The following is a 288358-nucleotide window of genomic DNA, read 5'->3' as shown; positions in this document are numbered from 1 at the left end:
TTCAGAGGTCTTGCAAAACAGAGCTATGGATTAAATCCATAGCTTGGTTCTCAGCTGCACAGGCCTTCAGGAAAGACCTGTGACTGAGAAATGCAAGCCTGGTGTCAGAAGACACCTCAGAAGAAGTTGGCCAGCGAAGAGAGGCTGGCTGCAAGGTAAGTGGTTGCAGGTGCATAGGGCAGATCCAGATACTTTTTAAAACATTTTTTTTTACATTTAAATTTTACTTAGCTAGTATTCTATGACTATCACTAAGTGTTCCATCTTATGATTTATGATGAATGTATTTCATGTTATTTATGATCATGATTATCACTTGTATGTTGTTATTATTATTATTATTATTATTATCATTATTATTATTGATTATCACACAGTCAGCCAGATGTTCAGACTGGATTTGGCATTTTGTCTACCTATCGAGTCCTTACCCAGGACCTGGGATAGGCAGATGTGGATGTTTGATGGTATTACAGATATCGTCGCAGGATGGAAGCAGTTCCTAGTAAGGCCGCCTTTTGCAATTGACTAATAGCGAATTTGTCAATGCCAATGGTGTTCAAGTGGTGCTCCAGTTGTTTTGGGATTGCACCCAAGGAGCCTATTACTATTGGTACTACCCTTGCTTGCTTTTGCCACAGTCTTTCTATTTCTATTTGTAGGTCTTTGTATTTTGTTATCTTCTCCAGTTCTTTCTCGTCTATTCTGCTGTCTCCAGGCACTGCCACGTCCACTATCCAGACTTTTTTGTCTTTCTTATCGACAATTGTTAAGTCTGGGGTGTTATGTTGCAGGTGCTTGTCTGTTTGAATTCTGAAGTCCCAGAGCAGTTTAATTTTATCATTTTCTATGACTTTCTCTATTTTATGATCCCACCAGTTTTTGCTTACAGGCAAATGATATTTTTTGCAGATCTTCCAATGCACCATTGTTGCTACTTTGTCATGCTGCTGCTTGTAGTCAGTCTGTGCAATCTTCTTGCAACAGCTTACCAGGTGGTCCACTATTTCTTCAGCTTCTTTGCTTACTGTCTGTTGCTGTCTTCTCAATTTTGACCTTATATTGAGATCATCATCATCATCATCATCATCATCATCATCTCATCATCATCATCATCATCATCATCATCATCGTCATCATTATTATTATTACTACTTTTAAATAATTATTACTTGTATGTAATGAGAACTTATGCACCAGAGACAAATTCCTTTTGTGTCCAACCACACTTGGCCAATAAAGAATTCTAAAGTTTCTTTTGTTCTAAATTACAGAAAAAATGGATTTTTAAAATACTACACCAAATATAGTTAGAAATAAAAGGATACTAACCTTGATATGATTGGATGTTATTACTTCTTTCACAAATCTAATATCACTTTGTAAAATTCTATTTATAGCTGTCTATATGATTTGACTTGTTATGATTGAGAAAGTTTTTATTAGTTGATCAATAATTGTCATATGACAATATACATATATCAATTTTTTTCTATATTATTCTACTCACTTTCTATAATGGTATATGAACCTTTATTTTATTTATTTATATATCAAACCTCTTAACCATCCATCTCCCTCATAGAAGGAGCAATGCATAAATGAAAAATTGTTTGTTTAAAAGGGTGGAATAAAATAGAAGTGACAGATTCATCTGTTCAACAGAATATTCAAGAGAACGTTTGAAACTTAAAAAATATATTTTGGTGGACAATGTTTGGCTTAAGAATATTAGCATAATGAAACTGGATGCAGATACGTGGTTCTTAAATTCTTAAATATCTAAATTTGAAATATTTAAATTAGGCATATTGTAGTTCAGATTTAAAAATTGTGTCCCATGAAATCTGTTTTGCAGAAAATTTAAAATTATTAAATGGAAATATTTTGGATACAAATGATTCTTATAATTTTATTCAACTACAATTAGATGAATTCATAGTTCAACAATATATATCACTGTTTTATGTCTCATGACCTTTACATTTTATATATATTCCATGAACTTGCTCTTCTTGAATATTTAAAAGCTTATTTATACTATTACTGTATTGTCAGAATGTGGCAACAAATGTTATTGATGGGTAGAAATAGAAAAGATCACCCTATCTGTCACCTCTACTCACCATTAAAATGACTTCTGGATGTGTTTTCCTGGTGAGGTTTTCAAGTCTTTTTTTCTCTTTGTTTTGCCTTATTGTGGAAGATATTGATTTAAAACCAGCATAGATGATGATGATGTCTGTTGTTACTGAGATTACCCTTTCTGAATTAGTTAATTTGTATTCTTCAGAATTTTTAAAATAAGTCTAGTGATACAGTGTATAACCTTTTCCAGATTTTTTTTCCATTTTTTTTCTAATTTTCTTCTTTGCATAGAGGGCATTTGCTATGTGTCACTTTCTTCTCAATTCTGGTTTTGTATGCTTTTTTTTTTTTTTTCAGACTTGGTCTTGTACAGCCAGAATTAGCCCCTTCGTCTCTTTTTTCAATTTTTCTGCTCTTAGTTATTGCCAGTCTTCTTGTGACTTGTTGCTATCTGTTTTCCCTACTATTTTCCAAAAATGTATATGCCATGTAATGCTTTGTCTTTGTCAACTGTCCAAGGTATTTGCAACATTATTATTAGTGGTGGTAGCATTAGTATTAGCATTTATAAACTTTAAGAGATATTAATAAAATAGTTTCTAAAAAGTACAATATTGTAAAATACAGAGCTCATTCACTAATGAATAAATGATATTGTATGGAAGACTCTTTGACAAGATTACAGGTAAGATAATATAATTTTGTAATTTCTTTTGCGGTAAAAAAAACTTTGAACCAGCAATAGCTTAAAGTTTAGACAAAGGTAGAATAGAATAGAATAGAATAGAATAGAATAGAATAGAATAGAATAGAATAGAATAGAATAGAACTGGAAGGGACCTTGGAGGTCTTCTAGTCCAGCCCCCTCCCACTTAAGCAGGAGAAGGCAGGTGATTGTATTCCACTGGTTGATTATCCTCACTGTCATGAAGTTTCTCTTTAAATCCAGGTTGCTTCTCTCCTTGATCAGTTTCCAACCATTGTTTCTTGTTCTTCCCTCTGGTGCTCTGGTGAACATCCTGATCCCTTCTGCCTTATGGCAGTCCCTCAGATACTGAAACACTGCTATCACGTCTCCCCTATTTCTTCTTTTCTTTAGACTAGCCAAACTCAAGTCCCACAGCCATTCTTTGTATGTTTTAGCCTTCAGACCTTTGATCATCTTAGTTGCTCTTCTCTGATTTTTTTCTAAACTCTCAACATTTTTTTTGTGATATGGTAACCAAAATTGACTGCAGTATTCTAAGTGGTCTTACTAGGGCTTTGTAAGGCAGTACTAGTACTTTGCTTGATCTTGATTCTATGCCTCTGTTTATATAACCCAGGATTGTATTAGCTTTTTTGGTTGCTGCTGCACACTGCTGGTTCATAGTCAAGTGATCATCCACTAGGACTCCAAGGTCCCTCTCACAGTTAACTGTTTTTAAGCTGGGTCTCGCCCAATCTGTATTCATGCTTTTGGTTTTTCCTGCTTAAATGTAAGATTTTGCTTTTCTCCACATTGAAACTCATTTTGTTGGATAGGGCCCATTGTTTAAGTTTGTCAAGATCTTTTTGGATCTTGAGTTTGTCTTTTGAGATGTTGGGTATTCTTGACAGTTTGGTGTTATCTGCAAATTTGATGAGTTCCCCTTCAATTTCCTTGTCTAAGTCATTTATGAAGATGTTAAAGAGTCCTGGGCCTAAGACAGAACCTTGTAGTACCCCATTGCTTACTTCTCTCCATGTGGGTGTAGTGCCATTGAGGACTACTCATTGAGTGTGGTTTTTCAGCCAGCTATAGATCCATCTGGTGGTGATGTTGTCTATTGCAAACATTATTCTGTTTTAGCATTGCTGTGAAGAAAACTATAGAAGCTAATAAAGTGTAGTGTGGTATAAAGGAATTCTTATTTTGAAGGTGTATTTTAACATGTCTACACTTTCATTTGCACATGTATATGCACAAAAAGATATGTACACACACACACACACACAAAATATGACCACTCACTGAGTGCTTAGTATAAAATTAGAGAAATTGTCTATAACAAAATGAATCATTAAAGAGAAATGATATAGCACTGCTGGTGCTTATAGAAGCCAGAAAGCCCAAAACAAAAAAATACCTGTGAAGACTACAACTGATGAATGGTTTGAAGATGATATTGTGGTACATATTTTCAGCAAATTGTTTTGGGATGTTTTTATGTCAGGACAAGCAGGATGTGTAGTAACCCCTTTGATTAAGATCCTAGAAGTCCCAGGAATAGTTTTGATGAGGGTATCTTTGAATTCCTGATTTCTTAGGCAACAATTGATAGGATTGAGAAGTAGTGTTAGAACAGTATAAATGACAGGTGCCAGCTTATTGGAATCAATAGATGTGAGGGCCCTTGGATGTGCATAAATAAAAAGGGAAATTCAGTAGAAAATAGTGATTATCAAAAGGCATGACACACATATGGAAAATATCCGTGAAGATTCTTAGTCATTCAGGTCATTATTGTCTCAAAGATGCTTTTTCAAAAGGCAACTGTACTGTTTTGTTTTTTTTCCTTGAGGAAGAAGAGACATTTCATTTCTCATCCAAGAAGTTTCATCAGTTGTGACTTCTTGGATGAGAAATGAAATGTCTTTTTTTTCTTCCTCAAGAAAAAAAAATAGTTTTAACCAAATTATTTTTGTTGGGCATTACGGTTGATTTTGATGTTAAAGGAATTAATTTGATGTTGAATCTTATAACAGCTGCAATATTATTGGTGGGGCAAAATTGGAAGAAAAACTCTTTGCCTACTATGGAAGAATGGATACTTAAGGTGTCTAACTTAGCAGAAATGGCGAACATTTGAAGGACCATTCACAAGAAAAATACATTTCGGTCTGGAGAAGATGGATTGATTATATTTAAAAGAAATATGAGACTGAAAAGTACTATCTTGCTTACGAGTAGATTTTAGGTTATTGTTAACAGTTTAATATGATTGAATTTATACTATTTTTAGTGTTATGGTTTAACTGTAGTATTTTTATTTTTAATTTGTTAATATTTGTTTTGAAAAAAGGAGTTAAAGTATGTTATGGATTTGATTGTTAGTAGAGTCGGGTAATGTTAATTAGATTATGATTGTTTATTTGTGACCATGTAATCAGCTCTGGGATGTGGGGGGGAGGGGTGGGAGGGATTTGGGTTATATATTGTAATTTTTTTAAAAAAACTTTTAATAAAAAAAAGAAAAAAAATAGTACAGTTGCCTTTTCAAAAAGCACCTTTGAGACATATGGAAAATACTTTCTGTTTTCCTTTGGCTGAAGGAATGTGAAGAACTGTGGAGATAATGTAAAAATGAGAAACAATTGTTAGAGAAGAAGGAGAATGAGTAAAGCTAGTCAATTAGCCTAGAATATTTTTTTTAAATATTTAGCTCAAAAACCAGGCAAATAACATAGATAGAAATTGCATTCCACAAAACACAAGAAGAAAGCGAAATATAAAGCCAGTGCTTAATATAAAATCAAAAACATTGCACATGAAAGTAATACACACCACTAGACCTTTTTTTGTTTCATAGTGTCACTTTAATAGATCAAATGGTAATGTGTCAAGTATGTCAGGGATTCAAAGGAGGAATGTCTATTAAACAGGGATTTCCAGCTGACAGAGCCTGAGCCAGGTTATATTTCATTACAATTTTATAGGGAAATTCCTGCTTGATTATAGAAAAAAACATTTGTTTGCAAATACAATGTACAAGAAAAATATGGACAAAATAATAAAGTTATTTTCTAAAGTAATCCACAGGAAAAAAAGGTTGAAAACAATACTTATTTTTTTACTAAAATATGAGAAAAAAGAAACACAGATACTAAATGTCTGGAGAAACCAAAGGCAATTTTCAATGTCCAAATAATTAATACAACTTTTATTATGCCATTGGTATACAGAGAACACTTGAACAATTCTTGAGAATTCTAGATTTCATCAAAAAAGACAATTTTCTTAACTTCCCTTTCCAAAAGCCACATAGAAAGTGAAGAGCAGTTTCAAAGCTAGAGAGCTTGTTCAGTTTATATCAATTCATGAAAACAAAATGTCTGCCCAAAGTCCTTCTCAGAGCTTTTTTGACATCTTTGTTTCTAAAGCTATAGATGAGGGGATTCAACATTGGGATAACTAAAGTGTAGAACACTGACACAATTTTACTCTGAAAAGGGGAGGATATGGATGTTGGCTGAGCATAAATGAAGAAAACAGTCCCATAAAAGATAACTACAGCTGTTATGTGAGATGCACAGGTAGAAAAAGCTTTCTGTCTGCCATCTGCTGAATGCATCTTGAGGATGGTGGAGAGGATGTAAGCATAGGAGGTGAATATTACCCCTGTAGTAAGGGTAATGATAACATTGCAGAGAGAGAACATCACAGCTTCATTGATGTATGTATTTGTCATAGCAGCATTCATGACAGCAGGAACATTACAGAAGAAATGGTTGATCTTGCTGTGATTGCAAAATCTGAGATGGAAAAAAACAGTAGTCTGTATCACACCATTGGCACAACCACATATGTAGGAAGATAGCACCAAATGATGGCAAGAAGTCTTTGACATCTTTAATGGATAAAGGAGAGGATAACAAATGGCAATGAAGCAGTCATAGGCCATGACAGCTAAAAGAAAACCTTCCGTGGTAACAATGATGGTGAAGAGCATCAACTGGGCCACACAGCCCTCATAAGAAATGATATTTTTCTTTTCAAGGAAATTAGCTAGAGCTTTTGGAGCAATGGCAGAAGAGTAACAGAGGTCCAGGGAGGATAGGTTCCTGATGAAGTAGTACATAGGTGTATGAAGCTGAGGATCAGTATTTATTATTGTGATCATACCACCATTTCCAATCACAGTCACACTGATGTACAATGTATAATACCAGAAAAATAGTAAAAAATGTTATTTCCAACTTCGGCTGGTCTCTGAAACCCACTAGGATGAACTCAGTAGCTGTGCTACAATTCTCCATGATACATATCTAAAATAAAAACACACTTAACAAACATGCCATGCTTACAATTTCCTAGAGGTATTATCAAAAATATGTGGACTCAAGTCTTTAAATTAATATATGAAAAGTATCTGAAAAAGAATTAAATTCAGAATCAATCTGAATTTCTATAAATGCTCATCTTGGCATGGGACATTTAATGAAATTACACTTTAACTTAATTGATCTTATGTTGTTTACTTAAACACATAGCTATCTTTTTCCAATATTTATTCTTTGAAGCTACCTCACTTCTTAAATATAAATTGTCAAGTTCTCATTTGGCTGGTAAAGTCACCTTATGTTATTTTTAAAAATTTCATTACAATGTCTGTTGTATAATTTTTCCTTAAATGCAAGTTAACTCTTTTAAAACCTGATGTTTTATTCAAATTTTAATTCTATGATTCCTTCTTTCAAAATATTGTGCATTTAAAAACACAATATAAAACATTGTATATTTTAAAATATCTTTTCTACTATCTTCTCCTATTGGTTACTATACATGATTACATTACTTTGTTGCCTGTATATACACTGAAAGCTTATGTACCGGAGACAAATTTCTTGTGTGTCTCAATCACACTTGGCCAATAAAGCTATTCTATTCTATTCTATTCTATTCTATTCTATTCTATTCTGTTCTGTTCTGTTCTGTTCTGTTCTGTTCTGTTCTGTTCTACTCTACTCTCTCTACTCTACCCTACCCTACCCTACCCTACCCTACCCTACCCTACTCTATTCTATTCTATTCTATTCTATTCTGTTTCAATTTACTTATTTTTTTAAAAAAAAATGCCTTTCTGTATAATGCCAAGACAATTCCATTAAATACTTATAAAAATAGGAACTCTGCTGTCTAACAAAGCAAAATAAAATTAGGGATTTTAATACTGTTTCTAAAAATCAAAACATTCAACAGACTGGAAATAACTGCAGGTCTGACACAAATGATTTTGACTATTTAAAAAGACAAAGTTTTTCTCATATGGCTACCAGATTATACCATCACACTCATCTTAATTTCCACACTGATGGTCCTTTATATAATTGGACTATGAAAAAAATGACATCAGGCTTGATTCCTCCCTGTGAAGCTTCAATATTCTATACATTATGCAAATACAGATAAACCATTTTATCAAAGAGAATCAGCAGGTAAAATCAGACCAGCCTGCTTCAATGCTCTGATTTGTGATGTTAAGATAGAGCTACTCCATTTTCCAAATCAAGGGGAAACTTTGAATGAGTTTGGTGGCTGGACAGAGTTCTTTTTCCAAACATAAGAATATTTTAACAGTTATGAAATCAGCATTTTAATATCCTAGAATTTTACCATTGAGCACTAAAGGACTTTCTTCATTTAATCATTTAACAGTGTCGAATCTTTAGCTCTTTCAGTATATTGAATCTTCTCACTTAGTCTAATATTTTCACTTTTATAAGCCTACTTTTTCTTATTCTGGGTAACTTGTGTAGAAACACTTAAAACCTTTTATTTTCCTATCTATTTATTTTGTCATGGAAATTTGACAAACTTGGTTAATTTATTTACTGTTGTGTTATCATTATTACTATGTATACAATAGTATGAAGTCACAACTGCCAGTTTACTACAACAACTACTACTATTATTATTTAAGATTTAATCTTCAATTTGATTCACAGTCTGGGACTGGTAAAAAGTTAATAGTTCAAGTCCTAACCAAGAACCTAAGAGCTGTTAAGGTAATGTCTGAATATATAGCCAGTGTCAAGTAAGGTGTTTTGCAAAGTCAGAACATTCAGATCTAATAAGTTCAAAATTTCCATGCATCTAGGCATCCCTTTGGGTGTTGCTTTGATGGCTTCTATTACTATTGGTACAATATATTTCATTGTTGTTGTTGTTGTTGTTTATTCTGGTTTAAAAGAAGATATTAAATTACAAAGGTTGTTTTAGGCACATATGTATCATAAATTGTTGAAAGAAGGATCTTTTTAGGTACTTAAAATATCACTATGCTTAAGTAACCTATATCAACTTTAATGCTGTTTTTTTAAAAGATCAACTTCCCTATTTTCTCATTATATTTAGGAGCTATTTTGCTCTTTCATATTATAAAAGAAGAAAAAAATGTTTGTGGTTGGAAATGAATCAGATTCCAGTACAACATGTAAACCAGTAGACCAGATACTTATATGGCAACCAGCCCTATCATACATTTAGCAAGAATTTATAATAGAAGTCTTCTGTAGCAAGGGAATAATTTATTCTCCATGGTATTATTATGTTCATTGTCTACCAACTATTAAAAAATATATGTACTGGATTATGTGGAACCTCAGATGGGTATGTCTAGCTGCTATCATAATTTTGAAAATATGTCCAATATCTTTTTATAAGCATTAAAGATGTAAATTATTATCTTTAGCCACTTCCTTCTCTTTTGGTTAAGTCTACTAAATTCCAGAAGAAAGAAGGCACTGGAAAGCAAATATTACAGTGGCTATAGATATATCACTGAAAGACCTGAAGAGTTAAACTGGGAATTGATAATGCCAGAGAAAGTTTATGTGGCTATAGAAAGTCAGCACTGATTTGAAAGCAGTGAGTCAGTTAGTCAGTCAATCTTGCTCCATCACAGGAGGATTTCAAAAGAGACTGGACAACCAGTTATCTGAAATGGTATAGGGTCTCCTGCTCAAGCATGGGGTTGGACTAGAAGACTTCCAAGGTCCCTTCCAACTTTATTGTTCTATGTTCTACCACCCAAAACAGCCTAAAACACCAATATTTCCCTCTTAACCTAATCTATATCAAACCCCTTTGAGAATAAATGTAAATGTTTTACTCTCAGAAAAACTATAATCCCTTGAAAATAAAAGCTACAAATCAAATTATCATATCTTAAACCAATTTTATGAAAATTTAGTTCTCTTGAAAAGTCTATAATGCTGGGAGTAGAAAGAGAAGAGAACATTTAGCACAAAGGTGAGTGGTCCCTATTACAGGGACAATGGATATGTCATTATTAGATCCAAAGTTAAAAGTTGGAGGTAGATAATCCTGAAGAAGGTCTATTAGGATTGAAAAAAGTCAGCACTGACTTGATAAGACAAATCAATCAATCAATCAAACAATCAATCAATCCATACTTAGCTAAGTTTCAGAACTTTCAGTTGAAAATATGCTGGATTTTACTCAGCTTTACAGCAATATAAAGAACAGTCACAGCAGCATGGTTATTTTCTGATTCTTTTAGATTATATTTTAAAAAAATATTTTAAAATCCCCAAAGTTGTAAACTCCATGCCTTAATGTAATTATTATTAATTCCGCTGCTGCAAAGCTATTGATTCAGTGGGTGATTTTCTTAATGGTGAAGCTTTTAGAGCCATGGTGGAACAGTGGTTAGAATGTAATATTGCAAGCTAATTCTGCTGGCAGTCAGCAGTTCAAGTCTCCCTGCTCAAGATTGTCTCAGCCTTCCATCATTCTGAGATTGGTAAAATGACGATCGAGATTGTTGGGGGCAATATGCTGACTCTGTAAACCATTTAGAGAGGGCTGCACTGTGAAGCAGTATATAAGTCTGCTATTGTTATTGTTATTTTAGTTTCTCTGTCTGTGACAAAATTCTGGTTGCTGTGGTCCTCACAAAGCATTCCATTTTCCTTGTCAGAAAATGAAATCCTAGCTAGGAAGAGTTTACAGGAAAAAAAGCTTTGTGCTCTCTCACTTTTACTTCATTTTTATTTACAGTAGTCCTTTTTATTTTATTTTATTTTATTGTTTCTTTAGTCCATTCCTTTTCATTTTTCCCCTTTTAATCGTTCTTTCCAGGCAAATGTCTGTTTTTTTTTGGGGGGGGGGTCGTGCCTCCCAGAATATGTTTCTTTTATACCTGCTCCAGTGCTTTGTATATCTTTCCATAAGTATTCAGTAGACATTTGTTTTATTTTTATTTATTTATTAAACAAATTTATATGGCTGCCCAATTCACACACAATGACTTGGAAAAGTTTAGAAAATTAAAAATCCTTAGTACAAAAGCCCATAAATCCCCCACTTCCATGATGGCAAAATGTGCATTCAAGCTAACCACTTGATCAGCTCTGCAGCAACCTGGAATGAGTGCACAACTCAAACCAAAGAGTTCCTAAGCCAGAGCTACTCCAATTTGCCAGGTTCAGTTTCTTCATATTTTCCCCATTCAGACTTCAGCAGCCTCCAAGCACCAAGAAAGGGCAGACACAGCATCACTTAATTCACCATGATTAGAAAAGCAGAACTGAGTATTATCAGCACACTGACAATGCTTCATTCATTGGTGATAAATGATCACAGCAGCTTCATATTAAACAGGAGTGGAGAAAGCACTGAACCCTAAAGAAGTATGCAAAGCTAGGGTTGCAGGTCCAACTTCTCACTCACAATCCACACCAACTGAAAATAATCTTGGAGGTCTATCAAACTTACTTCTTTTGAATGAAACGCAGAATTAAGTTTTATTGGAATACATGTTTGAGGTGTATGTGTGTTCCTGTGTAATAATTATTTCAGAAAAATCAGCATCTGATAAATAAATGAAATGAAATAATGTCATACATATAGATGTAAACTTCAACAGCAATTCAAATATCAGTAATTAACGAAGATTTATTAGAAGCTAGGTATCAATTTTTCTTAATTGTCGGTTCAGAGCTTCTTTAACCTCTCTGTTTCTTAAGCTATAGATTATGGGGTTCAACATTGGGATGACAACTGTATAAAACAGTGATACAACTTTTCCTTGATTGGGAGAAGACAAAGCCCCAGGTTGTGCATACATAAAAAAAACTGTTCCAAAAAATAAACTAACTGCCATCAAATGGGAGGTACAAGTTGAAAAAGCTTTTTGTTTTCCTTTGACAGAAGGTATATTTATTATAGTACTAATAATATAAACATAGGATACTATGACTACTACAGCTGTGGTCACAATGATAAAGCCACACACTGAAAGGAGCACAAGTTCATTCACAAAAGTGACCGAGCAGGAGATCTTCATGATTGCTGGGACATCACAAAAGAAGTGATCAATTATAAGTGAGTCACAAAATGACAGACTGAATGTAAAACCAGTCTGGATGCAGCAGTTGATAAAGCCAAAAAAGTAAGAGATGGATAGAAGACAAACACATCTTTTCTGTGACATGATGATATGATACAGCAACGGACTACAGATGGCAATGAATCGGTCATATGCCATTATAGCCAAGAAAAAAGCCTCTGTGGTTCCAAACAGAGAAAAGAAGAACATCTGAGCTGCACAGCCACTGTAGGAAATGATCTTATTTCCAGTTATAAAATCCAACATAGCTTTTGGAGTGATGACTGAAGAGTAGCAAATATCCAAAAAGGACAGGTTTTTCAGGAAGAAATACATAGGGCTATGAAGTTGGACATCAACAGTTGTAATTATGATCATGCCCATATTCCCCCCTAAGGTGATGATGTATATTACCAAAAAGAGAAAGAAGAGAGATATGCGCACTTTTGGTTGATCCTTAAAGCCAATTAATATAAATTCTGTCACTTCAGTATGATTTTCCATCACATTTATGGCTAAGGAGATGTCAGGAAAAACAGACACCTACAAATATTTTTGTGAAAGTTAGAAAATAGTGTTTGAGTAAGTCTGAAGAGGTCATTATCAGCATGCATGTGAAATAAAAGCTGTTTGTGAAATTCTGCAAGCAGAAACCTGAAAAAGATACATATTAATTAATACTAATATCATTGTCATTATAGACCATAATGCATAAGAATCTAAGAACTAATAATGTAGAAGAGATCCATCAATCAGGATCATATCCTATTAACGTTTTGGTGGCATCCAAGCCATTCAAAGTCTTCTGGAACTGAATAGCACAGAAATCTTGGTAAAGATATAGAACAAGAATGGATACAAATTACTTGAAATTAAAAGTGCTATACAGATAAATACAAGGATTTCCTTGTCAAATTCTAACAAAATATACCTGTGGGGTAGGGATTTTTTTTTTAAAAAAAAAAAAAATATTAGAAGACAAAAATATAGCTGTGATAATATTAGAAATTCTAAATAAAAATTGAGAAAAGGGTATAACCAAGTGAGCAGACTATATTACTAAGATGTAAATCACAAAAGAACAAATGGCTACACCAGTGAGTTAGAAGGGAGATATACTATTTAAAAGGAAATAATACAAAACTTAAAGTAAAGTATTAAAGTTTACACAGAATGTAAACCACTCAGTTAAACATGCCTTTTGTTTGGAACAGCTTACCTCCTGAAAAGATATCTTTAATATCATCAAACAACAACATCTCAGGTCCTTAGGAAGATCATAGTCATCACAACTGGGAAGCTAGCAGAAAGAAAAATATACACAATTGCCATCTAACATTCTCTTTTGCTGCTAATTTAGTGAAGCAGGAGTCAGCTGCCAATCTTCTTTTATTGTAGAGAAAACCAACATCACTGTATCTTTGCTGGATTTGTTCTTGTTGCTGCTGCTGCTTATTTTCTGTAACTGTTGATTATTTTAGTCTGTACTGAATTTCTGCTAAGCTTATTGATTTCATCTTTTAATTTATTGAAACGGTCTTTCCTGTTTTGTACATTTTTTATTGTAAAACATTTGAGTTACAATGTACTGAAAGTACATGGATATAAACTCAATAAAGACATTAATTCCAATGTCAAAGTCCTTCATCTCAAGTGAGAAGCTTTTGAAATGCCACAAAAATATTTTTTGCATAAGTTTTGGATACTGAATTACTGAACTAAATGAATTCATCTAGAAACTCCTATCACTTCCTTAAGAGCAAATTTCAGCTTCAGCATTTCTACTCACCTCTCATTTTCCTATTCATTAGAACTGGAAAAGAAACAAACTTGCAATGTTGTTTTTGTGTTTAACATTATTTCTTTACCTGTCTATGAAACGAATACATTCTGCCAATCTTTTTTTTTTCTTTTCTGTGTTCAAATTTAATATTTTTATGAACAATCACATTACACCTGAGGCCCAATGTTAGACATAAGTATAATCTCATGAGTATAATCTATTTTTAAGGTACATTGGTCCAAATGGAAATTATTAATTTATGTATTTTGAAAAAGAGCATATTCTTGTAAAGCTTCTACTATGGATTTTTTTTATAGTTCTTCCCATCAGAAGGGAGGTTTCTGATCTTCAAACTAGCATTTACATAGAAAAATAATTATCCACTAAACTCCACTGGAAAATATTCTGATATCAAACTAATATTTAATATTTTACAATAATCATTTTTTCAAATCTAGCAAACAATGAAATTTATTCAGCAATTTATCTATTTCAACAATGGCCCAAATCAAAAGGATACACAGTTTATTATATATTGAATGTATGTTTCTGAAAAAACAAATTACATCTTAAACAGCAGTATTTTTTAAAAATCCCATAGAAACTGTTGCAACAGTTTCTATGGGATTAAAAAAATTCCTTCCCTCTCTTTTTCTCCTCTCACATCATGACTCTGGGATAAGAAATTGGGAATCTGATATTCTCTTATTTCCTTATCAGATAATTTCTTGCTCTCATTGTTTAAACAGCTCTTCTTACTCCTATTTTAATGCCTCAGATAGACAAACTTTTTCTTTTGCTTAGTTTATTGCACCATTTGGTTTCCATCATCAGTTGCAAAATTTGTTTAGCCATTGGTACAAAAGGTGAGATTGGAAAAGCAATTGTAAGAGACAGAATGGGTTGGCCACATCGCACCCAAGTGGTTTTAATTGCTTTAGTTTGATCTCTATTCTAATCTTCATAGAATGTACACACACTTTCTAAACATGTATTTCAAAATGGAATAAACATTGTGGAGCTGTTATTTGGCAATTGCTCTACTAAAGTGAAAACAAGCATGAAATTTATAGCTAAGTGTGCTAGGGCAGGACTTTTCAACCTTTTCACCTATTGTACCAGTTTTAGGATATGGCAACATCTGAGTACCACCAGTCACCTAGCAAGGTGTCAAAAACTTGATGACCCCAAAAAAAGGAAAAAAGTGATAAAGTACAGGTAGTCCTCTACTTACGACAGTTCACTTAGTGACTGTTTGAAGTTACAATGGCACTGAAAAAAGTGCCCCCCAAGCCACAGCCGAGCAAGACACCTGCCTGCCCACCTGGCAGCCCTCCTGTCTGAGGTTTTCATTGTTGTGAGCATTTCTGTTGAGGATTGGCAGCAGGGGTGGGGTGGAGTGTGTGTGGTTTTTATTTTTCCCATCTGCTAGGTGGTTGCAGCAGGTTTTGGTCACTTCACATGACCCTGGGACACTGTGACCGTCATAAATATGAATCAGTTGCCAAGCATCTGAATGTTAATCACAAGACCCTGGAGATGCTGCAACATTCCAGCTGATTGGTGCTTCTTCTGGGCTTAGCAGAAGTGCCAGGATCAATGCTGCTTTCCAGCTGATTGGTGCTTCTTCAGGGCTCAGCAGAAGCACCAGAATCAGCACCGAGCCCCAGCTGGAGCCTGGCATTGATCCTGGCACTTCCACTGAGCCCTGACAGCCCCAAAGAAGTGCCGATCAGCTGGAAAGAGGCACTGATCCTGGCACTTCCGCTGAGCTCTGACAGCCCTGCAACTCCAGCCATCTCTTGCTCAGGCTTGTGCGGTGCTGCCACCGGTTCAGCTCATTCCCTTCCCCCACTACCACTTTTCTAGAATGGTTGCGTACCACCTGCCAGGTGCCAATGTACCACAAGTGGTACCCGAACCACTGGTTTAAAAGCCCTGTGGAGGGGGGGCATTGTGACAATCCCCACACACCCTTCTACATGCATCATGGCATTACACATAGGTAAAGATGGCCATGTAATATTGAGATGCCACTTTAATCATCCTGATTCAGGAGAGATCCTTTACATGCTCTTAAAGTGATCTAATCCAGATAATCTAGTTCCACTGATGGATCACTACTGAAAAGAAACAAAGAAGGTCAAGGCCTCAGAAGATTTAACTTTCCTGCATCCGAGGTCTTGTAGAATTATGTAATCCTTCCACAGATGGTTCCTAAGGATACATAGCTTTAAGGGGAAACACCAGAACTATAGATAATACTCAATGATGTTTCAGCAACAGACAACTTTGTTCTATTTTTATTGGTTTATTTTTAATGAGGGCTTTACGTTTTTAATCTTAATTTATTATGTTTCATTATTGCTAGATATGCAGTTTTGTAAAGTAGATCATATACAGTTGTGGGAACTCAGGCCCCCAGAGAAGGAAATATTAAAAGGGCAGAAAAATGTATTTCCTCAAAGGATCTTAAAGAGGCAGAAAAGCATGCCCAGTTTTTTTAATAGTCCCAAGTCTTCCTCCCCCAAGCAGGAACCAGCTATGTAGAAATGCAGATGTAAATAATCCAGGAAGGTTGGAGGCCCCCAGCTAGAAGCTTAGGAAGACAAAGACACCTAAAATCTACATACCCTACCCAAATTCTAAGGACATAATAGGATTAACCCATAGATTCCAAAGGGAACACCCAGACTCAGGTCAGAATACATGACACAGGAAATACAAAGCCTCAAACAGGAACAGGAAACAAACAAAAGCCCCAGAGAGTATAAAATCCACTCCCTGCATGTGCTCTCTCTCTTTTCTTTCAGAACCATCTTTCTGTCTGGCTCTCCTCTCCAATAAACTTTCTTTCTAAAGCAGTCGCCATGTTGTTTATTCCCAGCTTGGACTGAAACATTAAGACTTTTCCTTCAACACATTATACCACAGTATAACACAAAAATAGATAAAAATTACATAAAAATGTACAGAAACAAAAAAAAACAGAAAACTATGTACTTGAATCATTCAGCGTCTACGGCTGTTGATATTGGAGCTTTGGAACAACTTCAGTTCTAAAGAGGATGCTTAATCCTAGGATAACTCTGTGTGTGTGTGTGTGTGCGTGTGTGTGTGTGCATAATTAAATTAGATTGGATTGGATTGGATTGGTTTGGATTGGATTAGATTAGATTAGATTAATACATAGGGAGATTCTCTCATTGTTGCTTATCAAATGAAATTAATGACTTAATAAATTTGGGAAGAATATCCAATTTATTAACCTTGGGATTTATATTTTAACTTTTTTTTGTTTTATTGGATAAAATGTTAAATATTGAACTATAGTTATAATATTGCCCACTCCACACACACACAAACCCCCTAATGGATGTCTCATATACATACACATATACATACATACATACATACATATGTTAGTTTGCATGATGCAGATGACTTAAAAATTACATTTTAAGTGTCAAGTTGAACGACCATTTGTAGAAGAATTTCTCTGCTACTCGCCCTTAACCATGCAAAGTAAAAAGTTATGATTCATTATAGATGCCTGTTCTTCTGTAAAAGTTGCATTTGCTTAAAATGTCAGCAACAGCCTTAACTTTGATATAGACATATGTACATATGGAAGTGGGTAATGATACCCAATCCCTTATTTTGTGAATCTGACAAATGTATCTAGTATCTAGGTATAACTGACTAAAGAGATGTGCTTCTCCACACATTTAGGAAAAATAAAGGAACAAAAATAGGTCTCAAGGTATAATTTCTACTAATATTCCATGTGAGTATGTTTTGTTATCAATAGATATTAATACATTGAAATTCTTACATAATGTGAGTAAGAATTCTGTATTTTTAATGACAATAAATTTTGCAGTGGTAGCTATTTTTACTTTCCCCATCAAAATTTTCCCTAGCACAGTAAAACTTTATTGCAAAAAGTAAATTTTCTTAGTTGTATTATAACTGTATATGCTATCACTTCCAAATGTATGCATAGATCTGCATAAAATTGATGTACATCATAAAATAGTGGGGTATCCAAAACTGGGGAGGACAAACAAAAAGGAGAAAAAAATATAGAAATCACTTTATTTGATACATATAAAAGCCTAAAAATCAATAACCCTTTGAACTAGAATAACCAACAATCTTTTATTATCACAAACAAGTCTAATAATTGAAATTCAAGATTAAAATTTCATTTTTTAAAAAAATTAAACTCAAAGTTGAGGAGTGATTTCCAAATAGAAACAATATAATTCTCCACCAACTGCATTAATTTCACCCTCCAGTCTTCCATTATGAATACATGTAAGTCCATCCAATTCTGCATATAGAGGAGCTTTGCTGCTGCTGTCCTAGATAAGAACAAAATTCCATGCTTTGTTTTTCTTTCTTTTTAAAAAAAAATATGTTTATCCTTCAGATCTATAAGAAAAGCTTCTGATTTCAATTGTAAGGTCAATTTTATGGATGCTTTAAGCTAAAAGTATTCATAACTTTATGTTTTGTAAGAGTTGGTGCTCATCTGAAGAAAGTCACCCTTTTTAGCTGTCTTCTTAATGCATCTTTGACCTCTTTGTTCCTTAGACTGTAAATTAATGGATTCAACATAGGAATTACAACAGTGTAAAAAACAGAAATAACTTTGCCTTGATTCGGAGAAGCTATAGCTCCAGGTTGACCATACATGAAGAAAGCTGTTCCAAAGAACAAGCTAACAGCCATGATATGGGAAGTACAGGTTGAAAAAGCTTTGTGTCTTCCCTCTACAGAAGGCATGTGGAGAATTGTGGCCACAATATAGACATAGGAAACCAAAACTATAGTGGATGTTATCACTATGATAAACCCACACAGTGCTAAGAGCACAATCTCATTTATAAAAGTATCTGAGCAAGCTGCTTTCATGACAGCTGGGACGTCACAGAAAAACTGGTTAATTTCCCATGGTTCACAATAGGATAAGCTGAAAGTAAGGCTTGTCTGTATGCAACAGTTGAGGAAACCAAAGAAATAGCAAGCCATTATTAGAAGTATACAGGTTTTCCTGGACATGGTAATATTATAAAGCAGGGGATTGCAGATGGCAGTAAATCTGTCATATGCCATTACAGCTAGTAAGAAACATTCAGTTGTTCCAAAAAGAGAGAAAAAGAACATTTGTATGGCACATGCATTATAGAAAATGCCTTTCTTCCCTGTTGCAAAGTTCACCATGGCTCTGGGAGTTATAACAGAAGAATAGCAGGTATCCAAGAAGGATAAATTCTTCAGGAAGAAGTACATAGGACTTCGGAGATGAGGATCAAGAGTAATAATAATGATCATTCCAATATTTCCCATCAATGTTACGATGTACAGCAGCATGAAAAGAAAAGACAAACCCAGCTGTAGCTCTAGGGGGCCTGAGAATCCTTCCAAAATGAATTGTGCAATTCTGGAGTGGTTTCCCATTTTGTTTTCTAAAAGAATTGTGAGATAAAAACTTAATAAATAATAATGCAACAGTGGCCTTTTATATAATCTGACTCAAAAGACAATAAGTTATCAGTTCAAGGTTCATAAATGTTCTGCCACTTCTCACTGCAATCCATTTTTATTTGTACCTGAATAATGGATGAATGCAATAAAACAGTTGCTATCTTGCTTGAAATCATTCAACCCTGAAAAAGTAAATCAGCTTTGATCGTATTTATTGCTGAGATTAACATTATAGATTTCTTCATATACCAAAAAATAAACTTTTAAAATACAAATTCATAAATAACTTTAATCCTGAAGGCAAAAAATATAGATCCTTCTCTTACATATTTGCATAATGCATCATGTATTGGGTGGCAATTATTACATTTAAATATTTTAGATACAACCACACTGAACCAAGATTCATTTCCCAAATATTTTAAAAAAATAATAGATCAATTTATGTGATAGATTTGATATTTCAATTTTCAACTTGAAAAATTCCTACTCCTATTATTATTATTATTTCTTATATCCAGATATAATAAATTCCAAACACAAGCAATCTGCATTCACACACACAAATATAGAAAACAACTGTAAAATGGAGAAGTTTTCTTATGAAAACTACCTTAAATTTCATCATTCCCAAAGTAGAACCATGTTATAAAAATGTATGGCTAGAAATTATTAACTTTTTCCTTTTGTGTTCTGCATTCTATTACCAAAATCTGATGCCATTTTTAAGAGCTTTCCCCTTGCCTCATACTTAAACTTATGCTAAAATATATTATGATCAATGAGATATCAAAAAGCATCATTAGCAAAAAACATATAAATATTATTCATAATTATTCTGAATAAATAAATATTGTGCAAAAATAAACACACTCAGAGAATGTTGATTCATACTCCTCTGTGATGCTCCATTCAACGCATTCAAACATTTGATAAGAGAGGAATGCTATCAAGGTCATCTTAGAAAGTCTGTCATTCTTCCACGTATCCAATGAAATATCCCATTCTTAGATTAAAATGAGTGCAATAAAACTCAGGATTTTGAAAGATTTCACAGAAAAGGAATCAGCTAGAAATGCAGATTTATTTGAGGAAAAGTTAGGAAAACTGCTTTTCCACCATTATCTGATGGGGAAAGAGAGGGGAAGAAAGGGTGGGAGAGAAGGAAGGAAGGAAGGAAGGAAGTCTTTCACTCAAGTCAAAGTACATTTGTTTTATTCATATTAGCTCAGAGTGGTTTTTATTCTTACACAGACACAAATGTATAGAGACCATTTTTCCAGAGAGTTATCCACATCATTATTCCCCACCATGAACAGAAGATATTGATTTTCCTTATGTATGTGATAGTAGCAGAAGCATGTCCCAATAATTTATTTTTAATGTTCTGTTTTTTAACATAAGGATCAAAAAGTTCAAAACAATAGAAGACAACTTTGTACATCAAAGTATATTGACTAATAGAATTTTAAAAAAGTTCCACAAATAACATCTGCAATAAAATGTTTTTTCCTCTCGTATGATACATTGAAAGGAATGATCTTTCACCTTATTATATGGAGACTACCTCAAAGCACTGCACAGGTTCTATTTGTAATTGTATAAAAATTCTGCTGAAATGGATGAAAGTTTCTCAAAGCAATACAGTCCATATATCTCCATCAACAACCACTAAATAAGCATTGTTATCTGTTTCCACAATAATTCTCTCTCTTTAAAAATAGTAATTGCTCATTTTAATTATATCCCCAGAGCTATGGCATCTAATGGAGAAGCAAATAATGTATATATATCATTGTTTGTTTTTCAAGACTAGTTATAGTCTCAGAAACTTATGTTTCTTCATTTATTACAGTTTTTTAAGATGCAATATTTTGATTTTAAACCAGAAGACTTAGCTTCTACTCCATTTGTTGTTTGTTTGATGGATTGAGATTGATTGATTGATTGATTTCTATAACTGGCCATCTCAGCAAACAACACTAGGCTGGTCTTAGAAAGTAGTTCTGAGAAAATTTCTCTGTTGCCCTGATTCAATGCACTAAATATGTTATGCATATATTGAACATGTATACTAGTTATATGCTCACTGAATTTATTCATCTGAAGTTTTATAGCTCTCTGGAAATGAAAGAGTTACTATACCTTAATTTAAATATCATCATCAACAACAAAAGGTTAAGGGTCAGTGAAATAAAACTATCTTTAATTATCCTTTAAATGCCACTGCGGGAGAACCTTTATAACGATTTAGGAGTAAGGAATTCCAAAGTATATGGACTGCCTTAGCAAATACCTGCAATTTTAATCACTTTCTCTCTAACCCATGATGTTAGGAGGACTCTGACATACCTACCCAAGATTGTTTTTTCTCTAGACAGATAGATTCATTACTGACAAGATACTATCTGATGCAACCAGCTTTTATGTCATACAAAGCTTTGTGAGTCATTGGCAGCAGTTTGAATATGAGGGATAAATCTATTGGTAGTCAGTCTAACAAATTTCTTTATTCTTCTGAATAAAAAAAAGTGGAGCTTCAGAAAATTTATCTTCCTTGCACCCAGGATCTTTTGGAATTACTCTATGTAATCCTTTTCATGTCCTTTTCATAAGGATATACAACTTTAATGTTAGATACTTCTCAATAATATTTCAGCAGCAAAAATCATTTTGTTTGTTTTAATTATTTTATTGTTAATGAGGTTCTTACTATTTTAAATTTACTTTTAATGAAGTTTTATTATTATGAGAAATCTGGATTTTGGTGAAGTGAGTGACATATATTATAACATACACAAAACAGTCACACAGAGAGATGGAGATGGAGAATAGAGATAGAAGGTATCTCTATTTCTATCTATCTATCTATCTATCTATCTATCTATCTATCTATCTATCTATCTATCTATCTATCTATCTATCTATGAACACAAAGCAACCTTTATTGCTTCTAATCATCAAATACAATCACTAAACATCTACTCCCCAAAAATGAATTTTGAATTAAATAAGCAACAGACCAAATGAAGTGGTAAATATTTGGGAATGCAATTGTTTTAAAGAACACAGAGACCAGGAGGGCAATCTGATCATTTCCAGATCATACTGAGGAGAACCATAAAAATGTATAATGAATGTTTCCATCTAAGCTAGTAAAACAAACAAGTTAAAATATAAACCCTAATAGTTAGTTTGATATTTTGTGTATTCCTCCCTTATTTATTAGACCATAGACTTCTTTTGAAGAAAACCAATGCAGAGAATATATATACACAAGGGTGATGAAGAGGTTAAAACACTGGATTAGGAAAAGGAAAATCAAGTTCCAGTCCTCCCTTAAGCAGGGATGCCAACTGGTGCTCTAGTTCAGCCCTAAACTGAATAGTTGAAAAATAACTACCTATCAATGAGCAATGAAGCAGTGTGGTAGATCACAATTTATAGTCTTCAGCAAACAGCCTTTATACTTCAGTAGACTGATCTATGTACACATATACAAATCTAGACCAACATGGGATGCAGCATGAAGAAACGTAAGGCAGACCACTGATGAATTTTATTTTCTCCAGTCTCAAAATTTTAATCATCAACAGAGAATGACATGCAGTACAGGGGAAAGCTGTGTCATAATATGAAGCATGACTGTCTGACGGAATTGTGTAATTAAAAATATTAGGTTCAGTGGTGGGATTTAGCCAGTTTGCACCAGTTCGCCAGAACCAGTAGCTAATTTTTTGTTGCCCAGGCCCAGAATGGACTTCTGGAAGCAGCATCCAAACAGAGAACTGGTTGTTCACATATTTGAATCTCACCACTGATTAGGTTATTTGTTTCAGATGTGTACAATTTATGGTTTTCACTGAAAAGCAAGAAACAAACTATCAAAGAATGAAAATATATATTTTAAAAGTTAAGACAACAGTTCTATTTTCTTTCAATAGAATAGAACATAACAGAATATCATAGAATAGAATGTAAATTCTTATAGATAGATCTTAGTGTGAAAAAATTCTACAGTTCTATGTTAGTAATCTCTATAACTACATTATCAATATCTTATTTTATTTCAATTATTATTCTTGTTTGTATAATTCCATATATTTCACATTGATACATGACCAAAATAAAGAATAATATACTGAATCTATTTTGCAATTTTAAAAGTATCAATATCCATTGCATGCATATTTATTCTGATTTCTTAAAAAAATGGGATATCAGTGAATATCCCCAGACAAAACTGACACCTGAAATAATTTTTATGCAAACTACCAGATAAAATGAAAATGCATTGTAAATTAAGATACAGCAACCACAGTGGTATATATACTGAAATTTTGTTTATAATTTTAGAATTATTCTGTGACACTAACTACTTTACCTAAGTATTAGTGAAAAAATGTCTTCCTCAAGGCACAATTTATCTCTTTATTTCTGAAACAATATATTAGAGGGTTCAAAAGAGGAACTATCACAGTGTAGAGCACTGACACAACTTTGTTAGAGTTGTAGGCATACATAGCTTTGGGCCGTGCATAGGTGAAGAGTGTGGTGGAATAAAAGAGTACAACCACTGTGAGGTGAGAACTGCATGTGGAGAAAGCCTTCTTTCTTCCCTGAGCTGAAGGAATCTTCAGGACTGTCAAAATGATATAGATGTATGATGTAACAACCATACAGAGGGGAACCATGATAACCATTAGAGCCAGGATGAAATCTACCAGTTCAGCTATGGAAGAATCAGTGCAAGAAACATTCAAGAGAGGTGAAATATCACAGAAATAGTGATTGATCTTGTAAGTGTTACAATACTTCAGCCGGCCAATAAAGCTAAGTTTGATCATGGAGGTGAGTAAACCACATATCCAGCATCCTGTTGAAAGCTGAGCACAGAAATTATTGTTCATGAGGACTGGGTAACGAAGTGGATAGCATATAGCTAAGTACCGATCATATGCCATCACAGCTAGAAGAATATATTCAGTGCACACAAAAGTGACAAAAAAATATAGCTGGGTTAGACAACCTTGGAAGGAGATGTGTTTGTCTTGTGATAGAAAATCTCCCAACATTTTAGGAACAATGACTGTGATGTACCAGACTTCAGGAAAGGAGAGGTTACACAAGAAGAGGTACATGGGCTTATGAAGATTATTATTGACCCAAATGACTACAATGATTATCAAATTCTCCATGAGAATCATCAAGTATGCAATGAGGAAGAGGACAAAGAGGAGAATCTGAAGCTCTGCAGTGGTAGTGAATCCCAGCAGGATGAAATAGCTGACATTTGTCTGGTTGGCTTCTTCCATGCTGTGTAGAGTCTGGGATTTACAAGAATGGAAGACAAAAGATGTAATGCAACATCAATATTTTATTTTTTTAAAAGAAAAGTATACCATATTTTTCTCCCTACATATTCAAAATTAATTCCTAGCAAACCTACGCTGCAGTCTTCAAATATGCATAATGAAATGTACCAGATTCAAGGGCATAAACTGTATTAAAGTAGTAATATTTAAATTAATTGTAACATTTCTATCCGTTTATGTATATGAGAGACAGATATTTATTCTCATAGGAGAGACCGGCCTTGGAATTAAAGTTTATTCTTGAATACTAGATAAAGTTATTTAAAAATATAATGCTTTCCCAAGCCACATGGACAAAAAGTGCAAATATATTCACCAATTTTTAGCTTCCATGAAATACCCATGAAGGGATTGTCGGTAAAATTCACAATTCAGTGCTTTCATTCATCTCATTACATACATGTGAATGCAAAAGGAATTATATTTGATTGCATTTAGTACTACAACTTCCTCTAGACCTCCTTAAGAATATTATAGCACCAGTTTATTTTCTGTATATAAAAATTCCTTATTCATTATATTATCTGTTCAGCTGAATGCCACTTGCAAAATTGTATAGAAAAAAAATAAGGATAGTTACCTCAGATTTAGCCAGGCTGATTTTCTTTTCTTTTTTTCTGTCCTTTTACGGAGTGGATTTTTTTCCTGTTTCTATAATAATGCTCTTTATTTTCTCATCTCTCCTCCTTGGGACTAACCATGATAATTATTACAATTCTCCCAAGAATTGTAGCCTCAGAAAATATTTTAATTCCTTCGCCCTTTTGGAGTATATGTATGTATGTATATATGTATGTATTTGTGTGTGTGTGTGTGTGTGTGTGTGTGTGTGTGTGTGTGTAGTCCTAGCTAAGCATAAAGACCAAGATATAAGCTGTTTTAGGAAAAAAGACAAATTAAAACTAGGAAAATTATTGGCAGTTTCTTAAAATACTGGTGCCTAAATTCCTCACTTTGTTCTGCAGTCCATGTTCATTACTCCTAAAATAAAGATTTACAGCTATTACCTACCAATGGTACTTGTTTTATGCTGCTACTTCACTGTCAATAGTTCCTTTGATATATATATCCATACAACTCATTGTTTAAACTTGTACTATAAATGTAATACACTAAATTTAAAATTAAATATACAGTATGCTACTCATATATGCCACCTTTTGTCAATTTCAACCACAAACCCTTGAGAGTGCACTTTTGAGCCCAGAAATATTTACTAATATCATAGAAGACTCACAAGGATATAGTAATGTAGGCCACTTTTTTCCTTCGTACATAAAAGATATAGCTGTGTATAAAGGATTATTTGACCAATGTGAGTAAATTCTTCAAATATGCATACTTTAAAAAGTTACTTATTTATTGAATTTATTTTTACTCTGCCTTTATTATTTTTATAAATAATTCAAGTAGTAAACATACTTAATAATTTTTCCTCACCCTATTTTCTTCATAACAATAAACCTGTGATGTGGCCTGAGAGAGAGTGACTGGTCTGAAGCCACCCAATTGGCTTTCATGACTAAAGTGGGATTAAAAGTCATGGTTCCCTAGTTTCTAGATTAGTGTCTTAACTATTAGATCTATCTGGCTCTTTTAACAAAGTTTGCATATTTCCTCACGGTATGATTTTTACTTCTGTGTCTTTCATTTATATTCCTGTGTGTGCTGAGATGATCTCTAGCTTACTGTTTCGTTTGGAACACATGTATCAGAAGAGGGGTGAGAAGCTGTCTGAATATATAAGGTGCCTGAATAGATTATTATATCAGGTTTTGGAGAGGGGGGGATTAGATCCAACTGAGGTGGGATAGAACAACATTTCCGGTGTACTTTGGACCCTGCCTTGAGCCAAATAAAGGTCGAAGCTAGAGGGAATGTTTGGGGGTATCACGAGTTTATAAGGAGAGTGCGGGCAACTGAGGTAGTGGAGGAAGCTAAGGAGGTGATAGCTGAGTTGCCGATAGGATAGCCCTTAGGCCCAGGAATGAGAAAAGCAAGGGAGGATGATGATCGGTTAACAATGAAGCAAGCCCAGATACTGGATTTAACTAAGATAATGGCTTCCTGAACAGTAATGGGTGGCCCACCCCTGAATGGAGGCAGGATTGGACCAACTGATGGGGGGATGGGCCTTTCTGCCCTGGTTAATAATTCAATGAGATCAGTTGTTTGTTACAATTGTGGGGGTGTGGTGCATTATAAGCATGCATGTACAAAACCGTACAGAAGATCACGGAACCCAGTGTAGTTGGGAAAGGGCCCCAGTGAGGGAGCTAGCTGGGTGCCTGGTGATATCAGTCAGTCTTGACAAGAGAAAGTTCCCTTGGAAACCCTCCTCGAAAATGGAAGTGATGGGAGTATCCCCTTTAGTGAGAAATCTCCATCCCCTTGAATTGACAGAAGCTGGAGCCATGGGGCCCCAGCAGCAGTCTTTGGAGAATCAAGTGTGGATCATTGAACCAAACACTGGGTTTCTCACTACTGGGGGCTCCTCAGCAGCTGGTGGGCCCGTCTCCAATGGTGTCAGTGCAGGTGGAAAGTATTTACACTAAGACTTTTTTGGATTCGGGTGCACAAGTCATGTTATTATAAAGGAAATTTTATGACAAATATTTGACGTATACCCATACAAGCACTGAGTGATTTGAAGATATGTGGTATTGGGACTGAGAAATTTTCCTATGATGGATATTTACCAGTATGGCTGACGTTTGGGCCTTCTATTGCTGGGTATACAGAGACCTTTGATACTCTGGCTATTGTGTGCACTCGCCCCCCGGGAGTTAGTCAGGGTTCATTGATTGTGGAGACAAACACCAATTTGGTTAGGCAGTTACTCACCCCCAGTTGTTCCCTTGAGGAATGACATGATAGCAAGGGATGCTCACCCTGCATTGCAGACAGTATGTCAGAGTTTGTGTGGGGGCATCAGGCCGCAGCAGAGGGGGTGGGGCGGGTATGGAAATTGGTTAGAGGAAAGAGGATAATACAACCAGAGGAAGAGGTGTGTCTGAGGTTTCCATTAAGTTAGATTGGGAACAGCCTGGTCCGTATCTTATTTTTGAATCTGGCCCTAAGGGATGGAACAGTGGAGTAGAATTGATTCCAGAGGTAATCTCCATGTGAGTTTTATGACAGACAAAAGGGTGGATCTCAGTTGGGGTTTGAAATATCACGGGCCTCTCTGTTCATCTGAGGGATCAGATGCTGTTGGGGCAGGTGAGCCCAGCTACTCCGATTGGGTAAGGGAGAGACTGGGGTGGAGGTTTCAATGGATCAGTTCTATCCCAAGAATACACAGTTTTCTTCTGAGTGGCAGGAGAGAGCAAGATACTAGCTTTGGAAGTAGAGATGTTTATTCTCGAGAGATAATTTTGATGTGGGATGTGCTAGGAGTGCCCAGCATGTAATCCAACTGAGGGAAGATAAATCTTTTGGGGAGAGATCTTGGCGGATCCCCTTAAGCAACCTGGATGATCTTAGGGAGCATCCAGCAGAACTGAAAAAGACTGGGGTCATTAGGGAATCCCAAAGTCCTTATGCTTCCCCTATAGTGGTGGTCCAGAAGAAGAATGGATCCCTGAGGATATGTATAGATTACCATACTCTTAACTGGAGGACTATACCTGATCAGTATACAGTATACATCTGGATAGAGGATGCCCTGCAGTGTTTGTCAGGGGTGAGGTGATTTAGTGTGCTGGATTTAAGGAGTGGTTACCATCAGATCCCCATGCATCTGGAGGATAGGGAGAAAACTGCGTACATCTGCCACTGGGGCCCTTTGGATGGGCCTGAAGAAAGGTGGCAACTTTTGCTTCTGGAGAAACACAGAGAAGCAGTGTTGATTGTGCTACACAATGAACATAGATATTTGGGGCCAGAAAAGACTTTTAAGTTAGTAATGTATCGATTCTTCTGGTCCTGCATGAAGACAGAAGTCAGGGACTATTGTGGATCTTGTCTGCATTGCATTCAGAGGAAAACCCTACCTTCAAGGACTGTGCTGATGGGCCATTTGCAAAGTTATGGGTCCTTGGATTTGGTTTGCTTTGATTTTCTTTGCCTGGAACCAGATGTAAGTGGGCAAGGAAACGTATTGGTTGTGACTGATCATTTTACCCATTATGCTCAGGCTTTCCCGACAAAAAATTGGTGTGCTATTACGGTAGCCAAAGCATTAGTGAAGAAGTTTTTTGTACATTATGAGCTGCCTCAGCACATACATTCTGACCAAGGGAGGACTTTGAAAGCAGGCTTGTTAAGCACCTACTGGGCTTACCGGGCATTCAGAGGTCCCATACCACCCCGTATCATTCACAAGGAGATTCGCAGCCTGAAAGGTTTAATCGTACTCTTTTGGATATGTTGGGGACACTCACTGAAGAACAGAAGCAACACTGGATGCAACATATTTCTACTGTCATGTTCTTCTTTTTCTTGTGCCATATCTGTTATCAGATATTGGCAATCTTGTTGGCGATCCTGTTTTTATCAGCAGCCGCCGAAAAAGTGCTGCTGAGTTTTGTCCAAACCTGTCCCCTAGATTTTGAAGCCATGATGTTCTTCTTCTGCCTGGACCTTGTTTGCCTTCAATCTTTCCCTGGAGGATTAAATGGAGTATGCCATATTTTTCTGGGTGTCGCATCACATGTCCGAAATATTTTAATTTTAATTTTTTAATTGTTTTGATGATTTCCCTTAGCTTTACCAGGTGGCTTATCTACCCTCATGCATGCATATAATAGCATGAGGAATGATGCCATTGGATATTCCCCATATTGGTTGATGTTTGGTAGGGAAACCCGCCTCTGGTAGACATAGTTTTTGGCACCTCAATGGATGAGACTCAATTAAGTCACATCATAATTATATAGATAGATTGATCAGACAGCTGCTGCTGGTTTTGGTTGCGGCGGTCAAGCAGAAGGAAAGAAAAAGGAGGAAAGAAAGGGGGTGGTTGCTGTTGATGTTGTCAGAGAGAGACCAGATGAAATAGAAGAGGGATTTGAGGTTTCAGCTGATCCCTTTTTGTAAAGAAAAGGGAAGGAGAGAGTGATAAGGTGGAATTTTTCTTTTGAGCGGAGGCAAGAGAGAGATTGAGGAGAAAGTTGCTGGGGTTGCTAAATTCAGATTTTAACAATAAAGGGGGGAGGGGTTTTGACACCGATGAGACCTGAGACTGCGAGTGACAACAGAAGAGAAGGAGAAGCTGATCGTTACTGCTTTGGAGACTAGTGGCCAAATCCAAACTTTGATTATTGTTACTTGTGCAAGTTATAGATGTTGTAGGGAGTTGCCTTTGTGGGGTGAGCTGTTATTGCAGAATGCTGACTACCTTCATTCATGTTCCTATCGCTACCTGGAGCCAGGGTTTTCCCCATCCCACTTGTTTCCAAATGGTTGCTGTGAAATCTTTGACTATTGCTACTATGACTGCCTGGGGCTGTTAAACATCGTCATACATTAACTATCAGGGCTAGGGGATGGTCATCTTTGTTCCTAAAAGCCCTCATGACGATGAGATTCTGCCACCTCCTCACTTCGCGTGAGCTTCTGCTAGAAAAGACATTTTACTAACACCTTGAGAGCGCAGCTGCAGAGCGCAACGCAGGGGAGCGGGGCTGGGAGGGCCTGGGCTTTGGCGGCCTCTGAGCGGGTAATGCTACAATTATATAGGTTATATTCACTTAAGAGGAATGCTATTCTTATTACACAACAGAACGTTTATACCCAAGATGATATAGCAAATTTTTTTAGCATTTTCTTAGTAATTGGTATGAGATACATTCTTACACTGAAATATAAATTGTTTATTTACAATACTGGAATCAGCTAAATTAAAAGCTGAAAAGAGGTAGGATGCAAATCCACAACATAGTTTCATGCAAATCTGAATATACATCTGACTGGCTAAAGCAAGCAAGTATTTGATTTCATTTAGTAATACATTAGGAAAGTCAATGAGAATGGCATGAGGAAATATAGACACCATAATTTATTGGATTAGACAAAGAATGTGTTGTTTGAATATGAGTTACTGCTATGTTAATTTGCTAAGAGTTATATCTTGTTGCCCAGCTCTACTGTTATCTCCTAGTGTTTTAAGCCTTTATGCCTGAAGCCTTTATGCTTCTATGGTTGTATTGACAATTTATTTTTCTTGATAAAGTGCATTTATTACAAAGGTAATTGGTTAATTTAATAGCATATGACTATCTTAACACCACTTTGACTATCTCCTTTTTTATATAAAACATTAGATAATTTACTACAACATCAGATAAACAGGAATGATTCACAGAATTACTTTATATTACTATAATTACTATAATTATCCACTATAAAAATAATAGCACCATTAACAAGTATCCTCAATCTTTTAGAGTTAGAAATGTCATTTATACATATTAGCAAAGCAATAATGACAATCATGAAGAAAGATAGTTTGAGCATTGCATTCAAAAATTCCTCAAGAAAATTTTTTTGCAACTGAGATGTCAAGGCAGGCCTATCCCTGACAGAGGCCTTGTTTACTGACAAATTAAGGGTATTTAAATGAGTATTTGTTATTTTGTACTATTTTCCTACTACTATTGCAACAAACAGCAACAAACATTGGTGTGTGAGTTGTGATACTAATCAAATGAAAACACTTCATCAAAATAACTGCTTTTTGATAGAGGCTAGATAGACAGTATAGATCAGAGATTTTCAACCTTTTTACCTATTGTGCCACTTTTAGGATATGGCAATATCTGAGTACCACCAGTCGCCTAGCAAGGTGTCAAAACCAGCTTTCTTTTAGTTTGTTCAAGGCTAGCGCTTATCACTACATTGTTTCTTTTGCTTCTTGTTTCTTCGCTGTCTGCCTGAGACTATTAACTGAGCCGGGGGGCGGGAGAGAGAGAGAGAGAGAGAGAGAGAGAATCCCCTCTTCTCTGGTACTTTTATTTTTTGGCTTGACTTTTCTAAGAGAAGGGAAATGGATGTTTCTTTGGAGCAGCCTTTCGTATTTGTAATAGTTGGTTTCTGGAGTTAAGTTTTCTACCTCTTTTCCTATTGTTCCTGCCTGTTTAATATTTCTCAAAGATATTTCTTTTTATGGGTATGTAGATGCTAACTTCTAATTATTGATTGAATCAATAATGCATCACTGCCATGGAGCAAGTTTCAAATTGACTCTGGAGTTCAGAGATCTTAAACCAAGTTGGAGAACCTTGGCTCTTTTATGACTTGTGGGCTTCAACTCCCAGAATTCATGAGCCAGCATGGCTCAGGTTGGAAACCTCTTTCTTTCCCCTCAGCATGGCTGGCTCAGGAATTCTGGGAATTGAAGTCCACAAGTCATAAAAGAGCCAAGGTTCCCCACCCCTGTCTTAAACGGCTGCTCTGCAGGAATTGCATCCCATGAGGAAGCTGAGCAAAGAATTTACTTTGGAAATGGGTGTTTGTAAGTCTAACCAAACAGGCCACAGCTGACAGCTACTCTTTGTTAACCCCCCAAAAAGCAAATTGCAAAAAGAGAAACCAGCAAAGGAGCCAAACTTTTTCCTTCAACATCCTCTGGAGGAAAGAGGAACGCGGCATCCGCCAGGCATTTTTTGTCCAAATTGGCACCCAAAGCAAAGGGAAAAAACCTGCTGCAGTGTTTTGAAAAACTGCCAGGGCTGCTGTGCCCCATCCCAAAACAAAGTGCCCCGCACAGTCCAGCCTCATCCAGCATAGCCGCCTTGATGCCCCACCACTTACTTGTCCAAAATGAAATACAGGTTGAAGCCCCCATAGCAGGTGGCACCCCATTTCTCTCACTGCCCCCCTTGCCTGGGAACCATCAGGACATTCAGAAAGAAGGGGAAAAGGCTGTCTGAAGGTGGGGTTTTTTGGGGGGGATGGTTTTAGATTTCCCTTTTGCTCTGCTTTCCCTCAGGTCTGTTTTCAGGGCACCTCTGCGTTGCGCTTCCGTGCAGCCAAGCCTGCCACTGTCGGCCACTTCCGACTGGCAACTTCCAATTCCCGTTGCTTTGCTTTGCCCCAGATTTAAGGAATGTGGAAGCCTCATCCTCCCTCCTGCATCCGTCCCCATGAAGGAAAGAGCTGGAACCCGGCGCTGATCCTGGCACTTCTGCTGAGCCTTGACAGACCTGCAGCTCCAGCCATCTCTCGCTCAGGCTTGCGTGGTGCTGCTGCCAGTTCATCTCATTTTCCTTCCCCATTAGAATGGTCACGTACCATCTGCCAGGTGCCAATAAACCACAGGTAGTACGTGTACCACTGGTTGAAAAGCCCTGGTATAGATATATAATGTGTGTATATATATTCTTGGATAGATTGATAGATGATGGATGGATGGACAATATCTCTCTCTGCCTGTCTGTGTTTGAGTGTGTGTGTGTGTGTGTGTGTGTGTTTGTGTGTGAAGAAAATGTTCTAATTGTGTCACATATTAGCTAATGTCCCAATGATATCAAAAGAGATTTTAAAAAAAATCAGCATGGAATTTAATTCAAGAAAATGAAAAAGTCTGAAATAAAAACAAAAATCACTTTCTAACATTAAGAATAGTTTCCCAGTTGAATCCATTAACCAAGGAGCTGCTGGCTATCTTTCATTGATATATTTAAAGAAAAGGTGGACATCCTGTATTATTCTTTCATTTACATTGTTGCATTGACTAGTTGGCAGATGGCTTTGTTGGAACACAAAAACCCCTGCAAAACCATCCTCCCCTTTAGGCAGGACAAGTGGCAACCCAACTTCTGATCTGCCAGGCAAGTCTCAAAATAAAGATACAAAAAAGCCACATAAATTTTCCCTGCCTACATTTGAAACTAAAAGTGATTGAGCTTTTAGCTTTGGTGTCTCTATGACATTGGCAAACAACCAAAAAATGGAATCCCTTCAAGATAAGACTTGTATCACAATGATACCCAAATACAAAAACTCTCTATAAAATCCACTTCTAAGAAAAAGATCTATATATCTAAGATTTTCAGACCCCGCAGGGTGAGGGATGATTTTCCTCCCCAGACTTCTCAAGAATGCTGCATTATTTAATTACCAATAAAACTCCGGCTGGGAGACTTGCTCTCTCTTCCCCATTCAGTTTCGCATTGCTGGGGGGCCCTGAAAAGGCCAAAAGTCGTCCCGAAGAGGTGACCAGCAAGGAGGGGCTTTCGCTGGATCTCAGGAGAGCAGCAACTCTCCCGTCAGAGCAGGCAATCCATCCAAACCGGCGGACAAAAGGATTGGCCATAGAAATATGGCTCATCCCTAGGCTGCTAACAGCCAAAGTCACATTACCATCTGGCAACTTCAAAGCAGCACAGACAGGATTGGGTGAGGTTTGCCATCCTAATTACTTAATTACCTGCATAAGCTGCCAAAGTACTTTCTCCCTTGTAGTGAGGGAAGGGGGATTCTAGCCCTCCCTCCAGAAACAGCGGCAATCAACCACTTGAGAATTTAAACTGGGATCCTAATTGGAATTCTATTTCCTAAAATTGGTGGATTATAAGATTTGTAACTTTCTACTCTCTATATTTTTTATTTTATTTTCACTCTAATTACTATTGAAGATTTGGAGTTTTTTTCCCTTAAGATAGAGGAGGGGGGAACTAAAAAGATCCAACTAACTCTGAGATGTAACCTGCTATTCTTCAAGAGATTTGTTGACAGCTTTAAAAATAGATAAGATATAAAGCAACCTTGAAACACCATCTGCAAAAAACTCAGCTCAGCTCATCATTTGGTGGACTTTCTGACTGTAAATTTCTTTTTCTTTTTTTGAGTTTAATATACTACAATGGAAGAAGAACAGAAATGTATTTCTTCTACAGAGGAAGTACAGGAACAAATTCTTTGTATGTTAAAAACAATGATCCAAACTCTAGGTATAAGTCTGGATATACAAACTCAAAATATGACTTCAACCAAAAAATTATCTATACAGAATTCTGTAGAGAAAGTGAAATAACCAAATGTTATGACAGAAGACTTAGATACTCAACAAATACAGACAATTGAAAACACAAAAAAGAAGCTGATAATAGAGAACAAGGAAAGGACTTTTTTTGTAAACCAGAAGGAATTTGAAGATAAAAAAGAAAAATAGATGAAAGAGAAGATAAATACTTCAGGACAACCGCATCAAACTGGAAAAACAAAGAGACCACAGGCTAAATCAACCAATCCTCTTAAGAAAACATTAACTGGACCCTCTTATCAACATCAAACAATAGCCACAACAATACAAAGAGATTTTTTTTTTGATGATTTAAAGGCAAAGATATGAAAAATGACTTGGCAGAGGAAAAAAAGCTAGAATAAGATTGAAAAAGATTGGGGTTTTGATCTATACATGAGATCTAAAATAGAATATATCTAAATGGATAGAATATGTATTCTGAACACAAGATATTGTAACGATTTGAGATACAGAAAATTTTGGTCATATAAAATCTAGAAATATATTGAAATAAGAATATTATACTGTCTTATTAGATTGGTAAGATAGATGGTAGAATTTATATACAAGGTATGTATTTTAAATATTAGAATGTATGAGGAATTGTGATAAAGGAATTGTGTTTAATTAAAAATCTGGAAAAAAATAAATATTAAATGTTAAATTAAAATATCAAGGGAAAATTAACCATCAGGTCACTGATTGGCTAAAAGTTTGAATGTTTACAAATAACTAAGTTTTGAATTTAAGATATTTTTATGAGTTGAGACGAAGGTTAAATAAAACTTAGAAGTATAAATACTAATAATTAAATTTGTATATGGGTTTGTGATACAAATGGTGGTTTGTTTTTATTTTATTTTTTTAATTTTTATTTTTCTCTTTTTATGGAAAGGAAGAAAGGAAGAAGAAGGAAGAAAAGAAAAAAAATTATTACCTCTAAATATGAGATAGGAGATTGAGCAATTGGATCATTTAAAATCTGGAAATGATAAAGATTAAACATTAAATTTAAATATCAATGGGAAATTAAAGTTAAGAAAAAACTTATTAGGTTATTGTCTAAAAGATGGAATTTCAAATTAATTAAGATATGTATAGACTGAAGGTTATTGATGAATATTAGAAAGGTTTTTTGTTTGATTGATAGAATAAGAACTGTATTAATCTGAATATGACAGTAGATTTTATGGTGGAAAGAGAGGGAATTAGTTGTTGTAATATTCTGAGATTTGTACTGATGATATTTAAATGTAATGGAATTACTGTGCTCATGTCACCATGCTACTTTTCAAATATGTAAATGTAATATTGTAAAATTAATAAAAAACTTGAAAAAAAAGTTGCAGTCTCCTCATACAGGCATCCTGTGCTCATTAAACCAGACATGGAAAAGACCACAATTTTCTTTTAACAGCCTCTATCAAGTTTATATCTCTATGGTTTTATGGATATAGAATTATATTTACTCAAAAAGTGAAACCAGATGTTTGAGTTTTATTTTATTATGAGTTACATAAATACATAAAAATACAAAAATACTTGAGTTGTGTTTGTGAAAAAGGGAGATAAATGAAAGAGAAGTAATAAAGAATTTTTAATAGTGTTCTATTTCCTATGATGATAAAGAGCTTTTCTAAATATTTCCTTGGCGTGAAAATGTCTTCCTCAAGGCACAATTTATCTCTTTATTTCTGAGACAATATATTAGAGGGTTCAAAAGAGGAACTATCACAGTGTAGAGCACTGACACAACTTTGTTAGAGTTGTAGGCATACATAGCTTTGGGCCGTGCATAGGTGAAGAGTGTGGTGGAGTAAAAGAGTACAACCACTGTGAGGTGAGAACTGCATGTGGAGAAAGCCTTCTTTCTTCCCTGAGCTGAAGGAATCTTCAGGATGGTTGAAATGATGTAAATGTATGATGCAACAACCATACAGAGGGGAACCATGATAACCATTAGAGCCAGGATGAAGTCTACCAGTTCAGCTATGGAAGAATCAGTGCAAGAAACATTCAAGAGGGGTGAAATATCACAGAAATAGTGATTGATCTTGTAAGTGTTACAATACTTCAGTTGACCAATAAAGCTAAGCTTGATCATGGAGGTGACAAAACCACATATCCAGCATCCTGCTGAAAGCCAAGCACAGAAATTATTGTTCATGAGGACTGGGTAACGAAGTGGATAGCATATAGCCAAATAACGGTCATAGGACATAACAGCCAGAAGAACAAATTCACTGCACATAAAACTGACAAAGAAATACAATTGTGTTAGGCAGCCCTGGAAGGAGATGTGTTTTTCTTGTGATAGAAAATTTCCCAACATTTTAGGGACAATAGTAGTAATGTACCAGACTTCAAGGAAAGAAAGGTTACATAAAAAGAGGTACATGGGCTTATGAAGGTTACTGTTGACCCAAATAACTACAAGGATTATGATATTCTCCATTACAATCATCAGATAAGCAAAGAGGAAGAGGACAAAGAAAAGAATCTGAAGCTCTGCATTGGTAGGGAATCCCAAAAGGATGAAGAAGCTGACGTTTGTCTGGTTGGTGTCTTCCATTTAAAATAAAATCTGTGATTTGAAAGAGATAGAAGAGATATGAAGCAACATCAATTAAGCTGTTATCACTTATATCCACATTTTTGAAGTAGAACACAAAAAATCCATAAATGATAATTCTAGTTTATGCTTTTTATTTCAAAACATTTTTGAAACAATTATGATTTAAATCATTTTAATATTATAATTAATATGATAGAATGAAAATAAAATCATTTGAAATAATGTTTTAAAATATAAAGGCTTTATAATAATATGAAATAGATGATAGATAGAGAGAGAGAGAGAGAGAGAGAGAGAGAGAGAGAGAGAGAGAGAGAGAGAGATAGAGAGAGAGAGAGAGAGAGATACTAATTACTAATGCTGCATTCTTAAACATACAGGTTGACTTATTACTTGACATATGAGGGCTTCAATAGGATTGAAGAAATGGGATTTGTTACTTGTTGTTCTATATGTTATGTATGATAGAGACAGGCAGAAAGAACTGGTTTCATTTGGAATTATAATTTCATCCTAAAATACAAAATAAATTCAATTGCTCTAAATGCTCTCCCAAGTATTACCTGACTGAGAGTGCAAAACATTTTTTCACTTCATTGCAGCCTCCATGTAGCAAAAAGAAGGGACTAGTTCAGTTCTTTCAATTATCCCTTTAAAGAGCTGTAAAATCAAAAAGAATTCTAATTCACATGAAAATGCTTTCCTTGTTGTCTGTGATGTTTTTGGATGCTTCCACAATTCTTCTCCAGCTATCTTTCCTAATTTCTATATTTTTTTTCTGAAGGCAAGGAAGTGTTGCAGTGAGTAGGAAAGATCTGTGCACACAGCTAAGCTTCTGAGTTTCCAAGATCTCATATATTTTCTGGCAAAACATCTGAAAGTGAGCACTACTTACATTTGCTTCATTGGATTCTTAGATCATGTCTACTACTGTCCTTACATTTGGAAGGCAAAAGTAGATGTCATACTAGTATATTCTGCTTAAGTATGCAAATGTGCAATGGAGATCAGGGCAGTTCCATTCTCTTTACACTTTCAGGATTCCATCCATTCAGGAAAATGTATCAGCAGAGCTTTAGTCTTCCTCTGAAGTGGATGACATTTTGTGTTTCTATTTCATAATTTTCTTCAGGATGCTGGTTGAAGATTATCCCCTTTGTGTCTTTTTTCTTTGGCACAAAATATTGAGGAAATAATGTGATAAATCCAGCTAACATTCGACTAGATGAACTTCTTCCTTCCAAAGAAGCCAGAATTCAGTAGAGTTCTACTCATGTTTAAAGAATTGCAAATAAAATTTAATTTTCAATTTTCTGCCCCATTTTTTGATAGTTGAGAAATTAGAGGGAGAATCATGGGATGCTGACATTGAAAATAATGTATGCCTTATAGTCTTTTATAAGTGCTATGTCTGGTGATTTATCTAGCATCTATCTATCTATCTATCTATCTATCTATCTATCTATCTATCTATCTATCTATCTATCCTTTTCAGTATTAACCACTGATCAAATGAAAAGTCACAAATCAGACACTAAAAACAGAATGATCAGATTCACTTCACATCCCCTCCAACATTAAGTCTACTTAGAGAATTGGTCCTCTTTTTTGTTTAATAATGAGGAATGCTTAATGTAGTAGTTATTTTGTAGTTAATATAATTAACTGCTCTTTAAATTTATTTATAAAAATAGGGAATGGAATCTAAGGTTGTGGAAGAAATTCTTCTCATGTTGTAGGTTTCTCATATTACTGGCTTTTAACTACATATTAGAAAAGGTAAAACAAGCAATACTTAAAAAAAGTGACACAAATATACAAACGTAAAATTCTCTATCTGTCATATCTCTCTCTCTCTCTCTCTCTCTCTCTCTCTCTCTCTCTCTCTCTCAAAATAAAATAAAAATAAAACTACCAGTTGTTGCCTTAACAAATGCTAAATAAAATGGGGCACATGCTTTTTCACAGTACTAAAATGCAATATAAAGGAACATAACAAACATTCAAATTAGGTTGCTATATTGTGGCTGTAATTATTTCATGCAGCATCTTGGATTATGGAGATAAAAAGCAATCACTTGTATTTGAAATCCAGAATGCACATATCTCATTCCTTAGGTGAAAAAGTTAAATTTACTGGCACTACTTACCCTATTTTAATCTCTATTTAAGGTATGAATCTTCATGCTCTGCATCTGAGAAAGGAAGACCAGCATATTAACTCTGCTAATGAATTTTCCTATTATCCAGTCCTCCCACTCTATTGATAGAGATTTTATATATAATTTACAATTCCCCAACTTTCCAAAGGCCGAGGACTTTTAGTACCATTCACTTCTCTTCCTCATATTTAAGCTTTAAATACTTTTAAATGCAATCAAATGCCATTCATGAAGTTAAAGAAAAAAAGATTTTCACCTTAATATATATTCAGTTCAGTTGGTTTTGTCTCTTCTTATGGAAATGGATTCTTCCACTGATATAATCTCATCTCTGTACCATGGGATTAAGGGACTAAATTTGAAGATGATTACTTCCCTCATAAGGATTGTAGTTAAGAAGTTATTTTAGATCCTATACCTGATCAGCATATCTCTTCTTTGCAATTCATAATTGAGGATAAAATTCACAGCTTTAAGATCTTTGGGAGAAAAGACAAATTAAAAGCAGGCCATGGAAAACTTAATTCTGAACAGAAATGGAGAATCCCTTTTTGGCCTAAGCAAAAGAAAAACAGAGATTTTTTTTTTAAATCATCATCATAGATAACAATATCTATGTAAAAATAAGCATTTTAATTTTCTACATTTTAAAGAATAAATAAAACAAAAGCACATTATTTTAAGTGCTTAAACAGGACATTCTAGGAACCAAATTACTGTCAAACTGCTTTGAAATTCCAGTAGAAGAGAATATATGTAGTTGAGAGTCAAACTGTAGAGAGCTTGGTTGTTTCCTTGCCAACATTTCATTACCCAGCTAGATAATAGCATAAGTGTGAGTGAATGTGAGCTTGATGCCTTTTTTTATCTAGTAGCTTGCTTTGCTAATTTTAGTGGGTGCATGGTTTTCTTCTTGATGGTTTCTTCATTATATTATTTTTCTGCCTGATTGTTTTTCTGATGTTTTCCTTGTATTAATTATGGCTGAGAATATGTTCCTAGAAAGTTTCCTTTCTAGGTTTGTTTATTGTTTCTTTCGAATGGTATGTAAATTTAGCTTTAACTCTATGTGTCCTCAAAGAGACATTTAGAGATGTGATTGAAAATAAACTCTAAAGAGGAAGGACCTTACTTAATTGAAGATAAGCATCTCTGTAAGTTTTAATAGCTAAGAAAGCAGACATTTTTTTTAATTCAAACATATTTATTCATGGGAGTAATGGTCTTAAGTATATGATGTTGTAAGGAAATATTAATACTAATTCAAGCTTACAGGAAAATTGCTTAGTCAAGCATTTACTATCAATGAAAAGTTTTCCTTGCCAAACAAATTTTGAAACAGAAATTTATTCGCACATTCATGATGAAAATGTGTGTGACATATGGAGAGAAAACATGCACATTTGTTCTCAAAACATTATAATAAACAGCAGTTGACTGAGTTATTCCAAACAGAAAAATAAAACAATTTAAGATAAATACCAGTAAAACAATACTATAAATTATATATAACAATAGTTTGGGTCAAAGGCCCAGATTGGAAATTTCTATTTTCATTGGTAGAGAAAATGAATTTTGGGGATAATTTTTTACATGCACTTAAAGCTATATATCAGCAACAATCCGCACAAATCGTTGTAAATGGGGGATTGACTGAGAATTTTAATATTGAAAAAGGGACAAGACAAGGATGCCCATTATCCCCATTGTTATTTGTTTTAACATTGGAAATTTTATTGATTCAGATTCGAGAATCAAAGGTAGTTAAGGGCGTAAAGATAAGGAAGAATGAGGATAAATTGCAGGCTTTTGCAGATAATTTTGGAACAACCGAATCAAGCGATTGATTGTTTATTAGAACTTATAACACAGTATGGGAATGTCTCTGGTTTTAAAGGGTTTATATTGGAAGAAAGATTCTTTGCCCAAGAAAGATATATTACTGTATGGAGAAGATGGATAGATTATATTCAGAAAAAGTATGGAACTAAAAAGTTTCACTTATTTTATGAATCAATATTATAGTAAATATTACAGGGAATTGTCTTATAGGCTATTGGAGTTAAAGGTTAAGTATGATAATTTTTTTTCCTTTTTTATTATTATTTTTTCTTTTTTTTCTTTTTTCTTTTTCTTTTCTTTTTTCTTATTATTATATATTTTTTAATTATTAACCCTGTATTCTGCTCTGGGAAGTGAAGGGAGGGGGGTTGGGGGTGGGAGGGAGGAAATGTGGGGGGGGGTAAGTGTATAAGTGTACAATAGTTTGGGTAATATTTCTTTTATGTGTAAATTAAATAGAAATGCGAGAATATGACACTCAAAAAGACTTTCAGAAGCAATATGACATCATAAAACATGTGCTAACTGTGACTATTGTCTTTTTGATCTCCAAATTAAAATAGTATTAAAATCTGCCTGAAATCCTTTCTCTGTACAACTTTATATACTATATTACTAGTAATAGTAGTAATAACAAGAGGAACATAAACAAATATGGCTGTGATGTCATCGTAGAGTGCGTGAAGGAACAGACCTCTGTTCCTAAATCCCGAAAAATCTTCGCTAAGAGCCTGGCAAGGGCTTTACTGATCCCGGAGAGATTGGTAAATTAAAGAGGAAGCTTCAGAGAAGCCGGGTGGAAAGCAAACATCCGAGTAGACAGGAGAAGCACTTTTTAAATTTGTGGACTAGAAGCCCGTCTCCAAGAGCGGCCTGGAGTGATGGCGGCAGTCTGAAAGAGAAGCAAAAAGTAGAACTGACAGCTTCGTATGGGAGACAAGGAAAACCCCTGAAGGAGGTGAGGAATATTTGGCGGAGAGAAGGCACGGAAAAAGCAAAACGATAAGGAGAGAGACACAGCAGCAACTGAAATGGAATAGAGCAGAGAAGGGAGCGATATAGCAGAATGAGAGCAGCGAGAAGAAGCAGAGAGCCCACAGTAAAGTTTATAAAACATGAAAGATCGGAATTTAAGAGCTGCAAGAAGTAGAGATTGAAACTAGAGAAAGGACTAGAGAAAGGATGGCCGGAGGTAACAAAGGGTGATTAAGAGACTTTGAAAAAATTAACATAAGGATTAAAAGGTGAAGTGAGACAACGGAGAAATTTAATACTAATTAGTGGAACTTATTTTTGAAGATCAAATAGCATTGAAATTTGGACTTTAACTGACATATATCTGGGTAAAGTGATGAACGGATGTTTTGGAAATATTGGATATATAGAAGAAGAAATAAGAGGTGACATTTGGTGGATCTGTGGATACATTAAATTGAGACAGAGAGAAAAAAGGCTGATGCAATATTGTTGCACCCATATACAAGCAGTGACTAAGCAACAAGTAGAAAAGGGACATCAGGCAATATATTAAAAGGAATGAAGCAAATGAATTGTATTAACAAATAGAAATAAGCATAATTGAGTAATTGAATTAAATAGAAGCGAGAAAGTAATTATAGCATAGTAAAGAAATATAGAGAAGAGGGAATTAAGCTATTTTCCAAAGCACCTGAAGGCAGGACAAGAAGCAATGGGTGGAAAATAATCAAGGAGAGAAGCAACCTAGAACTAAGGAGAAACTTCCTGACAGCGAGAACAATTAATCAGTGGAACAGCCTGCCTCCAGAAGCAGTAAATGCTCCAATACTGGAAGTTTTTAAGAAGAGACTGGACAGCCATTTGTCCGAAATTGTGTAGGGTTTCCTGCCTGAGCAGGGGGTTGGACTAGATGACCTCCAAGGTCCCTTCCAACTTTACTCCTATTACAAGAAAGGTGATTATTCAAATAAGAGTGATAGTGAATGAAATTAAGAGTGGTGATAATACTTAGAGAATAACATATGTATTTGTATTGTGTGTAGTGTTATAGAAATATAGATAAGAGGTGTTAAGAGTATTATAAATTATACTATATAATAGTGGGATAAAGAAAGGTATAACTCTATTTGTAATCTTATTTTTAATGCTAACCCTAGGAATAACATTATATAAAGGTATTATAGACACATATTATAAAAATATTATAGACACATATTACACACACACACACACACACACACACACACATACAGCCAAGCTCACATCAGTTCATACCCCCACTAGCAGTTAAAAGGAAGAAACAGCTACGATCACACATTGCTCCTCGAAGCACGAAGCTGAAAACACCAGCCTGAAGATGACAAATGGGACTTCGTCGAAACGTCGCCAAGACACTTCCAATTTTATGCGGGAGAAAACCCGAACAATCAAAGACCTACATACAAACACCCGCGAAAACCTCAGAAAACAAATACACACACACACACACACACACAAACACACACTTATATAAGCAACAAGATCCACCCCACACTTTGGGACAAATCCAAACAACTCGCCGTCTGGAGAGCCGAAACACAGACCACCCTCAAGACAGACACACACACACCAACAAACTCTGAAGACTACAAGACTCCAAAGACTACAAGAATGCCAGAAACAAACCCCTCCTCCCTTACAGCCACACATGAAACAAACAGTGCATAACATCTCAGATAGGATTCTCACCAAAGCCGAAACCAATGTTCTTTCCAAAGGATTCAACTTTGCAGTCGCTCCCAAACACATCCCCACTGAAACCATTATATGTGGAGTTGAAACCAGCCTGACCAAAATCAACCCCGACGACGCTAACAGAATCAAACTCGAAATCACCAACATCCTCTGCACCAGCAAGCCACCCAAAAGCAACTTACCCAAAGAGGAACAGACAGCACTACGTAACCTGAAAAAAGACACCAGCATAATAATCTTACCAGCAGATAAGAGCAATGTCACGGTGGTTATGAACACATCTGACTACCAAACCAAATTAACCAACCTACTCCAAGACTCTACATACAAACACCTAAACACAGATCCCACCACCTACCTGGAAAAAACCACCAGATCCAAAATAAAAGCCTCCCCCAGTAGCGAAGAGATCCAGCAAAGAATCATTCCCAGAGAGAAATCATCCAGATGCCCTAAGCTCTATGGTCTCCCCAAGATACACAAAGAAGGAACCCCACTTAGACCCATAATCAGCTCCATAGGCTCACCTCTACAAAACCTATCCAAATTTCTCGCCAAACAACTTCAGCCCTATACAGAATCCATCACCTCACATGTAAAAAATTCTTTCCATTTCTTAGAGATCATAAAGAAACAAAACTTACAGCCCAGCGACCTACTCGTGATCTTCAATGTCATATCCCTGTTCAGCCAAGTGCCAATCAAAGAAGCCTTGACAGCTATCCAAAACAAATATAACCCCCCAAAACACATCCTAGATCTGACCAACCATTGTCTATCCAACACATACTTCATCTATAATGGACAAAAATACAAACAAATAGAAGGAGCACCCATGAGATCACCCCTCTCACCTGTCATTGCAAACCTCTACATGGAACACTTTGAAACCCAAGCTCTAGAAAAATCTGAACACAAACCCAAACTCTGGCTCAGATACGTAGACGACAGCTTCTTAATCTGGCCACATGGGAAAGAAAAACTGGACAACTTCCTCATACACCTCAACAGCCTACACCCCAAAATACAGTTCACCATGGAAACAGAAGCTAATAACCAACTTCCCTTCCTAGATGTCTTAGTCTACAAGAAATCCAATGGCTCCCTAGGACATACCATCTACCAGAAGAAAACAAACACAAACCGCTATCTGCATGCTCTCTCACACCACCACCCAGTACAGATCAACTCCATAGCCAAGACACTCATTTCTAGAACAAAATGCTTAGCTGATGAACAACACCTAAAAACCGAACTACACACTCTCACTAATGTACTTACATCCAATGGATTCCAACAAAATAAGATTACCAAACTAATCCAAAAAGAAACCCCCACTAAAACCCAAGACAGAGAACAAGAAAACGGCAAAGCCCTCCTCCCTTACATAAAAGGCACCACAGACAGAATCAGTAAGATCCTCCACAAACACAACATTAAGACAGCATTCTGCCCAAACAGAAAAATATCCACCATCCTAAGAAACCCCAAAGATAAAATTGAATTAGAAAATCAAGGAGTATACGAAATCCCATGCACCACTTGTCCCACCACATACATCGGACAAACCAACAGAAGAATAAGTGCACGCATTGAAGAACATAAGAACTCAGTCAAAAAAGAGGAACCAACATCTTCCCTGGTCCAACACCTTAAAGCCACAGGACATGAAATTGACTTTAAAAATACCAGAACCATTGCCAAAAGTGAACATTTTAATAACAGAATAATCAGAGAAGCCATCGAGATAGAAAAACGCCCACACAGCATGAACAAGCGAGATGATACCTCCCGCCTACCAGCCATTTGGAAACCCGCCCTTATTGACAAACGACTCCCTAACACAAAAAATGACACCAGACCCACACTCACAAAAACCACACAGGATGTCACCACCACACATCCACACAAAAAGCAAACCCAAAGCCACACTGATGATGAGGCACGGCCACAAACCAGAAGCCAGACCACAGCTGCATCATTAGCCACTTTAAACCCCTCCAATCCATACATGAAGCAAACTGACACCCACCATGAAGATGAGGCACGACCACGAACGCGAAGCCAAAAAATAGCAATGCAGTTCACCATTTTAAATCCCCTTGCAACTCAGACTAACCTGAGCACAACAAAGCACTCCCCCAGCCAATCAGAGCACAGCCAACCCCCCAGCCAATCAGAGCACAGCCAAGCCCTCATCCAATCAGTTCACACCCCCACTGGTAATTAAAAGGAGGAAACAGCTACAATCACACATTGCTCCTCGAAGCACGAAGCTGAAAACACCAGCCTGAAGATGACGAATGGAACTTCGTCGAAATGTCGCCAAGACACTTCCAATTTTACACGGGAGAAAACCCGAACAACCAAAGACCTACATATATATATATATATATATATATATATATATATATATATATATACATACATACATACATACATACATACATACATACATATATATATATATATATATATATATATATATTTGTTTTCTGAGGTTTATATTCTGAGGTATATATATTCCAAACACCAGGATAATACTAAAAACAAAACTTGTTTAATTAAAAGCTAAGTCTTTTGTTGGTCAACACTACCGACATCATCAGAGCATGATGCAAGATTGCTGGGAGTCCTTCTTATGCTGCCAAGCGGCTTTGCGCTCGGCTCCTTGATCTGGTTACCGGTCCATCCGTTCTCTCCATCAATTTCTTAAAGGGCCCGCGTACTTTATTGTGTTGATGCCTTACGAAGTTGCTGTTTCCTTCCTCCTGGATCCAACCACTCTGTTTCTGTTTGCCCACTCTCACATCTATCATCCTTCAGGAAGTTCATATAAAAAGGATTATAAAAAACTACTAGAGAATGTAAAATTAGGAACACTATACACAACATTAGCACAAAACAAGAAAGGAGGAATTGCTATCTATGTCAAAGAAAAAAATGAAATCAAAATTAATATATTCGGATGAAGAGGGGAGAATTTTAATGTTGGAAATAGAATTAGAGCAAAAACAAATCTTATTAATGGCAGTATATGCACCAAATAATAATCAACATGATTTTTTTAAAAAGGTATTTAAGAAACTAATGGATCTGGATTACGAAAGTATTTGTATGATTGGGGATTTAAATGAAATCGTTGATGTTAAGAAAGATTATAAGAGTAGTAAAAAGAATAAAAAGCAGAAAAATATATTACCAAAATGGTTCTTTGACATGGTAACAGAACTCAACCTTCAGGATATATGGAGAGAGACACACAGGTGAGACAAACAATACACGTCCTATCTGCATCGATCTTGGTCTAGGATTGATATGGCCTGGGCAACAACAGAAGTACAAAATGGGATAGAGGAAATTGAAATAGGACTTAATGATTGGGCGGATCATAACCCAATAATAATAAAATGGAAAGGCCAGAAACAGAAAAAGAATGAATCAAAGACTGTGTAAAGATAAACAATATATACAGATGCTAGAAAAGGAGTTGACATTATTTTATCAGGTAAATAAAAAGGAAGAGACATCAACACAAAATTTGTGGGATACTACAAAAGCCTACATTCGGGGATTGACAATTGCATACAATTCTAAGAAAAATAAAGATAGGAGACTTCAACAAGGAAAATTACAAGAAGAACTTTAAAAAAAATAGAATGTGACCTACAGAAGGATCCACAAAACAAAAAGATAAAAGAGAAATGGACTATTATAAAACATAAGATTAACCTGACAACACAAAAAGAAATGGCACAGAAAATTAGGATGGCGAAACAAAATTACTTTGAAAATGTGAATAAAACTGGTCGATAGTTGGCCTATAAATTAAAAAAAGAAAAAGGCAAAAGAACGATACATCAGCTACAAGATGAAAGTGGAACAGTACAATATAATCGGGAAGGAAAAAAAGAATATAATACAAAAAAAATTTTCAAAGCTATACTATCAGGAAGATATAGCAGATGATAAAGTCAAACAATATATACAGGCAGCAAAAATGAACAAAATCACAAGAACAAAAGGAAATGTTGAATAGGCCAATAACCACAATAGAACTAGAAACAGCATTGAAAAAAATAAAAAAAACCCAATAAATCACCAGGCCCAGATGGAATTCCGATTGAGTTTTATAAAAGTACACAAGAGTCACTACAATGGATAATGTTGGAGATTTATAATGAGGTGCTGGAGGAGGCGAAGATATCGACAACTTGGACTGAAGTAATCATCACCCTCATCCCTAAAGAAGACTCAGACCTGCAACAAATTCAAAACTATAGGCCGATTTCTTTACTGAATACAGATTATAAGACATTTGCAACAATAATAGCAGAAAGGATTAAAAAAATTGAATAACTACATCCACCCAGATCAAAATGGATTTCTACCAGGATGACAGATAAAATATAATATGAGGATAATAATGAACACTTTAGAATTTTATGAAGTCCATCCTGAAAGACAAGCTACACTGGTTTTCTTGATTCCCAGATGGCATTTGATAATCTGAATTGGAAGTTTATTATAACACAATTGCACTATACGGATTTTGGGACAAAATTTGGAAATATGGTTGAGAAAATATATACTAAACAAACAGCTAGGGTAATTATAAATGATGAAATGACAGAAAAAAATTGATATAACCAAAGGAGTAAGACAAGGATGCCCACTCTCCCCTCTTCTGTTTATTTTACCATTAGAAATACTTCTGACAAAAATCAGAGAGGACCAAGAAATAAAGGATTTAAAAATTAAGAAGGAAGAATATAAGGTCCAAGCCTTCGCTGATGATTTGGTATTCATTTTGATTTCCATTAGAAACCAGCCTTAAATTGATTAAAAAAATAGAAGAATTCGGTGAGGTAGCTGGACTTAAGATCAATAAGAATAAATCCAAATTAATAACCAAAAATCTTACAAAGGCACAGGAAAGTGAGCTGGAATATAAAACAAAGATAAATGTAACTAAGAAAATAAAATATTTAGGGATCTGGCTTACAGCGAAGTGTTCCTCGATTAAGGAGGATAATTATGATAAAATATTACACCAGATAAAAAAAGATTTAGAAAATTGAGGAAATCTACAAATTTCATTTTTAGGGAGGACTGCTACACTCAAAATGAATATATTGCCAAAAATATTATTTCTATTCCAAGTTATTCCAATAAAACTAGGGAAAACATTCTTTCAAGAATTAAATAAATTGGTCACCAAATTCATATGGCAAAGGAAAAAACTCAGGATTAAATTAAAACTCTTGCAAGACATGAAAGATAAAGGGGGATTGGCGTTACCAGAGTGGGAAATATACCACCAAGCATCGAGCCTAACTTGGCTAAAAGAATGGATGGAATTGAAAAATATCAGAGTTTTAACAATAGAAGGACATGACTTGCAAGTGCGGTGACATGCATTCCTATGGGACGAAAAATATAAAATACATAGATACTTTCAAAGACACATTGTTAGGAATGCATTGCTACAGACTTGGGAAAAAATAAAACAAAAACATTATATAAGAATTCCAATGTGGTTATCCCCAACAGAAGCTCTGAAACACCCAAACCTACTGGATATAAATAAGATAATTAGATACAAGGAATTAGTAAATGAACATGGAAATCTGAAAGCAAAATAACAATTGGAACAAGATATAGGCAGAGACATTGACTGGTGAACATTTACACAAATTCAATCTAAATATACAGAGGACAAAAAAATTACTGTATATGCCGGCGTACAAGGCGACCCGGTGTATAAGACGACCCCCGTCTTTATCGCCGGGCTGCATTCTTAGAACGTCGTCTTATATGCCGGAAACTACCAGTATTTCCGGTGTATAAGACGACTCGGCATATAAGATGACCCCCATCTTTGGTGCCGATTTTAGCGCTCGCGGAAGTCACCTTATACGCCGGCATATACAGTATATGAAATACAAAAAGAGCCACAAGAATTGGATAAAATTATACATGGAACAGAAATAAAATTAGTTGCAGTTTATACAAATACCTATTGAGATATAAAATGGAAGACGAGGTTGTCAAAGACACAATGATTAGATGGGCAAAAAAATTCAGATATAATATAGAATTGGAGAAATGGGAAAAAATATGGGAAATAAAAATAAAATTGACTATGTCAGTGGCATTCAAGGAAAACCCGTTGAAGATATTTTACAGATGGCATTTTCCACCAGCAAAGCTTGCCAAGATGTTCCAGAACAATTTGCCAACATGTTGGAAATGTAAAAACGTATATGGAACATATTATCATTTATGGTGGACATGCCCAGTTGTGAAAAAATACTGGACTAAAATAAGAAGATGGATGGAAGAAATAATAGACCAACCAGTAGATTGGAAACCAGAGATCTTTCTGCTGGGTATTTTAAACAGAAAATATAGTAAAGAAATAAGGTTCTTAATTCTACATATAACAATGGCAGCAAGAATAGTATACACACAGCTCTGGAAAAATGAGAATATACCATTAGAGAAAGAAATGATAAGAAAAATCCTGGACTGTGCTGAGATGGACAAGGTAACAAAAGAGATAAAAGAAAAGGAAGATACAGACTACTATCTAATATGGAATAAGTGGTATGATTGGTTGGAGAGTAGAAATAATAAAGGAGAATATGTGTATAATAATGTATAATAACAATAATATGTATTATTTTTAGTATGAGGTATAGTATGTAGGAAGAAATATGTAAACAAGAAACAACGGGACAAGGACAAATATATCTAAAGGAGAATAAGGGGGGAAAATGTAAATAATAGAAGATTACCGTTACGAAATTGCTATTTAAAAAAAAGGAGGAATATACACTGTGTGTGTATGTGTGTTATGTTTTGTTGTTTTAAAAAATTAAAAATTAAAAAAGAAAATAAAATAAACTCTAAAGGAGGAAGGATCTTACTTAATTGAAGACAAGCATCTCTATAAGTTTTAATAGCTAAGAAGGCAGTCATTTTTTAAATTCAAAGCATGTTTATTCATGGGAGTAATAGTCTTATGTGTATGATGTTGTAAGGAAATATTAATACTATTTCAAGCTTACAGGAAAATTGCTTAGTCAAGCATTTACTATCAATGAAAAGTTTTCCTTGCCAAACAAATTTTGAAACAGAAGTTTATTCCCACATTCATGATGGAAATGTGTGTGACATACGGAGAGAAAATATGCACATTTGTTCTCAAAACATTATAATAAAACAGCAGTTGACTGAATTATTCCAAACAAAAAAAGTAAAACAATTTAAGATAAATACCAGTAAAACAATACCATAAATTATATATAACAATAGTTTGGGTAATATTCCTTTTATGTGTAAATTAAATAGAAATGCAAGAATATGACACTCAAATAGACTTTCAGAAACAATATGACATCATAAAACATGTGCTAACTGTGACTATTGTCTTTTTTTATCTCCAAATTAAAATATGATTAAAATCTGCCTGAAATCCCTTCTCTGTACAACTTTATATACTATATTACTGGTAATAGTAGTAATAACAAGAGGAACATAAACAAATACTGGTGAATTAGTAGTGAAGTTAAGACATTGATTGAAAAATAATTTAGTGAAAGATTCTAACATAAATTATTAAAATGTTCACATTGTTAGTTAAAGTTTGTTTAAGGTAATTTGCTATAGCATAAATATTGCTTCATTTTTATTCAGCATCCCAAGTAATAAATATACAATGTTAGAAAAATCTACAAAAACCTAGAAATCCATTTTCTAGAGAAAAGGTTGTCTCTCTTTCACTCAGAGGAGTGAAATAGTTATATGTCATGAATATTGAGCTGACATTTCTGTATTTAATAAATATTTGGATTCAGTAACTCAATTACCCCTACCAACGTATGTGTCTCTGATTTTGATGAAAGTAGTATGATCTATTTCTCAGAAAAATAGGTCCATTACTTTTCATATTTCTTTACTGTTTCATTTTTAAATGTTGAGATACCCAATAACCTCTGTGAAAAGGTAAGCTGGAAATAAAAACAGTAGGTTCTTCTTTTGCATGTTCACCTGATGATAAAGAGAATGATGGTCACAAGGGCACAAAGCAACACAAGAATTGAAAAACAAAGCCTAATGTTGTTCTCAGTCCCTAATTTCATGTCTTATATTTTCATATTATAAGTTCTTTTTAATGACGGAAACATCTCATATATAAATCATTTTGCATTAACAAGGAGGATATTACACTTTAAAAAGGTAAAACTATGGCTTAAAGGATATAGAGCTTTCAACTCATTGGCAGCATAAATAAAATCACTAAGACAGCTAACTTGTTAATATCTATATCAGGAACTATTAAGAAAAGAATTTTAGTTATTTTTTATGCATTTGTTTCACACACGAACAAAAAGGTAAAGGACTTTTCCTAAAGCAATTTGGACTTCCCTGTTTCTCAAACTGTAAATAAGAGGGTTTACCAATGGTGACAGAACAGTATAGAATAGTGACAGATATTTATCTGTATCTAAAGAATGTCTTGACTTTGGTGTCACATAGACAATTATTCCAGAACCATAGAACCCCAGAACTACTGTGAGATGTGAGGAACATGTGGAAAAGGCCTTGTGCCTTCCTTCAACAGATGGTATCTTCAGAATAGTAATGGCAATACAAATATAAGACATCAAGATCATAGCAAATGGTATCAATGCAAGCAAAATAACTTCTAACAGAGCTACTTGCTCATTTATAGTTGTATCACCACAAACCAGGCTAAGCAAAGCAGGAATATCACAGAAGAAATGATTGATCTCATTTGAATTACAGAAATAAGAGGCAAACACAAGGAAAGTCTGGGAAAGTTGTACTGGAATTCCAACTAGCCAGGAAGCACTCACTAGCCCAGAGCAGACTCTGCTGTTCATAATGAGTGAATAATGCAAGGGTTGGCAAATGGCAACATAGCGGTCATAAGCCATAGCAGCCAGGAGAAAGCATTCTGCTGCCCCTGTGATAAGAAAGAGACTCATTTGAAAAGCACAATTGATAAATGATATGGTTTTATCTTCTGAGAGAATATTTTCAAGCATTTTAGGTATAATGATTGAAGTATAGCAAATTTCAAGACAGGACAAATTTCTCAGGAAGAAATACATTGGACTATGGAGTGTCTGATCAACTATTGTTATAACAATTATGAAGGCATTCCCAATTAGGATCAAAAAATAGATGATAAAGAAAGTAGTAAAGAACAAACCCTCCAGACCTGGAAAACTGGAAAATCCCAGCAATAGGAAGCTATTTGTTGTACTCTTATTTATTCTCACCTATTGAAAACAATTGGGGTGGGGTGGGGTGAGAAAGCACATCAACATATCTTTGCACAAGTTGAGATACATTTCACTTTAAAGGAAAGACACTATAATAAAAGAAAAGTTCATTCTATGAATCCACCAGAACAATTAGTAATGCAACTAATTCAGCCTAGTTGTTTTCTAAAGAAACCAAATCAAGGAAAAATAATTAACAGAGAATTCTGGGTAAGTTGAAGATTATAGACTTGCAATATATACTGTAAATGCTATTGAGTTGGATAGTGATTACGTACGGTGATGTTTGAGATAATATACAGTACACCGTACACATAAAAATATGTTAAGAAAAAATAGCACTGGCTGACTGGTTGACACATTGTACAGAGCTTTGAATTTCATTAAAAATATATATTTTTCATGTATTTTGTAAAATCATGTTTTGGGTTTTGTGTGGACCAGTCAACCATGGTGTATACAATAAAGTATGGTTAATTAAAACAAAATATTAAACCTAGTTGTGGACTTGCTTACTTAAATGTAAGTGCTACTAATATAAATTTCTACTTGAAATATAGCTCATAAGAGTAGAGGACCAAGAAAAATCAACAATCTTAAATAGAAAAATCTTAAGACAATTAGAATGAATCTATATTCCTTGTGACTTACCATTTTATGAAGTAAAGCAGACTGTCCTTTAAAAAGTGTATGATTTCATTCTTCAGTGTGTTTGACTGGTTCTTCCCCCAGTTCTTGATTTTGGCATCTCATATCACCTCCAAAGCAAAACTCTAATTACACCACTATGAATGAGATAAAAGGTCAACCCACCAATGGTAGATTTGGGCCTAAAGGAGGAAAAAAGTAATTTGAATTGTGTGATAGATGGAAGTCATTTCTTTCCCAGCAAGTGTTTCAGGGTTGTTGTTAAAATCTGGCTGGTATTTTCTCAAACACTGGAATACACAAGAAGGAGGGATATAAATTTATTGGTATTGAAATAATGAAACACCATGTGATCTCTCATTGGTTATCATATTTATATTCTAGCTTTCAGCTCCCAAATGGTGGTCAAAGTGGTTTTCAGTTCAAAATGGTACTTTTTGATGAAAAAAAGTAACAATTTTAAACACAACAAAGTTCTTGTACAAAAAAAGAAAGAAAGAATGAAAGAACGAAAGACAGAAAGACAGAAAGAAAGAAAGAAAGAAAGAAAGAAAGAAAGAAAGAAAGAAAGAAAGAAAGAAAGAAAGAAAGAAAGAAAGAAAGAAAGGCTTCCTATTTACCAAAGCTTGTATCAAAATAATAATTTTATCAATCAGCTATATATTTACATACTTACTTATTTAGCTCTTCATTTGAATGGAGGAATGAGATAATAAAATTATGGACAATTGGTCCAGTATTACTGTATGGGAAGAAAATAAAAGAGGAAAAGAGCTTGCAGTAATAGCAATGAAAGTATTTTTTTAAAAAATGTAAATATTCTCAGATGTGTTTCATCTGATGAAGAACTTTCTCATATGAAGACACCTAAAATGTTTTCTAAGCCAAGACAAAGACATTTTTTAGAAGACTGATGAATCTTCAGTCTCTGATGAGAATTTGATGGAGGAGTCTCACATTTTTATCTTGCACATCATACATTCAAATAACAGTAAGAAAAATTTGTAAATAAACTGTGACTTAGAACTGAAAGAAAAAAAATATGCTGATCTCTGCCACTTTTTGAAGCAAGATTACTTGCTTATATTCCCCTTACTGTTTGCTTAGTAGTAAGCTTTTGTTTTCACTTTGCCAACCATGGTTTCAGTAATATGAAAACTACAAGACCTCTTCCATACAAAATATCACTTACAGTCCTACTACATTTCAGTTCAAAATAATAATATTCAAAACTAGATGTATCTATGACACATTTCCTGTGAGCTGATGTTTTGTACTGAATTGTCCAAGTCACTATTATGGTTATTATGCTGATTACAAATAATAGGAAGGCTTTTATACAGAATTTGAGTATTGACTCCTCATTAAGAGAACAACCTCAAGTGTTGTTCTTTTTTTTGTTTTTGTTTTGTCTCATTCTTTCCTAGAACTATAAAGAAATAGTAATGTAACAAGGAATTAAACATCAATTTTCCCAATAGATGTGTGCAATAATATTTACAGTAGATATAAATCCTCCCGTTATTTAATTCTAATTTGGTTCATAATATCAATTCAGCCATACTGAGTCATTAACCAAGCAATGCATATAATCTCTCTTTTAACAGTTCTTGTTCTTATCCAGAAATAAATAGAACTCTATTTCCACTCTCTTCCATATTTTTTTCTATTTTATTCTGCTTCTGCTTATATTCATATTTTATTTTTAAAAAGCACCCAGCCAAACTTTGTAGAATATTTTATAGATTCCCTCAAAATACATTCAATAAATACCTATTTTAATGTATTTCAAATAGAACCCACAGAATAAATAAAACCAGAGCTTTTTTTTTTTTTTTCATAGAACGCACCGGAACAGAGTTCTGGCACTTTTTTTCAATGGATTTTCCAGAGTTGCATTCTTTTCCTATTGTTGCCCTTCCTATTCTTATTTACTTTTGAAAATGTCCTCCTGGCAGTGGCTTGATTGGCTGGGTCGGACCATGTGGCATGGAAGCCGATTGTGGCAGTGGGAGACCATCTTTCATAAGAAGGCGAGTGAGCCTTTTGCTTTCCCTTAGAGAAGGTGGCGTGTGAGGTTAAAAAGAGGTGAAGTGAGAGGAAAGAAAGATGTCTGGCGTGGAAGCTTGCCTGATAGTGAAACTTTGCTGTTTCGGTTCCTTGCATAGTTCAAAGGCCAACATGTCTACGAAAATCTATTTTTAGTCTTTTATACTTTATATTCAAACTGCAGAGGGAAAGAATAAGAATAAAGCCAATGTGATTCAGAGATATTATTATTATTAATAATAATATATATTAATTATGTACTGGTCAGATGTAAAGATATACTTATAGTATGAGATTTAATCAGATCTATTTATTAAATTGGGTTTAACTTAAAGGTAAATTAAAAGTAATCTGTTCACTGACAAAGTTTCAACTTTAATTTATTTCAAGTCAATATTCATATTAAACTCCAAATGTAAATTTTTCCACCCTGTTTGACAACTTCCTAAAAATAATTCAATCTTTTACAAGCAACCAAATTTTGTTTTATTGGGCCAATTTTGTTTCACATAGAAAGCTGACATTTCCACTCATTAAACTAAATGAGTATAGCACTGGTAAATGTCCCAAAAGATTAATAAAATGCCTTCTTGTAATTTAAAGCCACACAGTGCATGGTAACATTAATAGTATTAACTTACTTTGAACAAAATCCTAGTTTTTAGATACACTAAAAATTGAAGGGTGTTTTTTTTTTCAACTACAAAGGTAAACCTTGTCAGGTAGGCAAAGCGAGTTGTATGATGTGTATGAGTTCTGGACCTTTTTTTTTTTTTTACAAAAAAATAAACACTGAATAAAACTATTCAGACATCAGTTCCTGGAAACTAGTGTTAATAATTTTCTAGCTGTTGTTAGTGAATTCTCCAAGTTTAAATGCTGATTAGACAAAGAATACTGAAGACCTGGAGCAGCCTTTCTCAGTTACTGTAAAATCTCCAAATTGTAGAAGACATTCCTTTGGACATTAGACTAGTCATAATGTGATGATCTATCAAAAAACAGCAAAGACCAAATTATTCTAGAAATCCTTTCGTGACTGACAGTTGTTGTTATGTATTTATTGTGAGATTGTTCCCAGCTAATAATTATTTAAGCCTAATCCAATATTTATAGTATAGGAACAGTTTTGATTTGGAAGTTTATTTATAATGTTCATTTTATTCCTTTTTAATCCTTATGGTAGATGTTTTATTTTTTACATAGTTATCCTGTACTAGGGATGCTATATGCTTGGTTTTTCTAGGAAGTAAAAAGAGAGTTGGGGGCATAGCAGTTTAAATCATAATCTATTTTGGAAACTGTGGCAAGATAGTGATTGCCTTTGCAAGTTGTTTGATAGCCTTTACTCTCCTCCATTCTCTTCAAATATTGAGGAGGAAGTTATCCATTGTTAAAAGTAAAATTAAACCTGGAATCCTCAGCTTGCAAATGCCTATTATATATTTCAAGAACCCCATAAATATAATAAATTACTGAATAAATAAATCTTACCATTAAGGACAGACATTTGGTATCCTCTACACCAGTGGTTCTCAACCTTTTTAATGCCGTGACCCCCAACTGGTCATAAGTCAAGGACTACCCAACCGGTTGTAAGTTGAGGACTACCTAACCGGTCATAAGTCGAGGACTTTCTCTGCCAGGCAGCAGCGTGCATGCGTTGTGCCATCCCCTGCGCCGGCCGAGGCCTAGCTGGCAAGCGATGGTGCAGGGTGACCACTGGCTGGGCCATCAGCTGGCCCAGCCAAGGCACGTAAGGCACCCGCTGGGGCCCATGCATGCCAGCAACCCTCCCTGTACCTGCCACTGCCCCGCTAGCCTTACCATGGCCACCACCTGTTTGGGGCAGCAGCAGGCAGGCCCAGGTGCTCCTGGGCAGCCACGGCAAGTGGCAGCGACGGCGCAGGGCAACCACCGGCTGGGCCACCAGTTGGCCCAGCCCAGGCAGGTAAGGCACCCACCGGGCCCCACGCATGCCAGCAACCCTCCCTCCACTCACCGGCCACCCACCTCCCACCCCTGGCCCTCTTTTACTTAATTTTAGTAGTTGCTCAGCAGAAAGGGAAGCTTTCCTTGCAGCACCATTTGCAGACTGGGGCTTTTGGCAGTCTCAGCAGGGCAAAGACAGCCTGGACAATTCCTATTGGCTTTTGAAAGCCAATAGAATTAGACTCTATTCAAGAGAATCTATTCTATTGGCTTTCAAAAGCCAATAGAATAAGAGGAAGTAGCACAGCTAAAGAAAAGGGGAGAAAATGGAAGACAGCCTTGTGAAATGGTCATTCAACCCCAAATGGGGTTGCGACCCACAGGTTGAGAACCGCTGCTCTACACCCTCATTTCTATAACACCTATGAAGCCATAAGGATGGCAAAATAATTTCGTGAGTTGGGCAGATTTATAAATGTATGAAACAAACAAACAGTACTTCAGAAGTAACATTCATAAGCATGTAAATGTATCCAAATATCACCCAAGAGGAACTACAGTTGTGTAGAAATCTAGATTCAAAGACCAAATGTGATTTGCATTACAGCACAAATCAGGAAAACATTCTCATGTTAGGAGAAAGAAGAAGGGGATATTTGTAACTCAGGGTTGAACTGAAGGATCCTTGTCGCACTCTGCGGAGCAGAAATTTTTGGTAAAACCATGTGTCCAAGCCTGGACCCAGGTGGCTCTGACCAATATTCTAGAAGTGGCTGACAAAGACTTAGCTGTTGTCAGCGAGGCCCACCGTTGGCGACACAGTGCCGCATGCCCTACGGCTAACACCCTGACAAAGTTTTTTGTTCCCCCCCCCAGGAGTAACTCCTGTACGTGTATCTCTAACTGCTTAGAGTAGGTGGGTGTGAAATTAGGCAATCAGATCCCTCAGAGGTGAAATTGCCCTCCCCAATAAAGATGTAACAAGCAGCAAAAAAGCAAAGGGCAGTAAAGGCCCCAACAGGTGAAGCTTACAGGCCAGAAATTTCAGATGCAGCCCTTAACAATGGTCTCAAAAGGGCGGCTATGCCAATTCTGGCTTCCTTCAGTCAAGCCCCAACAAGCTGAAGCCTACAGGCCCAAAATTTTGGATTCAGCCCTTACAACCTCACCTAAAATGGCAGCCGCGCCGATTCTGGCCTCCCTCAGGCAGTCTGAAACTGTCCAAATGTGATACAGGATGATTGAGCTGCACCCAAAATGGCGGCCATGCTAATTTTGCACCCAAAGAAAAATGGCCTTCGAAGATGTAATGCAAAGCCCTCCTAATGTTAGTTTCAGTGGCAGAGAAATGCTGTTCACAGTCACAGGCTAATTAGGTCAGAAGCCTAAATGGCTGTTCATCCAAGGTTTGAGGGCTGAAGTCGGCGTCACTTTAAACTGCCGAATCAGGCAGCTGGTGGAGAGAGAGGCAGGCGATTCGGAGGGGGCCATCTGACAGTGAGGGAAAAATGCTGAGGAGCTCTGAAAACGTTGTTATGGCTCCAGCGAAAAGCCCCCAGAACAGCTGGAGAAACTCCAAGCCTCCGAAAGGACTCCCAGGGAGCAAAGCCTCTCCTGAAGGGCAGGAGGCTTCAGCCTGCAGGGCAGCCCTGAAGACTGACTGCAATTCCTCTCAGAGTAAGGTGAAAAAAAATTGGTGCAATTTTTGAGGGGAAATGTGTCCAAATTAAATCCAAATGTTTTCTCCAATGATGGTAATAAAGGAAGAAAATCCACGAGTGGACAATATACAACCTGCAGCTAAATCTGGAAAGGAGCACAATTTACGTGTCTCCTGAGCAAGAGACTAAATCGTAAACTTGGGTGCTCTAACCCAGCAGAGGTGTGGCAACTTTCCAGACTTAGTCTTATTTGAGCAGGAAGATTAAGACAACCCACTCATGGATTCTCCATCCAATCATGCTGGAGAATGATAAAACATGGAAAGAAAAAGTAAGTGGAGCAGAAAATCATGCCAATGATTATTTTGACAGTAAGGAATTGATAAAGGACAATATTGTCCATTTTGGCTGTCCAGTTATAGATGCCTTCCTCTTCTGAATAATGCAAAAGGCCTACCGTCCCATTCATCAATAATTATTTGTTTATTTGTTCTACATATCACTACCTATATTGCAGGAAACAATCCATTCCCAAACAATTTGTAACAGGAACATATATATAATTTATATAGTGGAAATAATGGCAAATCCTTAATATAAAATATTTGTTCTTTTAGCATCCTATATAAGAATACTAATATAAAGAACATACATATAGATATCTTACTAGGTAAAACATGGTATACCATTTTATCAAGCATATTTGATATCATGTATGTGTCAATTTCACAGATTCTGATCAGTTCCATGTGCAGACTGGATCTGTCCATCTGGTGCAGTAATATCTACATTAGAGATTTCGATTTCAATTTATTGAGCCACTTTTAGAGACAATATTAGAGAAGGATGAGGAATATGATATACTCTTTCATTTAGAAAATCAATATCGAGGAAGAACAGTGAAACTGAGATTTTGCGGTAAATTCTGTACAGTTAGTAAAATAAACATGTACAATATGAATATTATATTTACAAACAGACACAGATAATTTGTACAGTAACCATAAAAATATATCTTTATTTTCCATTATACAAAATATTAGACTAGATAGATAGAAATTTGTTTCTCCAATAGCTACTGAATAGTTGAACACACCTCAAAAATGCTGAATTTCTCACATAGTAAGGACTATATTTTGCATTAAAGTTTAGAAAAAGAAACACTTCAATTCTAAAAAAAAAATATCCAAATTTTAATGCTGTATTTTTTTAAGAAATTATGTAAACCTGTATTTGATTGAATAGGAAAGCTCTGAGGGATAAAGGCTCTGTTGGGACTTTTATAAATGTGTCATGCTGTGATGCTGAACCATATCTATACAACAGGACATATTAACTACTATGTGACATATTAACTAGGATGAATAAACCTAAATTAAGGATCTTGCTGAACAAAGAAGAAGAAGAAGAAGAAGTGGACTAGAAGCAGCTTACAAGCTATAATCTTGTGATTTTCTCATTTCTGATGAACTTTCTCTATTTTCTTTCAGTGAATAATATTTTTTAAAATAAATTCTAGGGAAGGGGTATTCCCTGAATTCATCTCCTCTTCATATGGTTAATATACACATTTTTATTTCCTTAAGTCACTTTATAGTATTCATGGGAATCTAACAAATTATATTTTAGATATTGCATATTTACTTTTCCTCCTGATTTATATTTTGTTTATTTGATTGGGAACAAGATATATCATTTTATTAGTTAAACTTAAATATGTAATGCAAATGAATGAAAAGCAGGTAAGATTCATTTCAACATGTTTTCATTGTAATTTGGACATAGCAGAATATAATATCTGCCTGTTAGAACTTAATTGATTTTTATTCTTCTAATGATTAAAATTTAATTTAAATCTTTGTATTTTCTTCTTAATTATTTCTTAATTATTACTATTTTTTTATTTAATGTTATAACTTTAACTTTTATTTTGCATAGTACTCAACTTGGTTATTCAGAAATGATATAGCAATAGATACATGAAAAATATATACACATACAACATCATTCATATTTTTTTCCTGAAGTTCATTAAGTGTTCATGTAAAAAAAATCCCTCCTTCCTTCATTCTTTCCTTCCTTCCTTCCTTCCTTCCTTCCTTCCTTCCTTCCTTCCTTCCTTCCTTCCTTCTTTCCTGCCTGCCTGCCTGCCTGCCTTCTGTTTGTCAAATGATCTACCATAAAGAATCCAACACAGCCACAAAATATGTAATATTTTCTATATTACTAATCCAAAGAGTCCAGAATTGTAATTGTAGAAATAGGATAGAGTGAGAAAAAGTGGCTATTCAAAAACCCAAATAAAAATGTAAATAATTGACCACAAGCATTCTACAGACAAGCCTAATTCATTTGTTTGTGTGTTTATGTGCATATGTATGTTTCACACTGGATTTCCTATTTTTTTTAAAAAAAAAACAATATAAATGACAGAAACCAAAGGAAATGCTGTATTTATTTTATAATTAGCATGTTTTCAATAAAAAGATGAAAAAAATATCAATAGATTTGGCAGCTACAACTGTAGCACACAGGCTGTACCAGATTGGGCAGGTAGTGTAGGATACCCTCACATTTAAAAGTGTAACTGACTCCTTAATTATAATTATTATTTCTGATTGTATAATTTATATATATTGATTACTGTTTCATTGGGTATAACATTGCCTTTTCAGGAATTCAGAAACTGCATTATCCAAATTTTGAATATTTAGCAAACTCAGAGATGAAGAACTACAAGAAACTTTTGCTTCATTTATTGACATTTCCATTCATCCTTTCACATATCCTGAATTTTCCCCACCATATATCTAGAAAGCTCTCTTCCTAAAATGTTTTTTTTTCATTTATCTTGTAAATTTATCATGTTTCTGTTATCCTTTGATCTTGCAGATTGGTGTATAAGGCATGGAAGTGAACAACCAAACCAGGGTCCAGATGTTTATCCTTCTGGGTTTTCCCAGTGTTCTAGAACTTCAGAGACTACTATTTGTAGTATTTCTTTGTATCTACATCCTCACTCTTGTGGAGAACACTATGATCATCATCCTCATCAGGACAAATAGTCACCTCCAAAAACCCATGTATCTCTTCCTCAGTCACTTGTCTTTCCTTGAGACTTGGTATATTTCTGTGACTGTTCCAAAGCTCCTGACTAACTTCTTAGCAACAGATAAAAGCATTTCCTATGCAGGCTGCATGGCTCAGCTGTATTTTTTCATATCCCTAGCCTGCACTGAATGTGTCCTGCTGGCTGTTATGGCTTATGATCGTTATGTTGCCATCTGCCATCCACTACGCTATCCTGTTATAATGACATCTCAGCTTTGCTTGCAGCTAGCAGTGAGTTCCTGGTTCACTGGTTTCCTAATTTCTATGCTCAAAGTTTTTTTCATTTCACATTTGAGTTTTTGTGGGCCCAATGTCATCAACCACTTCTTCTGTGACATCTCCCCTTTGCTCAATCTCTCCTGCACTGACCGAACTGTGGTTGAAATTGTTGACTTTGTATTTGCTCTTCTTATCCTTTTAATTCCACTCTCTGTCACAATGGGCTCCTATGCATTTATCATAGGCACCATTTTAAATATCCCTACAAGCCAAGGAAAAAGAAAAGCTTTTTCTACTTGTACCTCCCACCTCACAGTGGTTACTATCTTCTACTCAGCTACACTCTTCATGTATGCAAGACCAAGGAGAATCCATTCTTTCAACACCAATAAGCTTGTGTCAGTTGTGTACACTGTTGTTACTCCCATGCTGAATCCATGCGTTTATTGTTTAAGGAATCAGGATGTCAAGTTAGCACTGAAAAAAATATTTTGCAGCTTCAGTCTTGAGAACATGATTAGTGATCTTTAGACTAGCGACTAATGGATTTATTTCTGCAAGCAAAAATAATAACTTCATTTTTTTACATATGTTTATTCCACAATATACTTAGTAGACAAAAATGCTGAAAATTCATAGGAGAAAAAATGGATTTCACTGACAAATGTCTTTTGTGGGACTGCATATCAATAACAATCAGTGTTAAATCATATAAAAATAAAGAAATAAGAACATGTAGAAATGCTGGGAACAAGTCACCATAATTATACCGATTGCATTTAAGTAAACATAGCAAGTAATCTAAATTTAATAATACACAATTATTTTCATTTTAAACAATAATTCCAATTTCAAAATTAAGGACAGATGTCAGATTATATGATGTTATCAAATTCTATTTTTAATGATGTATTTCTATGTGTTTTCCAGAATAGGACAGGAATAGGGATGAAACAAGGTAAGAAACTTTAGTTTTGTGCCTAAAGATCTTTCTCTTCCTATCTTAGTAAATGAAATAAAGAAAAGAATTGTTTTCATTGCAGCCTTATACACATGATTGAACTAACCTAGATGAATTCTAAGAATCCATTCATACAGCCCTTTTGTTCATATTAGTATTCCACAACATACTTAGTAGACAAAAATGTTGAAAAATCATAGGAGAAAAATTGGATTTCACTGGCAAATGTCTCTTGTGGGACTGCATACCGATAACAGTCAGTCTTAAATCATATAAAGATAAAGAAATAAGAACATGTAGAAAGACATGTTTGACTGGTTCTTCCCCCAGTTCTTGATTTTGGCATGTCATATCACCTCCAAAGCAAAAATCAAGTTACATCACTATGAATGAGATAAAAGGTCAACCCACCAATGGTAAATTTGGGCCTAAAGGAGGAAAAAGATAATTTGAATTGTGTGATATATGGAAGTCATTTTTTTGCCAGCAATGTTTCAGACACAGGGTTGTTGTTAAAATCTGGTTGGTATTTTCTCAAAACATTGGAATATGCAAGAAGGAGGAATATAAATTTATTGGTATTGAAATAATGAGACACCATCCTGATCTCTCATTGGTTATCATATTTACTTTCTAGCTTTCAGCTCCCAAATGGCGGTCAAAATGGTTTTCAGTTCAAAATGGTACTTTCTGATGAAAATAAAAGTAACAATTTTAAACACAACAAATTTCTTGAGAAAGAGAAAGAAAGAAAGAAAGAAAGAAAGAAAGAAAGAAAGAAAGAAAGAAAGAAAGAAAGAAAGAAAGGCTTCCTATTTACCAAAGCTTGTACCAAAATAATACTTTTATCAATCACCTATATATTTACATACTTACTTATTTAGCTCTTCATTTGAATGGAGGAATGAGATAATAAAATTATGGACAATTGGTCCAATATTGCTGTATGGGAAGAAAATAAAAGAGGAAAATAGCTTGTAGTAATAGCAATGAAAGTATTTTTTTAAAAAAATGTAAATATTCTCAGATGTGTTTCGTCTGATGAAGAACTTTCTCATATGAAGACACCTAAAATGTTTTCTAAGGCAAGACAAAGACATTTTTTAGAAGACTGATGAATCTTCAGTCTCTGATGAGAATTTGATGGAGGAGTCTCACATTTTTATCTTGCACATCATACATTCAAATAACAGTAAGAAAAATCTGTAAATAAATTGTGATTTAGAACTGAAAGAAAAAAAATATGCTGATCTCTGCCACTTTTTGAAGCAAGATTACTTGCTTATATTCCCCTTACTGTTTGCTTAGTAGTAAGCTTTTGTTTTCACTTTGCCAACCATGGTTTCAGTAATATGAAAACTACAAGACCTCTTCCATACAAACTATCACTTACAGTCCTACTACATTTCAGTTCAAAATAATAATATTCAAAACTAGATGTATCTATGACACATTTCCTGTGAGCTGATGTTTTGTATTGAATTGTCCAAGTCACCATTGTGGTTATTATGCTGATTGCAAATAATAGGAAGGCTTTTATACAATATTTGACTCCTCATTAAGAGAACAATCTCAAGAGTTGTTTTTCTTTGTTTTGTCTCATTCTTTCCTGGAACTATAAAGAAATAGTTCTTTATAGAATTAAACATCAATTTTCCCAATAGATGTGTGCAATAATATTTAAATATAAATCTCTCAGTTATGTAATTCTGATTTGGTTTATAATACTAATTCAGTCATATTGAGCCATCAACCAAGCAATTTATATAATCTCTCTGTTAATAGTTATTGTTCTTGTCCATAAATAAATAAAACTCTATTTCCATTCTCTTCCATACTTTTTTCCATTTTATTCAGCTTCTGCTTTTATTCATATTATATTTTTAAAAAGCACCCAGCCAAACTTTGTAGAATATATAATAGGTTGCCTCAGAATACATTCAATAAATACCTATTTTAATGTATTTCAAATAGAACCCACAGAATAAATAAAACCAGGGCTTTTTTTTGTCATAGAATGCACCAGAATAGAGTTTTGGCACCTTTTTTCAATGGATTTTCCAGAGTTGTGTTCTTTTCCTATTGTTGCCCTTCCTATCCATATTTGCTTTTGAAAATGCCCTCCTGGCAGTACAGTGCAAGCGGGGTCTCATCCAGCACTGTCTGCCTCCTCTAGGAGAAGTCATGAGGCACCGGAGCATCACAGCCAGAGCATGGCTTGATTGGCTGGGTTGGACCATGTGGCATGGAAACCGATTGTGGTGGTGGGAGACACATAAATATGGAAGCCATCTTTCATAAGAGGGTGAGTGAGACTTTTGCCTTCCCTTACAGAAAGTGGCGTGTGAGGTTAAAAAGAGGTGAAGCAAGAGGAAAGAAAGATATCTGGCGTGGAAGCTTGCCCGATAGCAAAACTTTGCCGTTTCAGTTCCTTGTGTAGTTCAAAAGCTGAGATGTCTACGAAAATCTCTTTTTAGTCTTTTATACTTTATGTTCAAACTTCAGAGGGGAATAATAAGAATAAAGCTAATGTGATTCAGAGATATTATTATTAATAACAATATATATTAATTATGTATTAGTCAAATGTAAAGGTATACCTACAGTATGAGATTTAATCAGATCTATTTATTAAATTGGGTTTAACTTAAAGGTAAATTAAAAGTAATCTGTTCACTGACAAAGTTTCAACTTTAATTTGTTTCAAGTCAATATTTATATTCCAAATATAAATTTTTCCACCTTGACAACTTCCTAAAAATAATCAATCTTTTACAAGCAACCAAATTTTGTTTTATTGGGCCAATTTTGTTTCACATAGAAAGCTGACATTTCCACTGATTAAACTAAATGGGTATGGCAGTGGTAAATGTCCCAAAAGATTAATAAAATGCCATCTTGTAATTTAAAGCCACACAGTACACGGTAACATTAATAGTATTAACTTATCTTGAACAAAATCCTAGTTTTTAGATACAGTAAAAATTGAAGGGTGTTTTTTTTTTCAACTACAAAGGTAGGCAGGTAGGCAAGGTGAGTTGTATGATGTATATGAGTTCCGGAACTTTTTTTTTTACAAAAAAATAAACACTGAATAAAACTATTCAGACATCAGTTCCTGGAAAGCAGTGGTAATAATTTTCTAGCTGGTGTTAGTGAATTCTCCACAGTCATTAATAAGTCTGAATGCTGATTAGACAAAGAATACTGAAGACATGGAGCAGCCTTTCTCAGTTACTATACAATCCCCAAATTGTAGAAGACATTCCTTTGGACATTAGACTAGTCATAATGTGATGATCTACCCAAAAACAGCAAAGACCAAATTATTCTAGAAATCCTTTCATGACTGACAGTTGTTATTATGTATTTATTGTGAGATTGTTCCCAGCTAATAATTATTTAAGCCTAATCCAATATTTATAGTATAGGAACAGTTTTGATTTGGGAGTTTATTTATAATGTTCATTTTATTCCTTTTTAATCCTTATGGTAGATATTTTATTTTTTATATAGTTATCCAGGAAAACATTCTCATGTTAGGAGAAATAAGAAGGGGATATTTATAGCTCAGGGTTGAACTAAGGGATCCTTGGTGCTCTCCGAACTTGGTGGTTACTAGTTTGGTAATGAAGCATCTGCCAGAAAACCATCAAGCTCAAAGAGTACCTTTCTCAAGTTTATTAACTTCCAAGAGTATGAACTTCAGTAGAAGAACTGCCATAATAACTACACCAGATAAATAATTCTCAGGATTCAAGCTTACCACTTATTTGAACATCATCCAGATTGGGAAAAGCAGCAAAATACTTTAAAAAAAATTATTTTCATTTGTTTAACTTGCAGTCAGCTTTATTCATTGTTGAAATTAAGCAATTAACCTTTTACCCTCTTTCTGGATGAGCCAGAAAGCTCTGAGGTATAAGGCAGATATTTGGCATAGCTGCCTCTTGAAACTGGTATACTTGTGACAGAGACTGTAACACAATATATAAATGTAGGAACATTGTTACAATAAAAAAATGTGCAAACATGATCATTTTTACATAATTAGAATTTGCAGTAGATACTCATCTTGCCACAAATCATCTACAAGAATAATCAGTTTGATTTTTGGCGCCATGTCCAGGCCTGAATGTGATTTATGTTCACTCTCCCCATTCTACACTGTACCCATGATTTACCTCAAAATCTCAACAAACTTAGTATTATAATCAAAATAACAAATCAGAAACATTACCTCCAGAGCAATGTTTCACTTTTTCAGACATAACTGATAACCGTATGCCTTTAAAAAGTTGATTAGCATGTTTGAAATGTTGTAAAGTCCCTTCAAACATATCTTACATTCAGTGGCTTTACTAATAGGATGGAATAAAAATAATAGTAACAAGGACCCCAGAATAAAAATAAGCTAAATTGGTGCACATACCCTCTTCACATTTCCAATTTGCATTACTAATGGCTGATTCTTAGTAAAACAATGACAGATTGGGTTAATATCTACATATAGCAAGTTAGTCCTTTCTTCCCTTCCAATTATTGGAGGAACCATGTAACAATGAACTTCAAAACCAGAACTCTGCACAAGCTGATAAGGACATTTTATTCTTCTTTTCTCTTCAAATCAGAAACATGGTTCTTATTTATCTATTTCCAAATGAAATGATACCAATGCAAAAAAAATGTATTCTCCCTTAGCAAGCGTATGTAAAAGCTAAAAGCTGGGAATTTCTATCCTTTGCTAAGGCAGAAAACCTCCACAATTATTGTTTGTTGTCTTTGCAGTAAGAACCTATATTTACTTCCTTCTCTTATATAGAAAAGCATCTAAAGTAAATCACTTTTTTAGCCTCCCCTATTTTTAATGCTATCATTTAAACTCAGTGCTTCTACAATTGACCAATGCTAATAGATTTCCAAAGTTATAGAGTTAGAATACAACTTCTTGAGGGATGGAAAATCAGCCCTTCCTTCAAAGCCACCCAAGGTGGCTTTAACCACCCCTTTTATGCATTACCTGTTGGCCTACTGCAGGTTTTTATCAATCAGAAAGAGCAGAATTCTAGACTACAGATAGTGAAGCTAACTTCACTAGTTATGATAGATTGTTGTTTTAATACCATTTCCCTACTTGTGCCTGAAAAGCTAATTGGTTATGGAACTTCATTCCAGATAATATGTAGTGTGTTCTGACAGACTTGTCATAAGAATCCTGTAAGTTGGAAACATGCTCACACACAAGCAAACTCTTATTGATGGCTAGTTTTCCTGATTCACCTGACAATTTTTACTTTAAGAAAGAAACAGTGCAAGATGATGGAAAATTGGGATGCAGTTTATCTGCTTTTCTTAATACATAAGAGGATTTAGAAATGTTTCCACTGGGTTTTGTAGCCAAGCAGGAAAAATAATAAAACTCAACCCTTTTTGTGGGGAAGTAGGGAAAGGAAATAAATTTAGCTAGTTTATGAAATGGGGTCTGTAACCCTGCCACTCATGAAATTTTTAGTTGCCACTGTTAGATTCAAAAGTGAGGTTTCATACGCACTTCTCTCCTCACACTTCTTATACCTGAAGTGTCCAATGAAGTGTTGAAGTTAGTCTGCAACAAACTATATGGTCTGCAACAAAATACATGTCACTACCTATATTGCAGGAAACAATCCATTCCCAAACATATATACCATTTTTATAGTGGAAATAATGGCAAACCCTTAATATAAAATATTTGTTCTTTTAGAATACTAATATAAAGAACATACATATAGATATCTTACTAGGTAAAACATGGTATACCATTTTATCAAGCATATTTGATATCATGTATGTGTCAATTTCACAGATTCTGATCAGTTCCATGTGCAGACTGGATCTGTCCATCTGGTGCAGTAATATCTACATTAGAGATTTCGATTTCAATTTATTGAGCCACTTTTAGAGACAATATTAGAGAAGGATGAGGAATATGATATACTCTTTCATTTAGAAAATCAATATCGAGGAAGAACAGTGAAACTGAGATTTTGCGGTAAATTCTGTACAGTTAGTAAAATAAACATGTACAATATGAATATTATATTTACAAACAGACACAGATAATTTGTACAGTAACCATAAAAATATATCTTTATTTCCATTACACAATATATTAGACTAGATAGATAGAAATTTGTTTCTGCAATAGCTATTGAATAGTTGAACACACCTCAAAAATGCTGAATTTCTCACATAGTAAGGACTATATTTTGCATTAAAGTTTAGAAAAAGAAACACTTCAATTCTAAAAAAAAAATATCCAAATTTTAATGCTGTATTTTTTTAAGAAATTATGTAAACCTGTATCTGATTGAATAAGAAAGCTCTGAAGGATAAACGCTCTGTTGGGATTTTTATAAATGTGTCATGCTGTGATGCTGAACCATATCTATACAACAGGACATATTAACTACTATGTGACATATTAACTAGGATGAATAAACCTAAATTAAGGATCTTGCTGAACAAAGAAGAAGAAGAAGAAGAAGTGGACTAGAAGCAGCTTACAAGCTATAATCTTGTGATTTTCTCATTTCTGATGAGCTTTCTCTATTTTCTTTCAGTGAAAAATATTTTTTTAAATAAATTCTAGGGAAGGGGTATTCCCTGAATTCATCTCCTCTTCATATGGTTAATATACACATTTTTATTTCCTTAAGTCACTTTATAGTATTCATGGGAATCTAATAAATTATATTTTAGATATTGCATATTTACTTTTCCTCCTGATTTATATTTTGTTTATTTGATTGGGAACAAGATATATCATTTTATTAGTTAATCTTAAATATGTAATGCAAATGAATGAAAAGCAGGTAAGATTCATTTCAACATGTTTTCACTGTAATTTTGACATAGCAGAATATAATATCTGCCTGTTAGAATTTAATTGATTTTTATTATTCTAATGATTTAAATTTAATTTAAATCTTTGTATTTTCTTCTTTCTTAATTATTTCTTAATTATTACTATTTTTTTAAAATTTAATGTTATAACTTTAACTTTTATTTTGCATAGTATTCAACTTGGTTATTCAGAAATGATATAGCAATAGATACATGAAAAGGATATACACATACAACATCATTCATATTTTTTTCCTGAAGTTCATTAAGTGTTCATGTAAAAAAATCCCTCCTTCCTTCCTTCCTTCCTTCCTTCCTTCTTTCCTGCCTGCCTGCCTGCCTTCTGTTTGTCAAATGATCTACCATAAAGAATCCAACACAGCCACAAAATATGTAATATTTTCTATATTACTAATCCAAAGAGTCCAGAATTGTAATTGTAGAAGTAGGATAGAGTGAGAAAAAGTGGCTATTCAAAAACCCAAATAAAAACGTAAATAATTGACCACAAGCATTTTACAGACAAGCCTAATTCATTTGTGTGTATGTGTATGTGCATTTTCTTCTTTCTTAATTATTTTTGTTTTTTACATAATTATTACTATTTTTTAATTTAATGTTATAACTTTAACTTTTATTTTGCATAGTACTCAGCTTGGTTATTCAGACATGATATATCTATAGAAACATGAAAAAGATATACACATACAACAGCATTCATATTTTTTCCTGAAGTTCATTAAGTGTTCAAGTAAAAAAAAAAAAATCTCTCCCTCCCTCCCACCCGCCTGCTTGCCTGCCTTATGTTTGTCAAATATTCTACAATTCAATGCAGTCACAAAATATGTAATATTTTCTATGTAACTAATCCAAAGAATCCAGAATTGTAATTATAGAAGTAGGATAGAGTGAGAAAAAGTAGTTATATAAAAACCTGAATAAAAATGTAAATAATTGACCACAAGCATTCTAACAGACAAGCCCAATTTATTTGTTTGTGTGTATGTGCATATGTATGTTTCACACTGGATTTTCCATTTTTTTTAAAAAAAAAACAATATAAATGACAGAAACCAAAAGAAATGCTGTATTTATTTTATAATTAGCATGTTTTCAATAAAAAGATGAAAAAAATATCAATAGATTTGGCAGCTACAACTGTAGCACACAGGCTGTACCAGATTGGGCAGGCAGTGTAGGATACCCTCACATTTAAAAGTGTAACTGACTCCTTAATTATAATTATTATTTCTGATTGTATAATTTATATATTGATTATTTTTTAATTGTGTATAACATTGCCTTTTCAGGAATTCAGAAACTGCATTATCCAAATTTTGAATATTTAGCAAACTCAGAGATGAAGAACTACAAGAAACTTTTGCTTCATTTATTGACATTTCCATTCATCCTTTCACATATCCTGAATTTTCCCCACCATATATCTAGAAAGCTCTCTTCCTAAAATGTTTTTTTTCATTTATCTTGTAAATTTATCATGTTTCTGTTATCCTTTGATCTTGCAGATTGGTGTATAAGGCATGGAAGTGAACAACCAAACCAGGGTCCAGATGTTTATCCTTCTGGGTTTTCCCAGTGTTCTAGAACTTCAGAGACTACTATTTGTAGTATTTCTTTGTATCTACATCCTCACTCTTGTGGAGAACACTATGATCATCATCCTCATCAGGACAAATAGTCACCTCCAAAAACCCATGTATCTCGTCCTCAGTCACTTGTCTTTCCTTGAGACTTGGTATATTTCTGTGACTGTTCCAAAGCTCCTGATTAACTTCTTAGCAACAGATAAAAGCATTTCCTATGCAGGCTGCATGGCTCAGCTGTATTTTTTCATATCCCTAGCCTGCACTGAATGTGTCCTGCTGGCTGTTATGGCTTATGATCGTTATGTTGCCATCTGCCACCCACTACGCTATCCTGTTATAATGACATCTCAGCTTTGCTTGCAGCTAGCAGTGAGTTCTTGGTTCACTGGTTTCCTAATTTCTATGCTCAAAGTTTTTTTCATTTCACATTTGAGTTTTTGTGGGCCCAATGTCATCAACCACTTCTTCTGTGACATCTCCCCTTTGCTCAATCTCTCCTGCACTGACCGAACTGTGGTTGAAATTGTTGACTTTGTATTTGCTCTTCTTATCCTTTTAATTCCACTCTCTGTCACAATGGGCTCCTATGCATTTATCATAGGCACCATTTTAAATATCCCTACAAGCCAAGGAAAAAGAAAAGCTTTTTCTACTTGTACCTCCCACCTCACAGTGGTTACTATCTTCTACTCAGCTTCACTCTTCATCTATGCAAGACCAAGGAGAATCCATTCTTTCAACATCAATAAGCTTGTGTCAGTTGTGTACACTATTGTTACTCCCATGCTGAATCCATGCATTTATTGTTTAAGGAATCAGGATGTCAAGGAAGCACTGAAAAAAATATTTTGCAACTTCAGTCTTGAGAACATGATTAGTGACTAATGGATTTATTTCAGCAAGCAAAAATAATAACTTTTCATTTTTTTTCATATGTGTATTTCACAACATACTTAGTAGACAAAAACATTGAAAATTCATATAAGAAAAATTGGATTTCACTGACAAATGTCTTTTGTGGGACTGCATATCAATAACAGTCAGTGTTAAATCATATAAAAATAAAGAAATAAGAACATGTAGAAAGAGATGAGAAATTTAGAAATGCTGGGAACAAGTCACCATAATTATACCGATTGCATTTAAGTAAACATAACAAGTGATCTAAATTTAATAATACACAATTATTTTCATTTTAAACAATAATTCCAATTTCAAAATTAAGACAGATGTCGGGTTATATGATGTTAACAAATTCTAGTTTTAGTGATGTATTTCTATATATTTAGTGAAATAGGATGGGAATAGGGATGAAACAAGGTAAGAAACTTTAGTTCTTTGTGCCTAAAGATCTTTCTCTTCCTATTTTAGTAAATGAAAAAAGAAAAGAATTGTTTTCACTGCAGTCTTATACACTTAGACAGAATTCTAAGAATCCATTCATATCGCACATTTGTTCATATTAGTAATTGTCTAGACTATAAACTATATACACACATACAACTGGGTTGGGTTTTCACATGTTATTCATGCTGTCCAATATTTTCCATATTTTATATCTTTTCATATCTTTTTCTTTTAAAAAATAATACAGACAAAAAGTTGCTGTCAGAAGCCATCTCTTTCCAATCCTCATCTAATATGGAAGTGAAAACATGCTTTGGTGTTATTGCTTCCTCAAGAACATTTTTCTATTATCATGGCTTACTTTGGATGCTTCTGAGATGATCTGATCTAGATTTGGATATGTAGGACATCATTGTTTGAATCCTTCCTCCCTACCCCTATTTGATCCTGTCTATTCTGAGTTTCTACCTCATATCTATTGTATGGTTTCTACAATAGTAGAATAACAAAGTAGTCTATTATTTTAAAAGGATTTCAAGTGTGTGTGCCTGACTTCTTAATCAATTGTGAAGCTTTATTCCAAATGATTTGTGTTCTTTTATGGCTCTGACTTGTTGGCTTTCTGTAAAACCAGGGTCTTTCAACAGGGGCTTAAGCTGGACTGACAGGGTTAGTAGGGTTACTAGAATGATTATAGTTCAACTTCAGAATTCTATGGCTGATGGCTTCAACATTACTGAGAGATTAAGGAGGGCCAGAATAAATATATCAATCCTCTTCCATCTCCTTCTAGACTAGAGATCATCATCAAATATAATCAATGTTATCTTTGTACTATTTCTAAGTTAGAAACCCTGCTCAAAAGTCACAATAATTTACTTCTTTCAGAGCCCATTGAAACTGCAATCCAAATATCTTCACAATAATGAGATAGGATAAAAATTGTCCACTACATTTTTCTTCAGAAAAGATATAGTATTGCCTTGTTAAAGCAAATCTTGGACTAGATGTCTTTAGAGTGACTTTAAAAAGTCAAAATACTGTAATGCAATGCACATTAACAGGGCTTTTTTTCTCATAGAATGCCCAGAACGGAGTTCTGGCACCTTTTTGGGATGGAACCTTATAGGGTGGGCAAGGCAGGTTGTATGATGTGTGTGAGTTCCAGCATCTTTTTTTTTTTTTTTTTTAGAAAAAAAGCACTGCACATGAAAAAGGGGTGGAGATTTTTCATTACACGATCATAGCTATCATCATGACATTTTTAAAATAACCATTTAAATTCATCCATGTCTAAAAATCATAGACAAGCAACATGATGCTACATATTTTACATTCAGTGTTCATTAGTCCCATGAAACTTTACCTTAGACCAGTCATTGTCTCAGCCCAACTCTCTTCACAGGATTTTTGTTATGAAGAACATGAAAGAACAATGTTGGATATGTTTTCCATATTAATTTATTTGTAATAAGAATAATAAATTTGATAGATAAATAAATAAAACTCAAAGCCCATAATTTCTCTTTAAACGTGAGTGGAAAAAATAGATTTTATCACATCTATGCCTTTAGTTCTACTTAATATATCAGACCACCTTAGAAATTTTCAGAGGCACAAACCATTTTATCTACTAATCATTAAAAACACATTAAATGATTATAGATGAAAACAAAATAGATAGCTCTCAAAAGTATGTAAGCTGCACTTTCAGAAAGCACAAAATAACACTATAACCCTTGATTCTGATTTTGCAGGGGCACTTTTGCTAACTTGCAGCTCCCATATAATTAAAAGAAGAATCAGACCAGATGAGTCTTTACATAATTCAGGCAGGTTGGTGGATCTGTCCTGAACATTTTCAGTTCATCCTAGGACAGGGGTCGGCAACCTTAAACACTCAAAGAGCCATTTGGACCCGTTTCTCACAGAAAAGAAAACACTGGGAGCCACAAAACCCTTTTGACATCTAAAATGAAGATAACACTGCATATATCCTTTTTTTTTACCTTTATGCTATGTATGTTGAGACTCTAGAAAGAGTACAGAGAAGAGCAACAAAGATGATTAGGGGACTGGAGGCTAAAACATATAAGGAACTGTTGCTAGAATTGGGTATGTCTAGTTTAACAAAGAGAAGGACAAGGGGGGACATGATAGCAGTATTCCAATATCTCAGGGGCTGCCATAAAGAAGAGGGAATCAAGCTATTTTCCAAAGCACCTGAAGGCAGGACAAGAAGCAACGGGTGGAAACTGATCAAGGATAGAAGCAACCTAGAACTAAGGAGAAACTTCCTGACAGTGGGAACAATTAATCAGTGGAACAGCCTGCCTCCAGAAGCAGTAAATGCTCCAACACTGGAAGTTTTTAAGAAGAGACTGGACAGCCATTTGTCTGAAATGGTGTAGGGTTCCTGCCTGAGCAGGGGGTTGGACTAGATGACCTCCAAGGTCCCTTCCAACTTTACTACTATTACTATTACTAAAAAAACTATAGCGTGTTGGATTTATGAAATCAATGAACTGTTACAAAGAAAATAATTTTTATGCAGGAAAAAGAGGGGGGAAAAAACCTTTCTCCTTCATCCCAACAGGTGAAAACAATTTTAGTAGCTTATCTACCATCTTTAAATATAGCATAATTTATCCCCATACCTCATTTCTTAATTAAAAAAATCAAAATATTTAATTAAACGTTCTTTACTAAAAGTCCAGTAAGGACAACATATATTCATATTCTCTCTCTCTCTCTCTCTCTCTCTCTCTCTTTCCTCTTTCCCTTTCTCTTTCCTCACCCTCCCTCCCTTTCCTCTCCCTCCTTCCCTCTTTCTCTCTCTCTTCTCTCCCCCTCTCTTTCTCTTTCCTCTCTTCTTCTCTTTCTCTCTTTCCTCTTCGTCTCCCACTTCCTCTCTCCTCTCTCTCTCTTTCCTCTCCTCTCTTTCCTCTCCCTCTCTTTCTCTTTCCTCCTCTCTCTCTTTCTCTCTCTCTCTCTACCCCTCCCTCCCCCCTCTCTCTTTCTGTCCTTAGTCTGCCAGTCCTCTTCCCCCCACTCAGGGTGTTTGTTTGTGTGTGTGTGTGTGTGTATGTGTGTGTGTGTGTGTGAGAGAGAGAGAGAGAGAAAGAGAAAGAGACAGAAAGACAGAGAGAGAGAGAGAGAGGCAGAGCTTCCGCTTCCCCCCCCCTCTTTCCTTTTTGGCAGCAGCCAAGAAAGTAAAGGATAATCTAAATTTTACCAGCCTTCAGAATCTCAATATAACCTTGTCAATCTGTGTCAAGAGACTTTGAGGTCTACCTGCACATGATGTAAATGTACTTGATATAGGATATGAATATTATTATATTATATTTCCTATTATTATATTTTTAATGCCAATTTCTGAAATATCCTCATTATCAATGTCCATGGGCTGCCATAGGCTGCCATGATAGAAATATTGGTTGTGAGAAGGTTGTGATATTGGTTATTTTTTCAATAACTAAACCCTGAATTCTCTGCCTGCAATGGTAGATACAGTATATGGGATCCCAAACTTAATGAATGCCATTTTAATCATAATCATGAATTTCAGCAGCATAATTACTGAATTTCAGTACTACAACTTCCCATAATTTTCACTGCAATTTAAGAACTTGAACAGATTTAAAACAGTTTTTCTAAGAATGAAAGAGAGAGAGAGGGAAAGAGAGAGAGAAATGCACACAAAAAAATCTCCAAACTTTTCAAACCCTCTGATAAAAATGGAAAGAAATTAAAGTTATGTTAATTATAATTATTTAGTAGAACAGACCCATTTAATGTTAATTGTATTATCCCTACTTCTCCTTTTTCCCAGTGTTATACTAATACTGTGATGGCGAACCTATGGTACGTGTTCCACAAGTGGCACGCAGAGCCCTCTCTGTGGGCACGTGCACGATCGCCCCAGTCCTAGGTCTTCAGCTGGGTATTATAAAACCTTTTCACTTTAGGCCTCCACCGCCGTGTGCAAAAAAAAAAAAAAAGGTTCAATCAATCAATTTCAACTTCTCATGGGAAAAAAAGATCTTGCAAAGTTGGAATTGATTGATTTAACTTTTTAGTCCCACCCAGTCTGCCATTACCACCACAGCCACACCACCCAATGGCCATACCCACCCAATGGGCCATACCCATCCAATGGGCCACGCCCACCCGGCACTCAATGATACATAAGTTGGTTTTGGGTTGCAATTTGGGCACTCAGTCTCTAAAAGGTTCGCCATCCCTGTACTAATATATAAAATCAACTTGTTAATATATATCTTTTCAAAGTCATGCTGATATTTGGAAAGGATATCTAAGTTTGGCAAATAAATTTATTGATAAATTTACTTCAAAATGCAGTTTCAGCCAATGAAGACAGTACTATATGATTCTCAGTAACAAGGATTTCAAGACCTAAAATTTCAAATTTTCTATCCGTATAATTGAAAGAAATAAATGTCTATATTCTTTCATTTGTTAGAAATCATATTAGAAACTATAAAACAATATTATCTCTTGTCTCCTTTTACAGCCATATTTTTTTTTTTACTATTTAGCTAAAGTTTTGGAAAATTCACCTCACACAATGCTGTAACACAAGAATAAATCATATAAATATTGACTAAATTAAATAACTAAAGATAGAAAGTTAGTTCAAGTAATTTGCCTGCTAGGTTGTCTGCTAGGTAGATTAACATATTAATGTAGATTAATATCTATTTTATCATTTGTTTCAGAAATGTTCATTCTTCTAATTCTTCTTCTCTTTTTTTTTCATTGCAATTTGTTTCTCTCCTTATGTCTGAACTAGGTTTTATTACTATAGAAATTGGATCACCAGAAAAAGAGTAATATCCAAGGATTCATTTTGCTTGGATTTCCAATCAGCATGAAACTACAAACATTTTTATTTGTGAGTTTCCTTGTGGCCTACAATCTGACTCTTTTTGAGAATATTGTTATCATCATTGTGATCAAAATCACAGTCCTCAGATTAACAAACCTATGTATTTTTTTTCTCAGCCCACCTGTCTTTTCAGAGGCATGGTATATCTGTGTTATTGTCCCAAAGTTATTAATTAATCTCCTTGTGCAAAACACATTCATCTCATTTGAAGTGTGCATGACACACCTCTACTTTTTCAGCTCCCTTATATGTACTGAGTGTGTCCTCTTTGCAATAATGGCATTTGACTAATATGTAGCTATCTGTAATCCTCTTCGCCATCTAACCATCATGACTCACCACCTCTGTATGATATTAGCTATGGGTTCATGGCTAATTGGTTTCTTGGTCTCAATGTTAAAAGTCATCTTCATATCACAGCTTCCCTTTTGTGGTCCTAATATCATCAACCATTTCTTCTATGATAATTCACCATTGTTAAATATGGCATGTGAAGATATGACAGTTGATGAAATAGTGGACTTTGTCTTGGCCTCGATCATTTTGTTATTTCTACTCTCAGTTACTATTGTTTCGTATGTCTGCATTATTTGTATTATATTGACTGTTTGCTCTATCCAGGGCCAGAAGAAAGCCTTCTCCACTTGTGCTGCTCACCTCAATGTGGTTGTCATCTTCTTCTTAGCAATTCTCTTCATAAATGCTCGACCGAAGAGAATGCACCCATTTGATTTTAACAATATAATTTCTGTTGTATACACCATTATCACCCCACTGCTGAATCCATTCATTTATTGTCTAAGAAATCAAGAGGTTAAGGGAGCATCAAACAAAGTTTTTGGTAGAATGAAGATCCAGATACTGAGTGCCAGTCCTTAAAGTTGGATTCACAGTTTTTCTTTAAAAATACCTTTTCTGAACTTGGTTACTTGCTTGCAGATACTTCATTATCTAATTCATTCATGAGCTACATATATTCTCTTTCATTGCAAATGCCTTTTGATTTTTCCTTTCCTTTCCTTCCCCCCTTCCTCTTCTCCTCCTCTTTTCTATTCTATTCTATTCTATTCTATTCTATTCTATTCTATTCTATTCTGCTTGCTTTAATTTGTTAAACAACATGCTTGGGTTTATAATGAAAATACTTAAAATAATATTTTTAATATATTCCTTTATCTTTCATAATAGTGCTCCAAATGTTTTGGTTTCTTTTTTTTATTAAAAGTTTTTGCAATTTTACAATAAAATCCCTCTCCCACTACCTCCCTACCTCCCAAAAACCCTCCCCCCCTCTTCCCAGAGCTGAATACAGGGTTAACTAGAACTAAGAATACAAAACATTTAAACTTAAGTAAACCTGAAACAAAAGTTACATTAAAAAAAAAATCCAATATATATATATATATATATATATATATATATATATATATATAATAAAAAAGTCCAATATATATATATAATAAAATGTTTTGGTTTCAAGAGGCAAAATAATTCCATCAGTACATCTTGACATTTATGGCTCATCAATTTATACTTATATTTAGAATATAAAATCCTACAATTATTTTACTAGAAATAAAACTTAACTACTGATTTTTTGGAAGCATCAAAATCATTTGCTTTACATGTTTCCTGGAAGATTAGGCGACAAAAGAGTATACCAACAAACAGATACAGAAATAAAAAAACTCAACTATTTCTTCCCCATTCCATGGCAAATAAGAAAATAAAATAATCTGATAATAAACCAAGAGGCATTTTAATAAATATTTCTTAAAATTAAAATTTTCACAATATTTTCACATACTGTTTTAAAACAAGTATTATTTTTTCTTTATTTATTGTAAGATGATATTCCATAGTAATAATAAAGTGATAATAAAGAATAGGTATAGACATAGACATAGCTTAAGTTTTAGAAAAGTGTATTAAATAGATTCCAAATATTTTAAAAGGTAACAGATTGAGACATAAGGGCATATACAAGACCACATAACCTGCAAAAATAATGCTGAATTTACTGGTTATTATTAATTCAGATTAATAAGCTTACAATTCTTCTTGGAAATTCCAATATTCAGAATCAAAGAACAGAGAAAAGAAAGGGTCACATTTATAGGTCATTGTCAAATAGTTTGTATAAAACTCAGTCAGAATATGTTTGGGTATGTATTAAAGAAATAGCTGCTTACAAATGTCCAAACTTCTATAGTGACTGGCAAAGTAGCAGGATAAAAAAGATGCTGCAATTTTATAATATAAGCAGGCAGGAAATCACATATTATATTCTGACCAAAAGAATTTCTATTCTATAAAGAAGAAGGTGGGCAGTATCATTTGGTTTTCCATTAAAAATAGGAAAGACAAGGCTATTGTTTGGTGGGACAATGGAAATTAGCAACTAACACTGAATTGGATAATATATTGAGGGGAAAGGATGGGTTTTTGCAATGTTACACTCTGCATCATCAAGTGAATATTGGAGGAGAGCAATCTAAATATTTAATTTTTACTCAAGATTTTATCATCAATGATGAATAAATGGAGATGAGATCATCCCTCATCTCTTATAAGATTATAAAGTGAATATTTATGAGAAGAAATGGGATGACATAATATTGTCATTTACCATTCTATAACTTGGAATAGGACATTACTACTATTACATTACTACTACTACATAAATAGGAAGGAGGAGAGTCATGTGGTTCCTCCTACCAAAATTTAACTGACAATTGTAATTTTGGTTCGCCTATTTTTCCCTTTTTTTTAAATAAAAATAAATGGGGTCTGTAAGTGAATATTTGAGACCCTCATAAACTTATTTGAAACTTCCACTCTCACTCCCCAGTGATGCAAATACATGGAACCTCCTGGAAGTCACTTTTTAAAAATAATACTTGATTGTCAAAAAGGCAGTGTTGTTCTTCCCTGAAATAAATGCAATGGTTCTGGTATAAATCTTTCAATGTCCTGATGCATGTCCTTTACTGATATTCAGCTTTGCCTACAATTTCTAAAAGGCAAAAGTTTGTCCTTCCCTCCCCCTTTGTTTTCCATAATTAGCTATTTTTAATAGAGTTTAACTCAAAGTTAACTTAATATGAAGAATTACTGCTCTTTTGCGCAAGAAATAGCCAGCAGCTGAAGGGACTTTTTTGCATCTCCCACTGAAAGAAAAACTTTTTCTTGTTTTCTTGTTTTCATTTATGAATATCTTCTTGTTATAAATGGTTATTTTTTTGCTTGTTATAAATTGTTATGGCATTTTTATCTACCTATTGAGTCCTTTGCAAGGATTAGGATAGGCAGATGTTGTTGTTGATGGTATTAAAGATATCATCACAGGATTTATGCTATCCCAATAATTTGTTGATGGTGTTCAAGTGGTGCTTCAGATGCTTTGGGATTGCCCCAAAGATGCCTATTAATATTGCTACAACCTTTGCTTTCTTTTTGCCACAGTTGTTCTATTTCTATTTGCAGGTATTATTGTTGTGTCAATATATGCTTTCATTTAAAAGAAAAAGGTCATTCTTTTGAGAACAATAATGTTCACATTTGGAGCAGAGAAGATAGGTGATTTGAAAGAGATGTGAAAGAATCCATTTATGTCAAACCAAAAAATTCTTCCCTCAACAGAGGTGGAAACCTTAGACACAATCTGTCCCTCATTTTTTTATGCTGCTGTCTCATCAGTCCCCAGGAAGATTAAGACCACTTCACAGCTTCATCTTTTAATAATACCAAAGAACTTTAGGAGTTGGAGCATTCCAACAACTCTCTGCCTATTCAGATTCCTCCTAACCAACTTGCTCAGACTGAAGAAGCTGTTTGGATAAACAGCAGAATGTTTCAAACCAACAAAAAAATAAATCCACTTGCCATGATTCAACTTCCAGGTATTATTATGGTTCATCTCATCAGCCAAATATTCAGACTGAATTTGGCATTTTATTCACCTATTGATGCCTTCCAAAGACTTGTGATAGAAAGAAGTTTATGTTTGATGGTGTTAGAGGTATCATCACAGGAGGTAAACTGTTCCAAGTAAAGCTTCCTTTTACAATTGACTGATGGCGATTTTGTCACAAATGCTTTAATGGGTCTGGCCCTGAATAGGATTTCTATCCTTCTACAATACAATTCTATGTTTTATCTCTAATGTTTGACTTGATAATGTATTTAAGGTGGAGTTAAATACAGATGGAAACGCGGGAAAAAGCTTCAACATATAAACCAGTGTCAATGAAATAAGCAACACTTCTGTAATATGTTGTTTGGAATTTTAAATATGCCCTAAAAATTACAATAAATCATTTGTAAATTTAACAATTAGTATCAAATATTTATCTTTCACCATTTTCTTCACTCATCTGTCACTTTGGCCATTTATATTGTTTGTTTAGTTTAGTTCTAATTGAATTTTATTTTATCATTAACTCATGAATATGGACAGAAAAGAACATTTTCTGGCAAAAATGGGAATGCCATTGCTCTTCAATACTACCTTGACCAGATTTACTGCTAATGATCTTCCATTCATAAAACACAGAATACATCACTTTGAGGACCTTTTCATTTGCAGCAGAAGTCCTCAAAATGAGTATCTCTGTTGCCAAAGGGCTACATGAATATCCAATCAATTCCTCAGTCTAAGGAACTTTTAGAAAAAAGTACTGGGACAAGTGGACTTTCCAAATGATAAGTGAAGGAATGGGACCCTGTCCTTATTCTGCCATCTTGTCCGCTTGAACATCTAAGGTAGAGAATTCTTAAATGTAGATTTTACTTATTTATAGGGATGTACTTTGGAACTGCCCTAGAGAAAGCTTACTAATATTGAAAATATCTTATACTTTCAATTTTCATTGTTGTTGCTCTGTACTATTTTAACAAATGCCCTTTTCACTTCTTGATTACGGAGGCTATAGATTATGGGATTTAGCATTGGTATTGCAATGAAGTAAACAATAGATGGAACAATTTCTTGATTACCAGCATCTTTGGAGGTTGGCTTCAGGTATCTAAAAAAATGGTTCCATAATACAGCAAAACAACAATCATGTGAGATGTGCAAGTGGAGAAAGCTTTGCTTTTCCCTTCCATGGACTGGATTCTTAAAACAGAAGAGATGATAAGAATATAGGAGGCCAGTATAATGAGTAGAGCCCCCATCCCTAAGAATGAACCAAGAGTAAAAATCACCATTTGGTTTGCAAAGGTGTTGCTACAGGAAAGTTTGAATAGTTCTGGAGCCTCACAGCTGAAGTGATAAATGACATTGGGCCCACAGAATTGTAAAGTGGTCAGTAGAAGAGTGTTCAATAGAGCATAGGCAAAGCCAGTGAACAATGCACTACATATTAGGAAAGTACACACCTGTTTTCTCATCATCACTGTATAATGCAAAGGGTGGCACACAGCTATAAACCGATCATAGGCCATCACAGAAAGGAGAAGACCCTCTCCCACTGAAAGGCACATAATAAAGAAGACTTGGGTAAAGCAATGCTGAACTGAGATAGCCTTTGTCTCAGAAAAGAAGTCTTGTAGCATTTTAGGAACTGTGACTGAGGAAAAAGTAATATCAAGAAGTGCTAAATATGAAAGGAAGACATACATGGGACTGTGAAGGTGAGGATCAATTCTTATAGCCAAAATAATCATTACATTGCCAATAAGGGTGCTCAAATAAATGAAGAAAAAAATGACAAAGAGTAACTTCTGAAGCCAGGGATTGCCAATGAATCCTAAAAGGATGAATTCGGTAACTTGAGTTCGATTATCCATATATGGAAAAGTGTATCTTCCTGTAGAAAATAAAGTACAATGAAAAATAATTTCATTTTATAAAATTTCTTCTAAATCTCTTTCCCATTCCCAACCCAGATGAGAGCTGGAGACCTCATGTATCTACTAAGTTATACGTCAACATCCAAATAATGTTCAACATAAAAAAAAATGACACATTGAAGTGTCAATTATAATTCCAATATATAGGAGTTAAAATGAAACTATTGTTTCATTTGGTTTGCAGAAACTATGTAAGATGGATGGATGGATGGATGGAGTATATATCGATGGTTCTAAATGAAAAATGACATTTAGGTTCATAGTGAATAGCTTAGTTATAATGAAGATTCTAATTCCATGCTAGTAGATATTAGCAGGCAAATAAAAATAAAAATGCCAGTTTTGTAATGTGTGATATTGTAATGTCATTCTGCAGTATGATAAAAGATTCAATGTATGATTTATCTGATGCTATCTATATCTTTTCAAAGTTCAGAAAATTTAAAAAATGCATTTTTTACAATATGGAATTTGTTTATCTATAATGGTATGGGAAAGCAATTTGGTGTAGTGGTTAAGTCATCAGGCTAGAAACCAATAGACTGTGAGTTCTAGTTCTGCTTTAGGCACAAAGCCAGGCTAATGACCTTGAGCCAGTCATTATTTCTCAATCCTAGGAATCAGACAAGAGCAAACTAATTTTAAAATCTTACCAAGAAAATTGCAGGCACTAGTCAAAACTGATTTTAAGGTATACAAATACTGCACACACAGAGAGGCATGGAGGAAAGTTGCAACAGCAAACACATGAAAGTTATCAATTTCTCTCCAACTGAAACATTCAAGTCATAGTATCTGAAATAAAATGCCACACGTCCCATCAGTCAATACAAGTAAACAAGCAATCTTGTCATTCATCAAACAATTTCCCCCTGAATACACATTTACCTTTGGAAGATGCTTTATGAGACTTGCTCTTTTGTGGTAACCTCATGTCCTCATTGTGAAAGAGCCCCAACATCACTATATTTTCTTCTAAAACAAATCAGCAATGACCAATAAAAAGGCCTGTTTTGTTTCCTTCAGATTTAATCAACTGCTAGTAAAGAAATAATTTTATTGAGTTACTAATCAATGGAGAAGATATCCCTTACATCTGTATTAGAAAACATATAAGGTTTAGATGTATTTTATGTGTTTTGCTAGATAGAGTTCACAGAGAAGAGAGCCCCATATTCTTTCTTGAAAAGCATGCATGCCAGAATTATATGCAATTGCTACCATTTATTAATTTTTTGTATAATTGTACCTAATTCACAAGGGAAGACATGGAAAAATAAATCAAGTATTCCCAAGACATCATTGTTTAAATACACATATTCAATTCATAAGACCTTTTTGCAGTTGGAAAAAGTATGTGATATATTTCACATATTGTTCCATATTGCTTTGTTATGTTCTCTTTTTCAGCCAAGGCCTCTATGGGGGGACTGCAAACATTTATTTTTCCTTGTTGTTGAAATGCCCCACACATTGTAGAAATGCCTTAAAAACCTAGCTTTTTCCTCATGTTAGAGTAGGCTACTTTGTGTGCCTTGCTCTAATTCAGTTGAGAAGTTCCTTATTTTTATCAGAAATCATTTGTTGTTGTTCTTACTGTTTTTAATTGTGATGCGTGTGTATGTTTTCTTAGCTATACAGAGTTATTTGATTATATGGAGGCAGTGGTGGGATTCAAATACCTGAACAACCAGTTTTCTGCGTGGATGCAGGCTGGGACTCGAATGGCCTTCCGGAAGTGACATCAATGCACTTCCTGTGGCCTCCTCTAGGCCTCCCAGGAAGTGCATGGAACAAAGAAAGTTATTCTCACAGAACTGTTTTGAATAAAGCCAATTAGGATTACTTTAGTTTTTATCTAGGTTTCTAGGTTTATCTAGGTTTCATAAAAGTTTACCTTTCAGATATACAGTAATTAAGTTTCAGATATAAATGTGTTATATATTCGTGCATAAAAAGAATCAGAGTATTCCAACACGTTTAGTACAGACATTAGTAATCAGTCTTCCTATTTTTATTTTTACTATTAAAGTTCCTCCTCAGAAGGAATGTTCATGTCCTTTCATTAAAACTATATTAAATACTGCCATTAAAATTACATGTAAAGAATAATAAGACACTGAATTATCAGCATCACAATTCAATCTTTCTTCCAAAATCCAAGGTAGGATATTATTTTGTGATTAGTATGAACATCATTTTCACTACACTAAGTAATCTGATAACATATTTAAGTATTTATTTATTTATTTATTTATTTATTTACAGTATTTATATGCCGCCCAATCCCAAAGGACTCAGGGCGGAGTACAAAGTTAAAAACAATGATAAAACAGTAAAATAAAGCAGTCATACCACAGTCATACCGCGAGTCCGATCATATCCCGGCCCCCCCCGGGGACATCAGCCCCAGGCCTGCCGGAACAGGAGGGTTTTAACAGCCTTCTTAAAGGCCGGCAGGGTGGGAGTTGTTCGAACCTCGGGGGGAAGTTGATTCCACCAGGTCGGAGCCACCACAGAAAAGGCCCTTCCCCGAGGGCCCGCCAGCCGACACTGTCTGGCCGACGGGACCCAAAGGAGGCCCACTCTATGGGACCTCACCGGTCTCTGGGAACTATGTGGCAGAATGCGGTCCTGTAAGTAACCTGTCCACTAGATGGCAGCAAATTATAAAAAATGCCAGTAGGAGCATTGTTGTACAGTCAAATACTACAGGCTAGAGATAGAATACAGAATAACACAGTAGGAAGAGACCTTGGAGGTCTTTTAGTCCAACCCCCTGCTCAACCAGGAGACTATTCCGGATGAAAGGATCTTCTTAAAAACCTCCAGTGATGGCAACAACCACAACTTCTGGAGTTCTAAATATTTATAAGTAGCATAACAGGGCAATATAAAAAATTTGAAAGTTGTATGCTGAATCATCATTCAGATCAAATCATACTTACCTGATTTCAGTATTATTAGTTGTTAGAAAAGAGAACATTTGAAGTTCTCTTGACTTTTCACTGTCTTGTTTAGTTTGCTCTTTAGCAGTCAGTTGGGAAACTTGCATATAATATTAGCTACATAAAACCAGGATAATTGCTATGCATCAAGTCAGATCATAGATTATTTTGTTTGAATATATATTCTGACGTGCAATAACTCTTCAAATGTTCAGGTAATCATTTGTTGCAGATCTACTTTAGAATAGAATACCATTTCAGACAAGTGTCTGTCTAGCCTGTTCTAAAAAATCTCCAGTGATGGAGAGCCCATGATTTCTGAAGGCAAGCTATTCCACTGTTTAATTGTCCTCACTGTCAGGAAGTTTAATTTTAGGTTGCTTCTCTCTTTGATCAGATTCCAGCCATTGTTTCTTGTACTGCCTTCTGTTGCTTTGGTGAATAATGTGACCCCCCTCTTCTTTGTGGCAGCCCTTCAAAGATTGGAATATTGCTATCATGTCATCCTTATTTCTTTTTTTCTTTAGACTAGCTAAACCCAATGCCTGCAGCCATTCTTCATATGTTTAGTCTCCAGGCATTTTATAAGGCCTTTGAGATATAGAAGATTGAACTTAAAGACTTTTTTTCTGTAAAACTTGCATTTTACTATTGAAAATATACTTTCATCCATTTCAGAGCCAATGTACTTCAAAATACCAGATCTTAAGAATAAACTATAGAATCAGGTTGTTATTGTCAAGATAATTATAATTTAGTAGCTGACCAACAGAAATGATATATAGAGAATGAGTCAGCAGAGTATTTTGGGGGGTAGTATACCTTTAAGAGACTGTTTCTGAGGGAAATGGCAGTTGGAATCTTTAGCTCACTTGAATTGTTTGGATTTAATTGACTATACTACATTCTGTATGCTCCCTGAATGTTGTTTCATATTGTATATTAAACCACAGTTATTTTAACAAACCAATGTCAGATGTTTATGCTCCTGTGTTATCACAACAAGAAAATAAGAAAAAGACTGCAATAATTTATATTATTAAATAGCAGTTACTTCCCACCCACCCCCCTTTTTAACTTCTAAAGGTTTTCATCTCCCTTCTGGCAAGTCCTTGATTTGACAGATTTCAGTTTCAGAAAAAGGACTTTTACATGGAGACATCTTTTGATAAGATAACTGTTGCATCCTTCACGAAATGGCAAGACACGAGAAGCAGTTGTAGTTCTCAAGACTTCTTTATTCTTAATTCAGCTTACAGTTGGAAGACGCCGGCAACGCCCAAAACTCTTGGCCTCTTATATAGGCCATTCCTGGGTCAATCTGCAACTTTTGGCGTGCCAGCACTTGCGCATGCGCACAAATACTGGCGACAGCCTGTCTGGTCCCAGGCAACTTACACCTGCCCGGGACCATTTGCAATGCCCCGAGCCTGCTTGCACAGGCTCAGAACATAACACCCCTTCCCCCCAGGTTAAAACTATTAACCATGCCATAGTAACACATAACCCATTGCGAGTGTAGTGCCATACTACCCAATGCCAGGTATTACTTTTGCTTCCATTAGTCTAAGTGTTCTGTTCCCTCTGTTAACTCTGTTTTGCCAATAGAGTTACAAAATCTTCTAATTACTTAGGAGATTTCCTGGCTCTCTGTGACCTCCTAACTTCTGAGTACCTGCCAAGTACCCCTTGACTGAGGGGTGATGCGTGCCTGTCCCCCTTGTTTTGCCTTGGTGGTTCTCAAGGACTGTGCTCCAATGCCTGGCCTGCTTGCTTGCCCACCGGGCTCGTCAGGCCAGGGCTTCTTCCTTTGTTTGATCTGGTTGTCCTGCCTTGCTGCAGGCTCTCTGGCCCCTCTAAGTGACTGTCACTGTTGGGCGATTCTGTAGAACCTCCAAGGTCCATCCAAGACCTGTCAGGAGGCTGTCTGTCCCCTGGTTCCCATTCTGTCCCCAGGCTTGTGGGGTTTTCAGTACTGTCCCAAAACTCAGTTGTCCCCTGAGTGAAGTCAGAGGTGTTGTAGTTGGGATTTGGTTCCTCGACCACCTCCCTGTATGTTTGCCCCCTTCTAGGGACAGGGGTAGTGTCGGGCCAACTAGAAGGAGTGTGTGCCAGCTCTCTTGCGGGAAATGGTTTATTGGGATGCTCCCGGGTATCCTCCCTGACTGGAGTACTGTGTGATGTGGTTGGGTAATGATTATGCCCCTGGGGTGACTCCCTGGCTGGAGTAGACGTTGATGCCTGGTATCTAGTTGGGCTCCTTGAATTCCTGTTTGGAGCACTCGCGGAATCTTGAGATGAGCTGTTTGTGGCTTTCTCATTGATAATGGGCAGCAGCCCATGCCCTTCCCCTTGCCCAAAGGGGTCCCCCTCCCCCCCTGGAAAAGACCCAGGAGTCTCAGCGGGAAGGTCCCGTCTAGGGCGAAGTTGGTCGATGTGTCGACCCAGGACACGACCGTTGTCCAGGGACACCTCGTACGACAGAGGACCTGTGACCCTGGATATAGAAGCGGGGACCCATGAATGACCAGGCCCGTAATTACGAGTCCAATCCGGGGCACCCACAAGGAGTTGTCTAGGTGCCCTGGGGCATGTGTAAGAAGAAGGCAGTCTATCCGGATGCAACCAATCAAGCTTGGTAGTCAGTTTGCGCCCCCAACGAAGTTCAGCTGGGCTCCTCCCCGTAGAAGTGGACGGTGTAGTGCGATAAGAAAGGAGGAAGTCAGCCAACCTGTGATGCCAGTCTCCGTAGGTAATTTTCTTCAAGGCGTCCTTGGTGATGCGAACCATGTGTTCAGCCATACCGTTGGTGGATGGGTGGAAAGGTGCAGAGGTGGCATGACAAATCATGTTAGCCTGTAAGAAAGCTTGGAATTCAGAAGAAGTGAATTGAGGGCCGTTGTCAGACACGAGGACATCTGGAAGCCCGTGTGCAGCAAAAATCCCCCTCAGTACTTGAATAGTCTTTGCAGCGGTGGTGGAAGATACAGGTACAACCTCAAGCCATTTTGAATGGCTGTCAACTAGGACCAAGAAGAATTGACCCTGAAAGGGCCCAGCATAGTCAATGTGCACCCTCGACCATGGAGACCATCTATGTACAGGAGCTTGTGGCATTTCGGGGCGCGAGCATTGGCAAAGGTGGCATGCGTGCACCTTAGCTTCAATGTCACTATCTAACCCAGGCCACCACAAATGGCTGCGCGCGAACTCTGAAACTCAGTGCCAGGACAGCTCTCTGGCCATCCAGATAAAACCCAAGAAAGGACACGTGAAAGTGTGTGATCTGTGCCTGATTCAGCGGCTACATCTCTGGCATTCAAAGGAGACTTGGGCAAGGCCTGAATGGAGAGAAGATTGATAGCTGGTGCAGGGTCAGCTTCTATTACCGGCAGGGGTAACCTACTGAGGCCATCAGCATGGCCCATTTCCTTCCCAGGTTTATGAAGTAGGGAGAAATCATAGGCAGAAAGAAAGATAGACCATCTTAGCATTCTGGGGGAGATGATTTGGGGAGTTTGCTTACGTGTGGTAAACAGTCCCAACAAAGGCTTATGGTCAGTGAAGACTGTGAAATGCCTGCCATATAAAAAATCATGGAATTTTTTAATTCCAGCAACCACAGCTAAAGCGTCCCTGTCTATTTGAGCATAATTACGCTCAGCAGAAGACAAGGTTCTGGAATAGTATGGAACAGGAACCTGAGTTCCATCTGCCCTGAGGTGGCTTAGTACAGCTCCTACCCCATAAGGAGAAGCATCACAAGCGATGCACACAGGAAGGGATTTATTGAAATGTGCGAGTACACTGTTAGAAGTGAGTAAGGCCTTGACCTCATTGAAACTTGCCTCATGTTTTTGTGACCACTGCCACACTGCCTGTTTGTCTAGTAGCCTGTGAAGAGGCTCAGCTACACTAGCCTTATGTGGAAGAAAGGAGTTGTAGAAATTCAGAAGGCCCAGGAAAGCCTGTAGTTCGGCCTTAGACTTTGGCCTGGGAGCATGCATAATAGCTTTCAGTTTGGATTCAGCAGGGTGAATCCCAGTAGCATCAATTTTGAACCCCAGAAAATCAGTAGAAGGCACCCCAATTTTACATTTGTCCTTCTTAAGCTTGAGGCCCGTTTTCCTGAACCTTAACAGGACAGCCCTTAATCTCTCAGCTAAACTGTGTGTAGAATCTCCTGCAATTAAAACATCATCAAAATAGGAGCAAACCCCTGGTATACCCCGTAGTGTGTTTTCCATTACGCTTTGGAAAATTCAAGGAGCGACATTTACTCCAAATTGTAGCCTCTTCACCTTGAAGGCCCCTCTGTGGGTCACAATGGTCTGCGCTACAGCAGCATCATCATCAACAGGCAGCTGTTGATATGCCTGAGCTAGGTCAAGCTTTGCAAAAATGCGCCCCCCCTTGAGGGAGGCCAGAATATGACTGACCACAGGAACAGGATAGGCATGTTGCTGCAATGCCTTATTCAGAGTGCATTTGTAATCAGCACAGATGCGAATGTCCCCATTTGCCTTGAGAGGCATGACAATGGGGGTTTCCCAGGGACTGGAGTCAACAGGTTCTAGAACTCCTTGCTGAATCAGTTTGTCCAACTCAGTGTCAATTTTACTTTTTAAAGCAAAAGGGACCCTTCTTGCTTTAATTCTAATGGGAGTGACAGTGGGGTCTAGTTTTAATGACACAGGGGGTCCTTTGTATGTGCCCAGCTGGGGGCTGAAGACATCTGCAAATTCTTTGCAGACTTCTTGTAGGTCAAGTGTTTGCAGACTATTGAGCCCTGTGACGTGTATTCCCAAGGCCTCAAACCAATCGAGTCCTATGAGACTCGTTCGTTCACCCCCTACTACTATTAGATCTAGTGGACCTTCAAAATCCTTATACTGTACGTTAAGGGTGGCCTCCCCCTTAACACACACTCTGGAGTTTTGAAAGTCTGTTAACACAATGTCAGAAGGCCTCAGCTTGGCCTGAGTTCCACTACCGGAACAAATCTTCCTAAACGTTTGCATGGAAATGATTGAAAGTGCAGACCCCGTATCCAGTTCCATAGCCAATGGAACCCCTTGTAGCTTCACCTTAAGTGACAGCTTTTTCTTAATGGGCTTGTGTGTGCCTGTCCTATAGATGCTTCTTCGCGAAGTGCAAAACCCCAACCTGTTTTGGCTGGGAACCCTGGTACCTTTCAGGCGCAATTCTTCCTGAGGTTGTACCTTCTGATGGCCCAGGCACACAGCTGCAATGTGTCCTTGTTTTCCGCATGCCCTGCAGATAGCGAAGCAGAACTTGCAGTCGGTTCTCTTGTGGCAACCTCCACAACCGATGCACTTGGGGAGAGCTGAAGAGCTTCCTTTTTGTTTCCCTTCCTTTGTGGGGTGTAGACAGTCCACTTCCTCGTCAGGATCCTCCTCAGAGTTCCTTTGGACTTCTTCCTGGTGCACGGACGCAGCATCTGGACTGTTTCTGATCGGCCGCATGTTCTTGATGGCGCTGCCCACTGCTTCTTCTGCGGTGACCTCTCTCAAGGCATCTTGGAATGACAAGTCCTCCTTGGCAAAATGTCTCTGTTGTAACTCTCTATGCCTTAGACTGCATACAAATCTGTCCCTCAGTCGTTCTTCGAGGTCTTTGAACTCGCAATGTTTGGCGGCTTTCCTCAACGCGGCGATGTACTCCTTGGCCGATTCTCTGGGTCGTTGATCCCTCTGCTCGAAGGTGTGGCGCCACACGATGATGGACATCTTGGGCTGGAAGTGCTCCTTCAGTAGCTTTTTTAGATCTGCGTAGTTGACAGACTCTAGAGGGACAGGTGCTGCAAGGTTCTCAGCGATTTCGAATGGGTCTTGACCGCAAATGCACAGCAGGGTGGTAGCCTTTAAACTATCTTCCCGTACTTGATTTACCTTGAGGTAGTTTTCCACCCTGGCTACGTAGGACTCCCACCTCTCTGGATGTGAGACGTCGAATTCCGAAAGCCTTCCAATTTTTGCCATTTTGTAGAAGGAAGGGTCTATCTGCCAGCCTACCCCCGAATGCACACTGGATTGGCGGGTAGCTGCCGAGTCAACGCCGTTCCTGCCGCTCAGGACTCACTCGGGTAAGCTTACACATTTTTGATTGATGTAAGGCATCCCATCCTCGTCGTCAGTGTTGCGTCCTTCGCGAAATGGCAAGACACGAGAAGCAGTTGTAGTTCTCAAGACTTCTTTATTCTTAGTTCAGCTTACAGTTGGAAGACGTCGGCAACGCCCAAAACTCTTGGCCTCTTATATAGGCCATTCCCGGGTCAATCTGCAACTTTTGGTGCGCCAGCACTTGCGCATGCGCACAAGTACTGGCGACAGCCTGTCTGGTCCCGGGCAACTTACACCTGCCCGGGACTGTTTGCAATGCCCCGAGCCTGCTTGCACAGGCTCAGGACATAACAATAACCTTTATTGTCATTTTTTACTGTGGGCACAATGGCACACATCAAAAATGAAATTTAGTTGCCCGATCTCAAAATGAAACACATACATGACACACACCTAAACATACTTTGAATAACATGTACAGACCCGCATCCCTACATATATGTAGCAAATAAATATTAAATACTGTCCATCTTGAATATATAACGGAAGAAGGAAGCTTGATGCTTTAAAGTAATCTTCTACAGGTATAAGTTCTCCAAATTACATATTCTCAAATTCTTGTGAAAAAATAAAGCCTTAAAAAAATAAAGGGCTTTTACGAAATTCCATGGGTGAAAGAGAGATCTTTATTTTTGCGCAAAAAGGTTCAGAAGTGATTTTAACAATCAGCAAATTTCTGAACAAGGGGGAGGGTCTAAACTAAAGCTTTATAGGTTTCTTTCTCTCAGGAACAAAGGAAGCATAGATGGAATCTTACATTGTATATGGAATCTACTTTGTGTAACATTCAGATAGTTTCTCACACGTTAGGTCCATTTCTCATGGGAATACAATGAAGGCAGTGTTTACTTTTATACAATGTTTCTAAATATGCATTAGGTCATTCACGTAGTTAATACAGCTTTTGCTAACACAGCTTTCTTTTCAGAGATTATGCAGACACATGATTTTTGCTTTTAGTGATTTTTCATTATTATTATTATTATTTTACTTTATTCTTCTTTATTCTATGTTATTCTATTCCTTTCCCACTTTAAAATTATCCAGTCATTAGAACCATTCCTAAGACTTTGTGAATTCATCATCTAGAAAAGGGCTTTTCAACCGGTGGTACGCGTACCACTATGGTACGTGACCACCTGGCTGGTGGTACATGGCATCGTCTTCCTCCCCCTGCTGCCCCCCCATGGCATCGCCTTCCTCCCCATCCTCCTTCACAGCTCACTTGCTTGTTGAAATTGAAAACAAGCTGCTTGCCGATGGCCTGCAGGAACCCTACTGAGGGCACGCGAAGAGCGCAGGTGCAGAGGGAGGCCCTGCCCTCCCCAGGGACTCCTTCTGCAGGATCCATGTTGCTCTTCCCCCTCTTCTTACTTCACAAGTAAGTGCGAGCCCGAAGGGAACAGATCCATCCACTCACAGGTAGGTGTTTGAGACCTCTCGTGTTGCGGCCCTGAGCACCAACCTCACAATTGCCCCTCCTTCTTTCCCCCCCCCTATCTCTCTCTCTCTCTCTCTCTCTCTCTCTCTCTCTCTCTCTCTCTCTCTCTCTCTCTCTCTCACGGCCTCACTCTCTTCCATTATCTTTTCCTCTTTCCCCCCTCCCACGAGCTTGCAATAACCCTCACAGCCCTCACATTGCCTCCTAGGGCTTGAATCTTTTCCTCTTCCCGAGGTGCCCAGCTTTACAGAGGGGAAAGCAAAGGGCCAGATGGAGCGCGCCCTCTTGGAGGACTCATCCCACGGCAGCAGATGGGAATTGAAGACCATGTTTGTTTTGCTGATGCTGATCAGAACAGTGACTCGAGGGGCAGCTGTAGGTGGGGGGGCTGCTCCCTTGCTCCAGGCTCCTGAACTCAGCTCTCCACACCCCACTCCCAATACCGACCAAACTGGGCACAATGGTGCCGCATACTCAGTAGCCACCCCTCAAGCGCCATTCCCCTGCCCGGCACTCATTGGCCACTGCATGCTGCCTGTTGGGCACAGCGCAGTCTCATCAGGCTGCGGCGGCTTGAGACTACCGCCGGCGCCTCGTTGGCTCAGGCCGGCCACCCGTGATAGGATCTAATGGGGACTCGGGGGACAGCTGTGGGCAGGGGAGGTTGCTCCCTTGCTCTGGGCTTGCTGAGTTCCTCTCCCAATACTGATTGAACATTCCAATGCCCGCACGCTGGGAAACTGATCTGGGCACTGCAGCAGAAGCTGCAAGCTGTGGGGGATTCCTGCCACTGCCGCTGGCTACAATAGAGTACCAGCCAGCTGCTTCAATCAAGCACCAGCAGCCTCTTCGGGATGCCCTGCCCATCGGTGACATTGCCGCACCACGTTCCATGACACCAGGGAATCCCTGCTGTCGCTGGAGCCAACCACAATGGAGCGCTTGCCAGCTGCTCTAACCAGGTGTAGCAGGCAGTCCTGGGGTGCGCCGGAGTCTTGCACACTTCCTGGTAGGCTGCCATCAACTGTTCCTCCTGCGTGGCATTTCCGATGGCCAGCTGCATGCTTCAGCAGCTGGCTGTGTGGGTCCTCGTAGAAATGTCAAGCCAACAGGGCTTGACAGCCACAATGATGCATACTCAGTAGCCACCCCTCAAGCACCACCCCCTGCCCGGTACTCATTGGCCACTACATGCTGCTTGCCGGGCACAGTACGGTCTCATCGGGGTGTGGCGGCGGCAGCTTGAGGTGATCACTGGCACCTCCGCTCAGGCCAACTACCCATCAGAATCTACATCCCATGATTGGTTGGCTCCCTCAACATGTCCCTCCCCCACAGAAAGGGCATGGCTCTTCATGCAGGCTTGCCCTTTTCCCAGGGAGCAGTGCGATCCCACCGCTACCGTAGGCCCCGCTGGCCAGGAAGGCATGGCAGAGTCCCGGCTGCTGGGAAGGTGATCGGCCCACTCCTCTTCCATCACCTGCTCTGCCTGGCTCGAGCCTGGCTAGAGCAGTGTTGGTACTCCAAAAGTGGCCACTTCAAGGTCACACAGGCAGCCCTTGGCCACTCCCCTCCCCTCCGCACCTCCAAATCGATCCCCGATCAGAGAGAGAGAGAGAGAGAGAGAGAGAGAATGAGGGAGGGAGAGAGGGAGAGAGAAAGAGAGGGAAAGAGAAAGAGAGAGGGGGAGAAAGAGGGAAAAAGAAAGAGGGAGAAAGAAAGGAAAGAAAGAAAGAAAGAAAGAAAGAAAGAAAGAAAGAAAGAAAGAGGGAGGGAGGGAGGGAAGGAGAGAAAGAGAAAGAGGGAGAGAGAGAGGAAATAAGAGAGGTGGGGGAGAAAGAGAGGGAGGGAGAGAGAAATAGAGAGAGAGAGAGGGAGAGAGAGAGAGAAGGGGGGAGAGAGAAATAGAGAGGGAGAGAGAAAAAGAGGGAAAGAGAAAGAAAGGGAGAGAGGGAGAGAGAGAGGGAGAGGGAGAGAAAGAAAGGGAGAGAGGAAGAGAGGGAAAGAGGGAGAAAGAAAGGGAGGGAGAAATAGGGAGAGAGGAAGAGAGAAAGAGGGAGAGAGAGAGAGAAAGAAAGAGGGAGAGAGAGATTAAATTAGTAACATGGTTGTTAAGTGAATCTGGTTTCCCCACTAATTTTGCTTGTCAGAAGGTTGCAAAAGGCAATCACATGACCCTGGAACAATGTGACCATCATAAATATGAATCGGTTGCCAAGCATCGAAATGTAAATGGGGATGCTGCAACGGTCATAAGTGTGAAAAATAGTCATAAGTCACTTTTTTCATTTCCGTTATAACTTTGAACAGTCACTAAGCAAACTGTTGTAAGTCAAGGACTACTTGTAATTTATCACTTTTTTCTATTTTTTTTTTTGGTCAAGTTTTTGACACCTTGCTAGGTGACTGGTGGTACTCGAATGTTTCCATATTCTAAAAGTGGTACAATCAGTGAAAAGGTTGAAAAACCCTGATCTAGAACATGGATGTCCAACCTGGGCAACTTTATGACTTGTGGATTTCAACTCCCAGAATTCCTCAGCCAACATGGGGAATGACTGGCTGGAGATTCTGGTAGTTGAAGTCCACAAGTCTTAAAAGTTGCTAAAGTTGGACATCTCTGAACTAGAAGAAACACAGAAAAACCCTTGAAAGCCCCCAAAGGTTCAAACCTTTGCAATTTTTCCTATTGTTCCCAAAAACAAAAATAAAACCCCTTTTCAATGATAGTTGTTTTCATTAATGTCTTTGTGGTCACAGCCATATAAGATTGCTATAGACCAGAGAAATTTCCCTGTTTTGTTCAGATAGGATCGTAGATGCTTCTTGTTCCAAACTGAGCTGCTAGGATAGAACTAATGCAAACAATTCCAAGGCTCTAGTGAAAAGGCACATTGAAATAGTTCCATGTAAGGACAGGAAGAGAAGAAATTGCAAAATTTTACAATGTGTTTTTTTCACTTTGAGAAACATTGAGGATTGGTTGTGAATCTTTTGATTCAGTGTCATCCTAATTATGATGATTGCTGAAGTCAGTAAGTGTTGACTATCTGTATCTGTATTTCATCCATTTGCATAACTGTTGCACATTGCATCTTTTATGATCCATCAATCATAAATTATTTAATTGTAAAAGGGGTTAATTGCATGTGAGAAAAAACAAGTAGTTCTTGAATTACAACAGTGCATTTAGTGACTGTTCAAAGTTACAATGGCACTGAAAAAAGTGGCATGACTGTTTTTCACATTATGATCATTCCAGCATCCCCATGGTCACATGATCAAAATTCAGATGCTTGACAACTGACTCATATTTATGATGGTAGCAGTGTCCTAGGGTCATGTAATCACCTTCGGACAAGCAAAGTCAGTGGGGAATCCGGATTCACGTAATAAGCATGTTACTAACTTAACGAATGTAATGATTCACTTAAAAACTATGGCAAAAAAGTCATAAAAATATTTTCATAAGAAAATATTTCACTTAGCAACATAAATTTTGTACTAAGTTATGGTCATAACTCGATGCATGATCTGGACTCTTCAAAAGTAAGAACATAATAGTTATAATAGCATATTATTAGCATAATATGCTAATAGTTACATTTAATAATAGACTAGACTAGACTGGACTGGACTGGACTAGACTAGACTAGACTAGACTAGAATAGAATAGAATAGAATAGAATAGAATAGAATAGAATAGAATAGAATAGAATAGAATAGAATAGAAGTGTCAAACTGCCGGCTTGCAGGCCAGACACATCATGTAGAAGCCGTGCCCACCTCATTGCTGGCAATGGCAAAACTCTCCCAATACATTGTGTGACATCACGTGACGTTGCATGTTTGACATGTCTGGAATAGAATAACAGAGTTGGAAGGGATTTTGGAGGCAGTGGCAGGATTCAGCCAGTTCACACCAGTTCGGTAGAACCAGTAGCTATTTTTTTGTTGCCCAGGCCCAGAATGGACTTCAGGAAGTGGCATCCACACAGAGAACCAGTTGTTCACACAATTGAATCCCACCACTGCTTGAAGGTCTTCTAGTTCAACCCCCTGCTCAAGCAGGAAACCCTATACTATTTCAGACAAATGGTTGTCCAATCTCTTCCAGTGTTGGAGCATTCACAACTTCTGGAGGCAAATTGTTCCACTGATTAATTGTTCTAACTGTCAGGAAATTTCTTCTTACTTCTAGATTGCTTCTCTCCTTGATTAGTTTCCATCTATTGCTTCTAATGATTCACTGAGAATCACAATAAATTGGGAGGGGGGGAGAGACAGCAAGAGCACAATTTATGCAATATTTGGAAGGAATGGTATGCAGAGAAAAAAATAGAAAACATAAACTGATGTGTGAGAATATTGAAAGTGGTATTTTGGAGACCTGTATAGAAATAATAATGATTTGCAAAGGATGCAAATCAATATCTATTGTCAAATTATCTCAAAGATGCTTTTTCAAAAGGCAACTGGACTTTGTTTTTTCTCATAGACATTTTGCTTCTCATCCAAGTTCAGTTTTGACTGAATCAGGTGTGAAGAAGCTTCTTGGTTGAGAAGCAAAACATCTTCAAGGAAAAACACAATCCAGTTGCCTTTTGAAAAAGATATTTTGGGACAACTCTGATCTGGATGACTGAGAACCTCCATAGACATATTGTCAAATAAAAAAACAAAACAATGAAAAGGAAGTCATAATCATAAATCCCGTGAGAATATAAAAAATGATAAGGTTGAAAATAAAGATACTGTAACTGACCAAATATTTAAAATATGGGTGTGATTTGGAATATTTGTGTTTTTTAGTTTGCATCTATGTGTGACAACAGGAAGAATGTTACTATTGTTCCTTATAAAAAGGAAAGAACCACAAAAGTAAATGCAAAAATTGCACAGGTTTTTTTTCCTTAATGATTATTATTATTATTATTATGCCACGAAAGATTATTTAGATACTTTATTGAAATGAGAGAATAAGTTTTTAAAAAAAGTTTTATTACAGTCTTTGATCAGCCTGTGTGATAAAAACAGAAATAATTTGACATATCTATTTGTTACTGGGAAAGGGAAAAATAAGACAATAAAACAACATACCTAATTAAAAATTTGTATATAATTTGGTGAAAATATTTGGCCACCTGATATGTGACTGTGGAGTTAGCCTCCCTAAAAAATAATGAACATAAAATTTGTCTGTATGGCCCATATCTTTGGAAATAATTGTGACTATCGCAGCATGTTTTGGGGTATCATAAAAAATACACCCATATGAGGCATGAACAAGTGTTTCTACCTCCGGGGATCCACAAGAGCAAAATCTCTCAAATAAGGAGTCCTGCAGAATTTCCCACCAATAACGGTGAGAGGACAGGGCATTAAAGTGGGCTCTAGAAAAGGCCCATCTATATTTGCTTAATGTTAACTTGTACAGATACCTCACAGTAGACTGTCTAACATTTGGTGGTAGAATTCAAGGACACTGGTGATATTATTTAGGCAATTAATCCTGATTCTCCAGGGTTAATTGCTTAAATATTCAGAAGAGAAACCAAGATTACAAAGTTCTGTATAAAAATGACAATAAAGGTTATCTTATCTTATCTTATTTCATCTCATCTCATCTCATCTGATCTGATCTCATCTTATCTTATCTAACATGGTGCCAATGAGATAACTGAAAACAGCAGAGGCATCAGCTTTTAGAGTCAAACAAGTGCTGAGTAAAACCTTTGACCAGGTCTGAGCTTTAATACTTGGCATGTTAGCTTCAGTCCTCAATACTATGTTGGGAATGCATTAGGAGGTATCAATCAAAATCCTAAGAAAATTTTATTGAATGGCTTCATAAGCCCTCATATTTGTGTAAAGGCCAAATTATATCCTATATAAGGATACATCTAAGTTGGGCAATTGCTTTAGCTGTAAACAATTTAACTGTTGTTAAACTGTTGTTAAATTGTAATTAGTCCCCTTTTGCCTAAGGGAGAAATAGGAGACATTGGCTCTGTGCAGGACAAAATGCTCAAAATTTTAGCATAATCAGTGTGGAGAAAGAAATGTGTAGGAATCTCAAAAAGTAATCTATGTGCAAATGTAGACATTTAACTTTCACTGGAACTCACTGCTGGATTAACACTGTCCACAGACAGTCATTTTAGCATTCACAATTCCCTTGAGTATATGTGTGTGAATGATAATTATTATATAAATTAAAATAAAATTATTCCATAGTAACTAATAACACCAAATGTTACTATTGTAACAATACTATTGTAACAATACTACAGTATATACTATATTATAATTCACTCTGCTCAATAAAAAGTAACACTTGGTGTTAATGCAAGGGAAATATGATTGCATTTAGTAAATTTATTTTTTTTACATTTCTTCTTTATACAAATCTTTGAATGGAATTAATTGGTTTAAAGTCAATTTGTTCTCAGAATTCATTAGAAAACTCCTCAGTAATTTCCTTTAGAACAAAAAGCATTTTCTGGTCACCAAAGCTGGCTCATTAAAAAAAAAATAATGTTATGATTTTTCAAAGCAAGTTTAGGCAATTAAGCTAATGAGATGCTTCATATATAGTTAGTGGAGTGTTAATAGGCAGCAATGTGGATAATTAAAAAGTTCAACATAGTTAATTATAAATAAATAATTAAATAATTTTTTTTCTCTCTGGGAGGGAAAGTGATGCAAATTCCTCTAGTGGCTTAATTGAAACACAAGAGACTAATTATAATTTGATCAAACTCAAAGGCCTTAGTGATAATGAAGAAGCCTGGTACCAATTTTTTGTCTGAACTACATGTATAAGTCCCTGAGGCACAACAAAAATTATGTGACAAACAGATTGCAGATTTCAATGTTTATGTTGAAAGATTACTAAGATACAAGATTTAGCAGAACCATGGGGCTTGATGTTTTCTGATACCTTGTGAAATCAAATAATATTTTCATTTTAGGCTAACAGGTCAAAGAAATTATAGTGTGACAATGTGCAATAGATTAGAAATTGTAGTAAACTGATTATGGACAGCAATTTGAGAATCTATAGTAGATTTTTCCATATAACAAAACTTCTCTATAAGTTAGCCATCTCCATTTTGGTTGGAATCATAATACCAATTCATTTTCAGTCAGCATGTACTCTTCCTTCTCTTTTCACATCACCATTTCCATGCATCCATCAGCATCTTTTGATTCCCTAATTCCAAACAAATTGAAATATCTTTTGGCTGAATCAATTCCATGAAGTTTAATTTCTTACCATCCAGTGATCTGAGTTAAATGTTATTTCTGGATATGTTCAATAGGTATTTATTTATTTATTTATTTCTAAGACTTATATACCGCTTTAAGTGCAAGCACTCTCTAAGTGGTGTACACCAGTAAGCAATGTATATATATATTTACATTGTCCCCAACAATCTGGGTCCTAAGAACAATGAAGCACTGGTGCTTAATTAAGTGATTCATTATTAATAGTGTTTGAAGTGGCTATATATTTTTTTTCTGGTTAACATAATACAGTTTATATGATAAGTAAAGTAGATTTAATTAAAAAAGATTTTGGTCAGAAAAAGTCCTTCCCTCTAAAAAAGAACAAGCAATCCTATTTCTATATAGTAAGTTCACATTTATAACTAATTTCATTATTTGCAACATCATGATATAATGTTTGATACAAAAATTATTAAATAGTCTAATGCTAATTTACTATTTATTAATATATTGTAAAATTATTTGTATATGTTACAACATTGAAATATTGTCACATGACCAGTATCAGGAAAAAGAAAATACACTAAAAACAGTATGAACACTTGCAAAGCCTGAAAAATGAGCTGGACCAAGCTACTTTGATCTAATTGTTCTGTATAACTGATATAAGAAAAAGAGGAATGTTAATTGTTAAGGGGCCTGGCCTGAGAACTATTAGTAAAATTAATGCTTCATTGATCTTGAAAATCACCACAAGGGGCAACATGTCTATTCTGCAGTATAAAACTGGAGGTCCAAATTATTATTGGTGGTGAAATCATTAAAATAAAATTTTAAGCTATTTTGAATTTTTTAATGGATATCTAAACATTATTTTTAAGGCCAATTAAATATTTTTAAATTTCTTAGATCTTTTAATAGAAATTATAGGAAAAACTCTGGAAACAGAAAAGTTTTCTGAATATTGCCTAATATTTATAGATATCACATACTTAATTGTCTGTAACAGTCCTTCCAAGTTGAATATTGTATGGACAGGAGTGCTCAAAACAGTCCTTCCAAGTTGAATATTGTATGGACAGGAGTGCTCTTTGAGAAGAAGAGACCAACACAAACATTTGATTTGATGTCTTCCAGTTTTAGAAATAGTAATTATATCAGATAAAGTCCCCACTTGTTTCTAATATTTGCAAGATAAACAGATTTCCTGGCAGTAAAGCAACTCTGTAAGATTCAGATGATTTTTTTTAAATTGAGTTTAAGAGTTTTCTGACTGTGCAACCAACCATAATAATAACACAATCAAAGAAATTACAATAAATTTAAAATAAAAAACCCAGAAATTATAAAGTTAAAAGTTGGCAAGCATAATGAAGCAAAGTTATTCATTTTCTATCACCAGGTACTGTATGAAGAGGCAGGTTTTAATGGGTCTTCTAAAAAATAGCAAAGTGGGGTACCTCATTCCAATAGGGAAAACACAGCTACAGAGAAAACGTACTTCTAGAGGCCCAAATAGATAACATTGTTGAAGGAACCTGGAGTAAGCCAACCCTGCAGGGTTTAATCTCCTGGCTGATGTATGGAGGAGAAATGTTTATTCAAATAACCAGGCCCTATGCCATGCAGCGCTTCATAGGTAACAAGCAGCACTTTGAATTGCACCTTGAAGGAAACTGGCAACCATTGCAGTTTGCAAAGAAGAGGTCATAAATTGGGATAGTGAGGCACACCCATTAAAGTTTGTGTCACAATCATGTAGAGCAGCTGAGGTTTTCGGTTGGTCTTCAAGGGCAATCTCATGTAGAGATTACTGCAGTAATCAAACCATGAGATGACTACAATATGAGACTGACACTAGGACTGTCTGAATCCCTCCTTCCCATCTAAAAAAAGGTGCAAAGGGTCACGAGATAGAATTGTGTGAAGGCCTTCCCTGCCACAAACACTATCTGCTCATCTTTGAATTCAGGAAGAACCCCCCCCCCATATACACACACATAAAATGTGTGCCTCTTTTGAATGATGAGTGGCCACTCCATCCAAGGTCAGAAATTCAGTGTCTCCAGATCTGGATGGTCCAAACACTGACAGTTTTGGTCTTCATGGGACTGAATTTCTATAAACTCACTATCCAAACCAGCCAGCCTCCAGAATCAAAATCTTGACAACCTCATTTTTTATCCTGGAATCAAAAGATATAATTGGGTATCATTGATATGTTGATGAAAGTAAAATCTGAAACACCCCACACAGAAGGGGCCTAAGGAGAAATAAACTGCATGGAACTGATCCAGCCAAAAAGCATACTTATTTTTTGAAATTAGGGAATAAAAAGATTCTAATGGTTGCATGAAAATTGCTTTAGATAGGTATACATATAACAGAAAACACATAGAAGCCAATGTGTTTCTAACAGCATACTTTAATATGTTATTTTCATATGTAATAGTATTGGAGACCTTAAGGAGTTATGGGATATCACAGAAAAACTGTCCAATGATACTGGAGTGATAAAAGGATAACCTGAAAGTGTTTGCAGTATGCATTAGAATAATTGTTGTTAAATTAAATATAAATTGTTAAATAATTGATATTTAATTTAGTAGCTACAATGTACAATGAGTGTACAATAGTCCAGAACACACAGTTGTAGTTGATTGGTTGGAGAGTGCTGACTCATGCATGAAGCAATCTATGCTATGATTGGTTGCTGTGGGTTAAAGGAGTTTCCTTTTTCCCACCTTTTTTTTTACTCCGTAAGCTGTTTGATTTACTTCATGATATTCCTGTGTTCCTGACTATCTTGTCTGCCATAAATATTAATGTTAAACACGTTTATTTTATATAAAATTATAGTTTGGTCTCTGATGTCATGTGGACACATGCTGAATGTTTATTATTAATCCAGAACTAATTGCCACTGCATCACACACAGTCCATTTCATGATCACCTTGTAATGTAAAGGGTGCCAAATAGTAGCACAGTGATCATATGCTATTGCGGTAAGCAAGAAAAAAAATATGCATCTGGAAAATATAACCAGGTAGACTTGGTCAACAAAATCAGAAAAGGGATATCTATCTAGTGTTCTTCAAGGCATTTCCCATGGATTTGGAAATAATGAGAGATATCAAGAAAGGCAAAGTTTGCAAGGAAGAAATAGATCAAAGATTAAGGTGATGGTTAAGAATGAAAGTGGAAATGATTCAGAGGTTACCTGTCAGACTTCCTAAGTTTATTAGAAGAAATACAACACAATGTAGCAGTTGCAGCTCTGACTAGTTAGTAAATTCTAGAAGAAGGAACTTGTCCACTGACATTTGATTGGACATTTCAGGTATAGTAACCTCTTTAAAAATATTTATGCCAAATATTATACATCACAATGAATAAAACATTATGTTCATAATGACTCTGTATTTAAATATCTGAAAAAATACTTAAATAATTTATTTTGCAAGCTATCCATGCTTCAAGAAGGTGAAAAGATGGAATTGGTGTAATTTAACATGAATTTATATTATTATTATTATGGATCATCGCACAGTCAGCCAGATGTTCAGACTGGATTTGGCATTTTGTCTACCTATCGAGTCCTTACCCAGGACCTGGGATAGGCAGATGTGGATGTTTGATGGTATTACAGATATCGTCGCAGGATGGAAGCAGTTCCTAGTAAGGCCGCCTTTTGCAATTGACTAATAGCGAATTTGTCAATGCCAATGGTGTTCAAGTGGTGCTCCAGTTGTTTTGGATTGCACCCAAGGAGCCTATTACTATTGGTACTACCCTTGCTTGCTTTTGCCACAGTCTTTCTATTTCTATTTGTAGGTCTTTGTATTTTGTTGTTGTTGTTGTTATTATTATTATTATTATTATTATTATTATTATTATTATTATTATTATAGTTGGAAGGGACCTTGGAAGTCTTCTAGTACAACCCGCTGCTTAGGCAGGAAACCCTTGCCTATACCATATCAGACAAATGATTGTCCAGTCTCTTCTTAAAAACTTCCAGTGTTGGAACATTCAAAACTTCTGAAGGCAGGTTGTTCTACTGGCTAATTGTTCTGTCAGGAAATTTCTCCTTAGTTCTTGATTCTCTCTTTGATTAGTTTCCATCCGTTGCTTCTTGTCCTGCCTTAAGTGCTTTGGATAATAGTTTGACTCCCTCTTCTTTGTGGCAATCCCTGAGATATTGGAACACTGCTATCATGTCATCCCTAATACTTGTCTTCATTAAACTAGACATACCCAATTCCAGTAGTCGTTCCTTTGGGCACCCCACTACACGCTTCCCTTTATGTAGATGCAGTTCCATTGGAGACCACATGCTGAGTACGGCCAGTCAGCCACTTATGAATCCATTTGATGGTGATGCTGTCTAACCCACATTTTTGTATCTTATCAAGTAATAGGCTATGGTCTAGTTTATCAAATGCCTTACTGAAGTCCAAATAAATTATATCCACAGCATTCCTCTAGTCCACTAATTTTGTCACCTGCTCAAATAATGCAATAAGATTTGTCTGGCATGATCTGTTGTTGACAAACGCATGTTGGCTTTTGGTAATTATTTTGTTTTCTTCTAGGTGTTCGCTGATTCATTGCCTGATTATCTTTTCCAGAATCTTCCCAGGTATCAAGGTCAGACTGATAGGTATGTAGTTTCCTGGATCCATTTTTCCCCTTTTTTGAAGATGGGAACTACATCAGCTCTTTTCCAGTCCTCCGGTAATTCCCCAGTGCTCCAGGATCTTTGAAAGATTTTGCTCAGTGGTTCTCAGATCACATCTGTCAGTTCCTTCAGAACCTTGGGGTGTAATCCATCTGGTCCTGGTTAACTTTTTTCTTTCTTTTTTTTTACACATTGGAAGAAGCTGTTTATTTTTGACTTTTGTCACAAGCCTTAATTCATTTTGAGCTTTAGCTTTCCTCACTTGATCTTTGCAGGTTCGGGCTATTTGCTGATATTCTGTCCTAGTTATGTGCCCCTCTTTCCACTTTTTATACTTGTCATTTTTGTTTTTCAATTTATCAGAGAGTTCTTTATGCAGTCATGCTGGTTTCTTTTGACAGCTGTTATTTTTCTTTGTTGGTATTATACTAGACTGGGCTTTTATAATCTCACTTTTTAAAATTTTCCAAGCTTCTTGGGAATCCTTCCCAAGCTCTCTCTCTAAATTTATTGAAATTAGCTCTCTTAAAGTCTAAGACTCTAGTTTTACTATATTCTATTGCTTCCATAATGTTGAATTCCAATATTTCATGATCACACCCCCCCCCAAGGTTCCTGTGGCTTCAACACCTTTTTATCATTTCATCTCTGTTAGTGAGAATTAAGTCCAATATGGCTGATCCCCTAGTTCCCTTCTCTATTTTTTGGGAGACAAAGTTGTCTGCTAGGTTTGTCAGGAACCTTTTTGATCTTCCATTTGGTGCGGAGTTTGTCTCCCAGTTGATGTCAGGGTAATTAAAGTCCCCCATTACTATTGTGATGTGCTTCATACATACCTTAGTTAATTAACTGTCAAAAAGTTATCTATTTCCTATTTTTGGTTGGGTGGCTGATGGTATATACCTATGGCAATGTCATTTTTTCCCCTTTTGTATTGATCCAAGTGCATTCAAGACAGTTTTTATCATTGTTGTGCTCTATTTCTGTAGAGATATAGTTATTTCTTATAATAGAGAGCAATTCCACCTCCTCTTTTATTTGGTCTGTTTCCTTTAATTAATTTAAATCCCTCTAGCTGTGTGTTCCATTTGTGGGTTTCATCCCACCAATTTTCCATAATGGCAACAATTACTAATACAAATTTATATATTTCTTTACTGGTGACAAGGAAATATATAAATTTGTGCTAGTGATTTAAATTCATGTTAAGTTACACCAATTCCACCTTCTCACCTTCTTGAAGCATGGATAGCTTGCAAAACAAATAATTTAAATATTTTTTCTAAAATATGAATTGTGTGCTACATTTAAAACCAGGTCAGATTAATGAAAGCATGTTAGCAATTTTAAGGTCAGAAAAACGTGAAGAGAACATCATTTTGCTGCTGCTATTGCTGCTGCTGATAATAATTTATTGTTGCATTTCTGGTTAGTAATATCCACACAATAATATATCCACTAGTGCAATATAGGATTTAATAAAGAGTGTGTAAATATTACCTTAAAAGCAAATAAATATCTAACTTATTTTTAAAATATTTTTTAGAACATTATTATGCATATGATGAGAACATGACGGAAGAGAATAAACATATATACAGTCTCTCTACATATATACACACATAACTATAAGTATAACTTCTAGGGGCTATGGCAGTGGCCTCATATATGGATGTCCAATTCAGATACCCAGGTGATTACCTTTGCTTCATGCAGGTCTTCTAGGGACCCAGAGCACATGTCATGGACAATCTTGCACAATATGTTGAATAGTTTGCATATCAGCATCAAAATAACAAGAAGGGGAATCATTCCACCCCCATTGATACAGGAAAAGGTCTTTCTTCCAGTATCATATTTAATATGCTCAATTTTATCCAGACAAAGCAAGTGGTTAGAGGAATCACTAATGGTCAGGCCACAAGAAGTTACCTTGGACCATTCCTGTCTCAAGGCATTCTCAGAGTTAAATTGGTAGATGTTAAATGAATAGCTGTTTTCCAAGCTGGGCTGTGCATTGTCCTAGTGAATAGGAAGGACTTTGTTGTTCAGCATGCTCAACCATAGCTGAAACAGAATTTGTTGTCTTCTAATGTGGGACAATATGATAATGCTAAGTACCAATGCACAGAGTGGGAGGCAATGTGCCAGAGATTATATGCATTGTCTGGTGGAGTTGGACATTGGCCATTTGGGTGTGGATACTGTTAAGCCACATGCTGGAGCAATATTCAGCTGTAATAAACAAAGCCATGGCTGTTTGTAGGGTATTAGCATCAGTTCCTGAGATGTTACAGACAATCTGTCAGTAAATTGTTATGGTTTTTCAATTTTGCAACTGTTTTGTCCAGGTGTTGCCAGAAGGTCAATGATCTGTCCAATGTGACCACCAGATACTTTAGAGAATTATTACATTGTAAAATATGGTTCTGGAACTTCACCGAAGGCTAGTAATTTGTCAACCTATTGCTGGGGTGGAATATGGCTGCTTCTGTTTTTGTGAGGCTTAGTTGGAAGTGACATTTTACATATTCAATGTATGTGTTCCTCATCTTAAATATATCACTCTGGCTAACAAACATTATAATAAAGTAATAAATAACATAGACATGCATCCAATATAAAAGCAGATTAACAAAATCAGAATACAGGCTGAATAGCACACCAAGCCCAAGGCTTAGTACATAACCACGTCTTTGAGGCCTTATACAGTAGAAAGTCAAGTCTAATCTCCTAAACAATAATGTTGCAGAAGCCATGTGACATGATAGAAGAGGCTGTCTTCCTGGGTCTCTCCAGATGGCAAAACCTACTACAGGACCAGAGCATGCTACTCCTGCAAAATTTAATAGGTCAGCTAGATAAACCAGGGTGAGGCTTTCCTGAAATTGTGATTTTTTTTTCTCATTATATTTTGGATGAAATAACCACCATAAAATTATGCAGCTGCCAAGATCCTGGCTAGAGAATTTCTTTGAAGACTTAGCACTAGCAAAAAATATAATAAACATCTGTACCTCAAAATTTACCTCTGCATCTTTAAGTCTGATAATTCTACAATTTATATATATAGAACCTTTGTGTTTGTGTGAGCAATCTCTCTCCCTCCCTCCCTCCCTCCCTCCCTCCCTCCCTCCCTCCCCCCATCTCTCTTTCTCTCTCTCCTAGTTTTATATTGAAATACCTGTACTCGTTAACAACTTCAAAATTGATTTGAAGTAACTTGATTTCATTTGATTTGAGATTGAGCTGCTAAGAACTTCCCACTAAAGAGAAGCTAAAGAAAATCTTTAAAGCTCATGTGTCTAGTTTCAAAATCCTGTTAAAACATCACGTGAAACTATAATATTTTGAAGATGGATAGATATTTTATTTTTAATTTATTATGTAACTAAGTATTGAATTCAAGATATTTTTGTAGACAATTTGTAGACAATCCTCAGGCAACAGCTAATCTGACCATGAAGGGTTTGTGTGTGTGTGTGTGTGTGTGTGTGTCTGTGTCTGTGTCTGTGTGTAGATGACAATAAACATAAGCGTAGTGCATTGATTTCAATAAATGTGTAAAAGCAAAGCATAGTTATATTTATTTATAAAATCTGTGTATTATAAAAGTAAGGCAAAATCATTTCAAGGACTAACACTATTGAAAATATTGCTTAGCACTTCATTTTATTATATGACTGAAATTGTTGGTTGGGGCTTTCTTTCCTTCATTTTGGAGGGTTTTTTAAAAAATATTTTAGTTTTCAAACTCCCTTGAAGCACTGGAGGAAATATGTGATATAAACTGAACCAAAAACAAATAGTAAAAAGTTTATCTGTATACTGCATGTACAGAGTATAATAAATACATATATCAATGGTATAACATGATTTTTCATCATTTCCCAATTGTCCCATTTTATTAATCACCATAGCTGTCCTTAGTGAATTTGGGGGGATATAAGCTTTCTTGCTACCCTCTTTATGGCATCTTTGACTTCATTATTTCTCAGGCTGTATATGAAAGGATTTGCAATAGGGGTTAAAACTGTGTACAACAAAGAAAAAAAAATTGTTGACATCACTAAGTATTTTACCCCTTGGTAACATATACACAATCATGATGGCTCCATAAAACAGAGAAACCACTATCAGATGAGATGAGCAAGTAGAAAAAGCCTTTTTCCTCCTAATAGCAGAAGGTATTTTCAAGATAGTAGATATAATGTATATATAGGAAGTCAAGGTGAGGAGAAAAGGTGGCAAAGTAAAAGCAAAAGCAAGGATGAAACTTATGTTCCACGAAACTAGTATCACTACAAGAAAGCTTCATAATTGGATATGTATCACAAAAATAATGATCAATTTCATTTGGACCACAGAATATAAGCTGCAACATTACACTCAAGAGTATGAAACCAGCTATAAGGCTACTTATCCATGAAGAAGCTGCTAGCTGAATACAGATTCGAGTAGTCATATGTGTTGTATAATGCAAAGGTTTGCGTATTGCTAAATATCGATTGTATGACATTGCAGATAGAAGATAACATTCAGTCGCCATGAGGTAGCTAAAGAAGAAAAATTGTACAAAGCAATTTCTGAAGGAAATTGTGTTTTTATCAGTCAATAAGCCAGCCATCATTTTGGGTACAATATTTGAGATGTAGCAAGCCTCTAGGCATGACAAATTTCCCAGGAAGAAGTACATGGGTGTATGAAGATGATGATCAACTGCAACTAAAGTCACAATGAGAATATTCCCAGCCATGGCTGTAATGTAAACTGTGAGGAAAATGAAGGAAAGATTGCCATTGTCCAAAGTTTCCAAATCCCAAAATGATAAATTCTGTGATATTCATTGTTATGTTCATTCTTCTATCACTGAAATATGAATATAGCAGTGAAAGAACAGATCTTCTCATGCATCTTCAGAATGGGGATGGGGAGTAGGGATAGAGAAAAATAAACAAATTTTGTATATTATAAAATAAAGAACAGTTCTTTTTTCATATAGGGACTGATAACTATAAGATAATTGTGATGATTTTCAGAAATGAATTTGTTTTCCATGTCATGAATATATTATCTACTCTTCTATATCATATTAAAAGTATTGCATTCAGAAAGAGGTTCTCTAGTTCTGAGTGAATAAGTAACAACTCAAAATATGAAACATTGATAGAATCCTGTTTGTACAAATAGATGAAGTTTGGTACATCTATTTGTCTTGATCTTGATACTAGCAAGATCTTATCCCAATGCCTGGAGCCTGGCAGGTTTTGGACATGAAGGAAAAGCTGAAAACACATCTCAGACAACCCTGAGTTGCGAGGTTTCTTCATCTTTAGTTTTGAAGGAGGATGCAGTTTCCCAGACAGAAATGGTGAGCAGAAATTGGGGTATTTCTGACTTATACAAAGGCATAACAATATTTTCAATGCTATTTGATTTTCTTTCAACATGGAAATAGTTTTCATTGATAAACTTATTACATGTGTGATCAGAACAAGGACATCATCATGATCTAGAATGAAGATGGCAGTATCATTGTTCACATCCTCATTTTATGGATGTTCATCTTACTGGTGATTATGAGCTCAGGAAATTATAACTTACAATGTAATATCTTTCTTAAGACATTAAACACCACAGAGGGGAAGTGTTAACCAGATGTTCATTACTTCTGTTCAGTATCACGGGAGAATGCTTTTCTAGATTTGTTACTAATTGGCTTTTCAAATAATTGGATACTTTTAACATAGTTTTAAACTTTTAAAAGAACTATTATATTCTATTTTTTTTCATTTTGTCTTTAGTTATATAGAAAGCAGGCAGGCAAATAACATTGGCAAGTATGTGATTCCAATTAGAACCTGCAAGGCTACAGTTTCGTTTTGCTTTTTTTTTTTTAATTAAACCATTTCCTTTCAAATAGAGGGATTTTGATACTGTATGTATTTTATGAGACTAATATATACTAAGTACAATGCAGACATATAAACACACAAGCACACACACACACACACACACACACAACATATATATATGTTGAGAAAAGTAGTCGAACACCAGGATAAATAAAAACAACTGTTTAATAAACTAACAACTGTTTGATAAACTTAGCTTTCGTCGGCTAACTGCCAACATCATCAGAATGGAATGCCAGAGGTTTGAAAGCCTGCTCATAAGATTGGCAGTTTTTGTGCTCTGCTCATAGAACACATCACTGGTCTGCCTGCCCCAGTTGGCCGTATTACATCTAATAGTCTTGCATCCGCCTGTATATTTGTAGGTTCAGGGATCACCGCCTGTCTTATTGCCGCTCTCTTTGCCTGCTTTGGACGTATCTGAGTACACTTTGCTATAGGATGATCCCCCAGTGCATCCTGTCTTGTGGCCATCCCTTGTTGTGAGTGTGGCATTCCGCTTCCCATCATTGACTCCTGTATGAATCGTGCTGGGGATTTCTCCCCTTTACCAGTCGTATTTCTTTGTTGTTGCATGAGACAGCAGTTCTGGTCTTGCATAAGCTGTACCCGTGCACTCGTTGTGGGTTGTTGCATTGTTGTTCCCACTTCCTTAGTGCCTGATAAGCAGGCAGTAACTCTATGTGGCGATTAATTGAATGTTCATCTGACAGCCAAGCCTCCTTCAGTAACCGGCCACCCTTGGAGACATCCTGGGCGATGGCCTCCGCTCCGGCAAAGTTGAACGTGTGATTGTTGTTGGCCATATGGACCCACACCTGCAAGCATTGCTTATGTCGTTTAATGGCCAGCTTGTGTTCATGGATTCTAGTTCCAAGCCGTTTGGTTGTCTCCCCAATGTAACTGCAGTGACAATCCTTACATTTCACTCTAAATATCACTGAAGATCTTTCTTCATTGGGGAGTGGATCTTTGGGGCACATTATTTTGACACAAAGGGTTTGATTTGGTTCATGGGAAATACTAATGTTATATGGTGCCAATATCCGTGCTGTCGCCTCTGATACCCCGTTGATGTATGGCAGAGTGTCCATGTCATAGTGGTGCCTGTGTGTTGCATTCTGCGAGGTTCATATGGTCTGCTGTACCATCTGATGAAATCAACTGGATAGCCATTTTGTCTGCAAACACGGTATAGATGATTCCTCTCCTCAATTTTTGCCCTGTCCGTGTTGCAGTGAGTGTACACATGCTTAAATAGCATTCTGATTCAGCCTATTTTGTGTGACATGGGATGATTACTCTTGTAGTGTAAAATTCTGTTTGTATGCATTGGTTTTTGTCCAAAGTGGGCAAAGAGAGCGGCAATAAGAGCGGCGGTGATTCCTGAACCTACAAATATAAGATGGATGCAAGACTAGGACATTATGCACTGTTTGTTTCATGTGTGGCTGTGAGGGAGGAGAACTACAAGAACGCCAGAAACAAACCCCTCCTCCCTCACAGCCACACATGAAACAAACAGTGCATAATGTCTCAGATAGGATCCTCACCAAAGCCGAAACCAATGTCCTTTCCAAAGGATTCAACTTTGCAGTCGCTCCCAAACACATCCCCACTGAAACCATTATATGTGGAGTTGAAATCAGCCTGACTAAAATCAACCCCGACGACGCTAACAGAATCAGACTCGAAATCACCAACATCCTCTGCACCAGCAAGCCACCCAAAAGCAACTTACCCAAAGAGGAACAGACAGCACTACGTAACCTGAAAGAAGACACCAGCATAATAATCCTACCAGCAAACAAGGGCAATGCCACGGTGGTTATGAACACATCTGACTACCAAACCAAATTAACCAACCTACTCCAAGACTCCACATACAAACCCCTAAATACAGATCCCACCACCTACCTGGAAAAAACCACCAGATCCCAAATAAAAGCCTCCCCCATTAGCGAAGAGATCCAGCAAAGAATCATTCCCAGAGAGAAATCATCCAGATGCCCCAAACTCTATTGTCTCCCCAAGATACACAAGGAAGGAACCCCACTCAGACCTATAGTCAGCTCCATAGGCTCACCTCTACAAAACCTAGCCAAATTTCTCACCAAATAACTACAGCCCTATGCAGAATCCATCACCTCACACGTAAAAAACTCATTCCAGTTTATAGAGATCATAAAGAAACAAAACTTACAGCCCAGCGACCTACTTGTGAGCTTCGATGTCATATCCCTCTTCACCCAAGTGCCTATCAAAGAAGCCTTGACAGCTATCCAAAACAAATATAAGCCCCCAAACACATCTTAGATCTGACCAACCACTGCCTATCCAACACATACTTCATCTATAATGGACAAAAATACAAACAAACAGAAGGAGCACCCATGGGATCACCCTTCTCACCTGTCTTTGCAAACCTCTACATGGAACACTTTGAAACCCAAGCTCTAGAAAAATCGGATCACAAACCCAAACTCTGGCTCAGATACGTAGACGACACCTTCATAATCTGGCCACATGGGAAAGAAAAACTGGACAACTTCCTCACACACCTCAACAGCCTACACCCCAAAATACGGTTCACCATGGAAACAGAAGCTAACAACCAACTTCCCTTCCTGGATGTCTTAGTCTACAAAAAATCCAATGGCTCCCTAGGACACACCATCTACCAGAAGAAAACACACACAAACCGCTATCTGCACGCTCTCTCACACCACCACCCAGCACAGATCAACTCTGTAGCCAAGACACTCATCTCCAGAACAAAACGCTTAGCTGACGAACAACACCTAAAACCCGAACTACATACTCTCACCAATGTACTAACATCCAATGGATTCCATAGAAATAAGATTACAAACCTAATCCAAAAAGAAACCCCCACTAAAATCCAAGACAAAGAACAAGAAAACGGCAAAGCCCTCCTCCCATACATAAAAGGCACCACAGACAGAATCAGTAAGATCCTCCATAAACACAATATCAAAACAGCATTCTGCACAAACAGAAAAATATCCACCATCCTTAGAAACCCCAAAGATAAAATTGAGTTAGAAAATCAAGGAGTATATGAAATCCCATTCACTGCTTGTCCCAACACATACATCGGACAAACCAACAGAAGAATAAGTGCACGCATTGAAGAATATAAGAACTCAGTCAAAAAAGAGGAACAACATCTTCCCTGGTCCAACACCTTAAAGCCACAGGACATGAAATTGACTTTAAAAATACCAGAACCATTGCCAAAAGTGAATATTTTAATAACAGAATAATCAGAGAAGCCATCGAGATAGAAAAACGCCCACACAGCATGAACAAGCGAGATAATACCTCCCACCTACCTGCCATTTGGAAACCCGCCCTTATTGACAAACGATTCCCTAACACAAAAAATGATACCAGACCCACACTCACAAAAACCACACAGGATGTCACCACCACACATCCACGCAAAAAGCAAACCCAAAGCCACACCGATGATGAGGTACGACCACAAACCAGAAGCCAGACCACAGCTGCATCATTAGCCACTTTAAACCCCTCCAATCCATACATGAAGCAAACTGACATCCTCCATGAAGATGAGGCACGACCACGAACGCGAAGCCAAAAAATAGCAAGGCAGCCCAAAATCTTAAACCCCCCTGCAACTCAGACTAACCTGAGCACAACCAAACAGAACACTCCCCCAGCCAATCAGAGCACAGCCAACCCCCCAGCCAATCAGAGCACAGACACGCCCCTAACCAATCAGAACACACCTCCACCCAATCAGAACACAGCCAAGCTCCCACTCAATCAGTTACATAAGTGGACTGAGATATACAAAGTATCTGATAAGAAATAGTTTAAGATTTTGAGCTTCCGGTATGTGGCGACGATGATGGCGGCTACTTAGTAGCCGTCCAGCTGGGAAGGTGTCAGATCCGCGGAGCTCAGCGCGCACCAGCTGGTCCGCGGTTCGGAATCCCCTTCCCAGGCAAAGGGAAGGGGTAGAGAATGCAGGAGTAGAGGTAGAACCCCTGAACCCCCTCTGGATTTTTTCCTTGAGGGGGTGGAAGGAGCGTTCCCTCGGAGCTCCTGCTGATCTCTGCCTCCCAGCTGTTTTTGCTTCTTTGGAAGCAAAAGGAACCGCCGCTTCTATCTCCGCAGTTAAAGAGTCTCGGTGAGTAACTTTTGAAGCGGACAGAGAGGTCTAAAGGATTTCTTTTTATAGTTTAGTGTTTTATTTTCCTTTTCTAGTTAGTTTGGGTTGTTTCTCCTTTGTTCTTTTTTGCTGGCACGGAGAGAGAAAATAAGATGGCGCTTTGAAAGTGTTCGGCTTTTTTTTTTCTTTTTTTTCTTTGTCTCTTTGTTCTTATTTTTCTTGGAAGGTAATGGACTTAAACGACTGTTTTTGATTTCCTTGTTTTCAGCTTTGGATCTTTCTCTTGATTTTTTCTCTTTTTTCCTTTTGGGAATTCTAAGGATTACAGTATTTTTGTTCCTTTTAATTTTTATCTCCCCCTTCCCTTTTTTGGGGGAGAAGGGAAGAGAGAACTGTGTTTTAAAAAATGGCTTCAAAGAGACAACCGCCTTCTATACTACCTAAGGTGATTTCCTCTCCCACAACTTTAACTGCACAACAACAACAACAACCTAAACATGTACCACCGACCCAGCCACCACCCTCCCCTCCTTTGCCAGGCCTGTCTGCACAAGAGATTAAAGACATAATGGGAGATGCTGTATCTCAAATTAGAGATGAAATGAAGCAACTTGTTGTACAGATTAAATCTGAAATTAAAGTGGAATTAAATGAAATGAAGGATTCATTAGAGGATAATAATACTATTATGCGGCAAGATATAGTTACAGCCTTATCAGGTTTGGCTTCTGTGGTGGTGAAGCTGGACTCGAGAGTGGAGGAAGTCGCAGACAAAGTTGACTTTTATGAGGGTAAATTTCAAGATATGGAAAGGAAGATGGAGATTTCACAAGAAGATATCCTTATGTCTCAGTATAGGGAGATGGAGCACGCCCTGAGGATCAGGGGTCTGAAGGAGGACATGAATCAAGATTTGATGGAGATGGTGCTTAGTGATTTAGCTGTTGCTTTGAATATGGATAAAGGAGAATTACGCAGAGAAGTGGAAAAAATTTATAGAGTTAATTCCTGGATTGCGAAGCAGAAGAACTTGCCTAGAGATGTTGTGATTTATTTTACAAAGAAGTCTCTGCGTAATGAAATTATACAAGCTTTTTATAATAAGAGATTCCAGATTGCTGCCCAAGATGTTATCATTCTAAAGGAAATCCCATCAAAAATCCTAAGAAACAGGAAAGATTTTGCTTTCTTAGCTAATGAGCTTAAAGCTAGATTGATGCCATTCAGATGGGAGATCCCGATGGGCATTGCTCTGAGCCATGCGGGGATGCATCACAGGCTGAACACGGTTGCCAAAGCTAAAGAGTTTTATAATACGGTCCTGGGTGCAGGCTCAGCTTCATCTGTTCAGAAGCTCTTGAGTGGTAAAGAGCTGGAACAGCAATCTGAAACATTAGGTCTGATCTCTGCTGGGAAGATGCAAGCTGAATGGAAAACGTCAAACAGAGGTTAAAGAGCAGAGGATGACCCGTGCAGCACATAGACGTAAGGAAAAGGAGCAACAAAAGAAAGAAATTAAAGAATCTTCTTCGGAAAGTGCTTCATTGCCGGTGGGAGGAGCAAGACCCAAGAGTTCTGCAACACATACAGCAATGGCAGACCTCCAGGTAGTCTTCTCCAGGCTCCTGGTCAAGGGAGATGGCAAAGTTCCTGACCTGGAATTTTAACGGTTTAAATTCCCCTCAGAAAAGAAAGAAAATCTTTTACTACCTAAAGCAACATAATAATGATGTTATCTGCCTACAGGAAACTCATATTTTACTTAAAGATCAAAAATATTTAGTTAACGCCCGTCTGGGATCTCATTTTGTATCTTCAGCTCCTGGGAAAAAGGGGAGAGTGGTTATTTATGTGAAGCAAAATTTACCAGCTTGTCTGGTAGAATCAGATCCCCAAGGAAGATATGTAATGATTGAACTTGGTTTATATGGTAAGAAAATACTTATAGTGGGACTTTATGCACCAAATCAGCAACAGGAACAATTTTATAGATTGTTACATCAAAAAATAACTTTGCTGGACTATAAATCCATGATATTAATGGTTGATTGGAATGGTGTCCTAGATATACAAAGGGACAAGAAAGGTTCTTCTCCTCTTTTTAAACAGGCAAAACTACCTAAAGCCTTTTTTGACATGAAAGAGGACTGGGAACTAAGGGACTATTGGCGGGAATGTAATCAAGAGGAGACTTTACCTTCTTCTCAGATAGACACCAATCCTTTTCAAGAATTGATTTCTTTTTGATTACAACGGATTTATATAATAGAGTAAAGAATGTAAAGATTTTTCCTAGATCGCTGATGGATCATAGTCCAATTTGGATGGAGCTGACTCAAGAAAAAGAGGAGAGAAGATCCTGGAGGGTGAATGAGAACTTATTTAGACAAGAAAAGAATGTTCAAAAGTTAAATGAATGTTTAAAGGATTATTTTGCTCTGAATATGTATAAGGGGACTTCAATCTCAATGGTATGGGATGCAGGTAAAGCATTTATGCGTGGGATTTTGATAAAAATGAATAACTTTCATAGGCAAAAGCAGACTCAGAAACGTAAAGAATTGGAAGATGAGATTAAATTAAAAGAAAAGTTTTTGATTTTAAATCCTTCAGATGAAAGGATTAAAGAATCTATAAAGTTGCTAAGAACACAATTTAACATGTTGATGGCGGATCAATCCGCAACCAATTTATTGTTTATGAAACAAAATACATTTTGTAATGCTAATAAACCAGGGAGATGGTTGGCTTATCAATTAAGAAAGAAACAGAGACAGAATAATAGATAAAATAAATTATAAGGGTAAACTAGTGTATCAGAAGGAATTGATTAAGAAATCTTTTTTGGATTACTATCAAAAACTATATAAATCTACTAATGTGCAAATTTTAGATATAAATAAATATTTAAGTGAGGCCAACTTTCCCAAACTGACAGCGGACCAGAAACATGAAATTAATGGTTTAATTACTAATGAGGAAATTGCGATAGCAATCAAACAATTGAAACCAGGGAAAGTACCGGGCACGGATGGGATGACATCTGTTTATTATAAAGCTCTAATGGAAGAGATGATTCAACCATTAGGTGATCTTTTTAATAATATTTTACAGGGCTCAGAGATTCTTCCTTCATGGCATAGTGCTTTTATATCCTTGATCCCAAAAAGAGGAACAAGATCTTACTTTACCAAAGAATTATAGACCTATATCTCTTTTAAATGTTGACTATAAGATATTTGCAAAAATTTTAGCAAATAGGCTTATGAGGGTTGTGCATCATCTTGTGCACAAGGATCAATCTGGGTTTAAAAGTGGTAGGTATATGAAAAATAATGCTAGACAAATTATTAACTTATTAGAATATCTAGATAAGAATAATCAAGTTTCTGCAAAAATTTTAGCAAATAGGCTTATGAGGGTTGTGCATCATCTTGTGCACAAGGATCAATCTGGGTTTAAAAGTGGTAGGTATATGAAAAATAATGCTAGACAAATTATTAACTTATTAGAATATCTAGATAAGAATAATCAAGTTTCTGCAGGGCTGATATTTTTAGATGCTGAAAAAGCTTTTGATCAATTGAATTGGCATTTTATGTTAAGAGTAATTGAAGAGATGAATCTTGGTGAAAAGATATTACAAGCTCTTACGGCAATATACCAAAAACAAACGGCACAACTTATTGTTAATGGAGGTTTGTCAGAGGTTTTTACAATAGAGAAAGGTACTAGGCAGGGATGTCCATTATCACCGTTGCTGTTTGTTTTAACATTGGAAATATTGTTGATTAAAATTCGAGAGTCGCAGGAAATAAAAGGAATAGAAGTTAACAAAAAAGAATATAAGTTAAGAGCTTTTGCAGATGACTTGGTGGTTACCTTGTCGCAACCTACTTATTCTGTAGTAAAGTTATTACAGTTGACTTATCATTATGGCTTGCTTTCGGGTTTTAAGATTAATGTTAATAAGACTAAAATCCTACCTAAAAATATGACTATTCGGGAGAAGCAGATTTTGGCTAATTTGACGGGTTTTGAAATTGTTAATAAGGTAAAATATTTGGGGGTGATTTTATCTGTTTCTAATGCAAAATTGTTTAAGAATAACTATGAAAGGTTGTGGGTTAGAGTACAGAAAGACTTGAGGAATTGGGAGAAGTTGCAATTATCTCTCATGGGAAGAATTGCAGTGATAAAAATGAATGTTCTACCCAAGTTTCTTTTTTTGTTTCAAATGTTACCGATTTTGAAGAATGAGATTAATTTAAGTGAATGGCAGAAAGGTATTAACAAATTTATCTGGGCAGGGAAGAAACCAAGGGTAAAGTTTAAAATCATGCAAGACTCCCGTGAGAGAGGTGGACTCAAGGTACCGAATTTGAAATTATATTATGATGCGGTGGTTTTAACATTAATTAGTGATTGGGTAAATTTAACAAATTTGGAGATACTCCATTTGGAGGGATGGGATTTACTTTTTTGTTGGCATGCCTATTTAATATTTAATAAAAAAGTGGACCGGGCTTTTAAATCTCATATTATAAGAATCTCTTTACTTAGGGTTTGGAGAAAATATTATAAAAGTGATTTTAAAATACCATTATGGGCTATACCTTGGCATGCGATAGAGGGGATAAAAAGAGGTGTTAAAATGGATACGGTGTCTTATACACAGTTACTTAGATGGGATGGACAAAACTGGCAGTTAAAACTATTGTAAGAGCTAGTACATGAAAATATTATTTATTCTTGGTTTCAATATAGGCAATTAGTAGACAGATGGAAGATGGATCGTAAGATGGGTTTCCTCAGAGAAGATGAAAATCTTATTAAGCAAGTGAAGGATCAAAGACAAACTCATATTAAGAGAATTTATGGGGTTCTAGTGGAATTGGATTCAGAAACAGAATTAATTAAAGATTGTATGATTAAATGGGCGCAGAATTTTGGGGAACCAGTTCTACTGGATACCTGGGAAACTATTTGGGTGAGAAATGTTAAATTTACACAAGCACAGAATTTAAGGGAGAATTTTTATAAAATGTTTTATAGATGGCACCTTGATCCACAAAAAATGTCTTTTATGTACCCTGACCTACAGCCTAAATGTTGGAGATGTGGTTGTTTGGATGCCACCTATTATCATATCTGGTGGTCGTGCAGAAATATAAAAGCCTTTTGGATTAAGATATGGTGGAATATTCAGAGAATCTTTAGAAGGAGGGTAAAATTTACTCCACAATTATTTTTATTAGGTATAGTTACTGATTGTGATACAAAGGAGGTTATATTGATGCTGAACTTGATCACAGCCGCAAGGCTGTTAGTAGGACAATATTGGAAGAAGGAATCTTTGCCTACTTTGCAGGAATGGTTTCTTAAAGTGTCTTATTTGGCGGAAATGGCAAAGATTTCGGCTTTCTTAAAAGAACAATCGCAAGAGAAATTTCTTGCTGTTTTGGATAAATGGATAAAGTTTATACAATTTAAATTGGATATAAAAAAATATCATCTAGCTTTTTTATAACTTTTATTTTTATATATACACATATATTTTAGTGTTATATTCTTTTTTTTCATATAACTTTTTTTTTAATTAAACCTATATTCTGCTCTGGGAAGCTCCGGGGGGGGAGGGAGTGGGGGTTTTGGGGAGGGTTGGGGAAGGGTTGTTTTGTTTTGTTTTGTTTTGTTTTGCTTTGCTTTGTTTTTGTATTGTATTGCATTGTTACTTTTTTGTCTTTTTGTAAAAATTTATAAAATTTTTTAATAAAAAAAAAGAAATAGTTTAAGATTTTGACATTCCAGGAGGAGGAGGAGGAGGAGGAGGAGGAGGAAGAGGAGGAGGAGGAGGAGTTAATAGTATTGGTAGTTTAGCGCGAAATTTTTTTAAAAAAAATATCAAGATTTCTGATAGAGAAACTCATTGAACATTTATTAAGGAAATGAAGTGAAGGATGATTTCATGTAATTATTTCCCAACTAGTAATCAAGACATGATTCTAACAAAAAATAATTGGGAAATAATCCTAAATCATTTGTTATTAACAATTAGTTAAAAGATTTAACAATAAGATAAACAAGAATGTTGTTTGAAGGTTATGACCAATAATGTACTATAGTGGGGAAGTTTTAGTAGATAGATTTATATAGAGTGTAGGGTTGAATGAGAATGATTGGTTTAGAATCCTTAATCCAGATTCTATGTCTGAGAACTAGAATTGTCAGACTCCTAATTTCTAGTCTAATGCTTTCAATTACTAAACTTGTTCTTTTGTCTTTTTCTATGTTTTTCTTTCTCTTTCTAAGAATCACTTCAGAATAATAGAATAACAGAGTTTGAAGTTCTTCTAGTCCAGGGCTTTTCAACCAGTGGTACGGGTACCACCTGTGGTACATTGGCACCTTGCAGGTGGTATGTGACCATCCTAGAAAAGTAGCGGGGGAGGGGAATGAGCTGAACCGGTGGCAGCACTGCACAAGCCTGAGCGAGAGATGGCTGGAGCTGCATGGCTGTCAGGGCTCAGCGGAAGTGCCAGGATCAGTGTCGCTTTCCAGCTGATCGGTGCTTCTTCAGGGTGTCAGTGGAAGAGCCAGGATCAGTGCCACTTTCCAGCTGATTGGTGCTTCTTTGGGGCTGTCAGTGGAAGCGCCAGGATCAGCGCCAGGCTCCAGCTGCAGCTCGGTGTTGATCCTGGTACTTCTGCTGAGCCCTGAAGAAGCACCAATCAGTTGGAAAGTAGCACTGATCCTGGTGCTTCTGCTGAGCCCAGAAGAAGCACCGATCAGCTGGAATGTTGCAGTATCTCCAGGGTCTTGTGATTTATATTCAGATGCTTGGCAAATGATTCATATTTATGACGGTCAGTGTCCAGAGTCATGTGAATTGACCAAAACCTGCTACAACCACCCATCAGATGGGGGGAATAAAAACCAAACATCCCCCACCCCACCCCCATTGCCAATCCTCAACAGAAATGCTCAAAACAATGAAAACCTCAGACAGGAGGAAGAGCGCCACTGGGTGGGCAGGCAGGTGTCTTGCTCCGCTGTGGCTTGGGGGGCACTTTTTTCAGTGCCATTGTAACTTCTAAGAGTCACTAAGCAAATTGTTGTAAGTCAAGGACTACCTGTACTTCACCACTTTTTTGTTTTTTGGGGGGGTCATCAAGTTTTTGACACCTTGCTAGCGACTAGTGGTACTCGCATATTGCCATATCCTAAAAGTGATACAATGGGTGAAAAGGTTGAAAAGCTCTCTTCTAGTCTAACCTTCAACTCAAGCAGGAGATCTATCGCATTTCAGACAAGTGTCTGTCTAGTCTTTTCTTAAAAGCCTCCAGTGATGGAATAATCACAACTTCTGAAGACAAGCCACCAGTTAATTGTTCTCACTGTTAGGAAATTTGTCCTTAGTTCTAGATTGCTTCTCTCCTTGATTAATTTCCATCCATTGCTTCTTCTTTTGCTTTCTGGTGCTTTAGAAAAGAGGTTGACTCTCTCATATTCATTGCAGCCCTTCTAATATTAAAACACTACCACTGTATCATGTCCTTCTTTTTACTAAACTAGACATATCCAATTCCTGCAACTGTTCTTCCTATGTTTTAGCCTCCACCCCTTTAATTACTTTTGTTGTTTTTTCCTGCACTTTTTCCAGAGTCTTAACATTTTTTTTAATAATATATTTTTTACAATAGGGTGACACATTGCACAGTAGTATAGCAAGAGCAATAGCACTCAGACTTATATAATGCTTCATAGTGCTTTACAGTCTTCTCTAAGCAGTTTACAGAATCAGCATATTGCCCTTAATAATAATCTGTTTATTATCAATAAACATTTTATCAATCTTGAAGGAATGAAAGGCTGAGTCAAACTTGAGCCAGTCATAATTAAACTCTTGGCAGTGAGTTAACCTGCAATACTTCATTCTAAGCACTGTACCACCATGATGTAGAGAAGCAATGGTAAAATTCTTGTTTGAATATAGATAACATTAAATAATAAAAATATAAAAAAATATTACATTATATACATAAATATAATAATGGTTGAGAACTTCCATATAGTAGAAAATGTGAAGAAGAAAACATATCTTTCCAATTTCTATACTACCAGACTCTCTACTACTATGATAAAACAATATTCATTTTCATTTCCTATACATTATCTTCCAATAGTTGACCTACTATTCTAAATAACACAATTAGCTACAAAATGAAGAGGAAAAGAATTTTTAAAACAAAATTAAAATACCATTTAAGCACCTTTTCTAATGCTATATAACTGTATTTGTTCAGAACGGTATTTGGATTCATAAAAATACTTCTATTTCTGCTGGCCAATAGTCTTCCCATGTTCTGAATAATTAAATGAAATTTTCCTGTCTGATATTTATTGTAACACCTGGTATGATTCTGGACATCAAATCATAATTTCATTGGAAGTACTTTGTCAGACATCAGTGAAATTAGTCCTATAATTCATTTTAATGCAAAATGCATTTTAATAATTTATATTGTATTGCAACATAATATATTTGAATAATGTAACACTTCCAGACTTTATTTGAAAAGCTTTTTTGTATACATTTTAAAAATGAATCACATATTTAATCTTTTTTTCATCCTCCACTATGTCCTCCTACAGTTTTCCTCCCTTTTTTTACATACAGTAAGCAACTTTCCTCTGACTTCCTATGAAATTAAATTAAAATTTCTGCAGATATTATTTCTTAGGGCATCTTTGACTTCCTTATTTCTCAGACTGTATATAAAGGGGTTGAGCATAGGAGGCAAAACTGTGTATAACAAAGAGGAGATTTTTTGCATCTCCCTCCTAGTTGCAGCCTTAGGTGTCATATATACAATAATTAGAGATCCATAGAAAATAGAAACTACAATCAAGTGAGAAGAACAGGTAGAAAAAGCCTTTTGCCTCCCAGTAGTAGAGGGAATGTTTAAGATGGCAATAATAATATAAATGTAAGATGCAAGTGTCAGAAGAAAAGGAGGAAATGTGAATACAGAAGCCACCAGGAAGCTCAAAATTTGCACTGTACTAATATCACTGCAGGAGAGTCTTAGAATAGGAAAATATTCACAGAAGTAATGATCAATCTCATTGGAGTTACAGAAATTTAACTGCAACATCAAAATGAGGACTACCGTCAAAGCCACAAATCCATTGATCCAAGACACAGCTACTAGTTGTATACATGTCCAGCTTTTCATGATGATCGCATAATGTAATGGTTTACAGATTGCTAAATATCTATCATAAGACATCACACAGAGTAAACAGCATTCTGAAGATACCAATGAACCAAAGAAATATAGTTGTGTAAAACAGCTGTTGAAGGAAATACTCCTGTTCCCAGTCGAGAGAGCTGAAATCATCCTTGGAAATATATTGGAACTGTAGCAAGCCTCTAGAAAAGAGAGGTTCCCCAGAAAAAAATACATGGGGCTTTTAAGATGTGGATCCAGGACAATCAGCAGAAGAACAAGAATATTTCCCATTATGGTCACAATGTAAATCATTAAAAAGGTCAGGAAAAAAAGAACCTGCAGTTCAGAGAATTCTTGAAACCCCAGCAAGATAAATTCTTTTATCTTCGTATGGTTTCTGACCATGATAGATATGGGAACAAGTCCTGAAAGAATGGGAAATACAGTTAAAGGGGAAATAGGCAAATCTATATATAGGAAGATGAAATTTAGCTAAATTGATGCCCTCTTCAAAGCAAAATGTTTATAAGCAGATAATTTTACTTTGATCTTAAATATTTTCTGTTTAAAGAAACAATTTAATAATTGAGGTCACTACTCAAGAGACCGAGATAAAAATTATAACTTATTTTTTTAACACCCATAGGATCACTGTTTAGGTAAAATGCACTAGTGAACAGTTATATGCATCAGCGATTTCTGCAAATCAGCCTGCACACAGATATCTTTTTTTGTTATTTTCAGATACATCTCAATAATATTGAAAAAAATATCTCTTAATACATGCAAACAAGTAAACATATAAAATTGAAACAAGAGTTTATAATTATTGTAAAATAGGGTGAAGTAATTAGCTATTACCCCAATTAGAACATTTGATACCATATTTATCTGTGTTTATATCATTTGTTTGAGAGAGACAAAAGCTATCTCTATATCCATTTCTCTACCTTTATCCTATCTCCTTTGTCTCTGTCATTTCATCTTTATATATCTTCATTTATTTCCTTTGATTTTATTTTAAAACACAGTGAGGTAACGGTGTTATCATTAAAAAAAATCAGGAAAAAAGCACCTGCAATTCAGAGAATTCTTGAAACCCCAACAGGATAAATTATTTTATCTTTGTATGGTTTCTGACTATGATAAATATTGGAACAATTTCTGAAAGAAATAATGTGCAATATTATTAAAGGGAAAAGATATAAATCTACATATAGGAAGATGAAATTTAGTTAAATTAATGCCCTAGTCAAAACAAGATGCTTATAAGCAGATCATTTTTCTTTGATTTTAAATATTTTATATTTAAAGATATAATTATTTGATCTCAAGACTGAACACATTTTTGAATTAAGCATTGTCTGAGATATTTAATTTTTAAACATGGCTCAATATGTTCTTATTCTCAAATCTATGCAAACCTTAATTAAAAATAAATAAGTAAAAAAATGGAACAATAGTATATAAAAATTACAAATTAAAAGAAAATAAGAAATAGTCATCTTTCCTGTTTATTGATTATTCACTAAAATAACTTCCTGTGTTTTATACCATTCTTCTTCTTAAATATCAAGCTGTATTTTAAAAAAAAATCTTCAAAGGATAATAACTTCCTTTCCAATGAAATTATTCAATATATTTTTGTTGCTGTATTTCTGAGAGAGGCATAACAACTAGTCTCTCTCTCTCTCTCTCTCTCTCTCTCTCTCTCTCCATGTGTGTGTATGTATGTGTGTGTGTGAGACAGATGTGCCTATATACACAATCATATTGCACACGGACATATATGTGGAGATTTTCTAAGTGGTATGTGTGTGTGTGTGTGTGTGTGTGTGTGTGTGTGCCTATCCATATCCCTGCACCTGTCTATTTACAAACACAAACATATGTTTGTTTGTTTGTTTGTTCATTCATTCATTCATTCATTCATTCATTCATTCATTCATATCCTTAGTTATGTGTGTGTGTGTGTGTGTGTGTGTGTGTGTGTGTGTGTGTGTGTGTGTGTATTTGGAACAACTTCAATTAATTAGTTACCAGTATTATAAACTTCATTTTGTGAAAGTTTTCCATATATTCTAATATTCCCCTAACAGCTTGCGTAACAATTACATCTGCATGATCATGGGAAAACAAAACAAATATGAGTCTCTAGAGTTTTTGGCCTTAAAGAGAAGATTAATAAATAAAAAGAAGCTGTCATATTGTATGTAAAAGATATTTTATTTATTTGTTTCTCAAATTTAGGTATTGCCATCTCATTCAGACTTGTGTACGTCCAACACTGCTGTCTGATGTCCAATTGGAGTATAACCATTGGCCACCTCACATTGACAATTCTTCTTACCTCAGTGAATCAATGCAGAACTGATGCAGGGAAAAGCACATGAAGATAGGTAGATAGATAGATAGATAGATAGATAGATAGATAGATAGATAGTGTTGCATCCTTCGCGAAATGGCAAGACATGAGAAGCAGTTGTAGTTCTCAAGACTTCTTTATTCTTAGTTCAGCTTACAGTTGGAAGACGCCGGCAACGCCCAAAACTCTTGGCCTCTTATATAGGCCATTCCCGGGTCAATCTGCAACTTTTGGCGTGCCAGCACTTGCACATGCGCGCAAGTACTGGCAACAGCCTGTCTGGTCCCGGGCAACTTACACCTGCCCGGGACCGTTTGCAATGCCCCGAGCCTGCTTGCACAGGCTCAGGACATAACAGATAGATAGATAGATAGATAGATAGATAGATAGATAGATAGATAGATAGATAGATAGATAGTAAAATAAATGGGTTCTCTGAGACTGAGATCTAGATTATTTTAGTCCATATTATAAGACAACATTGGATATCAAAGGTATGATAGAATCAAATTTCAACTAAACATTTGCATCCATTGGTAATAAATGATATCTCGGAAGCCTGCCACCTCTGTACTGTTCTCGTCCTCTGCAATACCATTTCCCCGAGGTCCAGTTGACCCCAATCCTGCTGCTTTTTAGAAAAGCTTCAAAAATATGGCCTTTTAATATGCCATAAGTGAGGAGGATTTGTCACATTACTGCACTGAAATATTCTTTCTTGTTTTTTCTTTATATGCACATACAGTGTGTGTGTGTGTGTGTGTGTGTGTGTGTGTGTGTGTGTGTGTACCTTACATTTAGCTCTTGAAATGAAAGAAGATACATAACTAGTAAATAAATCCTCCAAGTAATATTTTCTAGTATGTTTGAAATACAGACATATGGAATGGGCCACAACAACATGTTAGTCTGATCACATTCAAATATTTAACCCTAACTAAGGATTAAGATTGTTTCACAACAAAAATATGTATGAATAGTTAACACATACCAATGTTAACAATGTGTGTGTGTGTGTGTGTGTGTGTGTGTGTATGTATGTGAGGAGTGCTTTCTCAACTTATTATTTTCCTAAGTTTCTTTTTCTGATTGCCTCTTTTTCTTTTTCCTAGGCAACACCTCCTCCTCTCTTTGGCTAAGGCCATTCATACATTTATTTATACTTGTAGATAAAATGTCTGCCTCTAAAAAAGGTTTGCTATGGAGTAGAGGATGACTGATGAAATCTACTTGGTTGCCATCTGGACTATTTTAAATACCTATTGATATGATGTGAAATTTAACTACATTCTGTTATTCAATATCAAATAATCAATTTTGCCCATTTGAAAGGTTTATTCTAAAGACAACTGGTAAAGAGGGAGGATGACAGAGACTCATTTTTAAGTACTTATAGATACCAGCAGTAAAATAATCTCTTAAAACTTGAAGACTCAATCCTGTTGTTAGAAAGGTGGCCTTAGATTCAATAAGTAAATATGAATAACCATGTTTTTGCATCTGTTTTCAATGATCTTACCTACAGCCTTAATGCAGCATTTGATAAACCTTTGGGCACATGGAAAATCTATGTCTACAGATTTATAATTAAGGAAATCAGCCTAGTTGTGCATTAATATTTGTTCAAATAACTTCAACACTTCAGCAATACATTCCTTGCCTTAATATGATAGAAACTCAGTATTGTTACTTAGTTCCTTAGTGCTTAGATCAGGGGTCTTCAAACTTAGCACTTTTATGGCTTGTGAACTTCAACTCCTAGAATTCCTCAGCCAGTGTGCTTGGCTAAGGAATTCTGGGAGTTGAAGTCACAAGTCATAAAAGGGCCAAATTTAAAGACCTGTGGCTTAGGTTTATATAATTATGAAGCTTCCAGATCCAATAGCACATAGAACTACCCACAAATATTTAAAACAATTAACATGTTCAATTTTATTCATTGTAACTGGCCACATTTTTAAAGTCTTTTTTAAGCATAGACCACTACTATGGTTTTATGGTAGTTAATCACCAAATATTGTCAAATAATAGTAATGCCCTTAGCATATAAGAGATCTGAAGTGGGTACAAATTAAATCAGTGAGATGGCGTTAGGGAATTTAGGTAAAAGATAAATAACATGAAGCCCAAAGTAGAACTTCGTCTGTTTCCTTTCTGACAGGTTAGCACCTGTAAGGTTACTTCTGATATTACTTTTCATACAAACACTAAATGAGAAAAATATGAATGTCTATGCTACTGTTTTCCAATTTCCACCATTAGATTTCTCTGGAAATGAAACCAGATATCTTTGTATGGGATACTTTGCTTTATGAGTATATATTTCAATTTAATGGTATAAAACCAACACATAAACAAAGGTAGGAAAAATAGAATGAAAACCTGCTTGTTCATTATTTCATAGAATAGATTCCTTTGTCCAATCCTGCAGTTTTCAATCTAGAGGACATGCATACAGCTTACTAATTATGCATAAAGACTAATGAATCTATCAATTATCCAGATCTGCTCAGTTCACTTTCTTGAAGCTGAGGATAATGATGGCTTCATCCAGCATGGAATATGGCTTATTTGATCCATGTATGTGAAGAGAGAGGAAAAAAAATAAGAGTTCATCCAGCAATATTTAGCTTAACTTTATTTTGTGTGTATGATTGGTTTATTATTGATATTGTGTGTGTTTGTAAAACAATATAAGAAGTATTGTAAGATAATTCTAAATACTATATAATAATCGTAAAATGCAAAAATCATAACAATTTCCTAGTATAGGTACCATAATAATATGAACATTTGACAACTGATTTTATGGTTGATTAAAACCGCTACAAAATAAATGTTGTAAAAGAAAATGTTAAAGTACAATAAAGTGAAACTGATATTTCCCACAAAGACCAAAACAATGTAATGATTGTTGAAAATAAGAAGCAAAGTGTACAGGGAGAGATCAAAGCTATACATACCAAACTTTTCATACTTGACTTAAGATGTGAAAAACAGTCAGGATGATCTGTCAACAAATTACTGAAATAATCCAGAAGGGACTTAATTGAGATATGAACTAACAGATTGGACATATTTGAACAAAGATGTTAATGAACTCTCATGCGAAGAAGGCAGAAAGTTCAAAGATTTAAAGTAAGATTCTTACTAATGTTCTCATTTTGAACCATCATAATTATCCTCTGTAAAACTTAAAAGATATAAACTTTATTGATGTCTTCTTCATGGCATCCTTCATCTCCTTATTTCTCAGGCTGTAAATGAGAGGATTTGCAACAGGGGGCAGGACTGTATATAACAGAGAAAAATTTTTGCTAACTTCACTAAGTGCTTCAGATTTTGGTAACAAATATACAATCATGATGGCTCCATAAAACATAGAAACCACTATTAGATGAGATGAGCAAGTGGAAAAGGCTTTTTTCCTCCCAATAGTGGAAGGAATTTTCAAGATGGTAATTATGATGTATATATAGGAAGTCACAGTGAGGACAAAAGGAGGAAGTGTAAATGCAAAGGTAAAGATAAAACTTGTAAGTTCTACCAGGCTGGTGTCACTACAGGAAAGTTTTATTAGTGGAAGAGTGTCACAAAAGTAATGATTAATTTCATTTTGACCACAGAATGTAAGTTGTAGCATTAAACTTAAAAGGATCAAAGCAGCTATAAAGCCATTTATCCATGAAGAAGCTGCTAGCTGGATACAAATTCGAGCATTCATACTCATTGCATAATGCAATGGTTTGCATATTGCTAAATATCGATCATATGACATTACAGACAGGAGATAACATTCAGTAGCCACTAGCAAGCCAAAGCAAAAAAACTGCAAAAAACAGCCATTGAATGAAATGGTATTTTCATCAGTCAATAAGCCGATCATCATCTTGGGTACAATATTTGAGATATAGCAAGTTTCCAAGCATGACAAATTTCCTAGGAAGAAGTACATGGGGGTATGAAGATGTTGATCAACTGCAATTAAAATTACAACAAGAATATTTCCAGCCATTGCTATAATATAAAGCATTAGAAAAGTAAAGAAAAGAGTAGACTGCCATTGTCCAAATTTTCCAAACCCCAAAATTATAAATTCTGTGATGTTCATCTAACTTCTTTAGGCCATTTATTGCATAATAAAAAATGCATATAATTTGAATAAACAGATCTTCTATTGTATCCTGGGGAAAAAAAGAGAAATAGGATGTTATAAATCAATAACTAATACATTCCATTGGAAAAGAGGACTGGTAATTCTTTTTTCACTCATTATCATTTCTGCAATAATGATTTTATGTTAAGGGACAATTGAATATTGTTTTTTGCAATGCAAACACTCTTTTATTTTGATGAATCTTTTTGTCAAGAAACCCATTTTTTTAAAAAAAAATACTTTCTTTTCATTGAACATTGTCAGAAAAAAAATTATGAAATATAAAGAAGGTTACCTCTGTGATATAACAGTAAGTGCATCTTTGTGAGTCTGAATGACTATTGCAGTATTTCATTATTTAGTCTTCACTTTTTGAACATTTGTCTTTCTGGTGATTGGGAGCTTACAGAATCATAATCTGCCTCTGTCCCTCTAGAGAGAACATTAATTATCCCAAGGAGAAATGTTAATCTGGTGCCTATTGCTTCAGTTCATCATATTAATACTGCTGTTCTTCCTGAAAACTTTCCTCTAGCTTCCATAGCAAAGTATGTCAAGAAAACTTTGTGTCTCCCCCATTTAGTATTAGGCCATAAATCTTGTTTTCATAACTTTTTTATATACAAAGATATATTTCTTTTTTTTAAAAAAATCTACCTGCTATTAACATTGTAACCAAGAAGCATCAGCTTTCTATTTCCCAATTTTTACTTTGGACAAAAATATACAATAAAAAAATGTTGGGGGGGGGGGAAACTAAAGCAAAGTTGATAGGAAACATTCTACATTCATTGTCTAGTATCCAGTGATACTATATCTATGGAAATCAGAACTATCAGGGATCATAAAATCAATGGTATTCAGTACAGAGTCAGTACTGTTGATACTTAAATAATCATTGGCAGAACTGAGAAGGGCAGTGCATCCTTCTGTGCCTTGATCAACCTTGTGTGCCTTGATCAACCATGATACCCTTCTGGATCAGGGGCTTCTTTGGGAATGTGGGACACTGCAGTACAGTGAGTTGTCTCCACCATCAACAGGTAATCCCAATAAGAAGGGGAGAGATCATGCCTACTGCCTCTCTTTCGGGTGCTTCAAGGATTGATTCTTCTCAACAGGGCTACTTTTCAGACATGTGCAATACTAATAATAATAATTTAAAAAGATTTTTTTTTGTGAAACTGAATCCTGTTGTTGTTGTTGTTAATTGTGAAGTTGTGTCCGACCCATCGCGACTCCATGGACAAAGTTCCTTCAGGTCTTCCTGTCATCTACCATCTTCTGGAGTCCATTTAAGTTCATCCCTACTGCTTCAGTGACTCCATCCAGCCGTCTCATTCTCTGTCGTCCCCTTCTTCTATTGCCCTCAATCTTTCCCAGCATTAGGCCCTTCTCCAGTAAGTCCTTCCTTTTCATTAGGTGGCCAAAGTATTTGAGTTTCAACTTCAGGATCTGGCCTTCTAAAGAGCAGTCAGGGTTGATCTCTTCTAGGACTGACTGGTTTGAACGCCTTGCAGTCCAGGGGACTTGCAGGAGTCTTCTCCAGCACCATAGTTCAAAGGCCTCAATTCTTTGGCGCTCAGCCTTTCTTATGATCCAACTTTCACAGCCATACATTGCAAATGGGAAAACCATGGCCTGGACTATACGCACTTTTGTTGGCAGGATGATGTCTCTGCTTTTTAGTATGCTGTCTAGATTTGCCATAGCTTTCCTCCCCAGGAGCAAGCGTCTTTTAATTTCTTGGCTGCGGTCTCCATCTGAGGTGATCTTGGAGCCCAGGAAAATAAAATCTGTCACTACCTCCATTTCTTCCCCATCTATTTGCCAGGAATTGAAAGGGCCGGATGCCATGATTTTGGTTTTCTTAATGTTGAGTTTCAAGCCAGCTTTTGCACTCTCCTTCACCCACATCAAGAGGCTCTTTAGTTCCTCTTCACTTTCGGCCATTAGAGTGGTATCATCTGCATACTTTAGGTTGTTGATATTTCTCCCAGCAATCTTAATTCCAACTTTTGATTCATCTAGTCCTGCCTTTCTCATGATGTGCTCTGCATATAAGTTAAATAGGCATGGTGACAGTATATAGTCTTGCCGGACTCCTTTCCCAATTTTGAACCAATCAGTGGTTCTGTGTCCAGTTCTCACTGTTGCTTCTTGACCCACATATAGGTTTCTCAAGAGACAAATATGATGGTCTGGTACTCCCATCTCTTTAAGAACTTGCCACAATTTGTTGTGATCCACACAATCAAAGGCTTTAGCATAGTCAATGAAGCAGAAGTAGATATTTTTCTGGAACTCCCTAGTGCTTCTCCATGATCCAGCATATGTTGACAATTTGATCTCTAGTTCCTTTGCCTCTTCGAAATCCCGCCTGTACTTCTGGTAGTTCTCGATCCACATACTGCTGGAGTCTAGCTTGTAGGATTTTAAGCATAACTTTACTAGCATGTGAAATGAGTGCAATGGTGCGATAGTTTGAACATTCTTTGGCATTGCCTTTCTTTGGAATTGGAATGTAAACTGACCTTTTCCATTCCTGTGGCCACTGTTGAGTTTTCCAAATTTGCTGGCAAATTGAGTGTAGCAATTTTACTGCATCGTCTTTTAAGATTTTGAATAGCTCATCTGGAATGCTGTCACCTCCACTACCTATGTTGTTGCTCAGATTTCCTAATGCCCATTTCACTTCACATTCTAGGATGTCTGAGTCAAGGTCAGTGACCACCCCATCATGGTTATATGGGACATTAAGCTCATTCTTGTATAGTTCTTCTGTGTTACAGTTTTGCCATCTTTTCTTAATCTCTTCTGCCTCTTTAGATCCCTGCCATTTTGGTCCTTTATCATGCCCATCTTTGCATGAAATGTTCCCTTCATATCTCCAATTTTCTTGAAGAGATCTCTGGTCCTCCCTATTCTGTTGTTTTCTTCTATTTCTTTGCACTGTTCATTTAATAAGGTATTCTTATCTCTTCTAGCTATTCTCTGGAATTCTGCATTCAATTGGATGTATCTTTTTCTTTCTCCTTTGCCTTTCACTTCCCTTCTTTCCTCAAAGCTTTTCAAAGCTTTCACAGATAGCCATTTTACTTTCTTGCATTTCTTTTTCTTTGGGATGGTTTTAGTTGCTACCTCTTGTACAATGTTGCGAACCTCCATCCATAGTTCTTCAGGCACTCTGTCTATCAGATCTAATTCCTTAAATCTATTTCTCACCTCTACTGTATATTCATCAGGAATATGATTTAGTTCATACTTGAGTGACCTAGTGCTTTTCCCTCCTTTCTTCAATTTAAGCCTAACTTTTGCAATGAGAAGCTTATGATCTGAGCCACAGTCAGCTCCTGGTCTTGTTTTTACTGATTGTATAGAGCTTCTCCATCTATGGCTGCAGAGCACATAGTCAATCTGATTTCTGTGTTGGTGATGTCTGGTGATGTCCATGTGTAGAGCCATCTCTTGGGTTGTTGGAAAAGAGTGTTTGTTATGACCATCATATTCTCTTGACAAAATTCTATCAGCCTGTGCAGCTTGTACTCCAAGGCCAAACTTGCCTTTTATTCCATTTATCTTTTGGCTTCCTACTTTAGCATTCCAATCCCCCATGATGATAAGGACATCATTTTTTGGTGTTAATTCTATAAGGTGCTGTAGGGCTTCATAGAACCGGTCAATTTCATCCTCTATGGCACCAATGGTTGGGGCATATATTTGGACTCCTGTGATATTGAATGGTTTGCCTTGGATTCGAACTGAGATCATTCTGTCATTTTGGGGATTGTATCCCAGTATTGTTTTTCCTATTCTTTTATTGATTATGAAGGCTATTGCATTTCTTCTGAGGGATTCTTGTCCGCAGTAGTATATCTGATGGTCATCTGAGTTAAATTCACCCATTCCTGTCCATTTTAGTTCACTGATTCCTAAGATATCAATGTTCAGTTTTGTCATCTCTTTTTTGACTATGTCTAGCTTGCCTTGATTCATGGATCTTACATTCCAGGTTCCTATGGAGAAAATATTTTTTTTACAGCATCGGACTTTCCTTTCACTGCCAGATATATCCACAGCTGAGCGTCCTTTCGGCTTTGGCCCAGTTGCTTCATCTTTCTGGCGCTACTAGTACTACCCTCTGCTCTTCCCCAGTAGCATATTGGACACCTTCCAACCTGAGGGGCTCATCTTCCAGCATCATATCTTTTTGCCTTTTGGTACTGTCCATGGGGTTTTCATGGCAAAGATACTGGAGTAGTTTGCCATTTCCTTCTCCAGTGGATCACATTTTGTCAGAACTCCTGCTATGACCTGTCCGTCTTGGGTGGCCCTGCATGGCATAGCTCATAGCTTCATTGAATTACGCAAGCCCCTTCACCACGACAAGGCAGTAATCCATGAAGGAGAGAATGCTGTAATTTATATTAATATAACTGCATGTGATCAGACTGGCTAAATAACTTGATCCATTTAATTAGTGTTGCAAACAATCAAACAAACTCTATCTATCTATCTATCTATCTATCTATCTATCTATCTATCTATCTATCTATTTTCTCTTTGGTGTTCCATTATCCATTCATAAATTCTGTTTAGGTTCCATAATGTTCCTATTCCTATTTTCCTCACAACAATCATCATGTAGGTAGATTTATTTTTGAATAAATGTTTTGGGAAAAAAAAACATGTGAAAGCATCACTCAGAAGCTGTTTCATTAATCACCCATTTACTTTTAAAAACCTTATTCATGTGAACAAGACATACAAATACAAAAAGAGCCTTGCAATATTGTAATTTAAACAATGTGATACATATACTTACTTTATATACAACATTGAGATGAAGAGTAAAAAACTCAATTTTACATTCTGACATCATGGTACAGCTTAACCCATTTCCTATCATAATTTCTATCAAATACCTACGATCATAGTAGTATTAACAATAGTAATTGCATATACTCTAAATTAGATATTTAATCATTAATATCACAATATAATGATCCATGTAAGATGTTTTCTCTCCATGTGGGTTTTTATGTGTATATAAATAAAAATATTTTATAATATTAGCAGTACGAAGCAATAGTAAATTATGAGCTTTATGGCTTAATAAAGTCTTCCAAAAAGAAGCTTGTAAAAGGTATCTTCAAAAAATCAAAAGATCAACATAACCCAAAGATTCAGATCATTATGAACTGATTCTAGATTGTAAGAATAAGATGAGAATCATATCTAAAATGTGAAGTTATCATTTTAATATAAACAAAATTTAATTGAATTTTTCTGTATGATTGAACAAGTAGATAAAAACATGAATTTTAATGAAATAATTCAAATAATTAGTTGCTCCTGTTGGTTAGCATCATCAAGTAAACTGGATAGATCTACTAAACCTTTGGCAACAGATATACTGATTGACAAGAAGAAGTAAGGGTATATTGGGAAAGACCATCAGTCACAGAAGTCACCTGTGAGTGATTCAGGACTTGATCCAATATATCAAGGGTCCCCAGTCCATGGACCAGTACTGGGCCACAGCATGCCAGCAACCAGTCCACATAAACAAGCAAACCCCATCTGCGAGATGCAGGCAGTACACAAAACTACACACCCTCTGGTCCATAGAAAACCATCTTTCCACAGAACCGGCCACTTGTGCCCAAAAGTTTGGGGACTTCTGCAATAGATGGAGAAAAATCAGAAAAGTCTGCCCACAAACTGATATAGTAATTCAGGTAAAACACCAACAAGGCATGACCTAGGTTTTTAGTTATTTCTAAAGAAAAATATTAATAAGTTCAGAAGATAAAAATTACAAGTTTATAATTTTAGTGATGATTTAGATAAGAACTCCTAAATGTCTGCAAAGTTCCAGAAAAAGCAAAACAAAAATAAACAATTCTTAGAAGGCAATCATTATGGCAACTGAGTGTTGTTTTCTTCTTCTTCTTCTTCTTCTTCTTCTTCTTCTTCTTCTTCTTCTTCTTCTTCTTCTTCTTCTTCTTCTTCTTCTTCTTCTTCTTCTTCTTCTTCTTCTTCTTCTTCTTCTTCTTCTTCTTCTTCTTCTTCTTCTTCTCTCTCTTTTTTGCATTTGTGGAAGAATCTAAACCAACTACAACTCTTTCAGGCACACCAAAGGTTCTGGTAATGTGTAAGCAGTGATGGGATTCAGCCAGTTTACACCACTTCAGCAGAACCAGTAGCTAATTTTTTGTTGCCCAGGCCTATAATGGACTTCTGGAAGTGGCATAGAGAACTGGTTGTTCACATATTTGAATCCCACCACTGCGTGTAAGGCAATGCTTTGGTAAAGCAGTCAAATTAGGGACTTCTGGAATATAAAACAATTATTCATCACAGATGTTATACTTTAGATCTGTAATATCTGAAGAAAATTCAACTTAATGTAGATTCCATCCTATATAGTTAGAGTTTCCTCCTACATTAACATGGAATGAACATGTACCTGATAAAGGACTTGGAAATTTTGGAACTAAGTAAAGATCTTCTTATACAAATAGGCCTGCTGGAGTTCAAAAACATATTTTTAATGTATAAATCAATATTTTTTTAAAAAAAAATCTTGAAATACTATCAAACTTTTCCCTTTCACAATTTTATACCCTAAACGGAGAAGTTGGTTTGTATAGTATCAGTCTACCAATATTATTTCTTAGGGCCTCTTTGACTTCCTTATTTCTTAGACTGTATATAAATGGGTTTGCTAGTGGAGGCAGTACTATGTATAAAAAAGAAGAAAATTTTGGCACATCTGCTTTTTCTGTTCGTGGCAGCATGTAAGCAATCATGAGAGATCCATAGAAAATAGAAACCACAACCAGATGAGAAGAACAGGTGGAAAAGGCTTTCTGCCTTCCAGTGACAGAGGGGATTTTTAAGATAGCATCTATAATATAAACATAGGATAAGAGAGTTAAGAGAAAAGGAGGAAGTATGAAGATGGCAGCTACAACATAACTCATAATTTCCAATACCCAAGTTGCACTACAGGAAATGCTTAGAAGGGCAAAATAGTCACAGAAATAATGTTTTATTTCATTAGATCTGCAAAACGTTAATTGCTGTAACATCAAAATGAGCAAAATTGAAAATATAGCAAATCCATTGATCCAAGATGAAGCTGTTAAATAAATACAAGTCTGAGAATTCATGGTTGTCAAATAATGCAGTGGTTTACAAATTGCTAGATATCTGTCGTAAGACATCACACATAGTAAACAGCATTCTGTAGCTACCAAAGAACTACAGAGGTACCACTGCATAAAACAGTTGCTGAAAGAAATGGTTCCATCACCAGTTAGGAGAGCTGAAAGCATCCTTGGGAATATATTGGAACTATAATAAATTTCAAGGAAAGAAAGGCTTCCTAAGAAGAAATACATTGGCACTTTAAGATGCTCATCAAAGATGACTAGCATAACAATGAGAAAGTTTCCAGTCATGGTTACAATGTAAATTAGTAGAAAACTCAGAAAAAGAAATCTTCGAAATTCACAAAATTCATGAAATCCAAGCAGAATGAATTCATCTATCTTTGTCTGATTCCTCAGCATCATGGCAACTAGGAAAACCATGTCCTATTGAAAAAAGAAAAGAAACAAAATGCACAAACTCAACATATTGTCATAGTGATATTCAAGCTATTTTTTCTTAGTGATATTTTGACCAACAAGTCAATGTGTTTAATGTCTTACCTGTCATCTGATTGACATACTTTAATTTTTTTTCTATACTTGATGAAGAATTGACAGAGATAGCTTGAAAATGTTATGTCTCTGTATTTCATTTGTTTATCCTCACAATATATTTATGTTTATGTATAATGTATATTTTGTCTTTCCTGACAATTGTTATTTATATTGATTGACTAGTTGCAAACATGAAACTAATCAAAGCTCTCTTTTTGTCATATTATTTTAAAGGATAGAATGTAAAGCTGTAAATTAATCTAATGTAAATAAAAATAGTTTAGTATCCTTTCAACTACTATTTTTCTAAATCTAATTAAGTGCATAAATATTTATTTTTGTACTGTAATTTAAAAAGAAGCATACATGCATATCATAATGATACATTGTTCTAACAACATAAAAAACTTTTTGAATGAAAATTCTTGTTAAACTCTGCTTAAAACATTTTTGCTTTCTCTGAAACTATCTCAGGTTGAATAATATTTACACATACAATCAGACATTCACATTTGAATAGACAAATAAATTAAACAGAAGAAAATATTTCTTTTTGACTATATCAAAAAATATTAAAAACTACATGGGAGTCCTTTCTGAAATGCTTCTCATGCCCCCTTTGCATTTTCAAACTGACATATCTTTTGCATGAATATTGTCTAATCTTCATCTTGTCTTCCAAGGCCATTCCATTAGGGCACCTATGCAGCTATTTTTATTTAAATATTTATTTTACCAAGTTAATTTGCTAATCTTAAAATGAAATTAATAAAACCATATTTGTGATTGTTGCTGAAATAACTGAACATAGCTAGCTATAACTCTGGAAACATATTCTACAGAACATACTTGTTTGAAAGATCAGTTCTTTAATTATTTTCCCAAAACAAACAAAGTTTACATAGTGATAGTTACCATTCTGTTGCTGCTTGATATTCTCTGTTGAAGTATTTCATGGTGAAAAACTCCTTCCTCTTATCTTATTCAGAATAAATAACTACTTTAATGTATAAAAATATGAACCAATCTGCTTTTTGTTTTCTTTAGTTTGTTTCTGTTTTAATTTCTTCTGGGCCTTTTGTTTTTATTTTTTGATGTAAAAGAATGTACTACCTATAAGAAATGTTGTTTATTTAGATATGATAAAATTTAACTTAAAAGGATAAAATAGTAATACTTGGATAGTATTACTATTACTATCCAAGTATGTTGGTTTTATTAAGGAGAAGATAGATATGTAGCCAACAGATGTGTATTTTGAAAACAAACTAGTATGAACTGGATGGGGAGCAAAACATAGATTAATATGGAAAGCAAAATGTTACATCATTGTGCATTTCTCAAAGCCCTTATGGGAAAACCCTCAAGTACTTTGCATATTTAAGGCCTCTGTTTCCTTGGAAAAAATTAGTTGGCATATTAGTAAAGAATGAATCAAAAAATAGCCCTTTTTGCTGCATACCTTATGAAGCCAACAGTTCATAAGTGTGATAAAGAGTGATAAAGAGACAAATGAATGATAAAATAAAACTGCAAAACATATGGCTGTTTGTAGCCCATTCAGTTTATTGGCTAATTAATTATATCCAGAACTCCTTGTCTGCCAGCTAAGGGAGAAAAAAACAAATAAACTCCCAATGATGTAATTAAAACACCATCAGCATTGTTAAAAGCAGAAATATAAATTGACGAACAATAGGCAATATGCCCCTAAAATGTCTTTAAAAGTTTAAGAGAGCACCATAGAAAAATTGAAATTTCTTCTTTTGGGGAGAGTGATAATCACACCATATGACCTGCCATTTAAGAAAGAAGAATTAATTTCCTTTCACATTTTTTTAAAATCCCTGAAATAGGGTGAAGTGTTGCCCCATTGTTTTATCTCAACTCTTTTCAGAGTGTTATAAATAACCAATATATTTTAAACTGCACTATGATATCATTCCAGGATTTTCCCCAAAAAACTGAACATAAACATCACGAATTATGCTTTTTTTTCCCCTTGTGATGGTGGGAAGCTGATGTGTTATTCTTTTTCTTTTCTTGAAAGAGATATGGAAAGTTTGCATGTCTATGGAGGAATATAATAGCAATAACAGCAAAAAATATGATGAAACTGTGAAAACTTGACAGAGTTAATATCATCTAAAGGATTCACTCTCCCTGCTATTTTAGTCTCATTTAACAAAAAGAGATGATTTGTTTCCTAATGCTTACCCATTATGGATTGTGGATAAAATATTTTTTTCAGGTTGAATTTTAAATCATAAAATACAGTGGGGAAAAAAGTTTTACCCTTGAATGTTGCATCTGCTTTTAAATTCATTATTTCCAATCTGAAAAAAAGATAAAAGGCTGGTTCATGCAAGCCCATAATGTGAAGTTTCTGGTTGAGGGGGAAAAAAAAGATGTACAGTATGTCCTAATTTGAGAAGCTTTCCAAAACTATCTAAATATAAAAGGGATTTTAACATGTTGTAGAACTCTCAAAACACAAAAGTGTTGTATATTAAATTACCAAGAATAATTTATATTAGGAAAAACTGCTTTCCAAATTCATTTATTATGCAAAACAGAAATTAAGTATATTAGAAAGAATACACATAAAACAAATGTAACCTCTTATGTAGATATACGGAAAAATATTATTATCATTAAATAATGATTATTATTTAATAATAATCAGAAACAAAGACAAATTACGACTGTTGAGTTTCATTACACTACAGGGAGATTCCCTTCATATTTGTGGTAATCATATTTAGCCACAGTGATTTTAAATGTCTACTGGGATATTACAGCATAGAGATGGATACTGTTAAGCCCATTACTATGTAGAGCCTTTCAGGACCCCATATGCAGTTCCCTTACATATGCAGTTTTTTTTCCTATATATAACTAGTCATATTCTTTCTGTTGTTGATGCAGGAAGAATGCTCTTCCTGCATCAACTTAAGAAATTCAGACTGTCCCAGGAGCTGTTAATACAGTTCTGTACAGGAATGACTGAATCTGTCATTTGTACTTCTATAACTGTTTAGTTTGGTACAGTAACTAAACAGCACAGTTACAGACTCCAATGGCTAGTAAGGACAACAGAAAAAATAATTGCAACCAGCCTGCCTTCCATAAAAGACCTGTATAGTGATTGGATCAGAAGGAGAGCTGAGAAAATAACCATAGATCGCTCACATCCCAGGCATAATCTTTTTTACTTGGGATGCTGCTATAGGGCTTTACATGCCAAAACAACAGGGACATTTTTTTTTCTTTCATGCCATCATTCTGATGAACATCTAATCTACACAATACAGTCTTATGTCTAAGTAGATTCATCCACTGTAGTAGTATTATTAACCTTCCAATCTTCTCTACTACACGCTCTTATTATTATGATTATCACTATTCTGTTGCTTTGCATGCACACTGAGAGCTTCTTCACCAGAGACAAATTCCTTGTGCATCTAATCACAATAGCCAAATAAAGTATCTTCTCTTCTCTTCTCTTCTCTTCTCTTCTCTTCTCTTCTCTTCTCTTCTCTTCTCTTCTCTTCTCTTCTCTTCTCTTCTATTCTATTCTATTCTTTTGTCAAGCTTAAGCTTGAGAAAAGAAGTTTATGTTATATGTCCTTTTTATTATATCTTTATTATATTAATTAGCTTTGGAGACTTTACTCTGCATTGCACAAGTTTTCTAATGTTATTTCTCAGTGCCTCTTTGACTTCCTTATTCCTTAAGCTGTATATGAAAGGATTGGTGAGAGGGGGCAAAACTGTGTATAACAGAGAGGATATTTTTTCCATTTTTCTATTGACATCATTCTTTGGTAGCATATACACAATCATGAGTGAACCATAAAAAATGGAAACCACAACCAAGTGAGAGGAACAGGTAGAAAAAGCCTTCTGTCTTCCAGTAGTAGAAGAAATTTTCAATATAGCAGCTATGATATATATGTAAGAGATCAGAGTTAAGAGAAAAGGTGGAAGTGTGAATAGGACAGCCATAATAAAACCCATAATTTCTATCAAGCTAGTATCAGTGCAAGAGAGATTAAGAACTGAGAAGTAGTCACAAAAATAGTGATCCATTTCATTTGAGCTACAAAACGTTAGTTGTAACATGAGATGAAATAATGTCACAATAGTTATAAATCCACTGACCCAAGATGCAGCAACTAATTGGATACAAGTTCGGGCTTTCATAATTGTTGCATAGTGCAGTGGTTTACAGATAGCTAGATATCGGTCATAAGACATTGCACACAGTAAGCAACATTCTGTAGCCTCTAAGGAACCAAAGAGATACCACTGTGTGAAACAGCTGCTAAATGAAATAATGTTGTTTCCAATAAGAAGAGCAAGAAGCAACCTTGGAAATATATTGGAGCTGTAGAAAACCTCCAAGAAAGAAAGGTTCCCCAGGAAGAAGTACATGGGTGTATGAAGGTGGCGATCAAAGATAACTAATGCCACAATGAGAGTGTTTCCAGTTACAGATACAGCATAAATTACTAGGAAAATCAGGAAAAGAAGTGACTGTGCTTTACTGTATTCCCCAAATCCCAGAAGGACAAATTCAGCAATTTTTGTTTGATTTCTGATCATCATGAAAATGAGAACTTCACATTCTGTTAAAAAAGAAATAGAAAATTTATTATAGAGAAGCTGTTTCTTTTTTCGGACAGCTCTCAGATGTTTATACACATTAATAAATTAAATACATTGGAACAAGATACAGAATCCTGTGAATGGAAAAGGGGAACCTGTCAAACAACCTTTTCTATTCCTGTGCAGAGAGTGGACATTTAATATTGGGATGATGTGTACCATCAATTATTTAATTATGTATTTGATTTCTGGAACAGAAAGTTAAAATAAAATATTATGGGAGTTACTATAATGTTATAATATTCACAATGCATGAAAGAGTTCACTCTTGAAAAGATCATCAAATTTACCTTCAAAGTCATCCTGAAAAACAAAAGATATCTTGTCTAAGATAGCAAGTTATCAAATTATTGCTAAAAGAATGATTCAGCTCCAAGACTTTAGGAAGTGCTTTACTAGGGTTGAGACAGACTGATCAGTAAAAGATTTTCCAGCTCATTAGTGTGTTTAAAGCGGTACCAGAATTTGGATTCCTTGCTGATAATTCAACATCTTAATACATGTTTTTGTGAGATGGTAAAATGATGTTGAAATCCTTTTCTGAAAACAGTCTTGAATACTAACAAGACATTAAGATTTTTTTTTTAAAAAAAATTGTGAATTGAGTGACTTTATAAATCAAAATTATTACTATTAAATAAATAAAAAGACTAGCAAATACTTAATTGCTTACCAAAAATTAATCTTTTCTAGTGTAAACACTAGCTTTTACATTTATATTTGCTTAATTCATCATTTTTTTAAAAAAAATCTTAATTTCTTGTTAGTATTCAAGACTATTTTCATAAAAGGACTAACACCATTTTATCCACCCTACAAAAACATATATCCATATACTGTACATATCTTTTATGTTTAAACTAGGTTGGTGCCTTGAAAGCCATCTCCCTACCTTTTAACATTTAACATTTAATTTATTCTGTTCTTTTTTCATGTACTTTTTTATTGATACATCATATGTTATATGATTTTAAGACATTTATATATTTGTCTTATGTGTTTGCTCAGAGCCACTTTGTGAGCAAGATGGAAAATAAATAAATAAATAAATGTCAAATTCTCTTACCTAGGGTTCACCTGCACTTGTACATTTAGGAACACCTTTTGAAAACCATACATTTAATCCCAAGAATAGCACATTTATATACATTTTAATAGTAATATGCTATTTATACAAGTATGAATAGTTCTCTCAAGAGAATATCTCAAAATAGAATTCTTCCAGCATAATGAGGCAAAAAGAATAAATAATCACTGGAGAAATAATGCTTCGTAAATGCACATATCTTTCTTTAAACATTGATTTAATATTCCTACTGTCCAGCAATAAAATAAGGATGATTTCTCCTTGTGGAGAATGGGAACTTTTGAGATATGAATGTGGTATTAAATCTTACAGGAAAGATAGGTAGATTTTCTCTATGACTATTTGTCCCCAACTGATCCCTCTGATTTTCCAATTATGCATCCACTCAATACATTCACCTTGACATATTCTTGTCTTTTCTTGCATAATGTGGGGTCCTCTGAGCTTTCTTTCTTTCTTGCAGACCTTTCATTACCCCAACTAGGTGACATCATCATTGCTAGTAAGGAGTGCTGTTTGCTGTCAGTTTATATTCTGGTCTCTTGCCTTTCTGGATGGGTGAGGGATATTTTGGTTGGGCTGTATACTAATGGCTCTTTGGCAGTTTCTTGTTTGGGATATTGCTTACTTGAGTGTTGGTCTGAAGTTGAACTTGGAGTTAATCTATAATGTATCTAAAGTAGGATAACTTGAGCCTGGTCATTTGGGCCTCAAAGGAGAACTTTAGTTTGATTTGTTCAGTGATGCATTGGTTTATTTTATTGGTTGTCCATGGTATTCTCAGGAGTTTTCTTCTGAAAATTTCAAAAGGATCAATACTTTATCTGTCCCAGTTCTTCAAAATCCAGCTTTTGCCCAACTAATAAGCAGCACATCTTGCTTGCATGTTCTCATGATTTCAAATTGAACTTGATCATAAATATCATATGATATTACAAATATCATCAACTACCTCTTCCTATTCACAAGTTTTATTAAAGTAAAATTTAGATAATCATATTGAAGGGCAGTCTAATTGATCTTATCTCATAATAGATGCCATTGCAGCCAAGTACTTTTTTTTCTATTTATAAGAGCTACAGCATGACTTCTTTGTTTTCCATTTTCCAAGTAATAAATATTGTGTTTTTCTGACTGCTTAAGACAGGGCTTTTCAACCAGTGATACAGGTACCACCTGTGGTACATTGGCACCTGGCAGGTGGTACACAACCATCCTAGAAAAGTGGTAGCGGGGGAGGGGAATGAGCTGAACCAGTGGCAGCACCACACAAGCCTGAGCGAGAGATGGCTGGAGCTGCAGGGCTATCAGGGTTTAGCGGAAGCACCAGCATCAGCGCTTCTTCGGGGCTGTCAGGGCTCAGTGGAAGCACCAGGATTAGCGCCAGGCTCCACTAGAGCTCGGCGCTGATCCTGGTACTTCCGCTGAGCCCAGAAGAAGTGCCGATCAGCTGGAATGTTACAGCATCTCCAGGGTCTTGTGATTTACATTCAGATGCTTGGCAACTGATTCATATTTATGACAGTTATAGTGTCCCAGGGTCATGTGAAGTGACCAAAACCTGCTACAACCACTCAGCAGACGAGGGGAATAAAAACCAAACACCTCCACCCAACCCCCACTGCCAATTCTCAACAGAAATGCTCACAACAATGAAAACCTCGGACAGGAGGAAGAGTGCCACCGGGTGGGCAGGCAAGTGTCTTGTTAGGCTGTGGCTTGGGGGACACTTTTTTCAATGCCATTGTAACTTTGAACAGTCACTAAGCGAACTGTTGTAAGTCGAGGACTAGCTGTATTTCATCACTTTTTCCTTTTTTATCATCAAGTTTTTGACACCTTGCTAGGTGACTGGTTGTACTCAGATATTGCCATATCCTAAAAGTGGTACAATGGGTGAAAACGTTGAAAAGCCCTGCCTTAAGATGTCAGTCTGTAGTGTTTTCAGGAAATCTTTCAATATATTGAGCTTTCCTTTGTCTATGCTATTTTTATTCCATGTTCCTACTGTATTTTTGTCTTTGCAGTTTGTCTTTTCCTCTATGGCAATATTAGGAATATAAAAGCTTTAATCTAGCTATATTGTAAACACGATTAATACTCTAAATATCTTTAGCAATTCCTCAGTAGCATCATGCAATCACTGGGTTACCCATCATCTAGCATTATATTTTTCAATCATTTACATGTTCCAACCATGTAGCTTTTTTGTAAACTTATAGGAGTGATTTATCTTTGCCTTCTCCCATGATCTCTTTGCAGCATCTTTCTATATTGCTTCTGCCCAGTATAAGTGTCTACTTGCTTTAGCTTGGCATCTAGAATGACCTTTATGTCTTATGAGATCTTGTTGGGAATATACACTCCTGGCATTCTCTGCTCATCCCTCTAAAGAAGAAATCCTCTTCCCCCCCCCACAAGATATGATAGGGCAATACAAAAAGAGTTAGAAAGAGGGATTTACATCTTTCAAAAGGAACTGTTTACACAAGACTGCAACAATAGGTTTTATTCATATCTTAAATTTGTCAATATTCTGTCAATAAATCACTAAAATAAGCATCAATTATTCCATTACTGGGAACAACAATTTCCTTTCTGGGCTAATTAATTCATGCCAATGCTTTCCCATCAAGTTTTAAAGTTGTAATTTCCAGCAACTGTCAAGATTTTTCAGTATGTTTATTTCAGTTGTGTTTAATTTCAGCTCAAGGTCTATGTCATAATTTTAAATTATTTCCTTTCACCTCAACCTATAGAACTTAAAAATTAAAACCAGATATCACATAGATTAATAGAGGTAATGTAACACAGATTAATTTGTCTTTGCATCATTATCAAAGAACAGTGCCCTTTCCTTTCCTTTCCTTTTCTTTCCTTCTTCCTTTCCTTTCCTTCTTTCTTTTCCTTTCCCTTTCCCTTTCTTTCCCCTCCCCTCCCCTCCCCTCTTTCTCCCCTTTCCTCTCCTTTCCACATATCCAATGTTAAGTTTCAAGATGTCTTTTTGTGGCTTGAGAATCTCTTGATTCCATATCTCAATTACCACCCAAAGCACTGAGCTTGAGAGACATATACTGGGAAAGATTTTGATGCTTCAACCTTTGCTGACAATTTTCTCTTGAGATCTCCTATTATACATATTTTTTTAACTAGAACGTAGCTTCTGAATATCTAGGGATATCTCCCTAATTTGTCATATAAATCATATTCCATGTGAGATGCCATCCATTAGTTATTTAATAATTTGTATACTAAGTTCAAAAGATGAAAGGCTGGACTTTCAATAAAGACACAATTTTCTCTTAACATTGAGGACCTGCAACATTCAGCGTTCTCGATCTATTTTTCATCATTGAAGTTATAATACATCAACACATAATGAAAGTGGAATATTCTTCTACAGAAACATTGCAAGTAGGAGTTATGCTTATGTACTAATTATTTCAATAAGATCAGAAAAAAAGAAAAAAATCTTGCAAATCAATATCCTAACTCTAGCCCTTATTATTTTATCATTAATATATATGATTTGCATGCTCTTCATAGATGAAACACATTTAAGTAATTATCAAAATAACAAAGATAACTCACTTTTCCAGCAAAATATTCCATATTAGTATTAATATTGTGGTATGTATTTATGGAAATGTGAATCATTAAATATCTGTAACTTATCTTTCTTTGTTTTGCCTTTCTTCTCCCCTTCCCTTTTTTTCTTCTGCTACCAGTTCTTGAATATTCTTAAAACTCTAGAAATCAAACACTATTTTTTTATCTGGTAAATATACCATTTTTGAAATAACAAAAGAATGGAAGTTGACTGGATGCAGAATTGATGTTACTGTCATTTTCTCCCTTGCAGGGATGAAAAGGTCAGCCCATCTTTCCTGAATGCTAATGAATATCAATCAATGTTCTAATTGTTTTGCAAAGATGATTATCTGATTTGCTGGGAAATAGTTTGTATGGTCATTCTATCTGTTTTACAGTTCTGCATAGTATTAAGTTTTATTTGTTTGGTCATCTTGCAACAGGAGTAGCAAGGAATGGGAAGCTAGCAGTTCATTGTTGTGCCAAATTTCCATGAATGTAGCTATTAACAAAAATGAGGCTAATCCTGAAAGTTAAAAAAAAAGTTTGAGAGAACAGAATTGCACTTATTAGAAATAATCAACATAATCAACATATTCATAATGGTTTTAAAAATCAATTGTAATTATGGTAAATCATGGAACTTTAAATGATTAAAATTTCAACTCTGACTACAATGATAACTATCTCCCAAAGAGATATTTTTAATAGAAACTTCATGGCTCCAAATTAGCAATGTTTATATTGTGATTTGGAAAGATTTGCCAGCTAATTACAGCTCATGAAACTAGTAAACCATGGTCTATTTTCTCAGAGCAAAGGATAATTAAATTAATAATACAGGCTATGATATGAAATTTGGAGATATATTCTGTGTATGAGATACAATGAAAGATTTAGTCTATACCCATGTTTCCTTTCAGGGAATACCTGGGAAGTAGATGAGACCCAACAAATATTTCAGAAAAAGAGAATTACAAGACACTTCTGAACTGTAATGAAATGATTTGTATGGCTATGTCTACCTTAGACACCAGAAACCAAACCTGACTCTGATATGTCTTTACCTTTTAATTTCTAATTATTCAAAATGAAAAAGTGCATTGACATTGGACATTGTTTCATACTATAACATCACATTTATCTTAATAGACTCATGGAAAAGAAAGTTAAGAATGGATGAGGAACAAAGAGAAAACCAAACTCATGTCACTCTATTTATTCTCCTGGGATTTCAAAATTTGGAACATCTGTGGATCCTTCCATTTCTGGTATTCCTCTTTACCTATATTTTCACAATGACAGGGAATCTTCTCATTTTTGTTCTTGTTGTGATTGACCAGAATCTTCACACACCCATGTACTTCTTCCTTTGTAACTTGGCATGCCTAGAGATCTGCTACAGCTCAACTCTTAATCCCATACTGTTAACTACACTTTTAATGGATGGAAAGGCAATTTCATTCAGCAACTGTTTCCTGCAATTATTTTTTTTTGGCTATTGTTTAGGGGCAGAATGTTATTTGCTATCTGTGATGTCTTATGACAGGTACCTAGCCATATGTAAACCACTGCATTATGCAATAGTTATGAATACTAGGAAATGTGTCCAGTTAGCAGCAATATCTTGGACAAATGGTTGCATAGGCATTTCTGTAATAATTACTGCAATGCTGCAATTAAAATACTGTGGTCCTAATGAAATTGATCATTATTTTTGTGATTCTGTGCCACTTAAAGAACTTTCTTGCAGTGACACATATTTGGTGGAACATGTTAATTTAATCTTATTATTTATTTACACTATGCCTCCATTTCTAATAACCTTGGCATCCTATGTATATATTGTAACAGCCATCCTAAGAATTCCATCCACTACTGGAAGGAAAAAGGCCTTCTCTACCTGTTCTTCCCACCTCATTGTTGTTTCCATTTACTATGGTTCTTTAATAACTGTGTATCTTTTGCCACCATCCTCGTCAATGAACAAACTTTGTTCTCTTTTGTATACAATTCTTCCACCATTGGTTAACCCCCTCATATATAGCCTGAGAAACAAAGATGTAAAGAAGGCTTTGAGAAGAGTAAAAAATAAAGTAGCAATTTTCAATGTAATCCAAAATATGTTGAGAAGCCTGGTTAATGTTAAAAACAAATGAAAGAAATGTAGGAAGGAAATTGGGAAGAAAGAGAGAAACAGATACACAAGTGGAGGGGATAGTCCTCTTTTCATGTGAATAAAAATGTTTTCAGAAAAAGACTTTTTCCACTTCTTTTGGAAGGGGGGAACAGGAAATTTTAAGATCATATGTCTATATCTACACATACATGCACATGCTTTAAATAAGCAAAACTTATTTTAGGGAGTAAAGTGCTCTTTGACTGATGTCTTTGGACAAATTATCAAAATTGATCTCTCAAGTTAAAATGTTGTATGTGTGTGTGTGTGTGTGTATTCACGTGTATAGAATAGTTTAGTTTTTATATACTTTTACTTCAAATAATAAATAATTGTACTGAGTAGTGAAGAAAATGTTTTATCGTTGTCATATTGATCATTACAATATTGTATTGCATAAAATAAAAAATACAAATGTGTTTAATGCAAATAGATCAGAACAAAATAAATGAGATGTTTATTTCAATGTATTTATCAGTATTCAACTAGGAAGAATAACTTATGTATATGTGTTTTTGTCTTTTGCTTTTTTTAATGCATTTTTTTTCTTTTCTAATGTTTTGTCTATCTTTGCTTTGTTTTTGTAAAATTTCTTTTACTTTTTCTTTTTTTCTTTTTGGAGTTTGTATTTTTACTTTAATTTTCCAAATAAAATTTATTCAAGAATTTCATCAGACATTGATTTGATATTGTCTAGAAATAAAATAAGGGTGACTTCCTCTGTGGAGAATCAGAATTTTAACCATTCTAAAAATATTATTTGCATTGAATTATGCAAATTTTATCAATATTTTGCAGAATGGGAAATGTCTATGAACAGGATTTGCTTAGAATACAAGAAAACAGTCATAACAATATGGATAAATATGATAACATGATTGAAAGCAAAGTAGATTAAGGAATCGAAGGGGAAAAAATATTTCAGTTTTATATAAAGAAATAAAAATTGTTCTCCAATCCATTTATGTTTAATGGTTAATCAATCTGATCTAAATCAATTTGCATATCTTTATTCATAGATCTGTTTTCTTCAATTTCATATTAACCTGCAGGCATTTTCTGAAGTTCATGATGAAATAGAATGCTATTAAGCAATTAATCATATAATACAACACCAATGTTTACAGCTATTGCAATGGAAAGCTGATTTCCCAAATCATTAACTTTTAAAAGCAATTTAATTTTGATATGCCCTAATGCTGATTTCCCAAAAAGTTGCCCTAAAGTAGTTATTTTTAATCTTCATTATATAGTTTATCATTATATCATTTTTATCTTTTTAATATTCCAATCAACCAGCAAAGAGATGAAATACACCATTGTGCAGTACATCATTTTAGATAAATGATTTTATTTCCTTTCAGAAAAGAAGGCAGCATCTTGGACAGTAAGGTTGAAATATATATTATCTCTAAATAAGACCAATTTTTCAGGAAGAAATACTTGAGAGTGTGCAGTTATTCAGCAATTATTATGTGGAGAATGATGAAAAATTGGCAGTTATAATAGAAACATAGATGATTAGAAATATCAGAAATACAAAAAGCTGGTACAAATAAAATTGGTAGTATCTATCATATTTAAATACTGATATTTGTAGAGGACTCAGAAGGTATCTCTCAACACCATTCAATACATCCAACACGGTACTCTTCTGAATAGGCTCTGGAGGTTGCGAGTGAGGACACTGTTTATACCAGTTCTCCTCCTCTGTCTGTCAAAGATTCTAGTTGGTACTGGTGGAATATGAGAGGCTTAGTCCTAGACTAAGTTTCTTAATAGTTCATGTCTTTCAATTCTTTTTTTTAAGCATTTACATGAAATTGTTGGGAGAAGACATCTGAAGACATGGTTTGGATTATGCTCACCATGTTGATGATTCATAGTTATACATCTCCAACCCTGGTTGACTAAGCAATGTTGTTTGATTGCTGGCCCAGTAACTTGACTGTTTAAACCTTTGGATGGGTGGAATCAGTTTCAACTCAATCCTAGCAAGACAGAATGCCTTTGAGGATCTGTTTGTCTGTTTCTATATATTTGTCATCTGAAACATTTATATAAGCACAAATCTTACAGCAAACTTTGAATACCTTCCAAAATCAAACCATAACGTTTTAATGAGACTTTCATGTTTTTACTATCATACACATGTTAAAACATCCATGGCTTAATATATAAGATAAGCACTACTGGCAGGATCAACCATGTTGATGGTTCTGATTCTGGATATTTGACTCCTCGTGGGGTTGCATTCCTCTGACAAAACATGTATGCATCATCCTGGATTCATGTCTTCTGCTCAATGAACAGCTGTGAAAGATGGGATCTTTGCACAGATTCATCTTGTACTCTAATTGTATCCATTCTTCAACCAAGAGTCTTGCTTAATCACTCATGATCATTCCTAGCTGGTTTGCTGGCACACACAGTTCTGTGTACCTCAGATTTTACACATGTACATGCCACTATTGTGTGAACAATTCTGGCTTCCAGTTTCTTTTTTATTGTGATTCATGATCCTAGTTATCATTTTTAAACCCCAGAATACCAAATATTTGCAGGATGGCCTCTCTCTGTTTTTGGCTCTCTATTACACTAGGTCTTACAGAGTGGCATGTTCAGGCTCTTCCCTCAATGTTGCCATCTAATGGGTAGCATGCTTCCTTGATTGCTACCTCTTCTCTTTAGAACACCCTTTCCTTTGACATCCAGAACTCGTGACGTCACATGGCATCACACAATGTATCAGGAGAATTTTGTCATTGCCGACAATAGGGTGGATGCAGCTTCCACATGACAAGTCTGGCCCACGGGCCGGCAGTTTGACACCCCTGATCTAAGCCTTCCAAAAAGCTTTGAAAAAGTGGCTTTCCCCACAAGCACTGGGGGCTATGTGAGGCCAGAAATGTTCTTTATGAATGTTTGAAGATGCATTGTGGTTAGGAGTGGTAGGAGTTACTGTGTTGGTTTTTATGTTTGTTTGTGGGTTTTTTAAATTATGTTATAGGTTTTACTGGTTTTTTTTTGTGAATCCCCCTCCAGAGTTATATTGTATAAGATGGGTGGCAATATAAAGAAAATAAATAAAACCAAATTACATAAATAAGCTGCATATTCTTTTATGCTCTGATCTTTAATAGCAATAACACTTAGACTTATATAGCAATATCACTTAAACTTATATATTACTTCACAGTGCTTTAGAGTCCTCTCCAGTGATGGGATTCAAATATGTGAACAACCGGTTCTCTGTGTGGATGTCGCTTTTGGAAATCCATTCTGGGCCTGGGCAACACAAAATTAACTACCAGTTCTGCTGAAGTGGTGCGAACCAGCTGAATCCCATCACTGGCCCTCTCTAAGCAGTTTACAGAGTCAGAATATTGCTCCCAACAATCTAGGTGCTCATTTTACTGACCTTGGAAGGATGGAAGAACTTATACCACTTATTAGTGCTTTATAGCACTCTCTAAGTGGTTTACAGAGTCAGCATGTTGCCCCCAACAATCTGGGTCCTCATTCCCAACAATCTGGGTCCTCATTAAGGGCCATTCAAGATCTTTGATGTGATGCCCTAGTTACAGATGCTCTGCATTAATCAAAGTTTGAACTCTACAATCTACTAATCTACAGTATATCAAAGTCCTGCGACCATTTTCAGGCCAAAGTTACATTTGGATTTGGGTGGCATATCATGGAATATATTCTAGAAGAGAGAAGAAAATGAACATAAAGTAATTTAAATGTTGTAAGCTTCCCAGATATTGGATACAAGATGGACAGCAAATAAATTTCATAAATATTTAAACAAACAAACAAACAAATAAATTCAATTCAATAATTATTTTGTAGATAATCATGTACCATTTAAGCAAAATCAACAATCACAAACTAATGTTCATGTTAATTTGGAAGCTGTAAATGTCTATCAGGTTTTGGATCACTAATTTATATATTGTCCATCTAACAATTTTCCTGCAGCCTTTCTCAGAGCACATTTGACATCCTTATTTCTCAGGCTGTATATGAGGGGATTGAGTAAAGGGGGCAGGACCGTATACAAGAGAGAAAAAATCTTATTGAAATCTCTCACTTCATCTGTTTTTGGTATGAGATATACAATAACAATGGCTCCATAGAAAGTAGAGACAACAATCAAGTGAGAAGAGCAAGTAGAAAAAGCTTTCTGTCTGCCTGTGATAGATGGGATTTTCAGAATGGCAACAATAATATAGATATAGGAGATCAAAGTTGAAACAAAAGGAGGGAAAGTGATGATAAAAACCACAATGAAAGTAACAAGCTTTACCAGAAATGTGTCACTGCAGGAGAGTTTCAGCAATGGAAGAGCCTCACAAAAAAAATGGTCGATTTCATTTTGTCCACAAAACTGCAGTTGTAAAATCAAGCCCAAGTACAAGGATATGGCTAAAATACTATTGAGCCATGAGCCTGTGGCCAGCTGAATGCATACCTTACTATTCATAACAGTTGCGTAATGTAAAGGCTTGCAAACAGCTAAGAAACGGTCATAAGACATTATAGAAAGGAGATAACATTCTGTACAAACCAGGAATGAACCAAAATAAAACTGTGTGATGCATCCTTTTACAGAGATGGTGTTGTCTCCAGTCATGAGAGCAGCTATCATCCTGGGAAGAATGGTTGAACTATATATCATCTCCAAGCAGGCTAAATTTCCCAAAAAGAAGTACATTGGCGTGTGCAGGCATTGATCAATCACAATTACAAGAAGCGTAAGGAAATTAGCTACCATAGTTGAAATGAAGATCACTAAAAAAATGAGGAACAGGAAGATCTGCAGATGATGGAGGTCCCCAAATCCCAAAAGTATAAATTCAGTAATTTCAGTTTGATTCCTCTGCAGTGCTTTCATTACACCCTACTGTATATAAAAACTACAAGGAGAATATTTGAAACAACTGGTATAACATTGCACACATTACCCAGAAAATACAATGACAATATATATACATGCTGATCAGTCAGTATCATAAAAGAGAGAGGGTTGCTGGAATTTAGAAGTATAGTATCAATCTCTAGAAGTATTTGAAACAGAAATATATGCAGAAGATGAAACTTCCAAAATCTCAAGCTGAAAAATTCTATAGTTATAATTTGTCTCCTGTTCACTATGTTTCTCATAATAAATATCTGAAGTTAATATTTAAACAATTTGAACATGAAATATATAAATTCTGGCATGCAAATCTCTAATTTTAGATTAATTTTTTTTTCAGTGCAATTTTCTCAAATCTGGAAGTGCTAAATGAGATACATATCAAATGCTGTGGCTGCTGTGCTGCAACTGCCAAAAAAGCCAAGACAGTGTTAGGCTGCATTAACAGAGGGATAGAATCAAGATCACATGAAGTATTAATACCACTTTACAATGCCTTGGTAAGGTCACACTTGGAATACTGCATCCAGTTTTGGTCACCATGATGTAAAAAAAGATGTTGAGACACTAGAAAGAGTACAGAGAAGAGCAACAAAGATGATTAGAGGATTGGAGGCTAAAACATATAAGGAACGGTTGGTGGAATTGGATATGTGTATTTAATGAAGAGAAGGATGAGGGGGGACATGATAGCAGTGTTACAATATCTCAGGGGCTGCTACAAAGAAGAGGGAATCAAGCTATTTTTCAAACACATTTTTTTCAGTCACACATATGCTCACAATTATCTGAATAAAATATGCATATAAAAACAATAGTACAGGGTATTGATCTAGTACAGAGTATTGATCTAGTACAGGGTATTGATCTAGCTTCACACCACAAAGCACAAGCAATTTAAGTATTTAGCTTAAAATTTTCACATCATGAGTTGAATCCAGATGTGCCAATCTAGAAACTGGAACTGAATTAATAGAAGTCGACTTTTCTACTCTCTACTCTCTTTTTCAGCCCCTATCTGTTCCTACCCTTCCATGTTGTATAAAAATCTAAAATATTGTCATTGTATGCAGAATTTCCTCTCCCTTTCATTTATTAGAATTTTAGTTTGTTCTATGTTTCCCTTTGACTTTTTAAAACCCCATTCCTTCATTAAGTGGGAACACTGAAATTGTTATTAATATAATATACACATCATTAAAATATGATATTTTCCAATTTCAGCTCTACTAATAATTAGCTTCTTTCACAGCTAATATTTAAAAATGTAATAGCAAAGTCACTATATAGACTTATTGGAGGTGGTGACCCTTTGAGAGCTGTATGCAATGAAATTTCATTTTAATGTATGCTAATTAGTGTACATTCAAAGTGACAATAAAGTTATTATTCTATTCTGTTCTATTCTATTCTATTCTATTCTATTCTATTCTATTCTATTCTATTCTATTCTATTCTATATTAGGCCTGCATATTTATTTCACTTATGTATTCTAAAAAGTAATACATTCAGAATAGAGTTATCCTTATAAAGGCAGAACTATATTCACATACACATAAATTAATCATTTACCTCCTTTATACTGCTTGCTTGTATTATTATCTCACAGCAATGCATTTAAAAATGCATGTTTTTTAAATAGATATCTTTAATAATGAAAGATGACCCCTAAGAGAATGGAAAGAGTAGTTACAACTTAGACTGAAAAGATATTCATAAAAAAAATAAGATGATGATTTCAGTTAAAAGAAGGGCATTATATGTTTTCCTTTCAAAAATGTACTTCTTTCTTTTTATCTCTTTTTTTGATTTTTGGATACTTTTTTACTATATTGAAAAAAATCTAATAGAAATGAAAGAGATAAACATAGGGATAGTAGGGAAAGAAATGTGTATACATAATTTTGTGCCAAACGTAAACAACAAAAATATTCAGCCCCTACTCATTCCTAGAAAAATGTTATAAAAATTAGCTGTAATTATATTATATTAATGGGTAAAATATAAGGAGTATAAAACATCTACATAAAAACATCTACATCTACATAAAACAACAAATATACAACAAAGATACATTTGACAAATTTTCCCACATTCAAGAATGGATAATTGTGAATTATGTTTGGTGGTGAAGTAAATGTATTTAAATAATTAAAATTTATCTTGTGCTACACATGTCAATAAATATATTAAAAATACATAAATGATGCATTTCTCTTTTTACAATAATGTAAAAATTAGAGATAAAGGAAGCAGAATTAACTTCAAGATCCTTGTGCTGCTGACTACAATTCACTCCTTCATGAGAAAGAAATCTAGGGACAAATAAACAAATAAATAATAAATCTCACTAATTTACTTAGGGAGTGTGAATCAATCAGAACAAACAGGTCTTTTTTTTGCTGTTTTCCAGCTAAATCATAACCATAATTTAGAAAGCTTAATGAAAAGTATTATGTGACATAGACATTCATATAAGGTTATAATGGCTTACTACATCTTATTCATCCAACATGTTCTATTTTGTTCTCCTTCGCTTGTATGAGATCAGAGATTTTATTAAAGAAATCTCCCTTTGGGTGTTATTAAAAAAAAGTCTTAGGAGATTTTGAGTAATGACTGAAGTGGGAATGCTCAACCCTGTTGAAATTTGTTATAGTATCAAAATTACATTTGAAGTAATATCATAGATTGTGGTAATTGCCAAAATCCTTACTCAATATACCATTTTGTTATTAACCTATTCTATTTTAGATTATTGATTGGAAACAATAGAAGAGAAATTGACTTACTATTCTGCATACAGGATTTCTGTAAAGTTCTTGTTACAAAAATAGGATGCTAGAATTGATGTATCACTACCCTGATTTATTTAATATTTTCTCATTTTCATGTTACTAAGATCTAATACCATTGTTCATAAAGGCAAAAATATAAATTGAGTTTATGATTGTTTCAGAACTATTGTTGAATGAAGTCTTTGTCATGATTTGATCATTTCCTCATCCAATTGAAATTGCAGTTCAAGAATCTTGCAAGGTGAACAATTCAGATGGTCTCTCTATACTTTTATAGCATGGCTTCCTGCAGAACTGGGCAGCTGACTAGCAAGCATAGAAAAGAAACACTGGACTTTCTGAATGCATAGACAATCTGCTGAAGATTATTATCTTCAATTCCTTTTGTTTTCAAGGACAGAGTTTGAAAATATTTTTTAAAAAATAACATTCAGAATAAAGCACAATGTTCTGACAACCATAGTCATTCTCCTACTCTCTTACTAACTTTCCCAGCTGTGGATATTTAAGTAGCACCTTTTTTTTTTTGATCTGGGAAGTACACTGTTTCAAATTCAGGCAAAATAGAAGAATGGCAGAATTGATTTTCATAGGCTTGATAACTGTAGTTTAATAGTTTATTAGTCTTTAATTTACTCTAACACCACATCCTCATCCTTTTGCTTTTGTCACAGTAGATCTTATTCTCACATCTCATATCTTCTCTCCTGAGATGGTTTTCTTAAAAGGAGGCTACAGTTCTTCCTTTACTAATCTTTTCTTGTGTTGTATAATTAATGCATTACAGAAACCAAGTTTTAACTCTTCATGGAAAGGTTCAAATCTGGCAATTAGAGCAATGGCTTACATTTTAAAGTGAGAATCTGACATGTGGACTCTGATAAAGTAAATGAGATGCTCTTTAGTATATGTCATTTGTGGACTTGTGCATGATGGACCTGGAGCTGGTCAATGATTCATTGCAAAAGGGAATTTTCTGAGAGCCATTAAGGAAGTTGTGATATACCCTGTATTTATAAGATTCTCCCTGAATCAAGTCAATTTTAACAACTTTCAAAGGAATGGTATTAAATGGAGTTAATATACAACTACAAGACTCCCTAGAAAAAATGGATTATCTGAATCCTTTTGAATCTGGATCCAGGTATAGCCAGAAGATAGAAATGCATTGATACTTTTGCCAGGAATTCAGTCACAGCTGAATCTCTTCTGTTTCCCTTGGGGTTCTCAGCAACATTTAATAATATCATTCATGATATCATTTCTGAAGGCCTGCAAAAGTTTTAGAGTGGAAGTGGTCTTTTATGATGATTTACTCTGAAATTTGGTGGTTACAGTGAAAATATAGAATTGGTGCTACTCACATATGGGATGTTATAAGAGTCAGATGTCTCTTTTTTGCTTAATTAATTAATAGATATTTGGGACAGACATCCATCAGTCCAGAATCCAATATCAGCATTACGCTATATACGATATAGACCCAATTTTTCACATGACTAGATCAAACTAGTGATGGAGTAGAAATGGCATGAAATAGGTTCTATCCAAGTAAGATAGAACTTCTCTTAGCTAATTGAGATTCTGCAGTGTTGTATTTTATTTTATTCTTCCTAAGAAAATAAATCTGTGTTTTTTGGGTTATCTTTAATTTATGGATATTTCTTGGTACAAAGGTAGCGGCCATACCCATGAAGCATTTGTTCAGATTCAGCTTGTGTGCCTCTTGTAATCCTTCTTAGAGTGAAAAGTCTATGCAAAGTCTATTCATCATCTTATTGTCACACACATAAACTATTCCAATATGCTTTATATAGGGCTATCTTTGAAGATCATTTGGAAGTTACAATTGTACAGTATTTGCCAAATGTCAGGAGTATATTATACTAATGTGCATGGCTCTGCACTGGTTACCACTAACCTTCCAAATCAATTCAATTATTGGTTTTAACCTATAAGTCTGATAGAGTTTAGCACTAAAGTATCTTCTCTACTATAACTGACCTGTTCAGTATGTTCACAATTGGAGAAACTCCTAGTAATCTCCAAATTTAGGAGATAAGCCATGCCCTCCTGTACAGCATAACCTCCCTTGGGATATTAAATTAAATAAGCCTTGGGGAGTCTGAATCTTTATTCCAGAGCCAAGTGTTGTGGCAGAAAAAGGATAGTTCCTGAGTCATGCTTGAAGACACAGTTCAATCAATGGAAGCCTAAACATTACAAAATAATTATATAACAAATGGACAAAAACCATTGAAAGACAAATAGTTTCTTAAGTAACTAGATCCTATGCAACTTCAATTGTATTTGGAAGCTTACTGGTAACCAATACAGCTTGAAACTACTTGGGCATAATTGTTCAAACCAATGCACTTTGCACAAACTGTAGCAGAAAGACTACTTGGTTTTAAATTTATTTTGAAATTATTTCATCATCAATTTTTAATTAGAATTGTAATTTGTAATTTGTTTTGTAAATGTCCATATATATGTAACTTGAAATTTTATGTACTTAAGTAAAGTTTATCCAAAAATGTTTCAATTACAGCTTTGTTAGAATTCTTAAATGCCATATTATTTCATAAATATTTTGTCAAAAATGTTGATAGAAGCTTTTATAATAAAAATTACACTAGCGGATCATATGAATTATCAGTTCTACCACTCTATTGATAAAAAGTCAAAGCCAGTCACTAAAAGAAATGGTGATAAGTGGCAGAGGAGAAACTTGAGGAATGCAGATTGTGAAAACATTAATATGAACTTTACTCATACTTAAATCATAATATTTAATATAATAGAAGTAGACTAGTATTAAATATTCAGGAAGCAATCACCATGAACTGTATTTAATTTAATATATTTTTAATGATTGTATTTAATAATAAAACTAAATTAAACATTTTCCATGGTCCTTTTCAGTTTTTGATCTGATCTTCTTATCTTTGCTGGAATATAATCTAAAATACCATTCAAAGCCCACACGCAGCAAAGACAAATAATAGTGACAAGTATTTTGTACAGTCTAATTTCTATTATCATTCAAATTAATTAATTTTCTGCTCATTTATCCATAAAAGGAAAGAATATACTTAGACTTCAGTCTCCAATTCATAAAGGAAGTTTCAGAATATATGCCACCACCTTTTTCATGGCTTCTTTGACATCTTTGTTTCTCAGGCTATAAATGAGAGGGTTAGCTATGGGTGGAAGGACTGTGTAAAGGACAGAAGCTAGTTTATTGAGGTTAATGGTTTCAGTTTTTGTTATTAGATATACAATTATTAATGCTCCATAGAAAATAGAGACAACAATCAGATGAGAAGAACATGTAGCAAAAGTCCTTTGTCTCCCAGTGGTGGTTGGAATTTTCAGGATAGCAATAATAATATATGTATAAGATGTCAGTGTCAAAAGAAAAGGAGGAAAAGTAAAAATGAATGAAACTACCATTGTAACATTTTTCACAAGGTTGATGTGATTGCAGGAAAGTTTTACAAGTGGGAGAGAATCACAATAGAAGTGATCAATTTCATTTGGACCACAGAATTGTATTTTTAAGACCATACCTAAAAATATAGATGTAAAAACCATGCTATTCAACCAAGAGGCAAGAACTAATTGAATACAAACTCTCATAGTCATAGTTGTTGCATATTGGAGAGGCTTGCAGACAGCTAAATATCTGTCAAATGACATCACAGAGAGGAGGTAGCACTCTGTACTAATCAGGAATGCGAAGAAATATAGCTGGGTAATACAACCTGAAACAGAGATTTTTTTTGTCTCCTGTCAGAAGGCTAACTAGAATTCTAGGCAGGATGGTTGAGCTGTAGAAAATCTCTAAGCAGGACAAATTTCCCTAAAAGAAGTACATTGGGGTATGCAGACGTTGATCATTCACAATAAGAAGAATAGCAATAATATTGGCAGCCATGGTCATGATAAATATTACCAAAAGAAATAGAAACAGAAAGATCTGCAGCTGATGAAGTTCTCCAGATCCAAGAAGACTAATTAAATTATGAACACTATTCATTTTGGTGTAGGTTGGTCATAAAATAACCTGCCTGTTCCTCTTTTTCTCCATAGTCTTTATGAACTGACCTTCATCCTGGCAAATAAATTTATCTCTCTTACCTGGTATTACCATCAGGGTTAATTTTTAATATCTATTTTTAGCATTTGTCCATAATTATAGGATTTATACTCAGTTCATCTGAGGATAATTATTTTAAATCACATTTACTTGAAATATTTTAAGGTACTTTTTAACAATTAAACATTCTTAGTAAAGCATTTTAAAACAATAGATGATTTAGAGCTAATAATAAAAATATATTATTTGTAAGGAGTATGAACAAGACAATATGGTACATATCTTTATCATGGTAAATTTATTTACTGAAATTACCTATAGTCCAGGAATTAAAGTGTACAGTATCTTTCTTTTGCCCATTTGCATGAATGTAAAAGTACTTGGTATAAGTCTGTTCCTCATTTTTTTCTTTATATCTGATACCATATCAAACAAAACTCTCCCATTGGGAAACATTTGACATCAGTAAAAATAGTCTCTTGGCATCACAAGAGACTAATTCTCAAAGAAGGCTATAGGGACAATTATTAGTTGTAGTCTGTGGGAAAATCTGTAAATATGGAGTTGAATGTAGACCTACAGAAAATGCCTGAATAAAACCAAGAAAGCACCGATTTTCTTTTCCTTCAATAATGTCAAATACATCATATGCATTTTTATATATAGTTTAAATAATGCTTAAAAGCTTTTAATGTCTTATTAGACATTAAAATAGATTGAGATTTGACCATGCTTAGAATATTGTGGGATTCATAATAACCTAAATATAATAAAATTCAGTCTATTGGGCTAGTTTCAAACTCTTCCCCCCACTCTTAGGAGACTCTTGTTTGTTTCTTAAAACAATATTTCCTTCATTGTATGAGGAGAAGAATTTAATCCCCTGAAGTGTACAAGCCTTTTATACCTGGGATTAAAAATTTTGGATCCATCTGCTACTCGAATCAAATGAACTAAATTGTGATATGACCTTTGCAATTGCATTATGAGCATGGTTCAGTGTCCTGTAGTCATTTACAGAACTTTGACTGCATCAAAAAAAAAAAAAAAATGAGAGAGACAGAAAGAAACACATAGAGAGAAACACAGTGCTCTCTCTCTCCCTCCCTCCCTCCCCCCCCCTCTCTCTCTCACACACACACACAGGGGGAGGGAGGGAGGGAGGGAGGGAGGGAGAGATGAATGTATGCACACAGATTCTGACAGCCCAACAAGGTAGACAAGACTAAGAAACCAATGTCATATAATTCAAAATTACTTTTATAATAACAGCTTCAGTAATAGAATTTTAAAAGTTTGAATATGTTTCCATCTTTATTCACTTTATCTTGCCTGACAATTATCTTGATAGAAGCTCTTCCTCCTGTCCTTCCTGACTTTTCCTCTACGTTTCACAAACAGACTTCTATTATTATGCCTATATGCATGCTTACATGTTTAGGAACTTTTGTCATATTACTACTCTAGGATTTTGTTTTTATTTTGAATGTTCTAATGCTGTTAGAATTACTTTGGAGAATTTTTAACCATTGTTAAACACCAGGAGTCCCTAAGATTATGTTTATACACAAAATAAAGAAATAAATTGTTCTTAAAGAATGCTTCACTATTTTTGCTAATGTGAGGGGAAAACACTTCAAATCTTTTATGCAGTCCTAGGAAATAAAGCCTATATTATTGCAACCAAATTTAAGCTATCAGACTTTGGACATTCAGATTTGGGAGTAAAGTTTTCAACTATTTAAAAGAAATATAATTTTATGCCATCAGAAGTTGTGTCCTAAATGATGTACAGACTTTTCAGAAATGCTTGTGTACTTTATGGATTAATCTTCAATTAAAGTTGCTTTACAAGCTTAGCAATTAGTGATATCACAAACAGATTTTGAACTCAGATTTGGTATCAGTAGAGAGGTATTTATTCATTTATGGTTAACAATATCAAAATATGCAGCATGTTGAATTCTACGTAATAAAATAATCAAATTCAAAAAAGTGTCTAACTGATGATATCAAAGCCTGGCTATAGCTTTCTTTTTTCTAGGGTTTCATGTATATTTAAATAACCAAGGAACAATGGGAACATCATACCAACATCAGTCCCACAAGCACATAGTGAAAATTATATATGAGAAAGCAATGATATATACTAGATGCTTTCCAAGTTTATTTTAACAATGTTACTTATGGAGCATAATTCAGGGAAGCAGCACCAATTTGTCCTTAGTTAATTAAAAAAAACACCTGTATTTCATTAGAATTTCAATGGGACACTAACAAGAACCAACAAGCTACTGGCTAGATTGGGAAATAACAAGATGATAAAATATCTTGGAAGAATGCAGTGGCAAACCAGTTGCATATTGTTGCCAAGCTGCAAGGTTATGCTTAGGAAATCATCAGGAGTTGAACTTAACTTGAGTGGGTCTCATCTTTTTTAAATTCATGAATTACTTCTACCATATTTACTGATTCTGGGCTTAGACATCTCTTTTCATGAGATCACATAAATTCTAAAACTTTTTTTCAGCAATATTCTTTATTATAATTCAAGAGTGACCTTTAATGATAGGTAATGATACCTAATGATAAAATATCTGCTACCTTTTAATATATGCCCCCTAAATATATTTTTATCCACTTCAAGTACTGAGAATGGCGGGAACATTGTCATGTCTTTCACTAATCACTGCTTATTACTATTAAGGTTTTTTTTTTGTTATATTTGACTTCTCTCTTTCCAGATGCTCAACTCGAACACTTCAATGGGGTCATAAAATCATCTACTTCCAAGTGAAAAAGAGAAAATGAGAAAATAATGTGGTCAACATGACCAAATCCTTCAGTAAATGTGAAATATTAAGTTCCTTGGTAGCCATTCTTTGAGCTGGGACTGAATTAACACTAGATTTATTAATTAAGAATGAAAGCTAAGGCAAAAATGTTTGTTCATTGTTATCAACTACATGTATAAAAAGAGATATATTTTACTTTTGTTCTATGAATCCTTGATAGTTTCTTCCATATCAAATGATTGTTTGTTCAGCTATTTCCTCAGGATCTAAGGAATTGAAAAAAAAACTATTTCAAAGACATTACTGTTACTCAAACAAACTGCCAGAAGATAAAAAATGATGAGTTCCAATATAGAACAATATCTGAGGTTTGATGTTATTTAATTTAGCTTACAATTACTATTAATTCTACAGATTCATTTGAACTCATTCAAAAGTAATTTAAACAAAAGTATTTTTGTTTCCTAATTAGGATCTCCTGAGATTTAACTCTAGAGATTAGATATTCAGCAAAGGCAATAAAACGAGAGACAAACCAAGTAGGTTAGGCACCTTTTTCTTCCTAAAAGAAACCCAAAGATCAATGAAAGAAGAATGTGATAAGTATATTAGTGTGCAATATATATGCAAAGATGCAGCAGTTGAACTCTACATAGGTTCTTTTCATCAGTTACTTGCAATGGAGTTAATTCCTATAATTTTCAGTTATGCACATTTTATATATAGTAGATAATCTTAGCATTTTTTGAAATGTTGTGGCAGGGATGGAGAGAAAACAGTCCTAATTCCTCATTTAATCAGCCTTTGGATTACATTAAATAATTAATTATGGATAGAATAGAAGAGAGCTGGAAGGGACCTTGGAGGTCTTCTAGTCCAGACCCGCGCTTGAGCAGGAGAATCTATACCATTTCAGACAAGTGACTGTTTAGTCTCTTCTTAAAAATCTCCAGTGATGGAGCTCCCACGATTTCTGTGGGCAAGCTGTTCCACTGGTATTGTAACAATTCTAATATAAAATGATATGTCAATCATTTTTCCCCTTTGATAGACTAGTTCTTTCAAAATATATCTGTCATTGAATGATACTAAATGATACTACCATTAGGAAATTAAACAAATGTTTACTTATAGGATCTCATTAAAATTGCCTGCAGTTTTAAGCATTACTGATTACTCATCCAATGGGGGAGAGAGATGATACATAGATAATAGATAGATGATAGACAGACAGACAGTCAGACAGACAGATAAACAGACAGACAGACAGACAGACAGACAGATATCTCCCATCTCTATTAAATAGATAAAATCAACCAGATTTCAGAATTCTGCAGTGGCACATGGATTATTAAATAAATACTCTTAATATATTCAATCAGCAATTGTCTACTATCAAAAACAAAACAAACAGAGAAACAAAAGGAATAGCCTATATAACAAAAAAGGATAGGCACTAGCAGTAGTATTAGGATAGAAAGATATTCCTTAATGTCACATTGAAAGTTGAAAGAATGAGGAAAAGAAGAGGAAAAGGGAGAAGGAGAAGGGACTTGCATATTTGAATGTAATCTCAATGTTTCAAAAATTATGGCTTGTATAATTTTACCAAATAAGATGAAATGCCAGGACAGAAATTGAAAGAGATGAGTTGATTCAAGTAATATCTCTTCTTTTAGGTGGAAGAAACTTTCGCCCAGACATGATGGCAATCTGTATGAAATACAATCCGTGACATCATACATCTCTTGGTGCATCATCTACATTTTGCTGCATCACTTGGTAAAATTTCATTTTCTCTTCCAATCTCTGCTATCCATTCAATTTCACATTGTTTTCTTTTCCTCATGAAATAGAATGGAATATCTTTATTGTCACTGTGTATCTCACAACAAAATTAAGTGCTGTCCACAGTGTACACTACACACAAGTAAGAACCACAAGTATAAACATTATATACACACATCCTTTACATTCTATTCATCATTGTGCTGTCTCTAATATTGCATTTCAGTGTTGCACTATACAGTAGTATTTAATATGGTTACAGCTCTGGTATAAAAACTATTTTTCAGCCTATTTGTCTTTACATTTATTATCCTGTAGCATCTGTCAGATGGTAATAGCTAAAAAAAAATGACCGGGATGAGATGAGTCTTTAAGAATGTTTTGAGCTTTCCTAAGACAGCAGGAACAATACAGTTCATTCAGATGGGGGGAGGAGAGGGCAGCCAATAGTCGTCTGTGCGATGACCTTCTGGAATGCTTGCCTATCTGCTACTGTGCAGTTAGCAAACCACACACAAATGTAATGCTCTCTATAGAGCAGCAGTAAAAGGTCAGCATAGAGTGTGTTTCAAAGAATTATTCCTAAATTTGTAAAAATTAAAATATATGACAATGTGGAAAAAAGAATCAAAGAAAAATATAAAGCCCAAAACTATTTAAAGTCAATTTTTCAAAAGATAATTTCAAGCTTTTATGATTGTATCTATCTAGCTGAAATAGGACTTAACTGCCTTTGTGAAACCTTGGTGCTTGCAAATTCACCATTCCCCCCAAAAAGGTTTCATGAATTTATCTAAAACCAAAACAGAATTCAAATGGGTATAATGCCAAGTTTTTTTAAAAAAAATTAGGCCACCTTCATGTCTTCATGTTTAATTTTCTTATAAAATGTAATGAGACAAAAAATGAATTTCCCCTCTCCCCCAAAAAATCTAGAACACTGTTGAGGTTTTCTAGTCCAATCCAATTCAAGCAGACAAATAGCTGTCAAGTATCTTTTTTAAAGCCTCCAGTGATGGAACACCCACAACTTCTGAAGGCAAACTATCCCATTGGTTGATTGTTCTCATTGTTAGGAAATTTCTCCTTAGTTCTAGATTGCTTCTCTCCTTGTTTAGTTTCCATCGGTTGTTTCTTTTCTTGTTTTTTGTGCTTTGGAAAATAGTTTGATATCTCCCCTTTTGTCTTTGTAAGAATCCCTCAAATATTGCTGCTATCATGTCTCTATATGTCTCTATGTCTCACTGCTATTGTATCTGCTATCATGTCTGCTATAACTACTTTTAATCAATCACATCTTTTCCAAGATATTCAGAGCACTGAATAGAAGCAGACATTCTTATTTAGCCTAAGCTGAAACATAACATTTGTTAAAGTGATAAAATAGATTTAATCCATAAATTATGAATATTTTATTCCCAACCGATAAAAATAATAACACTTACTGTTATTGTACATTAAAAAAACTATAAGAAAAAGAAACAATGGAGGATTTAGGGTAGAATTGGCTTTATCTGCTTCTTGGAATGTTTTAAATGTGTATGTATGCATATATATATGTACACATGTATATAATTCTTCAATTCCTTCTTTTTAGCATTATATAATATGTTCCTTGTGCTATGTATAATTTTATGAATTAAGAACAATCCTTGTATTTCATGGTAAATATAATTTAAAAGAACACATTTAAGTTCTAGGCATATGACACAAAACTGGTTTACTTGTAATCAGCAGATCTTTTGACAAAACTAGTAAGAAATGCATCACAATACAATACAATACAATACAATACAATACAACAAGCTACCTAATAATGGTATAGAGGTAGGAGTTCCAAGAAATTTCTAAGTGTTTGCCATAGTGATACAAATTCATTCTATAAGATTATCTTGTTTGTTTGTTATAATTAAAAATTTAACCAACTTATTTTTAAGTGCAGTACTAGTTGTTGCTAAAATAAAACAGTGGTAAAACCATAAATATATATTATGTTTTTATTATACACACATGTCTTAAGTTGAATCTGTTTTTCAGAACAGCTGATACCATCGCTATTGATATATAATGAGAAAGGCAGACAAAGGAAACAGAACTGCCACCATCACTGCTTTCCTCCTTCTGGGTTTTGGAGAATTACATGGTCTTCAGATCATCTTATTCTTTGTAGTCTTAGTTGTCTATATTTTGACTATTATGGCAAATTTTCTCACTATTTTTCTGATATTGATTGATCTGCCTCTACACACACCCATGTATTTTTTTCTTGGGAATTTGTCCTGTTTGGAAATGATGTACAGTTCTACGATCCTCCCCAAAATGTTGGCCAGTCTCTTGACAGGGGACAAATCCATCTCTCTCAAAGGATGCATGACACAATTATATTTCTTTGGTTTCTTAGCTAGCACAGAATGTTGTCTCCTCTCTGTAATGTCTTATGATCACTTCCTAGCCATATGTAGACCTTTACATTATGCTACTTCAATGAAGGGCAGGCTTTGCATCCAGTTAGCAGCTGGCTCTTGGATCAGTAGCATGGCATTAACTTCTATATACTCAGTCTTTATGTCAACACTTTGGTTTTGTGGTCCTAATGAAATAGATCACTTCTTTTGTGAATCGCTGCCATTAATAAGACTCTCATGCAGTGACACAACCCTTGTGAAATATGTCAGTGTATTTATGACTTTTATATTAACTTTTCTCCCTTTTATTTTGACTGTAATATCTTACGCATGTATCATTAATACCATTTTGAGAATCCCATCCAGTATTGGAAGGCAAAAGGCCTTTTCCACCTGTTCATCTCATTTGATTTTTGTCTCTTTTTTTTATGGGACACTATTCATCACATATCTGATGCCAGAAAGCAAAGGCATGAAAAACCCCAGTAAAATATTTTCGGTTTTGTACACTGTCCTTCCACCTTTTTTCAACCCTCTAATATATAGTCTAAGAAATAGAGATGTCAAAGAATCCCTGAATAAGCTATTACATCGATTTTGGAAAGATATATTTTGACTTGAGGATAAAACATATTAAAAACTGTCATCCTCCACATGGTCAGATATACAAGTCCCATTCAACAGAACAATTTATGCAATAATACCATATATGTTTAATTGGTAGTAAATTCCACTAAATTGAATAGTGCTTATTGTCATACAAATAGTGCAGACTTATAGAGAAAAAGATACTTTACAAAAATACAAAAATTAAAAGCAACAAAAGTAAGATAAAATAAGTTTTGAGGAAACACTGTTCTTTCCAATCTGATTTGGAGGAAGGAGAAGGAGAAGGAGAAAGACAAGAAAGATTTTAGGTATCAGGTTAATCCACTTTGGATTCTCATAAACATTCTTATGTTGATTTTGCTATTGCATAAAGATGCCATACACATTTCCAACCTCAAAATGTTTATGAACAGTGCAGAAAGTGACAATATCACAATAATAAGTCTTTGTGTAGAAACCAGACAAGAGGTATGTAGGGAAATGTAGCAACTGCTACTAAAATGCCTCTTTACCAGGAAACACTCTAACTCCTATTTCTGTAAATAAATATTATGCTTGGGCTTTTGCATTGATTTGTAGCATGCCAGTATATGAATATATTACAAAGTTGAACACAAAGGACAGAGGACAGTGTGTGTGTGTGTGTGTCCACTTTAAATATCATTAAAGATGTCTCCAATTTGGTTATATATTTGGTACACTTTATCAAGGAAGTTGGCAAGTGAGAAGGCAGATTTTAAAGGCTTACTTCCATAATTTTATTTCTCTGCCAGAAATAGAAACAAGTGAGAAATTAGCTTCAAAGAGAAACTGGAAGTTACTTTAGATCCAATTGATTACTCTTATGAATTAATTTTAAGTGACACAGATTAGTTAGCTGCAGGGAATGGAAAACTACTGAAACTACTAGCTGTATCTTGGATCCTGTTAGGAAATAATCCATTTGTAGAGTTCACAATATATTGAACATAAATGGAAGAAACTCAAAAGGTTATGTGACAGTAGAGTGATTCTTGAGATTATTGTTTTTTACAGAGTTAAACCTGCATCAATGACACTGTTTGATCCTGTGGATAAATACCAGTTATTTTGAATGTTTTCAGTTTTCCACTAATACTAGTGGTTTTAGAATATACTATTTGTGATTGAAGCATTTTGAATTATAATAAAGCCTATTGATTTGCTTTCCTATAGTCTCTTGGCTCAGTGGATTTCCATTAAGTGATGATCCTTATATTCTAAGTGTTTTTTTAAGGGAATTGGAATTCCTAGACAATCCAAATAAAATGAAGCAACAATTTTATTTTTATTAAGATATCCAATTTGCCAAGATATCCAATTTCAAATAATACATATTATTAGACAAACAAATGAATTTATCCCCAATGTACTCTTCTTCAGAGATTCCATTGAATCATCATATATTCATATACTTTTAAATCTAAATTTATTCATTCTAAATCCATTCACATTACTTCATATAACAATTCAAAACTAATTGCAAACATGTATTTCACAATTTGTCAAAGTCCCTTTGAGGTTGTAATTATTTTACTAAAGTTTAAATAATCACCAAAGGGAGACTTAAAGAAGACAAGAGATGTGAAAGGAACAGAATGGGAGATGAATAGGTTTGCTAAGTATTTTCAAGATTGGTGAAGAAAGATATATATGCATGGAGAGATATATCGGAGTGAAAGCACATGGAGTCATTTCAAACTTGATTTTTTCCCCCCTCTGTTTATAACTGAGGTATGCAGGTCTCAAATTTTATGCACAATTTCAATTTTCAGCTATATGCATGCTATAATCAATCTACTCTTCAAGATATTAGGAGGACTGGAAAATTAATTAATTCATGGTGAAACATCTTTCATCTGTCTCTAAGTTAGTCAACCAATAATTTTCCAGAACATGAACAAGGAGATGAAATTTCAGTAGCATTTTATGAATTATTTTATGCAATTCCAAAGAGTATCTGATATCATTTTAATTTTAATCCACAATTTTCTTATAATCAAGTGTATTATAGCAATATAATATTAAGAAGTCTTATGCAATTTGCCAAACAGGATTATTTATTTAATTAATTAATTGTTTGTTTGTTTGCTTGCTTGCTTGTAGCTATCAATGGAAAGAGACATTTTTGGTGACAACGTGAACTTAGCTTCTTAACTGCTTGTAGAGTGAAATTATGATGGATATTTCTGAATTTCAAATTCCACAATTTTTACAAGTGTGTACATTGATTTTTCTGGATCAATATACATGAAATGTGAAATGCAATGCTGGGCAATCAGACTGTCATCTCTCATGTCATCCTTCTGGGATTTGGGGAGCTTCATGATATGCAGATGTTCCTTTTCCAGTCCTTTTTAATTATCTACATTTTTACCATACTGCCTAATTTCCTCACTGTTCTAGTTATAAATCTTTTCCACAGTATAATTTGGTACATTAAAATAAACTTTAAGAGTTGCCTTATAGGGGTTATGGGTGGCATAAAAAGGTAAATAAATAAATAAATAAATAAATAAATTACTTATTAAAAATGTTTTACTATAGATCATAATAATTTAGCATGACTAATAATAATAATAATAACAATAACAATAATAATAATAATAATAATAATAATAATAATAATAATAATAATAGTCTGGATAGTGGACGTGGCAATGCCTGGAGATAACAGAATAGAAGAGAAAGAACTGGAGAAGATAACAAAATACAAAGACCTACAAATAGAAATAGAAAGACTGTGGCAAAAGCAAGCAAGGGTAGTACCAATAGTCATAGGCTCCTTGGGTGCAATCCCAAAACAACTGGAGCACCACTTGAACACAATTGGCATTGACAAATTCGCTATTAGTCAATTGCAAAAGGCGGCCTTATTAGGAACTGCTTCCATGCTGCGACAATATCTGTAATACCATTAAACATCCACATCTGCCTATCCCAGGTCCTGGGTAAGGACTCGATAGGTAGACAAAATGCCAAATCCAGTCTGAACATCTGGCTGACTGTGCGATGATCGATTAATAATAATAATAATAATAATAATAATAATAATAATAATAATAATAATAATAATAGGTGGGCGTGGAATGCTACAAGTACATCAGATGGTTGAAGAAGAAAAAATGGCTTTGGAAGAATATCTGAAGAACAATGATGAAGATGCACTGAAATTAGTATATCAGGAAGGTTTACTAACTACTGGAGAGACCAAACTTGCCTACAAGAAAGATCAAATGAAGAACAGAATAGAGACATGGGAAGACAAAGCACTACATGGCCAATACATGAAAAAAATAGCTGGGAAAGCAGATAATAATAAAACCTGGCAATGGCTAAGAGCAGGAAAATTGAAGAAAGAGACCGAGGGACTAATTCTGGCTGCACAAGACCAAGCCTTAAGGACAAATGCATACAAAGTCAAAATTGAGAAGACAGCAACAGACAGTAAGTGCCGCCTATGCAAAGAAGCTGAAGAAACAGTGGACCACTTGGTAAGCTGTTGCAAGAAGATTGCACAGACTGATTACAAGCAGCGGCATGACAAAGTAGCAACAATGGTGCATTGGAAGATCTGCAAAAAATATCATTTGCCTGTAAGCAAAAACTGGTGGGATCATAAAATAGAGAAAGTCATAGAAAATGATAAAATTAAACTGCTCTGGGACTTCAGAATTCAAACAGACAAGCACCTGCAACATAACACCCCAGACTTAACAATTGTCGATAAGAAAGACAAAAAAGTCTGGATAGTGGACGTGGCAGTGCCTGGAGATAGCAGAATAGAAGAGAAAGAACTGGAGAAGATAACAAAATACAAAGACCTACAAATAGAAATAGAAAGACTGTGGCAAAAGCAAGCAAGGGTAGTACCAATAGTCATAGGCTCCTTGGGTGCAATCCCAAAACAACTGGAGCACCACTTGAACACCATTGGCATTGACAAATTCGCTATTAGTCAATTGCAAAAGGCGGCCTTATTAGGAACTGCTTCCATCCTGCGACGATATCTGTAATACCATCAAACATCCACATCTGCCTATCCCAGGTCCTGGGTAAGGACTCGATAGGTAGACAAAATGCCAAATCCAGTCTGAACATCTGGCTGACTGTGCGATGATCGATAGTAACAACAACAACTACAACAACAACCCAGACTTAACAATTATCGATAAGAAAGACAAAAAAGTCTGGATAGTGGACGTGGTAGTGCTCGGAGACAGCAGAATAGATGAGAAAGAACTGGAGAAGATAACAAAATACAAAGACCTACAAATAGAAATTGAAAGACTGTGGCAAAAGCAAGCAAGGGTAGTACCAATAGTGATAGGCTCCTTGGATGCAATCCCAAGGTTTATTTCCAAATTGCCCTTATAGTTCAAGATCAGAAGATGTGGAGAATTGCCTATAGAATTGCCAAGAATTGGACATAACTGAATAAATAACATCATCATTATTATATTTGCTTATAGAGTAGAATGCTAAGGGAAGCCATGTCTTCCAATAAATAGAGTAGAGAAAGGAATATTTTTTCCATAGCACCAGAAGGTAAGAAAAGATGCACTGCATGGAAACATTATTATAAGAGTTGAATTAAGGAATTGCCTGATTGTCTCAAATCAAATAAAATCAGTAAGCAAATAAACAATTTTGAATGTTTATGAAGATTCCTACATTAGGCAAGGAGGATGATTTCGCACATTGAATCTAATCCCACGCATATGCAAATGGAGCTTCGTGCATTCATCCACCCCTTGTGCCACCCAGTTTCCAACAAGCCACGGATTAGTAACAGTCTGAGGCCCAGGGGTTGGAGACTATTGCTTTATCTAACATTACTTACCTCAGAAGAGAATAATGTGATGTGGCTATAATTTATTACTTTAATAACTTAGCATTTATAGTAGTTAAATAGTTAAAGAAATCACTTTAATACTTAAAAATAAGGGATTAAGTTGTCACATTCTATAAAAAGAAAACACTCCAACCTGGATCTGGTCCAGTAGGTGTGAAGTAACCAGAAAAAAATGCCTTTGAGATCAGTCTGCCCACCTGAGAGGCAGGGGGCAAAGTCAACTGACACTTCCAATCATAAGATAAAAGAGCTTTAATTCCTAATTCAGTCTTCCTGCTGTATTTCAATGGAATACAATGGAACAAAGCTAATTCTTTCCCTTTCCCATTTTTGCATTCTTACATTGCCTATGAATGGTAACCTTGAACAGGCATTTTACTTACACTTATGATACATTTTACTTACACTTATGATTTCCTTTGCTGGTAAGTGAACTTCTATATATTAATATAACCAGAGATAAGAGGAACAGCAGCTCATCTTACTGTAATACCCTCATTGTTGGAAGCTGAACTTTATCTAAAATGTCCACTAAAATATAGCACATTTCTCTGTGATAGGAATTCTAATGATTTCAGTGGAAAGGTTAAGGAAATCTTCAGAAATGTATAGCTGAAATTTATATAAGTTAAATTCATTTAGTCTTCTGGATATTTTGTTCATATTTTCAAAGGAAGGTTAAAAAATAATCATACCATTCCACATAGGAATGTATGTTTGTTTGCTTAAAGACATACATTAACAATTATGTATGAGCCTGTTTGAATATAGAATTAAAGCATCAAGGTACTATCAAAAATGCAATAATGGTGATTATAAAATTACAGTAATATTAATTCCTTAAATGTATTCAGATTTCTATCATAAATACTTTGTAAAAATGATGCTATATAAAGACTTGATTCCAAAGTGTTTTTCAATTATAAACATGGATGTATATTTTTAAAAGCTCACTAACAGGACCATCTGTGCTTTATTTGATGTAAGAGCAATTAATATTGGCACAATTAAGCCTTAGCTAGTATTCAAATAGGTATTGAATAAAAGTGTTATATTAGCCTGAAAAACTTTGGAAGATACTAAACAAAGACTTTCAATATATATCTCTTCAATATTTTTTTCCTAATTCAATGTGTTAGTGACTGATGTGCCATATATATTATTTACATGTAATATGTACTTGTATTTAATAAATGAATTAATAGACTTGACAGACATTGATAGATGTTGACCATACCAACACAAGAACAAGCACTAAGCACCAGATCCACATAGACAGCAGTCTACCCCACTACAGAGGATACAAGATACAAACTGTGCAGAGAGGCCAACACATAGTGGCAGGATCTTAAATGCAGGAAGGAAGAGCATAAATTGAATGACATTGAATGACATTGAATTGAATGGACTAGACTCTTCCAAGTCCAGATGGAAGATTCCACAGAAGGTCATGGAGAATAATAGAGCTAAGGCCCTGTGAACTTCCAGATCCAAACAGACAGGCTAATCAACTAGATATTGTAGTAGTTGTCAAGCTAGAAGTCAGTAATGGTGATAGATGTAGCTGTGCCAAGTTACAGCAACGTCATGAAGAAGTGTGAGAAGCTGGAAAACTATTAGAAGTTAAAGAAGGAACTAAAGAGAATGTAGAAGGTAAAGTCAAAATGATCCCAGTTGTGATAAGAATACTCAGAGCTGTAATTCCTAAACTGGGAGAATGATTCCATCAGATCACCAAAATATCTCTGTGTGTGCACATATGTGATGTGTGTGTGTTCTATGCATGATAGCAAAAATCCCATTGACTTGGGTACTAGGAGAACTATCTTTGTGGAAAAAAAATTACTGAAGCAATTATCAATATCATGCAGTTATAGCTATACTATCTGCATTTTTAACCACTGTTATCAGAATCACCTCTGGGGAATCAAAGTTTGATTTCTAAAGCTGCCATGCTTGATGTAGAAAAATATGTATTTTTTTTTCTGTCTCTTAACCCAAAAGGCACCATTCAGGGGAAAAAAAGTGAAAATTGAATATGGGATTTCTGAAATTTTGTTCAGACAAATCACTTATTTTCCTGGTTTTTATACAACCATTTTTATACAACTATTTGAATTATTCCTTCCCTCCTCTTTGAAACCATGTCTTAAATCATCATATTTTATTCTATAAAAGAAAAGCAATCCAGATATTTAGGAACCTTATTGAATCAGTAGCAGTTTATTAAATCAATTTATATAGATCCAAAGAGTAATTGGATTCCTGTTAGTTCTAATCTACAATTTTTATATGTTCAAAAATATTTTAGTAATACAATATTTAATTTGTGCAATTTTTTAAATGGAACTTGTTTTTTTCATCTACAGTGTAAAACATAGCATTTTTGGAGACAGCATGAACTGAGCTTGTTGACTGCCTGAAGAATGCAACTATTATGGATTCTTCTGAATTTCAAATGCTACAAATGTTTTCTACCACAAATATATAAATTGACTTTCTGGACAAGTATACATGCAATGTGAAATACAATGCAAGGTAACATGACTGTCATCACTCATTTCATCCTTCTGGGATTTGGGGAGCTTCATGGTATGCAGATGTTACTGTTCATGTTATTTTTAACACTTTACATATTTACTATGATGGCCAATTTCCTCACTGTTTTTCTAATTCTGGTTGATCACCGTTTGCATACACCCATGTACTTCTTCTTAGGCAATTTGTCATGTTTGGAAATGATGTACAGCTCTACAATCTTGCCTAAGATGTTGGACAGTTTTTTAACAGGGGAAAAATACATCTCTTTCAAAGGATGTATTACACAGTTCTATTTCTTTGCTTCCCTGGGTAGCACAGAATGCTATCTCCTCTCTGTGATGTCTTATGATCGATTTTTAGCCATATGTAAACCTTTGCATTATGCGACTGCAATGAGAATTACACGCTGCATCCAGCTAGCTGCTGTGTCTTGGATCAATGGCGTGGTATTTACATCGGTATATTTGATCTTCATGTTACAGCTTTGGTTCTGTGGCCCCAATGAAATTGACCATTTCTTTTGTGAATCCTTGCCATTAATAAAGCTTTCTTGCAGTGATACTACATTTGCAAAATATACTATTGCAATCCTGGCTTATACATTTACGTTTCCTCCTTTTATTTTGACTTTTATGTCTTACCTATTTATACTAAGAACCATTTTGAGAATATCATCTAGAATTGGGAGACAAAAGGCCTTTTCTACCTGTTCCTCTCATCTGATTGTTGTGTCTTTTTTCTATGGGGCAATAACAGCTGTGTACCTGATGCCAGAAACTGAAGAAATGAAAAATTATACCAAATTCTTTTCTCTGTTATACACAGTGTTTCCCTCACTACTCAACCCCCTAATATATACATTGAGAAACAAGGATGTCAAAGAAGCCCTGAAGAAGCTATTTGGTAGATTTTGGAAAAATAGGTTTCTACCGTGTATTTAAGAGATGCAATAATGGAGCTTACTTCTAGAAAACTTCTAGAAATACAGTTCAATATATATATTCAATATGCAGGTGGATAGCTCCACATTTTGAATTAGCAATTGTTATTTGAATTTCTCCTTCATGGAACCATTAAAATAATCATATATTATAGCTTTATCTAGTTGGATTTCATTAGGATCAAAATAAAGAAAACTACTTCTTCTTAATTTTCCACCTTAATACCTTAATATTTTAGTCTTCAAAACCTGGTAGGCCATGAGACCTATAGAGTCCTTGGAACTGGTAAGATATTAGGATGGTTATATAGTTATTAACATTTGCTGTTTGCCTAATGTTTGTCTTTTATAGTGTGTTTTTAACAGCTTTTAAAGGCAACAACAACAACAACTATGATGATGATGATGATGATGATGATGATGATGTATATATTATGGTTTTTTTTTAAGTTTTGCTGTATGCTGGCCAGAATCACTTGTTTTCTGATTTGGGTTGCTATATAAAATTGATGAATAAATAAATATTGACAAAAGGCATCCTTGTCCGCCTGAAAATTTAATGTTGCACAGAAATATGGATTTTAATTTAGTATTGATTTAAAAAGCATCCTGTTATATTAAGAATTTGGATATTAGATGAGTAATTATAGTTTGGATTAATTAATAGATTAACAACCATAAATATTAACTGTTTTGTATGCCTCAATTTCAACATTTACAATATGTGTTGTTATTATTATATTATGTTAGCTCATATTCTTAAATTATTTTACTTTGGCACTGCATGTCCAGAACAACTAAGTCCTGCGGGACCTACATGGGCAATCTGAGCTAGGAAAGAGTATCGTAGGAGGCTATATTGGACATCAGGGGAGGGGCAATTGTGTCAACAATTTTCTTTATTCTTCAATAAAGAAATATAAATTATTTTTTTCTTCAAAATAAATAGAAAAAAGGTGCAAGGAAAGTGAATGTTGAAGCTGTTTTCATAGAATGCCACAGACATATGTGATCTTGTATTATTAATATGCATGAAAGGGGGGCTTGGGATATTTACTGATTGAAAGATATTAGGAATAAGAAAAATGTATATACAATAATGATTTTTGCAAATAAAAAGGTTAGATATTGTAAAACAAATAACATTGAATTGGGGATGTTGGATTGTTTATTGGAGTAGTTCTCTTTCTCCCTATGGTGCTGGTACCAATTAATGTTGATTGGGAGTGAGACATCCCATCTGTGGATACTATTATGTGGGATTGGTACTCTTTTCACTCCTATTTAACATCATTTGTTGCCACAGGGTGAGGTATCATCAGAATGCTTGTATGTCTCTGGCCCTGACAAATTAAGTGATGCTTTTAATGTTCTCTCCCAGTGCCTGGAGGCTGTAGAGAATTGGATGTAAAAAAATAAAATAATGATAAATTTATAAATAATAATGTAATGATGTCATGTAAGGTAAATATGATATATTATAATATAATGCTATATTTACATTAATTTGTTGTTTGTACGTACAGAGCTTATGCACTGGAGACAAATTCCTTGTGTCTTCTATTCTATTCTATTCTATTCTATTCTATTCTATTCTATTCTATTCTATTCTATTCTATTCTATTCTGAGCTTTAGCTGAACCTTGGAAAACTCAATGTGTCTGCCTCTAGATGGGTTGGTGCTACCTCAGATGGTCCTGGTATCCTCTTTGAGCATCCTTCTAAACTCACAACTCTTGCTAGAGAAATAGGTCGCAGTGGCTAAAAGGACCTTTGCAGAATTTAATGTTATGTGCCGGTTGCATTCTTTTCTGGACTATGGGGCTCTAGATCACAGTCACTCATGCTGCTATCACTTCTGGAATGTATTACTACAATGTGCTGTCCTAGGAGAATATCTGATGGCTATTGAATAATATGACTGCACAGAATTATGTGTTCCACTAGGAACATTATGAACACGTCTGTCCATAAATTGTTTGGAAGGCCATTTATGAGTACAATCTAAAGTACTTGTTTTGATCTTTACATGGCATGTGTCTAGGTTATTTGAGGCATCCCCTTTTTCCAATCATGTCTACCTATCCCATCAAATGAAGCAGGAGGTGTATATTCCAGGTCTCATCTGCTAAAAAGTTCCATTTTATGGGACCCAGATGTTTTGCGGTCCCTCCAGCCCTCTGGAACCTCATTTCCTCCAGGTGGATTAGTCTCAACATCATTAGCCTTTGGAAAAGCATGAAAATGTGAAAACAAAAAATCCCAGTAATTTTGGGGATCTCATGGAGAGCATGCAAAATGGTTGTATAGAGCAGGGCTTTTTAATGGGTGGTACGTGTACCACCTGTGATACATTGGCACCTGACTGGTGGTATATGACCATCCTAGTGGGGGAGGCAAATGAGTTGAACTGGCGGCAGCATTGCACAAGTCTGAGCAAGAGATGGCTGGAGCTGCAGGGCTGTCAGGGCACAGCAGAAGCACCAGGATCAGTGCCAGGTTCCAGCTGATCAGCACTTCTTCTGATTGGTGTGTTATGGTTCCGGCTAAACAAACACTTCAAAGAATTTCCAGGTATAGATTTCCCTAAAAGTCTTTTATTGATTCAAAATGTCAGCACAGGCATAACAGAGTCTATGCTAAGATCTAAGTTCTCTTCCTCTGAGCAGTTAAATTATCAGCATGTTCCCTCCCTAAATTAGCTGTCATATATCACATTATCCAATTAGTGTGAAGGTCAAAGGTTTCCTTCCTCTTTCTTTCCCAGGCTTTACCCCCACCCTCCTCTGCTCTGTATTAACCCCAAAAATACCAGACAGTTGTTGTCAAAGCAAGAATATACCGTATTTGCAGCATTGACATGGTGCTTCTTCAGGGCTCAGCAGAAGTGCCAGAATCAGCACCAAATTTCAGCTTTTTCCTTCATGGGGAAGGGGGCAGGAGAGGGTATGAGGCTTCCATGTCTCTCAAATCTGGGGCAAAGCAAAGCAACGGGAACTGGAAGTTGCCAATCGCCTGGCCGACAATGGTGGGCTCAGCTGTGCTGGAAGCGCAAGGCAGAGGCGCTCTGAAAATGGACCAAAGGGAAAGCAGAGCAGAAGGGAAATCTGAAACCACCATGCCCCCCCAAGTCCCACCTCCAGACAACATTTTCCCCTCTTTTCTGAATGCCCTGATGGTCCCCTGTGATGGGTGAGGGGGGCAGCGAGAGGAGGAGAGTGCAGCCTGCTATGGGGGCTTTGACCTGTATTTCATTTTGGACAAGTAAGTGGTGGGGTGTTGCAGCGGCTGTATGGGATGAGGCTAGGCTGCATGGGGTGCTTTGTTTTGGGAAGGGGCACAGCAACTCTGGCAGTTTTTCAAAACTCTGCAGTAGTTTTTCCCTTTGATTTGGGTGCCAATTTGGACAAAAAATGCCTGGCGGATGCTGCATTCCTCTTTCCTCTGGAGAAGGTCAAAGGAAAAAGTTTAGCTCCTTCACTGATTTCTCTTTTTACAATGTTGCTTTTTTGGGGGGGGTAGCAAAGAGCAGGAAATAATGTGATAAGCAAGTATCTGTATCATCATCATCATCATATAACACTTTTATAATGTGGCACTTGTGTCTATAAAATAATTAAACATTGAAACAAATGTTAACAGACACAGTTGCTACATTCTGCATAATGGGGGGACAAGATCAATATCTCACCTTCAGCATCTCCATTTGCAAGATTACTTACCTTCAGAAGTGGTTTAACATTAGCATGTTGTATTCTGATTACCTTCAATCATCTTTTTAATATTTCTTTTTATATATTTTATATTTTATTCACCACTGGGATAATTCAGAATTATTTTACAATGATCAGAAACAATTAATCTTTCAGTTCATAATAGAATTAACAATTAAAATGATTTTTATTTATGAATTTGCTATGATTAAATTGTATTAATCAGTGTCCATATTTTTAGTTGTCACCAATATGATTCTTTCAAAATAAGTATTATAACAATGAAAATGAATCATATGCTGAAATTTGAAATTAGCATATTAATTCCAGATCCATAATGATCTGTCCATTAAGGTCTAGACAGAATATCCTACTATTTCATTTAAAAGGTCACACTTGCTACATGGGGGCCTAAAGAAAGGGGGTGGGAGAAAGTCTCCAAGATGACAAGGTCCATTTTGTTCATTTGTATTTAGCTGACTGTGTTCATCAGGTCAGCGATTCAAATCTCACCGGCTCAAGGTTGACTCAGCCTTCCATCCTTCCGGGGTAGGTAAAATGAGGACCCAGATTGTTGGGGGCAAGGTAAATATATATATACATTGCTTACTGGTGTACACCGCTTAGAGAGTGCCTGCACTTAAAGCGGTATATAAGTCTCATAAATACATAAATACATAAATAAATAAATAAATAAATAAATAAATAAATAAATAAACAAACAAACTTTTTAAAGGTGTTGCACATGCCCTCTTGCAGTTTTTGACATGCACATGCCAAGGATTCTGCCGATTTGCTGCCAGATTGTAATAACGAATGTCAGCTGCCCAAAGTATTTAATTTAGTCTATCAAAAGATCATCCTAATAGGGGCTTCCGGTGGATCTGCGTGCGCGAATGGTGGCTACTTTGTAGCCGTCCTCCTGGGTAAGTGTAAGAATCGCTATGAACAGCGGACATCAGCTGTTCAGCGGTTCAAAACCCCCTCCCGGGCAAAGGGGGGGGGGTAGAGAGTTGTCTGAATAGTGGTAGAGCCTCTTATGCACCCCCCAAGTTTTTTTGGGGGGTTGAAAAGAGTGCTCCCACGGAGTTCAGACTGTCTCCACTTCCCAGCTGCTTTTGTCCTTAGGGACAAAACGAGCCGCTGCAACCACCTCCGTGATTAAAGCGAACTGGTGAGTTTTTTTTATAAACGGACAGAGCTGAGTAGAGGATTTAGTTTTTGCTTTCTTTGATTTATTTGGATTTTAAGTTTCAAGACTTGTTTTTACTTTTATACTCCCTCTTTTTATTTTTTTTTTCTCTTTGTTGAAAGGGAAAGTAAAATGGCGATCGGCAAGCCTCTCGGTGTTTTTCTTTCGGAAGCTAGAATGGTGACCGGCAGGCTTTTTGGTGTTTCTTTTTTTCCCTTTCCTTTTTTCTTTTTTGTTTTTTTTTTATGATTGGAATGGAGTGTTAGTATTATTTTTGTTTAATTTTTGTGTTTTGTTTTTGGTACTTTTTGGCACTTTTAAAAAATGGAACGGATTTTTTCTATTCAATTATTTTTTTTCTTCTCCTTTTTCTTTTTTTGAACTCCTTTCTTTTTATTATAACAATCCCCTCTTGAAGGATTTTTTTTTAAATTTATGGAGTTAATTTCTTTTTTTTTGCTTAATTCTTGCAATTTTTAAGAAGGAGTAAAGTTTTTTTAAGATGGCTCCAAAGCGTTCAGTAATCTCTACAGCTTCCAAGGTGGCTTCTTCTTCGGTGTTATCATCAGGGCAACAACCTAAATTAATAGCTTCACCTTCTTCCTTGCCACAGTCAACAATAGTGAAGGACTTGCAAGATATGATGGGAGATGTTATACTTCAAATTAGGGGAGAAATGAAAGAGATTTTAGAGGAAAATAATAAGACTTTGAGGCAAGAGATAGTTTTGACTTTAAAAGGAGTTGCCTCTGTTCTTGAAAAGTTGAATTCTCGCGTAGAAGAGGTAGTAGGAAAAAGTGGAATTGATGGAGGAAAAATTTGAAAGTATGGAAAAAGAGATGAAAAACTTTCAAGATGAGATTCTTATGCTTCAATATAAACAAATGGAATATGCCTTAAGAATCAGAGGTTTACATGAGTCTGTGCAAGGAGATTTGAGAGAGATGGTGGCAAAGGACTTTGCTGTGATTTTGAATAGAGAAGAAGAGGAAATACTTAGTGGAATTGATCAGACATTTAGAGTTAACTCTGTGGTGGCAGAGCAAAAAAATTTGCCAAGAGATGTGGTAATTTACTTTGGGAAAAGATCCCTGCGCAATGAAATTATACAAGCTTTTTATAAGAAGAGGTTTCAAATTGCTTCACAAGATGTTATAATTTTAAAGGAGATCCCACCAAAAATTTTAAGAAGAAGAAAGGAGTTTGCTTTTTTAGCAGACGAACTTAAAAAGAGACAAATTTTGTTTAGATGGGATGTTCCGACTGGAATGGTGGTGAGCTACCTGGGGATACGTTATAGTCTTAATACTGTTTTTAAAGCAAAAGATTTTTATACTTCGGTCCTGGGGGTATGCTCATCGTCACCTACCATGTTTAAAGCTTTGGAAGAAAAAAAGGCAGAACTGCAGTCTGAAGTGCTTAGAATTATGAAAATTGGGAAACTTCAGTTTGAGGGGCCTCAACAAGTAGAGATGGAGGAGCAGAAGACAACCTGTGCAACATATAATTGTAAAGAAAAGGATCAACAGAAGAAGTTTAAGGAAGTTCCACAAGTATTGGTTCCTGAATCTGTGGGAGAAGTAGGATTTATAAATTCTTTGGAGCAATCTTTAAAGTCAGAACTGCAGTCTGAAGAGCCTATATTAATTAAAAATGGGAGGCCTCAACAAGTAGAGATGGAGGAGCAGAAGATAACCTGTGCAACATATAATTGTAAAGAAAAGGATCAACAGAAGAAGCTCAAGGAAGTTCCACAAGTATTGGTTTCTGAACTTGCGGGAGAAGTAGGATTTATAAACTCTTTGGAGCAACCTTTAAGGGCAGAATTGCAGTCTGAAGAGCCTATATTAATTAAAAATGGGAAATTTCAGTTTGAGGGGCTTCAACAAGTCGAGATGAAAGACCAGAGGACAACTTGTGCAACATATAAACGTAAAGAAAAAGTAACATATAAACGTAAAGAGAAAGACCAACAGAAGAAGGAGGTTGAGGAAGCTTCACAGTTATTGGTCCCTGAGTTTGTGGGAGAACCAGGACTCACAAATTTTTTGGAGCGACCTTCAAGGGCAGATTTTAATGCATTTCTTTCGATGTTTATGGACAAGAGAGATGATAAGGATTGTGTTTATAGTGGATGCAACTGGCTATTGGACAGAAGATTATGGAGATTGAATGAAAATTTTAGATAAGAAGTTTAAGTATTTTGTTTAGGTATTCAGAAGACTATTGAGATTGCGGGAGAAGTAAGATTTATAAAGTTTTTGGAAATACCTTTAAGAGGTGTATGGATAAGAGAACGAATGTGTTTACTGTGGAGGAATTTGTTATTGGTAAAGATTTAAACAGGTATAAGGGAATTTTAACGTCTTAAGTAATGTTTAAATATGTGTTTTGGGATAATAATATAAGTATCATATGAAAAGGCTTAGAGTATATTATAAAATGATGGATAATAATATAAATGATATGAAAAGGTTCTAGAGTATACTATAGTTTGTTTAAAGATTGGTTTCTTTTCTTTTTTTCTATTATTATTATTATTATTTTTAAGAGAAGTTAATTTGTTTAATTAAATTTTAGATAAGAAGTTTAAATATAAGTATTTAGTTTAACTAATTAAATGAGTATCCAGTCTTAATGGTATAATGAATGTTTATATGCTCATTTTTGTGTTCTAGAGTAAAGAAAGGGGGAGATTAGATTAGATTTTATATTGTAGGTATAGATATTTAAAGAAAGTAATGTTTAAATTTGTGTTTTGGTGATTCTTTATAGAATGATGGATAATAATATAAGTACAATATTAGAAAAGGTTTAGAGTATATTATAATATGTGTTTAATGTTTGTAATTATTATCTTTTAGAGAAGATAATTTGTTTAATTTAAGGTATTTAGATTTGTTTAGGATTTATATGTGTTTTAAGTTTTTTTATTTTTTATCTCTTTTGAAAAATTTTAATTAAGCCTGTACTCAGCTCTGGGAAGGTTGAGGGAGGGTATGGGAGGTTTGGGGAGAGGGGGGAGGGTATGGGAGGGTGGGGGGTTTGGGGAAGGGATTTGTTTTGTAAAATTCAAAAACTTTCAATAAAAAAAAAGATCATCCTAATATACAGATGCAGGTTCCAGTAGAGGTTATAAAGCATTTTTATAGCTGACCAGTAATTCCTTTTTATTTAGAAACCATTAAATCTCATTAAAGTCACTAGTGCTTTCTTCTAGGAAACTGATACTTAAGGAGAAGGCCCACAAAAAACCCACATATATTGTTTATTTGTTTATTTGCTTACTTACTTAGTATCTTTGATAGAAACAGTATGCAATAATGCATATAAAGAAAAAAGACACTTTTTTCAAATTATATTAAAATATATACATTTGAACCATAAGAATTACATTTTTATGGCTTACAATTTTATGTCTTACAATTTGTTGTGAAGCATTCCTTGGAATTTTAAGAATGCTATCAAAATTTGTAACTATCAGTATACTTCATTTGATTTATCCTGATTCCTTCTAGGCCTTAGAACTGAGTCAGTGAGAAGATGGTCTCTTCCAAGCATTTGATAGCACTGTAGCATTCTAAATATATAACTGTCAAACATTTACTTTTATGTACACCAAGAGGATGGGAAAATACAACCATGGCTAAGTATGCTGAGAAAAAAAGTATACCACTTCCACATAGATTTCTAAGTGATCTTTTCAGAGCAGAATGAAGTAGACTAGGTTCCAAGCTATTTATGAAAGGTCTCTGCGTAAGTGATATAGCCTATGAGAAACTTTTATATCTTAGAATTCTCCTCAGTGCTCCTTTCACTTCATGGTTCCTCAGAGTATAGACAATGGGATTTAGCATGGGAGTAAGGACTGCATAGAACAGAGATAACATTTTTTTAATTTCTGGTGAATAGGTGGAATTGGGCCTTAGATAAACAATGCTCCCACTTCCATAGAATAATATCACCACAATTAGATGAGATGAACATGTAGAGAAGGCTTTTTGCCTGCCTATTGCTGAAGGTATTGTGATGATGGTGATGATGATACGGGTGTAGGAAATCAAAATCAGTGCAAAAGGAAACATAAGGAATACAAGTGTAGAGACTATGGCTTGCATTTCAAAAAGAGAAGTATCAGCACAGACTAACTTCAATACAGGAGGGGCATCACAGAAGAAGTGATTAATTTTTTTCATGCCACAGAATGGAAGGCTGAAGATCCAGGCTGCCTGCAACAATGAGACAGGAATACCAATCAGCCAAACTCCACCAACCAACTTCTGACAGAAGCTCCTGCTCATGAGATTGGCATAGTTCAGTGGGTTGCAAATGGCAACATAACGGTCATAGGACATGGCAGCTAAGAGGAAACACTCAGCACATCCAAAGTAGAAGAAGCAAAACATTTGAATTGCACAACCTGTGTAGGAGATACTTTTATCTCTCAACAGTAGGTTAACTAGCATTTTGGGGATTGTATCTAAAGTAAAGCATATCTCAATGAAGGATAAGTTTCTTAGGAAGAAGTACATAGGTGACTGAAGGGCTGGGTCTTTCATAGCTATAAATATGATGAGGATGTTTCCAGTCATTGTTACAAAGTACATCACCAGGACTATTGGAAATAGAAGCAATTCAATATTTGGCATGCTGGAAAACCCAAGGAGGATGAATGCCATTTGAAATGTTTCATTTTTCCACTTCATTTCTTCCAGATGATTTTATAGGATTATATACTAAAAGGAAAGAGATAAGCATTCAAAATATTTAAATATATATAAATATAATGAATTTGCAATATATTTTCACACACTATCTGGCCAACAAACTTATTTTTGTAAGAATACTTCAATCTCTTTTTAATCTCCCATCATCCATTTTTTGTTATGTAATATTTTCGCTATACTTAATTATTTTATTTACCTAAAGGGATTTTATCATTTAAATTTCTCATGTTTGTAATGTATTGCTATAATCTCAAAATAATTTTGCAGTCTAGCATTAATATGATATGTACAATGAATTAAGATTTTTAGAATTACTATAGAGACTTCATCTGTAAAATTGTGAAGGAGAAAACTGGAAGGTATTAAAAGTCCACCACAAAAATATTAGATTGATGTAGCTCAGCTTTTGCTACATGAAGAATTATACAAGTTATGATTCAACATAAAAGGATTGGGGAAAAGTGTAAATATTTAAGTGCTATTTTAAAAGTAAAATATCAGTTTAGGATGTTCATTAAAATGGTACTCCCCTTTTTTCTTGCACCTCAGATTTAGCAGTCAGAAACAACTCTATATAAACACTACCAAAAAACAAAACAAACAAACAAAAAAAAACCTGGTGATTTTCAAGATTCTTTTTAAACCATATTAAAGATCCCATGATAAACTGAAAGGAATTCTCTTTTGCCATCTCTGATTCTCTCTTAATCCCAACCAATAGGCAAATGTGCAACATATTCCCAGTCATTACTTAGAAATATGAAGGATTATATTTATTTATATTTAAATATAAGGAATATATTTATTTTGTATGGGGTATTACAATTTATGCAGTGATATTTTTAGGCATTTGTGCAAAGAATATACTGAAATACTTATGAAACACTTTTAAAATTATGTGAAATAATAAATACATAAAATATTCTTAAAATATAATCATTCTTGAGTAAAATTCATCTTGTTTCTGGACACATTATCCAAAATATTTAGAACAATTTTGGACATTCTAGCCAAATAATTTTCATTTGCGCTGAAAGCAATGTCAGCAATACAAAATTTGATTTTTTTCCCTCTTCTTGCTTAAGTGGTTTAATACTTATATGGAATATATTTTAATTTGTATTGTAGTGTATCTTCCTAGCAGTATATTGCAATTTTATAGATACTGTTTTGATTTTGAAAAAAAAAGTTTGATAAAATATACTACTGAGCCAAGAAAGTTCCAAGACTTTCATTTCTGATCATACTCTTCCTCGTTGAAGGATGATGGTATAAAACATACCCTTAACATTATTTAATGAATTAATTAACTTCAGCATTCTCCAGGATTTCAGGATGTTTGAATGAAAAAAAGAAAATCTAGTTATAAATATTTTCCACAGTATAATTTGGTACATTAAAATAAACTTTAAGAGTTGCCTTATAGGGGTTATGGGTGGCATGAAAAGGTAAATAAATAAATAAATAAATAAATAAATAAATAAATAAATAATTTACTTATTAAAAATGTTTTACTATAGACCATAATAATTTAGCATGACAATTAATAATAATAATAATAATAATAATAATAATAATAATAATAATAATCTTCCATCCTGCGACGATATCTGTAATACCATCAAACATCCACATCTGCCTATCCCAGGTCCTGGGTAAGGACTCGATAGGTAGACAAAATGCCAAATCCAGTCTGAACATCTGGCTGACTGTGCGATGATCCATAATAATAATAATAATAATAATAACCCAGACTTAACAATTGTCGATAAGAAAGACAAAAAATTCTGGATAGTGGATGTGACAGTGCCTGGAGACAGCAGAATAGACGAGAAAGAACTGGACAAGATAACAAAATACAAAGACCTACAAATAGAAATAGAAAGACTGTGGCAAAAGCAAGCAAGGGTAGTACCAATAGTAATAGGCTCCTTGGGTGCAATCCCAAAACAACTGGAGCACCACTTGAACACCATTGGCATTGACAAATTCGCTATTAGTCAATTGCAAAAGGCAGCCTTACTAGGAACTGCTTCCATCCTGTGACGATATCTGTAATACCATCAAACATCCACATCTGCCTACCTCAGGTCCTGGGTTAGAACTTGATAGGTAGACAAAATGCCAAATCCAGTCTGAACATCTGGCTGACTGTGCGATGATCAATAATAATAATAATAATAATAATAATAATAATAATAATAATAGTAATAATTTCTTATACTACAAGGAGGAGAAATTGAAAAGTGGCTAACAACTGGGAAAACCTATCTAATAATGAAAAATCCAGCAAAAGGGGCAACACCAGGTAACTACAGGCCAATTACCTGCTTACCAACAACTTTCAAATTATTAACTGGTGTAGTAGCTGATGCAGTGCAACAGCATCTAGTTGAAAACAATCTCTTTCCACCTGAGCAGAAAGGAAACCACCCCAACAGCAGAGGAACAAAAGATCAACTCCTAATAGATAAAATGATCTTGGAAACCTGCAAGAGAAGGAAGACCAACCTGAATGTAGCATGGATTGACTACAAAAAGGCATTTGACTCTCTGCCACATGATTGGATAATAAAGTGCCTAGAAATAACAGGAGTCAGTAGAAACATCAGAAAATTTGTGCAAAGATCAATGGCACAATGGAAGACACAATTGCAGATCAATGGTGAGAGGCTGGGAGAGGTTAATATCAAGAGAGGAATATTTCAAGGAGATTCATTATCACCATTACTATTTGTTATTGCACTGTTTCCTCTGTCAACAATACTGAATAACTCAGGACATGGCTATCAAACATCAAAAACATCTGCCAGACTATCCCACCTCCTTTATATGGATGATCTGAAGCTGTATGGAAAAACATCATCTGAAATAGAATCGCTGCTCAACACTGTCCGTATATATAGCCAAGATATTGTAATGGAGTTTGGCTTGGACAAATGTGCCACACTTACTATCAAACAAGGAAAAATAATGAAAACTGAGGGAATCAAGATGCCCCACGAAAATAACATTAAGAGTCTGGATGAGGAAGATTACTACAAATACTTGGGTATCCTTCAAGCTGACAACATCAAGCACACTGAAGTCAAGAAAAAGATTAGAGGTGAATACATCAAGAGAGTGAAGAAGATCTTAAAGTCCAAACTCAATGGAGGAAATACCATAAAGGCAATCAACACCTGGGCAATTCCAGTCATTAGGTACACAGCTGGAATAGTGGACTGGACTCAAGCAGAACTAAAAGCAATGGATAGGCAGACCAGAAAAATAATGACAATGAATCATGCCCTTCATCCACGCAGTGACATTGATAGACTTTATCTACCAAGGCAAATAGGGTGGGCGTGGAATGCTACAAGTACATCAGATGGTTGAAGAAGAAAAAATGGCTTTGGAAGAATATCTGAAGAACAATGATGAAGATGCACTGAAATTAGTATATCAGGAAGGCTTACTAACTACTGGAGAGACCAAACTGGCCTACAAGAAAGACCAAATGAAGAACAGAATAGAGGCATGGGAAGACAAAGCACTACATGGCCAATACATGAAAAAATAGCTGGGAAAGCAGATAACAATAAAACCTGGCAATGGCTAAGAGCAGGAAAATTGAAGAAAGAGACCGAGGGACTAATTCTGGCTGCACAAGACCAAGCCTTAAGGACAAATGCATACAAAGTCAAAATTGAGAAGACAGCAACAGACAGTAAGTGCCGCCTATGCAAAGAAGCTGAAGAAACAGTGGACCACTTGGTAAGCTGTTGCAAGAAGATTGCACAGACTGATTACAAGCAGCGACATGACAAAGTAGCAACAATGGTGCATTGGAAGATCTGCAAAAAATATCATTTGCCTGTAAGCAAAAACTGGTGGGATCATAAAATAGAGAAAGTCATAGAAAATGATAAAATTAAACTGCTCTGGGACTTCAGAATTCAAACAGACAAGCACCTGCAACATAAACCCCAGACTTAACAATTGTCGATAAGAAAGACAAAAAAGTCTGGATAGTGGACGTGGCAGTGCCTGGAGACAGCAGAATAGAAGAGAAAGAACTGGAGAAGATAACAAAATACCAAGACCTACAAATAGAAATAGAAAGACTGTGGCAAAAGCAAGCAAGGGTAGTACCAATAGTCATAGGCTCCTTGGGTGCAATCCCAAAACAACTGGAGCACCACTTGAACACCATTGGCATTGACAAATTCGCTATTAGTCAATTGCAAAAGGCGGCCTTACTAGGAACTGCTTCCATCCTGCGACGATATCTGTAATACCATCAAACATCCACATCTGCCTATCCCAGGTCCTGGGTAAGGACTCGATAGGTAGACAAAATGCCAAATCCAGTCTGAACATCTGGCTGACTGTGCGATGATCGATAATAATAATAATAATAATAATAATAATAATAATAATAATAATAATAATAATAATAATAATAAAACATCATCTGAAATATAATCGCTGCTCAACACTGTTGGAAGGGACCTTGGAGGTCATCTAGTTCAACCCCCTGCTCAGGCAGGAAACCCTATACCAGTTTGGACAAATGGCTGTCCAGTCTCTTCTTAAAAACTTCCAGTGTTGGAGCATTCACTGCTTCTGGAGGCAGGTTGTTCCACTGGTTAATTATTCTAACTGTCAGGAAGTTTCTCCTTAGTTCTAGATTGCTTCTCTCCTTGATTAGTTTCTATTCATTGCTTCTTGTCCTGTCTTCAGGTGCTTTGAAAAATAGCTTGATTCCCTCTTCTTTGTGGCAGCCCGTGAGATATTGGAACACTGCTACCATGTCCCCCCTCGTCCTTCTCTTCATTTAACTAGACATGCCCAATTCCAGTTCCTTATATGTTTTAGCCTCCAGTCCCCTGATCATCTTTGTTGCTCTTCTCTGTATTCTTCCTAGAGTCTCAACATCTACAAGCAAAATAGCAATACAATAAAGCAATAAGAGTGTTAGAAACAAAAAAAATGATAAGGAGGAAGAGGATGAGGATGATAGATGATAGATAGATAGATACAGTAGGTAGATAGACCACAATAAACAACATAACCTTTATTTGTAATTTTAAATAATGACAAAAATAAAAATAGCAATCTGATTACTGACAATGGGAAACATATCTGCAAGAAAATAATCACTTCAGGTCCAAGGCCTTGAATTCACCAACCATGAATAATTTGTCAATGGTCTCATTTTTATTTATTTTTATTTATTTAAAATAATTATTTTTATTTACTTGAAACATTTATATAGCTGCCAAGACAGACTACCAGTCAAATAAATTGAATAGTGAAGAACATAATAAATAATGTCTTCCATTTGACCAACCCCACCAGGACAGAGACACTGTTCAAGAGTTCATTTACAAAATCTACCTTCAGGATATGTTGATTTCAAGCAAAAAGCTATAATAGCACATCTGAGTGGGACACTGGCAATAGTAACATGACACTGGGAGAGGCATTTATTAAAATCAATATGAATATATAGATGCTCTATGTAGTAACATCTGTATTGGCACCCTTTTCAAGAAGCTGTTTCCTTAGTCATGTATATAAAGGTAGTAATTTAAGCATACTATGTCTAAGGGGGGAAATATTTAGACAAAAAATGTTTTACATGCTCTTGTATTAATGCAGTGAGAAGCTTTTATGAGTAGTACAATATGGCAATGGTCTTCTGTCCATGAAATTTATTGTCTATTTGTTTTATTAGATATATGCCTAAATCTTGCAGATGCAGGGCTTAAACATGATCTTGTTTAAAAACAATGTAGTTTTAGAATATATTTTCTCACTCACTACATTCTGAGAGTTAGTAATATAAGCCAAATACAACTGAAAGAATATAATCTCCATTGAAACCAAATGATGAAAACAAAAAACCTGAAACCCTGATGTAAAATAAAATAAAGCACTTATTTCATCACTGTATAAAACTTTTTCTATTCCTACACCATTAGTGAAATTAATGCTTTAAAAATGATGATCTTATAATGAGATTCACCTCTTTTGTACCCCTTAGAAATGGGGGGGGGGAATCCAGAAAAATAAATATCTTTGGGTGATTAAGAAGCCTGTAATTCTTGATTTCTTCTGTGAATGTTTTAAAAAAATATAAAAGAGCTCTATATTATAAAATATTTTTATAAAACTTTAAATATGTATATGCATATGCATATCTACAGGTATGTATACACATAAATCTGTTTCTATACTGTGCTAATATAATCTCTAACAAACAGATATCCAATTTTTTCCTTACCTAGGTTTGAATTGGTCTTAATTTTTGTGAAGATATATCTACAGTTACTCGCTTCTGTGTAAATTACTTTTAAATTAAAGCATTACTATGCCTTTTTCAGTAGCAGCTAAGTAGAACTAATTGATTTTTTCCTCTCAATTTGCTTCCATACATGACATTAGCACAAAAGAAAGAAAGAAAAAAAGCAGGCTTTTAATATCTTAATTCCCAAACACCAAACAACCCTAGAGAATAAAATGAATAATTGGAACTAGCATGATTAAAATCTGTCTTCTAAATCAAAGATATATTTATTGTTTGAGTAGTATTCTAAAAATATGAAGTCAAAGATGTGGGTGGTACCAAAAGAAAACAAAAAGTAATTTGATTTAAATTAAGTTTACTAGAATTATTGATTACTCACAATATAGTCCATTTCCCCTTTTTAAAAATGCTGATGACAACTTTTGGAGAGAATTTTGGGAATTATGTGTAATATGACACTAAGGAGGGAAATGTTGATAGATGATAAGAAGAGCAAGAGGTTTTCTGTTACTTTGTTGAAACATTCTTTTGTAAAGGATATAGCTATTACTCTGAGAATCTTCTATGACTTTTTTGGATTAGAACTTTGAGCTATTTATTATATCAACTTTTGACTTTCTCAATCCAAAAGAGTATCTAGAACAATAGTTGTATACCTTTGCTCTATTGTGTGTCCTATTTTCATCCATGATATTAGAGGACAGAATGGAAGAGAAATAGAGCTTTCTGCAAAAAAGTTCAACTTTTGTGAAGAGAATGAAAATAATAACAGCATCCTTGATATTTCTGCTCCAGATGAATGAGCTTTTGACACACAGCTTTTGTCATGGTCCCCTCACTAAACAATGGGAGGGAGCAAAAATTAAATAGGAGGATCAAGTAAGCCACCCATCTGATGATAAATAATGTGCTGAATGTCTTTTTCCCACCAAGGAGTCATGGGCTAGACTATAGCTGCCATGCAACTATATTCAAATGATACTATCATAATTTTTCAGACATTACATCTTCAAGTAGGGCATATATTTATGGATTTGTATGATGATGTCAACTTTCTCTAAGCCCTTAAGCCTATGAAAGTGTCAGAATACAGCATAGAGATTGATTGGCTTGAAGTGGATAGCTAAGTTTTTACATTCCTTCTCCTATTAATATTTTTCAATATGGCTGAAGTTGGCATGAGGAGCAGCGGTAACACAGATAGGCAATGGATACCAAAGTCATGATACAAACCAGAACCCTGGGAATAGCCAGTTAAATGCTAAGCATATGGTGAGGATGGCCTCTTTAGCGTCATTGCAAATCTAGTGGCATTACTTAGATTAGCTGTTTGTAATCAGTTGACTCTTGGTAAGTAATTTTGCAATAGCTTTCAGGAAGAACTGGTTATTACTCTTTCAATATGTCTACAGCAAGTTTTAGAACACACTTAGCTCCAAGACACACTACCTATACTGAGAATGTGATTTCCAATAAGATGGGAAATGGCCCTATCCAATTAGGGGAATCATCCTATGCCTTGAAAATCAATTCACCATCAATTTATTCATCTTAGTAGAAGATATTTTGGAGACATTTGAAGACATTTTGGACACAACATTCCACATATCAACACAAGAAAATAGTGTGGCTGCTCCATGTCACTGTTAGTGGGGAAACCATTTGATTTTATGTTTTATATTTATAGAAAAACTTTGATCAAAGTTTGATCAAATTAAACAGGCTTCTTACACTCCAAATTGTTATTCCATTTTCAACATTATGGTCTGAATTCTTCTGAAAATGATTTTCCCTGTTTGAGAAAGTTTTCCTTTAAAAGTTAACAGGATTTTCAAGCAATTAAATCTCTATGGACAATAAAAGATAATGAGATTGGACTCCTCCAAGGATTTAATTTCTTAAGTGAACTATGGAAGATAATATGCTAACTGTCCTATTTCACCTACACATAGAACAAGTAGATAATTGAGTTATTCATTTTTCTTGTTCACCACTTCTTTGGGGCTTTAGTATTACCCGTTAAAGGTATTGTATTTTTTTTTTAGTTTTATAGTTCCATTATTATTTTCATATGTGCTTGTATGTATATTATGTGAATATGTGTATTTCCAAATGGATCAACACAGCTACTGATGTATTTGTAATTTTTAAAGACCAAAACTGAGATGCACTTGTGCAGCTGAGTTAGCATAAGGCATCCATACCAAAGCATCTGGAAGGTTTTTACATGATTAGAAGATGAATAATGGTGGAGGCATTGACAAGATGCATTCTTCTTCTTGTAATGTGTACTAGTAAATTCCATATAAAGATCATAACTCCTTTTCAAAAGTGTTTTTCTTTCTAACTGCAGTGAGAAGTTGGAGAGCTAACATCTTGACATCATAATTCCAGCAACCAGGGATGTACTTTTGTTTTTGATTGTTATATAAATAAATATTTATACTTTATAGATATTCAGATATTCAGTGCTTGCTTATTGGCTATATAAATGGAAAATATATGGATTCCAAGGTGGGAAGAGTTAACTTATTTCTATGCATTTTATGTAAAGGCAGTTGTTTGGGGATAGCACACAGGAATTTTCTCCAGCAAGGAGAATACTTCCAAATTAATGAGGACAAAGTTACCAAAATATGTTTAATTCAACTTCCCCCCTCCTCTTCCCATTTATTCAAAATTAAATGTATTTACTTTATATACCACAATAATCCTTTATGAAATGAATCATGCATATTTACAAAATAAACTTGAATTATGGATCAGAGGAACCTCTTTCAGCAAAATTTGTTGAATATATTTAGTACTCTTTTTTTATAGAATTGTGCAAAGTATTTAAAAAAAATGTTTTGCAAAGCATGTATCAGTAAAGTACTTCTTTCTAAAATGTTAAAGGAGCTATATCTTTTAGAAAGCTTTCCCCAGATGTTTGCAAATATAAATGCACATACATTTGACTTCTGCTTCAAGTAATAAGTTTGATATATATATATTTATATGAACATGTAGACAACTCAGAAAAGCCCCTGAAATCACACAAGCTTTTCAAAGAAAATACTACACTAATATTTCAAGGGAAAGGATTTCAACCATGTTTACATGGTTTTTTAAGATACTTTTAATTCTAGTGCACTGGTTTGATGTCTTTTTCTGGTTGTAATAAAAATGACACAGAATAATTACCCGCTGACATTTATGCATAGATCAGTTATAGAAAAAACTTGATGGAGCAAGTTTTAGCAAGCCACAAACTTATGCATATCTACAGAAATAGGATCTTCCTGTAACTTGGCAACATTGTGATAAACAAAGCTACTTAGGAATAGTATATATAATACATATACATAATATATATAATACATATACATAGATATATATGACTATATCTATATAATTGTAAAATTATCTGTGCACTGCATGCCTGCTCAGCATTTCTTTGTATAGAAATCAATAGGGCCCTGTTTACACATAAGGAAAAAAAACATTAAATATGCTTAAAATCCTTGCACCATCTAAAAAAAGATAAAACAATAATTGGGAAGAACTCAGTAAGTGAATAAAAATCCAGAATAAACATCTGGCTGATAGCAACAAATCATCATAAAAAAAGGAAAGCAAAATATGTTGTAATTTATAAGCTAAAAAGGATATGTCTTTAAAATTTGAGCTGTCCCCAAATTTCAATTTTTTAAAAAAATATTTAAATTTATATAAATTTATATGAATTCAATGTCCTGATGAACCTAGTTCCTTCTATTGAACATAAACAAACTGTGAATAAGATTAAAGCAAATGTAAACCCACTACAAGGAGAAACTTCCTGACAGTTAGAACAATAAACCAGTGGAACTACCTGCTTCCAGAAGTTATGAATGCTCCAACACTGGAAGTTTTTAACAAGAAACTGGACAGCCATTTGTCCAAAATAGTATAGGGTTACCTGCCTGAACAGGGGGTTGATGACCGCCAAGGTCCCTTCCAACTTTTTTATTATTATTATTATTATTATTATTATTATTATTATTATTATTAATTATTACATCAGAAAAGACTATATTGGGCAGAACTGAGAAGCAGCAAATTAGAAAGTAACATAAATGTTTATGAGATTAGAAGCAATATCTTTTTGTGTAAGAAGATGAGGTGGGTAGCGGTAGGGGACAGAAGATTTGAATAGGAAATTGGACCCAAGACTTCTTAAACTGTATGATATAATATCAACTTTATCATGAATAGGAAGCTGACTGAAATAAGAGTTTCCTATTGACTTATTTAGTTTTATTTTTCCAGGTGCCAAGTAAAGAAGATGTGGGGCTCAAATAGAACCACAGTGAATGAATTTATTCTTCTTGGCTTTACCAATCATCCTACATTGCAGCGTCTTTTCATTGTGATGTGTCTTGTCATGGCTCTGGCCACAGTAATTGGAAATAGTCTCATTATCTTTCTGGTTTGGAGTCACTCCAACCTCCACACAGCTATGTATTTTTTCATTGGTAATCTCTCTTTGCTGGACATACTTTTCACAATAATCACTGTCCCTCAGATGCTTGTACACATAGCTTCTGGAGTCAATAAAATTTCATTCAATAGATGCATGGCCCAACTTAACATGAGTCTTTCCTGTGGAATGACTGAGTGCTTCATTCTGGCTTTCATGGCCTATGACCGTTATGTGGCAATTTGTCAGCCTCTAAGATACCCCACCATCATGGGAATACGTGTATGCATGAAGATGGCAGGGATCTGCTGGGTCACAGCATTTTTTAATGCTTCTGTACTGACAGCCATCACTATCAGTTTTCCTTTCTGTGGACCCAATCAGATTAATCATTTCTATTGTGAGTTACCTGCAATGCTTCAACTGGCCTGTATGGATACATATATGGCAGAGGCACTCATTTTTGCCCTGAGTGTGATTGTACTCATGCTACCTTTTACCTTCATAATGGTTTCTTATGTCCACATTGCCAGAGTAGTGCTCAGCATGCTCTCAACTAAAGGTCATCGAAGAGCCTTCTCCACTTGTGCTACCCACCTTACTGTTGTTACATTGTTTTACACTACCATTGGCTTCACTTACTTAAAGCCAAGATCTCATCATGTAGCAGACCAAGAGAAAAAGGCCTCAGTCTTTTATGCTTTGGTCTCTCCCATGCTGAATCCCATCATCTATAGCCTGAGAAACAAGGATGTTAAGGAAGCTTTGGTCAAAACAATGGGGAAAGTCAGCTAAGTTACAAATGTTTTTTTTATATTTGAACTGGAAGTATTAATTTAAAAATAGAAGCTTTCTTCCTCCATTCAAGGACTGTTTACATTTTGTTTTCCTCTAAGTGCCACAGATGCTGAACATTGGAATTATGTGTCTATGTGGACTAAGCATAAGGATTTGGAAGTCCATAATATATCTGAAAAAATGTTTAAAATGTTGCTTTTATATTCACTTCCTAAATTCTGCTTTAATACAAAAGTATCACACTAATAACATAGGAATGTACTTTATAATGGATAGAAGACAAAGTGAATGTATTAGGAGTACAACAAAAATTGTAGAGCTATCTTGTTACATTCTTGAGGACTATAAAAATTGTTATCTATCTTAATGATGTACAGAAGTTAATTATAGTTTTATATTTACTTCTATTAAGTTTAAATATTTCTATAAAATAGTTTAATCATATCTTTAATGCAGCAGTGGGGTTTGCCAAAATTAAAACTCCATCATCTGTGCTAATAAAATGATCCATGTGGTATAGCTGAATGCTATAGTGAAACTAATACATAGAAACAATGTCTTGTATGCACTAGGTACTGCAGTAATATTTATTGTTTATTATATGATGATTATAATCATCCTGAAGTTATAAATTTAAATCCAGAGTCATATTTAATTCATATTGCTTGTTTTTAGAGCTTCATTTTGAACTGATAGCATCTTTGAATGCAGTATAAGTTATTCCTGCATTTGTTCTCCATATATGAAATCTATTGAAATACCAAACATTATGAATTTTTCACTTATGAAGATTGGCTAAAATTATTATTATTATATAATAGTAAAGGGGAGTTTAAAGTTTAGTGTAGTGTTTAAAAAAAACAGGCCTAGAAACTGGGCAAAAACAAGCTCTAGTCTACATCAGGCACAGGTTTGGGCAATTTTGGGCCAATCACTTTCTTTTAGTCCTTGGAAGAGAGCAACGACAAGCCTCTTTTGAAAATGTTGCCAAGAAATTTTCACGAACTTGCAGGCAATCATCAAGACAATTAGATACACGTCTAGACAAAAAGAGATATAGGAGAAAAAACATCTAGATGCAAAAATCCTCTGTGACAATAAATTGTAGATATGTGCTGTTTGCCAACACTGATTTAAGGTGATTTTTTTTTTCTTTTTCACAAAGGGGCAAAGTTGACAACTTTGAAACAATATGGCCAAAGTTTTGGAGATGTTTTCTTTAGAACATTTCCTGCTGCCCCACATCCTTCCTTTTTTGTATTCGTTTTAAAATTGCATTGATCCCCTAATGATATTAGATTAATTTGTATATTTTAATTAGTTTAATTAGTTTACATAGTAAGTTATATCAATAAAAATAAAAAAAATATTGAGAACCTTCCTAGATATATCAGTTTTTCACATTCAAGCTCAATTACAAATAGATTCCAGCTAAACTTTGCTGTGAGAAAATAAGCCCTAACTATATTAGGGATATATTGTCATAAGGATTGCTGCACGACAAGTTGCATTACACACCAAGAAGATCTTTATATAAGACTTTCAGAGCAATTTTTTATAGTTTTCACTGTGACGAGCCAAAGTCTATGTGTACCAGTGGTACATCATCATAATAATCTCATGATATTGCTAAAAATCACTAGGTGGAAATGTAACATCACGATTTCAATACATCTTGTATGTTATTGATTTTCTGGAACATATTTTTAATGTTAAAGATGTTTTTCTCCCATTGCCACTCCTCAAGTCTTGGTATGCTTGAAATGTGTGTTGTGAGTCTTTCAGAGTTGTGCTATGAAAGATAGGGAATCATACACTGTAAGTATTTTAAACAATTAAATATAAATAAAGATGCAGTTGATTGATGCTATAAATATGTCTGTTTTTGTTATGAGTATCTGTGTCTGTCTATGTGTGTGAAGGGGGAGAAAGATAATCATTGGATTATATAGCTCAGTTAGATGGTATATGTACTCTTAAATGCAAATTTTCACTTTATATTTTCATATTTATCTGATAGACTTAATTTAAACTTGAAAATTAGCCATGAGCTAACTGAAATTACAGAAGCAGGTCTTCAACCTAAGATTATCATATCCATGATAGCAAAATTTCATGGTATCAAACTCACATGTTTAGCTGCCAGTCACAAAGTATCAGATGCAGAGAGCTCTTCAAATAAATAAAAGTGATAATTTTTATACCTACTGTTCATTACAACAGGTCAAAGGACATAATAAATTTCATGTCAAATAGCTTTTAAATTGAAAATGAAATGAAATTAAAATAGAATCTGGAGTGTCATTTGAAAAGAGAATGCAACAGAAAAGGAATTTTGAAATTTCAGATGATTAAATATTTTTGTTCCTCTGATTGCCATTACCACCATCTGTGACAAGATAGCTCACTATTAATAATTTGGCAGCACTGTTGAATGACAGATTCTATACATGAGATTTGGCTAAGTAATACAATAATTGCTTTCAAGTAATACTACAATTATTTTAACACATTATGCTTTCCTATACTGACAGTTACATCAATCCAGATGCTCTCATTGTGAAGAGTCTTAAAGAAATGTACACATTAATCAAATATATTCTCAGTTTTCCATAATCAACATTATATAATTAATGCTTATACAGGTTTAATGATCCTTACAACATCAGAACAATGTAGAATTTTTTGAACATTTGCCTGAATATGAGAAACTGATGCAGAAGAGAAAGACACCACACATAGTATATTTTTTGTCTTCCTTGCTCCCAACTTTCTTATTTTAAACACAAAAACATTTTAATCTAAAAGGTCATAAAAGTGTCTCTGTGCTCGCTTTCATCAAATGGGGTATTCATTCATATGGATTACTCTTAAGGTGTTCATATTAATACATCTAGAAGTTTGCATTATCTAAACACATTAAAACTATGGAATTTGTGTTAGTATTATGTCCTTATAACATTGTACATAAATTCACAGTACACAAATGATTTATTCATTTTCTGCAGAAATATGTTTCCCTGATATTTTACTCAGAGCTCCTTTTACTTCTTTGTTTCTTAAGCTATATATGAGGGGGTTGAACATTGGTGTAACCACTGCATAGAAGAAAGCAAGGATCTTATCCTGATTTGAAGATTTGCTACTTTTGGGGTTCATATAAGCAAAGGCTGCTGTGCCATAGCAGAGGGTAACCACCATGAGGTGAGAAGTACATGTGGAGAAGGCTTTATAGCGACCTTGAGAAGAATGAATTGCCAAAATTGCATGGATTATATAGATGTAGGAAAGAATTACCACAATGCAGGGAATTAGGAGGATAATGAATCCTGCCACCATCAGAGAGATTTCATTAGCAAACAACTCTGAACAAGCTAATTTTATAACAGCAAGGACTTCACAAGCAAAATGATTGATGGTGTTGAATGAGCAGAACTCAAGATGCATGGTGAACCCAGTCTGTATCACAGCATTAAGAAATCCACCAGTCCAGGAAGCCAGTACCAGCTGGATGCACACTTTCTTTCTCATGATGACCTCATAGTGCAAGGGAAAGCAGACAGCTACATATCTATCATAAGCCATGGCTGCCAATAGAATGAATTCAGTGCTGCCAAAAGTTAAAGAGATGCAAAGCTGAATCATACATCTGCTGAAAGAGATACTTTTGTGACTAGTTAGGAAATGGACCAGCAGCTGAGGCACCACACTGGTTGTAAAACATATATCCAAAAAAGACAAGTTGCCTAAGAAGAAGTACATTGGTGTGTTCAGTCGTGCATCAGTGTGGATAGCTATGATGATAAGTGAATTACCCACAAGAGTAATGAGATACATGGAGAGGACAATCACAAACAAGCATTGATTAATTCCTTGTTCTCTGGAGAATCCCACAAATACAAACTCTTTGACAACTGACTGATTGGTTTGTCCCATCATTCAGATAGTAACCGGACTGAAAAAATGATAGAAATATGATATGTTATTTATATTTGCATTTGAAATTTAATTATCTCTTTTATATATAACACTGATTAATAAAAGTATGGCATTTAGGAAACATTAGGGATACTGTGAAACATATTCTTGATACTTAAGAGACATTCACTTTTTCTGGCTATGGGAAGCCTATAAAAACTTTCTGCTAGAATTCCCAGTTAAGCAATATATATATATGTTTTTGCTTTGCTTAATATTGCCCATGAAAACTATCTCAACCAATAGAAAACATTTGACCCTGAGTTACCTTCTTTTTTCATCACAGATATTAAATTTAAATTTACCGACAAAGAATTAAAGGGAGACTAGTATAGCTATTTTGAGCTATTTAGCTGTCATCAGCTAGCTCAAAAATTGCTATACTACTCTGCCTTTAATTCTTTGTCAGTAAATTTAAATTTAACACAGAAATAGTTTGTCACAGAAGTGATGGCCTGTGAAGGTTCCTAGATTGGGGCTGAAAGGTGGAAGCGGAAAGAGTATGCTCCGTCCCATATTTGGGTAGACCAGGTTGTTCTGATAGACTGGTTTCACCAGAAAAAAACACTTAACTTTTCATCACGGATGTTTTCCTTTTTCATAAATGGCATAAAAAGGCAACTGGTAGAGATGATGATGATGATGATGATGATGATGATGATGATGATGATGATGATGATGATAATGATGATGGTGATGGTAATGATGATGTTGGAAGGGACCTTGGAGGTCATCTGGTCCAACCCCCTGCTCAGGCAGGAAACCCTACACAATTTCAGACAAATGGCTGTCCAGTCTCTTCTTAAAATCTTCCAGTGTTGGAGCATTGGTTAATTGTTCTAACTGTCAGGAAGTTTCTCCTTAGTTCTAGGTTGCTTCTCTCCTTGATTAGTTTCCATCCGTTGCTTCTTGTCCTGCCTTCAGGCACTTTGGAGAATAGCTTGACTCCTTCTTCTTTGTGGCAGCCCCTGAGATATTGGAACACTGCTATTAAGTCCCCCCTCGTCCTTCTCTTCATTAAACTAGACATACCCAATTCCAGCAACCGTTCCTTATATGTTTTAGCTTCCAGTCCCCTAATCATCTTTGTTGCTCTTCTCTGTACTCTTTTATAGTCTCAGCATCTTTTTTACATCGTGGTGACCAAAAGTGGATGCAGTATTCCAAGTGTGGCTTTACCAAGGCATTGTAAAGTGGTATTAATACTTCATGTGATCTTGATTCTATCCCTCTGTTAATGTAGCCCAGCACTGAGTTGGTTTTTTTTGGCAGCTGCAGCACACTGCTGGCTCATATTTAAGTGATTGTCCACTAGAACTCCGAGATCCCTCTCACAGTTAATACTATTGAGCAAGGTACCCCCTATAATAGTATATTATACATATTTTTTTTCTTGCCTAAATGTAGAACCTTACTTTTTTCACCATTGAATTTCATTTTGTTATCTAGCGCCCAGTGTTCAAGTCTGTCCAGTGTTCAAGTCTGTCCAGGTCCTCCTGTATCTTAAGCACTCCTGGAGTGTTGGCTATTCTTGCCAGCTTGGTGTCATCTGCAAATTTGATGAGTTCCCCATCTATCCCCTAGTCCAAATCATTCATGAAGATGTTGAAGAACACTGGTCCTAGAACAGAGCCCTGGGGCACCCCACTACACACTTCCCTCCATGTAGATGCAGTTCTATTGAGGACTACATGCTGAGTACAGCTGGTCAGCCAGCTACAAATCCATCTGGTGGTGATGCTGTCTAACCCACATTTTTCTATCTTATTGAATAGTAGGTTGTGATCTACTTTATCAAATGCCTTACTGAAGTCCAAGTAAATTATATTCACAGCATTCCTCTGATCCACTAATTTTGTCACTTGGTCTAAGAATGCAATAAGAGTTGTCTGGCATGATCTGTTTTTGACAAACCCATGTTAGCTTTTAGTAGTCATTTTGTTTGCCTCTAGGTGTTTGTTGATTCATTGTTTGATTATCTTTTCCAGAATCTTCCCAGTATTGAGGTCAGGCTGATAGGTTTGTAATTTCTTGGATCCATTTTTTTTTTCCTTTTTTGAAGATGGGAACTACATCAGCTCTTTTCCAGTCCTCTGGTAATTCCCCAGTGCTCCAAGATCTTTGAAAAGTATAGTTCAGTGTTTCTGAGATCACATCTGCTAGTTCCTTGAGAACCTTGGAGTGTAATCCATCTGATCCTGGTGATTTGATTTGAACCTCATCTAGGCTGGACAGGTGCTCACTTACCATTTTCTTGCCTATCTTGTGTTTCTATACTGTTTTTTATGGCACTATTTTGTATAGGTTGGTCTGTTTTTTCCCTTTGTGTAAAGACAGATGCAAAAAATGAGTTAAATAGTTCTGCTTTCTCCCTGTTGCTTGTCACCTTCTTGCCACTTTCACCCACTAATGGACCAATCATTTCCTTCACTTTCTTCTTGTTTTTTACATGTTGAAAGAAGCTTTTTTTGTTATTTTTGACTTTGGTTGCAAGCCTTAGATCTTTATGAGCCTTAGATTTCCTCACTTCATCTTTGCAGGCTCAGGCTATTTGTTGATATTCTGATTTAGTTATGTGCCCCTCTTTCCACTTTTTATACTTGTCCTTTTTATCTTTCAATTTATCAGAGAGTTCTTTATGCAGCCATGCTGGTTTCTTTTGAGAGTTGTTATTTTTCCTCTTTGTTGGTATTGTGCTAGACTGAGCTTCTATTATCTCGCTTTTCAAAATTTCCCAAGCTTCTTGAGTTGTTTTCCCCTGGAGGATTCTCATCCAGGGAATCCTTCCCAAGCCCTCTCTAAGTTTATTGAAATTAGCTCTCTTGAAGTCCAAGACTCTACTTTGACTATGTTCTATTGCTTGTGCTTCCATAATGTTGAATTCCAATATTGTATGATCACTACCTCCCAAGGTTCCTGTGGCTTCAACACATTCTATCATTTTATCCCTGTTAGTGAGAATTAGATCCAAAATGGCTAATCCCCTACTTCCCTTGTCTACTTTTTGGGAGACAAAGTTGTCTGCTAGGTTTGTCAGGAATCTGTTTGATCTTCCACTTGGTGCAGAGTTTGTCTCCCAGTTGATGTCAGGGTAGTTAAAGTTCCCCGTTACTATTGTGATTTGCTTCCTATGTACCTTAGCTGACTAGCAAAAAGTTCATCTATTTCTCTGTTTGGTTGGGTGGCCTATAGTATACACCTATGGCAATGTCATTTATTCTCCCTTTTATATTGACCCAAATGCATTCAAGGCAGTTTTCATCATTGTTGTGCTCTATTTCTGTAGATATGTAGTTATTTCTTATATAGAGAGCAACTCCACCTCCTCTTTTATTTGGTCTGTTTCTTTTAAATCATTTAAATCCCTGTAGCTTTGTGTTCCATTTGTGGGTTTCATCCCACCATGTTTCTGTAATGGCAACAATATCATATCTGCCCTCATTAACCTGAATTTCTAGTTCACCCTGTTCGCTGTTCATACTCTGTGCATTGGTGTATAGACATTTGAGTCCTTTATGTGTTTACTTTCTACATAACCTGTGTGGTTCCCGAGTTCCCCTATTGTCTTACCACCTATTTGGTTAGTGCACTTTGTGTGGCACTCGTTATTGAAAGCTTGATTTTGCTTGACAGCAAGGTTGGTATTCTTGTCCACACACACATCTATGTTTCATGCACTGATAGCCCTATTGTTTTTATATTGCTGGGGACAGGGATGTTCTATATCAATTAACTCACTGTCCCCGCTTTTTAGTTTAAATATTCCTCCAGAAAATCTGTGAATTTATAGCCGAGTAACTCAGTCCTTTTCTTTGATGGATGCAAACTATCTCTTTTGTACATTTTTTCATTGGACCAGCTACTGACATTGTGACTAATATATCCAAAGCCTTCCCTTTTACACCACTTATTTAGCCACATATTGAATTGTGCTATACACTGGCCTTTTCTATTTTGCTCTTTATACACTGGTAAAACTTCTGAAAAAGTTAGCCTACAGCCTATTTTGGTAAGTTCCTGCCCCAAGCTCTGGAAATCATTTTGCACAGAGAGTACATCTTTTTGGGACAGATTGTTAGTATCAAGATGTACAATAGCCTCCACATTGCAGTCCTTGCTGGCATTATTGATTATTTTAGAAATATGCTTCTTGTCCCTACTGGCAGTAGCACCTGGGAGACATCTGACCTCTTTTGAAACCTCTCTGTCCTTTCTTAAATTTACACCCCTTATAATTGAATCACCAACTAGAAGGTGGCTTCTCTTTTTGCATGTCTTTCTGTTCTTGCATGACTGATATATAATAACTGATTCACACTTCTCCCTGTCAAAAACAAGTACTTCATCTCAGTCCATGATCCCCTGCTTATTTGAATTATCATCACAAATACTTTTACCTGTCTCCTTAATTTCCCTATTAAGGTCAGCAAGGGCACTGTATCTGTTGTGCAGGGACACAGCAAAAGCTTTGTGTTTAAGATTCACAGCTCTCACCCTTCCAGATCCCATGGTTGTCCACACTGCCTTTCTCCTACAGGATCTTTGTGGTAGAAGGGGCTGATAGCGCAGAGGCTCAATAGAGTAGAAGGGCTGAACTGGACACTAATTTCTGCCTGAAGAACACAGATTACATAGCCTAGATAGATAATCTGTCCTTGTAGACAGTGATTTGTTTACAGATAGGACAGTTTCTGAGTTTGAAGAGGGTACTGCAAAAAACAGCTGCAAAGCAAGTGTTGCACTGTACTAAGCCAGGCATTCTTAGATACAAGGAATCTCAGATGCACTTGCCCTGAATGTACAGCTGCTGCTCAACTCACAGTATATAGCAATTCCAAGAAAGAAATTCCCAGCAAGAAAGAAATTCCCAGGATGATAATAGTAACTAATGTACAAAATATTAAACTATCATATCTTGTTCTGTGAATAAGTATGAATGATTATGAAAGGAATAATATATAGAGAAAAGCATGATGGTATGTGACTACAGATATAAAAAATATAGAAATCTATGGAAATTCTCAGTCATTGAGGTCATAGTTGTCCCAAAGGTGCTTTTTCATGAGCACCTTTCAGACAAAAATACAGAAATAATCATGAAATAATGAATATAAGATAGACCAAAATTAAGTGGAAATATATATTTATACCCCAAAGTCTACTCTGTGTTTCGGAGAAAAAAAAAGATTAAGAAGATTCAACTTGGTTAAAGAAACAGTTGTTATTATGTCTTAGTATGTGACTCATAATCATTTCTAACATTGTGCAATTTCCAATGAATGCTAATGAAAATTAAGATTTCATCTTTTAATTTAAAATACAGCTATTGATATTTATAATTGTAAGATGCATTACACTGTTGCCTTTCTCCCCATAACTACATAAGTCAATATACTGTAGATAAATATGTTAAGATGAAATATAATATTTCCCACAACAAACAGCAAAATAAACAGATACCTAAAGGCATCTGTTGAATTATATGCAGCAATAAAATATAATACAGAATTATGAGCATTAAATCTATGAATCATAAGATTAAATAATTAAACTTAAAAGGAACCTGTTATCCTAAGATGCCAAAATGAATGGCTATGCTAAAATGCAACAAACGATTAACAATCAAATATGAATATGTTGTTACAATTGTGACCAACAAAATGAAAAACAATTGATACAATTGATACAATCATGCAATTATTCCCTATCAATTTCTATCATCAATATGATAGTATTTAGCACTATTCAGATAAGTTGTATCAATTATATCAAGCAATAAAAACCAGAGATAAAATAAATTTGAGTGGTCTTGATTACCTGATATTAATTTTCTCAATTTAGATGTAAGTGCATATTTGTATGTATAAAATTGTGCCAAAACAAATATGATTTATGTATTAGAAAAATTACTTCCATAGAAATAATTGGGTAAACGTGCAAGCCAGAAAAACATGACTCCATAAATGTATCACTGAATCTAACTTTGCAATAAATTCTGAGAACCGATATGAATATGAAATTAGGACAAGAAAGAGAATCACATCACTTTCTAATAACTGTCTAAAAGGAGGACTCCTCAAAGTGGAATCTGCCTGACTTACCTGCACAGGTGGGTAGACAAAAGAAAATGAAATGTTCTAATCTAAGAACCTTAAGAGCTTTTGAGTTCCCATTATATAGATTTTCATTAAATTTAACTACAAAGTATATTGCATAACAGAATATGCCCCTTTAGGCAATTAAGTTACCATGTATGACTTAATTAAAATAAGTTTTAAAAACAGTATCAAGCCACTTGGGTTTTAAATTTAAAAAAAAATGCAGCTTCTTAATATTTGTCTTCTCTCTCCCTCTCTGTCTCTGTGTCCCCCCCTCGCTCTCTCTCTGTGTGTATACGTGCGCACACACATGCCTTCATGTCACTCCTGACTCTTGGCAACTGCCTATCCAAACAGTTTACTTGACCTCATTTTTTGAAGTTGTTTATCATTGCTTTTCCCAGAGGTGAGAAAGACTGACTGGTCTTAAATCATCCAGTTTGTGCCTAAGATGGGACTAGAATTCAAATTCGATTTGTGATTATTCTCAATTATTAATACATAGATGGTTGCATTCAGATCTAGGAATATCTAAGGAATAAAAGGAGGGATAAAAATCAATCAAAAATAAATAAATAAATAAATAATATTAATGATATATCTATATATAATGGACTCAGTAATGTGCTACTGCAAAAAGGCTGGCAAGCTGTATCTTCATCGGTCTACAAATTTTTATTAAAGAAGCAGGCTAGAAGAATGAAAAGTCTCTCCTGGCCTGCCTTTTCCCCTTCTTTCTTCCTGTAGATTATTACTATTTATCAGCATATAGATACAGAATTATCCATCCATCTATCCATTTTTTATATTGCCCCACTCCCAATGATTCTATCAATAGCATTTTACAGATTCAAAGAAAACTGCAAAGCAGCAAGTGGGAATGGACTCAAATGTAGTGTCAAGTTACAAAGTGTCTGAGTACAAATGGAGCTACAGAACAAGCTAATGCAATACTGGAACAGTACCTGCATTTCTATGTCAACTATCAACAAACAAACTAGGCAGATCTTTTGCTATTTGCAGAGGTAGCGTATAACAATGCAGAACACAGCAGCATCGGTATAACCCCATTTAAGCTAGCCACAGGAGTGGAATTTGTGCCAATACCAGAGTGTCCACAGGAGTCTCCTTCTCAAACACCCTGAGTGAGTGGGTGGGTATGTTCCAACATGTTTGGAGTAATAGGAAAAAAAATGTAGATAAGAACTCCCCAGGAGGCACTCCATGTAGGAGATAAAGTTTATCTGTCTACTAAGTATCTTAAGTTGAGACAAACTATCAAGAAGTTAGGAGCGAAGTACATAAGTCTTTACCCCATTATAAAGGTCATGAATCCAGTGAGAGTAGAGTTTAAACTATCAAGGTTATTGGATAAACTGCACCCAGTATTCCATTGCAGCTTACTGATGCCATACTGGGGATCCACAATAAACCAGTAGGGAAGGCAGCCCCAGCCGCAATACTAGTAGAGGGGAAAATGCATTATGAGGTCAAATGAATCCTCAATTTCAGAATCCAAAAAAGAAAATTGCAGTACTTAATCCAATGTGAGGGTTATCCAATGTCAGAAGCTAAATGGGTAAAAACTCCTCATGTAAAAGTGGATTGTTTGGTAAAGCAATTCAACACTAAGTACCCTCAGAAGCCAGTACAAGAAATAATAATAATAATAATAATAATAATAATAATAATAATAATAATAATAATAATAATTATTATTATTATTATTATTATTATTCAGTAGAAACATCAGAAAATTTGTGCAAAGATCGATGGCACAATGGAAGACATAGTTGCAGATCAATGGTGAGAGACTGGGAAAGGTTAATATCAAGAGAGGAATATTTCAAGAAGATTCATTGTCACCATTACTATTTGTTATTGCACTGTTTCCTCTGTCAACAATACTGAATAACTCAGGTCATGGCTATGAAACATCTACCAGACTATCTCATCTCCTTTACATGGATAATCTGAAGTTGTATGGAAAAACATAATCTGAAATAGAATTGCTGCTCAACACTGTCCGTATATATAGCCAAGATATTGTTATGGAGTTTGGCTCGGACAAATGTGCCACACTTACTATCAAACAAGGAAAAATAATGAAAACTGAAGGAATCAAGATGCCCCACGAAAATAACATTAAGAGTCTGGATGAGGAAGATTACTACAAATACTTGGGTATCCTTCAAGCTGACAACATCAAGCACACTGAAGTCAAAAAAAGATTAGAGGTGAATACATCAAGAGAGTGAAGAAGATCTTAAAGTCCAAACACAATGGAGGAAATACCATAAGGGCAATCAACACCTGGGCAATCCCAGTCATTAGGTACACAGCTGAATAGTGGACTGGACTCAAGCAGAACTAAAAGCAATGGATAGGCAGACCAGAAAAATAATGACAATGAATCATGCCCTTCATCCACGCAGTGACATTGACAGACTTTATCTACCAAAGCAAATAGGTGGGCGTGGAATGCTACAAGTACATCAGATGGTTGAAGAAGAAAAAATGGCTTTGGAAGAATATCTGAAGAACAATGATGAAGATGCACTGGTATATGCTTACTAACTACTGGAGAGACCAAACTGGCCTACAAGAAAGACCAAATAAAGAACAGAATAGAGGCATTGGAAGACAAAGCACTATATGGCCAATACATGAAAAAAAATAGCTGGGAAAGCAGATAATAACAAGACCTGGCAATGGCTAAGAGCAGGAAAATTGAAGAAAGAGACCGAGGGACTAATTCTGGCTGCACAAGACCAGCCTTAAGGACAAATGCATACAAAGTCAAAATTGAGAAGACAGCAACAGACAGTAAGTGCCGCCTATGCAAAGAAACTGAAGAAACAGTGGACCACTTGGTAAGCTGTTGCAAGAAGATTGCACAGACTGACTACAAGCAGCGGCATGACAAAGTAGCAACAATGGTGCATTGGAAGATCTGCAAAAAATATCATTTGCCTGTAAGCAAAAACTGGAGGGATCATAAAATAGAGAAAGTCATAGAAAATGATAAAATTAAACTGCTCTGGGACTTCAGAATTCAAACAGACAAGCACCTGCAACATAACACCCCAGACTTAACAATTGTCGATAAGAAAGACAAAAAAGTCTGGATAGTGGACGTGGCAGTGCCTGGAGATAGCAGAATAGAAGAGAAAGAACTGGAGAAGATAACAAAATACAAAGACCTACAAATAGAAATAGAAAGACTGTGGCAAAAGCAAGCAAGGGTAGTACCAATAGTCATAGGCTCCTTGGGTGCAATCCCAAAACAACTGGAGCACCACTTGAACACCATTGGCATTGATAAATTTGCTATTAGTCAATTGCAAAAGGCGGCCTTACTAGGAACTGCTTCCATCCTGCGATGATACCTGTAATACCATCAAACATCCACATCTGCCTATCCCAGGTCCTGGGTAAGGACTCGATAGGTAGACAAAATGCCAAATCCAGTCTGAACATCTGGCTGACTGTGCGATGATCCATAATAATAATAATGTGTATTCCTTTTTGTTTTCCAGGTTCACTCACCTCTGCAGGGGCCAGCCTGTCAAGCTACAAAGATTTATTATCATTAGGACTGCCATAGGGTTTCTAGCTTGCCTACAGTTGTGGAGAGAAGAACTTGGGATCCACAATTGCTCCTTATCAGTGTGAGAGCCAAAGCTACGGAAGAAATGTTTTAATGAACCAAAGTTTCTTCTCATAACAATTGCTTGGAGATTAATTGGATAATGTGACCTGAACCATCAAAGAGGGAAGATAAGTTTTTATCTTTTAATTATCTGTTTCCCACCATATTGCCAGAGCTAGCTTTCCTTCTATCATGCTAGTATTCTATGCCTAATAAAGTTTATATTGGAGCTCGCCATCTCTCTGGTATTTTACTTTGTTGGGCTTTTTAGCCAGAACGTGGCATGTAGTTTTTTAAAAGAAAGGGAATAAAAATGACAGGTCCAAGCTCCTTCCCTTCATTGGTTAAAATTTATTTGGAGGTAGAAGCTTCATGTTGTTGCTGTTATTATTAAAACCTGCTTAAAGTTTGTGATTAATGGAAAAAAATGGTATCTATCATTTTATTAAACTGAAAAAGAGTACAATTAATATTCATTTTAAGTCTTTAATTAGTTCATAACACTGTATAAAGAAACAAAATAGCTAACCTAATAGAGAACAGGTGGAAATTATAGACACCTGCTGACACTATAGATAGGAAACACATAGAGTAAAGCACAGTACAAGTTAATATAGAATTCATAGAAATATAGGGAGAGACATAATTCATATTATTACAGATAAACATAAGTTTTAGAAAATATGTGAGTACTCCTCATTTTCTTTCAGAAGAAATTATTACTTTGTAAATTTTAAATAAAGTTTTCTGAGAAAAATCTTTTTCATCACATTCTTAATGTCCTTGTTTCTAAATGTATAAATCAAAGGGTTTAACATGGGAGTGATAATGCTATAAAGCACAAAAATGAGTTGGTCTTTTTCTAATGAGTATGTTGATATTGGCCGGTCATAGATGAAAATGGAGCTTTCGTAATACAATGTGACAATAGTTAGGTGTGAGGTGCAAGTGGAGAATGCTTTGATCCTCCCTTCATTGGATTGTATCTTCATGATAGTGGGGATGATATAAATGTAAGAAAGAAGAATTCAAAGAAATGGAGTCCATCCTATGAAGATCCCAACCACAAATAAGATGATATCATTTAAAGTTTTGTCTCCACATGAAAACATTAGAAGGGGAGGAATATAACAGAAGAAATAATTGATGTGATTGGCCCCACAGAATGGTAGATGGAATGTAAAATAAGTGTGAAGAGCTGAATTGAGAAAGCCACTTGCCCAGCAGGCACCAGACAATTGGAGACAAAAGGCTCTTCTCATAATGGAAGTGTAGTTCAAAGGATGGCAGATAGCTGCAAAGCGATCATAGGCCATTGTAGCTAGTAGGATGCATTCAGTGCCCACAAAAGACAGAAAAAAAAATAGAACCGAGTTACACATCCAGCATAGGTGATACTCTTCTTTTGTGACATGAGGTGTACAAGTATCTGAGGAACATTAGCGCTGGTATAACAGATATCCGGAAAAGAGAGATTTCCTAAGAAGAAGTACATGGGAGTATGAAGCTGTGGGTCCAGGCAAGCAACAGTGAGAATGGAGATGTTCCCTACCAGAGTACAGATATATGTGGCAAGAAAGATAAAGAAAAGCATCAGCTGCAGTTTCTGGAGACCAGAGAAGCCCAAGATGAGGAATTCATTTGGAACAGATTCATTCATCATTGTGTCAAAAGTTAGTCTTTTATTTTTTTTAACCAGAATAAGAATGCTCACCTGATGATCAGAAAATCTACCAAGCTGTCACCATTCAGTACATAGAATCTAACATCTCTCCAGTCACATAATGTAATCTGAATCCTCACTTTTTACTTGCTCTATCAAAAAAAATCATCTTACAATGCTATCACAATGTGCTTGTTCATGTTCATATGTTTATTTGTGCAACAAATAGGAAAAGTAGTTTGACATCACTTAATCCATTGTATCACAATAACTCACATTGTTTTTTAATTGTGGTCTGTTGAATAAGCTACATTTCACAATCAGCACACAGCATTCTAAATTAAAAGTTGTGAAGTCACTTTATCTTTTAAAGAAGTGATTGCAGGTCTCGGTGCTCTGTTCAGTTCTTTTAGACATCCCTCTCTTTCTCTTTCCTCACTTTCTTTCTCTTTCCTCTCTCTTTCTCGCTCTTTCTTTCCTCTCTCTTTCTCTTTCTCTGTCTCTTTCCTCTCCCTCTGTCTCTTTCCTCTCACTCTCTTTCTTTCTTTCCTTTCCCTCTCTCTCTTTCCCTATCTCTCTCTTTCTCTTTCCTCTCCCTCTCTTTCTTCCCTCTCTCTTTTTCCTCTCCCTCTGTTTCTCTTTCCTCTTCCTCTCTATTTCTCTCTCTTTTTCTCTTTCATCTCACTCCCTTTCTCTCTCTCCTTTTCCTCACTCTCTCTTTCCTCCCCCCTCTCTCTTTCCTCTCATTCCTTTCTTTCTCTCTTTCCTCTCTCTCTTTCTCTCTTTCCTCTACCCTCAAGATCTCTGGTTGCCTCTTTCAGTGACTCTGGGCAGCTTACAGTTCAGAAAGAATTCAGGCCAGTGGTGTTTCAAAAGTCAGGCCGGGGCTCAGTCAGGTCCTCGTGGAGTGCAATCAGGGCCAGCTCTGGGCAGTCCTGGGTGCCTGACTCATGGAGCAAGCCGGCCGGGAGCCAACAATTAGTGGGCCCACCAGGAGGAGGCTGATGTGGACACCCCTGCGGCAGTCAGGCAGACACCGAGCTGGATGGGATTCCTGGCCAGACAGCTGCAGGGTGGAGCGGCTCTCTCGCCAGGGCCGTTCAGCCTCCCTGGCTGGCTGGCCTGCAGGAGGGCGAGTTGGGCCATGCTGGGTGGCGGGAAAGGAAGCACGCTGTGATTTGCACAGCCCTGGTCCAGGTCCAGAGGACCACCCTCGCCCCAGTGGATGGGGGCTATGAGGGGGGAGCCCCTTTTGATGTCCGGAAAGCAGCTCTTCCTTCCTGCTCTGGGCATTGGAAAATGGGAAGAGGTCCCGGGAAGGCCAAGCGTTGGGGATAGGAGGCAGAAGAAGGTGCCCAGGGCATGGCCTAGGGAGCGATGCCCCTGCTGGCTGCCGCTCCAGCCAGGACTGCAACCTGGCCTGGCCCAGGGAGACACATGGCCAGCTCGGCTACCCAGGGAGTGGCCTGAGGACAGCCCAGGGATTGATGTCCCCGGCAGCCACCACCCCAGCTGGGACTGCCACTTGGCCTGGCCCGGGGAGATGTGTGGCAGGCTCAGTTGCTGAGGGAGTGGCCCGGGGATGGCCCAGGGATCAATGTCCCCGCTGGTTGTCGCCCCAGCCAAGACTGCTGCCCAGCCCAGCCTGCAGAGATGTGTGGCTGGTTTGGCTGCCTGAGGATGGCCCAGGGTTTGATGCCCCCACCGGTCACTGCCCCAGCCAGGCCCCAGCCTGGCCTGGCCCGGGGAGATGCATGGCTTGGCTGCTGAGGAAGTGGCCCGGGGATGGCCCAGTGATTGATGCCCCTGCCAGCCACCGGCCCAGCTGGGACTGCCACCCAGCCCGGCCTGGGGAAACATGTGGCCAGTTCAGCTACCTGGGGATAGCCCAAGGATCAATGCCCCTGCTGGCCGCCAGCCCAGCCAGCTTGGCTGCTGAGGGAATGACCCTTGGAAGGCCCAGGGATCAAAGCCCCCACCGGCTGCTGGCCCCACGAGCCGCCACCCCAGCTGGGACTGCCACCCGGCCCGGCCCAAGGAGACACATGGCTGGCTCGGCTACTCAGGGAGTGGTCTGGGGATAGCCCAGGGAGCAATGCCCCAGCTGGGACTGGTGCCTGGTACAGGTAAGCTGGGGGAAGTATGCCACCTGTCCTGTGGCTGCTTTGCAGCAGTGCTCCACGTATTCAGAGCCCCCTCCCTCCCCCTGCCACTGATCCTCTGGTGCTGCTTGGCCAACAGTCGTGCTGGCTGGGCATTGCAGGGGCTGTGGTTTGTGGGAGGAGGAGCAGTGGAGACTGCTCTTAGCGGGGATCTCGGGGCTTCCCCATGTGGCTCCCCAGCCATGTATGTATCGGACAGGGCCAGCCCAGGAAAGGGACTTCCTGGCTGCCCTTCTGCCAGGGGGCGGGGCACCCGGGCACAGGGCCAATCAGGAGCCCTGCTTGGGGTTAAGTCTGCATGAGAGAGAGAAAGAGAGAGAAAGGGGAAGCGCACGTGCCTCTCTCTCTCTCCTTGTCTCTCTCTGCAAATGGCGGAGGAGGCTCCGGAGCTGCAGGGGATGGTAAGAAATATCTGACAGTTCCTGTTTAAAATGAGCCATTAAGTTTTTATTTTCATGCCAGCTTTAATTCTTTAATATTCCATTCTTATTGAATTCAGAGACCAACTTCCATGCAAAGTAATCCACAATTTAAGTATATTTATTTAATCATACAAAATAACAACAATAACAACAACACTATTGGAAGGGACCTCTTCTAGTTCAATCCCCTTCTAGTCCAATGCCAGTCTCTTCTTAAAAACTTCCAGTGTTGGAGCATTCACAACTTCTGGAGGCAGGTTCTTCCACTGATTAATTGTTCTAACTGTCAGGAAATTTCTCCTTAGTTCTAGGTTGCTTCTCTCTTTGGTTAGTTTCCATCTGTTGCTTCTTGTCCTGCCTTCAGGTGCTTTGGAGAATAGCTTGACTCCCTCTTCTTAGTGGCAGCCCCTGAGATATTGGAACATTGCTATCATGTCCAGCCCCATCCTTCTCTTCGTTAAACTAGACGTACCCAATTCCAGCAACCGTTCCTTATATATTTTAGCCTCCAGTCCCGTAATCATCTTTATTGCTCTTCTCTGTACTCTTTCTAAAGCCTCAACATCTTTTTTACATCGTGGTGAACAAAACTGGATGCAGTATTTTTCATACTTCTCATCATTGTAACTCCATACATTTCTGTGAAAATATGCAATATTTATTTTCAGTCTCTTTCAAGCAGATTCTGTATAATCTTCCTTATATCTACTTTATTTACATTCTCTTGGCAGATCAATATATTTGGGCACACTTTTTCATATAAGACTCATATTTTCTATTCCTACGGTCATTCTACTTTGCTCTAATTTCTGTCATTTCTTCACTATTCATCCATTTTCATTGTTTTACAAGATCCACTCTAATGCTTTCAAGACACCCCTGTCCCATAATAGAAAATAGTGTTAACTATTATGTGAATTCTAGTGTGCAGGTTTAATATAATCCCAACATAGTCATATGTTCCGATAATTGATCCAATGGGAAATAAATTCCCAATCGAAATAATACTTAATTCTGTTTTATTTTGAAAATACCAACTCTCTTAACTAATAATTGTTCTGGTGTTTTCCCCATGAAGGTACTTCTTTTTTCCTATCTCTGTTTCTCACTCTCTCTCTCAATCAATCCTTAAAAAAAAAGAAAAGAAATTATTCCCTCTATATGTACAAATAATATTTATTTCTACAAAGCTGAGCCCATGCTAGTCCAAAAAGGGAATAATGAAGTAGGTAAGGATAAGATTTGTCTGTTTTCTATTATGATTCAAAGTTCAAAAAACAACTGCATTTCTTATAGAATGTTATCTTTTTAACCAATATAGCATCATTCTGAGTTTCAAAATATTATTCCATTTGTCTGAAATGGTATAGGGTTTCCTGCCTGAGCTGGGGGTTGGACTAGATGACCTCCAAAGTCACTCCCAACTACTACTATTACTATGACTTGATGATGATGATGATGATGATGATGATGATGGAACATCACACAGTCAGCCAGATGTTCAGACTGGATTTGGCATTTTGTCTACCTATCGAGTCCTTCCCAAGGACCTGGGAAAGGCAGATGTGAATGTTTGATGGTATTACAGGTATCATCGCAGGATGGAAGCAGTTCCTAGTAAGGCCGCCTTTTGCAATTGACTAATAGCAAATTTATCAATGCCAAGTGGTGCTCCAGTTGTTTTGGGATTGCACCCAAGGAGCCTATGACTATTGGTACTACCCTTGCTTGCTTTTGCCACAGTCTTTCTATTTCTATTTGTAGGTCTTTGTATTTTGTTATCTTCTCCAGTTCTTTCTCTTCTATTCTGCTGTCTCCAGGCACTGCCACGTCCACTATCCAGACTTTTTTGTCTTTCTTATCGACAATTGTTAAGTCTGGGGTGTTATGTTGCAGGTGCTTGTCTGTTTGAATTCTGAAGTCCCAGAGCAGTTTAATTTTATCATTTTCTATGACTTTCTCTATTTTATGATCCCACCAGTTTTTGCTTACAGGCAAATGATATTTTTTGCAGATCTTCCAATGCACCATTGTTGCTACTTTGTCATGCTGCTGCTTGTACTCAGTTTGTGCAATATTCTTGCAACAGCTTACCAAGTGGTCCACTGTTTCTTCAGCTTCTTTGCATAGGCGGCACTTACTGTCTGTTGCTGTCTTCTCAATTTTGACTTTGTATGCATTTGTCCTTAAGGCTTGGTCTTGTGCAGCCAGAATTAGTCCCTCGGTCTCTTTCTTCAATTTTCCTGCTCTTAGCCATTGCCAGGTTTTATTATTATCTGCTTTCCCAGCTATTTTTTTCATGTATTGGCCATGTAGTGCTTTGTCTTCCCATGCCTCTATTCTGTTCTTCATTTGGTCTTTCTTGTAGGCCAGTTTGGTCTCTCCAGTAGTTAGTAAGCCTTCCTGATATACTAATTTCAGTGCATCTTCATCATTGTTCTTCAGATATTCTTCCAAAGCCATTTTTTCTTCTTCAACCATCTGATGTACTTGTAGCATTCCACGCCCACCTATTTGCCTTGGTAGATAAAGTCTATCAATGTCACTGCGTGGATGAAGGGCATGATTCATTGTCATTATTTTTCTGGTCTGCCTATCCATTGCTTTTAGTTCTGCTTGAATCCAGTCCACTATTCCAGCTGTGTACCTAATGACTGGGATTGCCCAGGTGTTGATTGCCTTTATGGTATTTCCTCCATTGAGTTTGGATTTTAAGATCTTCTTCACTCTCTTGATGTATTCACCTCTAATCTTTTTCTTGACTTCAGTGTGCTTGATGTTGTCAGCTTGAAGGATACCCAAGTATTTGTAGTACTCTTCCTCATCCAGACTCTTAATGTTATTTTCGTGGGGCATCTTGATTCCTTCAGTTTTCACTATTTTTCCTTGTTTGATAGTAAGTGTGGCACATTTGTCCAAGCCAAACTCCATTACAGTATCTTGGCTATATATACGGACAGTGTTGAGCAGCGATTCTATTTCAGATGATGTTTTTCCATACAGCTTCAGATCATCCATGTAAAGGAGGTGGGATAGTCTGGCAGATGTTTTTGATGTTTGATAGCCATGTCCTGAGTTATTCAGTATTGTTGACAGAGGAAACAGTGCAATAACAAATAGTAATGGTGATAATGAATCTCCTTGAAATATTCCTCTCTTGATATTAACCTCTCCCAGCCTCTCACCATTGATCTGCAACTGTTGTTGTTGTTGTTGTTGTTGTTATTATTATTATTATTATTATTATTATTATTTTCAGGTAGAGGTGTAAATTGCAGGAGCATTCATATGACACTTGTTTTGCACTTCTTGAAGAGAATCCTGGAAAAGGCACATTGGGTTTAAGAAGTTGCAGACAGTTTCTATGCTGCATTCAGCTACAATTACACTGACTGATTGAACAAGATTAAAATGATAATACTAGTTCAAGCTAAAAGTGTCAGTAGTCCATTTCTAAAATGCAAGTAGTACCATGGCTTGTATTCCATACTTTACAAGAAAAAAAAAAGATACAGGGAATCATTTCTCCACTAAAATATCTAAGAAAATCTGTAGGCAACCATATACATTTAAATACAACTCTGAATATTAGCTTTAGCCTATCTTTATGCCAAATTAGCTTCTTTTCAATACAATTCCACTTGTGTTCAATTATAGATCAATTTATCCTATTACTTCATATTTGTGAAATTGTGAAAATGTATTTAAATGTACATTTAATGATGTATTTTTCAGATTGTCAAAACATACAAACTATATTTTTCTCAGAATAAAGTAAAAGCTCTTTGAAATCAAGATTAGATTCTGAATTCATGGACACATCCATGTAGTTCTGTAGGCAATAATATGGATGCAATTTGCCATAGCTTTCCCCTGGGATGCTTTTTGATTTTCTGGTCTATCCTATAGTTCCAGTAGTCTCCTAGTCAAGTAATAACCTGAATCTGCTTAGCCTATACAACATTGATCAAATGCTCCTTATTTTTAAAAACTTGTCTCTCAAAAATGACATATTGTGACATATCGTGACTTTTTCTCCATAGCCAGCAATAGGGTGGGTGCGTTTTTGGCATGACACATCTGGCCCGCAGGCCAGCAGTTTGACACCCCTGCTTTAGAAGGTAAACGTAAGAATCACAACCTTGTAATCTAATGCCAGTTAAATAGAAATATAAATTGTTAACAAAAGTGGCCTCATTTGCAGTGTGCAGCCTAGTTTTATTTTGCTGCAAAACCAGTTTGTGTTCATGAAATTAAAATTGTTCCATTAGCATAATGAGCTGTGGAGGTGGAGTGGATAGAATGCAATAATGTAGACTATTTCTGCTGACTGCCAGTTACCAGCAGTTCAGCAATTCAATTCCCACTCACTCATGGGTGACTCAGCCTTCCATGCCTCTGAGGTTGGTAAAATTAAGATCCAGATTTGGGGGGGGGGCAATATTTTGACTCTGTAAACTGCTTAGAGAGGGCTGTAAAGCACTGTGGAGCAGTATATAAGTCTAAGTGCTATTGATTCTCTCTCTCTCTCTCTCTCCCTCTCTCTCTCTCTCTCTTTCTCTCTCTCTCTCTCTCTCTCACACACACACACACACACACACCTATTTATCATCTATCTATCTCTAGCAAGCTACCTATTCAAAATAAATAGCTACAAGAGGTAGTTCATATTTTTTTTAAAAAAATCAATAAACATTTTTTTTCAGATTACCATCTCATTGAGGCAAGATGGATGAACTTACAATAGTTATAGGAGCACAGTTGGAACACATAAAGGTCAAGCTGGAAACAAAGATTCATGGACAAAAGCTAACTATGTGATTGCTAGGACTTGATGCCACATAATCAATTAATTAATGTCACTTAGAAATGTTCCATGGAAAACAAAACTGCTGTGACTGAATTTCTTCTGTTGGGATTCTCTGGTGATCCAACATTCCAAGTTTTCTTGTTCCTGGTTTTTTTATCAATCTACTTAATAACTTTAGTAGGTAATATGGTAATCATATTGGTAATAAGGACTGACCCTCAACTACACACTCCAATGTATTTCTTTCTTGTTAACTTATCTTTTATAGACATCTGCTATTCTTCTGTAACAGTTCCCAAAATGCTACAGAATCTCCTGACTACTAAAAAGACAATTACTGTCTGTGGCTGCATAGCTCAGATCTTTTTCTTTATTTTCATGGTTGGAACAGAGATCTTCTTACTTTCAGCAATGGCATATGATCGTTATGCTGCTATATGTAACCCACTGAGATACAGCACCATTATGAACCACCGCTTATGCATCCAAATGGTACTGTTTGCTTGGCTATCAGGTTTCCTGGATTCCCTTGTCAATACCCTTTTTTTAACTGACTTACACTTCTGTGGTCCCAGTAACATTACCCATTTCAGCTGTGAGTTACCTCTGCTATTGCAGCTGTCTTGCACTAGTACTTTTGCCAATGAAATGGTCATTCTTACCTTTAGCATGCCATTAGGATTTGCTGCCCTTCTTCTAATTATAGCTTCCTATGTTCATATTGTTGGTTCCATTCTCAAGATAAATTCTGCAGAAGGAAGGCAGAAGGTATTCTCTACTTGTGCTTCCCACCTCACAGTAGTTTTCCTGTTTTGTGGGACTGCTTTCATTAGATACATGAAACCTGCCTCTGGCTATTCAGACACCGTGGACAAGCTAGCATCAATCCAGTACAGTATCCTAACCCCCATGTTAAACCCCATTATATACAGTCTGAAAAACAAAGATGTAAAAAATGCTCTGAAGAAGCTTTTTAGAAAGTGACTTCAAAAAGGTCGTTGAACTTATTGAATTTTGAGATTACCTTCATGAAGAAAGAGAATGCATGAAGGCAGATTACCTTCATGAAGAAAGAGAATGCATGAAGATTGGCAACTACGATATGGCATGCCTCATTAAATTACTAACTGAAGTTGTCACTTTCTTCTACAACTTTATCCATACCCTTTAAATTACAGGATGGAGTTCAACCTGTTTGGAACAAATTGTACTCCTAGGACTTTCATCTTTTCACTTACTGTTTATGACTTCAACCAAATAATAGTGATATTCAAGCAGAGCCCATTTGATATAGAATACCATATTCATTAATACCATATGTGTAAAGACTTCATGGCTGATAGTTTAAGACACTTCATAACTCCAATTGCATTTCTTTTGGAGCTGGATGAGTCAGAGAAGGGCATTCTCGCCTAACACAAGGTTCCATTATATATATATATATAATGGAATTTTACAATCTGACCTGTTAGCAGACTTGAGCCATTATAGCTAGCATGCTAATCTGCTTGACTTATATGATTTAATACCTAACTGTATGAAAAGTTTCTGATATCTGATCCAGAATCCTGTAACAATGCATAACATGGCCATGTGCTGTACACCTGCTTATCAAAAACTGCATTGATAAAATGTTGCAGCGATATTTACAACAAACTCTTAATGAACTTTGGAAATGATGTGCAATTGTTGGGAAAGTTCCCAATTAAAAACCTAGGAAAATATTTCATTATTAATAGCGAAATGAGGATATTTGACCCTGGACTCAAAGATAATAATTGGGGTGATTTGTGACAAAAAAGGAACCGTGTAGACTTTCTATGAATAAATTATAATAATAAACAGTTAACAAAGTGCTTTGAATTTTTACTTTGCTGTTGTTGAACCTGTTAACTTTTTTTTCCACATATATAATATCTGACAGATCAATTGGGCTGCAAATAGATGTACAATTTTATAAATTTTAGACTTGCTCTGCAAGGGGAGAAGCTATAACTGTTGCAATAATTTTGTCAGTGTTCAACTAGGAGGGATAATATGTGTTTCTGTCCTTTGTTTATTTTTTATAAAATAAATACATTTTTTCAATATTTTTGTTTAGTTTTGTTTTCTCTCTGTTTTAATTTTTTTTTTCTTTTTGGATTTTGGGTTTTAATCTGTTGAATAAAATAAAATTGTATTTTTTAAAAAAATTAATTCCTTTGCTTCAGTTTCATTCCAAGTAATTGCATAATGCTTATTTTTAAAATTAATTTTAGTCTGGTGGAGACTTTTTGTTTAGTTCTCTTCATTATTATTATTATTATTATTATTATTATTATTATTATTATTATTATTATTATTATTACTTTCAATAATATCTTTGCATTTTATCTTTCTTTTTTAATCTCAGGCACTTGATTTCTTTGACTACATTCTACAGGAATCTTCATATTTGTGAAATTATGAAAATGTATTTCAGCATACATTTAATGATGTATTTTTAGATTATCAGAACATACAAACTATATTTGTTCGCAGCATAAAGTAAAAACTCTTTGGAATCAAGATTAGATTCTGAATTCATGGACATATCCATGCATTTCTGTAGGCAATAATATGGATGCAATTTGCCATAGCTTTCCCCTGGAATGCTTTTTGACTTTCTGGTCTATCCTATAGTTTCAGTGATTTCTAACAATCTCTTAGTCAAGTAAAAACAAGTCCTGAATCTGCTTAGTTTCCCAGCCTATAGAAAGTTACTCAAATGCTCCTACTTATTCTTTAAAACTTGTGTCTAAAAATGACATATCTTAATGCTACTGTGGAATATTTTTAATTGAAAATTGTGATTCAAATTGCAGAAAATGAAAAATATGATTAAGGAAAGATCTGAGTGTTTTGAAATGAAGATCTCTCTCTCTCTCTTTGTGTGTGTTTGTGTGTCTATTTCATGTATCTATCTCTATCATTTTAAAATGAATAATTATAATACATAATTCATGTTTAGAGAATCAATTGATATTTTGCCAGATTACCATCCCATTGAGCCAAGATGGATGGACTTAATTACAATGATTACATTGGTCTACAAATTTTGGGAAATTATCAATCTCCGAGATAAAATGTGTTAATTTTTACATATTTTGATTAGGTGAATTAGAAAACAGGTGATAAAAATGTTGGTTGGCTAAAGTTTTCAAGATATTTCACAATAAAGATTTATACACAGGCAAGTATATTTGCCTACAAGAGAGGGAGGTGTACAATGATCATGATGCCTCGTAACCTCTCAACAAAGTACGGTAGAACAATCTAAATGGTACCACATGGAAGTGTATAAATTTATCTTCACTTTGAGACTAAAAATTATTACCTAACTGTAATTTATTGTTCTTTTATTCCAAGGTACATTTGCCTTGGCCAGTTCTACACATCATACAGTTACATCTGATGGCTTGTAAAAGTGTTATTGCCTATTTCCAAGGAACAGTTGTGTGATATTTTTCCTTGGAAGCCAATGTGCCACAAAACTGGGTAAACAGTGCAGATAACCTCTGCTACATTTGTGGCAAGGTTACATTTGCATCTCAAAAGTGAAGTATGATGGCAGTGGTTAAAAAGGCATACCACATATATTTTGGATGCAAAATAGGGGACCAGGACAAGAGTTGGACCTCTCATTATTGTTGCATTACATGTGCAACTTATCTGCGTCATTGGCTAAACAAGAAAAAAAAAGTCGATGCCTTTTGCAGTCCCAATGGTGTGGAGGGAACCCACCAATCATTGTAGCAACTGCTCTTTTCACATGGTTCCCCCAGTTGAAAAAGGGATCTCAAGAAATAAGAAGTGGACCATGGAATATCTAAACATTCAATCTGTACTGCATCCTGTACCCCTTATGGTGAAGACTTGCCAATTCCAGATCCACCAGAATCCTCCTCCTAGACCCAGATAATGATTAAAATGATGAGCAGGATGCAGCTAATCCAGGGCATCTATGTCAATGGACCTAAACTTTAGCCCACTGAATGCTCCCCCTGAACTATATCTAATTTCAGAGTGAACTAAATGACCTGGTCAGGGATTTTGAATTGACTAAGAGTAAGGCAAAGCCACTGGCCTCCAGATTACAACAGTGGAAACTTGTTGTTTAATCTGATGTTAGAGCTTGTCAGTTTTTCATGGAAAAAGCATGAAAATGTTACATGAAAAACCAATAAATGAATGGAAGGTTATGTTATTTCCGAGGCTTTCTCCTTATAGATCAGTATTGTGGGGCTACAGTTGGAAATCCTAAAAGATCAAGTTGGAACCAAAGATTCATGGACAAAATCAGTCTATGTGATTGCTAGTACTTGGCATCAACTTGATGTCACATAATCAATGAATTAATGTCATTTAGAAATGTACTATGGAAAACAAAACTGTTGAGGCTGAATTTCTTCTCTTGGGATTCTCTTGTGATCCAACATTCCACTGGATCACCCAAAAAAACATTGTTCGTGTTTTTTTTTATCAATCTACTTTAACCTTAGTAGGAAATATGGTCATCATATTGGTAATAAGGGCTAACCCCCAACTACCATTCCAATGTATTTCTTTTTCATTAACTTATTTTTCCTTGACATCTGCTATTCTTCTGTAAGAGTTTCCAAAATGCTACAGAATCTCCTGGTTACCAAAAAGATAATCCTCTCTGTGACTACATAGTTCAAGTCTTTTTTTTATTTTTATTTTCAGAATTGGATCAGAAATCTTACTTTCAGCAATGGTGTATGATTGTTATGCTGCTATATGCAATACAGCACCATTATCAACCACTGTTTTTACATCCAAATGGTACTGTTTGTATGGCTGTCAGATTTCCTGGATGCCTATGTGAATACTCTTTTTTAAACTGACTTACACTTCTGTGGTCCCAGTAACATTATCCATTTCAGCTGTGAATTACTTCTGCTATTGCAATTATTTTGCTCTAGTACTTTTGCCAATGAAATAGTCATTTTTATCTGTAGCATGCCATTAGGGTTTGCTGCCCTTTTTGTATTTATAGCTTCCTATATTCATATTGTTGACTCCATTCTCAACATAAATTCTGCAGAATGAAGGCAGAAGGCATTTTCCACGTGTGCATCCCACCTCACAGTAGTTTTCTTATTGTGTAGGACTGCTTTCATTTGATACCCGAATCCTGCCTCTGGCTACTCAGACACCATGGACAAGCCAATGTCAATCCAGCACAGTGTCTTAACCCCTATGTTAAACCCCATTATATACAGTCTGAAAAACAAAGATGTAAAAAATGCTCTAAAGAAGCTTTATATAAAGTTACTTCAAAAAGGCCCTTGAACTTACTAAATTTTGAGATTGCTTTGATGAAGAGTTCCTTGCCTGAACAGGGTTTCCTAGATCTACTGCTTGAGCAGGGGATTAGACTAGAAGATCTTCAAAGTTTCTTCCAACTCTGTTTTTGTGTTATATTTAGCCTATCAAAGAGAAGAGTTAGGGGAGACGTGATAGCTGCCGGCCAATACTTGAAGGACTATCACAGGAAAGAGGGGGTTGATTTATTTTCTACAGCACCTGAAAGCAGGACAAGACGCAATGTGTAAAGCTTATTAAAGAAAGATCCAAGCTGGAACTAAGGAGAAATTTCCTGACAGTGAGAAGAATTAATCAGTGTAATAGCTTTCTTGTTCTGTGCAGCTGCTTATGAAATAAGGCAGTGACTAAAAGCAGTTGAATCTAGGTTAATTGTGGTCTGCTGAATATTACAGACTCTTAGCTTTTAGCTAAGCCATCTATTTAATAAAGCTTTTATTCTTAAAATTTCTTTTAATTACAATTATTATTTTATATTTACATTGTTTTATTTATCTTCATCCTTAAGCTTACTCCAATATTGGCATTGTGTAGATTAATGAATGCAATATGTATTTGAAAGAAAGTCTATATCATTAAATCCTATTCTTGTAGCTTGGGGGAAGGTGGTAGACGACAGAAAAGAATTATGACAGCAGAAATATTTGGCCTTAGTTTATTAAAATGTTTATTAAACTTTTAAGATACCTCCCTCTGCATTTTCTCTGCTTCTCTCCCCCCTTGCAAAAAAGAAAAAGAAATAGAAATCTTTTGCTGCATTGTCCTGATGTAATGTCTGAAGAAATGTATGCCATTTATTTATTTAAAGTGGATATATTTTCTCTTAGCTTTTGCCTTACAGAATTATGGAATACAAATAGTCCTTTACTTTTATTATGTAAACAGGTTTTATGGTAATAGGTCAAGGCACCTTTGTGACTGGATGTGATTTTACAATATGTTTGTGGGGTCATAAAGCAAATCACTATGATCATTGAGTGAATTCTATGGTTAAAACAGGCAAAAATACTAAAAAAAAAAAAAACCAGCAAAAACTTCACAAATCATGTTTACAGGATGCTGCAACCACTTTTAAAAATGGATTGGTTACCAAACATCTGAAAAGCTGTTATATGACCATGAAGTTGGGGGCCAACATTTTACATTAAGGTCTATCATAATTTCAAATGATTGTTAAACAATAGTAATTTATCATGTTACTTCAATTCCAAGAGCTAATTTTGAACTCTAAAGTCTCTCATGACTGCTTAGATGAAGACACAAAACTTCTAATATGTAGAAGTAGTTCAAGTAGGGACTAAGACATTCTAAAAACATTAATTGGATGACATTTTGCAGATGAAATAAAGACAAAGAAATGATTCTGTTTTATGCATGAGACTGGTCATATTACTCATACTGTATTCTATGAGCTTCATTGTAAGTATTTCTTCACCTGCTTCATCTCTTGAAACTTCTAGGAAACCCAAGGACCCACCCACATTTGGCAAGGCAGGAAGAGACTATTCAGAACAACCCTACATAGCATTCAAACCTCCTCTGTTCTGCCCCCTCCGCAAGTGCTTAACAAAGTATTCAGCAGCTCTATCCCCAAGAGTACTGGGAAATTCCCAAACACATTGTAAAAATATTCCAGATCCACCAAAATCCTGGGGCAGGCCATTTAAACTGACCCATCCTTCCTATGGAGGCTGGTGGCTACAATTCACCCCATAGTCATGAAGAAAATATCTAAGCATGACAAATGATTGATGGGAACATCTCATTACTCAGAATGTGTCTACTCTGCTTGAAGGTTAAATACTAAATTAATGTGCAGTCAGCTATGTGGGTTGGGTTAACCTTTCCAGGATTTTATACTTCTTGCCAGTCCACAGTGATTCTCTTTCCTTTATATAATAATAACTTAATAATAATATACTAAACTTGTATATGCACCTGTTAATTAGGTTTTGTTTGCTTTAATTCTGAGCAAAATGTATCATATTCTATTTAAAAATAAACTGATATTAATATTTGGGACTGGGATAATATTATATTCTATAATATATATTCTATATATAATATTCTAGCCAAAATGGATTTCTAAAAGTCATTATTTTTCCTTAGAAATACCTGTTGCCATTTTAATCTCCGCTGATGATGAATATTCAATTCATGCCTGATGTGGGCATGAGTATTATGCTAAAATACCATTTTAGTATTACAAAGAACAGGGAACATTTTGGTTCTGTATGTCACTGAATCCATTTTAATGTCTAAATAAGCTATACAAAGGAGCATTTTATTTATTTATTTATTTTATAAAAGTTTCATTATTTTTTTAAAATTACAGTCTTTAGTGCTTAGTAAACAACATGTTGTTTGGCTTCAAATATTTAACATTAACTTTTTTAATGTAAATCTGTTCAATACTACACAATCCAGTATTTTTTCCCTGATCCTCTTTTCTTCTCCATTTACACCATTACAATTTTTGCTACTGTTAATATATACAAAGTTAGATATAAGCATCTTCATTGTATTTTACTAATATCATACAAATAACAATGATATCAATTCATAAGTCAATAATGTCAATTCATTAATCAATATCCTGTTTTTCATACTCTTGTTAAAGTTTGATTTCCCATCAATATTTGAAATATCTTTATTAATTATGATTTCCTCAATATTAATTACATTTATATAGCTGAAAGTTTTATTCAAATCAATTCTTCTCTTATCCTCATATTTCCCATATCAAAAAAAGAAAAAATGCTATCTTAATTCTAAATCATATCTTTCAATGTAAAAGTCTAATTATATCTAAAAATCTTCCATTCTTTTAGTCTTATTCAAAAAAGTATTTAAACATATAATGCCCCCTTGAGAAGGTCAAGTCTTCTGTTTTTTAAATCTGTATGTATCCTTTTTAATCCAATATATTCCAAAGTATAGATTCAGTTCTGAAGACAATATTTTATAGTAATCCCTTGTCTCAAGTATTCCAAAAATTGTCAATCAGGCAAGGTTGTAATCCACAATATAAACTGTTCAAAATGTTCAACCTCTTTGAAAACAGCTCAAAGGTCTCCCAGCCAGGCATAGTCCAAGGTCATTTTTTTCTCCCAGTAGCTCTTGAAGTTAAAAGTCCAAGCTCAGTAGGTATTTATAATCCAAGAAGGTCAGGATGATAAATATGTCAAAATATTTTCCTTTATTGCTAGCTGTTTTCCAAGGGTAGGAATCACCAAGCAAAGCAAATTATAGTACTATACACAAATCCACCACTAAATATCATTCAAAGTCCATTTTCCACTCTTAAAACAAAAGATTGATTTCTTATATTTCGCCTCAATGTTTTTTTTTCTTTTTTCAAAGAGAAAATCTTAACAGTTATCTCAGTTCTCAAATTTATCAAAACTGTAGCTTTATATTACTTCCACTTCAATATTGTATGTTTCTGTCCCCCATAAAATTAAAATGCCACTTCTGTTTACATTCAGAGGTTTTTCACTTCTTGGGAACCTTTCCCAGGAAATTCAGTTGTAAAATAGTAAAAAAAGGATCAATATTCTCAATCAGTTCCAGACATGCTGTTTATGATGTATTAAGTAGTGGTCAGCAGCTAATGGCCAGTTACAAAAATGTAGCCGGTCTTTCCCCTGCTGGTTTAGAGGGATTTCCTTGGATCAAACCAAAAGACCACCATCTTTCTGTGATCGACAAGGCACCCCTCCTCTTCATCACTTCTTCGGGGTGATTTTATGATTCTTTTAGGACCCCTAGAAGAGCAAAATGTGTGTCCCATCCAGCCATGACACAAACCTGAAGACAAAAGAGCATTTTAGGTATACATTTCTGAATGTACAATATAGTATCAACTTTGAAAAAAAAAATATAAGATTTGCATGAGCAGATATTTATTTAGACCAATTTACTCAACCCTGGCTGTCTTTAATCTGTTCATGACATAGCACTTTACTAAATCATTATTTGAATGTCTTTCCTCAGAATTTATACTAATTTCTAAGGAGTTAGTATGTCTTGGCCTTAACTACTTTAATATAATCTTAACTATATATACCACTTGATTGTCAGGACTAAAGATAATAAGGGGAAAAAATGCTCTCATGATACTTAGGATAAAATTCTAATTTTATAATTCTGAATATTACATTTATTTATCTCCACCCAAGTATGATTCAAATATCCAAATCTAAAATAATTTATCCCAGATGCAGATTCAAGAACTAATAATTGGTCATGGGGAAGCTTATAAAGCAGAATTCTCTATCTTCTGTCATAGTTTCAATTTTTTTAAAAAAAAATATATTGAAAGGCCATATTTTCTAGAGTCCTGATCACTAGTAGGCAATATCAAATACACAGAGTACATTCCTTACAAGTTTTTATACATGTACAGTTAAATGAATTATTCAATTATAGATGTATAAATCAAATGTATAGAAACATCACTAATCTTATTTAAATATGGTTGTATCTGATTTGGTTAGGACAATAACTGGCAACAAAGCAAGTGCATTCTTGGCAATCTAAATGCTTTATTCTCCTTTATTTTCCTTCTTCTTTACTTTGTTTTGCACTGACTTACAATAAAAACAAGGTCATAGATCCCTAACAAAATATGTTGTGCTGAAAATCAGGACCCAAATTAAAAAAAAAAATATTCTAAGTAAAGTTGTGCCACAAAAGAACTGTACACATACCAAAAGAAAGGTTACCTGGAAAGCCTTATTATAGTAATTTTATGTTTCAGTCTAGTATCCCCTACAATGATGTGAAAAACTAAAGTCATAAAAAGTACTTAAAGATTAAATCAAGCAGAGAAATAAACATCTAAATCAGTGGTTCTCAACCTTCCTAATGCCACGACCCTCAACCATTTGGTCATAAGTCGAGGACTACCTGTATTTCCCTGCGGGCGGGGCAGGAGGAGGCACGCACGCTCCGCTTCCTCTCCTGAAGCTGGAGCGCACGCTGTGCAGGCCGAGGGTGCACGCAGGTTGTCGCCCAGCAACCGCCTCGGCCCGGGAGTGCCGCACATGCATGGTGCTGGCCCCTGCGCCGGCCGAGGTGTAGCTGGCAAGCGGCAGCAACAGCACAGGCTGATCACTGGCTGGGCCACCAGCTGGCCCAGCCCAAGGGAGGTAAGGAACCCACCTCCCACCCCTGGCTCTCTTTTACTTACATTTAGTAGTTGCTCAGCAGGGAGGGGTGGAAACACCCAGAAAGCTCGCCTTAGCTGCAGACAACTTGCAGCACCATTTGCAGACTGGGACTTTTGGCGGGCTCAGCAGGGCAGAGACAGCCTGGACAATTCCTATTGGCTTTTGAAAGCCAATAGAATTAGACTCTATTTAAGAGAGTCTATTCTATTGGCTTTCGAACGCCAATAGATTCTATTGGCTTTCGAACGCCAATAGAATAGAGTCTCTTGAATAGAGTCTATTCTATTGGCTTTCAAAAGCCAATAGAATAAGAGGGAGTAGCACAGTTAAGGAAAAGGAGAAAAAAATGGCGGACTGCGTTGTTTGGTGACCCCGTGAAATGGTCGTTTGACCCCAAATGGGGTCGCGACCCACAGATTGAGAACCGCTGATCTAAATTAATATATCAATGGCTTCTTAACTACTACTAAAGTGGAAATATAAGATTAGTTAGACTTAATGGTGGGTAAGGGGGCAAATGTTTACAATATTTTTGAATATTATTTTATCTCATGTTTTTGTATTACCTTATAGGCAAGCATTGTAATAATTGTAAATACAAATATTTATATATGTTATTCTCTAAAATGAAGCAACAATACATTGTTCTAATATACTTACTAATGATTTAAATGGATCAAGCTTGGATTCAACTAAATTTTGATTGACAAACAATCTTGGTTATTACTTATCAATGGAAAAAAGGAAAAATCCATGTGTACTATCTGGAGCCTCCTGCTATACAAGGAAGATAATTACTGATGAACTAAGAATAAGCATTTGAATTCCAAAAACGTACATCAAACAAGACTCTTAATTAGAATTGACATTTAAAATAACAGCATGCATTAACAATTAAAAAAAGATAATATAGATACACAGAGCATTTGCTAGTCACTTTGATCCATGGTGATAGACAGGATGAACTCTAAATTTTCCAGAAATAAATAAAATATTAATTTACAATTCTGCTTTCATCTCAAATGTAATACTTTCAGAAATATCTTTTTCAGGCAATTTTTAATATCCTTGTTTCTTAATGTATAGATTAAAGGATTTAGCATGGGAGTGACAATGCTATAAAGGACAGAAATGAGTCGATCTTTCTCCAATGCATAAGTTGATATTGGTCGGACATAGGTGAAAATGGCACTTCCATAATATAAGATAACAATAGTCAGGTGTGAGGTGCAGGTGGAAAAAGCTTTGATCCTCCTTTCATTGGATTGTATCTTCATGATTGTGGAGATGATATAAATGTAAGATAGGACAATGCAGACAAATGGAATCCATCCTATAAATACCCCAGCGACAAGCAAGATGATTTCATTTAAACCTGTGTCTCCACATGAAAGCAATAGAAGTGGTGGAATATCACAAAAAAAATAATTGATCTCATTAGCTCCACAGAATGAGAGATGGAATGTAAAGTAAGTATGAAGAGCTGAATTAAGAAAACCACCTACCCAGCAGGCACCAGCTAACTGCACACAAAATGGCCTCTTCATAATTAAAGTATACTTTAAAGGGTGGCAGATGGCTGCAAAGCGATCATAGGCCATTGCAGCTAGAAGGATGCATTCAGTTCCCACAAGGGAGACAAAAAAATAGAGCTGAGTTACACATCCAGCATGAGTGATACTCTTCTTCTGTGCCATGAGATGCACAAGTATCTGAGGGACTGTTATCTGTTATACCACCATCTGTGGTGGTATAACAGATATCCAGAAAAGAGAGATTTCCTAGGAAGAAGTACATGGGAGTATGAAATCGTGGATCCAGACAAACAATAGTGAGAATGGAGATGTTCCCTAACAGAATACAAATGTATGTAGCAAGAATGATAAAGAAGAGTAGCAGCTGCAACTCTTGAAGACCAGAGAAGCCCAATATGAGGAATTCATTCGGAACAGTTTCATTTATCATTGTTTCACAATTTGCTTATTTCTGCTCTATAATGAAATAAGAAAGACAACAGTGTTATGATGCCAAATGCTTTTTTGTTTTGTTTTATTTTTTCTAAGGCATACTCATTGGAAGACAAGAAACATTGCCAAGGCCAAATAGCTTCTACCACATAACCAGAAGATAAATCTGAAAAATGCTCAACATCACACACCTGAAGAATAACTTTTTCTTTGCTTATTGGATATTAGTGGAAAGTGTAATCTAGCCTCTCATATTTACTGACTGTGACAAAAAATGCTAGCTTTATTCTGCATTATGAAAAGTGAATATGTTTGCTTCCTTGTTTAGACAGCAGAGAGAGGAAACTATTTTACACATCTAGTCCACACATTGCAGTGTATTGAATTACCAAAGTTATCCTGTATCAAAAAATAACCCACCACACTTTTTTGTCCCTTGGTTCTGCTTCTTTTGCATGCTCACCAATTTCATACAAGAAAAACTATAAATGCAAAACACAACTTTTTTTTTCCTTAGTCAACTTATCATGAGGTCTGATTCTAACTAGAGTTGAGAGGGAGTGATCTGCTTCTCTGCCTAAGACAAGTTTAGAACTTGGGTCTCCTCAATCCTAGTTTAGCATCTTAATCTTTATGCCTTATTGGTTGTTGCTAAATAAAAAATAATGAAACCATTTTATTATTTATTCCCAGATACTCTAATAAACATCTATTGAAATGCTCCTGAAGTACAGTTATGCAAATATTCAATTTATTTTAGCTTATGGTAATAATATTGTGGACACTTTCAAAATCATCATCAATAGTTTTATATTTCTCCAAATTATATTTGCACAGTGTATATCTATCTATCTATCTATCTATCTATCTATCTATCTATCTATCTATCTATCTATCTATCTATCTATCTAATATTATTTAAAATAAAATGCATCTATTATTATTATTATTAAAAATGTGTCATCACCATTGTTAATAATTATCATTATTATTTTAACAAGTACACAGATACACTTAAAAAGACATTTAGCATTATATATCTATATCTACCTATATATCCAGAAATAATTTAATCTGAAGTAACAACAGAGCTACAATCAATCAAAAATAAGTCTGTGACCCTTTGACTTTTGACTGAAATATATGACCCAAAATGATAACATAAAGGATGTTACAGAAGAAATATCAATTTACCATCAAATTAAAATATCAAAGGAAAATTAGAGTAACTCAATAGCAAGCACACACATAAGCAAACACAAACAAAACATACCTCAGCAGTGTGTGGCTAAAACTTTGCATACCTTCTTCACCTAATGTACAGCTTAGAGATGCCCTGGTATTCATATCTGCATTAGTGTCTTTTACAATGATGCAGGCACAGTTTGCTTTTTACCACTAAGCAACAATTTGTAAATTAAATAAAATAAGGATGATGATAATTTTTTTAAAGCATGGAATTAGATGATGAACCTGTGAAAAGGGTAACAAGTGTCCTAATTAAATTATACTGTATCTTTTTCCACAAAAAAGCCTGACTTAAAAATCTCAAATCTATTTTCCTGAACAAATTGCAGAAACAGATTTTATTTTAATCTACTATTTCCAACAAGCATGACCCTAAATTCCAATACATTTATTGGAAGGGAACAACCATTACCTGCTCACACTATCTACTGGTATACCAGACAGTGAAGAGATAGTAATACTGTAGAATTAAAGTAATGATCTTATTATCATTCTGACAGAAATGCGGACATAAAAATGAGATTATTTCAGCTAAATTAATTCATGCTTACCTTTCGTACTCCAGTGCGTATATTGATATAATTGATCAATTCTATAGAAAATTTTCCATTTATTTACTGTTGAAACTCACAAGCACTAACCTGGATTAAAACCCAAGAGGCAAAATTAAAATAAATGATTAGTAAATATGTGTAATATTGTATAGTTCCATCTCAAACCAAAATTATTAATGACCATACCAAAGATGTTTTTCAAAACATTTATGAATTTAGTACATTTATTAAATTCATTCTAACTTCATTTCTATAAGCTAAGGACAATGAAAAGTTTAAAATAATGTACTTTAAGAATGGACTCATGATCAACTTTGTTATCTATCTTTTCCAGTAAATCTTGGGGGAAGAATTTACTAAGTTCAATTTCTTTTACCAAACAACAAAACATTAGTAATACTTATCAATATGCACTCTGCGTCTGTTGTCTGTATTATAGACAACAGTGAGTTTGGCTGTATAGAATTGCTACTCTTTATTATGACTATATAAACAACAATGTGAAATTCCAGTTTGTACACAGTCAGCTTGATAATTTAAACTGATTTGAAATTGTGATACACCTATTGAATCCTAATGATCTAGGATAGGCAGATATTGTTTTATTATTGGTAGATGTGATGGTTGCACACTCAGCAAGATGTTTATTATTTGTTGTCAACAATGTGAAATCACAGCTGACAGTTCTTTACCTAGTGCTGGCCTTCATACTGTATTTAGCAAGTTCTTCCCAAGAACAAGATATTGTATTGTATTGTATTAGCAGAATATATGTGCAGAGCCAAGCAGTGGAAATTCTGTATATGTGCAGATTTTCTAAGTGCTGTCTAAGACTTTTTTGGTATTACATCTAGTAGACTAATAACCACTGGAAATACCACAGCCAGTTTTTGCTTTAATCTCTTGCCTTGCTTTGTCTTTATCATAATTTATTGCCTGTGAAATATTTGGATTCACATTTTTTCCTTGCCCCATGAGAAATAGCAGAAGAAGGAGGAGTCTAAGGAATACAGGATGGCAATAATACAGTTATTTTTAGAGGAAAATCTTCCTACTGGGTAAACATAGTCATCAATGTCAGCCATTCAGTCATGTAAAACCATCAACCACTCTGTGGATCAGCACTCTCCATGCCTCTCTGTCTCGCACTACCTCCTTCAGATTGTCCATGGTAATAGAGTAATAATGCAGTATAGGGAAATTGGGTCCACATAATCCTATGGATCCAAATACTAATCCCCTTTAAGATAAGAAATATTGTAAAGAGTCTGCATAGAGTAAGTAAAATCAATTAGAGATTACCTAAGAAAAAGAAACAAAAATGGGTAAAATTAAGATTTTCTAGTACTAGTTTACAGCAACTGATTGATCAATTATATGTCATCAAATCAGTGTCAGCTCCCAGAAACCACATAGATTTCTCCAGGTGAGACTGTCTCCAACAGTGTCCTTCAGATCTTCCAACTTTGTACTCATCACTACTTTAATTGAGTCCATCATGCTCTTCTATTTTCTTCTATTTTTCCCAGCTTTATAGACTACTCAAGAAATGTCTTTGTGGAATGTATTTAAAATATGTTGATTTGTTCAATGATCCACATATTTGTTTCCTAGGCCACCTATGGTATTCTTCTCAAATACCAGAGTTTAAAAATATCTATACTCTTTATATTCAGATATCATACGGGAATATTATGGCTTGCATAATTCTGATCTTTGTAGGAATAAGCAATCATAGTACCTTGAGAGTAGTGGCCAACTGAGCCAAGAAGTTCTTTTAAAGATTCAGAGACCCTACGATACTGGCTACATGGCTGTCAGGTTTCTTGGATTCCTGTATTAATACTCTTTTTCTAACTGGACTAAACTTCTGTGGTCCTAGTAACATTAACCATTTCAGTTGTGAGTTACCTTTGCTATTACAGCTGTCTTGCACTAGTACTTTTCCCAATGAATGGTCATTTTGTCTTTAGCATAGCACTAGAATTAGCTGGCCTTCTTTTAATTATAACTTCCTATGTTCATATTTTTGGCTCCATTCTCAAGATAAATTCTGCAGAAGGAAAGCAGAAGGCATTCTTTACATGTGCTTCTCATCTCCTGGTGGTCCCCTTGGTTTGTGGGACTGCAATCATCTGATATATGACATCTGCCTCTGACACCTCTGGCTACTCAGACACAATGGACAAGTTTGTGTCAATCCAGCACAGTGTTCTCAGCCCCATGTTTAACCTCATTACATACAGCCTGAAAAATAAAGATGTGAAGAAAGCTATTAAAATGTGTTTAGAAACTGATTTTAAGTAGGGTTTGCAACAAGTGAATTTTTATATAACCTTGATGAATGAAATAGATAATTGTATATTTAATGCCTATTGTTTGAGCTCTCTATATTTAATATTTTGAGATTCTGGATACCTTTTCCTGCATATAGGATTTTACAATGTTCTGCTGGGGTACTGTTTAAAGGAATGTGTGCTCATTTGTGGAGCTAGGACCTATGGTAACTTACCTTCTCTTACAGAACGCTATTAGCTATGCATTAACTTCTTCCATTGAGATAAAGGATTTATATATACATTCCTTTCTGTCCTATGGGTATGACAAAAGAAAAATGTCATACCCATAAAACAAGATTGAAATGTTTTCTGTATTGGTTTAATATCTCTGCACTTCTTTTACTGTTTCTTTTTTGATATGCTAAGATGAAAAATCAATAAAGTTTGTTGTTTTAAGTTTGAGAGGTTTTTCTTATTTTGCTTGAGAAAAATTATCAATTAGAATGATGATACTTTTCCTCAAACTTTAAAATCAGTATATTTAGGCTTTTGTTTTCCCCCAAAACAAATAGTTTTATTAAATTCACTGTATCTTACATCTCACCTGTTGGAGAAATAGAATATTAGATATATATTACATATTCAGAATATATGCAGTATGTACTTTTGATTCGATCTTATATTTTAGAAGAACTCTCTATCAAATCTTTATGACCGTGGTCAAGGCCAGTTTAGAACTTGGTGTGCATCTATGGAGATTCTCAGTCATCCAGGTCATGGTTGTCCCAAAGGTACTTTTTTGAAAGGCAACTGGAGTTTCTTTGTTTTTCCTTGAAGACATTTTGCTTATCATTCAAGAAGTTCTTCAGTTTGAACTGAAGAAATTTCTTAGATGAGAAGCTAAACTTCTTCAAGGAAAAACAAAGGAAGTCCAGTTAATTTTGAAAAAGCAACTCTGGAACAATTCAGCATGTAATTCAATATTACCTGAACAGAGTTGCTTCTTGTATTCCCTTAATGTCAAATCTAGTTGAAATTAACAAATCTTCAGTTCCTGTGACTATATAGGAAAGGAGAGCTACATCTATCTGTCGTAGTTCAGAATCACAAAGTGTCCTGCAGCTTCTTTTTTCAGCTAAAAAATCTTACTAATAGGCATAGGATTTTGTGATCCATAGATCACTTCATGAGAAGCATCTATGCATAAACTCACAAAAGCTTTCACTTTCAAATAAAATCTGTCAGAAATGATTCTTGTTATAGAGACCAACTCGCTGCAGCCAACTCACCATGAAACAACTCACCATGGCCAACTTGCCACATTCAATTTGCCATGGCCAATTTGCTGCAGCCAACTTGCTATGGGACAACTTACCATGGCCAACTTGCCATGTTCAACTTTCCACCACTAACTCATTGCAGCCAACTCACCATGGGTCAATTCCCCTCATTACAGAATGAATAAATTATTACACTAAAATATGTTTTATTATATTAAGAGAAAGGAAATTGATAGTGGGACTTTTTACTCAGCTGGAATAAAACCAAGAAAAAACTCATTATCTACCCAAATAGATGTTTCTTGAATACTGTTCTGGTGCCGTTAAATATTGTAGTTCATTTTCTTCTTGCCCATTTTCTGTGTACCATTTTTTATGGTTGGGTTTTGTTTGCTGTTGTTTTGAAGTGCTTTACCAAATTCAAAAAGCTCCTTGGAGAATAAGGCAGTCTTTGTAAAAGGGTAGCACATGGGATATAAAAAACATAAACAGATAGAAGGCCTCCACATTGAGCCAAATCAGTTGAACATAGATAATGTATTCTGGTTTCAAATTAATTCACCAAATTTCTTTAGTTTAGTTTATCTGAAGAGTCATATCATCATAATTTGAGACTTTTAGTGATGGCACCTGCTATTATTTCTGCACCCTAATCAATAAATAGTAAGCATCATATAAGAATTTCTATATTCTATTACAATAGACCAGTGGTGGCAAACCTATGGCGCGCGTGCCAGAGGTGGCACTTAGAGCCCTCTCGGTGGGCACACACACCATGCCCCGGAGATGGCAACCATTCCTTTTCAATCCACCACCCACTTACTTGCTGAGGTCCCACATAGCCGGATACATCCCAGCACAGCTGGTTTCCCTTCCCCCATCCCATTCCTCCTGGCCTCGCATGCTCTCCTTTTCCTACTGCATAGCCACCTCAGCTGTCAGCTGGCCATCCAGCTCAGAGGCAGCTTCTCTGAACTGCTGGCGGGCTGTGCCAGTCGAGGGGCTGGCAGGTTGTGGCTGCTGATGGACACTGTTGGCCCCCCATGCCCTCACTGGCATCTGTGTGGGGGGCAATGGTGTCAGGCAGCAGCTGCCCCAGCCCCTTCCTCACCTTGCCCTGCAACAATGGCACCCTCGCCTGCCTCGCCTTCCCTCACCCTGCAGGAAAAGCATCCTTTCCACTGCCCCTGGATCTCCCCCAACCCTGCTGGCCCCCACAGGCATCCCTCCCCACAAGTATCATTGAGGTGACCATGCCCACCTTGGCCACACCCATTCTGTCTGCCATGATCACCACAGCCATGCTCACCCAATGGGCCATGCCCATCCAGCACCCGGTGCTAAATAAGTGGGTTTTGGGTTGCAGTTTGGGCACTCAATCTCTAAAAGTTTTGCCATCACTGCAATAGACAATCCTTTCTAAGCACCAGAAATGTCCTTAGCTACACTATTCCAACTGAAAATCTAATCCTGAATGTATTTATGTGGATAGGAGCCAGCATAGCAAATCAAGAAGACACAACATGAAAATAATTCAGAGTTTTAGTTAGTTGATTAGTTACTTTACTGCATACTAAAGGGATAAGCAATTATATGAAAATTTTAATGTCATTTTCCTCTTGGGACATTATAATGCCCGCAAAACATTTATTACTCACTGCAAAGTGAGAGTGCATATTACAATTTCTTCTAGCAGAAAATATATACTATTAAATCTATTTAATAAGGATAATTTGGATTGGAGACACAATTTAGGATTTTTTCCCTAAAGCTAGGCTGAACAAATTTTATACTGCGTACTTTAACTTCATTTTCTACAACTGATTATTCTGAAATGATTGCAGCTTGTCCGGTAGATAAATGGAAAAGGTATGTGTTTTGAATATTATTTTAATGCTTACATTTCAAATATATTATATGTACTTAAACTTATTTTAATTCTCAATTTAAATATCAGTTTCATCTTTCCATTATAGTTTAAAGATATATGAATAATGAACATAGAAAGTTATTTCTATGATTAAATTTATTCTTAGGATATACAGTATAACCAAACTAATACAACATGAAATTGAATTAGACTTAACTGGATAAAAGTTGTGGAGTCTTTAATACCACAAATCAACTGTTTTATAAAACTGAAGTGGAAAAAGAAATTATGATTCATTCTTTTCCCTTGTCCCATGCAACACAATATACAATAAACGAAGGCAAGATAAGTGAAATAAAAAGATTTGATATGAGACTGAATTAGAATTAATTTAACAGGACTGAGAAAAAGAAAAACATATTAGCAGCAGAACTATTATATATGTTCAGTGTAATGAATTTGTACCATTCTAAATTAAGTACTTTGCAAAATAATGCAATTATAAGTGAAAGGAGAGACATAAAGACTGAACAAGTGATGAATGCTATTATTTTGAAGAATTGGGTCTGGTTCAGCATCAGCTATATGTTATTATAACACATTATTTCTTATATTATCATTATTTTCACTAAAAATAGCATTGTATAACTATCGATATTGCAAATAGCCATGATACCATAAGGCAGATGCCAACAGCAATTCTTCCTCGACTGCAAAATTGTTGGATTCTGCTCATAGAACTGATATCACATAATAGTCATGGCTGATCTTGCAAAACATAGTAACCCAGAACATCTCAACCTGACTTAACATGCTCCTTCATCACCAAGTTTAAAAGCAAAAATTCAGTTTTCTTGCATTTCTCAAAATCCCTAAATCAAATAAATAGAATATTCAGAATATGGTTTGAGAGCAGATTAAATGCTCTGTTTTTATTCCATGTCTCAGATATTTTTAAAAAACTGAACTGAAAATGAAGCGCTGACAAGAGCACAGCAACTATTGCAAAGTTATATTACCCTGAGGACATTTGGCTCTATTTCTATATGGAACTCAGTTACAAAGATGTAGAAGCTGCTGAAAACAGTATAGTATACATTCTAACAGTCCATTGTTTCAGAATCCTGGATATATTCCTAAATTTATCTTGTTGTAGAAGATTAGAGTACATAAAATAGAAAACCATGCTTTGATGGGAATCTTCACCAAATATTCTTCTAGTAAGATAAATAAAGTTCAAAAGCATGTACAAGGAAGTCAAAAGGAATTCAAAGTCTGTCAATCTACTTGAGGGGCAATTGTGTGGCTACTTTCTTAATAGTGTAAGCAACTATTCATTTCTATTTCAAGAGTACTGGAAACTTTACAAAATAATTCTGGAAACAACTTTTGGCATCATTTATCTTTAATGCATTTTCTCATCTTTTTTTTTTATTCCTATGCAGAGAAAAGAATCATCGAACACAACCAGAGTAACGGAATTCCTACTACTGAATTTCTCTGATATTCATGAACTGCAGATGTTACTTTTTGGATTCTTTCTACTGATCTATTTGATAGCCTTGATTGAGAACCTTCTCCTTATCACCATTGTAGTACTGGACTGCCAGCTTCACAAACCTATGTACATTTTTCTAGCCAACTTATCCATCCTTGATATTTGCTTCATTTCTATCACGGTTCCTAAATCCATGAATATCTCTTTAACACAGATCAGATCTATTTCTTTCTCTGGATGTATGGTTCAAATCTTTTTGGGACTTACATTTGCAGTAGTAGAATTCACACTTCTTGCTGTCATGGCATATGACCGCTATATTGCCATATGCTATCCACTCCATTATCAATTGCTAATGAGCAAAATAAAGTGCTTCTGTATGATAGCTGTCTGTTGGGTGAGCAGCATTATTTATTCAACATTGCACACTCTAAATATCATTTTCTTACCCTTTTGTGGGCCAAATAACATAGATCAGATATTCTGTGAAATCACTCATACTCTGAAACTTGTTTGTGCTGACACATATGGCAATGAAATGGCAGTTTTTATGTGCGGCATTATTTTTGGTATAATTTTCTCATCTTCAGTTATTGCATCTTATGTTCGTATCTTTTTGACTATCAAAAAAATCCCTTCTTCCCAAGGAAAGCACAAAGCCTTCTCCACATGTTTTCCCCACCTTGCTGTTTTTTCCTTGTTTATGAGTACTGGGATATTAACATACTTGAGAAAAAGCTCAGAATCATCCATCACAGAAATCCTTGCATCTTTGTTGTATTCTATTGTGTCACCAATAGCCAATCCACTCATTTACAGTTTGAGAAACAAGGAGATCAAAGCAGCACTTGAAAAACTGATTAACAAAATCTTCTATTATAGGAAGATATTTTAAATAAAGTCAAGAGAAACAATTTTGGAAACATAATTTCAAGAATTTGAATTTCCTTGGGATAAGTTAAATCAGTTAAATTTCCTTAGGACAAGTTAAATCAGTTTTCATGTACCTATTTGTGTGTGTGTGTGTGTGTGTGTGTGTGTGTGTGTGTGTGTGTATTTTAAATAGGATTCTTAATTACTATGTTTTTTTAAATTTAAAACCTTAAAGAAAAAAAGCTTCATCTGAATCACAGAATTGATCAAGTGCATGCAATATTTTGCTGTAGGTTTTTTCCTCCTAATAATTATTTTATTTCATTATAAGATGCAAATACTTAATTACAGATACAGGTATTAGCTGAATAAAGTGATACTTATACAATATAAACTAGAAATTTGTCAGAACTATGGTATTTTATGTAAGATGAACCTTCCCAAAAATTATATCAATGTTGATTTCTAAAATATCAAAAAATAAGATTGCTTGAACTGTGCAATTAAAGATGAATATTGCATCGATAGATAATTACAAAATTAATTATTTTATAATATAAAAAAGGTTTTTATCTTGCATTTCATGCTTAATACTAAGGTTAAGAGAAATGGATGAAAAAATGGGAGAGAGAGAGAGAGAAGGAGGGAGAGAGAGAGAGAGAGAGAGAGAGAGAGAGAGAGAGAGAGAGAGAGAGAGAGAGAGAGAGATGGAGGGAAAGAGAAATGATGGCTATTTAATTTCTAACTTCCCTCTTCTTTATACTTTGAACAATTTGTAATAGTTGTTATTAGTATTTATAGTTTCTATAATCTCTTAGAAATCATACTATAAGTACTTATATTTGCCTTGTGTTGCCTTTTGCATATTTTTGCCTGAATTTGTTTAAATGACTGTTGTGGATGATATGGTGCTAGTTTTGCCTTTGCTGCATACGCCTCAAATTTACTTTCCCAATCAGATATTTTCAGTGCTGTATTTTTCTTCTAATGTTGAACAATATTTATTCTCACGGCTGTGTTTTACACACACACACACACACACACACACACACGCCTGAAAACAGAACAAGAAGCAACAGATGGAAACTAATCAAGGAAAGAAGCAACCTAGAACTAAGGAGAAACTTCCTGACAGTTAGAACAATTAACCAGTGGAACAACCTGCCTCCAGAGGTGGTGAATGCTCCAACACTGCAAGTTTTTAAGAAGATACTGGACAGCCATTTGTCTGAAATGGTATAGGGTTTCCTGCCTGAGCAGGGGGTTGGACTAGATGACTTCCAAGGGCCCTTCCAACTTTATTATTATTATTATTATTATTATTATTATTATTATTATTATTATTATTATTATTATTATTATCATCATCATCATCATCATCATTAGATATAATCTCATGATGCTTATATCTAATAAAACACTTGTGATTTCATCTCAAATTTCATTTCTAAGATTGTTTAGATGGTACTGTATATATATTCTTCCAATATTTCCAATATTTCTATATGTCCATTATGTATGGAAAATATGTTCCTTCTTTTTTTTCTGATATATCCAATAGTTATTACTATATGATTTGTCTAACTTGGAAATTATTGATGGAATTGTATGCCATATGTAAAACATTTTATACCAAAATTCATTTAGAGTGAAATTTTATGGATTTGGTCCATGGTTCTTCATATTGTGCTATCACAGTTGGTATAGAGTTTTGCATCTGTTTTATTATGCATTTTTAATTTTTTTCTATCTCCATATCATATGTGAGTTAGAATTTATATACGTGTCCTAACAGATGGTGTTGATTTTACATAAGCATTTTTTCCTAGTGTATCTGTCTCATTCTTGATATCAGATTTTATCCTTCCAGCAATTTGTAACTGTATCCGCTTTCCCTCAATAATTCTTGCTGGGCCAAAAATTTGTGACGTCAGAGTGAAACACATCTGCACAAGTAATTATATTTTTCTTACTATGGTCAAGAAACATAGAAGGTATTTGAAAGAGAAGATAATGGTGAAATTGTTGATTTATCCACTCTTTTAATTGTAAGACAATCCTTAAAAACCCTGTCAATTCTCCTGTTATTTCCAATCTTGAATATAAAAATTTGATCCCTTTATTGCTGATATTGTCAGTTTCTTTCTTTTTCTAAGTTGATCAGCTAAAATGTTCTGGTTTTCTTTACTCCATCCCATGCAAACTTATTTGGAAGTCATATTCTTTATTTTATTGCCGCACTATTGTAATCTTAACAGCAAGAATTATAGTGGGCAATATGTGAAAGGAAATGAAATTTTTGCACATTCTTTCAAAAACAAGAAAAAGATTGTCTGCACAAAATCAATTTTCAAAAGTCAATTTTTGCACCATAGACAGAATTGTTTGTTTTGTTATTTGTGTGCATCTATGTATGTACATATATACCACTTGGTATATATATGAGATCTTGGACTCTAAGTTGTTTAGTGTGAGGATCTAAATAAGGTTTTATGTGTACTCTAGTTGAAGATAAGCAGGCTTAAAGTACTTCAGAGGAGCAAACACCTATAATGGATAATTTGGAATAATGGATTCTAGAGGTCTTTGTCCTAGAGGTTTTCATTTTTTAAATTTTGTTTTATTATCTTGTTTTTTTATTTTAGCCCTTTTATTATACAAATGGAATATAAGCTTTTCAGAGTTCTGCTTAATTAGAATGTGCATATATTCCAATAAATAAAGAAATGAACAAGTAGAGAAAAAATCCTTTTGTTTAAAGTTGAATATACTGAATTTGCCATTCCATTTCCTCAGAAGACCTTGGGGGAGGAGGAAAAATTGAAGATCAAATTCATGTTGTTTTTAAATATTAAAAGTTTGGAACAAATTTTTTTTTAAATACAAGGATATATTTTTATTTGCCCTGTTAAGATAATTAACACAGTGTTTACACTACAGGACTAGGAATAGAGAGATTGCCATTCAGGTTCTCATCTTGTTCGTTTATGTGGCTATTGTTATTGTGATTTGTGAATAGCTGTAAATTAATCTGGAATATTTATTCTGTGCGTGTATTTGTACACTGTGAGTCACTGAAAATCACTTTGATTGTAGGAGAGTAAAAGTTTGTGGAATAGAGTGAATAAATAAAGTTATCTTATTATATATATTGTTACTGTGGTTAAAGAATCAAACCCTTCTACATAAAAGATGAAATGATATGAGTTGGTTTCTCTGGCCTCTATGTGATAGTCTTAAATCTCTTTTAGAATTCCTCCCCCCCCCAGTACCTACCCTTCCCTTGGGGAGATCCTATTTGATAAATGTTGCCACTAACCATTTTTTTCTCTTAGAGAATTCTTCTCTGACTAAATTATCAGGAAAAGATTTGGTGGCAACCTCTTCCCTGCTTTCCATCATTATTTGCCCATTAACTCAGCAGAAAAAATGAATATACTAGAATTAAAATCTTTTGAAATTCATGGTGCTGATTCAGTAAGAATTCAAGTCTTTACATAGTATATTAAAAAACAGAAAAGGAAATTAGAAGAAGATTTGGGACTGCAAATTGTAAAAAAGATTAAATACTTAGGAATTTGGCTTACTATAAGATGTTCCTCAATAAACGAGGACAATTACAAAAAATTGATACTACAAATGAAAAAAGATTTAGAGGTTTGGGGAAAATTACAATTATCATTATTAGGAAGGATCTCTGTGATTAAAATGAATATATTACCAAACTTATTATATTTATTTCAGACATTCCCAATAAAATTAGAGAATTTTTTTTCCGAAGAATTAGACAAAATGATCAATAAATTTATTTGGTTGGGTAAAAAAGCACGAATAAATATCAAAATGTTACAAGATAGTAGAAGTAGAGGTGGCCTTGGGCTCCCAAAATGGGAAACTTATTACCAAACAGCTGGGTTACTTTGGATTAGGGATTGGATAAACTTAGGTAATAAAAGGGTTTTAATGATTGAAGGACATGACTTGCAGGCCGGTTGGCATGCCTTCTTATGGGGAAAACATAAGAAGACACATACATATTTTTACTGGCACCAGATAAGAGATGCGCTGATTTGGACATGGGAAAAGGTCAAAAAGAGGCACTACATGAAAATACCAAATTGGGCCTCACCAATGGAGACAACAATTCACCCAAATACATTGGACAAAAAAAAGATGACAAGATATAAAGAATTATTAGATAACCAAGGAAATCTCAAATCAAGGGAAGAATTAAAAGAACAGGGAATAATTATAGATTGGTGGCCATACCTACAGATACAGTCAAAATATAGTAAAGATATGGAAGAATATGGAATAAATCAGGTACCACAGCAATTGGATAAAATATTGACAGGCAAGGAAGGAAATTTTTTAACAAAAACATATAAATACTTACTAGAGGTAGAATTGGAAGAAGAAATAGTAAAAGGTCCAATGATAGCATGGGCACGAAATGTGGGCCAAAATATAGAATTAGAAGAATGGGAAAGAGCATGGATTAAAAATTTTAAATTAACATTGTCAACTGCATATAAAGAAAATCAATACAAAATGTTTTATAGATGGCACTTAACACCGGCGAGATTGGCTAAGATGTATAAAAATATGAACCTGGATTGTTGGAAGTGCAAAAACAAGGAGGGAACATTCTACCATATGTAGTGGCAATGCCCCAAAGCAAGGATTTATTGGGAACAAATAAGGAGATGGATACAGGAGATAACAAAAGAACAAATTGAACTTAAACCCGAATTATTTCTATTAGATATAATTAATCCAAAGATCCCCTTTATGGATTACTGCCTTGTCGTGGCGAAGGGGCTTGCGTAACTCAATGAAGCTATAAGCTATGCCGTGCAGGGCCACCCAAGACGGACAGGTTATAGCAGAGAGTTCTGACAAAATGTGATCCACTGGAGAAGGAAATGGCAAACCACTCCAGTATCTTTGCCATGAAAACCCCATGGACAGTACTAAAAGGAAAAAAGATATGACGTTGAAAGATGAGCCCCTCAGGTCGGAAGGTGTCCAATATGCTACTGGGGAAGAACAGAGGGCTAGTACTAGTAGCGCCAGAAAGAATAAAGTGACTGGGCCAAAGCCGAAAGGACACTCAAAAAAGAGATGACAAGACTGAACATCGACATCTTAGGAATCAGCGAACTAAAATGGACAGGAATGGGTGAATTTAACTCAGATGACCATCAGGTATACTACTGTGGGCAAGAATCCTTCAGAAGAAATGGAGTAGCCTTCATAGTCAATAAAAGAATAGGAAAAGCAATACTGGGATACAATCCTCAAAATGACAGAATGATCTCTATTCGAATCCAAGGCAAACCATTCAATATCACAGTAGTCCAAATCTATGCCCCAACCACTGGTGCTGAAGAGGATGAAATTGACCGGTTCTATGAAGCCCTACAGCACCTTATAGAATTAACACCAAAAAATGATGTCCTTATCATCATGGGGGATTGGAATGCTAAGGTAGGAAGCCAAAAGATAACCAGAATAACAGGCAAGTTTGGCCTTGGAGTACAAAATGAAGCAGGGCACAGGCTAATAGAATTTTGTCAAGAGAATACGATGGTCATAACAAACACTCTTTTCCAACAACCCAAGAGACGGCTCTACACATGGACATCACCAGACGGTCAACATAAAAATCAGATTGACTATGTGCTCTGCAGCCAAAGATGGAGAAGCTCTATACAGTCAGTAAAAACAAGACCAGGAGCTGACTGTGGCTCAGATCATGAGCTTCTTGTTGCAAAATTTAGGCTTAAATTGAAAAAAGTAGGGAAAAGCACTAGGCCACTCAGGTATGAACTAAATCATATTCCTGATGAATATACAGTAGAGGTGACAAATAGATTTAAGGAACTGGATCTGATAGACAGAGTGCCTGAAGAACTATGGATGGAAGTTCGCAACATTGTACAAGAGGTAGCAACTAAAACCATCCCAAAGAAAAAGAAATGCAAGAAAGCAAAATGGCTGTCTGAGGAAGCCTTGCAAATAGCTGAGGAAAGAAGGGAAGCGAAAGGCAAAGGAGAAAGAGAAAGATACACCTAATTGAATGCAGAATTCCAGAGAGTAGCTAGAAGAGATAAGAATGCCTTCTTAAATGAACAGTGCAAAGAAATAGAAGAAAACAACAGAATAGGGAGGACCAGAGATCTCTTCAAGAAAATTGGAGATATGAAGGGAACGTTTCATGCAAAGATGGGCATGATAAAGGACCAAAATGGCAGGGATCTAACAGAGACAGAAGAGATTAAGAAGAGATGGCAAAACTACACAGAAGAACTATACAAGAATGAGTTTAACATCCCAGATAACCACAATGAGATGGTCATTGACCTCGAACCAGACATCCTAGAATGTGAAGAGAAATGGGCCTTAGAAAATCTGAGCAACAACAAAGCTAGTGGAGGTGACAGTATTCCAGCTGAGCTATTCAAAATCTTAAAAGACGATGCAGTAAAAGTGCTACACTCAATTTGCCAGCAAATTTGGAAAACTCAACAGTGGCCACAGGATTGGAAAAGGTCAGTTTACATTCCAATTCCAAAGAAAGGCAATGCCAAAGAATGTTCAAACTATCGCACCATTGCACTCATTTCACATGCTAGTAAAGTTATGCTTAAAATCCTACAAGCTAGACTCCAGCAGTATGTGGATCGAGAACTACCAGAAGTACAGGCAGGATTTCGAAGAGGCAGAGGAACTAGAGATCAAATTGCCAACATACGCTGGATCATGGAGAAAGCTAGGGAGTTCCAGAAAAACATCTACTTCTGCTTCATTGACTATGCAAAAGCCTTTGATTGTGTGGATCACAACAAATTGTGGCAAGTTCTTAAAGAGATGGGAGTACCAGACCATCTCATTTGTCTCTTGAGAAACCTATATGCGGGTCAAGAAGCAACAGTGAGAACCAAACACGGAACCACTGATTGGTTCAAAATTGGAAAAGGAGTCCGGCAAGGCTGTATACTGTCGCCCTGCCTATTTAACTTATATGCAGAGCACATCATGAGAAAGGCAGGGCTAGATGAATCAAAAGTTGGAATTAAGATTGCCGGGAGAAATATCAACAACCTAAGATAAGCAGATGATACCACTCTAATGGCAGAAAGTGAAGAGGAACTAAAGAGCCTCTTGATGCGGGTGAAGAAGGAGAGTGCAAAAGTTGGCTTGAAACTCAACATTAAGAAAACCAAAATCATGGCATCCGGCCCTCTCAATTCCTGGCAAATAGATGGGGAAGAAATGGAGGTAGTGACAGATTTTATTTTTCTGGGCTCCAAGATCACCTCAGATGGGGACTGCAGCCAAGAAATTAAAAGACGCTTGCTCCTGGGGAGGAAAGCTATGGCAAATCTAGACAGCATTCTAAAAAGCAGAGACATCACCCTGCCAACAAAAGTGCGTATAGTCCAGGCCATGGTTTTCCCAGTTGCAATGTATGGCTGTGAAAGTTGGACCATAAGAAAGGCTGAGCGAAAAGAATTGAGGCCTTTGAACTATGGTGCTGGAGAAGACTCCTGCGAGTCCCTTGGACTGCAAGGCGTTCAAACCGGTCAGTCCTAGAAGAGATCAACCCCGACTGCTCTTTAGAAGGCCAGATCCTGAAGTTGAAACTCAAATACTTTGGCCACCTAATGAGAAGGAAGGATTCACTGGAGAAGAGCCTAATGCTGGGAAAGATTGAGGGCAATAGAAGAAGGGGACGACAGAGAATGAGATGGCTGGATGGAGTCACTGAAGCAGTAGGTGTGAATTTAAATGGACTCCAGAAGATGGTAGAGGACAGGAAGACCTGGAGGAATGTTGTCCATGGGGTCGCGATGGGTCGGACACGACTTCGCAATTAACAACAACAACAACAAAATCCAAAGATAAATGCGCAGTGTTGGAAATGTGAAAATATACCAACAAATGAGATGATTATTCACAAGATACTAGAATGCACGGAGATATACAAGCTTACTGTAGAAATAAAAGAGAAGGAAGCAACAGAATTTTACGAGATATGGAATAAATGCTATGTTTAGTTAGAACAGAGAAATAAAAATGTATGAAAATTAATGTAAATAACTGTAAATAAATGTAAGAGACATATGATACAGCACTGTTAAGAAAAATGTATTTGTTTGTTGTAAAGTGAAAAAGGAAAAATAAAAAAACACTAGGAGAATTGAAAGACAAAAGGAAAAATGGGGAGAGAGGAGAGGAAATAATAATGATTTCTAAAGGTTAATCTCAATGTTGCCATGCCTTCAGTCAACAGCATATAACTCCTGCACATAGGCACAGAGAGAGCAGTCAAAACAGCAGAATAAAATATAACAAATGCATTAAAGTTCAAATCCATGGTAATAAAATAATCCAAAATTGTAATCCAGATGTATTTTCCCCTAATTTTCAATAAACAACATCCTACATGTCACTGAGCCAGCATGGGAAGAAATGCTTTTATTTTTTCAATAAGACAAAAAAAACAAAATGGAGATTCTTCATACTAGGATTCCAAAAAGACATTATACGAGGGCAATTTGGAAATAAATTTCCATTTGGTTATCAATGACAGACACTTGCAGATACAGAATTTTTATTATACACATTAGAAAACTACAACATTACATTACTTTTCAACATAATCGCCATTCAAATTGAGGCACTTGTCATTACAAGGTTTGAAATTCCTTAGTAGTAGTGTTTCAGCACCAAATCTGGGTTATCGGACGTGTGATCAAAAACATCCCAATGGAACTGCTTCAAAAGTCTTCCTGTCTTGCTTTTTTTAAGATCCAGCTTTCACAGTCATAGGTAGCTATGGGGAACATAATAGAGCATACTAAACTACATTTGATTGCCATGCTGATGTCCTTGCTTTTTTATATTCAGCTCATGTTCATTGCTGTGTGACCCAGTGAAATCCACTATTTTATTTCTGCACTGCATTCACCACTTTAAGCTATCTGCAATCCTAGGAAAATGATTTTTTTCAATACATTTTATCTCTTCACTATCAATTTCTATTTTAATGTTTCCCTTCCTTGCAGTGGTCATGAACTTGACTTTTTGATGTTAAGAAAAAGAGACCAAAGTTCTCACTTTTTAAAATTTTCTTAATCAGATACTCTCTAACTTTTTAGTTTCTGAGAGTTGTATCATCAGCATATTGAAATAATTTTGAGACATTAATCAAAGTCTTCTTTTGTTTTCACTATCTCTAATTCACTCTATTGATTACATTCTTGATAATTTGCTTCCAACATGCTAATTAAAACCCAGAGGTATTGTTTTAGAAATTTTTCCCCATGGGACGGTGGAAGAGTAAACAAAATTGCACATGTGTGCTTTCTTTCATTCCCAATTGAGCCTTTTCCCTAGAGTCAACATTGCAGAGTTTCCAATAATGTTGCAACCTTGACACACGTGTCAGTAGAGAAGTAGAGGCAAACATAGACCAGAAATCAGAGTAGATGACAAAAGAAGAACATTTTTCTTTAGAAAAGAGAGGGAGAGAAGTATAACAGCACAACAAAACTCTACTTGCTGGCCATTGGTAGAAATTTCAGAGACAGGAAATTTGAGACAGAACAGTCTTAAAAAGAAGGAAACATTGAGGCATGTTAGTAAGGTATAGAACATGGCTTAAAGGTAATTCTGATAGAATGGTAAATAATAGTGAATTTCTATTAATAGAATAGAATAGAATAGAATAGAATAGAATAGAATAGAATCTAGTATAAACATTGTCATAGCATATTGTAATATTAATTACCAGAGATATAATTTATTGGGATATTACTAGAATAGGAAGCACTCACATATTACTTTTATATGTTTATTTTTACAAAATAGAAACTTTCTCTAATCTTTATAGGGAGATTGTCCCAGAGACAGTGCTTTTGTGTCTCCCTTGAGTTTGTGTCGATCTAATTGGATACAATTAAAAAACCCATGACAGAGAGAAAAGAGTAAGAAATAAGAAGGTAAAAGTAACTCTTAAGAGGTAATCTTTCAATGATACAATTATGAGAAATCCTTCTTATCAGTGAATCTGGTAAGGAGAATAACAATCTGCATCACTAACAGTATGGTGCTTTTGTTATGGGCTTTTCAAAACAAGGAATTCAGTTTTAACATGAAATGCAACAATCATTGGTAGTTTAAATGTTTATATTTCTGGACTACTAATAATTGGGCCATTTAGTTAATCAGAGCAAGAGAGGGTGGGAGAGATATATACAGATTGTCAATTATTTGATTGATGAATGGACCAGTTATTTTCTACCTTAACTTATCTAGTTGAACCTAGAGCAAAAGAAACCAATGCATGTTTGGTCTTTTGCAAATTAAAACAGATGTAATGAGAAATACATTATTATTTTATATAATGGGGAAAGATTTTCAAATCCTCAAATATTTTACTTGGATCTATCCTTCTATTTTAATATTATTATTATTACTATTCTCCTCCTCCTCCTCCTTCTCCTCCTCCTCCTCCTCCATCACCACCATCACCACCACTACCACCACCATATGCAATATCAGCACATTTAAATAATGGAGAAGATAATCATGAAAAAGTAGGGATAACTTACGTAGGAACTCACATTATAAAGAAAGTAATTGGTGTCATATTAACTTAATTGTGTAATTATTCTAGGAAGAATAAGTCAGGAAGATAGATCCTTATAGGAACTAAATGAACTAAGATAAAAAAATACTAATCACGACAATATTTCACTCTTAGCCATCAATACTTACAGGTAAGTATGAAAATTTAGTTTCCTTTTCTGTATATATAAATTGAGCTTAACTGTATATATAAATTGAGCTTAACTTTTATTTTAAAAAAGTTAACATATATTGGTTTGACTTGGTGTTCAGTAATAGCGTATGCATTGTAATATAAAGTAAGAGTGAATAAACTTGAGGAAATTTTAAGACTCTTCTGTATACAATAGCAATAGCACTTAGACTTACAGTATATACCACTTCATAGTGCTTTACAGTCCTCTCTAAAGCCATATTGTCCTCAACAATCTGGGTTGGAAGGATGAAAGGCTGAATCAACCTTGAGCCTGTGAACTTCTGGCAATCGCCAGAATTAGCCTGCAATATTGCATTCCACTGTGCCACCACAAGTCTTGTATGCATCATGTACATCTTAAAAGAAGACTATTGATTAAATGTTTATCATTTCCTGTTTAATTTTAAACTGTTAATATCAAGCTCTAGATAATTGAAGCATACATAAAGAACAGAAGAGATAATATGGCTACAATAAAGAACCCAAACCAGACAAACAGTAGCAATAGTATCACATCAAACAATAAAACAAAATTGTGGGAAACCCCCTTCAAAACATCGCCCTCAGAATCAAAGATGGTAACCATTGCTGTGAAGTGGAAACTTACTGATAGCACATTTTTTTACTTGCATCCACTGATATATTTTACTATCTGCTGATGTACTCTTTCACTCCTTACATATTTTAGATTAAATATCTTATGGAAGATGGTTTAATGATTCATTAATTGATAAATCAGACATATTTTAAAAGAATCGCTCTCAAATATATTGTGATTCATATATGAAGTCTTCAGAATTTATCATGGAAATAAAAATGTCTTCCTATTCTGTAATACATTTTTTAAATCTTTGCTCCCCTTAAGTTAGGGATGTCTGTTGTATTAGGAAGTTGGAACATTACAATGGCAAACAAGCAAGTTTCAAAAAATAAAAAAGAGAAAGATTTAAAAACCTATAAAACCCAATGAGAAACTTAATAGGATCACCTAAACATTTAATTGACAGCCTTGAAACTCATTCCCCAGGGCGCCCCCAAACAATTTATTCTTGTATAAATCAGCTGTGGCAAAATTGTACCCACCCCCAGGTGTTATTTACGTTCAATATCCAATATCTTTAATTTCAGCAATATATATACAGCATCTTAGGGAAAAGGTATTCCAAAAGATGAAAATAGATAATGTGTAATGGAAAGCTATGGAAAGATTGCCCTATATCCATTAATGATTTTTGCCACTTCCTGGCTGATAATTGCTAGTCCTTCATAACATAAAACCAAACTTCTGCTGCCCTAAAATTTCTCTAAAATATTTTACTCTTTCCCTGATAAAAAAGCAGAAAGACTTCCCCAACTATTGGAAAAGGATGGTAAAAAAGATGATTATTCCTCCTAAACTCACCCTAAAATGTACATGTTTATAATTAATTAATGATCATTCTTATATCATTTTTTATAGAAAGGAATCAGTTTAAGAGATTCACAACAAAGTTTGTTTAGAAAATTGCCTACATATTATCTGGTCATAAAGAGGACTACCTCATTGGACAAAGAAAAATCTTGTAGAAGAATTTATCAACTTTGTCAGAGAATCATATTCCAAATAATGTTAAAGGCATGGAAAAGATCAATTATAGGAAGTAATCAAACCAATGTTATAGAATTTATTCTTATGGGATTTTCCAGTTACCCCAAGCTTCAGATACCCCTTTTTGTCATTTTCCTTCTTGTTTATACAATAACTCTGACTGGAAATATCCTCATCATACTTGTCACAACAGTAGACCCTGCGCTTCATAGTCCCATGTACTTCTTCCTCCGAAATCTTTCTTCCATAGATATTTGTTTCAATTCAGTAATTGTTCCAAAAATACTAGCAGATCTTATTTTGCAGAAGAAAACCATTTCCTATATGGGCTGCTTCACCCAGTTATATTTCTTTTTTTTCTTTGGTACAGTTGAATGCTGCCTTCTTGCTGCAATGGCATATGACCGCTATGTTGCCATTTGTAATCCATTACGCTATCCAGAAATTATGAATAGAAAAGTATGTTTTCAACTAGCCCTGGTCTCATGGCTTTTAGGCTTCCCTAACTCTACTGTCTCTGCCATCTTTGTTTTTAGTGTGACATTCTGTGGGCCTAATACAATTAATCATTTCTTTTGTGATAGTCCTCCAGTGCTGGAGTTGGCTTGTGCTGATACATACATGATTCAAATTGAGGCTCCCACAGCTACTATGATATTCATAGTATTTCCTTTCCTCATTATATTATTCACATACATCTGCATCATTATTACCATCTTGAAAATGCCCTCAGCAGAGGGGAGGCAGAAAGCCTTTTCAACATGTTCATCTCATCTTCTGGTGGTAACCTTATTTTATGGCACAGCTTCATCTACCTACTTCAACCCTAAGTCAAAGTACTCTCCAGACACAAAAATGTTTCTTTCCCTCTCCTATACAGTCATCACACCCATGTTAAACCCTATTATCTATAGTTTAAGAAATAAGGAGGTCAAAGCTGCAATGAAGAGGACATTACATTGGAAAATGTTTAGAACAAAATAAAACTTGTTGAGCCATTGTCTTAAAGCTAGATAACATTTTTATCAACAATGAAAAATAAAATATAAGGATACATGAAAGGTTTATTATGCCTAATTCTTCTCTTTATTTTGTCATCATTTTTAAAAACAAAGAGTAACATATACATTGCATCATTTTTGGAGTCAGCAGTGAAACCTGAAGCAGAGATGTGGACCATGTTTTCATATTGTTTCAATTCTGTTCAGTTAATAATTTTCTTCTTGCTAATTAAGAATGGTTGTATGGATATTTTACAAATATAACCAGATTTCTTTTGTTTCCTTCTAAATTTTCCATCTTGACCCAAATGATTGCAATATTTGAAATTTATTGTATTGTATTTTAATAATATTTGGAGAACTAATTCTGTTCTATTATGTATAATATAGTCTGTGTATATTATCTTTTATCTTTTTAAATAACATGGAAAAATTTACTACCAGCATATCTATAACCATCTCACGAGAATAGAGTTGAACCTAAATAGCTGTTCATACTGAGCCATTGAAATCAGTGGGATTTAACTGTATTAATAAATATCTTTTCCATGCCTCAATTCAACTGTCTTTCAAAGTTGAATCAATCCCTGAAATGCTTTGATTCTAATACAATAAAATAAAATTACATCTTAGAGAAGTACATCTAATGAGATTAAGGAAAGGGACCTTCTCTGCGGTGACTTCCCTGCTTTGGAATATTATTGTTCTGGAAATAAGATTTGGCCCTTCCTTGATATTTTTCCAAAGCTTTGGTTATATCAGAGGACCTGGGGAATCCCAGGTTGATAGGGAGCAAAGAAGTGGCTGGTATGATTCTGATGTTGCTACCATTGGAGTTGAGTGGATATTCATGGGTTCTTACATTGTAAAATGTTCATGTTATAAGCCAGCCAAAGTTACCATGTGTAAGTTGGACAGCCATATTAATTAATTAATTAATTAATTAATTAATTAATATACAAAGCTATGTGTTGAAGACACTCTGGCTGTTCATTTTTCTCAGTGATTGCATTTTTTTAAAAAAAGATGCATACTTGGGGGTATCACGAGCTTATAAGGAGAGTTTGGGTGACTGAGGTAGTAGAGGAGGCCAAGGAGGTGATAGCAGAGTTGCCAGTGGGAAAGCCCTTAGGCCCAGGAATGGGAAAGGTTAGGGAGGATGATGATCTGTTAACAATGATGGAAGCTCAGATATTGGATTTAACTAAGATAATGGTTTCCTGGACAGTAATGGGTGGCCCGTCCTTGAACGGAAGCCGGGTTGGGCCAAATGATGGGGAGATGGACCCATCCACTCTAACTAATAATTAAATGAGACCAGTAGTTTGTTATAATTGTGGAGGCATGGGGCATTGTAAGCGTGCCTGTACGAAATGATACAGAAGATCGGGAAACTGTCAAGGGTCCCAGTGAGGGAGATAGATGGGTGCTCGGTGATATCAGTTAGCGCTGACAAGATGAGATCCCATTGGAAAACATCAACGATGATGGGAGTGACGGGAGTACCCCCTTTAGTGAGAAATCCCCATCTCTTTGAACTGCCAGAAACTAGAACAATAGGGCCCCAGCGACAGTCTTTGGGGAATCAAGTGTGGGTTGTTAAACCAGACACTGGGTTTCCCCCTATTGGGGTTCCTCAGCAGTCGGTGGTCCCTTTTCCAATGGTGCCAATGCAAGTAGAAAGTATTTACACTAAGACCCTTTTGGATTTGGGTGTGTAAATTACATTACTATATAGGGATTTTTATGATAGATATCTGATGTATATGCCTATACAGGAATTGAGTGACCTGAAGATCTATGGTACTGGGACTGAAAAATTCCCATATGATGGGTATTTGCCCATACAGTTGACATTTGGGTCTTCTATTGCCAGTTATATGGAGACTTTTGATACTCTGGTTATTGTGTACCCGCCCCTCGGGAGTCAGTCAGGATTCGTTGATTGTGGGGATGAACACAAGCTTGGTTAGGCATTTTCTCACCCCAGTTGTCCCCTTGGGGGATAATCCGATCATAAGGGATGTCCATCCTGCACTACAGACAGTATGTCAGCATTTTTGGGGGGGGAACAGCAGGTCTCAGCAGAGTGGGTGGGGTGATTATAGAAGTTGGACAGAGAGAAGAAAGTGATACAACTAGAGGAAGTGGTGTATTTGGGACCTCCATTAGATTAGATTGGGAACAGCCTGGTCCATATCTTATTCTTGAATCCAGCCCCAAGGGGCGGAGTGGTGGAGTGGAATTCATTCCAGAGGTAGTTTTCACATGGGTTTTATGGCAGGCAAAAAGGGCGGATCTTAGTTGGGGTTCGGAATGTCATGAGCCTTCCTGTACAATTGAGGGATTGGATGTTGTTGGGGCAAGTGAGCCCAACTACCCCGATTGGGTCTCTGGATGATAGGGAAAAGACTGAGGGGGAGGTTTCAATGGATCAGTTCTATCCCAAGGATACACAGCTTTCTCCTGAGTGACAGGAGAGGGCAAGAGATCAGCTTTGGAAGTGGAAACATCTATTTTCAAGAGATGAGTTCGATGTGGGCTATGCTAGGAGTGCTTAGCATGTAACTCAACTGAAGGAGGTAAGCCCTTCAGGGAGATATCTTGGCGGATTCCCTTAAGTGATCTGGATGATCTTAGAGAGCATCTAGCAGAACTGAAAAAGACTGGGGTTATTAGGAAATTTCGAAGTACTTATGCCTCCCTTATAATGGTGGTCTGGAAGAAGAATGGGTCCCTGAGAATGTGTATAGACTACTGCACTCTTAATCAGGACTATCCCCGATCATTATACAACTCCTCAGATAGAGAATGCTCTACAGTGTTTGTCAGGGGTAAATTGGATTTAAGGAGTGGCTACCACCATATCCCTATGCATCCAGAGGATAGGGAGAGAACTGCTTTCATCTGCCCATTGGGGTTTTGCGAGTTTAATTGAATGCCTCAAGGGCTGTCAAGGGCCCTGGCAACTTTTTCAAAGGTTTATGGAATGGACTTTGGGGGTTATGAACCTGATAGAGGTGTTGGTCTATTTAGACGATATTATTGTCTTTGGTGAGACCCTTGAACAGCATGAGGAGCATTTGGAGAAGGTATTGACAAGGCTCCATGAGGAAGGGCTGAAATTGTCATGGGAGAAATGCCAATTTTACCAACCATCTGTCACTTATTTAGTTCATGTTGTCTCGGCTGAAGGGGTGGCAACAGACCCTGCAAGCTTGAGGCAGTTGCTTCCTGGCCAAGACCTCAAAATGTAGCTGAATTGCAATCATTTTTGGGATTTTGTTTGTATTATCGGAGGTCTGTGGAAGATTTGCAAAGATAGCTTGCTTGCTCAATGAGTTGTTAAAGAACAAAGAAGTAGAGGAAGCGGTAAGTTATTTGAATCTGGTCCATCAAACTAAGGGACCCAGGAAGTCTCAGGAGTCTACTCAGGCAGAATGGACCAAACAGTGTGAGCAAGCTTTTGACTAGTTGAAGGGGAGGCTTATGAACACCCCAGTTCTGGCTTATACAGACCCTAATGGACCGAATGAGTTACATGTGGACACTAGTCGGGATGGCATTGGGGGATGTTTTACCAGGAACATGACCAACAGCTGAAGCCTATTGCGTACATCAGCAGGGGCTTAACTCCAGCAGAAAAGAATTATCCCACTCATTTGCTGGAATTTTTGACCCTCAAGTGGGCGGTTGTGGATAAATTGAAGGATTATCTGTATAGGGCAGAGTCTGAAGTTAAGACAGATAATAATCTACTCACAACTGCTAAACTTGATGCTACAGGGCATCGATGGTTGGCTGCCTTTTCTGGATTTAGGTTCAGTTTGAAATATCACCGGGGTGAGGAACACGGATGCAGATACTCTGTCAAGGAGACCCCATGATTCAGGGGCATATTTATTTATTTATTTATTTATTTATTTATTTATTTATTTATTTATGAGACTTATTATACCGCTTTAAGTGCAAGCACTCTCTAAGCGGTGTACACCAGTAAGCAATGTATAGATATATTTACATTGCCCCCAACAATCTGGGTCCTCATTTTACCTACCCCGGAAGGATGGAAGGCTGAGTCAACCTTGAGGTGGTAATATTTGAACCGCTGACCTGCTGAACATAGTCAGCTAAAGTGGCCTGCAGTACTGCACTCTAACTGCTGTGCCACCTCGGCTCTAAGGCGGCTCTATGTTAGAGAGTGGATACAATTGACCCCAGATGGTATCCAAGCACTCTATCATGGGGTAGGGCACTGACTAGAGGAGCAATTGGGGCTGAGTCAGTTGGAGTCACTATTGCAGGTGTTCCCAAATTATATTGTAATCCTGTTCAGGTCAGAGGGAGGATAGGTTTGCCCTGACTAAGAAAGATCTGAGGAGGGACCAGGTGGAAGATCCCCTTTGTGGCCTGATTAAAAGAGCCCTGGGTTTTATTTGCTGATTCGTTGAGAGAAGCCCAAGTGTTGTACAAGGAATGGGATCGTTTAGAGCTTTGTGATGGAATGGTTTATTGGAGGGGCTCTCCAGACGGGCCTGAAGAAAGGTGGTAACTTTTGCTTCTGGAGAAACACAGAGAAGCAGATATCAACGCTGCTAATATTGGATATTATTGCTTTGACACAGTGTTGATTGTGCTACACGACAAGCATGGGCATCTGGGACCAGAAAAGATTTTTAAGTTAGTAATGGATCGATTTTATTAGCCCTGTATGAAGACAGAAGTTGGGGATTATTGTAGATCCTGTCTGTGTTGCATTCAAAGCAAAACTTACCTTCGAGGACTGCACCGATGGGCCATTTGCAAAGTTATGGGCCCTTGGATTTGGTTTGTATTGACTTTCTTTGCAAGATGTAAGTGGACAAGGAAATGTATTGGTCGTGACTGATCATTATACCCATTATGCTCAGGCTTTTCCGACAAAAGTTCAGCATGCTGTTACAGTAGCCAAAGTGCTGGTGGAGACGTTCTTTGTACATTATGGGCTATCCCAGGGCATACACTCTGACCAAGGGAGAGACTTTGAAAGCAGGCTTGTTAAGCAACTATTGGGCCTACTGGGCATTCGAAAGTCATGTGCCACCTCTTATCATCCACAAGGTGATCCGCCGCCTGAGAGGTTTAATCGTACTCTTTTGCATATGTTGGGGACACTCACTGAAGAACAGAAACAACATTGGACACAGCATATTTCTACCATTGTGCATGCATATAATAGCATGAGGAATGATGCCACTGGGTATTCCCTATATCGGTTGATGTTTGGTAGGGAAGCCCGCCTACCTGAAGACATAGTCTTTGGTACCTCAATAGATGAGACTTCAGTTAGGTCACATTGTAGTTATGTAGATAGATTAAGGAAGAATCTGAAGGGGGTTTGTGAAAAGGCCTCAGTGGTTGTAGGGGTTTGAGAACGGTGAAATAAGAGGAACTACAATTTGAATGTGACAGTTCAGGACTTGCAGTCTGGAGATCGGGTGTTATTAAAGAATTTGGGTCCCTCTGGGAAGCACAAACTGGCAGATCAGTGGGGTTCCCAGTTGTATGTTGTTAATGAGAAGCTGCTATATTGGATACAACCAGAGGGAAGTTCAGAGCCCTTGAAAGTGTGGCATTGGAACCATTTATTGTCCTTGAATGAGACAGTATGAGTCACCCAGCCAGCCATTGCAACTGAGCCCGGTACGGAAGGAAGAAGGTTAGGAACTAGGGCGAAACCTGATCTGTCTGTAGGAAGGGAAACAGATGACTCTGAAGGAGAAGAGAGCTGTATAGGCTGGCGGATACTGGGATCATGCCTCCCACTGTGGGTATTGAGGTGGAGTCAGAAAAATCTGGGCCCGATATTTCTGAATCCATACTTAAAGTTTGTGAATGGGAGAGGACCCCTCAAGGATTTGAGGTAGTGAATCAGTCTGGGGGATTTTTGGGACAGCAGTGGTCATTGACCCCATAGATCACAGAGTTAGAGGAGCCTCTAGAGATGGATCTCTCTTCGCATGCCCCACGATTACCAGAATTAGAGGAGGAGCCATTGGCCCCAGGTGTCTTTGGGGGTGGAGAGTTACGAGAGAATGGTGCTCATGATATTGCTGAGCCTAAAGTACAGAGGCCAAGGCGGGTGATACAACCAGTGAAGAGATTAACATATGATGCCCTGGGTCATAGCATAGAGAGACTGATGCCTAATGCGAAATGAAGACTAATTCACTTCTGGATAATATAGATGCTTAGCAGAAAATTTACTATTCTTTGGGGGACCAAAGAAACTTCTTAGGTGGGGGGAGTGTATAGTGGGGCTGGCCGAGAGGTTTTGCGGGAGTCTTTCCAGAGAGAGAGAAGTGGAAAGCTTTGACAGCTGCAGCCAGTCTGGGTGCGGTGGGTGTGGATCAGGCGGAAGAAAGAAAAGGGGAAGGACAAAGGGAGTGGGGTAGTTGTTGTTGCCGGGGGAAAGACCAGGTGAAGCTAGAGAGGAGTTTGGGGTTTTTATATGATTCTTTCCTCAGAAATGGGTGGGGAGAGAGAGAGAATGAGAAAGTGGAGTTTTATTGCTTTCTTTTGCAGGGGGATATCCCAAGCGAAGGGAGGAGTGAGAGTGAGAAGAGGGAAAGTTTGCTGGGCTTTTGGACTTAGGTTTTAACTAGAAAGGAAGGTGTATGTGGGAATTTGGCATAGAGAGATTTGGGACTTCAAGTGCTGACAGAAGAGAAGGAGAGGCTGGTTGCTGCTGCTTCGGAGACCAGCAGCCATCCGAACTCTGATCATTATCACCTGTGCAAGCTGTAGACAGTGTGCATTACTTACATGAAGGGTTACTAGCAAGTGATAGAGTGAACTTCACAAGAACTGGAAAGAATATATTTGAAAAACAATTGGTTCATCTTATTAGAAGGGTTTTTAAATAAAATTGAGGGAGAGGAGGGCAATCTTCAAGACTTTAGAACTTAATTCCAAGCAAAATCCACTATATATCCAATCATATACTGTAAGTAGGTAGGAAGTAAAGAGAAAGAAGGAAAAAATGAAAAACACAGTGAAGTAAAGAGTTATGGAAAGGATGAAAAACCCAGATACAAAGTAGGAAATATAAGAAACATACCCAAGATACATAAAGGATTCAAATGCCTGTATACAAATGCTAAAAGTATAGGGAAATATGATATAATTGCCATTACTTAAACATGGTGAGATGAAACTCATGAATGGAATGTACTGATGGAAGGATACTGTTCAAACTATTCAAAAGACACAGATCTAACAAAAAAGGAGGTGAAGTTGCATTACATATAAAAGATCACATCTTTACAGAAATCCACAAAACCAAGGATAAAAACCTCCTAGAATCCATATGGGTCAATATAAAAGGAAAAAAAGAATGAAATTGCTATAGGTGTATACTATATAGGCCATACAATCAAGCAGAAGACATAGATGAACTTTTTGCTAAACAACTAACAAATGTATGTAGGAAATACACCACAGTAGTAGAGGGAGATTTTAACTACCCTAACATCAACTGGGAGACAAACTCTGTAGCAAGTGGGAGATCAAACTGATTCCTAACCAACCTAGCTTACAACTTTGTCATCCAAACGTTAGAGGAGGAAACTAGAGAAGAAGTTATACTAAACCTAATTCTTATAATAGATGGAGTTGAAATTGCTGGAAAAAATCCATGGATGAAAATCCTAAAGGGGAAAACAATTCAAGAAGCATGGGGAACTCTGAAAAATATGATCATAAAAGCCCAGCCTAGCACAATACCACTGAATACTATTGAACAACAAGAAATCCAAGAAGAAACCAGCATGGTTGCACAAAGACCTCAAATCAAATCAAAATCAACCTTTATTGTCAAAGGGCAACATGTGTACAATGAGATTGGCTGAGCCCCCCTTTGTGCATCCCCCCAACACAACTCACAGTGACAACAAACCCACCACCTTATTACACCATGTGAACTTATTGCACAACACACTGTCCCCGCAAGTCTATCATACATGGAGTTATTTCCCATTCAGTAGTCTAATAGCCCATGGATAGAAACTGTTCTTCAGCCTGTTGGTGTAGCTGGCTATGCTTCTATATCTCCTACTTGATGGTAGGAGAGTAAAGAAATGCCGACCAGGGTGTGAGTTGTCCCTGAGCATTTTCCTCACTCTTCTAAGGCAGCAGGCCCTAGCGATGTCATCTAGCGGTATTAGAGGACAGCCCACAATGTTTTGTGCTGTGCTCACCACCCTCTGTAGTGTCTTTCTATCCATGGCTGTCACACCATAATACAATGTGAGAGGACACTTTCTATAGTGGACCGGTAAAAGAAGATCATCAGTCATTCCACTTTGTTCTTTCACAAGAAGAAGTGGAATCTCTGTTGGGCCTTTCTGACCACCTGGGTTGTGTTAATTTTCCAGGTAAGGTCTTTGCTGAAGTAGACTCCCAGGAATTTAAAGGAGGAAACTCTCTCCACACAGCTCCCTCTGATGTAAATCCGGGTGGGTTCCTCTCTTTTCTTCTAGAAGTCTAACACCATCTCCTTTGTCTTGCTGATGTTCAGGTGCAAGTTGTTTTCTAGACACCATGGGGATAGTTTTTGTACCTCCCCCTGTACGCTGTTTCATCTCCACCTGTAATAAGACCCAATACTTAATGATTACAGTGGATGGGTCAGATGATACACACTCATGTGTGTACAGTGAGTACAGGTAGGGACTAAGCACACAGCCCTGTGGCGAGTAAGTGCAAATCTTCAGGGAGGTGGATATGACAGACCCGACTCTCACTGTTTGTGACCAGTCCCTCAGAAAGTCTTTGATCCAGTCACAGATGGAGGGGAGAAAATCCAAGTTAGTCAGCTTTTCGATAAGGATGCTTGGCAGAATAATATTGAAAGCCGAGCTATAGTCAATGAAAAGCATCCTGACATAATTTCTGGGTTTCTCCAGATGACTCGCTATAGAATGTAAGGCAGTAGCTATGACACCATCTGTCAACCTATTCCCTCTGTAGGCAGACTGAAAGATAAAAAAGACAAGTACAAAAAATGGGAAGAGAAACACATAACTAAGGCAGAATACTAGCAAATAGCCCGAATCCGCAAAGAAGGAAACAATAGGTCCACATAAGAGAGAAGATGACAAGGAAGTAACAGGCAGTAGAGAGAAAGCAGAGCTACTTAAGTCATTCTTTGCATCATTCTTCACACAAAAAGAAATTATAGCCCAACCTACCAAAAACCTAACCATAAAAGACAGACTAGAAATAAAAATTTAAAAAAGCAAAAAAATGGTTGGAGAACACTATCTGATCTTGATGAACCTAAATCACTGGGACCTGATTGTTTACATCCCAGAGTTCTGAAGAAGCTGGCAGATATTATCTCAGAACCATTGTACCATAACTTTCAAAAATCCTAGAACACTGGGGAATTACCTGAGGATTGGAAGAGAGCTGATATAGTTCCCATCTTCAAAAAAGGAAAAACAAGCAAAAAAACTCAGGAAACTAAAATCAATCAGCCTAATACCTGGGAAGATACTGGAAAAGATAATCAAAAAACAGATCTGAAAAGATCTAGAAACAAAGTTATAACTAAAAGCCAGCATGGGTTTCTTAAAAAAAGATCATCCAAACCAATCTTACTTCATTCTTTGACAAACTGACTAAATTAGTAGACCAGCAAAATGCTGTGCATATAGTATACTTAGACTTTAGGAAGGCATTCAACAAAATAGATCAAAACCTACTTCTTGGTAAGCTAGAAAAATATGGGATAGGCAGCATCATTATCAGATGGTTTTATAACTGGCTGACAAACCATATTCAACAAGTTGTCCTTAATGGTACTACATCTACATGGAGGGAAATAAGAAGTCAGATGCAATATGGTTCCTTCTTAGGCCCATTACTCTTCATAGAGTAATGGGCCTAAGAAGGAACCATATTGCATCTGACTTCTTATCTTATCTCAATATCTTCATAATTGACATAGATGAGGGAATAGAAAGGGAACTCATCAAATTTGATGACACTAAGCTAGTAGGAATAGCCAACACCCCAGAAGACAAGCTCAGGATCCAAAAAGATCTTGACAGAGTTGAACAATGGGCCCTATCCAACAACATGAAATTTAATGTGAGAAAAGCAAGGTTTTAAACTTTGCAGGAGAAACTAAAGGTACAAGTACAGATTAGGAGAAATCTGGTTCAAAAACAGTAACTGTGAGAGAGATCTTGGAGTACTAGTGGACTTAAACATAAGCCAGCAATGTGTAAAAGGCTAATACAATCTGTGGTTGTATAAATGGAGACATAGAATCAAAATCACATGAAGTATTAGTAACACTTTATAAAGCCTTAGTAAGAGCACACTTAGAATACTGCACACTTGGTCACCACATTACAAAAAAGATGTTGAGACTTTGGAAAAAGTGCAAAGAAGAGGAACTAAGATGATTAGAGGCCAGGAAACTAAAATATGTGAAAGGGGCGTTGTCTTATCTGAACGCCTTTTCTCAGCATGATGATGGAGAATCCACGGATGGGTTGTCTTAATCTATCTGCTCCAATTGGACTAAGTCTGAAATTGGTAACGCTCCCTCTGTGCCAAGTGCACCCCAGTTTTAGACTAAGGCGATACCCAGACTTTAGTCCGACGTGTCTGAACAAATGGGAACCAGGCCAACTGACCTAATGAGAGGGAGTGGATTCTCAATCATCATGCTGAGAAAAGGCGTTCAGGTAAGACAACGCCCCTTTCTCCAGCATGATTGGATGGAGAACCCACGGATGGGACATACCAAAGCCCTGTGTCCCTAGGGTGGGGAATTAGATTGGGCCTGGGTCCCATCCAATGTTAATGCGTGTTCTAGTACCTTGCGGCCAAATGAAGCCGTAGAAGATGCGTATACATCCATCTTGTAGTGACGGACAAAGGAGGAGGGCGATGCCCATGTTGCTGCCCTACAAACTTCGTCTATGGATGCCTGGGTAGACCAGGCTGCTGTAGTGGCTGCGCCCCTGGTGGAATGGGCCGTGATATGGCTGGGAGCTTGAAGTGACTGAGTCTGGTATGCCAGAGAAATACAAGCTCTAATCCACCTGCCTATAGTGGGTGAGGAAACCTTTTGTCCTAATGACGAAGGGTGAAATGACACAAACAGAGCCTCAGTCTTGCGGAAGGATGAGGTCCTCTGTATATAGCAATATAAGGCCCTGCGAATATCCAATCTGTTCCACTGAGCCTCTGTGTCATTAGATGGGTTCGGACAGAAGTCCGGAAAAACTATGTCCTGGGACCTATGATACAAGGAGTTGACCTTGGGCACGAAAGAGGGATCTAACCTGAGAGTAACCCTGTCCATATGGAAAATACACAGGTCCTTTCTTACTGACAGGGCAGCCAGCTCAGAGATCCTTCTGGCTGAAGTTATAGCAACCAGAAATGCCACCTTCATTGATAATTGTTTGAGCAAACAAGTGTCAATAGGCTCAAAGGGTGGTGAGACAAGAGCCTGTAGAACCTGATGAAGGTCCCAGGAGGGATATCTATGTACCGTTGGTGGTCTGGCATTGTTAGCTCCCTTTAGGAAGGAGCGTATCATAGGGTGCTGTGTTAAGGATTCCTTGCCACAGGAAATAACCGTGGCAAGTGCTGCTACCTGCCTACGGATGGTGCTTGTGGAAAGCCCTTTGTCCAGACCATCCATCAGAAACTCCAAGATAACTGGCACTGCAGCCTGTAAGGGTTCAATTTTGTGAGCTAAACACCAATTACAGAAGCTTTTCCACGTGGCATCGTATATTCTATTCGTCGAGGGTCGCCTGGATTGCTGGATCATAGCTATGACCCTTGACGAATATGCGTCTAGGCCTAAGGCCTGCCTCTCAAGTGCCAGATGGTTAACTGGAGCCATTGAGGGTCCGGATGATGTAACTCCCCCTGAATTAGGGAGATCCGATTGGCTGGAATCCTCCATGGAGGGGATGCGGAGAGCTCCATCAGGTCGGTGAACCAAGATCGTCTCGGCCAATGCGGGGCGACCAGGAGGACCTCTGCTTGTTCGCGAAGGATCTTCCTGATCGTGGCAGGTAGAAGGGGCAGGGGAGGAAAGGCATAGAGCAGTTCCCTGGGCCAGGGACTGCGGAGTGCATCTGTTCCCTCCGCTGATGGAGATGGGAACCTGGAAAGGAATCTGGGAAGCTGTGAGTTGGCTGGGGAGGCAAACAGATCTAGGGTTGGGGAACCAAACCTGTCCACGATCTCTCTGAAGATCTTCGGATCCAGCTGCCATTCGGAATGGTCCACGGTCCACTCAGTGAGTCCGCCTGCTGGTTGGCCACTCCGGATATGTGCTCCGCCCTGATGGAGGCAAGATTCAGTTCCGCCCAAGACCCCAGCAATCTGGCCTCCTGCATGAGAGGCTTGGACCTTGTTCCCCCCTGTCTGTTGATATGGGCCTTGGCTGTGATGTTGTCGGTTAAGACCAGGACGTGCTGGCCCTGTACTAAGCTGCTGAATCTCTTTAGGGCCATGTGTATGGCTCTTAGTTCCAGCCAGTTTATATTGTTCTTTAGATCCTGCCTGGACCACTGACCTTGGGCCCAGTATTTGTGGAGGTGTGCCCCCCACCCAAATAGGCTTGCGTCTGTGGTGATGTGATCCTGTCTGGTTCTTTCTGCTCCCCGTGACAGTGCCGGAGAGTCCCACCAACGAAGGGAGTTCAACACCGACTGTGGAACTCGGACCTTCTGGTGGGATGTGCTGGTATGAAGTCTCTGGAATGGAAGGAGAAGCCACTGTAATTCTCTGGCATGGAGACGTGCTCATGGCATAATTTGCACGCAGGACAACATCTTCCCTAGTAGTTGTGAAAGGAATGCCAATGTGACTACTCTGTCCCTTCGGATCCGACGTACAAGAGTCTGGATAGAGTTCCGTCGGTCCTGAGATAGGTAGACCGTGCAGTTGTCTGTGTCTATAACTGCGCCCAAATGGAGGAGCCAAGTTGTTGGTACAGTATGACTTTTCTGGAAATTAACAGAAAAACCGTGCTCCTGCAAAACTTTGATGGCTAGGGCGAGGTCTGCTTGGGCACTTTGCCATGATGATGACTGAATTAGAATGTCATCTAAATAGCATTGAACTCTGATGGGAATTTGTCTAAGTTGGGCTGCAATCACTGCCAGTACCTTTGTAAATACTCTCAGTGCAGATGAGAGGCCAAATGGAAGGGCTCTGTACTGGTAGTGGCGTCGGGCATAACTGAATCTGAGGAATTTGCGGTGTCCAGGAAAAATGGGAATGTGCAAATATGCCTCAGTCAGGTCTATGGAGGTAAGAAAGTCACCTCGCCTGACGCTAGCCAGGATTGATTGAAGTGATTGCATCTTAAATTTTTTATACTTCAAGTAGAAGTTTAGACCTTTTAAGTCCAAGATCGCCCTCCAGCCCCCTGAAGTCTTGGAAATGACGAAGAGATTTGAGTAAAACCCTCGTCCTTCTTGTTCTTGTGGAACTGGTTCAATTGCTTGTATCTGCAATAAGTGGGCTATTGCCTCTGACATAAGTTCAGCTCTGGCCTTGTTCATTGAAATAGGACAAGAGCGGAACCTGTCAGGTGGATCGGAACAAAATTCTAGTCTCAGACCTTGGGAGACGATGTCTAACACCCATGCATCCATAGTAGTGGCCGCCCAAATGCTGGAATAGAGGGCCAGCCGGCCTCCTATGGGAGGTGAGGCTGCAGGTTCACTTGCCTCGCTTGAAGGAGCGGCTCCCTGCGCCTCGAAAGGACCGCTTGGTCTGGAACTGTGATCTGCCTCTGTATGCTGAACGATCTTGTTGTCGTTCCTGTCTCTGAAAGGAGGGGCGAGAAGCCTGGGCCCAGTCCCAGGATGGCGCTGGCCGAAAGGGCTGCCTTCTGTAGTTACTCTGCGACAAGTTCCCCCAGCGTCTATCTCCCCTCCTTGATGTATTAACCAAGGTCTTGCGTTTATCCTTACCTTCGGTTAGGTATGGCTCTAGCGCCTTACCAAAGAGATGTCCACCTGTGTAAAGTTTAGAGGCCAGACACCACTTGGCTTTGGTGTCTGCTCACCAGTTTCTGAGCCAGAGGAGCCTTCGTGCTGAAATGTCTGCCGCGATGGTCCAGGCAGTGTATCTGGCCGTGTGTAAGGAGGCATCAGCTAGATACTGGGACGTGACCACCAACTTACCCTGATTCTGGTGGGCTCTGAGCTGGTCCGGAGGGATCATGTCCTGGAGCTCCCGTAACCACAGGACTGAAGCCCTGGCAAAGAAGGCCATGGAGGTTGCCGCCCTCGTTGCCCAGGCCGATGCCTGGTGGGCTCTGCGTAGGGCAGACTCGATCTTCTTGTCCTCTGCCCTTAGTGCCTCATTTATGTCCCCAGGGATGTTGGACTTGGGAAACAATGAGTTCAAGGGCTCATCAATCTCAGGAATCTCCAAAAGGGAGGTCAGGGAAGGAGCAACATTGAACAAAGTTCTCTCTACTGCACCAGGGCTCAAGGGGGATCCTAGGTTCTCCCATTGTTTCTGGACTATATTTAGAAAAAGGGGAGGGCAGGGAATATGATTCTGTGAGACAGAGGGCTCAGTGTATATGGCATGGGGACCCTGGGATGTTGGTGGGGTCTCCTGTTCTTGGGCGAGGTTTGCAGTAGTGCAGGCCTTGAGTAGCAGGGAATTGAAGAAGGAATGGTCAAAGAGACTGACAGGAGGGGTGGGTTTGGATGGGGCGATGCCCTCGTCATCAGACAAAATCAGGCCAGGTTGTTCAGCTCCTGTAGATTCCAGATCCGATGCAGGATCATCCATCCAGTCCGGAGATTGTGAATGATGTGTAGTCTGGGGGGATGGCTGTGGGGTGTTGGAGGCCATAAATTGAGCCACAGCCTGGGCTATCATGGACTGGAGGAAGTTCGGGTTCAGGGCCTGGTTCTCAGGAGGGCGAAGCCCTGCTGCAGTGGGGGTGAATGTGGCCTGGGGCCCTGAGGTGTCCTGACCAGTTATACCCCTCCCTGAAGCCACTGTTAGGTTTGAATCTGACTCGGGAATTCCCCTGGGGGGAGACCAAGCCCCTGGGGCTGAGGCACTATGTGAAGAAAGGGGCTCAAAAATAGACCTTCCCATCATGCCTGCCAGATCTGGGGAGACCGCTCTCAGTCTTTGGCACCCTTCCTCCCTCTGTGGCTCCCTGCTTGGCCGGGCTCACTTGGTGGTGCTCTTTCCACTTGCCTCTGATTGGCGACTCCTCTTGGCCGGCTCGCTGCCTCTCTCTGCCATGATGAGTTGCTCTGGTCTCAACCTTGGCAAAACGCCCCCCCCTCGGTGCTGTACTTCACCAAGGGAGTCTACAGAGATAATTCAGCCCAAGAGGGGGGAGGGCGTGGAATTGATGAGCACCCCGATCACTTGGGATCGATCAGGCCCTCCCCGGTCAAAACTGCTCTCTCAAAGAGCTGACCACCGATGATCGAATACTGCCTTCAGGAGAAAGCTCCAGGCAGTCTGGGCCCCAGCCACACACAAAATGGCCGCTGAGGACTTCAGCCACACACAAAATGGCCGCCAATGACTTCAGTCACAAACAAAATGGCTGCCGAGGCTTCAGCCACAAATAAAATGGCCGCCGAGGCTTCAGCCCCACTCAAAATGGCCATCGAGGGCCTCAGCCCCACACAAAATGGCCACCAGTGACTTCCGCCACTCACAAAATGGCCACCGAGGGCCTCAACCACATACAAAATGGCCACCAGGGGCTTCAGCCACACCCAAAATGGCCACCGGAAGGCAATTCAAAATAGCGGCCGCCAATTTGGTGCCCTAAAGAACGGCCATTGGAAGAAGGTCTTGAGGCCTAGGGTCTAAGCTGCGACGAGCCCTCGTTCGGGTGAATCGCCTGGGCTCCTAAAGCAGCTGGTGGCATGTGATTAGGCCGGCTGGAAAAAGCTGTCGTCCAAGGCCTGACAGGCCCTCCCGGCTCCGAAAATTGGGCCGCGCCCAAATTCTCACCTGCTGCTGTCTGCTGGGGCCGAGGGACCTGGGAAGGCTCCCTGCAGGCCTGACGAGGCTCCTTAAATCGAAGGTTTGATCTTGCTGTCCCTAACTGAGGGAAAACAAACAAGGGGAAAGTTTCCCCCCCCAGAGGGAGAGGGTTGTGAGTCTGTCAGCCTGAATAGGCTTCAGACTGGGATAATTGATCTTCTAGATATAATCGATTCTGAATCAATAATAAAATAACAAATAATAATAGCCTGAGCTAAGTAATTAAATAGAATTAAACAGTCTTCTGCTCCAGGAGCGAAGACAAAACGCGTCTTAGAACAAAGAGACTAAGTCTAAAACTGGGGTGCACTTGGCACAGAGGGGGCGTTACCAATTTCAGACTTAGTCCAATTGGAGCAGATAGATTAAGACAACCCATCCATGGGTTCTCCATCCAATCATGCTGGAGAAGAATGGTTGCAGGATTTGGGTTTGGTTAGTCTAGAGAAAAGAAGGACTAGGGATGACAGGATAGCAATATTCCAGTATTTGAGAAATTGCCACAAAGAGGAGGGGTTCATCTTATTTACCAAAGCATGTGGGAAAGCAGGACAAGAAACAATGGGTGGAAACTAACCAAGGAGAGAAGCAATCTGGAACTAAGGAAAAACTTCCCAACAGTGAAGACAATTAACAGTGAGGACAATTAACCAATTAATCTTGCCTTCAGAAGTTGTAGATGTTTCAAACTCTAGCTCATATAAAGAGAATTTATAATGTCTTAATAGAATTGGATTCTGAAACGGAATTAGTTAAAGATTGTATGGTAAAATGGACACAAAATATTCAAGAGCCGATTCTATTGGATACATGGGAGACAATTTGGGTTAGAAATGTAAAATTTACTCAAGCTCAAAATTTGAGAGAAAATTTTTATAAAATGTTTTATAGGTGGCATTTGTATCCCCAAAAGTTGTCTTGTATGTATCCTAACTTGCAGCCCAAATGTTGGAGATGTGGTAGTTTGGATGCAACTTATTTTCATATTTGGTGGACTTGTAGAAATGTAAAAGCTTTTTGGATTAAAATTTGGTGGATTATTCAGAATATTTTTAAAAGAAAGATAAAGTTTACTCCTCAATTATTTTTGTTGGGTATTATTGTAGATTTTGATGTTAAGGAAACTAATTTGATGTTGAATTTAATAATAGCAGCAAGGCTGTTGGTAGGGCAATATTGGGAAAAGGATTGTTTGCCCACTATAGAAGAATAGACGCTTAAAGTATCAAATTTAGCAGAAATGGCTAAGATTTCTGCTTATTTGAAGGATTATTCACAAGAAAGATACATTTCGGTTTGGAGAAGATGGATAGATTATATTCAGAATAAATATGGGACTAAAAGTTCAATTTATTTTATGAATAAATTATTGAATAATTATTACTGCTATGATTATTATTATTATTAATTATTAATTATTAGTTTAGTGTAGGGGAATCTTTATTATATTGTATTGTTTATAAATTGGGATTTTAATTTTATTATATGATAAAGTTCATTTGTAAATTGTTTATCCTGGGTTAAAAGAGAGTTAAAGTGCATTATATTTGTTTATCTACATAGTTGGTTAATGTTAATTAGATTATGATTATTATATTTGTTACCCTGTATTCAGCTCTGGGAAGTGGGGGAAGGGGAGGGGGGCAGGGTGGGTGGGTTTGGGGTATATTTTGTAATTTTTGTAAAACTTTTCAATTAAAAAAAGAAGAAGTTGTAGATGTTTCATTACTGAAGATTTTTTTTAACAAAATTGTATTAAGTTTATATAGATGAAGAAAGATAGGAACAATACAAGTATGGTTAAGGGAGGGGTGGGAGGAAAGGGGAAGGGGAAGAAAATAAAGGGTTTAGGGTAAAATAAGGATAGGTACAATCACATATTTCAACCAACAAGCTACCGTCCAGATCATAATAATGAGTAAATATCATAATCAACCATTTTTATGAAACTTAGACTATAACATATTAAGAACAATTAGTAAACAAATACATTAATCTATTAAGTAAACACTACTAATAAAATTTCAAAAAATCCTAACAATCAAAAGTAACAAATGAAAACCAGTAAGTCAGGAAAAATAATCATATCATCAAACTGTAGTTAGAACTCGGTTAAAAATCAGTCATCTATTCTAAAATATTAAATCCTTCAAGTTCTAAAGTGTCTCTAACCATTGATAAAAATTTTCCCAAGTTCTAAAATAAATTGAATTATCTTTTTCTTTCATTTCTAATGTTAGTCTATCCATTTCTGCACACTCTAAAATTTTAGTAATTATAATCTGGTCAGATGCTAAGTTCTCATTTTTCCAAAATTGGGCAAATACTATCCTTGCAGGTGTTAAAACATGCAATATCAAATAGTCATTCTCTTTACCATAATTAGGTCTTAATACTCCTAACAAAAACAATTCTGGTTTAAATTCTATCTGTAGTTTCATCATCTTTTCTAACCATCTATGGATCTTAAACCAATATTTCTTAGAGATAGGGCATGTCCACCAGGCATGGCAGTAAGTGCCTGGCTGTTGTTTACATTTCCAGAAAATATCCGAAACATTTTTAAACATTTTCGCTAAGTGAGCTGGTGTCATATGCCATCTATAAAACATCTTATATAAATTTTCTTTATATGCTACCACTTTTGTAAGCTTAATATTTTTATCTCAAAGTTTTTGCCCTCACTGGAGATTTTTAAGAAGAGATTGGAAGGACACCTGTCTTGAATGGTATTGGTCTTCTGCTTGACCAGGGATTTAGATTAGAGGACGTCCAAGGTCCCTCCCCGCTCTATTCTGATTGATTGATTGAATCAGAAGTGACTGCTATGAATTTGAAGGTGAAACATTTAAAATCATTCTCTACTTGGAATCAATGAATTCTTTTTATTGTCTTTCCCACTTTAGTGACTAATTTGTGAAAGATGACTTTAGCAATTAACTAACTGCTAAATTGCAGATGATATTTCTTTAATAATGCTCAAATGTCATATAACAAAATGCAAATTGCAAATAATGTATAATATTTGAATATTTAAACAGAAGTAAAGGTGTGTGTGTGTGTGTGTGTGTGAGAGAGAGAGAGAGAGAGAGAGAGAGAGAGAGAGACAGAAAGAGAAAGAGAAAGAGAAAGAGAGGGAGAGAGATAATGTAGATATAACAGTGCATTATGATATATAACTATTAAATTATTATTTCTGAGTATTGCTAGTAGAATGTTTAATCATTCTGAATGGGTTTAACAAGATTTGGCCATATATTATTGGGTTTTTTTCCTGGCTTGAATATTAAAAGTATTATTTTTTTTGCTTTTCCCGCTAATGTACCTTTATCTTTATCTTTGCTGGGGAGAATCTCAGCGGTTAAAATGAATGTTCTTCCAAAGTTTCTTTTTTTGTTTCAAATGATATATATCTTGAAAAAAGATGCCAACTTGGAGGAATGGCAGAAGGGTATTAACAAGTTTATTTGGGCAGGGAAAAAACCAAGAGTTAAGTTTAAGATTATACAAGATGCACGGGAAAGAGGAGGACTTAAGGCGTCTAATTTAAATTGTATTATGATGCAGTGGCTTTAATATTGATTGGCTTAACTTAACAAATAAAAATATACTCCTTCTTGAAGGATGGGATTTATTATATGGATGGCATACATATTTAATTTATAATAAAAAAAGTAGATCAGGTTTTTAAATTTCATATTTTAAGAAACTCTTTATTACATATCTGGAAGAAGTATTATTATAAGTTAAACTTTAAAATTCCAATTTGGGGGATTCCTGGACACGTGATAGAGGGGGTATCTAGGGGTGTGAATATGGATAGGATTTCTTATAAGGAATTACTTAGTTTGGTAGGGAAGGATTGGCAATTAAACTCTTTAGCTGAGTTGAAGCAAGAAAATATTGTACACGCTTGGCTTCAGTATAATCAATTGTTAATCAGCTGGAGTTTAGATCAAAAGGTTGGTATTACTTTAGATGACGTGAATTTGGTAAACCAGATTAAAGATCAAACTCGAGCCCATATAAAGAGAAGTTATAATGTTTTAATAGAATTGGATTCTGAAACGGAGTTAGTTAAAGACTGTATGGTAAAATGGGCACAAAATATTCAAGAGCCGATTCTATTGGACACATGGGAGACAATTTGGGTTAGAAACGTAAAATTTACTCAAGCTCAAAATTTAAGAGAAAATTTTTATAAAATGTTTTATAGGTGGCATTTGGATTCTCAAAAGCTGTCCTGTATGTATCCTAATTTACAGCCCAAATGTTGGAGATGTGGAAGCTTAGATGCAACTTATTTTCATATTTGGTGGACTTGTAGAAATATAAAGGCTTTTTGGATTAAGATTTGGTGGAACATTCAAAAGATTTTTAAGAGAAAGATAAAGTTTATGCCACAATTATTTTTGTTAGGTGTTATTGTAGATTTTGATGTTAAAGAAATTAATTTGATGTTGAATCTTATAACAGCTGCAAGATTATTGGTGGGGCAATATTGGAAAAAAGATTTTTTGCCTACTATGGAAGAATGGATACTCAAGGTGTCTAATTAAGCAGAAATGGCAAAAATTTCTGCTTATTTGAAGGACTACTCACAAGAAAGATATATTTTGGTTTGGAGAAGATGAATAGATTATATTCAGAATAAATATGAGACTAAAAAGTATTATCTAGCTTATGAATAAATTTTAGATTATTATTAATAGTTTAATATGGTAGAATTTATATTACTTTTAGTTTTATGGTTTAATTATATTATTATTTTTGTATTTAATTTGTTAATATTTATTTTGAAAAGGAGTTAAAGCATGTTATGGATTTGACTGTTTGCATAGTTAGGTAATGTTAGTTAGATTATGATTGTTTATTTCTAACCCTGTAATCAGCTCTGGGAAGTGGGAGAGGGGAGGAGGGGTGGGAGGGATTTGGGGTATACATTGTATAAAATCTTTAAAATTTTTAATTAAAAAAAAAGATTTGGCCATATATTATTGGGTTTTTTTTCTGGCTTGAATATTAAAATTATTTTTTTTTGCTTTTCCCGTTAATGTATCTTCAAAAAGGTACAAAGTACACATGTATATTTTTAGTATTCCAGATGCATGTAAATTGATAATAATATATAAATTGATATAATATAGTTTCATTCTGTTTAGTATTGTGTTATTTAATAATATAACATTTTCTGTTTTTATAAAAAATATTTATTACATGGTTGCATTTTTTTGCTTAGCATATTACAATCTGCCTACTTTAAATGAAGGCAATTTATACAGTGCATTTAAAATAGAATAAAACAGCAATGGAATCCTAAATAAAAACAAATTTTCCACATGTCTTTAATTTTGAAAGTCGGTGGTTTATAGTTTTGGAACTCCAGGATTAAAACATCAGATCCTGGAATTTAAAAGAAAACAAAAGAGTTTGAACTTACTGATAATATAAGAAATAAGAATTGTCTATATATTGTGTTTGTGCAGTCTAGCAAAAAGGTATTTTCTAAAACAGGGGTAGGCAACCTTGGGTCTTTTATGACTCATGGACTTCAATTCCCAGAATTCCTGGCTCAGGAATTCTGGGAGTTGATGTCCACAAGTCATAAAAGAGTCAAGGTTGCCTAGTCCTGTTCTAAAGTAACAGAATTGTACTCACAAGTTTGGGTAGTAAATAGATCTGCCCAGGCCAACAATGCATGCTTGTGTGTGCACCAAATGTTTTTTTTTTCTGGCTTTGCTCATAACAAAAATCCAAAATTGTTTTAGCAACTTATTCCTCTTTACAATTAATGTAAATATTTGTTCTCAAAGTGTAATCTAAATAAAATATAATCATTAATCAGCTGAAATAATATGATAAGATATAAGAGATAAGTGTTAGATAACCATGTCATGTATAGAAAATCAGGTTTGTTTATCATTAATGTAGTATTCATGAAAGTAGCAACACTTAATTACAATCAAAATTTATGAGATGGACCATTCAATAATGATTTGTGAGAAGAATGAAAGATAGATAAATAAAGATCCAATTAAATATTTTCAAATGCAGATGGTATTATAGAGGGAAGGAAGGAAGGAAGGAAGGAAGGAAGGAAGGAAGGAAGGAAGGAAGGAAGGAAGGAAGGAAGGAAGGAAGGAAGGAAGGAAGGAAAGAAGGAAAGAAGGGAGGGAGGGAGGAAGGAAGGAAGGAAGGAATCTTATATCTTGCATATTTTCCTCCAGAACAAATATTTGCAACAAATGGAATCAATTAGATAATTCAAATTCTTTCCTATTTATCAGCATTCTAAACATTCTTTTTAAAGCAGTTTTCATATCTTGGTTCCTCAATGTGTAGATCATTGGGTTGAGCATTGGAGTAACCACACTATATATCACAGCTATTACTTTATTCAGGTCAAAGGATGAACGGGTGGTTGGACTTACATACATAAAAATAACAGTTCCATAATATAATGAAACAACAGTCAGATGAGAGGCACAAGTGGAGAAAGCCTTGTGACGACCATGTGAAGATGGTATTTTCAATATAGTTATACCAATATAAATATAAGAAATAATGGTGCAGAGAAAAGTACTCAGAATCACCATTGCTGAAAGCAAGAAGGTAACCTGTTGTATCAATGATGTATCAGTACAAGCCAGTTTTAATAATGGTGGAATATCGCAAAAGAAATGATTGATTATGTTTGTTCCACAAAATGGTAAATTTATTACCATAATGGCAGCTACCAAAGGAGCTACACAACCACTTATCCAGCAAACAATCACAAAAACAATGCATATTCTTCTATTCATGATTATTGGATATCTGAGTGGGTAGCATATGGCCATGTATCGGTCATAGGCCATCACTGAAAGGAGGAAACATTCAGCTGACCCAAAGAAGAAGAAAAAGTAGGATTGCAAAAGGCAGCCAACTAAGGAAATTAGGTGCACATTCATCAAAAGTATGGAAAGCAATTTAGGGACAGTTGAAGAAGTATACCCTATATCCAATAATGATAAATTTCCCAAAAAGAAGTACATAGGGGTTTGAAGATGGTTATCTATATTAACAGTTATGATGATGATGATATTACCAGTCACAGTAAGGAGGTACATAGTGAGAAAGACAAAAAAGAGAGCAATTTCTACTTTCCTCGTATTAGGGAAGCCCAAAATAAGAAACATATTTATGCTCTGGTTCTGAGGTTCTGTAGACGACAGCATCTGCAAAATGTAAGAAGAGATATAAGCCAGAAACACTGTGGTTAAATTTAATAAAATATTATTATTAATCAATTAATATTTCATTTAATTGTTTAATAAATTAACTACAACATTCAAGACTTTTGCATTTTCCCCTAATAAAATTTGCATTTTTTAAGTAATGTATACTGAACTGAGAAGCAATTGTTTGGAAAAGTGTAAAATGTATGCACATGTATATATATTTCATACATATTGCATTCCATGCAATTCATTACAGATACATCTTCTAATGATACATTTTCTATATACATCTTCTGCACTGGAGATAAATTCCTTGTGTGTCTAATCACACTTCATCAAATAAACCTGGAGGGAAGTTACAATGAGGTATCCCAGGGCTCTGTTTTGGGCCCAGTGCTCTTCAACATCTTCATCAATGATTTAGATGAGGGGATAGATGGGGAAGTCATCAAATTTGCAGACGACACCAAGCTGGCAGGAATAGCCAACATTCCAGAAAATAGGCTAAGATGCAGAAGAATTTCAACAGACTTGAACATTGGGCACTATGTAACAAAATGAAATTCAATCACGAAAAAAGTAAGGTTCTATATTTAGGCAAGAAAAATCAAATGCGTAGGTACAGTATAGGTGGTACCCTGCTCAATAATAGTAACTGTGAGAGGGATCTTGGAGTCCTAATGGACAATCACTTAAATATGAGCCAGCAGTGTGCTGTAACTGTCAAAAAAGCCAACACAGTTCTAGGCTGCATTAACAGACAGATAGAATCAAGATCACGTGAAGTATTAATACCACTTTATAATGCCTTGGTAAGGCCATACTTGGAATACTGCATACAGTTTTGGTCACCATGATGTAAAAAAGATATTGAGACTCTAGAAAGAGTACAGAGCAGAGCAACAAAGATGATCAGAGGACTGGAGGGTAAATATGTAAAGAATGGTTGCTGGAATTGGGACTGTCTAGTTTAATGAAACAAGGACAAGGGGTGACATGATAGCAGTGTTCCAATATCTCAGCGGTTGCCACAAAGAAGAGGGAGTCAAGCTATTCTCCAAAGCACCTGAAGGCAGGACAAGAAACAATGAATGGAAATTAATCAAGGATATAAGCAACCTAGAATTAAGGAGAGATTTCCTGACAGTTAATCAGTGGAATAGCCTGCCTCCAGAAGTTTTGAATGTTTCAACTCTGAAAGTTTTTAAGAACAGACTGGATGACCACTTGTCTGAAAAGGTATAGGGTTTATTGCCTGAGCAGGGGGTTGGATTGGAAGACCTCCAAGGTCCCTTCCAACTTTATTATTATTATTATTATTGATCATCGCACAGTCAGCCAGATGTTCAGACTGGATTTGGCATTTTGTCTACCTATCGAGTCCTTACCCAGGACCTGGGATAGGCAGATGTGGATGTTTGATGGTATTACAGATATCGTCGCAGGATGGAAGCAGTTCCTAATAAGGCCGCCTTTTGCAATTGACTAATAGCGAATTTGTCAATGCCAATGGTGTTCAAGTGGTGCTCCAGTTGTTTTGGGATTGCACCCAAGGAGCCTATGACTATTGGTACTACCCTTGCTTGCTTTTGCCACAGTCTTTCTATTTCTATTTGTAGGTCTTTGTATTTTGTTATCTTCTCCAGTTCTTTCTCTTCTATTCTGCTATTTCCAGGCACTATTATTATTATTATTATTATTATTATTATTATTATTATTATTATTATTATTATTATTATTATTAATTATCTGTTCTATTCTGTTTTGTTCTGACCCATTCCATTCTCTGCTGATCTATTCTGTTATGTTCTGTACAAACTATTGTAATTCTTTTTTGCAATCATTAATAAATTGTCAAATGAACTGATAGCCCATTGATTTAGATATGTTTAAAGCATATGAAATTTTATTGTTTTGAAGGAAGGAAGACTTTCCATGGAGTGAAGAAAGTGAAGCAAATAAAAAAAGAAAATATATCCCCCTTTCACCACATTTTCCCCCTTGTATTTAATATGATATGTCAAATATTCACTCTATATTAAGTTCCCTGAAAATGGAAACTCAAAATCTTACCTCATAAACTTAAAAAGATCTTTTTGGGGTTGTTGAGGGCTGATTTGAAGTTTGAAGAAATGCTGCATTATGAAATTTGAGCATAATACTTATAAACAGACACATTTTAATGAAGTTACTTCTTAATGAGTTCAGCAGTTAAATGAGAGATGACACAATTTCTGGAAGGAAAGATTACTTTTCTTTTTCTGGCCAAAGAAAGTGAGCATTGGAATTGAGGTTAAATGGAATTAGCTACAGTAACATTTCTATGGAGATTATCAATCTCTTGGGCTTTAATTTAGATTAAATATGAAGAAATATATATTTTAAACAAACTTTAGTAAAAGCAGTTTAGTAACAAGTATGTCACATTCCCCAATGACAATGACACCAGCCAATAATTAAACTCTACTGAATATGCATTGATCAGGAGTCTAAAATCAATATTCCTTTAGTAACATCAACATTAAAGTTTTGTTGATTCAAAATGTTTTATTTTTGATAGCATTTTAATATTTATTATTATTATACATTAGTACACATACTTCCTGATAAAAATAATAATGAAGTGGGTATGCTTTGTAAAGCCAGTTGATATTTGTACTGAAAGTATAAAAAAAAAATACAATTTGAGACAGGTTTTTCAGCGAAAGGCTAAAAAAATCATTCGGTAAGTTGCAAGATATCTTTTTGTTTGCTCAAGACAGAGCAGGCTTTTTTTGGGGGATGGAATGTCTTGAACTAGTTAAATTTGCTTCCTTTCTACCTTCAGTAGTTTCTATTTGCTCTTTAAATATGACATTCCATGAATTGTTTTGTTTTTTATCTTACATAGTACTGATAATTGTCTTCTTTATGAATATCTTGAGTTTATTTTAAGGGCATATTGGCTATTTGAAAAATCCTCTTAGTTTATTATTATTATTATGGATCATCGCACAGTCAGCCAGATGTTCAGACTGGATTTGGCATTTTGTCTACCTATCGAATCCTTACCCAGGACCTGGGATAGGCAGATGTGGATGTTTGATGGTATTACAGATATCGTCACAGGATGGAAGCAGTTCCTAGTAAGGCCGCCTTTTGCAATTGACTAATAGCGAATTTGTCAATGCCAATGGTGTTCAAGTGGTGCTCCAGCTGTTTTGGGATTGCACCCAAGGAGCCTATGACTATTGGTACTACCCTTGTTTGCTTTTGCCAGTCTTTCTATTTCTATTTGTAGGTCTTTGTATTTTGTTATCTTCTCCAGTTCTTTCTCATCTATTCTGCTGTCTCCAGGCACTGCCACGTCCACTATCCAGACTTTTTTGTCTTTCTTATCGACAATTGTTAAGTCTGGGGTGTTATGTTGCAGGTGCTTGTCTGTTTGAATTCTGAAGTCCCAGAGCAGTTTAATTTTATCATTTTCTATGACTTTCTCTATTTTATGATCCCACCAGTTTTTGCTTACAGGCAAATGATATTTTTTGCAGATCTTCCAATGCACCATTGTTGCTACTTTGTCATGCCGCTGCTTGTAGTCAGTCTGTGCAATCTTCTTGCAACAGCTTACCAGGTGGTCCACTGTTTCTTCAGCTTCTTTGCATAGGCGGCACTTACTGTCTGTTGCTGTCTTCTCAATTTTGACTTTATATGCATTTGTCCTTAAGGCTTGGTCTTGTGCAGCCAGAATTAGTCCCTCAGTCTCTTTCTTCAATTTTCCTGCTCTTAGCCATTGCCAGGTCTTGTTATTATCTGCTTTCCCAGCTATTTTTTTAATATATTGGCCATGTAGTGCTTTGTCTTCCCATGCCTCTATTCTGTTCTTCATTTGGTCTTTCTTGTAGGCCAGTTTGGTCTCTCCAGTAGTCAGTAAGCCTTCCTGATATACTAATTTCAGTGCATCTTCATCGTTGTTCTTCAGATATTCTTCCAAAGCCATTTTTTCTTCTTCAACCATCTGATGTACTTGTAGCGTTCCACGCCCACCTATTTGCCTTGGTAGATAAAGTCTGTCAATGTCACTGCGTGGATGAAGGGCATGATTCATTGTCATTATTTTTCTGGTCTCCTATCCATTGCTTTTAGTTCTGCTTGAGTCCAGTCCACTATTCCAGCTGTGTACCTGATGACTGGAATTGCCCAGGTGTTGATTGCTTTTATGGTATTTCCTCCATTGAGTTTGGACTTTAAGATCTTCTTCACTCTCTTGATATATTCACCTCTAATCCTTTTCTTGACCTCAGTGTGCTTGATGTTGTCAGCTTGAAGGATACCCAAGTATTTGTAGTAATCTTCCTCATCCAGACTCTTAATGTTATTTTCGTGGGGCATCTTGATTCCTTCAGTTTTCACTACTTTTCCTTGTTTGATAGTAAGTGTGGCACATTTGTCCAAGCCAAACTCCATAACAATATCTTGGCTATATATACAGACAATGTTGAACAGCGACTCTATTTCAGATGATGTTTTTCCATACAGCTTCAGATCATCCATGTACAGGAGATGGGATAGTCTGGCAGATGTTTTTGATGTTTGATAGCCATGTCCTGAGTTATTCAGTATTGTTGACAGAGGAAACAGTGCAATAACAAATAGTAATGGTGATAATGAATCTCCTTGAAATATCCTCTCTTGATATTAACCTCTCCCAGCTTCTCACCATTGATCTGCAACTGTGTCTTCCATTGTGCCATCGATCTTTGCACAAATTTTCTGATGTTTCTACTGACTCCTGTTATTTCTAGGCACTTGATTATCCAATCATGTGGCAGAGAGTCAAATGCCTTTTTGTAGTCAATCCATGCCACATTCAGGTTGGTCTTCCTTCTCTTGCAGTTTTCCAAGATCATTTTGTCTATTAGGAGTTGATCTTTTGTTCCTCTGCTATTGGGGCGGTTTCCTTTCTGCTCAGGTGGAAAGAGATTGTTTTCAACTAGATGCTGTTGTACTGCATCAGCTACCACACCAGTTAGTAATTTGAAAGTTGTTGGTAAGCAGGTAATTGGCCTGTAGTTACCTGGTGTTGCCCCTTTTGCTGGATTTTTCATTATTAGGTAGGTTTTCCCAGTTGTTAGCCACTTTTCAATTTCTCCTCCTTGTAGTATATTGTTGAACTGCTTGGCAATGAGTGGGTGTATAACAGTTAGATGTTTCAACCAAAACCCATGCAGTTCATCTTCACCTGGTGCTGACCAATTTTTGATTTTCTTTGCTCTTTTTTCTACCATTTTTGTTGTTATTACTAGTTCTTTCATTTCAACTTCTGTTTTATTTGCATCCACCTCTTTTAACCAAGCCGCATCCTTGTTGTATTTCTTTGGGTTATCCCATATCTGCTTCCAGAACTGCACTGTTTCTTCCTTGTCAGGTACTGACTGATTCATTGCAGTTTCTCCATTGATGGATTGGTAGAAATGTTTCTGATTGGATTGAAATTGGAGGTTCTGCCTATAGTTTGCAATTCGAGCTTCATATCTACTGATTTTCCTGGCTATAGCTGTTATTTGTTGCTTTATTATTTCCAGTGCTTCCTTGATCTTCCTTGTTTCTAAGTGGTATTTCTTGATTAGGTATTCTTTGGTCTTCTTGTTCTTCAGCTTCTTTTCTTTCATCTGTTCTAGCTTGCTTGCATGTGATCTTAACTTGCT

At 35.9% G+C, this 288358-nt stretch overlaps 24 protein-coding genes and 6 pseudogenes across 48 annotated transcripts in view; 11 read left to right on the top strand and 19 right to left on the bottom strand.

Moving 5' to 3' along the window:
- LOC120319994 (olfactory receptor 2AP1-like) overlaps nt 1-256 on the top strand; it is a 2196-nt gene extending 1940 nt beyond the window's left edge. For both annotated transcript variants that reach the window (XM_039369415.1, XM_039369416.1), the window contains exon 2: nt 1-256. This exon is cut by the window's left edge and continues 1414 nt beyond it. The gene's annotated coding sequence lies outside the window, so the exon portion shown is untranslated.
- Nucleotides 257-6140: 5884 nt separating this feature from the next.
- On the bottom strand, nt 6141-7086 carry LOC120320000 (annotated as a pseudogene).
- A 3962-nt stretch (nt 7087-11048) lies between these two features.
- Nucleotides 11049-14077, bottom strand: LOC120319984 (olfactory receptor 12-like). 2 transcript variants are annotated; one of them, XM_039369395.1, is made up of 3 exons: nt 13972-14077; nt 13402-13482; nt 11049-12836 (listed from the first exon to the last, which is right to left on the bottom strand). In XM_039369395.1, exon 3 carries the CDS (start codon nt 12684-12686, stop codon nt 11760-11762), a length of 927 nt encoding a protein of 308 aa, XP_039225329.1. In that variant the 5' UTR covers nt 12687-12836; nt 13402-13482; nt 13972-14077; the 3' UTR covers nt 11049-11759. The 2 variants fall into 2 exon arrangements, with proteins under 2 accessions (XP_039225329.1, XP_039225330.1); XM_039369396.1 differs by having other exon boundaries at nt 14051-14077.
- A 3972-nt stretch (nt 14078-18049) lies between these two features.
- Nucleotides 18050-21097, bottom strand: LOC120319993 (olfactory receptor 12-like). Its single transcript, XM_039369414.1, has 2 exons — nt 21007-21097; nt 18050-19439 (listed from the first exon to the last, which is right to left on the bottom strand). Exon 2 carries the CDS (start codon nt 19429-19431, stop codon nt 18499-18501), a length of 933 nt encoding a protein of 310 aa, XP_039225348.1. The 5' UTR covers nt 19432-19439; nt 21007-21097; the 3' UTR covers nt 18050-18498.
- Nucleotides 21098-23117: 2020 nt separating this feature from the next.
- Nucleotides 23118-25455, bottom strand: LOC120319985 (olfactory receptor 6Y1-like). The gene is made up of 2 exons (XM_039369397.1): nt 25414-25455; nt 23118-24785 (listed from the first exon to the last, which is right to left on the bottom strand). The coding sequence occupies exon 2, from the start codon at nt 24771-24773 to the stop codon at nt 23850-23852; it is 924 nt and encodes a 307-aa protein (XP_039225331.1). The 5' UTR covers nt 24774-24785; nt 25414-25455; the 3' UTR covers nt 23118-23849.
- A 10487-nt stretch (nt 25456-35942) lies between these two features.
- On the bottom strand, nt 35943-53387 carry LOC120319990 (olfactory receptor 6Y1-like). Of its 7 annotated transcripts, none has more exons than XM_039369409.1 (5): nt 53348-53387; nt 39797-40019; nt 39529-39573; nt 37942-38615; nt 35943-37387 (listed from the first exon to the last, which is right to left on the bottom strand). In XM_039369409.1, exon 5 carries the CDS (start codon nt 37373-37375, stop codon nt 36440-36442), a length of 936 nt encoding a protein of 311 aa, XP_039225343.1. In that variant the 5' UTR covers nt 37376-37387; nt 37942-38615; nt 39529-39573; nt 39797-40019; nt 53348-53387; the 3' UTR covers nt 35943-36439. The 7 variants fall into 7 exon arrangements, with proteins under 7 accessions (XP_039225343.1, XP_039225344.1, XP_039225345.1 ...); XM_039369410.1 differs by having other exon boundaries at nt 37942-38038; XM_039369411.1 differs by lacking the exon at nt 37942-38615.
- Nucleotides 51021-55517, bottom strand: LOC120319989 (olfactory receptor 10A5-like). Its single transcript, XM_039369405.1, has 4 exons — nt 55252-55517; nt 54736-54801; nt 54063-54241; nt 51021-53408 (listed from the first exon to the last, which is right to left on the bottom strand). The coding sequence occupies exons 3-4, from the start codon at nt 54063-54065 to the stop codon at nt 52476-52478; spliced, it is 936 nt and encodes a 311-aa protein (XP_039225339.1). The 5' UTR covers nt 54066-54241; nt 54736-54801; nt 55252-55517; the 3' UTR covers nt 51021-52475.
- A 5522-nt stretch (nt 55518-61039) lies between these two features.
- Nucleotides 61040-65822, top strand: LOC120319987 (olfactory receptor 6B1-like). Of its 2 annotated transcripts, none has more exons than XM_039369401.1 (2): nt 61040-61258; nt 62594-65822. In XM_039369401.1, the coding sequence occupies exon 2, from the start codon at nt 62609-62611 to the stop codon at nt 63560-63562; it is 954 nt and encodes a 317-aa protein (XP_039225335.1). In that variant the 5' UTR covers nt 61040-61258; nt 62594-62608; the 3' UTR covers nt 63563-65822. The 2 variants fall into 2 exon arrangements, with proteins under 2 accessions (XP_039225335.1, XP_039225334.1); XM_039369400.1 differs by having other exon boundaries at nt 61040-61443.
- Nucleotides 65823-65947: 125 nt separating this feature from the next.
- On the top strand, nt 65948-75332 carry LOC120319988 (olfactory receptor 6B1-like). 3 transcript variants are annotated; one of them, XM_039369404.1, is made up of 2 exons: nt 65948-66297; nt 72404-75332. In XM_039369404.1, exon 2 carries the CDS (start codon nt 72419-72421, stop codon nt 73367-73369), a length of 951 nt encoding a protein of 316 aa, XP_039225338.1. In that variant the 5' UTR covers nt 65948-66297; nt 72404-72418; the 3' UTR covers nt 73370-75332. The 3 variants fall into 3 exon arrangements, with proteins under 3 accessions (XP_039225338.1, XP_039225336.1, XP_039225337.1); XM_039369402.1 differs by lacking the exon at nt 65948-66297 and adding an exon at nt 70484-70661; XM_039369403.1 differs by lacking the exon at nt 65948-66297 and adding an exon at nt 70675-70846.
- A 2352-nt stretch (nt 75333-77684) lies between these two features.
- LOC120319975 lies at nt 77685-79622 on the top strand (annotated as a pseudogene).
- A 3936-nt stretch (nt 79623-83558) lies between these two features.
- Nucleotides 83559-86322, bottom strand: LOC120319992 (annotated as a pseudogene).
- A 24650-nt stretch (nt 86323-110972) lies between these two features.
- On the bottom strand, nt 110973-111893 carry LOC120319974 (annotated as a pseudogene).
- Nucleotides 111894-124513: 12620 nt separating this feature from the next.
- LOC120319983 (olfactory receptor 2AP1-like) lies at nt 124514-128067 on the bottom strand. 5 transcript variants are annotated; one of them, XM_039369390.1, is made up of 3 exons: nt 127914-128067; nt 127435-127523; nt 124514-126784 (listed from the first exon to the last, which is right to left on the bottom strand). In XM_039369390.1, exon 3 carries the CDS (start codon nt 126762-126764, stop codon nt 125826-125828), a length of 939 nt encoding a protein of 312 aa, XP_039225324.1. In that variant the 5' UTR covers nt 126765-126784; nt 127435-127523; nt 127914-128067; the 3' UTR covers nt 124514-125825. The 5 variants fall into 5 exon arrangements, with proteins under 5 accessions (XP_039225324.1, XP_039225328.1, XP_039225327.1 ...); XM_039369394.1 differs by lacking the exon at nt 127435-127523 and having other exon boundaries at nt 127914-128060; XM_039369393.1 differs by lacking the exons at nt 127435-127523; nt 127914-128067 and adding an exon at nt 127310-127434.
- A 3278-nt stretch (nt 128068-131345) lies between these two features.
- LOC120319986 (olfactory receptor 1038-like) lies at nt 131346-133255 on the bottom strand. Its single transcript, XM_039369399.1, has 2 exons — nt 133176-133255; nt 131346-132908 (listed from the first exon to the last, which is right to left on the bottom strand). Exon 2 carries the CDS (start codon nt 132833-132835, stop codon nt 131903-131905), a length of 933 nt encoding a protein of 310 aa, XP_039225333.1. The 5' UTR covers nt 132836-132908; nt 133176-133255; the 3' UTR covers nt 131346-131902.
- A 6135-nt stretch (nt 133256-139390) lies between these two features.
- LOC120320007 (olfactory receptor 2AP1-like) lies at nt 139391-143023 on the bottom strand. The gene is made up of 2 exons (XM_039369432.1): nt 141511-143023; nt 139391-140484 (listed from the first exon to the last, which is right to left on the bottom strand). The coding sequence occupies exons 1-2, from the start codon at nt 141511-141513 to the stop codon at nt 139504-139506; spliced, it is 984 nt and encodes a 327-aa protein (XP_039225366.1). The 5' UTR covers nt 141514-143023; the 3' UTR covers nt 139391-139503.
- A 116-nt stretch (nt 143024-143139) lies between these two features.
- LOC120320008 (olfactory receptor 6C4-like) lies at nt 143140-146397 on the bottom strand. The gene is made up of 2 exons (XM_039369433.1): nt 146333-146397; nt 143140-145226 (listed from the first exon to the last, which is right to left on the bottom strand). The coding sequence occupies exon 2, from the start codon at nt 145204-145206 to the stop codon at nt 144232-144234; it is 975 nt and encodes a 324-aa protein (XP_039225367.1). The 5' UTR covers nt 145207-145226; nt 146333-146397; the 3' UTR covers nt 143140-144231.
- A 3206-nt stretch (nt 146398-149603) lies between these two features.
- Nucleotides 149604-153084, top strand: LOC120320005 (olfactory receptor 1009-like). 2 transcript variants are annotated; one of them, XM_039369428.1, is made up of 3 exons: nt 149604-149767; nt 150082-150225; nt 151097-153084. In XM_039369428.1, exon 3 carries the CDS (start codon nt 151120-151122, stop codon nt 152101-152103), a length of 984 nt encoding a protein of 327 aa, XP_039225362.1. In that variant the 5' UTR covers nt 149604-149767; nt 150082-150225; nt 151097-151119; the 3' UTR covers nt 152104-153084. The 2 variants fall into 2 exon arrangements, with proteins under 2 accessions (XP_039225362.1, XP_039225363.1); XM_039369429.1 differs by lacking the exon at nt 150082-150225.
- Nucleotides 153085-155564: 2480 nt separating this feature from the next.
- Nucleotides 155565-157553, bottom strand: LOC120320006 (olfactory receptor 5B21-like). Its single transcript, XM_039369431.1, has one exon. It carries the CDS (start codon nt 157021-157023, stop codon nt 156070-156072), a length of 954 nt encoding a protein of 317 aa, XP_039225365.1. The 5' UTR covers nt 157024-157553; the 3' UTR covers nt 155565-156069.
- A 5407-nt stretch (nt 157554-162960) lies between these two features.
- LOC120319973 lies at nt 162961-163786 on the bottom strand (annotated as a pseudogene).
- A 6812-nt stretch (nt 163787-170598) lies between these two features.
- LOC120319972 (olfactory receptor 10A7-like) lies at nt 170599-171552 on the top strand. The gene has a single exon (XM_039369370.1). It carries the CDS (start codon nt 170599-170601, stop codon nt 171550-171552), a length of 954 nt encoding a protein of 317 aa, XP_039225304.1.
- A 5153-nt stretch (nt 171553-176705) lies between these two features.
- LOC120319998 (olfactory receptor 10A7-like) lies at nt 176706-180434 on the top strand. The gene is made up of 2 exons (XM_039369421.1): nt 176706-176843; nt 178788-180434. Exon 2 carries the CDS (start codon nt 178950-178952, stop codon nt 179898-179900), a length of 951 nt encoding a protein of 316 aa, XP_039225355.1. The 5' UTR covers nt 176706-176843; nt 178788-178949; the 3' UTR covers nt 179901-180434.
- A 7655-nt stretch (nt 180435-188089) lies between these two features.
- On the bottom strand, nt 188090-195932 carry LOC120319999 (olfactory receptor 10A7-like). Its single transcript, XM_039369422.1, has 2 exons — nt 195803-195932; nt 188090-189540 (listed from the first exon to the last, which is right to left on the bottom strand). Exon 2 carries the CDS (start codon nt 189508-189510, stop codon nt 188575-188577), a length of 936 nt encoding a protein of 311 aa, XP_039225356.1. The 5' UTR covers nt 189511-189540; nt 195803-195932; the 3' UTR covers nt 188090-188574.
- A 1828-nt stretch (nt 195933-197760) lies between these two features.
- On the top strand, nt 197761-201090 carry LOC120320001 (olfactory receptor 2G3-like). Of its 3 annotated transcripts, XM_039369423.1 has the most exons (3): nt 197761-197851; nt 198180-198340; nt 200117-201090. In XM_039369423.1, exons 2-3 carry the CDS (start codon nt 198318-198320, stop codon nt 201060-201062), a joined length of 969 nt encoding a protein of 322 aa, XP_039225357.1. In that variant the 5' UTR covers nt 197761-197851; nt 198180-198317; the 3' UTR covers nt 201063-201090. The 3 variants fall into 3 exon arrangements, with proteins under 3 accessions (XP_039225357.1, XP_039225359.1, XP_039225358.1); XM_039369425.1 differs by lacking the exon at nt 198180-198340 and having other exon boundaries at nt 197803-197851; XM_039369424.1 differs by lacking the exon at nt 197761-197851 and having other exon boundaries at nt 197892-198340.
- A 2927-nt stretch (nt 201091-204017) lies between these two features.
- On the bottom strand, nt 204018-211181 carry LOC120320002 (olfactory receptor-like protein OLF3). Its single transcript, XM_039369426.1, has 2 exons — nt 211145-211181; nt 204018-205020 (listed from the first exon to the last, which is right to left on the bottom strand). The coding sequence occupies exon 2, from the start codon at nt 205002-205004 to the stop codon at nt 204057-204059; it is 948 nt and encodes a 315-aa protein (XP_039225360.1). The 5' UTR covers nt 205005-205020; nt 211145-211181; the 3' UTR covers nt 204018-204056.
- A 4331-nt stretch (nt 211182-215512) lies between these two features.
- On the bottom strand, nt 215513-216456 carry LOC120319971 (annotated as a pseudogene).
- A 5810-nt stretch (nt 216457-222266) lies between these two features.
- On the top strand, nt 222267-225699 carry LOC120319997 (olfactory receptor 5V1-like). Its single transcript, XM_039369420.1, has 2 exons — nt 222267-223161; nt 223747-225699. The coding sequence occupies exon 2, from the start codon at nt 223917-223919 to the stop codon at nt 224832-224834; it is 918 nt and encodes a 305-aa protein (XP_039225354.1). The 5' UTR covers nt 222267-223161; nt 223747-223916; the 3' UTR covers nt 224835-225699.
- Nucleotides 225700-232684: 6985 nt separating this feature from the next.
- LOC120319995 (olfactory receptor 5V1-like) lies at nt 232685-236356 on the bottom strand. The gene is given in 3 exon segments (XM_039369417.1): nt 232685-233027; nt 235423-236133; nt 236135-236356. Coding segments are annotated over 3 exon segments (996 nt in total). The 3' UTR covers nt 232685-232964.
- A 7067-nt stretch (nt 236357-243423) lies between these two features.
- LOC120319996 (olfactory receptor 1G1-like) lies at nt 243424-247080 on the top strand. Its single transcript, XM_039369418.1, has 2 exons — nt 243424-243588; nt 245035-247080. Exons 1-2 carry the CDS (start codon nt 243580-243582, stop codon nt 245980-245982), a joined length of 957 nt encoding a protein of 318 aa, XP_039225352.1. The 5' UTR covers nt 243424-243579; the 3' UTR covers nt 245983-247080.
- An 8378-nt stretch (nt 247081-255458) lies between these two features.
- LOC120319980 (olfactory receptor 10A4-like) lies at nt 255459-260012 on the top strand. 7 transcript variants are annotated; one of them, XM_039369377.1, is made up of 4 exons: nt 255459-255635; nt 255862-255970; nt 256648-256750; nt 258254-260012. In XM_039369377.1, exon 4 carries the CDS (start codon nt 258401-258403, stop codon nt 259364-259366), a length of 966 nt encoding a protein of 321 aa, XP_039225311.1. In that variant the 5' UTR covers nt 255459-255635; nt 255862-255970; nt 256648-256750; nt 258254-258400; the 3' UTR covers nt 259367-260012. The 7 variants fall into 7 exon arrangements, with proteins under 7 accessions (XP_039225311.1, XP_039225317.1, XP_039225310.1 ...); XM_039369383.1 differs by having other exon boundaries at nt 255862-255990; nt 258753-260012; XM_039369376.1 differs by having other exon boundaries at nt 255862-255990.
- Nucleotides 260013-281702: 21690 nt separating this feature from the next.
- On the bottom strand, nt 281703-284863 carry LOC120319970 (olfactory receptor 6M1-like). The gene is made up of 2 exons (XM_039369368.1): nt 284745-284863; nt 281703-282668 (listed from the first exon to the last, which is right to left on the bottom strand). The coding sequence occupies exon 2, from the start codon at nt 282666-282668 to the stop codon at nt 281703-281705; it is 966 nt and encodes a 321-aa protein (XP_039225302.1). The 5' UTR covers nt 284745-284863.
- Nucleotides 284864-288358: the final 3495 nt, after the last annotated feature.

Source organism: Crotalus tigris, unplaced genomic scaffold (assembly GCF_016545835.1).
Source record: "Crotalus tigris isolate CLP2741 ecotype Arizona unplaced genomic scaffold, ASM1654583v1 scf7180000021055.717220, whole genome shotgun sequence".
NCBI classification, from domain to species: Eukaryota; Metazoa; Chordata; class Lepidosauria; order Squamata; family Viperidae; genus Crotalus; species Crotalus tigris.
Note: the sequence above shows the minus strand (reverse complement) of the source record. Positions and strands in the feature narration are given on the sequence as shown.

Coding starts and splice junctions, on each gene's coding strand:
- LOC120319984 (XM_039369395.1), bottom strand. CDS start 12,686: ATGGAAAATCATACTGAAGTGACAGAATTTATATTAATTGGCTTTAAG.
- LOC120319993 (XM_039369414.1), bottom strand. CDS start 19,431: ATGGGAAACCACTCCAGAATTGCACAATTCATTTTGGAAGGATTCTCA.
- LOC120319985 (XM_039369397.1), bottom strand. CDS start 24,773: ATGGAAGAAGCCAACCAGACAAATGTCAGCTATTTCATCCTGCTGGGA.
- LOC120319990 (XM_039369409.1), bottom strand. CDS start 37,375: ATGGAAGACACCAACCAGACAAACGTCAGCTTCTTCATCCTTTTGGGA.
- LOC120319987 (XM_039369401.1), top strand. CDS start 62,609: ATGGAAGTGAACAACCAAACCAGGGTCCAGATGTTTATCCTTCTGGGT.
- LOC120319988 (XM_039369404.1), top strand. CDS start 72,419: ATGGAAGTGAACAACCAAACCAGGGTCCAGATGTTTATCCTTCTGGGT.
- LOC120319983 (XM_039369390.1), bottom strand. CDS start 126,764: ATGGTCAGAAACCATACGAAGATAAAAGAATTTATCTTGCTGGGGTTT.
- LOC120319986 (XM_039369399.1), bottom strand. CDS start 132,835: ATGAACATCACAGAATTTATAATTTTGGGGTTTGGAAAATTTGGACAA.
- LOC120320008 (XM_039369433.1), bottom strand. CDS start 145,206: ATGATGATCAGAAATCAAACAAAAATTGCTGAATTTGTCCTTCTGGGA.
- LOC120320005 (XM_039369429.1), top strand. CDS start 151,120: ATGGATGAGGAACAAAGAGAAAACCAAACTCATGTCACTCTATTTATT.
- LOC120320006 (XM_039369431.1), bottom strand. CDS start 157,023: ATGAAAGCACTGCAGAGGAATCAAACTGAAATTACTGAATTTATACTT.
- LOC120319972 (XM_039369370.1), top strand. CDS start 170,599: ATGAGAAAGGCAGACAAAGGAAACAGAACTGCCACCATCACTGCTTTC.
- LOC120319998 (XM_039369421.1), top strand. CDS start 178,950: ATGCAAGGTAACATGACTGTCATCACTCATTTCATCCTTCTGGGATTT.
- LOC120319999 (XM_039369422.1), bottom strand. CDS start 189,510: ATGAAGTGGAAAAATGAAACATTTCAAATGGCATTCATCCTCCTTGGG.
- LOC120320001 (XM_039369423.1), top strand. CDS start 198,318: ATGGAAAATATATGGATTCCAAG. Junction 198,341..200,116: donor GAAAATATATGGATTCCAAG/GTGGGAAGAGTT, acceptor TTATTTTTCCAG/GTGCCAAGTAAAGAAGATGT.
- LOC120320002 (XM_039369426.1), bottom strand. CDS start 205,004: ATGATGGGACAAACCAATCAGTCAGTTGTCAAAGAGTTTGTATTTGTG.
- LOC120319997 (XM_039369420.1), top strand. CDS start 223,917: ATGGAAAACAAAACTGCTGTGACTGAATTTCTTCTGTTGGGATTCTCT.
- LOC120319980 (XM_039369382.1), top strand. CDS start 258,401: ATGTTAAAGGCATGGAAAAGATCAATTATAGGAAGTAATCAAACCAAT.
- LOC120319970 (XM_039369368.1), bottom strand. CDS start 282,668: ATGCTGTCGTCTACAGAACCTCAGAACCAGAGCATAAATATGTTTCTT.